Source organism: Gorilla gorilla, chromosome 6 (genome assembly GCF_029281585.2).
Source record: "Gorilla gorilla gorilla isolate KB3781 chromosome 6, NHGRI_mGorGor1-v2.1_pri, whole genome shotgun sequence".
NCBI classification, from domain to species: domain Eukaryota; kingdom Metazoa; phylum Chordata; class Mammalia; order Primates; family Hominidae; genus Gorilla; species Gorilla gorilla.
Window position 1 is genome coordinate 32,740,895 of NC_073230.2, and position 271,815 is coordinate 33,012,709.

General features: G+C 41.0%; 2 long non-coding RNA genes across 2 annotated transcripts; both read left to right on the forward strand.

Moving 5' to 3' along the window:
- Window positions 1–7,317: 7,317 nt before the first annotated feature.
- On the forward strand, window positions 7,318–196,360 carry LOC129523631 (uncharacterized). Its single transcript, XR_010134618.1, has 3 exons — window positions 7,318–7,387; window positions 177,590–177,722; window positions 195,086–196,360. It is a non-coding gene; the product is annotated as an uncharacterized lncRNA (long non-coding RNA).
- Window positions 21,084–50,469, forward strand: LOC129523632 (uncharacterized). Its single transcript, XR_008667175.1, has 3 exons — window positions 21,084–21,575; window positions 23,440–23,503; window positions 50,273–50,469. It is a non-coding gene; the product is annotated as an uncharacterized lncRNA (long non-coding RNA).
- Window positions 196,361–271,815: the final 75,455 nt, after the last annotated feature.

Consider the following 271,815-nt stretch of genomic DNA (forward strand, 5'->3'; position numbering starts at 1 on the left):
TATTACATCAACCGGTGCTGGCTTTTATGATGATGATTCACAGAGATCCTTGTCACCCATCTAAGTAAGAGTTAAGTGGTATTTTTAGCACCTCTTCTCTTATGTCCTTTGTCTTACTATTCAGACAGTCAGTGGACATTGTTGGCATATAATCTTGCATCTGTTCCATTAGGGGTTAATGCTGGCTTCTCTTTACAGGTGAGTTACTTATAAACATCTTTGCTCTATTTTCCTCTTTAAGGACAATCTCTTACAGTAGTGGTTCTCAAACCTGAGCATGCATTGGACTTACATGGAGGCTTGTTAAAACGCAGATCAGCCCGTGCCATGAAAATAATCAACTTGCTTAAATTGCGTTGGACTTAAGATTGCTTTTGGACTGCTCAAAGATTTCATCCTGTATCCATTCAGACAGAAGAGCTGGGGCTCTTCAGGAGGTTCCAGATCAGTGCTCTGTCCTATCTTAACTGCCCGCCAGAATGAACACAGCCCTGCTGGCAATGATGAGTGATCATGTTCATCTCAGCTGTGCAGGGATGGCTCAGTATTCCCCTAAGAATTCACAATGGTCTCTTCTGTTATCCCATCCATGAGGATGCTTCAGATCTCCAAGGTTTCATGTGGCTGGGGCTAGAGGCTGGGTGGAGAAGGCGTGCATGAAAGAAGATAGAACCTGCAAAGTAGAGATAGGTAACTCTACTTTGTAAGGACATTGAGTAAAAGGGTCAATGCCCTCACCAAGCTGGCCTCTCAATCTTTTTGACCCCTAACTAAGAAGAGAAGACAGGGAACAGTTTTACATTTTGGCTGAGACAAGGGTCCTGGAGCTTTCCCTGGACAGAAGGTGTTTGTACCCCTAAGCCACTCACAGCTCAGGTCTCCTCTGCTGAACCCAAATAATACTGAGTGAGTGACTATAAAATATCCCTTTGCCCCAAAGTGCCAGCTTTGCATTGTACCCTCATTAAAGTGTGCTCTTGTGGCCAGACTGTCAGTTTCAGAAGAAAACTCCTTTTAATTTTAACTAGAGTCCTGGGCATCAGAAACAGTAGAGAAAGAGGATTCATTTATGAGTTTCTATGGCAGATTATGGGATTTATTTGCTCCTTTACACCACTTTTCAGTCTGTCATTTTGGTAAGGTTAAGCCCAGTGTAAAATGTTCCCGTAATTATGCTCGGAAACCCTCCCAGCCTGCTGCATGCCAATAAATGCCTGGAATAACTGTCAGGCTACATGAATCCCATTTGCACAAAATGATTATTGAAAGTTATTTTAGTTCCCTATTAAGCAGTTGCAGAACAGAGCTGTAATCAAAATGTTTATTTCAATTAGAATTATTATGGTCAATAAAAACCTCAAGTAGAAAGTAAACTACAATTTATCAAATACAGTAAAGGCCACAGCTAGTTAAACTTCTTTTTTCGCACGGCCTCTATCCTAGAGTCTGACAAGAGGCATAATGATTAGCCTTTTCCACACTATATTAATGGATTTTATAGCCCAACTTCTGTCTAGCTAATCCAGAGTCTCTTGCCCTGGGTGAACAGAAACCTCAATTCTTTCCTGCTGGTTACCATGGCAAGCCAGCAGGCATAAGTCTCTCTGTTTCTGAGGTTACAAAGTAGGGGAGTGTCCCCTCACATTGAATGGCTGAGAAAAGGCTGTGGGGTTATAGTGCAAACAGAAGTATTTATTCATCCTGCTGCCCCCCATGACAGACTGTGTACAAGCATTCCTGTTACTATAGCAGCGATTTCTTTTCCTGTGGATCTCAAAGGTAGCCAAGAAAAAATGCTTTGGCTTATTAGGCCAATGTAGTCATCCTCACCAGAAAACCGCTTCTAGGGTTTTTCTTTGGATGGGGGTAGGGGGATGGCTAATGAAAACGGCCTGTTTCTTTCCTTCCCTCTATGATCTACCCTTGAGAAGAAATCTTGGGTATACAGTGAATGACTTTCTCGCCCTAAATCACAACAGTTTCAGTCATAACCCTCTATGCCTAAAAGTACTGTGTTGTTGTTGTTGTTTTCTTTTTTTTTTTTTTAATAAATTCCAATACCCAGTTAGAATCTCTGGGGGTTGAACCCAGGCATCAGGGGATTAAGTTCCCCAGATGATTCCAATGCGCAATTAATGATGCATACTCCACTATAGGGCAGTGGTCCCCAAGGTGTGGTCCCTGAACCAGCAGCATCAGCACCATCTGGGAATTTGTTAAAAACACAAATTCTTGGGCACCAAATTCACCAAAGTGGAGAATGCATGACAGTCTGCATTAGGATACCATGCAAACCAGGTGCTTTTGAGCAAAGGGGTATTTTATAGTCACTCAGTATTATTTGGGTTCAGAGAAGGGGGCCCGAGCTGTGGGTGGCTTGGCGGGGAACAAATATCTTTTGTCCATAAAAAGCTCCAGCCCCATGTCTCAGCCAAAGTATGAAACTGTTCCCTGTCTTCTCTTCTTCTTATTTAGGGGTCAAGGAGATTGAGAGGCCAGCTTGGTGGGGGCATTGACCCTTTTACTCATTGTCCTTACAAAGTAGAGTTATCTGTCTCTACTTTGTAGGTTCTATCTTCTTTCCTGGAAGCCTTCTCCACTCAGCCTCTAGCTTCAACCATATGAGACCTTTGACATCTGAAATTGGAAACTAGCATCCTCATGGATGTGATAACAGAAGAGGCCATTGTGTGTTCTTGGAGGGACATTGAGCCATCTCTGCATAGCTGAGATGAATATGATTATTCACTGTTGCCAGCAGGGCCGTGTTCATTCTGGTGGGCCGTTAAGGCGGGGCACAGCAGTGACCTGGAACCTTCTTCAGGGTCCCAGGCTCTTCCTGAATGGAGATTGGATGGATTTCTTGAGTGGATCAAGGGCAACCTCAAGTCCAACCCAATTTTTGTAAATTTATTATTATCATGTTGGGTGTTACTTAGCTGTGTCGAATGCTATCTTTGAAAGTTTTGAAAACTAGAAAACTAGACTGCTGAAAATAAATGTTCTTGAGTAAAAAAATGATTCACCAGGGTTTTGGTAAGGCCACAGAAATTTGCTGCAATTGCTCTGTGTTGGTTCATTAGACCCAGCTGCTGCTTTAGTGAACACCTCTGCTATTCCAGCTAAAAAGGAGAGGAGGACCTTTGGCAAGTATCTTGGCAACAGCTGCCACTCCCAAACTGCCTGGATGATCACATGCTCCAGGGTGATGCTTCTGTCCTAAGGCTGCTTCAGGCTCACCAGGAGAGCTTTGATTTAGTAGGATTCCACAGCTGTAGCCACTCTACCTCTCTGGACTTTTCAGTTACCCAGGCTAACATGCATTCTTTGCTCTTTGAGCAGGTTTGGTTGGGTTTTCAGTGACTTATAAGTAAAGGCAACTCAATTAATAAATGGACATTTGGTTTTATTACACTAAAGCCCAGGTAAGGTAATCCACTTAAGTACCTGGATTGTAAGACCGGAAAGGACACTGTCGCCTATAATTAGCAGGTGATTCCTCTCTTCAATGGGCTCATCCAGAGCATAGGTCACTACAATCCATTTGGAACACATTGGATCCCAGCCCTGGAACACATTGGATCCCAGCCCTGTTAATGCTCTTCTGTATGCAGTTGGTGTTATTTCACATGCCCGTTCAATGAGCAATGAGTAGCTTCCTCTTGATTTACATACCTGTAGCTCCTTCTAAGGCCAGGAGTTACCATGTGTCTCATCTGTTGACAAATACAGACTGATTCAGTTAGCATCATCAGGAAAAGAAACATTTACACTAATTTGCATTATAACCTTGATTTTGCAAAGCATTGGATCTTCTCAGAAGCAAAGCCTGGTACGTTAGAATCCTAGATGAAATAAATGTTCTTATTTGCCTTAACCTCCATGTAAACTAAAATAGGATCTAGTAAGTGTTGACAAAAGTGGTTGATATGGTTTGGCTCTGTGTCCCCACCCAATCTCATCTCAAATTGTATTCCTCACATGTGGAGGGAGGGAGGCGGTTGGCTCATGGGGATGGTTCCCCCATGCTGTTCTCGTGATAGTGAGTGAGTTCTCATGAGATCTGATGGTTTTACAAGGCGCTCTTCCCCCTTTACACACCCTCTCTCTCACCTGCTGCGATGTGAGACATGCCTGCTTACCCTTCTGCCATGACTGTAAGTTTCCTGGGGCCTCCCCATCTGTGTGGAACTGTAGGTCAATTAATAAATTGACCTTTTGTTTATAAATGACCCAGTCTCAGGTGGCATTCTTCATAGCAATGTGAAAAAGGACTAATACAGTGGTTAAGCTACACTTCACATAAATAATTATTTCCACAGAGCAGACACTAAATCCTTCATCAGAGACACCTGGAAGAGTTTGCGTGTGATGTGGCCATAGGAGGTCACCACACTGTTTACTCTTAAAACTGTTGATAAGCATTTTTGCTTTTATAAGCCTGAATGCAAAATCACCTTTTGTTTGCAGAATAGCCTTTCCTTGCTGTATTGGAAGCTGGAGCACACACTTAAAGAAACAAAAACCCCAAACCAAACTTTATTTTTTGTTTTTTTACAAAAGTCTTTAGAGGCTACCCTTTCCCGTAACTCCTCTGCAAGATTCCCCCCACTGCTACCCCCAAAGCAAAACATCAGTCATTCATATTTCAGGTAAGCACATCAAAACAGCATGTTCTTCAGGGGACTGTTTGGATAGAACATGAATTGAAGACATTGCTTTTCACCTGTAAAACAGGGCCGTGTTTTGTTTTATTCTGTTCTAATTAAAAATTGTGTCTTTCTTGAATAATTTTCTTGTCTACCTCTCTTTGCGAACACAAATTTGACAGAACTGGGGCAGACAGAAAACAGGCGTTTATTACAATCAATATTTGTAGGAACTTGTACATCTCTTTCACAGGAAGGATGATGTCTGTAAGTTTATAGAGGAGCAGAGGTGTAGGAAAATCTACTGGGGAGTGGGGGACAGAGGAGCCTATTCTAAGCTGTGTAGAAAATCAAGTGGATAAAAATTATAGAAAGAAATTTCTAGTCTAGAACTTTTGGGCTGAGATGAATTTTGTGATTTAAAAAATTATCACGTAGCAACTCCATGCCATTCGTGGAAATCTGAACTGCTTCCAAGAGTGTAACAACTGAGCTTCCATAACTGCAAGTGTTTGTTTGCCTTCTTCTCTGTGGTTGTTTGGAGGTCCGTGGCTTCCCACTGACCTGGCTCCCATCCTGGGCATGTCCTCACCTCGGGTCAAGACAGTGTGTTTGCTGGAAGAGGTGCTCCTGAGTGGCGGTGCCGCAGCCACAGTGATGTATCCTGTGTGGTTCTCGGTTTCACATATACTTTTTGTTTGTGTTTTCTTCTACCTCTGGAGGGGAACATAAATTGACCCCTGATCTCTTTCCCAAATATTTCAGTGTCGTTTTTTTTTTCTTTCTCATGGTCCTTTGATTTTTTTCAGAAGAGAAAGCTGAACACCAATCCAATTTCAGTAGAAAATACAATTATAACATAAATGGCTACATTGTTTGAGGAGTGTTCACTGGTATCTCAGGGCCTGCCACAAGAGGATGGGCAGGTGGAATTCTGTTCCAAGCAGCATTCCTTCCTGAGTTAGGTCTTGCCTTTGAGTCTTCTGCTTATTGGACAACAAACACTTCCTTCTTGCTCGGGGCTCATCTCTGCAGGTTTTCTTATCTGGACCCCTCCTGATTCCTACCCCCGCTTGTCACTGTTTTAAGTTCAGTTACAGTGCCTCCAAATTCAGTGTTGACATCCTAGCCCACACTTCCTCAAAATGTAAACTCGTTTGGAAATAAGGCTATTGCAAACACAATTAGTTAATTTAAGATGAGGTCCTGCTGGAGTAGGATGGGCTGCTATTTCAATGTGGCTGGCATCCTTACACAAGGGGGACATTTGGACATGGAGACAGACACACTGAGGACACCATGCAGAGGCTGGGGTTAGGCTCCCACCTTTCAAAGCTAGGAGAGAGGGCCTGGAACAGAAGCTTCCCTAGAGCCTTGAGGGGAAACGTGGCCCTGCCAACACCTTGATTTCAGGCTTCTAGCACCAGAACTGTAAGACACTACGTTCTGTTTAGGCCACTGAGTCTGTGGCACTTTGCTACGGCAGCCCTAGCAGACAAACACAGTCTCTCATCATCACCACTCCTCCAAACACACACTCACCAAACTTCACCTTTCCCATGGTCCTTTGTATCCCGGCCTTCATCGACAACCACCTAAACTACAAAGCTCCCAGCTGTGACCGGACCACCACAAGCAAAGGACCCCATGCTGTATCTGCTCAACCCACACCTGGGGAATGTAAACTAAGTGCACCCTTTCTTACTGAAGGCAGTGTCCCCATGGCAGGCAGTGCCACCTTGGGGAAGCCAGCGGCTTCTACAGGGCACACTGGCAAAGCTTATTTTGGTTTGAGACGCTGAGGGACCTCAGAAGTCAGTAACATAGACATTTCTGCTTTTGAGACAAGGCCAGCAGGGGAGCGTGTTGGGAGAGAGAGGACAGGTTCAGGTGGGAGAATGGAGAATGGAGGGGCCGAGGCTGGGAATAAAGGAAGTCTTTGTCCATAGGTCCAGCAAGTCACATGGTACAGGAAGCCTCTCAAAGTTGTTTCCTCTGCTGCAACCCCACTCTGGCCATATCGTTGGCAGCAAATTCCAGCCTGTGCATGCAATGTTTTACAGCAGGTACAGCTTTCTATGGCTTTTTTTTTTTCTTTTACCCCAGAAGCATTTCCTCAAAAATGTTCTCACTGACTGGAAAATAACCTTGACCCATTTATTACTGTCCTCCTATACTTTGTTCAAACCCAGGAGAATCTGCAGGCCCCTGTGAAACCATGCTGTTAAAGGTAGGAGGAAATCAAGAGGGAGAAGGCCTTTTGCTCACAACAGCACTTTGGGAGGTTCATGCCCAGAGAGCGACATTTGTCCCTGGGAGCAAACTGTAAATTACATCACAAATTAACATTTTAAAATTAAAGCTGGCACTTCTGACCTGCTGCTGGCAGCCATGATCATGCTGCAGAGTGACATCATTTATGACACTGGCAGTTAAGAAGCCCAGTGTTTGAGGTCGTAAAACAGTTTCCAGGCCTGATTTAATATCGATTTTGCTGTCAGGCTAACTTTACTTTAATATTTAAACAAATGTTTAATGTTTAAACAGCTTGATTTTTCCTTTTTCATTTTTCTGTAGCTTTAACCCAGTGTTATCTATGTCGTAACAATTTCTCCTGGGGCCAGCTTCCATATTATACTGCCCTATCTTTAGCAACATTCTCCGATGAATCATCCCAAGCTACATCATGCATCGAAACCTTTTCTTTTTCCTTGCGATGGAATGACCAGCCTATTTATGTATGTATTAATAATTTCTGTTGCATGGATGGCATGATATTGTATTGCTACAGGATAGGTATATCGTTAGACCCATGGGGGCAATGACCTTCCAATAAGCAGAGGATAATTTCTCACCTGAAGAAGTAGAAGCACCACCAGTAGCTTTGGGAATAGGCAGACTGGACCTAGCAGAAGGAACAGAGACCGCTTGCTCAAAGGAATCTGTGGGTTTGAACTAAGGCAGCACCTTATTATACAATTTTTTTTTTTTTTTTTTAGTGCGGGCAGAGTTTGATTTCAGTTGTGCTAAAATGATAAGGTGCTTTTTGTCAATTGGTTTACATAACTCCAGTGGAAGCTGCTTGTATCTTGGGACACAATATTGACAATATTCTCAAGAGGAAAGTAAAATTCATGAAGTGCACTGCTGGGAGCCACTTCCTAGTCGCCCCTCCTTCTAGGGCCACATGCAGACTAACTACTAAACCACCTAGCAAAGCCCAGCTAGAGTGGAATAAAACAGGTAAGTTATGATATGTGCAGGGCACAGGGGTAGTGTTTTGCTTTAATAGGGAGTCCCTTTCCCCTTGCATTCTTAACTTAGATGTTCTGCCTATTTCTTCTGGGATTTGCAGAATTTCCCCATTTCTTTTTCTGCAGAGATAAAAGGGCAGCCAATTTATGAACTGTGTACCACAGGGATTATAAATCTCTCATTTGTCTACTCTCATTTCCATCTGATTTATTTTTCAAAACAATAGCCTGAATTCTGCTTTTAAAAATTTTATCTGACTAGAGACTTTGCTTGAAATTGCAAGGACCAAATGAGATTTCTGTTGTCTAAGATACTCCCAATTATTCTGTCTCACCACTCATATGCATTATAAATATATAAGGAAATTCCATGGCTTTTGAAAAAAACCCCAAATTACAAGTATTCATCTTACTGAGAGCTCTATATAGAACTACCAAGTCCCAAACCACCAAATCCAAGGATGCTTCATTTGTTAGAAAAACAAGGGAATTGTTTTTATGAAGCTGGTCTTGATCTACAATTCGGTTTTTTATAGGCTACTGTCTAGGGATCCCCCGTGCCTCATCTTTGATGTTTGGGAGTAATTTCTGCCTCTTTGTGGAAGTAAAGGTAATGTTTTTAGCTGATTATGACACTCTGCCAAAAAGATTTGATTTCTTAAGGCAGCAACCAAGAGATAACCTTGACCTTTTAGTCACATTGACCAAAGCAAGTGAGTATGTGCGTGTGTGTGTGTGTGCGTGCATGCGTGTGTTTGTGTGTGTGTGTGTGCGAGTGAGAGAGAGAAGAAGGAGAAGAAAAAGGATGCAAGGGGAAAGACTGTTTAGACTAGGCTACACAACAGTACCCCCCTTGTTCTGCGGCTTTCAAAAAGCCATTTTGGCCTGGGGTGGTGGCTCATGCCTCTAATCTCAGCACTTTGGGAAGCTGAGGTGGGTGGATCACCTGAGGTTGGGATTTCGAGACCAGCCTGGTCAACATGGTGAAACCCCGTCTCTACTAAAAATACAAAAATTAGCTGGGCATGGTGGTGCATGCCTGTAATCCTAGCTACTCGGGAGGCTGAGGTAGGAGAATTGCTTGAACCGAGGAGGCTGAGGATGCAGTGAGCCAAGATTGCACCACTGCACTCCAGCCTGGGCAACAGGGTGAGGCTCTGTCTTAAAAAAAAAAAAAAGCCATTTTTACAAAGAGTAATGCTGAACTACACATAGAACCCCTCGGTGGGCATGGGTAGGAGTTCTTATTAAAAATGCAGATCCTCAGGCTCCTCCCCAGACCTAATGAGTCAGAATTTCTGAGTGTGAGTGAGGCCTACACAGTTCTTACAATGCTGGGGTTTAAGATCCACTGCAATAGATCATATCACCTCCATTCGGGATAAGTGAAAAAGAAAACTGATCCCCGATAAAGTGATCAATACAAGGAAATGTGAAGAAAGGGAAACAAAGCAACTTATGATCAACACAGCCATCACACATAATCACAGAGATCAGGGAGAAATGGACCAACTGCATGGAGTCTTCTCTGAAACAGAGTTTCTGGCCAACCTGGCCCTCTAGCTGTGTGGCCTCTCCTTTACCCTGTAACCAGGGACCCCACATTATTTGTGCCTTCCTCTGATTCCCTCTTTACCAGACTCCAGTCCTTCACATTGTCTTTCCTTTTGGGTTTCCATCATAAGAAACTTTAATAGCTGCCTCTTCTGCCTGCTCTTTAAGGGTCTCTTTGCCAAGGAGTGGTGGCAGGTAACGTCAGTGTCATGGCCCAATGGGCAGTGTAGGTAATGCCTGTTTGTTTACCAGGGATGGACTAAGGTGAGTGTGCAGGGAAGACAAAAATGAGCAGTTGGAGGAAGGACAAGTTGGAAAAGAGGAAGAACAAGGTGGGAGAAGATACACAGTTGAGAGTGGGTTTCTGCTTTGCCATGTATTAGTTGCTACTTCGCATACATGAAAATTTACCTGCTGGGGAAAGGTGGCCTAGAGATGGCAAAAGGTGGGGAGGTCCGTGGTAAAGGAATGCATTATCTGCCCCCTTTGATAGCACAAATGTGGCTCTGCCCTCCCCTCAGACCCGTTCACCAAAATAAAAATAATAATACTGATGGTTGGTGCGATCTGTCGGGAACAGTCGGGCAGCTGAGCGCTGATTGATGACAGACTAGGATTTACTGGTGGTAATAAGGCTCTGCGAGATTGCCAAGCAAGTGAAAATAAAGGTGTGATGATTGAATTATATATTCTCTTTCTGTGACTGAAAATAATATCAAACAACTGACTCCGGTGCCAGACAGATTACATAAGCACAAGTTAAGTGGTAGAATAAAAATGAGTAATTTTTCTCCTTGACTTAAATACAGCACTAAGTAGTGTGCCCTTGAATTCAGCAGAAAGCAATTTCCTCCTCCCCAGTAACAGCTAGGGGACATTGCAAATGCAAATTGAGTTAGCTTTGCATTTTTAATATTCCACATATCCATAATTCACTGCTGAGATTTTAGAGATGTTATTGCTACCACTTGGGCACATTTAAATTATTTTGCACCTCTGAACTTTTGCATTAACTTTAACATTGGCTCTTAAGATATATGTTTTAATCTACAGAGAGGCCTGTGCTGGAAGAAACTCTAGTCATTGTGACAGGAGCGCCCAACAGCCCAGGACAGACTGTCGTTTAACTTGTCATGTTCTCTTTCCAAGGGGAGCTTGTTGAAATGAAATAACTCCTGCTTAATAGAAAAAGATAAAAACTTCAGCCACTATATTACAATGTGTGGCCTTTCTCGAAAGAACATAGTGTCCACCATGTCACCCAGAGCAGTGACATAAGAAGCATCTTAGAGGTTTGTAGTGAGCAATGAGAATTTCATTGGCTGGCAATCAATAGTAACACAATTCCTTTTTGAAAACCTACTTCCATAACGTGTAACAGGATTAAGCTTACCTTATTGGGAGTGGATGAGACCGGAGAATATCAAGAAATAAGGAAACAGCATGTCTCTTGCTGTGTTTGATCAAAAAAAATATCAGCCTCATGCCCCAACTATTTGGGATCATTTTTTGACCTGAGGGCAGTTGCTAAGTAACTAGCAGAGTCTGAGTCTGTGAATCTTGCTAAATTCTCTTTTGAGAAATATAACTGATATAGAGTCTTCCTAACAGTTTCAATTCCTTTTTGAAGCTCTGCTCTAGGCTGTAGCAGAAGCCAGGTTGCTGCAGAGGTGGCTTCATACCCCTGCAGGAAGCTGGCCAAGGGAAGATGGTATTTCAGGGGAAGAAAATAGGTGATATTTTCCCTTTCTTTCCTTCCTTCTTTCCTTGCTTCTTTATCCTTCTTTCCCTTTTCCCTGTCCTTCTTCCTGCCCTCTTTTCTTCCCTCCCCAAGGAAATGAATTAGGATGCTTTGGGAAATATATTAGGTTTATAGAGAAAAATAAGAAGTTAACGTATATCTTAATGATTAAGAAGGAACTTTATACAATTTGAAGTGAGGGAACCTAATTCCTTCATTTTTCTCCAAGGTCATGCTTACATTTTAGATCAAGGTATACTCAAGTTTTATCAACTAGATTCACCTGTGCATTGGCATGCTGAATTATAGATTGTTTAAAAAGCACTACTTCTGCGTCCACTCATGAAGACCACAGGGGTCCAGATAAAGACTTTGAATATCCAATTCTGCTAGGAATGAGTTAAAAAAGGAATGTCAGTTACAGTCCCCCTTTCTGTACCTTTCCTTCTTCTACCAGACCTTTCTTTGCAACCCCCGTGGGATCGGATTCATATTAATGAGCTGAATTAACCCAAAGGTGTTTACTATGAACATTGTGACTGTTTCAAAGAGCCAGCCAGTCCCTTCTCTCTCCCATACTTTTCTGTTTTGGGGTGAAGGTGCCCTCCTCTTGATGATGATGAGGGAATTTTCTCCAGTCTGGCTTTCACTAATGGGTCCCTTTTGAGCTCTTGGCCAATTTACTCCACTCCCTGACCTCCAGAAATCAACAGGCAACCCAGAAGTCTTTAGATCTTTTTAGCTCTACTCTCACTTCCTTGCCAGTCAGCCTTGAAGAAAGCAAAACTGAAAAAGACCAACCTTGAACTTGGTCTTGATAGAGCATGTGGAGAAAGCCTTCTTGGGTTCCATGAGGGAAAGGGGACTCAGTTTTATCTTCCTCCTCAGTTCTGCTTCCATTTCTTTGTCTCCATAATAGTTTTTCATTTTCTCTGTTCTATTTTTTCTGTCCCATTATTTTTCTGTTCTGTTGTTTTTCATTTTGTTACTAGAAGATCTTTGTAATGTCCCTGGAAACCTCTCTTTTCAGATAGTTCTCTGAAGTCCCATGTCATAAACACCAAAGATTTTTAGCATCTTTTTATTCAAAACAATTTATTGAGTGTCTACGTACTATGTACTGTTCTAGGTGCTGGGGTACAGTAGCAAACTGTACGGACAAAAGTCTCTGCCCTGTGGAGCTTATGTTCTACCAAGGAGAGAGACATTTAATTAGGAAATATCATCTAGTATGTTAGAAGGTGATAAGTACTATGGAAAATTGAGCAGACAAATGGAATATAGGATGGAGAGCTGCAAATTCAACAAGTGTGTTCAGAGTAGGCCTGGTTGAGAAGGGGTATGGGCAAGGACTTGAAGGAAAGGAAGCATTCAGCCATGTGGGTGTCCATGGATAGAGCACCCCAAGCAGAGGAAACAGCCAGTGCCAAGGCTCCAGGTGAATCTGATCAAGGAGCACCAGGGAGGCTGATGTGGCTGGAACTGGCTCAATGAGGAAGAACATTGCAGGGCATGTAGGGGCAGAATTTGTAAGCTCTTGAGACCACTGCGAAGACTTTGGCTTTTATAGTACTTCACTGACTTTGTGTTTTTCAAGGGCAAATTTTACCAAACACTAGGTCCTGAGGGAAACTGCTTTATCTAATATATTCAAATGATTTATAATTAGCATACAAATTGTATATAAAAAGGCACTTCCAGAAGGCTCAAGAAGTTTGTTCTCTTTAGCGGTATAAACATCTTTTTTTTTTGCAATCTTTTCAGTCTTAGTTGTTTTGCAGCCTTTAGCCTGCTTTAACCCTCTAAGAGATACACTTATTCCAGTTTCTGTCTAACCATACGAATTCCATGTTGGGTGTGGTTTTTTTCACAGAGCATCATAGATAAGCCAGAATTTGGTTCTTAGCATAAGGTTAATAAGACACAGACATCTGAAAAGAATTGCCTACGTTTAATTATTTGGCATACTGAAGTTAGCATTTAAAATTTTATTTACAGCAAAGGGATAAGGTAAATAGTTTGGCTTACGAACTAGTTTAGAAGGAGATGCCATTGTTTATTTTTTTAAATTAATTAATTAATTAATATTGGTTAGGAAATCACAACTTCATTGGAAGGCACAGGACCTGGACTCTTGATAACTAGACACCATATATTCATGTATGTTTTACGATATATTTTCAAATGTGTGATCCCATCAGATGCTTATAATGCCGTAAATGGAGGGGGCAAGTGTTGCTGTCTGTATTTTTAAAAGAGAGATTACAAGATTCACTCAAGGTCACATGGTAACGGGCAGAGTTGGACTTGAATCAAGATCTTCTGACTTTAAAAACAGTTTCCCATGATGAATCCTTGTTTACAGACTGTAAATGCGCTACAGAAATAAAGAAAGTGTGTATGAGAGCTGGCAGAGCAAAGGGGGCAAGCAGAGCCAAGCACCGTGAACAAGGCTCAGGGTCATAGGGCACACATGATAGTGTAATGCAGGAGGAGTGCGAGCTTTGTCACTGGGCATTCAGGTCTTCCCTGGCAGGAGACTGCTTACATGCCACACAGGACCCTGCCACCGTCAAGTCCACTCTCCTGCCTGTGCAGAGGTAAGCACTGAGTCCTAAGTAACCACATAGAAAAGCTGCCTTTTCTTTTCTTCCTCCCAACTTTCTGCACCCCATCTGGAACTGATGCTCCTCTCTTCTCTCACTCCTAAGTGGAAGCTGTTCCTAGGCTGATTTGCAGCATTAGAGGGCAGGCAGCCACAGCTGAAGGGACCAAAGACATGCGAGACCCGGGGATTTGTGTGTGGTGGGCAGAAGATAATGAAGAGATGGAAGGTGGAATGAGAGGGTTGTATTCTCTTAGAGAAGCTGAAAATCTGTGTCCTAAGAATGTAGCTTAGTTTGAACTGAGAGTAGAAGCTGGGGAAAAAGTAAGGGAACCAGAGTTTTTGGGAATCAAGTAAGCATTGGGAGAGCTTTTTACTTGGGTCAAGAATAAGATGTCTGTTTATGTTTCAACTTTACACAAACTTATATACAGCAACTCTTGGAGTGCCCTGAATAGCGGTCCCAGTGGAGATGACCATCACAAAAGCCATCCATGAACGTGGGGGAGCTGGGGAGGTGGGGGGAGGGGGCAGAGAGAGAGAGAGAGAGAGAGAATTTTTTCACTTTTAAAATTCCAGTAGCTTTGCAAATTGTGAAGAGTCAAAAGCCCTGGCTGCAGCTCCTTCTCATCTTGTTGTATTTAGGGGGCTGCCTACCGAGTGTCTGGTGCCCTTGCTTGCTCTCACCACAAGCACACAGCCTGTGCCCCTCCTGCAGCCAGGAGGGCAGTGGATTCTGAGTTTTAAGACAGCCAAACAGTATCGGAAGCAAAATGATGTTTTGAAACAACATTTTTTAAATCATGTGTGTTCCTTAAAAGTTCTCACTTTCATGAATAATTTTCCATAACCTGGAGGGCATCCGTTTTCCCTCGCAAGCCTTTCTATGTGTGTTCACATTCACTTAATCATTTTTCCATTTCTTCACCTCCATGACTTGCCAAACTAGATCCATGGGAATCTTATCATTCTTTTCCATAACCTAAGGATATGGATACTTTCTACTTCCCTCACATCCTTAAATTAACCTGCATGTTGCTAGGAGACCGAGGTATTGAAAATGTAGGTTTACAAGTAAAGCTACCAGAAGTGCCTCTCTTGTGACACATTACTCCTCATATTCTTTCTGCCCAGCTCTGTCTCTTAGTCCCTCTGATTCAGTTCAGGATGGCTACAAGCACCCTAAGGCCTCTTCCATATTTCATCACGGTGCTGGGTACAAAAGAGCCCATGGGTAAGGATAGGACCTCTGCAAATCCGTAGGGATAGGAAGCAGATTAATGATTACCAGGGGCTGGGGAAAGGGATAATGGAGAGGAGCTGCTTAAAGGGTATGGGTTTCCTTTGGGATGACGAAAAGGTTCTGGATCTAGATAGTGGTAATGGGGACAAAACAGTGTGAATGTACTAAATGTCAATGAATTGTACACTCAAAAATGGTTAAAATGGTGACGTTTATGTTATGTAGATTTTACTACAATTTAAAAAAATGGGGTTTCTAGATTCAGAAAGTGCTGTATACCAATTCCAGCTCTACTTCTTATAAGCTGTGTCACTCTGGGCAAATTACATTTGGCAAATTATAGCTGGTGTCTTCGGCACATAAGCCTGAGTTTCCTCAGCTGCAAAATGGGATGAATAATTCCATCTGCCTGGTGATATTGCTCGGAAGAGTAAGTGAGATGGTGCATGTATAGTTCTTAGGGTTTATTTTTATATTGCAATTGTCTTTAGTACAAGAGAGTGTAATGCAAATGTTGGGGTAGGGTCTGTCCTGTTCTAAGACTGCTTTCAGACTGCAGATTTCATGACTGGAAAAATCAAAGGCACATCCCTGGAGTTTTTCTGGCCCCTGCAGACTCATTTGCTGGGTCTAGCTTGACCTGGAAGCAGAATTCAATCACTTTATTGTATTTGTTTCTTTGCAAGAACCCTATTATACCAAGTATCGTGATTTTTCTAGTCTTTACTGATGTTTGGGAGATATTATAGGAGTGGGTGGCATTGCACTATATAAAGCATTTGCCATGTTGCTCCCCCTTCTCTTTTCTAACTGTTTTCCTTTTAGAACTTCTCCTTCCTCCTCTTCCAGCCACACTCCCATTTTTCCCTTCAAATGTCTGGAGTAACATTTCCCTTTTTCTGAAGATTCAAGTTCTTGGACTCTACTTTTACCCCAACCACTTCTCAAACACTTTCCTAACCAGAATACATGGATCTCCCAGGGGAGTGCTAAGAGTGACCTTCTCCACCAGCCGATGGAACTTAAAGGATGCTAGGTACTTCCCCAGGCCCTTTGGCATGTTTGATTCACAATCAACCATCACTGAGCCCTAGGTGAGGAATCAGAACTGCCTTGTATTCCCCAGAACAAATAGCCATTCTTCTGTGACAGTCAGTAGCTATAAAGGCAAAATTAAGACAGCTTTCCCTAAGATTACTCAATATCTAGAACCCCATAAGTACAAAGTCTACCACTGGTCTGTGTGATATCGTGTGCCCCATTCTCCTGGCAAATGGAACACATGTCAGTGCCTGAAGATTGTTGACTGGATTAATGGCTGTATTTCAACTCACAGTGGCCCTTCAGCTTGGCCTTTTCTTGAAAAGAGAACAACCTTCCCAACTGTTCATGACAGCCCTATAAGTATATGCTATCCTTAAGGTAAAAGTTTTCCAGGAGCCCCTTACCCCATATTTTGTCTTTTTAGTGATGAATTGAATTATTGGTTAAAGAAACAATAAATTAAAGCAGTGATTGAGATAAAAATAACACCTCCAGAAGCAAAGCAGTTTATAAACTACTCAAAAATATCATTTTATTTGTTTATTCTTAAATGTCAATAGTTTTTGGGGTACAAGTAGTTTTTGGTTACGTGGATAAACTGTAGAGTGGTGAAGTCTGAGATTTTAGTTCGCCTGTTATGCAAGAAGGTTTTACCCAATATGTGGTTTTAAAAAAATCTCTCACCCACCTCCCACTTCCCCCTTCTGAGTCTCCAGTGTCCATTATACCACTCTGTATGATTTTGTGTACCCACAGTTTAGCTACCACTTATAAATATGAACAGACAGTATTTGGTTTTCCATTCCTGGATTACTTCACTTAGAATAATGGCCTCCTGCTCCATTAAAGTTGCTGCAAAAGTCATTGTATTATTCTTTTTTCTGGCTGAATAGTATTGGTCAATGGACACTCAGGTTGGTTCCATATCTTTGCAATTGTGAATTGTGTTGCAATAAACATATGTGTGCAGGTGTCTTTTTGATATAATGACTTCGTTTCCTTTGTGTAGATACACCGTAGTGAGATTGCTAGATCAAAAGGTAGGTCTACTTTTAGTTTTTAAAGAAATCTCTATACTGTTTTCCATGGAGGTTGTACTAATTTACATTCCCACCAGCAGTGTATAAGCGTGCCCTTCAAAAAGATCATTTTAAAGCTACAACACAGTTATTGTTTTATGTTCCCACTATTAGTCACTACATTAAAGGTTATTGTTTTAACGAATTGCTCAAGATAAGAAAAAAAAGTTTTACCTTCTATTCTAATTGGTGAGTGATGTGTGAACTAATCAGAAGCCTGTGCTGTCGCCTCCATTAAGGTACCAGATGTATTTGGCTGAGGAGAGATTTGTTGAAGAGCTTCAACCTTTAAGTGCAGAGGATAAATGGATGCTGACATCATTATACCTTGACAAATAGAAATTATATTATGCCTTTTTTTTCACTTTTCATTACCAAGGATGATTTATATTAGTGGCTTTCAATTCATAAACCTATGGATTCTCTGTAAAGTTAAAAACCTTTTAAATTTGTAACATGCAATAGGGATGGTTAATAGCATTCATGAACCATGCTATATAATGTTATTGGAGCTATTTTTTCAGTAAAGGTGCATTATAAACAGGTGCTGGGAATTTATAGCAAGCAAATTTGTGAGCCTCATATGCCTGGCGTTATTTCCCAACCAACCATAATGCTAAGTTATCATAAGTGACATGACATGTGACCCTGTTACATTTTATCTTCATCAAATACTGAATGATATTGAAAGGTCTTGGAATGAAAACTTAAAGAGTCAATAGAATTGTTTGTATCATGAAAAATAAGTGCAGCCTTTCTCATAACCTTTGTTCTCCCAGTAAATCCTGTTTGTTGCTTGAGTTGATTATATTTAGTATTTGCTCCCTGCAACGTCTGGGGAATTCCATGAAATTTTCTGTTATTACCCAAGATTCCGCCTCCCTCATCCACCTCATTCACTGAGGCTTATGAATTAGAATGCTTGAAAAGAAGAGTTTGCATGTGTCTGGATAATCTACTCCCCAGTCTAGGTTACAATAACAAAATAAACCCTGGATGCTTAGGGATAAGATTTGAATGGATTGCTGCAGGAGATTAAAACAAGGTAGATTTTGTTTATCTGGGACCCAAATCAGGGAGGAAATGGTTGCATGAAGAAGGGAGGGTGTGTGTGTGTGTGTGTGTGTGTGTGTGTGTGTGTGTGTTGAGGGGGAGGGGAGTGTGGGTGTAGGAGTGTAGGGATAAGATGGAGATAGGAGAGAGGAAGAAAGATAGAAAATAAATTAGGGGTAGTTTAAATAAAAAGAGTAGACTTTGAAGATGGCATTTTAATCATTTTTGTCCATTTGTATTGAGGATAGGATGAAATTAGAATAAGACTAGCAAGATGAAGAGACACCCTGGGAAATAAATGAGGAGGTGAAGATAAGAAGTGGTATCTTCAGCAGGTTCTTCATCCCCAGCCCTGCACTGCCAGCTCCCCGGTGGAGGGCTGGGGACGGGAGGGGTGGACTTAGGCTCACTGGCGCAGGGAGAAGGAAAATAAGTCCCCACAAGGCTCAGAGTGCACAAGGAAAGTGGGCCTGGAAAGCAGTGAGGCTCTAGTAAGTAGCACACAAAAGGCTTTGCAGAATGCAATTTAAGCCTGCGATAGCGTCTCTGAGCCAAAAGAGTTTGCAGCAGGATGGCACCAGCGCAGACACATTCTCACCGTCGCTCATTTCCAAGTTGCTTGTTGGAAAGCCCTCGACAAGACTGAAAAACCTCCCTGTGAACCATGTAGCCGAATCGCTGTCACATAGCAAACGTGATTGTGTTGTAAGTAGAGGACCATGAGCTCACCTGTCATGCTGCCGACATCCTTCTGGTAAGCTGCCCAAACCCTGCTGACACAAGGCTGTTCCTAACAGAGAAGACATCAGTGCTAACATTTCCTGCACCTTCTATAGCATGCCGCTGTTTCTGGAAGACACCTGTCCAATTAGCGCCAGTGCTATGTGGTACTTATGGCGGATGTTTCATTTCTCAGGCATTTCACATTCTTGCACTGTGTGTATTCCACATCCACCCCCCCCATCTCACAGCATCTATTAGTGCTCTTTACAGCATTCTTCGCATGTGTTCAGCGCTTCGTCAATTAAGCATCCAGGTTTTGACTCTAAAATTTAAAAGAATTAAAATAGAGTCCAGGAGAGCAACACAGAGAATCAGAAGGTTATGAAATAAGATGAGGAAAAAAGTTTGAAGAAATTGAGATTATTTAGCTTTGAAAGGAGAATAATGATAGGTGACAATCACCAGCTCCTAAAACACTCATTTGACCATGGTCTTTTGGCTTCTTTACAGAGAAGAATTTTGAATATTTTTCTGTCATTTATTTCAGGGGTGGGGAGGGTAGGAAATGAAGAGAGTATGGTAAAGGGAAGGCAGTTCCAATCTATGTTCTAGAACGCTTGGGAACAGACTTTAAGTAGCAGGAAAGGAAAAGCATATTAACGTGTGGTTGGGGTTGAGAATATGGAATTTCTGGGCCTGTAAAATAAAATCACCCAACTTTCCTAAATCTGTTGCTTCCCTAAAATGCAGCAACTTGTTTAAAAGCAGAGCTCCCTACCTTTCTCTGTGCTCATCCCCTCGTGAAGGCAGAGAACAATTGGGTCAACAATGACAGCCATACTGGACCATCTTTTTAGCAGTATGAAAATGGCAAACTCATGGAGCTTGCATTTAAATCCCCAGAATAATATCTGGCATGGTGAGGCTTCTTGATAAAAGTTTGTTGCCTTGAATTGAGTTTCGAGACTCCCCAGTTTTTGAGTGGGATTAAGGAAGCTACTACACTTTTGAACCAGTGTGCTTTCAGGAGCAGATGGTAAATCCAAGATCTTGATATCTGGAATGGGTAGAAAGTGGTGGAGGTAGAAAAAGCCATTGGAAATTTCTAACACAGAATCCAAGGTTGGAACAATACGTTTTCAATTTTATAAAGAAAATGATTGAAGCTTGAAAACACCCAGAAAATTAGAGGGCTTGGTTTTCTATGTTAGTAATTTCCAAGGAACAAAATGGCACCATCAAGTTTCCTTTAACATAGCCCCATCCAGAGTGACAAAGTGAAGTGAAGTACTCTTTGGCTAGGGTAACCTGTTGTTATGATTTCAATTGTGTCTCCCAAGAAGAGGCTGGAATCTTAATACCCAGTACCTGTGAATGTGACCTTACTTGGAAATAAGGTCTTTGCAGATGATCAAGTGAAGATGAGGTCATTAAGGTAGGCCCTAATCCAATATGATTGTTGTCCTTATAAAAGGGGGAAATTTGGGCCAGGTCCAGTGCCTCACGCCTGTAATCCCAGCACTTCTGGAGGCCGAAGTGAGCGGATCACTCAAGATCAGGAGTTTGAGACAAGCGTGGCCAACATGGTGAAACCCCATCTCTACTAAAAATAAAAATATTAGCCGGGCATGATGGCGCGTGCCTATAATCCCAGCTACTTGAGAGGCTGAGGTAGGAGAATCACTTGAACCCAGGAGGCGGAGGATGCAGTGAGCCACAGTGAGCCAAGATCATGCCACTTCACTCCAGCCTGGGCAACAGAGTGAGATGCCATCTCAAAAAAAAATAAAATAAAATAAAAGAGGGAAATTTGGACACAGACACAGGGAGAATGCCAGGTAAAGATTGGAGGTATGTTGCCACAAGCCAAGCAATGCCAGATTGCCAGCAAACCACCAGAAGCTAGGAGGGAAGCATGTAACAGATTCTATAGTGCCTCTTAGAGGGAACCAGCCCTGCCAACACCTTGCTTGAGATTTTTGGCTTCTGGCCTGCAGAACTATGAGACAATAAAATTCTCTTGCTCAAGTCACACAGTATGTGATATTTGTTATGGCAGCCCCAGAAAACTAATACATCTGAATAAATGAATCAATCTCTACCTTATTCAGCAACTATGACCTTGGCCATGGGTCTAAGCTTTAGTACTGGGGCTTCTCTCTCTTTAAGGGCAGCTGAATATTTTATGTTTTCCAAGTTTCAGAGGTTGGCAGAAACCCTTCCTTTCTTCTCCCCAACCCTCATCTCACACTGAGTCACTCTTTCAGGGCTGGGTATTTATTTACTAAAAGTTCTAGATAGCAATAGATTTTATTGTCCAAATGCAAACTTCTCTTTGCCATCACCTCATTTGGAAATAGCCACCATATGACCACCAATGCAGTGTTATCAGTTTGGTGTTCCAGCCTCCAGATGTCTTTTGGGGGATAGGTTTGCATCTGTTAGAGATGAAGGAACTAAGTGGCATCATGACTTTTCCTCATGGAAATTACTTGGGGGCAAACACATTGTTCTGCCTTTCTTCTGATGCATTTTAAACTAAGTCATCCTTTTGTTTTACCAACAGCAAAAACAAGCATTTTTCAAAAACTGAAGTCAATCAAAGGAGTACTAGCAATAAAGAGGAAGATGTAAGTTTGTTGTCTTTTTTCTTTATATGTTTATGTATAATTATTTTCTATCTTTCTGTAAGACTGGCCAGAGACAAATTGTTGAAACAAAGTTTGTGTTTTCCCAACAATTGACTCCACCTTTTGTTTGCTGTAATCTCAAGACACTTTCCTTTTGTGCCTGCACAGGCTGCTACATGTTTGTTACCTCCCATCATTACACCACTCAAACTTGAATTTGTTACTATAAGGGTTTAGGGCTTTGCCTGCTGGGGCCCTGAAAGCTATCTGCAGCCTTCTCCCTGCCATTGGATGCATTAGGCAAATTTTCCTATGCCACACACAGCCAGAGCCCAGTTAAAAGGCTCATCTCCTTATGAAATCTTTCATCATGGCAATAGCAGGCCACATGGTGACCTCAGAGAAGGTGGCCATTGCCCATGTAGCTTGAGCTAAGTTTACTGCTGGGTGGCCCTACCCACATTGTTCAGTAGGGCAAACCACAGGCAGCCTTTTCCCCACACAAGGACCACTGCTTTTGCCCACTGCAGTCTGTTTTCCTGGAACTCCCACCTGGTGAAGGCCCCACAGGCTAGACACAGAGCCTAGACACGGATACCTTCTTTCTTGATTTTGCTTTTCCTGCTTCATTGTCCACTCACCCATGAAAAGAGCTGCCAGGTGGCAGCAATCATGTACTCAATGCCTTTGCATGCCCTGAGCCCCATAGCTGTCCAAAGACAGATGTTTATGACCTGGCTTGTCCATTCTGTTTTGGTAAACCCAACTATCATTTAAAGCTGGACTTACACGTGATGTTGAGGCTGGCAAAGACAGCTACTTATGTGGCTAATTATATATTCCCCTCTCTGCCTTACCCACAGAGCCCATTTTAGTTCAGGGCAGCAATAGGCCCAGAAAACAAAGCTCTCTTATATTTAGGAGTGGTCAGTGATGTAATTCTGACCAATGAGATGAAAGCAAAATTCTACTGGTTGAGGATGCCAGGAAAGTTATTGTTTTCTTGTTAAAAAGGAACAGCCCCAGCACTCAGTTGCTTTCACTCCTTCCTCATGTTCCTGCTACCTTTGCAGATGTGCTGTCTGGAGTAGCACTGTTTGATAGAACTCTCTGAGATGATGGAAATGTGCTCCATTGGCACTGTCCATAGAGTAGCCACTAGCCCCTGTGTCTATGGAGCACTTTAAATGTGGCTAGTGTGACTGAGGAGCAGAATTTTTAATTTAATTTTATTAAAATAATTTAAGCTTAAATAGCTACACGTGGCAATCACTCCATATTGAATGGTCTAAGGAACTATAGCATCCATCTTTCAAGTAAGAGGATGAAAGCAATGCACTTAAGAGTGGCAGCCTGGAAAACCAAGAGAAACCCATCCTATAGGTCCTCAAGTCAGTGTGGCAGCCGTGCAGCCCTGGAGTGCTTGGTATGCAAGAAAAACAGACCCTGATTTAGTTATACCACTGATGTTGGGTTTCTGTTCAATGCAGCTGTATGTGGTCACAGCAAGTACTTTGTCCAAAATGTTCAGATACTCAAGTGCAACCTCTGGGAGAGCCAGTTTTTGAAGAAAGTTGGATAATACAGTAATGGCTTCATGTAGAACTTTCCCTTGGTTGAGGGCATTTGGTGTTTGATAAGGGGAGTCTTTCTTCCCTAATCTGCTTTTTGGATTTGCTCATTTGTCTAGCCATATATATAGTACGTGTACGTGGTGGCAAAGTGCTTGGGCACTGCAATCAGTCTCCTGGGTTTGCACCCCAGCTCCGCCACTTGACATGTAGGCTGGGGGAAGCCACATCACTTTTATGTGCTTTGGTTTTCTCACCTGGAAAATGAGGATAATCATATGCTCTCTTGTTAGTGTTATCATGGGGTGAAGATGAGGCAATGCCAAGTATAGTGCAGCGTACAGAGCCTGGAGCAAGGTAAGCACCCAAGAATGCGAACTGCTACTATTGTGGTCATGATTTTCTAGCTTGTAGCAGAACTACTACTTATTTAGATCATGGCATCTAAAAATAAATTTCCTCAAATATCAAAAGAACCAGGACCAGAATCTTGGCCTCTGGCCTCAAAGATAATGTCTTTTCCCGGCATTTCCCCTGGACAGGCTGGGAAACATCGCACCACAAAATCTACACTCTTTCAATCCTGTGAGTACTCATATTTTAATAATTTCACCTTTCCATGCTACAGTTTGTTTTATTTAGGGGAAAGTGTTTCATTTTGTTTGTATTTCTGATCTTTAGCTTGTCTGTTGCCAAATAGCTCTAGGGAAAGAGAACACGGGCTTTGAAGGCAAACAGGTTGAATCCTAGCTCTACTGATAATGGCTTTCTGACCTCTGCAAAGTAGTTAGTTTCTCTGCACCTCCTTTTCTTCATCTCTAATGTGAGACTAATAGGACGGTTGTGAGGGTCACATTGAGTGGGCTATAAGCCAACTCGCGAGGTGGGCAGTTAGAAATGTGGGCTCCCTTCCCTTTCCTCTTGAGAAGCCCAATTCTAGAGAGCTTTTCCCAAGAGGGAAAGCATCTTGATAGCAGTTATTTCTGGCTGGAGTAGAGGTGGCAGGTTCTAGCTATCATAACTCAAAGAAACTTTAGGGATTATAGCTATCATCATAGAATATTAGGCTCAGAATGGGCCTGAGAGATCTTTTAGTTGAAACCTTCTGTATTGATGAGAAAACTTTGACCCAGTGAGGTCAAAGACTCTGAATCTTAGAGCTATAAGAGACTTGAGTAGTCAGTCCCTCTAACTCAACTTGCCTCAACGTTCCTGTAGAACATACAGCATTATAAAGTTATTGTTTAAAGTATTTCATCTCTCTGAGAATACTTATCCCTACTCCATGGATATGGGAAGCTGAATAAATATGGGAGTCAAGAGTTTTCAGAAATGAGGATGGTCTTTTTTTCTTTTCTTTCTTTCTTCTTCTTCTTTTTTTTTTTTTTCGAGACAGAGTCTAACTCTTTCACCCAGGCTGGAGTGCAGTGATGAGATCTTGGCTCACTGCAACCTCCTTCTCCTGGGTTCAAGGGATTCCTGTCCCTCAGCCTCCTGAGTAGCTGGGATTACAGGCATGGGCCACCACACACAGCTAATTTTTGTATTTTTAGTAGAGACGGGATTTCACCATGTTGGCCAGGCTGCTCTCAAACTCCCAACTTCAAGCCATCTACCTGTCTTGGGCTCCCAAAGTCCTGGGATTACATGCATGAGCCACCATGCCTGACAAGGGATGATCTTTTGAGAACACTTTTAAGAACCACACGGAGCTAGAGGTGGTAGGAAAAGGCTCTGTGTTCGGCAGAAAGACCACCATCTACCATGGTGACTGGGAATCAAGTTGTAGCACTGCCATTCACTAGAGTGTGACCTTGGACAAGTCACTTAAAATTCTTTTATCCTGTGTTCTTTACCTCAAAATGGGGACATTCTAATGCCCATTTTCAAGCATGGGCCTGTGTATCAGATGAGGTCACATACATGGAAGCTCTGTAAGGCGTACATTGCTCTAATAGAGCAAGGGTTATCCCGCTTCCTAATAGACATAAATTACAATGTTCTCTCCAGTGGATTTAGACTTTTCCACAATGCTGTGCCTAGGTATGTGTGAGAACACCAGGAAACCCTTAAGACTCACCTCACCCTGTGTGTACTTTTTGCCCCTCTTAATTGAACTGTAGAAAACTGGCATTGTAAACTTAGACACATCTCCATATCCAGATGTACAGAGTCCAAGGCTTTACACAAATTGCACATTTCCTTTGTATTTCAAGAGTCTTAAATCACAACAGATTGCAGTTTCTGAAGGGAACTCTGTTGGTGAAGAATAATCTTCTATGAACTTGCTGGTGACCGGCTCTCACATTATAAGAGTTAGTGGTTAAAACTGACGTGGAGAGTTTCTTGTACTGATCTGGGAACGCTTTCTGCAAAATACCATCACATCTCCCTTCAGCCCCAGAACTTCTGGCTGCTACATTTTGTCTTATCCCTCTGATGTATTTAATCCCAAGTGTGACATAATTACATCATCAATGAACTCTTTGTAATTAACTGGCTGAGGGTAAACATAATTGAACTCAACTGTTTCATATTTTGAAGGGTGTGTACTTTTATTTCTGCATGATTGTACTGGGGCAAGTGAGTTATAAACACAAACAGATCATTCTGTGTCCTGGTTTACATCTTTGATTCACATTACCTCATGTGACTTCAGTTATACTTCAGAACAGAATAAATGCAAGTCCATACTCATAAATATACAATGTAGGTAGATGTACATATGTATTAGTTCATATGCTAAAATGATGCTTCTAGCAATGATAAAAATATACCTGTGTGAGAAAAACCAAACATATGGTTAAGTTATCTGCTACCCTATGGTTAACTTTGGTTTTAGGTAAGAAATTGGGCCCAAAACTGCTTTTAGAATTAAAAGTTGGGATTTTTTTTCCCCAGTCAGTGATTACTTAAAACTGCAAAAACAAAGTAGTAGAAAAATAAATGATTCATCAGGATCTTATGGGAAAAGAAGTAGTATTAGAACTCATGGGACCAAAATTTCTAGGTGGTTCTATTGTTTTCCAAGTATCCAAGAAAGGATACTTGGGTAATTTTTTAAGGCCTTTATTTATCATCTCAGAAAATAAGGATTTTCCTATTTTAGAAACTGGTATCTTAACAACCTGTTATTTATCTGGTTTTATTGTTTGTTTGTTTCACTTCTTGGCATCTACCATTTCCTCCTTACATGTTGGTCCTCCAATCATACTGTGTTGAGTGACAAATTTGCTAAATGTGCAGATTTTTATCTACCTTATCTTATTAATGGTAAATACTACAACTGACCTAGTCTGCTTTGAAATCTGGAAATTTATTATTTTCGAGAAAACTTTCCATTAACTTACTTAACATTCTGCGGCTTATCTAAATCAGGTGAATCAAATGAGGTGAAAACCAATTTAGTTTGTGAATCGATTGATACTGCCTTTTGTCTCCTAAAATGACAACTGTCTCTGAGGCTGGATGGCCACTTTCTCACTATTTGTAATGTAATATGCACTAGCTTTAAGCTCCTGTCCTGTAGGGAGCATATTCTTTGTAAAAGGAAATACAGGAAAATGAAGAAGCAGAAACCCTAAGCCAAGAACTGCTATTCTCACCCCACTTTTATGTCCCACTTGTCTACTGTAGTAGGACATTCCACTGGTGGCCCCAGGTGAACCATAATTCCTGGTGTTCACCCCTTACCTTTCCCATATTGATTTTGGGCTTGACCCATGTGACTTGCTTTGGCCAGTTTGCAAGTTTGATGCAAGCAGAAGCTTGCTACACATTTGCAATTGGCACACTGCCCCTTGGAACTGTAGACCACTATGCTGTGGGGAAACCCAGGCTAGCCTCATGGAGAAGCCACATAAAGGAGAACAAAGGCTTCAAACATATAGCCCCTCTCAAGTCATTTGAGTTATCCCAGATGAACTACAGATGTGGAACAGAGATGAGCTATCTCTGCTATTTCCTGCTCCAATTTCTCACATGCAGAATTGTGAACAAATGCAATTTGTATTGTCTGCAGTGTTTTTTCTGCAACAGTAGATAATAGGCAGGAGTTGGTATAGATTATCATTCAGGGCATGGAAGGCTGACTCTGGGGCCTCATACTTGATCCTGAACCCTAGCTCTGTCACGAACTTGCTCTGCAGCTGTGGACAAGTTCCTCAGTTTCCCTAGTTGCAAAATGAAAATAACAATAGTGCCTAACTACTTCCTGGGTTGCTGTGAACATTGTGGGGGTTAATATATGTCAAGGCACTTGGGATGCCCTCAAATCCTACTTCAGCAGGATTGTCACCTCCTTGCCTGAGGCAGCAATTTGGCCTTGATGACCATTGCATTTACAAGGCTCATCACTTAGTAGGCGTTCCGTAAATATTTGGATCCATAAATATTTGGCAAAAGAGCAGAGTAAATCACCCAAAATTTTCCAGAAGAGAAAGAAGTTCTTTGACTCTCACTTTATCCTCTTGTCATCTTACAAGAAGGCGCTGGGAGGAGAGTGAGCAGCCCTTGAGGACCTGGTAATAGGACAATAAGAAATTGGAAAATAGGCCTCCAGAACTTTGAATTAAGTGTAAATTGTCTCAGAATTCTTCAGAATGTCCCAGCTCTCTGCAGGTTCAAGGAAAAGTCCTGATGCTCTTCAAATACAGTGGCAAAGTTTGGTAAAAGCTCCTTATGAAGTAACCTGCAGACATGCTTACCTCGATTTAAAGGTTAACTCAAACTATAAAAATCCCAGAAGAAAACCTAGGAAATAGCTTTCTTGATATTGGCCTTGCCAAAGAATTTATGTCTAAGTTCTCAAAAGCAGTTGCAACAAAACCAAAAATTGATAACTGGGATCTAATTAAACTAAAGAGCTTCTGCACAGCAAAATAAATTATCAAGGAAGTAAACAGACAACTTACAGAATGGGAGAAAACATTCACAAACTACGAATCCAGTAAAGGTCTAATATCCAGAATGTATAAGGAACTTAAATCAGCAAGCAAAAAACAAATAACCCCATAAAAAGTGTGCAAAGGACATGAACAGATACTTCTCAAAAGAAGATATACAAGCAGCCAATAAACATACAAAAAAATACTCAACATCACTAATCATCAGAGAAATGCAAATCAAAACCACAATAAGATACCATCTCACACCAGTCAGAATGGCTTTTGTTAATAAAGTAAAAAAATAACAGATGTTGGCAAGGCCATGGAAAAAGGGGACACTTGCACACTCTTGGTGGGAATGTAAATTAGTCCAGCCACTGTGGAGAGCAATTTGGAGATTTCTCAACAAACTAAGAGATCTGCTACCTTTTAACCCAGCAATCCCATTACTGGGTATATACTCAAAGGAAAATAAGTTGGTCTACCCAAAGACATGCACACTCGTATGTTCATTGCAGCACTATTCACAATAGCAAAGAAGTGGAACAAACATGGTGGATTATGTAAATACAATCTGGTACATATATACCATGGAATACTATGCAGTCATAAAAAAGAATAAAATTATGTCCATTGCAGCAACATGTATGCAGCTGGAGGCCATTATCCTAAGCAAACTAAAGCAGAAACAAAAAAACCCAAATACTGCATGTTCTTGCTTAACAGTGGGAGCAAAACACTGAACACACATGAACATAAAGAGAAGAACAATAGACACTGGAACACTGGAACTACTAGAGGGAGAAGACAGGGATGGGGGCAAGGGCTGAAAAACTACATTTTGGGTACTGTGCTCACTACCTAGGTGATGAGTTCAATCATACCCCAAACCTCAGCATCATGCAATATACCTTTGTAACAAATCTGCACCTGTAACCTCTGATTCTAAAATAAAAGTTGAAAAAAAAACCATAAAAAATTTTTTAAAAAGTTGTCCTATGGGAGAAGAAAGGGAAGAGGGAAGAAAGGACAGGTTAGAAGTAAGACTTTATAAATATAACTTGTTACATGATTGTTTACTTGAAATTATATAATGTTTTTATATAATTGAAAATAAAATTAAAAGTACCAAATCTTAAACCAAAAAAAGTCAAATCCTTTTACCTTACAATAAGACAATAATACAGGCATCAGCCCAACATGGCCTGATTTAAAATGTACTTCTAAAGCTTCCATTTATAAAGTTCTTAACATATACCAAGCATTGTACTATGGGGTTCATTCATTCATTTGTCCATTTTTTTTCATCTATTCATCAAGTTTCCACTTTCTTAGTACTTTTGCTTGGTGCTATTTGAAATTACAGCAAAATGCTATTATGAAACTCGGTTATTTTGCTTATTTGTTTCTCTTGTCAAACCTAGTGTTTGCATGTGGGAATTCCTTCCCAACACTTCTCAGAAATTTGTATATTTTTCTGAATCCCCAGAAATTTCTTGAGTACCCGCTGTGTCAGGCACTTTGCTAGGCACTGGGGCAATGATTGTAAACAAGACGTGATCTCTGTTTTCACACAGCTTACGAGATATCTCGTCTAATCTTTATGACAGCCCTACCAGGTACTTACTCCTATTTTCCAGAGGAGGAAATTGAGTCAGCCAGTAGTGGCACAGCTAGCTTACCAAGATTTCACAGTAGGTTTATCTGACTCCAAAGCCCTTAATCTTAAACATTGGTCCATTCTATCCCTCTTTATCATCAAAGTTGCAGCTTATTCAACAAGACTGTTTTTGTTTTGAATTATTCAGTGCTTATGATTCTGCAGTCTAATGTATTCACTAGAGTCAATTTTTCATGTCACTTGGCATTTTGGAGATCTAGCATTCCAAGTCACTGGGTCAGGATGGTAAGATATGTAATAAGGGAACACAGTCCTGATGACACACTCAATGTTCCACGCCTTGTGCTCCTGTTAGTAACACCATCTATGAATTTGCTACGCTGGGGGCCTATAGGGTTTTTGCTGAGATTTATTCTGACAATGTGAAGCTTAAGAGTTGAAAAATTTATAAAATGGGTATATGTGAAGCTATGAATAAAACCTGGAAATCTTTTCCACTTGAAGAAAATCCAGCGTCTTTTTGTTTCTGTTTATTCTGTATGAGAACATTCATGCCTCGAAGTTAAGATCTAAGGCAACATAAATATCCTGAGATGCTTCCTTGGTCTTCTCCTATTTGGTTAGCTAGTCGATAACCTATTTTCCAAGCCTGCTATATAAAGAGCATTATGTGTGCTTTGGGAGTAGGGGATTCGGTGTAATTCCTTTCTTCTGTGTATTGAGAATATATTACATGTAAGGCAGGGTATTTTGTGTTGTGATGGATCATTCTACATTCAAAGAAATTGACAGTGACTTTGAACACTGGCAGCTCAAGCATGTGTGGGCAGAGCCTTGATCTTAACAGAGAGAGGTGTGGTGTGGCTCAGCCTGAGCAGGGAAATGGGGGAGGGAAAATGCAATGTGTTCGGTGACTGGTGTGGTGGGCCTGGAGTTTTGAGGTCATGGGGTCCAAGGAGGAAGGGAGAGAGGATAAGCTGATCAGCTGACAAAGTAGACTGCATCCTGGATGATGATTTGGGAAGTGTGATCCGTAACTGGGGGATCAAACTTGGGGGGATCAAAAATGGGGAGAAACCAAAAGTTGATGTGATAGAGAGTGAAATGATTCTTTTTTTTGTGGGGGGGCGGGGAAGAAGCAACAGAAGAAAGAAAGTAGAGGGAGGAGGAAGGAGATGAGAAAGGAGATGAGAAAAGGGGTGACAGGGAAAGGGATGGGGAAGGAGGGAAAAGAAGAAAAAGAAAGGTTTGCCCCAGTTTGCAATCTCCGTGGAGGTGTTTGCAGTGTCACTGGAAACTCACTTTGGGGGGAAAAAAAAACTTTAGAAATATGTGTAGAGTGAGGGTTTGCAGGCCTTTCCAGTCTGACTGTGTCCCTGGTCTGCTGGTGTGGGTCAGATAGGTTATGCCTGGCTACAAAGATGGGCATGTCTGGTTCAGACCAATGTGGGGCTTCTGAAGGCTCAGTCATTCTGTATTTGTCCTCAGGTTTGAGTGGAGGGGAGGTAACGCTGGCCTGGCCTTTAAAGTCCAGGAACTGCTTTCCTGTGGTTCCATCTACACTAGATTTTTAGGTCCTGGCCTGAAACTGATCTGGTTCCCCAGAGTTCGCTCCCGCTGTTGGGACAGACAATAGCACTTTTGGGACAGACAACAGCAGACACTGAAAAAGTTTGAAAATTGCTTGTCAGGCCTCACAAGGCTAAGTCAGCAATTTTCAATTTTTTTCAGTTTCTATTTTTAGCACCAGAACGGATCCTTTTTTTTTTTTTAATTATACTTTAAGTTCTAGGGTACATGTGCACAAAGTGCAGGTTTGTTACGTATGTATACATGTGCCATGTTGGTGTGCTGCACCCATTAACTCGTCACAGAACAGATCCTTTAAGCAAACAAATACTTTTTGGAAAAAGCCAGATATGTTAAACTGGCAGACACGGAGCTACCATGGTTGAAAGCAGAGGGGAGCCTGATTAGCCCTGCCTCCAGGGACCCCTCAGGTGTTCTGAGCCCAGAGGGTTCCATGGAGCATGGTTTGAATATCCTGTTCTAGGGCTGGCCTTGCCAGAATCAGTTTTGTGGCCAGGGCTGAGCTGGAGCCAAGCTAAGCTCCTAGGGGATTTGGTATCAGAGAAAGGAGATGATGTCTATGTGAGCTTAACTGAGCTGAGGGTAGAAAGCTGGTGGTGAGGTTTTAGGAGAAAAGACGGCTGCAGGGCCATTTTCCATGTTCCTAGTATTTTTGCTGGGTATCATTCGAAAATACAGCAAAATGCTATTGTGAAACTCTGTGCTTTTTACTGACCTATTTCTTCTGCCAAATCTAGTGTTTCCATATGGAAATTCCTTCCCTATACTTCTTAGGAAACATGTCTTTTGAATCCCCAGAAAAACCTGTCGAGAAATTAGGAAAAAAAGAAAAAAGGGTATTCTCTGACAAATTAAAGCTTAACAATCAACGTAGAGATATGACTGAATAGAAGCAATTCACTGATATCATATTGAACACAGGAGCAGAAAACATGAGCACGTGGATTGTGAGGTTTGGGTTGGCATTTCTAGAAACCTGGTTAGAAGCACAGAGGAGAGAAATATCACCATTCAATGAATGAGCCAGCCTTGCTTGTAGCCACGGCCACTATGAATATGTGTTTATGAACCTCCCTGCTGCTAATGGTAACTCATTCTTGCAAGTAAAACAAATATTAATAAATTTGTATGTATAGTGTACTTTATAGAAATCCTATGAGTGATATTCCAAGAGATAATGGGTTTTGGAAGCAGAATAAGACTTTAAGTGAGCAGCTTAGACTGTGATTCTGTGTAGTGCTATCTCCCAACTTTGTGGGGAGATCCGAATGTTATTTGAATACTATCCAATAATATTTGCGGCTGTTTTCCATGTTTGAATATCTTCTATAGGCTACAGTTTTTTGTAAATCCTGCTAAGGTTAATATTTCTTATTAACTAAACAAATTTTTAGGTATGCACGATGATGAGTAAAATGTTTGATAAATGTTACAAGTTTTTTTGTTTTGTTTTCTTTGAGACAGAGTCTTGATCTGTCGCCCAGGCTGGAGCACAGTGGCATGATCTCGACTTACTACAACATCCATCTCCCAGGTTCAAGCAATTCTCCTGCCTCAACCTCCCAAGTAGCTGGGACTACAGGTGTCCGCTACTATGCCTGGCTAATTTCTGTATTTTTAGTAGAGAGAGGGTTTCACTATGTTGGCCAGGCTGGTCTCGAACTCCTGACCTCAAGTGATCCACCCGCATTGGCCTCCCAAAGTGTTGGGATTACAGGAGTGAGCCACCTTGCCAGACACAAGTATTTTAAGAATAGTTTCTCATTTGAAAACTTTTTGAGAATTTTCAGGAATTTTGATTTTGTAGCCTGAATCCTAATAAATAGCTGTTAGGAATTTGGAAACACTGCCTGATCCAACCTCTAGTCTTGAGGCAACCCTCATTTAAGTGATCTCATATTGTCGAGCTGTATCTCAACCTGATTTATGCTGTGACCATGATTTAGCAAATGTTTCCCTTTAAGACTAACCTGAAGCTAGCACAAGTGTTCACAGCTGACTTCAGAAATAGGGATCTTTTAACCATTAAAAATGGAGAGTCGGAAGTTTTCTGCTGAAGAGTGAATGAATTATTTAATACATCTTTCTAAAGCTTTCATTTAAAATAAGCTCCCAGAGTCACTTGGGAAGTGTTTATATTTAGCTGTGTGTGTGGGAGGGGCACACACATACAGGTGTGCCATGTGAGTAGAGTCAGACAACCTTCTCTCCATATGAAGTAAGGAAAGCAACGTTGCTTCTTTTGTTTTTATTTATCAATTCCTATCTACTCTGAGTTACAGCATGGAGTTTCAACATGTAAATGGTGAATCTAAGAACAATGTGAGCATTGAGCTGACTTCTCCTTTTTATTTGATTATAATGTTTATGTTTGCAGCACAGCATTTATCATGTCATTGCTTTAGACTTATTTTAAACCATAGGTTTGTTAAAGGTTTTTTACTAAATAGATTTTAGTTTGATCACAAAGTAATTTTGTTTCCTGGAGTCTCATTTGTCTAGAAGGAACATCACATATTTATACTTAACATTTTGTGGTCAAACAATGGAAGGGAGGTGAATGCTTGAATTATTGCACTATTTATAATCAATGTTTGACTATCACTAACTATGGCCTTCAAAAATATATTGGCTTCTCTGTTTTATAGCTGGGAGAGAAGCCGTGTTGACTTTTGCCTCTGACAGAAAAAAGGAGGAAATTTCTATGATCGAAGTTGGTGTTTAGATTTCATGGAAAGGGTGATCTTAAAAATAAATTAGGTTGGGCAAGGTGGCTCATGCCTGTAATCCCAGCACTCTGGGAGGCAAAGGCGGGCAGATCATGAGGTCAGGAGTTCGAGACCAGCCTAGCCAATATGGTGAAACCTTTTCTGTACTAAAAATACAAACATTAGCTGGGTGTGGTGGCTCGCACCTGTAGTCCCAGCTACTTGGGAGGCTGAGGCAGAAGAATTGCTTTAACTTGGGAGGCGGAGGTTGCAGTGAGCTGAGATAGTGCCCCTGCACTCCAGCCTGGGTGACAGAGTGAGACTCTGTCTCAAAAAAAAAAAAAAAAAAAAAAAAAATTGACCAGAACTCTTCATTTACGTGATTTTTTTTTTTTTTTTTTTTTTTTTGAGACGGAGTCTCGCTCTGTCGCCCAGGCTGGAGTGCAGTGGCGCGATCTCGGCTCACTGCAAGCTCCGCCTCCTGGGTTCACGCCATTCTCCTGCCTCAGCCTCCCGAGTAGCTGGGACTACAGGCGCCCGCCACCACGCCCGGCTAATTTTTAGTATTTTTAGTAGAGACGGGGTTTCACTGTGTTAGCCAGGATGGTCTCGATCTCCTGACCTCGTGATCCACCCGCCTCGGCCTCCCAAAGTGCTGGGATTACAGGCGTGAGCCACCGCGCCCGGCCCATTTACGTGATTTTTAACACAATCCAAAATGCTGTCAAAAATTATACTACTACTTGTCTAGTTAAGACTTACCATGTCAGTGTATAATATGATATGAGATTTAGGTTGTGTTAGCTCGTTATATAAGAGCCAATAATTAATTTTTAGAGGATAATTGTCATGATAAAAGTCAACCAAAGATTTTGTCTTCATATGAGGAATTGTTATAAGACAGAGTTGATAAAGAAAAAAAATTTTCACATCCTTGTTCACTATTACAAAGCAATAAAATAATGGTATTCTTAATTGCTGTTTCTTTGAAAATATTCCTATCTTTAAGAATTATATTTCAAATAATTAAATATATATTACCTATTATGATACAGCCTTTTGGAACCAAATTCAATATTGTCTCATCTTCAAAAGACTAAAATGAGTATTACAGGTGGATTCTGAACCAGGAATAGTGGTGGGAGGTTATTTTCTGTGACAGACTTTAAGTTCCTTAGGCAGTGATGGAAAAGTCTCGGACCATCCTTGGAGCAAAGTTGAGAAACTGACAAAGAGTGAGAAGTCTTTTCCACATGGTTTGGGAGGGCACCCTGTTATGTATTTCTGGACTTGAATAGATGTAATGGACCAAACTGGACCAAACAGTCTTTTTTCCTCATGTTGGAGGTGTGGTGGGATTAAATTTATAATAACAAATTTTCTGAAAGTAACAAAGATTATGGGCTTCAGATCAACACGTCACTAATTTTAAAAAAGGACATTACCTGACTTGTGTGGTTAGACAAGAACAAAAACATGCACTGTATGTTAAAGACAGTAGTCGGCCACCTTCAATCCTGTTGGGAACAATTGGAGTTGTAAATCATCAGAGAAAGAGAGAGATTCAGGTAGACAGAGCCAATGGGGAATAAAAGTACTTTTATTTTCCCGTTGTAGTGAGGAAACAATCCAATTAGAAATAATGAAAGTGTGAGATTTTAAATCAGAAGGAACTAGGAGAACTCATTTAATCCGTGATTCTATGAAGATGCCTTGGAGGAAGAGGGGAGGGGTGGTGCTTTCTAGGACAGGGGTAGGGGTTAGGAAGACCAAGAGAGAGGTGACTATGCCTTCTCAATCTGGGTGTGGGCTCCATAGAGCTACCCATGCCCACGATTGAAAGGCAGCTGCTTCCTTTTGGAGGCTGACAGGAGCATTGATAGCGCTGGCCTCAGGCGCTTGTGTATCTAAAAAGAGGAGCCCTAAGGCATGCCCTAGGAAGAACCAGGCACCCACAGCCCACACTTCCAGGCCCTATTCTCTCAAGTCAGCTGCAGCCAGGTGTGAGTCCACATGTAATGTCAGATTGGGAACTCGACAAAAATATGGCAAAAAGGGTTAAGGAAGTTTGAATGCCCCTTATATGCCAGAAGGTCCATTGTAAAGTTTCTTCAAAGGAGAAAATGGCAGGAGTAGTCAAGAAGATCAACATGAAAACATTTTAACAATGCCATACATGATTTAAATTAATATCCACTGTCAAGGTTTCAGGGGTAGGAATTTTTTTTGAATGCAATGCAGAGCAAAGTTCTTATGTTTTTTTTTTCTGCCAACTCATATAATTCTTTCACTAGGAATTATAAAAACAGGAAAGGATTTAAAAAAATATTTGTTAGGTAATAGAGACCCCTAAAATATGCATCAGACATCTATGGCTGACTTTTGTAACGTGAACCAGACCCACCATATTGATTGCAAAAATAGAGTTGCCATTTTCCCCCCTCAGTCAGGCACTTCACAGATTAATCTCGAATTAAATATAACTTGGTCACAGTGGCAAACTGATGACTTTAGTTTTCTCTCTCAATGCCCCCAAGGGGCAAGAAAACGTTTGCTCACAGTAAAGTTAGAGTGACTGTGACAAAGGGTCCCCAAAGTATAGTGTCTTAAGAGTGAGTGATGTGAGCCAAAGCTTTCGCGATCTGCACTGGTGTGTAGCTAAGTTCCATGCAGTCACTCAGAGACTTCAGTGCCTGCCTCCCCATCCCTTTTAATTTTGCTCCTTCATCACATGGGAGCATTAAGTTTGTCTACTAAATCAAAGCTGGGACACAGGTATGTTCACATTCCAGCTAACAGGAAGGCAAGAGACAGAAAACAAAAATCCAAGGCAAGAATTTTTCTTCTAAGCAAGTGAGGCATACTAGGACACATCACTTTTCTTCATGTCCTATTGGTGAGTACTTAGTCACTTCATTAGTCCCATAGACACACCTGGCTGCAAAGGAGGTCAGGAAATGTAGTCTCTACCAGGGGGTCCCTGTGCCCAGGAAGAAAAGAATAGGTCACAATCATTGAGACTTTGTTGTCATTGTCCTCAATGTGAGGTGACTTAGGAGGAAAGAAAAATGTTTTTCCCATATGAACAATAAATTACAATGAATTCAGGTGTGATTGTCTTATAATTATTCTCTGAAGATCAGCGTGGTTGTCTACTTTTTCAGCTTCTCTAGGATAGTTGGACCTAGCTACCACTGATTGTAAAAACAACAACGACAAAAAACTCAAAAGAAGCAAATTTGAAGTCATGTTTGAGTTTGCCCTTCCTTAGAGAGGAAAGTAACCTAGTAGAAGCAACCCTTGGTGTGCAATCAGAGGTATGAATATTTAGATCCAGCCTGGTTACTAATTCAATAAGTGACTCTGGGTGAGTCTCACTTCACTTACCTTTTCCTCATCTGCAATGAAGGGATTGAATTGGATCCATTTTGGTTTTAAAGACCTTGTTTAATCTTAAAAAGATGTCATATATTCCTCAATAAAAAAACTTGGGCTTGTAGAATCTGTTAATTGAAAAGACACAAAATGAGAAAACACTACAATTAATCTAGTAGCACTTTTTAATAAATAGTAGAACATCTATTATTTATTCACCCTGCAGATAATGTTAGATGGGCATTTAGTTTTGAGGATGCCGTGGCCCCAGCTTGAAAACACTGCAGCAAGTGTTTTCAAGATGCTGTGATGCTTTAAAAGTCTTCAGGCCGGGTGCGGTGGCTCACGCCTGCAATCCCAGCACTTTGGGAGGCCAAGGTGAGCGGATCACGAGGTCAGGGGTTTGAGACCAGCCTGGTCAACACAGTGAAACCCCCTTTCTACTAAAAATAAAAAAAAAAGTTAGCCAGAAGTGGTGGTGGGCACCTGTAATCCCAACTACTTGGGAGGCTGAGGCAGAAGAATCACCTGAACCTGGGAGGCGGAGGTTGCAATAAGTCGAGATCATGCCACTGCATTCCAGCCCAGGTGACAGTGCAAGTCTTCAACTTTGACTTCTTCATAGAAGGCTTAGGTGTGATATTAGGGAAAGAGTGTGGGAGAGCCATGCAAAGGGCATGAATAATGTTCAGGTAGGCTCGGCTCCAGGTCCCCAGGGCTCCAAATAGAATCTTGTACATACAGGGAAACAGCCTTGCTGCCCAGCCTGCTGCAAGCCTGAGGATGCAGAGTGCAGTTTGTTTGCTGATTCTGGATGGATTGTGGGGAGGAAGAGGAAAAGAAGCCATCACACTCAATATGAAACCTCCTCAGAGGAAATCATTTATCTTTTGCTCTGTGAAGAGTCCATGGATAAGATCTAATTTCTTAATCAATTATTTATAGCACAGTTAAACTGGTTCCCTTTTTCCCATTTTAATTTTTCTGAAATTATTTTCTTTGACTTCACAGAAGTTTGATTCATTGTTTAGTTGTTTTTGTTTCTCTTCCACTCTCTTTGGCCCATAGCAAATCTTACAGATAATAATTTCTGCCTTTGTGAGTTATCTGTTATGGCCACTATTTTTTCCAAGTCTATAGGTCAAATTTTGCAGATCCCAATTTTGAAGAGAAGATTTAATTCTTTCATTAATTTAAATCCTCACTATGCTTACCCTGTGCACTTTAACCACTTGTTGATTTTTGTTTGGTTTTGTTGGATTTTTATTTTTAACAGCTTTGTTGAGGCATAATTATATACAAAGAACTTTACAAATTTAATGTGTATTATTGAATTTAGACATTTCTAAATATATGGTACTATCACCACAATCAAGATGATGGACATATTCAACACTTGCCAAAGTTTCCTCATATTTTTTTGTTTTCGTCTTAATTGTGTGTGTGTATGTGTGTGTGTGTGTATTTGGCAATAACACTTAACGTGAGATCTTAAACTAACAAATCTTAAGTGCACAATTCCATATTTTTAACTATAAGCACTACATTTTACAGGCGATGTCTAGAATTTATTCATCTAGCATAACTGAAACTTTATACCTATTGAACAAACTCCCCAATTACTCCACCCCCCAGCACCTGGGAACCACTATTGTATTATTCTTTGCTTTTATGAATTTGACTATCAGACATATCTCATATAAGTGGAACCAAGAAGCATTTGTTCTGTGACTGGCCTATTTCACTTAGAACAGTGTCCTTCAGATTCATCTAGTTATTGCAAATGGCAAGATTGCCTTCTTTTTTAAGGCTAGATAACGTTTTGTTATATGTGTATACAATTTTTTAAATCCATTCATCTGTTGGATACTAGGGTGGTATTCACATCTTGGCTATTGTGAATAATTCTGCAATAAACATGGGAATGTAGATATCTCTTCAAGTTCTTAATTTCACTTCTTTTGGGTATATGCCCAGATGTGAGATTGCTGGATCATTTGGTATGATTCTTGCTTTGAAAATTGATCTTGTTTTTGATATTTCTATGAACTCTTTATTTTCAATTTATTAGTTTTTTGTGTCTTCAACAAACTGTGGTTCTTTATTGAATATTTTAATCTATTTTACTGTGTGGTTTTGGGCTTTGTCAACTTTATAGCATTCATTATGAATCAAGTAAGTTTTGCACCCAAAGCAAAGATCATTGGTAGGACAGAGGCACAAAGTCAGGCTATGTGGTAGGATTAACACACTATCGACAAATAGCGATGTCTAAATAGGAGGAAAAGGTCTTCCTTGGTACAGTCTTACATAATCACAATCTGTCTTGGACCAATATCCTGCTAAATATAAACAGGAAGCATTTCCATTAAAATCAGGAACAAGAAAATGATGCGCACTATTGTCACTATTATTTGTCCTGAAACAGAGAGTAGGAAGTGTAGGCTCAGCGTCGTAAGATCCTGGGTTTGAAATACCTGTGAGACACTGATGTGGGAAAAGAGAAGGTGTCTGGGATGTGTATCCTAGAGCTTGAGAAAGGGGCCTGGAACAGAGATAAACAACAGGGAAGTTTAGATATGGAACTGGTAAGTGAAACCCTGAGTGTAGATGAGATCACTTAGAAGGAATGTAGATCTGAAAGGGGAAAGGGCATAGGATGGAAACCTAAGGAACTTCAACATGGATGGTGAGACAGAGGAGGGGACCCCGAGAGGGACTGTGAGGTAGGAGGGAATTGGGATAAGTTGGTGTCACAGAGCAAAAGAAAAAAGATTTCTAAAAAGGAGTAGCTGTCAGCAATATTAGAAGTTATTGAGAGGTCAAGAAATAAGGATTGAAAAGCATCCAGTGGGTTTAACATAAAGACTCTAAAATCATCCATACCTCTCAGTCCAGGAACCTGCTTCTAGGGATATGTCCTCCTAAAAGGAACTGAAACTGAGGCGAAAAGCTTAACTATGGTTTTGCATTGTAAAAAAGAAAAAACAAACTAATTGAAAACCTAAACATTCAACCTCAGAAATATTTTAAAATCATTTTATGTAGCAACAAAAATCCTGTTTTTGAAAAGTATTTAATGGTTTGTGAAATGGAAATAAACACACTAAAATATTAATAGTGTCTCAGAGTTGGGATTATGTAAGACTGCATTTTCTCCTTTATGCTTTTCTGTGTTTTCTAAAATTTTCTATAATGAGCATATGTAATTTTACAGTCAGGGAAAACATTATTTAGATAGGTTTTTTTTTTCTTCAAGTGGCTAGGGGATATATTCTTGCTGACCAGGCATAATAAGCTTTAATTAGGTTCTTTCTGGCAGGATAAAAACAAGACTCAAGCCACTGAGAGAAGGATTGAGGCCAAGAAACTGGACTGTCAATTCACATAGCACATAATTTCTAATGCTTGACTTGGAGGGAGGGACAGCTGGAATCTCTTATGGTGTTTTTGTTCTACCTGCTGTACTCCGTCTCCTGGCTTTGCCTTCTCTCTATTTGAGGAGTGTTTTGCTAGTTGTTCTACAGGGAGAGAAGGGCAGCTTCATGTCTCACCAACTCTCACTCATAACTGAAATCTCCACTTATTTACCAAGGCTTCAAAATACAAACAAAAGAGTTCTCTGGGTAATGAAAATGCAGCAGTCTGAGTTAGCAAAGTTGTGTTGTTCAGTGTTGGTGTTCAAAAAGTACGACCAAAGGTTTTCAGAGTTGGGGGCAGGAGACTGGGAAATGAGAAATGTTCTCCTATATTGTTACAGCATAATGATGAATTGCTTTTGCTTTTCCAAAACCAGACTCGAGCTCCTCTGTTCACCTCTATTATCTGCTGCTGGTCTCCAAAGGCATATTACCATATTAATTCATTGTGTTATACAATTTGGTCAACTAAATGAGCTTACCTTATGCCCTCTTAATGGCATTGCTTTTAATGTTGGCTTCATGGGCTACATTTAACAAAACAGATGCGTCAAGGAAATGTATTTAAACTCAATTTGGTTTTAAAATGTCTAGTGGTCTCTCTAATGAGCCAGGTACCAAAAAAAAAATGTTGCAGGCAACACACTGTGATAAATGTAGGGCCTAAATGCTAAAGCATCCCCAGTGCCCACGGTGATCAGTTGTGTTCTGGAAAGGAAGTAATGTACTACAAATGTGCCATTACTAGATCTGAAGCCTAATTCATTCTATGTGGAAAGGGTATAGCACATTATTTAGAGGAGTTGTCCTGCATGTGAGACTGACATTTAATTGCAGTCATAAACATTGCCATCCCACTGACTTACTGAGACAGCTTGAAGAAAAAATATGTAATAAAGGGATGAATGGTGAATGACCCATGGCATTAGTTCATATTTGCAATTTAAGCCTCACAGAATAGTAGAAATATAGGTTTAGCATCTTATATACCTGGGTTGGTATATTCTTATCTTATCACTTTTTTAGCTGAGTAATCATGAGAGATACAATTCACTTACCCAGACTTCAGTTTCCTGGTCTGTAAATGGAGACAATAATGTCAACACCTAGAATTGTGACGTCTGGAAATAAACTAGGGACAGTGCCTGGCAGGTCGTAGCATTCAATGAAGTACAAGTATATGGTGTGTTTGTGTGTCTGTGTGTGATCTTTATACTATCTTTAGATAATTGATTTACCCACCTTCTAAAAATGACTTTATTTTCTTGGATTATTAAACCAATAACTAAGCTTACGTATTCCATTCCCTTCATAGCCCACTGTTGACCTCATACATACAGAATGGATTGGCCCCAGAAAGGCTTATCTGATTATTTCTCCCAATGTGATGATCAGGATGGATTGCTGGCCAGTGTGGCAGCTCCAGCAATTAGCCTGATCTTAAGGGCAGCCAAGACCATTCATCTGGACTTACAACATCCTGATCGAGTGGCTACATATTGACAAAACTAATGACCAGTGGTTGGAAAAAAAGCAGAAGCTAATGTTCTTTCTTGGATGACATGGTCTTATTTTCCCATGAAAGGCAATGATATCCAAGGTACATTTCACCACATTTTCTCTATTAATTGTGACTTTTAACAGTGGCTAGAGCACAAATTATTTTTTAGGTGATGACAGAGAAAAAGCAACTTACATTTTCAATCTTTTTTTTTTCGCCACTTCTCGCCCATTAAACATAATATCCCAGGTAATTGGTTCTACTCTCTGTCCCCCAGTCAGCTTAGGCTTAGTTCCTAGCTCTGCACTGTTATCACGCTACTCACTTACCAGCAGTGTCTGCATATTTACACATTCCAGGTTTTGTGCTACGGGCTGCATTATCTGATGATGTACGACACAGTTACTGTCCTGAAGGTGCTTGCAGACTAGGAGCAAGCTGCTTCTTTTTACTAGAATTCTTCTCGCCTCTTTATATGCCATTGTGACTCATGTCCATCTCCTAAAGTGCAGACAAATTCTTGTCTCTTCAACATATTGTTGGGAAGGTAAATTAGTGAATCTCTATGGGAGGCAATTGGGTAATCTCTAATAAAATGCACACACCAGTGGGGCGCAGTGGCTCACGCCTGTAATCCCAGCACTTTGGGAGACCAAGATGAGAGAATCACCTGAGGTCGGGAGTTCAAGACCAGCCTGACCAGCATGGAGAAACCCCATCTCTGGTAAAAATACAAAATTAGTCAGGCATGGTGGCGCATGCCTGTAATCCCAGCTACTTGGGAGGCTGAGGCAGGAGAATTGCCTGAACCTGGGAGGTGGAGGTTGTGGTGAGCCGAGATTGCACCATTGCACTCCAGCCTGGGCAACAAGAGTGAAACACAGTCTCAAAAAATAAATAAATAAAATGTGCATACCATTTAACCTAAGAATTTATTTTCAAAGTATTAATCCTATACATATGTTGCACATATATAAAATACCATATCCATAAGGGTACTCATTTTCAGGACTGTAACAGGAAGATATTGAAAACCATCTAAATGTGCATCAGTGGTTCAATAAATTATGGCCTATACATACAATATAAATTTATAGCACCAATATAAATAATGAGTCTCTGTATTTACTGATGAGGAGTGATGTCCAAGATACATCATTAAATGAAAAAATATTGAAAAGTACATTAGACTATATACAGTGGGCACAAGCTGTCTAAGGAAAAGCATAAATATTTATGTTTGTAAATGCACAGAAAATCTCTGGGAGGATCCAGTAGAAGCTGTTGCCTGTGGTTGCCCCTAGGAAGGAAGGCTGGACACTTACTGGACAAAAGAGAGAAGAAGAATGACTTTTCACTGTTGGTCTTTTGACCTTTAAAATTTTATAACTTGTTCACATATTACCTATTCAAAATAATAAATCAAACTTAATTATAAAAAGTTCTGACTCAAAAAAACCCCAAAGAAGCAAACAGATGATCCTTTTGACATATTTTCTGTAGGGACTGTGTCCTTCTTTCCATAGTAGGAATAGTGGCAATTTGTGTTGGAATCTGTCATGTCCTGCCAAGGTATCTCTTATACTGTGGAATGATCTACAATTGTATGTTTGTTAATGTTAACGAGGGGTCTACACAGTATAGTGTGGATGGAGTTCAGCATGGATGGCATCTCTGCTCCTGGACCATCCATGAATGGCTCAGTGGAAGGGGAAGGTCCTCACTAGCGTTAAATAAAATGATGGGAGATCATTGTTATGGACTGAGCTGCTACACTAGTCCCTGACGGACCAACCCCAAATGGAGGCACTCATACTAAGGCTCCACGTTATCAGACCAAAACCTAAGTTGTTTAGTTGTAAGATCTCAACTTGTGAGAAATCAGGAGAGAGATGATAGCCGAATCCCCACACAGGCCAATTTTCTAAAACACAGGAGATTCACAACAACCAATAAAAAAAAAGGGACCCAATCAACCTTAGCCACCATGATAAGGATGTCTCTTATGCTTTAACCCACACAGGGAAGGTAACCAGATGTAACCTGCTGTAAACCAATTTACTTTTTGCACTATGCTATTTCCTTGTTCCTGCTCAAGCTACTTGATAAAAACAGACTCCTCTGCCATGCCCAGTGAAGCGCCTCTGTCTATTTTGTAGACTGGATGATGCCTGGTTCATGAATTGCTAATAAAAGCCAATTAACGGCCAGGCACGGTGGATCACGCCTTTAGGAGGCCAAGGCAGGTGGATCACAAGGTCAGGAGCTCAAGACCAGCCTGGCCAAGATGGTGAAACCTCATCTCTACTAAAGATACAAAAATTAGCCAGGTGTGGTGGTGGGCACCTGTAATCCCAGCTACTCAGGAGGCTGAGGCAGAGAATTGCTTGAACCCAGGAGGCAGAGGTTGCAGTGAGTGGAGATTGCACCACTGCACTCCAGCCTGGGCGACAGAGAGACTCTGTCCCCCCCACAAAAAAAAAGCCAATTAACTGTTTAAAACTCAATTTGTTAAAATTTTGTTGGTTGACACTAGGAAGTAGCAAGGAGGGCAACGATGTGATTTCTCAGCATAACTGGTGCCTGGGGCTCCCTCCAAAGGCCCTAACCCTAAGTAGTTGCAAGATGGTCAAGGCTTCCCCTGGAAAGCAACAGAATTCCTATTTGGGAAAAGAATTACGGTTTTCTGTTCCTGAGAAAATGTTTTTAGTCAAAAAAAACCTTAATAAACTGCATCAAGGATGGAAGATGATGCTCTGAGAGCATGGATTGGGAAGCGATCTCAAAGAAATAGCAAAACAGCTCTGCATAGAAAATAACTAGGAATTTGGAAGTAACAAACAGAAGAGAGGAGAGGCAAAGAAGGGAGTGAAGGAATCCTGGAGCTGAGTGGCGTTAGAGGAGGCTGAAGTGTAAAGAGAAAAGCAGCCAATGAGAAATTATTGGGGTTGGGGTTACTGGGCAGGGGTGGTTCTTGAGAACAGAAATATCTATTACTATACTTTCAATTCCTTTTTCTCCTATGAGATAAATGCCATTTGCTACCCCAACTGTTCAGTAAAATGTGCTGCTATACATCAAATGCTTTATGTCAGCGGGCTGTGGGGCAATCCAAGAAAGGACTGGGCTTTGTGGCTAGATTGGTGAGGCTGGGGGTGCCTAGCAGCAGCAGGGAACTATGAACGAGGATCTGGCTGCAATAGGACTCATGGACCATGAAGATCCAGCCTCTGGGAAGTCACAGGGGGATGTGGAGGCTGTGTGATTCTGCAAGAAAGGTGATAAGAGCCTTGCCTATCACAATTTTACAAAAATCTCAAAGGATAGGATGATCTCAGTTGTGCATATTGTAATGTGCAAAGCTCCAGGTGGAAAAGAAAATCAGTCATCTGGAAGCCTTCTTGAGACCTGCAGGCATTTAGAAACATTCAGGCAATTGACTGCATTTTCCACCATCTATGACAACATCAAGCATTGTAGGGAAATGGCCTGGAATCATGTCATTGCCTCAGGCTAGATCTGTACTTCACCCAACAGAGAATTCTCTGACATTCTCATTTCTGACATCTGCTTATTACACAAACCATTGTGGGGAATAAGAATAAATTTATTCTGAATTGGTTCTTGCTTTTGCCCAGTGCTTCTTTCATAGGCCACAATGCCATGTTGAAATTCTCGATGAGCTTACGCTACATTTTATAGAACTTTGCAAAGTACACACTGGCATCTGTCTACATATTTTGCTGAATTAAGTATTTAACTGCTAAATGTGGTATAAGATACAACAATCAACAAAAATATGTTTTAAGTTCTTCCATTGCTTTCTCTATATTTCCCTAGAGTCTGTTGCAAGGCCTGGATATAACTGCAATCTGTAAATACCAGCCCTACCCCCACTTTCAACAGTGCCATTCATCCAAGAATCCCAAAGCGTGTTTTAATAACGGACTCATTAATCCTCATAACACTCCTTCATTTGACACATGTAACTCTCACTACATGATATGTTGCTACTAACTCTGGATTTAATTTAACAGGTTTTTCCCCGTTGTGGGTAGTCATTTACATTGACCTCATTTTAGTTGAGTTATTGCTCAGATTTGAGCAAGTTTGAATGGCCTCATCCCAAAATGACATCTTCTGGCAGATAGAAGCAAACCATCTGAAGAAGCAATTATTATTATTATTATTTTTTAGGGAGAAGCTTCAGCAACAAATGGCCCTATAAATAAACAATTGGATTTTAATTGTGGGCGAAGAGAGTGAGACATCTTGTCATTTTACAAGAATGTGAAATTGGATGAATTTTAGAATTCATAGGAGGGAGGAAACGAAGACTTTTGCTGAGACTGGGAGACCCAGGGTGGCAAGAGCCTAACCTCTTCTCAAAGAAGTTTGTTTTTCACATTTCCTCTTCTTAAACTTGTCCTCTTTGATCTCTTTCCTTTCTGTGGTCAGACAGTTTTCTGGAGTTTTCAAAGTCCCAGGCAGCAGTAGCAGAGCCCAAACCGGGAATGGAATAAGGTCATGTGTCCAAGAAAGTGTGGCTAGTAAAATAGACTTTGGAGATGGGCTGAAGTATCCACTGATTGAAGAAAACAGACAAGTCCAAGGAGGAAATGCATATAAGGCAGAGGTAGTAGGCAAAGAGGAGTATAAGATTGACAAGGAGGTAGCACTTTGCAACTAGAGAGTATTGGGGGAACTTTGGACAAATTTTCATGAGCAGCATTCTTTTAGGACTGTGTGTCTACCCAATTGATATGGTTTGGATTTGTGTCCCTGCTCCAATCTCATGTTGAATTTGAGGAGAGGCCTGATGGGAGGTGATTGGATCAGATTTACGCTTTGCTGTTCTCATGATAGTGAGTGAGTTATTACAAGATCTGAAATTTTAAAAATGTGTAGCACTTCTCCCTTCACTCTCTTTCCCCGAGCCATAGTACAATGTGCTTGCTACCCCTTCCACCATACTTGTAAGTTTCTGAGGCCTCCCAGTCATGCTTCCTGTTAAGCTTGTGGAACTGTGAGTCAATGAAATCTCTTTTCTGCATAAACTACCCAGTCTCACGTAGTTCTTTATAGCAGTGTGAAAATGGACTAATACACCAATGGATAGTCCTGTATCATTTTTAAAAGCATGGCACTCCAAACTAGACATCTCATAAGCTGAGTCTTCCCTGTGGCTTCAGCTATACTTCTTTTTTTTTTTTTTTTTTTTTTTTTTTGAGACGGAGTCTTGCTCTGTCACCCAGGCTGCAGTGAGCTGAGGTCATGTCACTGCACTCTCCACCTCCCAGGTTCAAGTGATTCTCCTGCCTCAGCCTCTCAAGTAGCTAGGGCTACAAGTGCACACCACTACGCCCAGCTAACTTTTTTGTACTTTTAGTAGAGATGGGCTTTCACCATGTTGTCCAGGCTGGTCTTGGACTCCTGACCTCAAGTGATCCACCCACCTGAGCCTCCCTAAGTGCTGGGATTACAGGCTTGAGCCACCGTGCCCGGCAGCTATACTTCTATGTAGTCAACTCTCAAATATCTTGCACCAGCCTCTGTTTCATTGTCCTAGAGCAGTGATTCTCAGACCTAATGCTCCTTTTAAAAGACATATTTTGTAATGTCTTTTTTATTATCATGAAATTCATAAATAATACAAATTACCTATATACATAATTAAAATAAAATGCCTTGACTATATTATAAAAAAGAAAGAAAATAATACAGTGTGTATTTCAGTGTGCAAATACCTTGGGCACAACTTCACTAGAACACAAAATGAAATGTCAGATGTTGGCATCTTATCAAAAAATCACAGGGCTGAGACAACTACAGTAGTAGGCAATACAGGTATACTATATCAACAACTCTAATGTCATGATTAGTGTTGCCATTGGTGCTGTAATTTTATGAAATGGTCAACAATTCTTGGTCAAGTTTTGAACCAAACAACACATGATCTACCATTGACTTGCATGGTAGTTGCAATCCTGGATGTTGGTGTACATTAGAACATATGAAAGTATGTTGTGTTTCTATAGAAAATAATTTCTTGGAAATGAAAAAATTATTTTTTTTTTCTGAGAAAATGGTTGTTGGCTTAGATAATTGAATTTTTCCTACATCGGGAAAACAAAGTTCTTGAACTTTTTGGTCTTAGCGCCTCTTTACGCACAAAGATCGTTGAGCGCCTTCTAAAAGGTTCGTTTATGCAGGTTGTACTGATATTTACTGTATTAGAAATTAAAAGTGAAATGGTAACAGTATTTATTATCTTTAAAAATAACCCCATTACATGTTAAAATAGTATTTTTTAAAAAAGTATCTGTATCTTCCTAAACAAAACATAACTTAATCAGAAGAGTGGCATTGTTTTACATTTTTGGAAATCGCTCTAATGTCTGGCTCAATTAAAGACACCTAAATTCTGTTATCCACTTCTGTATTTATTCTGTTGCCATATGGCATTTTGCTTGAAGTGTTCGAAGAAAATCCAGGCTCACACAGGGAAATAGTTGGAAAAGACAGGAGCGTGTAATAGATCTTTCAGGTAATGTAGATATTATTTGATAACACACAAAACTTAACAAGTGATACTTTCTTAAATGTTAGTTGCAATGTTGAATTGGAAGCCATATCAGTGAACATTTTGTACTCTGTTATATTAAAATCCATAGGCTTAGTTTGCACTTTGAGTGGCTCTTTTACCGTGCATGATTTTATAAGAGCACACGTTGGTTATTTGTAAAGTATTGGCTCACTGAGTTATACAGATCTTCCAAATGTTGACACAGTTCATTATACAGTATCAGTAAATCACATTAGTTAATACTGACACTCATCTCATCAGAAAGGTCTTTTAGTGTTGAGAAGCAGCCAAGCTCATGGTGGTAGGTACAAATTTTCCATAGTTGTAATTTTTTCTTTAATGCTTGAATTTTATCATTGGCAACAAGTACTTTTGTTGTTTTCTTGGAAGTAATTTCTTGGAAATGAAAAAAATTATTTGTTGTTTCTGAGAAAGTAGTCTGCTGGATATGCATCTGAATAATCATAGTACATATGTCACTTGTTTTTTCAAATAAAAAATGATGTTGCATGACAAAAGAGGCTAGTTCAGTTTGCAATTTAAACAAAATTATATTTTGATATGCAGCATTTTGCCAGACACAGTATTAAGAAGGTATGTACTCAAGGGCTGAGATTCAATGAAGTTAATTTTATTGCTTCATCAAGGACATTCTTAAATGAAACTGGAAGGTTTTGTTGGTGACTTCGTTTAACACCAAGTGCATAGTAGGGAATAATACAGTAACCACTAGTATAGTTCAGTTGAGTGCTGCTGCCTTGATTAATGCTAAAGCATCAACATTTTCACTTACCATTTCTTTTTGTGTCATCACTGGAGACATCAACTCAATGAAAAAGGCACATAATGTGATGGTCTTCCTGTGAAAATGGTTTTGATCTTGAATTATCCTTGAAAAGGACTCAGGGACCTCCAGGGATCCCTAGACCCCACTTTGAGAATCAATGTCCTACTCGAGTATCTCGAGGGACATGCACAGTACAATTCATTGTTGTGTTTATACTGCACCTAGTGCAACAAATTAATATCTCTGGTTCCCATCCTCTAACCTCAGGAGTGCCCTCCAAATCATTTTGACAATCAAAAATGCTCCCTAGGCAATTCCCCAATACTGCCTAGGGGCCCGTGTGGTCATTTGAAAAATATCTCTCTAGAAGTCCTGATCTGTGTTACCAACTTGATCAGGAAACTTTTCACATGAATGCTGGCCCACACTCACTATGTACAAACCAAACTGATCACCTCCAGATAGATAGAAAACATGTTAGAGCCAGAAGGGCCTGTAGGGTTCCCTTTGGTCTACCTTTTACAAATGAAGAAACTGAGGCACAAGAAAGAGAAATGACTTCAAAGTCATAAGTATTAATATGACTATTATTAAATAATGATCCATTTCATCATCTTTCAGACATTTAATACATTTTCTCATTTATTTTGTAGGTATTTCCAGCCTTGTTTTGCAACCGATAAAAATGAGACTCAGAGGTGAATGGCTTCCCAGAGTTTACAAAACTAGTAAATGGCAGAATAAAGACCTTCAATCCAGGTTTCTTGGTTACAAATGCTGTGCTCTTTCCTCCCGGACATGAGTGACTCTCCCTTCTCTGGTTCTCCTCATGCGAATCCAATTAGGTGCCAAGATCTTCAGATTTTACCTTCATCAAGTTTTCCACATTCACTCTGCATTTTCGCTGCCACTCGGTAGTTTGGGTTCTCATTTCATCTTATTTTGACTTATTGTCTCTTAACCAGGCATCCTGATTCTGCTCTGTTCTTTCTTTCATTCATCCTGAATGCTTTCCTCATGCTAAAGTCATGGATTGGAGCAGGACACCTCTTCCATCCACATCTCTCTCCAGGAAGGCAAACGGTCCTTAAGCTCATTTGAAGAAACCCTGAATAGATCACATTCATTTATAGACCATTTAGTTTCCCTCCTTTAATTGTTTTCTGACCTCTGACTATCCAAACCATCTTGAGTATGTAGACATGGATTAATAAGATCTAGAAAAATCCCAACAAGGCTACATCCAAAGACGAGAAAGGCCTGGTAGGTTGTTGGGATAAATGTAACACTCTCTTGGCCTCACTTCAGAAGACTTTAAAAAAAATCTTTAAATGTCCTTCAGAAAAAATTGCCTTAAGGCCTAGAGAGAAGCAGGAGCTCCTAATTCCAGTTTGACCCTTTGAGCTGTTCCAGGGACCTACTCTAGCCCTCAGCTCCAGTTATGGGACAATGTGGTTTTAGGAATGTGTAGGATTTATAGCTTAAAAAATGCCAGAAAATCAGGAATTTAAATCCCTCCTGATTTATGCCTGGCTTGTCAAAGTGTCTAGCGATTTTAGAGATGCCGAATCTCTTAGTACGGCTCCAAAGCGTGAGCTGTGTCTTGCTTTTCAGCCGATTGTTATTAACAATGGTTGCCTTTAACGCTTTACTGGCACTCAGCTGTAATCTTTAAACTTGGTCCGTTCCTGCTTTGGGAGGTGTTATAAATTTCATGATTCAAAAAAATTATAAATAGGAACATTCTCTGACTTTTTTAGCCAACATTTCTGAGACTCATTACCTGGGCGACGGAGGCTTAAGTATCCTTTATTGGTGCTCGCACATCTGAGCTGCTCTCTTGTTGATGCTAAAAGTGTGCAGTCCATAGGTACTAAAGAATAATTCTTTACCAGAGAAGAGACAAATGCAAGCACACTCATTTGTTGTCTGTATTTGTGGTTGCTTATTATGCATCCTGGAGCATTTGGTGCAGAAAACTAGACCCTCCTCCACCACATGGTTACTGTAAGCGATTTAAATCAATCCCTTTTATGCAGCAGTGGGTACAGGAAGCACAATATGCAGCCACTAAATATGCCATTTAAATTCTTCTCAGGCAAAGGTTAAAAGAAAGGTGGGGGGAGGAGCCCGTAGAGCAGAGATTGCCGAGGTAGCTGTATTCAAATATTTTTGATAGGTTTCTAAGATACATGTCTCTTTTGCTGAAGCAAATGCATTCGTGTCTGAAAAGAAAACAAACAGGGAAAATGTTAGCTCTTGTGCTGATGAGCTCATGAGAAATGCCAAAAGACTTGTTTGTGCACAGCGTCAAATATCAGGGGTTCTTTATTGTGGAGCTTTGATGCTCAAAATCAGGCGGAACGTTTCCATGACAACTAATAGATGTTATGTTTATTTACTGAGTGGCAGGGAATGACAATGTGAGCAACTGACATTTTAGTTTCTTTCTCCTCTTTTTTTTCCCCAGTAAGGATTTGTTTTAGTCAATGAAAATGGCAACAACATCTTCCATTTTTATTTGTCAGAGCTCCTATGGCAAAAATAAACAGCAGTTTAATTTGATTCAGTTATTCCCTGAAACATACTTTCAAGACCCATCGCTTTATGGCCTTGGAGAGTGTTTTCAGTGGGCATTTGCTGGCGAGAAGATGGTTGGCAAAGTAAAAAGCAAATTTCAGGTTTTATTCACTTGAAAATGATCTAATAACTGCATTCCGGGCCATCTAAATTTATGTAGATCTCATTAATGTCCTCTAAATTTCAGGTGACCTTGTTTATGCTCCTACTGATACATTCGTAAAAAGGGTGTCTTAAGACCTGTAACAAGACCACAACCTCAGCAGAGCCAGGAGATGAGGTTGCAGGGTGGGTTGGACAGATCCTCACTGGTTATAATGATATATTCCACACCGTTATCTGCCTGTGGCTTGTCTGCCCTCTAAATTATCTGCAGTTAATTTTTAATGCTGAACTGGCTTCCTCCTACCATCCAGCTGGTGTGTGCTCAAGGGATATAAACCAATGTTAGCATTTGCTACACACTTAGGAAGGCAAGCTGCTGGTGGGGGTGTGGGTGGGTGTTCATATGATGCGTGCTAAAGCAAAGAGTTGGCATTTCTCTTAGTCCCTGTTTTGTATTATCTCTGCTGCTGCTCTGATTAATTTGAACAATTGAAACTTGAGATACTTTGGGCTTTTGAGGAAAGAACTCCAAGTGCTGTAGGAAACAAAGTCAGTGTGTGACTATTAGGAGGTGCTCAAAGTGTTATTTCCAGAAAACACACTTCTCCCATCTCCTGTTGTCTCAGGTAGAAATTGGCTTATCTCAGAACAGTTCCATCACTTCCTTAAACTTATCTATTGAAGGCCTGTTTTTCTTTTTTCTTTTTTCTTTTTTTTTTGGGACGGAGTCTCTCTCTGTCATCCAAGCTGGAATGCAGTGGCTCGATCTCAGCTCACTGCAAGTTCTGCCTCCCGGGTTCACACCATTCTCCTGCCTCAGCTTCCCGAGTAGCTGGGACTACAGGTGCCCACCACCATGTCCGGCTAATTTTTTGTATTTTTTTAGTAGAGACAGGGTTTCACTGTGTTAGCCACGATCGTCTCGATCTCCTGATCTTGTGATCTGCCCGTCTCAGCCTCCCTAAGTGCTGGGATTACAGGCGTGAGCCACCGTGCCTGGCTAGGCCTGTTTTTCATGCTAGAATGTAAGCTTCTTGAAGGCAGGGAGTGTGTCTTCCTTATCTTTGTATCCAAAGCACCGTGCACAGTTTGACACAGCAAGCATTCAAGAAAGCTTTGTGGAATCAACAGATAATGAATGAGTGAATGATCACAACCCAGCCTGTGTCATCTCAGCTCCTGGGTGGAATCAGGCATTCCCTCTTCTGATCATGCAGTCATGACAGTGCTCCTCACGTGGTCCTGTTGGCTTCTAGTTCTGTGGAATGAATGTATGAATGAGTGTCCACTTCAGGATGGGAGCCAACATTTCACAAGGGCGTGCTCTCCTGTTTTGCAGTGTACACACCCACGTGCACATGCACACAGCAAATAATTCAACAGAAGAGTAACAAAGGAAAGAAGTATATTCTCATGAGACCATATCTAGCCCTGAGGAAAATGTGGGAGATTAGGAAAAACACTGAATATCTGAAAAACTGGGATTTTGTGTCACTAGTCACAGTATCTTTGGGTCTCGGCAACTTCACTTCTAAAATGAGGGGTGTGGGCCAGAGGTACTTTTCCCAAATTGTGTTCCAGTGGACACCAGTGTCTACTAGGTGTTAATAGCTCTTCTGACACAAACAACCAAGAGAAACCAAGCACCATGTAAAACGAAATTCACCAGGAATACCTGGCATCCCATAAGTCTGAGAGGTCTTAGGAAATACGTGGCTTCTGCTGTCCAATGTCTTCTGTGATTATGCAACCAGGCATCTTTCCAGAGGGAGTCTGTTGTAGTGTGTTTGTGCTGCTACAGCAAATTACTGTACAGCAAATTACAAATTAATTAGTATCTGAAAACAGTATCTGATTACAAATTACTCAGTATCTGAAAAACAGAAATGTTTTTCTCACAGTTCTGGAGGCTGGAAAGTCCAAGATCAAGGTGCTGGCATTTTTTCTGGTGAGGGCCTTCCTGCTGCAACCTCACAAAGCAGAAGGAGGAAGAGCAAACTGGAGCAATGCTACATGAATTCTCTTTTACAAGGGCCTTCATGTCATTAATGAGGGGGAAGCCTTCATGGCCTAACCACCTACGAAAGACCCCTCGTCTTAATGCTATCACATTGGCAACACCTGAATTTTGGAGGAGAGCTGTTCAAACCATAGCAAAGCCCAGGGACAAAAGCACTACTTTTTCCAAACATATTTGATAATTAAACACTTTGCTGAAGGAGAGCTGTTCAAACCATAGCAAAGCCCAGGGACAAAAGCACTACTTTTTCCAAACATATTTGATAATTAACCACTTTGCTGAAGGAGACATCTAGATTTCCATGAAACACTGGGATCCTGGGCTGGTGGTTCTTTCCTCAGGGGAAAACAAGCTTGAGGTGATGGAAATTCTGAGTTAAACTCTTATTTTGTTGTGTTACTTAGTCACACTTTAAAAACTCATTATATTTTGCCCACATAATAGAAAAAGAGTAGAGACTTAGAAAATTGAGGTAATATTATAGATAATCAATAAGAAAAAATCTGTACCACTCACTTGTGGTTTGTCTACACTTATGATAGTCCCCACTGATAATGATCAGATTACTAATCCCCCATAAGTGTAGATTGAATCAGGTTTGGAAAATTTGTGACTTCTGCCACATCTTCTAGGTTTGCCCAGTCAGGAGGTTTGCACAGTGGCTTCCTACAAGTAGAAGCCCATGGGGTATTCCGGTGTGAAGATCACAGAGCAGGAGGAGAAAGAAAATTAGTCTGTTGATCTTCTATTGCCACAAGACTTCCTCATCTCTGCTTCTGATACACTGTTTTCAGATTTATTATCGAACACAGTAAGAATTCGTCATTGTCCATATGGTAAAATATGCCCAGGATACAAATATATGGAATTTGGGGGAAAAGGGGAAGGAGAGGAAGGTAACTGTATTTATTGAGCAGCCACTATATGCTAAGCTTAATGCTAAGCATTTTGCAAGTGCACTGGGAAGTGCCAGAATCATTATCCCCTTTACGTACAAGTAACCTGAAGTTCATGGTGACATGAGGGTCATTGGCTAAAAAGGGGCAGAGCCTAGATTCAAATCCTGATGCTTATGACATCAAAGTTTATAAGCTTTCTATTTTATTCTGGTGAGGGGAGAGGATACAACCTAGATAGAGTTAACACTAGCAACCATTAACAATGCTTAACTAAGTCAGAGGCAATAAGGCAAGAGGAGAAGGCATCATGGATTTGGTTGTTAGGGATGGAATCAAACAAGACACAGGATTTGAGCTGATCTTTTCAGAATCAAAAGGATTTAGAGGCACAGTTGGAATCATGATTAAACAAAAAGCCACACATGACTTCTGGTGCTTTGCAGATTTATGGCTGCATGGCAATCTTAGAAAGAAGTGAGAGGGCTTTAGGGCCAAGTGCAGGGTTATCCCAGGTACATCACAGCTTGCAGAAACTTATGGTCCTCAGGACATGGCAAAATTATAGACCTTCATGGGTTCCCTGAAGTTGCTGCAATGGGCTATTCCTACTTGAGCTCTCAGTGGCAGATTTCATGATCTGGCCTTTGTAGTGGCTCAAATAAGGTCATTACACAGTGAAAAAGAAAAACATGGAAGCTTAGTTGGGAATGGGCAAGAAGACTGTATTGTCAAGAAAGTTGTAGTAATCATGCATTTTGGTCCCCTCTGCTTTCTTGCATGAACTGTCTTTTAAATTACTCCAAATGGACCCTAACCATGGTTGGTTCTCCACTTAATACAGCTGCAAAGGGCTGGTGAATGCTGTGGAATTCTGTCTCCCTTTGAAATTATTATTGGTTTTATGTTTCCACATGACAACATCAGCAGGTTTTGGTTAAGTCTAATTGCTGTCCCCTAAGCAGCATCTGTTCATTTTTCTTTTTCAGTGCTTAGGGGCATTCTTCTGTGGCATAATTTCGGTGATCAGAGTATCGCCTAAATAATGACACATCAAATTTTTAAGTTAGTCGTACAGCATTTGGAACCTGAGTTTTGGGTCACAAACATAATGCTTTCAAAATGTTGAGCGTGTCCCACTTTAATAGAGCCCTTCTCCCCTGCATTTTTTTTTTGACTGGATGTGCCTACAAATACAAATTAGTTATCGAGCTTGCTGAAAATGTGTTTTAGGATGAGTGTTTGGCATTACCTCCAACAGAGTCAAAGCTTGGAAAATGATTACAGTCATATGACTTTAGAAGTAGAGGGGGATGTGTTACAGATAGGCCCATCCTGGAGTTTTTAAACTATGCCTGATGGAGCCGAAGGGACTCTCCAGAGCTGTCCCAGGAAGGCTGGGCTCCAGGTCTCCATCCCACTACAAATGGGCAGCTCCTCTCCCCCACTTCTTTTTTTTTTTCTAAGACGGACTCTCACTCTGTTGCCCAGGCTGGAGAGCAGTGGTGAGATCTTGGGTCACTGCAACCTCTGCCTCCCGGGTTCAAGTGATTCTTGTGCCTCAGCCTCCCCATTAGCTGGGATTACAGGTGCACGCCACCATGTCCAGCTAATTTTTGTATTTTTAGTAGAGATGGGGTTTTACCACATTGGCCAGGCTGGTCTTGAACTCCTGACCTCAGGTGATCCAGCCGCCTCAGCCTCTCAAAGTGCTGGGATTACAGGTGTGAGCCACTGTGCCCGGCCCAGCTCCTCCCTTTACTGGAACTCCTTGTGGGATTTCATTTCAAGAATGGCTCCATAGCTATCAGAAAGTCTGGAAACCACATGTCTAGTCTAAAACCTTTATTCCAGATGAGAAATAATGAGGCCTAGAGAAGGAATATCACTTTCTTTAAGGTGGAATCTAGTAGCAAACTATGGAGTGGGCCTCGTCCTCTCTCCTCATCACATAATTTTTCTACTCAATAATAATGTTTACCGAAGTCCAGATTTATTTGAGGCTCATAGGCTAAAACTTTAGACCTTGAAGGAAACTTACTTTTCTTATGCTATTGTCCTTAAATAATTTATTATACGCTATCGACATGCTAAACAAGATACATAGAGCAGGATAAGATGGTGCAGGAAAATTAAAATGGTCAAAAATATAATAGTCGTGACCTTTAATAATTTCTGTGAGCTTCAGTGTGCAGGATATTATTTTTGGTTTTCAATATTATCATCACCCATCTAAGCAGTCTTATCTGAACTGCAGGGGGAGAAAACAGAAACTGCATTCTCAGTCTCCCTTGCCAGGAAGGTCTTGGTTGGATTCCTCCAAAGGGGGATTTCCAAAGATTTGGGAAGACAGAAAGAAGAGAGATGCTGTTTTCCTCATAGAAGCATGAGCAGACAGCTAATATAGGATTTTACTGGTGGCTTGCTTTAGAGCATCTTCCTAAGAATAATCTGCTTCTGTGCTGTAGGCAGCTGGCATCATTGGCAGTGACTTCCAACCACAATGCAGATCTTTCTGAAAATGAACTATGTTCATGCTGCAGAAGCTGAGGCCATTGGTGGTGGCTTTCCAATGATCCTGTACTTCTGGATTTCCTGAAAGCGACCTTCCTGATCTATGCTCTCTTGACTTTCTAATAGCTGTGTCTCCTCTAATTCCCTGTATGAAGCTCTTTCCTACTCAGAATACCAAGAACAGCTTCTGTTTTCTGGATTGTAGCCTGGTAGTTCCAGAAATGTGTTCCTTCAAAGGAAGTGGCATATAGGGAAGCAGGTGGGTGGCAGAATAATTGATATCTGGAGCTGGAAGAAGAAAACTAGTGTTAAGTAGTGACAAAACACTTGGAAGGTATACCTCAACATATCTATTCAGCCTGCAGCATGGGGGAGATGGTGTGTATTGATTATTATTGGCTGTACTTAGTAACTCTCACAAAAAAAAGAAGAGCTCAGGAAGACACTGGCTAGGTGGCAAGCAAAAATGAAAAGAAATGAAGAAATCTCAGAAATTCAGAGCTTTGCAAATTAGGAAAAGTTAACCATTCCTATACTCCAGATAGCAACAGATAGGGTTCACAAAAGCCTTTGAGCCACAATGGCACAGTAAAAATCATCAGTTGACTAGGATTCAAGACGAAGATCAGTTTAATGGTATAGGCTTCCTCTTCAAGCCTGACATGCTCAAAGGCCACCACCACTAAGCTGAAGAAATAGAAATAAGGCAGATTTGAGAAGTATGTATTAGAGAGAATTTAGGTATGATTTCTACATCTGAAACTGACTAGAGACAAATAGGTCAGAAGACTACTGATTTCTTCAGGGGGTTCTATTGCCAATAAAACCACTAACCTGGAAACAAACAAACAAACAAACAAAAGCCTTTTGATTTGTCCAAAGCCTTTGACTACTCTGGCCCCTTTATCTTCCAAAAATAGAAGACAGCTTCAAATGTTATTTACTTCCCATGAGGCCTTCCTCAAATGTGGCCAAGGAGAGTAAAAAACCAAGAGGAGTCCCCAGGGGCAGAGCCAGAGGCCATGGGGAACACGGGCAGAGGAGATCTTCCCAAAAAAATAGAAACAGGGTCTAGGCAAGGGACTTTTGCCCACCCCAGTGATGGGAGTCTAGTTTCAAATGCAGTTAGGTCATGACCTAATTTTTGGTCTTTTGAAGTAGGGGTCCCCAGATGTTTTAGTGCTGGGATACAATGTCAATATCCTGATATGTCTTCAGGAAAGAGGCATTTCCTCTATTCCCATATTCATGGATACAGATTTTTGCATTTGATAGTGAAGGAACACACCTTGGAAAAGAATCCCTTGAGTCTGATGATTTCAAATGAGACACAAGAGAAGAGTGTGTGCACAGAGCTCCTAAGAAGGATAGAGGTTCTTCTGTGTTGAGTGCTAGTTGCTGTAGGCCACCCACACTGGAGATAACTTCAGGACACTGGAGTCTAGCACTGCCCTGGAGGAACCCGTGGGAGACTGTGGATTGACAGGAAGTAGAAGGAAGCGGGGTAAGATGCCAGCCATGGCTCATGAAGGAAACCTGCTGCAGGTCTTGAAATATAATACTTTTAAAAGTGTTATACTTGTCACCCAAATTCATGTAATTAATGATGACTGGTGAGACTCAATAGAACTTCCACACTAGGCAAGGATTGAAACTTTGTCTTTTAAAGAATATTACAGTTATGTTTTCCTTAATAATAATACAATATTTTTTCACTGTAGAAATTTTAGGAATATTAGAAAAGCATAAAGTAGAAAAAAATCATACTTCCTAACTCAGGAAATTATCACAATTAAGATTTTGCTGTAGTTCTTATTAATCCTTTAAACTCAAATATGCATATTTTGAAAATAAGGTCGATGTATATGGCCTCTAAAGGTACTTTGTATTAACTAGTGTAGGCTAAGTTATTCCACTGTGATGAACAGTCCTCAAATCTCAGTGGTTTGTAATAAAGATTATTTCTCATTCATGGTTCACCTCCAGCCCTGCTTCACATTGAGTTCATTATAGGCACCCAAAGTAAAGGAGCAGCATCTATTTGAAACAACCTCTTGGCAGAGAGAAAGGAGAACGTGGCAGATCGTGTACTGGCCCTAAAGCCTCTGCCTGGAGTGACACATACATGTCATTTCTGCTTACATTTCATTTTGGAAAGTAACTAACTCATATGGCCAAGCCTGATGTCAATGGGTGAGAAAATATATGATCCTCCTTCAGGGAGGGGTGGCAAATATCTCTGAACAATAATATTTATACCACTTAACTAGTTTATTCCACGCTCCTTTGTAAGCACTGGAATTGTTATAAAACTCGTGTGATGTTGCTTTCTCTGTATGAGGATTTTTGCACATCTGCTGCCTTTGGTTCTTCTCATCTTTGTTCTCATTGCCGTAGGAAGGGAACGGTGGGAGATGGGTTGGTGACCCTATCACTAGTGGAAATGAGCTTATTATCTGTAAAAAGCAATAGGATCTAAGGAAAATCCTAGAATTTTATCAAAGCCTAAATTTAGATGTATTTGCAGCAGAAATTTTAAATTACATTCTAAATTCAAGAACTAGCATATTCAACAGAAATCTTCAGCAAATGGTGATCCCCACCTGGCTTTTCCACACTGAGAAAGGGACTGTTTCCTGGCACCATGGCAACTCTTTCTAGCAGCTGGTTCAAGGGTCCATATGTAATCAGAGCTAGTGTTTTAGGTTCAGATGCCCACACCTACCTATCTCTGTCAGCCTCCTACCTTCTGTTCTCGAAGGCTCTGCCTAGGGGGTCAGAATGCAGCTTCGTAAATCTGAAATCACCTGCTCATTTTCTTGGTGCCCAGCTGTTCACTGAATGGTTGAAGAACAGAAGGAAAATGTCTGTTCTCCAGTCCCCTGTGTGCTTAGGGCCCTTGGCTTTGTGAGCGTCACCTCCTGTGCTGGGGAGGCCATGAAGCTCAGTCACTATCCATTATGTCCTCACCAGGCCCCACAGGTGTCTTCCCAGAGACAGGGGATCATTCATAAAACTCCGTGCCCTGTCTTGATGCTGCCCCAGCCCCCAGTTTTCTAAGTGGCACACTGAATGCACAGTCAGCAGGGACTATCCCTACTTTACATCCATTACATCCTCTGTGTAGCAGAGATCAAACTATTCTCAGGTCATAAAGAATCATGTTTTTCCTTCTCTTGTAGGTGTGGTTTGACTTCCTCTGGTTTGGACAGCCACTGGTCACCTCTGGTTTTACACCATGTTTTGTCTTTAATGTCTGTCCTGTGTTCACTGTCATTCTGCCTCATTTTCTAGTGGGTTTCAGGGGTTGTTTGCATCTATTTATGATTCAGTAAAGAGTGTGCATGTTTTGCATTTCAAAAGTCAATGAACAGGCAATGCTTCTTACGGAGACGAAGTGGACTATGGTGTCTGCTAGATCAACTGACCTGCCCAGAAGGCAATGGTTAACCCTTCTGTCCCCCATTTTCTCTTCTGGACTCCCCCAAAATGAACACAACTCTAAGCCACCACAGTATCCTGTAGCATTTCATTTTCAGTCCTAATCCTCTAAAGAGGCAAATTTCAATGTTGTTTTAGATTTTTGTTTTTAACGTACTAGAAGCTGAAGAAAGGCTGCCCAAGCCATTGGATAGGGAAGAATAGGAAAGGATTTCTTGATTTAAATGCAAGCCCCAGAATGCAGTCACAATCCCTATCCACAGTACACACACCAACAAATTTGACTTTTTTCTTTTCAAACAGACATCATCTTGCCTTCAATGAATGTCATGGAAGAAGACAATTCTAATAACACTGGCTGCAAATATGGGTGTTTCCTGGGTAGACAGTAAATTTCATGCAATTGTGAGTGAAGGTAGATTTGGAATGGGGTGAATGGGGTTCAAGGATTACATGAGGTTAGTCTTAATGCATTTTATGATATTTTCACCCTGAGATTTCATTGAATCCACACACACAGTGTTGCCTAATCAAAATGAACTAGGAAGGAGAAAGCAAACGGGAAAGCAATTTCTAAGACATATTTTTCCTTTCCCTTAGTCAATGCTCTATTTGGGTGTCTAAAATGTGGCCTCCTAAATGCCTGGAGCTTATCTTTCGCTGCAAGACAAGCAAACACTGGGTCTGGAATCAGAAGGGAAGAAGGGGGAATAACAACAAAAAGATCCCTTGCCAGGAGTGTGGAGAGACATGGCAGAGCCAGCCTCATGACTGGCACTGCAGGGCTCTGAAGCCTGGAACAGCTGTGGAGCCCGTTGCCTCTGGAGGGAGGGTTGTTTCTGCCCCTGGCTCCAGCCCTCCCTGCATATCCTCTCCCACTGAGTTCATTCTTGGCCAGTCCTCACGCAAAGGCAAGAGAGCCAGGTGCTGGGATGGAGCCAGATTAGAGGCTGGAAGTACATCTCCCTTTGCGATATTAAAGCTAAGGGGGAAGCGGGTGAGATAGAAAGGCTAAAGGAACCTTGATTCCATTCTGAGGGTGAACTGTGGAAGGACTGGCTTTTAAGGGAATTAGATGGCAGCTTAAAGAATGCTGGGGGTTTTCCACCTGTGCTAATGCAACATACTCTGTGTATTTACGGATGTTTGTTGGTAGCCCCTCTTCAGCTGAATGTAGGAGAAACAAACAGATTTTGTTGCCTGTGAAGGATTGACCAAACTGCCTGGGCACTCTGTTGCATAAGGACAGTACTCCAGGATTTGTGTGGCATGAAAGAAAAGGTGAAAGTTTTCAGAACATCGGAGTGAAAGAACAGGTAAAAGTGAACGAACAGGTTTGATCTCTTTTAACCCTGTTAGTGTTGAGTAGATAGGGAACAAAGCCACATATTAAGCTGTTATAAAATATTAAAAGCTAAAGAGCTTCCTATTGTCACTGAAGAATTGACAGTTAGGGTTCTGACAAGTCTGGATAGGAAATAGCTCTCTCAAAGCTCCCAAATTTCAGCTGGTCCCGAATAGCTCTGATGCCAGCCTAAACAGTTCTAGTTGTCAACTGCCACCCCTTCCCAGTAGTTATCGACTCTTCCCAATGTGAATTAATCTATACTCTCTGAGTACTCCAGTTGGCATCTCTCGTCTGAAGCAGAACACAAGTCTAAGCACCCAGCAATCCAGCTATGTCCTTAGAAGCCCGGGTGGGAGACAGTTTATTTTCTGATTTTTCTCAGGGTTATTTGCAGAGAAATCAGAGGCATTGTTTTTATAGGAATATCCCAGAAAGGCTGAAATTATTGATGTGGGATTAACAACAGTTATGTTAAAAAGCTCCAAGGACAAATTAAAAAAAAATCATTTGAATGTTAATATATATGCAGTAAGTACATATAAGACAAAATGGTAGAAATTATGGAGAGACATATTTTAGATCAAAGTAAGAGTATCTTCTAATAATAGAGCTTTTCCAGGGTCAAATGAACTGACCTGACTGATAGTGGGCTCCTTTTCATTCTAAGTATGCAAGCAAAGGCTAGAAAGGTGTTTGTTCGTTATTAACTAGTTTCAAGGTATAAAAACAACAATGAATATTTTACTTCATTAACTAGGAGTTCTTAATCTGTGAGCTCCTACATGTGAATGTAAAATTATTATGTATCTGCACATTTTCTGTGGAGACATTTTTCTTTTTTTCCTTTGTTTTCAGTCATAACCTCTTGTACATGACAAACCAATTAACTAACTCCAACTCTCCATGTAAAGCCTCCAGTTAGGTCTTTTGGGTCCCACCCTTAAACATGACTGTTCTGCTAAAGATCAACAGACACTTGAGAATAACTTCTAACACGAAAGACAGAAATCAAAACAAAGAGGATAGAGACAATGATACAGAAGGAAGAAGAAATAAAGAAAAAAAAGCAGTAACAGCCAAGAAATAACTCATCAATATTCCCAGAAAATTAAGACCATATTTCATGAAACAGTGAACTAGAAGCTACAAAAAAGGAGCATTCAGAGGACAAAAAGGAGCTTTTAGAAATTAAAATTATGATGGCAGACATGAAAAATAAGAAGGATTCATAGATAAAATTAGTACATCTCACAGAAAGTTGAAAGAGGGGACAAAGAAATGAGAAATAGGGAAGGAAAAAAACATAAGAATTAGCCCAGGAGGTCCAAAATTTGAATATAAGAGAGACGAGGATAAAATAAAGAGGACATCATCATCAAAGAAATAATCCAGTGAAAAATTTCCAGAACAAAAGCACATAAATTTCCAGGTAGAAAAGGTCTAACAGCTGTGTTCTTGAATCTATTTTTAATAGATGTAAAAAATACTTATACCAAGATACATGTGTATAGAATTTCAGAATACTGGACCAGTGGGAAGACTCTTAAGTTTCCAAAAAGAAATGCAAAACAAAAGCTAGACACATACAAAAGACTGGAAGTCAGAGTGAATTAAACTGTTGAGCAGTAACACTGAAGTTGAGTACACGATTGATGAATGAGTTTATTTATTATAAAGGGAAAATTATTTTCAACCCAGAATTTTATACCCAGCCAAACTATCAATTAGATAGTGGTGAGGATGATGCAGTAATGGGGGTAGGGCAGGAGAATAAAGACTTTTCTATATATTCAAGATGTTCTGCAAACAATGGCAAATATCTAGAGAGCATGCATATTAGGGCTGCTGGCTACTGGAGCAACGTTCACTGGGGAAACTCATGGTAGCAACATCAGCAACAGAACAGTGAAATTCTCCCATTGTCTATCATATTCCAGGGGAGAGCACAGTCTGACAGAGCGAGATGTCAGACTTGGGGAGATGTACTCAGACACTTGGGCTTTGGAAATTTTACACTACATAAAGAGGGAAGAATTAACAAGTCATCTGTGTAATCAGAGGCCAGAATATAGTGGCAGTAGTACTTGGCAGAAAATTATCTCCAGCCCTTTTCTGGCAAGACACTATTTTTGGTTGGAGTTAGCATCAGCTTCTTCTCTGGGGTGATCAAGGAGCTAGGATTCAAGCTTTAGGTTGCAGCTACATGAAGTGGCAAATAGTGTCAGACCTTATATTATCAGCATTCATGGTTAGTAACGCTCCTCCCCTATAATGGTTGGAAGACTGGGGTCCAAAAGTTGATGATCAGAAGTATCAGACATCCCCTGTTTAAATTGAGGCTTAAAGAGAGTCAACTCTTTTTCTGGGAGGTCAGTTTATAGGATATAAGTCTTGGACAAGTTCTCTTTTTTCTCTCAGGAGAGCTCAAGGATTTTACATTATATGTACCTTTTCTGAGGAAGCAACTGGATGATTTCATCCACCTTACTGAGGGAGTAAACCATTAAAGAGGAAGATACAGAATCCAAGACAAAGCGGATACATACAGGAGAGGCAAAGATAAATTATTAGGATGACAGCGAAGGGAGATGTCTAGGAGGACAGCTAGCAACAGGAGCAACCTGAGCAGGTACATTGGTGCAGTAGGAGAGAGGGCTCCAAGTGAAAGTTTCTTAAGAAGATAAAATGGACACACCACTCACTTTTAAGACAGCTTTATGGAGGTATAATTGTCATATAATAAGCAACATATTTCAAATACATAATTTGCTAGGCTTTGACATATTTTGACATCCATGAAATCTTTATCCCAAGCAAGATAATGATCATATTCATCGCCATCAAAAATTTATTTGATAACCCCTACCTCTTTTCTCTCCCTGTCTTCCTGATTGTTAGGCAACTACTGATCTACTCTCTGCCATTATAAATTAGTTTGCATTTTCTAGAATGTTACACAAATGAAATCTTAACATACATATTCTTTTTTGTCTGGGTTCTTTCACTCAGCACAAATGTTTTGAGACTCATTAATGTTGCTACACTTTTGTGGTATAGATCATAGTTTATTCCTTTTATTGTTGAGTGATAGTCCATGATATGAATATACCAAAATTGTTGTTAATGAACATTTAGGTTGTTTCCAGTTTTTCCTATTAAAAATAAAGCACTATGAACATTCATGTGCAAGTCTTTATGTGGGTATATGCTTTCTTTTTTCTATGGTAAATATCTAAGAGTGGAATGGCTGGATAATATGGAACTGTTTTCCAAAGAGGTTGTACCATACCATTTTACATTCCCATCATCACCATATGAGAGCTCACCTTCTTCTACATCCTTACCAGCACTTCATATTGTTAGCCTTTGAATTTTAGGCATTCTAACAACTTGTCTAAAATCAATTTCCCACAAAAGCATAGAGTTATTTTGGACTCTCTCTCCAGTTTCATTGATTTATTTGTCTATCTTGATGTCAACTCCAGAGTATTTTGATTATTGTTGCTGTATAATGAGTCTTGAATTTAGATGTGTAAGAACAGTTCATATTGTGCTGAAACAATTGAATAGCCATATTTTTGTTAAACCAACTTTGCAAAACCCTTGGAATAAAACCCACTTGGACATAATGCATTATCCTTTTTAATATATTGTTGGATTCATTTTGCTAAAGTATTATTAAGAATTTTGACATCTACGTTCATAAGAGATTTCAGTCTATACATTTCTTTTATTGCCTTTGCCCAGTTTTGGTTTCAGGAGCATACTGGTCTCATAAGTGGCTTGGGAATTATTTCTTTTACTTTAGTTTTCTGGAAAAGCTTATGTAGAATTGGTATGATTTTTTAAAATGTTTGGTAGGAGTCACAAGTGAAACCATCTAGGCCTGGTGTTTAATTTATAGAGAGGTAATTTACTGTCAATTCAATTTCTTTAACACATGTAGGATTATGAGGCGATCTAATTTTTCTTGATTGTGCTTTGGCAGTTTTCATCTGTCAAGAAATTTGTCTATTTCATCTAGGTTTTCTAAGTGTCTTGTATTTTTTTATTATCTTTTTAATATTTAAAGAATCTGCAGTGACATCACCTCTTTCAAACCTTAAATTAATCATTGTGCCTTCTTTTTTTTTCCTGATCAGTCTGGCTAACAATAATTTTATTGATCTCAAAAAACTAGATTTTGGTTTCTGTTCTCTATTTTATTGATTTCTGCTATATGATCTGATCTTAATTTTTTTTGTTTTCTGCTTACATTGTATTTTTTGAAATTTTTTTAATAGTTTTTTTTTTTTTTTTTTTTTTTTTTTTGAGACAAGGTCTCACTTTGCCACCCAGGTTGGAGTGCAGTGGGACAATCACAACTCACTGCAGCCTCAACCTCTTGGGCTCAAGTGATCCTTCCAACTCAGCCCCCCAAGGACCTGGGACTACAGGCATGAGCCACCACACATGGCTAAGTTTTAAATTTTTTATAGAGATGTCTCACTATGTTGCCCAGTCTGGTCCTGAATTCCTGGCCTTAAGTGATCTTCCTGCCTCAGCCTCCTAAAGTGTTGGAATTGTAGGTATCAGCTACCATGCTTGGCTGCGTCATCTTAGTCTAACTTCAAGGATTGAGATGATTCAAAGATAGGCTTCCATCCATGAGAGGAACTTTCTTTAGTATGGCCTTTTTGGGTTCCAGTTCAAAACATGGTGATCGCTAACCCTCTCACTTGGTGAATCCTAGGCTCTGGTTTTTCTCCCTTAAGTCCCCAGAAACTGTTACAAACATGGGTTACCTTCTCAGTCTTTCATGCACGTCTTTCCAGAATTAACAAATATCACCATGGACAAGAGGCTCTAATTGCTGACTTATCGCTTTTGCTTTTAATCTTTTCCCAGGTTTTAAAAAGAACTACTGAGTTAGTTAATAGAATAAAAGGTATTCTAGATTTTATTTGACTCTTTCAATTCTGTTAATAAAGTTAAATATTTTTTCATATAGAAAGATAACAGGTTAGTGCAGGAGTAATTACAAGTCCAGCCTCTCTGGGTTTCTCTATCAATGAGACATTAAAAGGTCGTGACTTTGAGAAAGTCTTCCAGGCCTTGCAAGCCCTGTTCATGGGAATAGTGGTAGCTCCTTGCACAGGGAGGGAGCCAGGGATTTAGATTTTGCTTATTTGACTGATCATAAGGGCAGACGGTGAACGGAGCCATCTTTACAAACATTCCTAAGCTGTTTTCAAATGTGCTTCTGTACTTGTTTCCAAAAGATGTCTAAGTAAGCTGTGATTCTCTTAAGCATATATGAAGAAATGGACAACATGCCACCTTTCTAAACCAAAATTTTAGTAGAGAAAGTCAAAGCATATTTTCAAGCCCAAAGAACACTGGACTAATTAAAATACCCTAAAAGCTATATGATCTACTCTGACAATGAACTGATGTACTGGGGATCTGAAAGGGCATGAGGGGTTTTGGAGAGGATGGTGAGGTTAAGCTGTGCAGACTAGATTTCTGAACAGCTGTGTCTTCTCATACATGTGACATTCTCGTTTTCTTATCTTTCCCATCAATTTCTCTACAGTGCAGGAGGCTGAAGACAGATTTTTCTCCTCATGAAGGAAAAGTTCCCAGGGGTTGGGGCATGGGGCGGCTTTGGTTAGGCTTCTTTTTTATTTTTAAGCACATGGATTCCTGGTACAGAATCCTAACCAGTTGAACTGCTAGAAATTATTATATCCTACACACGAGTTCACAGGGGTGAAAAGGAAAACAAGACCATAGATTTGGAGTTGTTTGTTTTACTATAATTTGAAAAATAAACACGTTTCCCTGTCTGGAGTCATGAGTCATATTTTTTCTCTTCCAACTCTTGAATTACTGACACAGAACAAAGAGGGAAAATCCAAAGTTGAATACAAATTCAGCCATGCATCAAGAGATTCTTTCCTTGGTCCCCAAAGTTCTTAGAGCCTGTCCAGACTCCTGGCTCCCTTGGCAAACCCACTCCTTGATAGGAGCCAAGTATCCTTTGCAATTACCTTTCCAAGGAAATTTGGGGATAATGACATCAGCAGAAGAGTAGGATTAGATAATGCAAAGCAGCTGCCTCTCTACCTTTCAGATCAACTCCTCTCTAGAGGAAAGGTTTGCAACCTTTCTGCATGCACAAAAATAATCTGGAGTAATTTAAAAAATATACACAGATTCTTGGACTTACTTGCAGAAAGTCTGATTCAGTGGGTCTGAGTTGAATCCCAGTTGTCTTCATTTTTAACATACAGGTGGTTGAACTAAGAACTGTATCTTGGATAAAACCTGCTCTAGGGACCGAGTTCCCAGGATCCAGAAAATCCATTTATGATGGGGCTGCATGAGTATGCTACCTTCTCATTACCCCTAGCAGCACAGAACCTGCTGTCTGTGAACAAGCTGGCATTTTTTTTAAAGGCTAATGTGGAACTCTCCTCATTTGGAAATAAGGTTTCAAAGAAGAAAATCATCTCACGTGGCTGTTGAAGACTATTTTGAAGTCCTAGGAGAAGCCTTCAACAATATTACACCATTAGTATAAAGATAATTTATTGGCATCAAAATGATCAAGCCAGAATTACAGTTTCATTTTTTTTTTGCTTTCAATGAATGCATGCATCTGAGTATTATTTAGTTGGTTTCAAAAGGGGTTTCAATTCACCAAGACCAAATTTCTTTATGAAGCTGTTACCACCATCACCACTGTTACTATTCCCAAAACCACATTCTCCGTTGGATCTTGGTACTTCAGTTAAAGCACTTATGTTTATATCATAAGCACTTTGTACGGGCATTTGTCTCTATAACCAGATTATCAACCCCTTAGAGGTGGGAAAATATCTTTTTTAATCTTTGTATGAAGTATACAAAGTGTTTGATGGATGATGACCTAGAAGGCGATCTATAACTGTTGACTCAGTTAAATTATATACTTTTTTCCCCAATCATGCAACTGCATTAAATACACTGAATATAATTAGCATTTTTCATAAGTTTTTATAACATTAAAGATTAACATCTTTTTCTAGATATGAGTCATAAGCTGCGAAAAATGGAAAGAAAAATTTTTTTTTTTTTTTTTTTTTTTTTTTTTTTTTTTTTATTGATCATTCTTGGGTGTTTCTCGCAGAGGGGGATTTGGTAGGGTTACAGGACAATAGTGGAGGGAAGGTCAGCAGATAAGCAAGTGAACAAAGTTCTCTGGTTTCCCTAGGCAGAGGACCCTGCGGCCTTCCGCAGTGTTTGTGTCCCTGGGTACTTGAGATTAGGGAGTGGTGATGGCTCTTAACGAGCATGCTGCCTTCAAGCATCTGTTTAACAAAGCACATCTTGCACCGCCCTTAATCCATTCAACCCTGAGTGGATACAGCACATGTTTCAGAGAGCACAGGGTTGGGGGTAGGGTCACAGATCAACAGGATCCCAAGGCAGAAGAATTTTTTCTTAGTACAGAACAAAATGAAAAGTCTCCCATGTCTACCTCTTTCTACACAGACACGGCAACCATCCAATTTCTCAATCTTTTCCCCACCTTTCCCCCCTTTCCATTCCACAAAACTGCCATTGTCATCATGACCCGTTCTCAATGAGCTGTTGGGTACACCTCCAAGCCGGGGTGGTGGCCGGGCAGAGGGGCTCCTCACTTCCCAGTAGGGGCGGCCGGGCAGAGGTGCCCCTCACCTCCCGGACGGGGTGGCTGGCCGGGCAGGGGGCTGACCCCCCCCCACCTCCCTCCTGGTCGGGGCGGCTGGCCGGGCAGAGGGGCTCCTCACTTCCCAGTAGGGGCGGCCGGGCAGAGGCGCCCCTCACCTCCCGGATGGGGCGGCTGGTCAGGCGGGGGGCCGAACCCCCACCTCCCTCCCGGACAGGGCGGCAGGCTGGGCAGTGGGCTGACCCCCCCACCTCCCTCCCGGACGGGGCGGCTGGCCAGGCGGGGGGCTGACCCCCCACCTCCCTCCCGGACAGGGTGGCAGGCTGGGCGGTGGGCTGACCCCCCCACCTCCCTCCCGGACGGGGCGGCTGGCCGGGCTGAGGGGCTCCTCACTTCCCAGTAGGGGCGGCCGGGCAGAGGTGCCCCTCACCTCCCAGACGGGGCGGCTGGCCAGGCGGGGGGTTGACCCCCCCACCTCCCTTCCGGACGGGGTGGCTGGCCAGGCGGGGGGCTGACCCCCCCACCTCCCTCCCGGACAGAGCGGCTGGCCGGGCAGAGGGGCTCCTCACTTCCCAGTAGGGGCGGCCGGGCAGAGGCGCCCCTCACCTCTCGGACCGGGTGGCCGGCCAGGCGGGGGGCCGAACCCCCACCTCCCTCCCGGACAGGGCGGCAGGCTGGGCGGTGGGCTAACCCCCCCACCTCCCTTCCGGACGGGGCGGCTCGCCGGGCGGGGGGCTGGCCCCCCCACCTCCCCCGCGGACGGGGCGGCTGGCCGGGCGGGGGACTGACCCCCCCCCACCTCCCTCCTGGACGGGTTGGCTGGCCGGGCGGGGGGCTGACCCCCCCACCTCCCTCCCGGACAGGGTGGCAGGCTGGGCGGTGGGCTGACCCCCCCACCTCCCTCCCGGACGGGGCGGCTGGCCGGGCTGAGGGGCTCCTCACTTCCCAGTAGGGGCGGCCGGGCAGAGGCGCCCCTCACCTCCCGGACGGGGCGGCTTGCTTGGCGGGGGGCTGACCCCCCCCACCTCCCTCCCGGACGGGGCGGCTGGCCGGGCGGGGGGGGGCTCCTCACTTCCCAGTAGGGGCGGCCGGGCAGAGGTGCCCCTCACCTCCCGGACGGGGCGGCTGGCCAGGCGGGGGGTTGACCCCCCCACCTCCCTTCCGGACGGGGTGGCTGGCCGGGCGGGGGGCTGACCCCCCCACCTCCCTCCCGGACAGAGCGGCTGGCCGGGCAGAGGGGCTCCTCACTTCCCAGTAGGGGCGGCCGGGCAGAGGCGCCCCTCACCTCTCGGACCGGGTGGCCGGCCAGGCGGGGGGCCGAACCCCCACCTCCCTCCCGGACAGGGCGGCAGGCTGGGCGGTGGGCTAACCCCCCCACCTCCCTTCCGGACGGGGCGGCTCGCCGGGCGGGGGGCTGGCCCCCCCACCTCCCTCCTGGACGGGTTGGCTGGCCGGGCGGGGGGCTGACCCCCCCACCTCCCTCCCGGACGGAGCGGCTGGCCGGGCAGAGGGGCTCCTCACTTCCCATTAGGGGTGGCCGGGCAGAGGCGCCCCTCACCTCCCGGACGGGGTGGCTGGCCGGGTGGGGGGCTGACCCCCCCACCTCCCTCCCGGACGAGGTGGCTGCCGGGCGGAGACGCTCCTCACTTCCCAGACGGGGTGGCTGCTGGGCGGAGGGGCTCCTCACTTCTCAGACGCGGCGGTTGCCAGGCAGAGGGTCTCCTCACTTCTCAGACGGGGCGGCCGGGCAGAGACGCTCCTCACATCCCGGACTGGGCAGCAGGGCAGAGGTGCTCCTCACATCTCAGACCATGGGCGGCCGGGCAGAGAGGCTCCTCACTTCCCAGATGTGATGGCGGCTGGGAAGAGGCGCTCCTTGTTTCCTAGATGGGATGGCGGCCGGGCAGAGACGCTCCTCACTTTCCAGACTGGGCAGCCAGGCAGAGGGGCTCCTCACATCCCGGACGATGGGCGGCCAGGCGGAGACGCTCCTCACTTCCCAGACGGGGCGGCAGCCGGGCAGAGGCTGCAATCTCGGCACTTTGGGAGGCCAAGGCAGGCGGCTGGGAGGTGGTTGTAGCGGGCCAAGATCACGCCACTGCACTCCAGCCTGGGCACCATTGAGCACTGAGTTAACCAGACTCTGTCTGCAATCCCGGCACCTCGGGAGGCCGAGGCTGGCTGATCACTCGCGGTTAGGAGCTGGAGACCAGCCCAGCCAACACAGCGAAACCCCGTCTCCACCAAAAAAATACGAAAACCAGTCAGGCAGGGCGGTGCGCGCCTGCAATCGCAGGCACTCGGCAGGCTGAGGCAGGAGAATCAGGCAGGGAGGTTGCAGTGAGCTGAGATGGCAGCAGTACCGTCCAGCTTTGGCTCGGCATCAGAGGGAGACCGTGGAAAGAGGGGAGAGGGGAGAGGGGAGAGGGGAGAGGGGAGAGGGGAGAGGGAGAGGGAGAGGGAGAGGGAGAGGGAGAGGGAGAGGGAGAGGGAGAGAAGAAAGAAAAAATTAAAGAAAAATGGAAAGAAAAAATATTACCAAAAATATAGTTTCAAAACAAAAGCAAATTTTGGAATAATTATTTCCAGAAATTTAACTGGATTACATCTACCCTTTCATTCCAGAAAAAAATGATAATAATGAATTGCTTCCTTATTTTTATTATTCTCCTAGCATCTACTGCAGGTGTGACTCAACACTCTCCACCTCCCCTGACCCCTTCCCTGGAGCAGCAGCTAGTTTCTCTATTTTTACTAATACTATAATAATATTATGTACTAATAAAACTATATAACCAACATGAAATTGAGAAGTGAGGAAACTGGGTAATTTATGCTTCCAACAGTTTTTTTAGCTCCAAATTTAGGGAACCTGCTCTGCACCTATACCTGTGCAACCTGGAAGTGCAGGCAAAATAATGCCCCATAGGGCAAACCTCTACCCAATGGAGAGTGAAGAAAAAATTCTCCCTGTGTTTTTCTCTTAAATGGATGGTTGTGAAATACCATTCATATGGCTCTTCTGATGGTCCTGGAGGATCAAGTCACCAGCTGTTTTCATTGGTGGCCAATGCAATAATGTATCCTTATATTGGCCCTTCCTTCCTTCCTTCCTTCCTTCCTTCCTTCCTTCCTTCCTTCCTTCCTTCCTTCCTTCCCTCCTTCCTTCCTTCCTCCCTTCCTTCCTTCCTTCCCCCCTCATTTCCCCTTGTTCCTCACTTGTGCTTTTCAGGATTTCACCAATTAAGTACTCACATATAAGTCTTTGTCTCAGACTCTCCTTTCTAAGGAAGGAAACTAAGTGAAGATATTATGAAAGTTGAGAGGAGCAGTGGTGAGAAAATACAAAATGGTAGAAATTCTAAAGTTAGTTTGAAAATCTTTGAAATGCAGTAGGTGATGTTTTGCTTAGACTGATATAAAAATATACCTGTATTAATAACACTATAATGCCTGATTGTCTTTAAAGGGTCTTATTTACAGTTTGGATCTAGAGAAAGACCACACATTGCACTTCATAAGTTTCTTAAGGTTCCTCTTAATGTAAGCCAATCTCTTTCCTCTTTGAAATGCTACTTATTTGTTCAAGAAACAGGGTCATTTGTCTTGCAGAATGGCCACATTCTGAATGTGCATGTCATTATCTTATTTCCTCCAAAATAACATGGAAGTACAAAAGAAAACTCCTCTAAACTATTGCCAAAGGGCATTTTTTTTCTTTGATAAAGATTCTGTATCTCCTGTTCTTTGGGGGATTGGTAGTACTACTTGGTAAATGAATGGGTAAGAAATGAAATGTGTATTTTCTTATTATTGGGAAGCAATGGAATTTTAGCTCAACCTTGACAGATACATGTTTATAAATTATCATTTTTCTGCCCCTATATATATACATACATATATATATATATATACATGTTTAAACAAGAGAAAAGGCATACAATTTATTTAGTGAGTACACAACGTGTGCATGGGGAGAATCACAGAGTGATTGCCCACCTCACAGTGGGGCTCAGAAGCTTATATACTATCCTGGAAAAACAGGAGAACTATTTTTTTTACACCAATAATGTGATGATTTTTGTGGCTGTCACCAAACTGCTAGAATTCTAGACTTGCAATGGATCCCAAAAGTCACCTGCTCTAATGCTTTTGCTTTCCAGGTGAACAAATGCAGGCTCCGGGATGCCAAGTGACTTCATATCAACATCACCCAGCAGATTAAGGGAACTGGGACCAGAATCCTAGGCTTCTGACTACCCAGTCCTGTGCCCATTCTAGTGGCCACTACACTCACCCACTGGTTGTAGCCATATCTGGCTTAGGCTGGCAACCCTTCTGAAGCAAGGATGACTCTTTCTTTCTTTTGCCCAAGACCATTCTTCATATAATAAGACATTTAACAGATTGTGGGTTTGATTTATAGGTATGGTGAACTAACACTGGAATGTATCTGAAAGATCGAGGCAGGAGAGGTAGTCAAGGAAGTAACCACGTCTTTCGGACGTGGCAACCGTGATGACCACCAACACAATAAGCCCTGGTGTTGACACTGTAGTCAAGCTCATTCAAGCAAAGCTATTTTCAGTAGGGAATTTCCTCTGTAGAGAGCATGCACATTTTGATTTTACCTGTCCTCAAACTGACCCTTTGCTCATTATAATACAAATATAAAAAATACTAATATAAAAAAACCCCCAGATGGAGATTTAAGACGTTAATGAGACATGCGACCTATGAATAAGCATGCACAGCTACTGATGTGCATCCAGAGGACCACCCACAATATGCTTACTAGTAACATCTCCTTCCACACCCTTATGAATAATCATGTAAGACTCCCATAAGGGTAGTCTCCCTAGCGCCAGTCCATGCTTTCTCATCTTTATGAGCAGCCCTCCCTGAATCCTCTCTCAGGGTGCACTGTCTATTTTGCACCTAGCTTTTAGAATATTCTTTCTCTTTTGCAATAAATTGCTCTATGCGGCAGCTCCTTTGTGTGTGTCTTCTTTAAGTTCTTTTAAACTAATAAGACAAGAACTGAGGTCTCACAACAGCCATCAACAAGATTGTTGAAATTCTGGAAGAGTGATTTTCCCCATGGGTAATACATTATTCTTTTTATTATTTCAAAATACAGAGTGTGAAGTCAGTTATTCTACCATGCTGACTTCCATCATTTCCAGTTAATATTTCTAAAGATGCATGAAATTAAAAGAGAAGAATAGGAGTGTGAACTACCAGGAAGCATATATAAGAATGATACTGATGGTTTGGTGAATAAAATAACCCAGATTTGGGGTAAGAGTATTTCCCACTTTTAGAGGAGTTGATAAGTTAAAGCCTTTGTCAGTAAACATTAAAGTTCTTGCTAATTTATTTGAAGTAAATTACGAAATAAATTCTTTAGAAGGCAGCTTCTGCTGACTTATAGTCTGAAGTTTGCATTAGGGCCATCATTATTACTTGTAGGGTTTCCCCAGAGTCTGTGGCATTCTGTCTGTCCTGGAAGGGCTGTTTGGTTCAGCCTTCAGTGAGGAGTAAATATAAGGAGAGTCTGGTGTTGCTGTGCTATAGACTGAATATTTGTATCCCTCACACTTGTATGTTGAGCCTCTTAACCATCAGTGTGATGGTATTAGGTATAAGTCTTTGGGAGGTGATTAGGTTATGGGGGTGGAACCATCATGAATGGGATTAGTGCCCTTACAAAAGAGACATCATAGAACTTCCTTCCCCTTCTATCATGTGAATACTGGTGTCTGTGAATCAGAAACCGGACACTGAATCTGCCGGTGCTTCAATCTAAGGCTTCCCAGCCTCCAGAACTATGAGAAATAAATTTGTTGTTTATAAGCCACTTCATCTATGTTTTTTTGTTATAGCAACCCAAATGGACAAAGAAAGCTACATAACATTCCTGTTCAAACTCCAGCTCTCTCACTTACCATTGCACGACTTAGGATAAAAGTTTTGAAACTTTTTCAAATTCCAGTTTCTTTATCTAGAAATGGTCTTATTGAGGATTAAATGAAATAATGGTTGTAAAGCACTTAGCATTGTAAAGCAGCCGGCATACAGGCAGTACTACATTATAATGAACTCTTACAATCTTCTACAACAAATGAGACCTTTCTGTTTATTCAATTAAAATATCACAATGGGGGAAAATGACTGGAACTATCGTAAGGTTCTTATACAAGAGGGGGTTTATCATTATTCAAAAGTAGACTATGTGTGTATCTATATATGTATGTGTATATATATGTTAAAGATGAATAAACATAAAATATTACAGTAGTTCATTCAGGAGGGGGCTGAATAGCACTTCATTTTGACAAGCTAAAATGATAGAAGAGATTCATCAAAAGTCAGTACCAAGTTATGTAGATTCATTTTTTCCAAAGGATCATAAAATTGAAAAAAGGTTTTGCCAGTTGAAAGGAAATATTTCAAATGATCATGGACATGCTTTTGTATTTTATAGAGCAAGAACTTAATATCTACTCTTTTAAATTTTTTTTTTAAACTCATAATCTCTACAATTATGAAAATTAGCTGGGCTATTGATTTATTTAGCTTGCTTCATTGGTTTGGATTAATTGGTTGGTGAGAGTTTATTGAAAGGAACTTAATCTCTTAGTGGGAACAACACTAATGTTAAAAGATAAACTAGTAGATGTACACTCTTGTCCACTTAGCAAAGTTGGAGAAATCTGGGTAGAAGTTTATCATAATATTTGAGGGCTGAGAAGAGCAGCAACACTTATTTGAAGAAAGCCAGAGAGAGTCTAATTACAGAAGAAAGAAGAGGTAAGGAAAAAGAAAAGGGAATGCACAATGGTGATAAGTGGGGTGTGTGTGGGGAGCGTGGTCATGAAGCCTGATCATTTATCACATGAAATACTGGGTTGAGCTGAGGTTGAGTAATGTTGGACACTGCAAAGGCCCTATCCTTACTCCCTGAACCTTGGGGTAATCTTTAGACATTACCATTAATTATTTAGACTCAGAAGGCTGCAAAAACATCTTGACTCATTGGCAAAGTGACAAGCATATGGTGTGTTTTGCAAACCCCTAGCTTTCTGTTGAGGGGAGGCTAACATTAATTTCTTACAAATCCTGCAGGGACTTTCCAAGCCAGCCATTGTTAACATAGTTCAACTTCGAAGTTACAGAGCTTGGAGTAGTTTTGAAAAATAAGTTAGATACAAATGAGTGGCTTTATTCTGACTGGTGTTGAGGAAGCTTCTGTGGCACCCTAGCTTTCCTGCAAAGAGCAACAGAGCATCGGACAGCTTTGCAGCTTGATTGATAGTGAAGGTGGCAATCTATTTAGTGGGTCCTACAGGATGGTGCTCGGAATCTGGTGTTTCCCGCAGAGCTTGGCACTCTACCAGCCCTGGCTCAGGCAAGAGTCCTGATTCTGATTCACTGAGCATGTGGCATGATCATGATCAGGCTGCCCTCTGGTTGAGGGAGATGAAAAGCCCACCCTCTCCCAGTACACAGCTGTTGGAGGGCAACCCCCTATGGAAACATGAGAGGTGGGAGAGAGTGAATGGGGAGAGGTATGGTTGTATGAAATGAAAGACATACAAAGAACCCCTCATTGTCTTCAGCTCAGATACATATTATTGTTTGGACTGCTTCTGACAGGTCCTCAAATTTAAGCTCCAAAATTCCCTATGTTCTAGGGATAGATTAGTTCTACTTTCAATGCTGCGATAGACTTTTAGCGACTCCCTGGGCAAATAATTCACTTCTTGGCCTCTGTCATCTTTGTCAGCTCTTGGACCTACTCAAACCCCCATCAGAAAGGCAAGGTAATGTTTGAATTTTATTTATTGAACAAGTTGAATTGAAGGGAATTTGGACAAAAATTCTCTCTCATGGCAATAAGGGCTAGCGATTAAGGTACAAAGAAATGAAACTTATCTTAAGAACTAAGAAAAAAAAGCTGTTGATAATACCAGCAGACAGTAAATAATATCAGCTATTCAGTCGACTCAGTCTGAAATTGAATGGGAAAGTAAAGGCAGCCAGCCCCATTTGGCAGTTCCATCTGCTCTGACCGGTTGAGCATTAAGGAAGAGAATGTGAGCAGGTATAAACAAGGTTTAGATAAAAAGTATTTCTGGCTTAAGAAGCTGTGTGTTCACTCTGGGCCAAAATGATCAATTCTGGATTGTTCATAGGCAATTCGACCTCTTCTGCCAAGGAATCAAACTCTCTATTTTGAGAGGGGTCATCTGGTCTGTTTCAATGTGCTTCAGGCAAATCCACCTATAAATTAGGCCAGAGATAGAAGCATTGACCGTATTTTTTAAAAGGCTTCCTTGTCTGGAAACCTTTTTCTTATGTACAGTCAAAACCTTTTTGGTTGCAAGTAAACCATTTTCCTTCCATTATTTCCCCAGTGAAAATAAAATATAAAGAAGAGTAACCACCTGTTTTCATAAGAAAGCCTTTAATGTATTGTGGCCATGTAACCACTCTCCCATCTTACCCAAGTTATGCAGTCCTAGTTTTGTTAGTATTTCTCCATACATGCTTTCTCCAAGTCCATTAGCACCTGTTGCGTGCTCTCATGAGTGGACTCTCCCTATATTTCATTCCCCTTCCTATTGAGGGTCTCACTCCTGCACCAGAACATTCTAGGAAAGTGCAAATATTAGCTACAGCAGGATGTTCATCTAATTTGTGACTGTGATTTCTCACCTTTGTCCACGTGTGCTTTATCCTAACAAGCTAACGTGGGATCATTGCTACAGTCTTTTTGGTGCTTCTCAGGTTCAAGCCCACATTCTTCGCATTTCTGGATGCCACTTTCCAGCTATCACACTGTCTTCTTCACAGAGAAGGTGCACTGTAGAGCAGAGATGTTGGGCTCAGCAAGAAGCATGCAGAGAGCTACTCCTGGTCCCTTAATGGCCATTTCCTCTTCTATGCCCTTGTGCATGCTGTTGGGTTGTCTTGGCATTTCACCCAATAGTCTCTTCTTCTCCATGGAAATCTTCTATCCTTCTTTGGGACCCAGCCCAAATGTCATCTCATTAAACCTCTGTGATGGGTGATGTACTTCTTTCTACTCCTGCAGACACCTTTATTATCTAGTCTCCAAATGGAGGTCTAAGGCATCAAGGTAGGGACTTTAATTTTTTAAATATTCCCAGCACCTAAAAGGTACTTGGCACATAGTAGATGTTCCATAAATGTTTGCTGAATTAATTAATTAAATACTGGCATATAGAAGAAAAAGGCTTGAAAGTCACTAGCATGGAAGTTTTTTATTGAATTCCCACGAGAGAGGAGAGGGAAAGAGAGAGCAAACAGCTCTCTGGAATCCAGCCACAGAAAAACTTCAATAGTGTGTGTGTGTGTGTGTGTGTGTGTGGTGGAAGGTGAGCTAGCAAAGGAAGTCATGGTCTGCTCAGATTGCTAGAAGAAATAGGATATTGTCATGTTATAGATGTGGAGAAAGAGAGTTTCAAGAAGGAACATTTTAAAAATAAAATCTAAGCCCTGAATCTGGGCTCTGCATGTTTGAGCCCCTGCCTACCTCTCTTCCAAGCTGTCTCCTGCTTCATACACCTGATGCCAACTGTTGTCCCCCTGCTTGGAGCACCCCTCTGCTCCTGCTTCTCAGACCTCATTTCCATTTTCTGAGGCCTCCCTGAAATGCTCCCTCCCCACCACTCTTCCCGCATGACTCTCCTTTTCAGCCTCCTGCTTATTTCCTTCACAGAACTGATCAGATTTTAACTATATTAGTCAGGCATGCAAGTATTTTATTTTTTCATCTGTCTGCCCCTAGCATGTGAACTCTATGAAGGATGGGGCCTAGTGAGAGGAACAGATAAAAAATAATAACGTAAGGCAGATGTGGATCTGGATCCTGACTAGAAGCCACACACTTATTGGCAACAGGCTATTTTTCTGCTCACTTCACTAGTCATGCTCACCTGCTCCCCTGCTCCCCTGCAGGGCTGGGACTGGGCACTCTCTCTTTTTCCTTGTCACTGAATTTTATAGGCCACTCTTTCCACTTCTCCGCCAAGACAGGCCTATCCCCCATCCATTTTAAATGCTTCAAAATGAAGACTTCTTCCTCAACTAGAACTTTTGAACTGTGCCTTTGATTTCCTGTTCTTCTCTTTTTTAATGAAGTCAAGTGGTAGGGCAATAATCTCAAGGAATTTTCCAGCCCCTGGAGATCCCTGCAAGAAGGGTCCATCAGGGAGGGGGTGAATTCATTGCTATTTTGGGCTTCGGAAGTGGGAGTAGTGAGTTGAGTTGCCTCCCGTCGCCTGCACCATGGGACGCGTGTAAAATCTCTGCAAACTGTCCCAGTGTGCTTATAAAACCTCAGGTCACTGACAATTGCAGTGCTCATTTGCTGTGGCCAATTTAGCACTAATAAGCTGAAACTGGGCTTCAGGGATTTGTTGCCATGGCATGTAAACTCCCTTTAGAAACACATTTCCCAACAAAAGATTGCAGCCTAATAGATTTTTCCCCCTTCTCCATTTTTGTAAACTGACTTGTAGCTCATTTTGGAAGCATTTCCCCATTAGCTGACTCTCTGCTGCCATCTTTGTCAGTGCTGGAGTTCCACCGGGGGACAGTCGCCTGCTGTGGTCACCTGCAGGGAGAAGGGATGAAGAACTATCAGAGTCCCGGCTTTCCCCATGTCTGGAAAGAGTGGAGAGGAACTGGGTCTTGCTGGGCAAGTCCAGCCCTGCCAAACCCAGTTGCTTTCACATGTGTGCAGCAGACCTCGGCTGAGCACACAGCCTGGATGCCAAGGACAGGCCCTGGGCCAAAGTATCCAGGTGGGCCTGGTGCTCTTGTCCCTGCGGCCCTCTGCAGGGCTGGCCCTTGGACACGTCCAGCTGACACACACCCAGTACTTCACAGATGGCAGATGCCTACCCCTGCCAGGAAGGAGCCCACTTGGAAGCTGTGGATGATCCTGGTCACCTCGAGCCAGGAGTAGTCACCCTATTCTCAGTGACTTGGAGCCTCATGCTCACTTCTCCTGGTGAGACAGCTGATCAAACACCAGGTCTCACAACTTCCACACATTTGGAACAACACGGAAAGTGGGCCATTTCCTACAAGCATGAATGTAGCTCTCTCCCTACAGGTAATTCCAGTGGATTTAGGAGACCTCCTAGACTTGCTGTGGTTGCCAGCTTGAAGCTCCTCTGTAAACACTGACATGTCGGATTTGTCCCAAATAAGAAGGCCTGTCGTTTCCTCCAGCCCCACTCGAGGCCTGGGGACACAGAAGGAAAGAACCCTAGTTCCAATCAAAGCAACATTTTACCAGAAATCTGGCAGGCGCATGGCCTCCCCGTCCCCCTAGGCTGATTATGGAGTGCAGTCGCCTAATTGTTTGTGATGTGCCAAAACCCCGTTAGGAGTTTGCTCGTTACCTTGGAAGTTCTGCCAAAAAATTCTCTGTAGTTCTGGGCAGAGACACATGGAGACACCGTTGGGGCCAACTTTCTTTCATTACATTCAGTTAAAATGCAGACTGTCCTGAGAGAGGGGAGAGTGACTGGGGCAGGAGGAGTGAATAGGGGGTGGGAGAGGTTGGCCATGGGATTAGTTACAGCTGAGGGCCTGGCTTCACTTTCTCAGTTCCTCTGTTAGAAAATCACCACTTTGCAGTCATACGTGCTCCATTACCCAGGAGAGGCAGCTAACAGACACAAGGTTCAGGCTAGTCACCTGGTCAGGAGCTGCAAGGACGGTGGCCCATCGCCCAAGCACCATGGTGGTGGCAGAAATCTGCCCTCCCCTGGTGGTGCCAGTCCTCTGTGGTGGGAGGCTGGCATAAGATTGAAAACTACAATTTTTCTCCTATAAGGAAGGGTTTGTGTGCTTCATGCATGCATGTGTGTGACAGAGACAGAGGGACAAAATGATACTGTTATGTGTGTTTTTGGGATTCTTAACCCAACTATCTCCTAACATCCTAAATTTAATGTAAAATATACAGATTATACAGGAATCAAATGATTTACAGTAGACTAACCCTGGCAGATGCTTGGCCTCTCTCTGGCCTGAGCTTCAGCCCTCCTGTCATTGCCCCACACTCATTGGTCAAAGCCCCATACCTTCCAGGGCACAAGCTGGCCCCTTCTTTCCTAATGAATGTTAGCATGCACCCTATCCATCTATGCCTGTCAAGGACGTCACTCACACTTTGACTACAACTAGCAAATAAAACAAACACCTGGTGGCCAGATCTCCCTTGCCAGGGTGTTCTCTCTGTAACACAGATGGGAGGCAGGCACTAGATTGTTGCTGGGTGGGTGGTGAAATCCCGGTACAAAGAGGAAGGCCAAGTCCTCTCTCAGGTCTTAGGAAACCTGCGGCCTCTCTCCCTCTGATCTCCGACTGCCGGACTCAATCACTACAGGCAGTGTGGTCTCATTTAAAGAAAAATAAGTCCTGCTGGGCAAGAAGTTGGGAGGACTGTATGTTATTAGTTCCTTGGCGTTTGGATAGGAGTGTCAGCCAGGTAAATTATTTTCTACCTTTATGTTTCAATTTTTCTCCAATTTTTACTGCATCCCATCCCCACTCAACCCTGAATAATGGTGGCATCAATCACTTCCTTGTGAGACTGTGGTGAAAATGGATTATGTGGTTGGTGCATTTGGAATTCCATAAAGGAAATGGGCTACAAATTCAGATATCATCACAGGTTGACCAGAGAGACAGGTAAATGACACTGCAGAGAAGGGACAAACTTGGTGGTGGTGATGAACAGCTCATGAGATAAGGCTTGGCTTCATTAACGCCACACAGTTTTGGATGTTCTTATTGGGTGTCTATTTAAAGAGGATTGTGGGCCAAATGACAACTGCCAGATGGCAGCGTGACAGGTAGAAACACCAAAGAACCAGAGGGTGTTTATTCTGGAGGACACAGGAGTAAGGGGACAGCTAAAGTTTTTAAGCATTTGAAGGACTGCTGCTTTGAGTGAAGATTAGAGTTGTTCTGAGTAATCCTTGATAGGTGAAGGACTTTTGAGATTTGAAAAATCTAAAGGAAGACATTTCAAACAGTTAGAATTGTCTGGGTGTCCAATTCAATTCAAAAGAATATGGATTGAACACTAACATATATAAAGATGAAGAAAATCTTGATAATCTATGATTCGTAATCTTATGGTTTTCACATGTTAAATCTAAACCTCCCAATAATTATATTTAAATTACCACATGTCTAACAAGCAATCTTCATTTTTACTCCTCAAGCAAATTTGCTGGGGCACCCTGCAGATAATTAATCATTCTGCCTTCACCCACTCCTGTACCCTTCACCAAGAATATGTGATTTTTAGGTTCTCCTTTTTAAAACCTTGTTTTAACCCCAGTGATGTTTGCTTGCTCCATTTTTCTGAGTCACCTCCAATATGCAGGTTGGCATTGAGTGTACTTAGTTGCCCCATCGTTGATTTTCCTGGTTGGGTCTCTTTATTATGTTGAGCACTGCGGTGGATAGGACATCTCCTGGCCACCCCTACCCCTAAACAGAGAGGGTTCCTCGTGAGATGTGGCCTGGGGTAAATTATCCAGGAACCCTGACATCTGCTGTTATGGAATCTTCAGTCACCTGGCCATCAAGGCCATTGCAAAGCTTCTAGTTTCCTTCACAGAGAGAGGTAGCAACACCAAGACCTCTCACTGGGTTCTACCAACCTAAAACTAAAGCTCCTTCAGATGTTGTTGCAACTTAGAACATTGGCAAATGTGTGGATAAATTTGTGTAATAAGCTCATTACACACATAATAAAATTACATATAAACAGACATTGTTGTGGTTTTATCTGTTTTAATCATTCACTCAACAAATATTTGCTGAGTGCCTATTATATAAGTCCAATGACCCAGGGCAGATTCAAAATACCGTGGGATGAAGAAGCCCACAGGTTTGTGATCTTGTGCACTCCTGGCATAATTTTAAAGGTGAGAAAACATAATGCATATGAAAGTATTTTTTAAACTGAAGCATTGTATAAATGTAAGATACATCTCTTAATCATCAGTGGGAAATCTAAATCACAAAGTGTGGCATCTGTAACATTTTTATGATTCGTTTTAAGTGGCCTTTGCAGATGGATGCCTATTTACTTTGTATACTGCAAACATGTCAGGTTTTTTAGGGGTTGGGGTTCCCATTTTTCCTCTCCAAATATCACCAGACTGCCTAAAACATTCTGAACTGCTCTTTCTTTCCTCGGAGTTTCTCTGGAACAGTCACTTCCCTGCCATTAGACACTTCTTCACTGCTGATGAGGATGCAGGCCCAGGTCCCCTGCAGCCTCCAAGGATCATCATTTTAGACCCTTTTTAAATGTCAGTAAAAGTCTTATGCCATTATCTCATCCCTCTTCTATATTCTCCATCCTTCCCACTTCTCTAGCCTGAGGGTGTTTAGCTGGGTCTCTCTCCGTACAGAATTTTAGTAAGGAAAGCTCCATAAGCAGAACATTGATCAAATTACTGCACTGTGGCTCTTAATGGACAATATAGGATAGTAATATTAAAAGTGAAGAGTTGCCACAAAATATGTTATTCCGACTACAATGATATGATCTTCAATTTAGAAGTCAGGCCTGGGGTTAGTAAGAATTCAGTCTGTCCTTGAGTGACCTCTGCTGGTTGATCTAGGATGAAGTCTCAATTAAACCTTTGGATTAAAAAAAAAAAAAAAGAATGGTAGGGAATCCTGAGATGACCGACAAAATCGCGCTGCGCTGGTAGGAACTCTCAAATACTCATGTTCTCTTCTGGCACTCTTGTTTGCCCCTTAGTGTGTGTACTAAGGCACCATGTAAATCATGTACTCCTCATGGGGAGGGGGCAGGTATTTGTATCATCATTTTACAGAGGAAAGTGACTGAGAAGTTAAAACCACTGATGTGGGGTCACACAGCTAGTATGTAGTAGAGCCGGATTCTAATTTGGAGTCATCTCATACACAGCCCAGTCTGGGGCTTCCCCACCTGCCTCCAGGTGCCTCCTCTGTCATCCCAGAGATGCTGGGATGGTAAATAAATATGCATGAATAAGTCCTTACATTAGGGCTACTTGGGGGGAAAAGATTCTATGTAAGGATGTTACTACCATCTTACTGTATCTGTAATAAAACAATAAACTTGCTCTGATCTTCCTTCCAGTGTGGCCCAGGGGCTAAGACCTTATGTTTGCTAATTTGGGGAATGGTTGTTCTCTACTAATTTAGGTCAGGGATTTAGCTTTTATTTCCCTGATTAATTTAAGTCGACTGTTTGGCTGGTCATCTTGGTTATAAAGTTGTGGATATTGACATGTATCTTCCTTGTGGAGATTAATAACAAGTATCTATCTAGTCACTGCTCTGGGTACAACCAGGTTTAGCATCTTGTACCTGCCCTTCAGGAGTTTGCAGCCAAGGAATAATCACCCTAACTAACACTTGTCAGATGTGAATGGGTGCTAGGGAAGAAAGAAGGAGAAAAGGTAGAACTTAAGCCTCCAAGAAAGGTGGGGCTTAAATAAACAAAGAGAAGTGGAATGTGCAAAGGAGAGGATATGAGGAAAAATATACAGAGACAGGAGGCAAGTATCGTGCTTAGGGTGCTGGAAACAGACCCAGTTAGTGTGGACAGAAGGTTTAGGTGAAGGCATGAGCTTAGAGGGGAGACGAGGCCAGACTGTAGGGGGCGGAGAGCCAGGTGAGGAGGTTGCTTCACTAAGGGGTTGGGAAGCCTCCTCTTCTCGTGACTTTAAAGAGAAGTGTGGAAGCTTTCTTTCCAGGACAGGAGCCAGACCTGAAAGCCTCCTGAGTCCTTGCCAACCCTATGAATATTAATCCAGATGTTTGGAAAAGAGATTAAATACATATCAGTTTTAATAATCTCTCCCATTATTGATCACTGCTATGTGCCAGGCACTGTGCGAAGCACCTTACAGGCACTATTTCATTTTACCCTCCAGTTACCCTGTAAAGTAGATACTATTATTATCCTCATTTTACAGATGAGAAATTTTAATGTCATTGGACACAAACACCCATGCACTAAGCACATATGTGTCTAAGTTGCAAGTTTAAAGTGTTAGAATTCAGCTTCCCTTCACGTTACATCCTTCTGTATAAATGGTGATTCATTCATTCTTCAGATACCTGGAAAAACATCATCTCCAATGTAGACCAATGTGGAATGAATCTTTCCTTTCACTGATGAGACAATACTACAGCGAATGGGTTAAGTGTTACATTGAATATCCTTAGGACAGTTAGGTAAATGGAACAAGTTTTTTGTTTGCTTTTTTTTCCCCCAAAATAAATGTGCGGTTGAGAAAGAGTTCACCTTTGTAAGAAAAAGAAACTTATGTCTACCATTCTGAAATTTTCCAGATGGTGGCACTACTTCATCAGTGATTCCACACCGTTTTCTAGTATTTTTCTATGAGTTTCGAAGAAAGTTCAAGAAATCTTAAGAGGCATATATTTTCTAACCTACGATTTTTATCAGGATCCATGGTTTCTCAATACTAGATTTCATTAAACAACACAAATCAGAACAAATCAAGAAGTTACAAAAATTAAACTCCTGTTTTTCAACAATATTTAGCTCATTGTTCACAACTGCTGTGAACAAATTATTACAAATTAAAAACCTATCACAGCTGGGGGTGAATTTTCTTTTATATTGAATAGAATTCCATGTAGAATGAGATTATAATGCTGGAACATAAGAAACAATACCAACATCCTATAAACGAAAGCGGGAAGGATGCTAACCCTCTAAGCCTAAGCTTAAAATAAGTTCTGATTTCTAACAATTAGATGAAAACTTTTCTTGTCACTTCTTGACAAAGTGAAAGCTTTCTCTTTAGGTATACAGCCACGAACTTCAAGAGATTTTTCTCTTTGATATTAGTCTTATCTTTTCCCCAGAAAACACTTTGAAGTGGTTATTTGAGTATTTGGTGTATGAGTGAAAGGACCTGATTTTGGTCCCTGCACGTACTTCCTGGCTAAATGGTTAATATTTTATGTTTTTGTATCCCTCCCTCTGAGGACCATCTCTCTTTTGTTTTCTTAGCAATGCTAAAGCCTGCATCCCGTGACCCTGGAGAAGGGGAATTACATTATTTATTCTCTTGGAAGTAGCATTAAAATATTATTTCCCTCCCCAAACGATGTTTTCTAAACATTCTCTCTGATTACACAAAATTTTCAGTCTGTCCAGCTAAACCATATATTTTATGAGACATTTTCAAACAAGTGTGCTCAGGAACTCAAGTGTTCAGGGAGAAAATACAGCCCTCTGTGTAGCATCTAGAAGTGAAGCTGCCTCCTAATAAGTATACAGAGTGTGTAACTACAGGCTTGGGAGGTCTGTTCGTATTCACGGGAGTTAACAGCATAAATTCCAAGGGAATTCAGAGAACAGACAGTTAAAATAACACCAGTAAAGTCGCACTCACCGCAGCATACTCAACACAGCCTGTTTAATGTGGTGTGATTTTTATTAGGTAATGTGATGTACGTTAAGCCACAAAACAAAAACAAGTAAATAGGCAAAACTTGGACTAATCCCTTTCAAAATGTTTAATGAGAAACACAGCTGAGAAAAGCAATCTTCTGAATCGGGTAACAAAGAGATTTTGGGTAGGGTTTTCCCAGCCAGGCCCTAGCGGTCAGATAACGGCTATCCGTATTCCTGTTCCCAGAACTCCTCACCAGTGGCTCTGGCTGACTCTCTCTTCCTGTTCATTGTGATGGCAGCTCATGCGAGCGGGCCACTTGCTGCCTTTGCCAGAATTCCCCAGTGTCGCCCTGGGACAGAAGCAGTGTGCATTTCTTGGTGAAGGTTATCTTTATTTACCCATGTTGTGGGTCGGTGGGAGAAAACCCAATGCATTAACATGTCACGGGGCCATCAGCCCCTGTGTCTCGCTAGTCTGGGGTTCTGCAGTGGATCTTGTTCAAATCAGAAGCCCTCCAATCTTAAATCAGGCAAATTTTAAGTTCCACAGCAGCCAGGCTTTCAGTGGAAATGAGGGTGGCCTTGGGGCGCTATTTTGAAATCACTGCCTAGAGCAGGAACAGAGAAATGCCTGCCCCACTTGTTTTATCAATTAAGCTGAGAAGTCCAAAGTCAGTCCAGGAGGACTGTGTGCATACTCTCCCTCTCTCTCACCTTCTCTGACTCCCCTTCATTAAATGTGACTGGGTAGCCTCAAATATTCCCTTTATTTTTCCAGTGAGTATGTGAAACTTTTCCACTGCTAATATTCTACATCAAAACCATTTATTTCAATGTCCTTTCTGGAATAATCTCTCAGAGGCCTACCTCTCAGGGAGAAGAGAAACTTAGAACATTGAGACTTGAGCAAAAAACACACATGAGTAACTTTATTTATTTAATGAGATCTCATTTATTAATGAAAAAGCTTATAATAGATATATATTTGTAGATACTTGGTTAGAAGTAAAATACCACCTTATACTCTAGATTGTTTTCCTTTTAGAAAAGTACTTTCTAGTGGACAGAAAACTATTTACTTTTCTAATATCCAGTTGATGGATGTTAGCAGTAAGTAGGAAAAAGTAATCATTAATAACTCCACTGTGAATGGTTAAGTGTGGTAGACGCTTTTATCTTAACTGTATTGAATGGAATTTACAGTTAGGTTAATATTTTGCTCTTTTAACAGGAATTATAATAACCTAGTATAATTGTTTAATATGACTTATCTAAAAATGCAACAGTGAAACAACTACTTGTTATTGAAGGTATCTCTGGTCCCAAAGCATAAAGTTAGCAAAATCTCAGTCCCTCTCTCTGTTGCCCTCCCTTCAAGTTTACATCAGATGTCTTAACTGCTGCTACGTTTTTCTCTCCCAGCTTTCACTAAATAACCAAGGGTGGTCATCAAACAATAAATTCTCTTTGATATTCTTTCCAATTTCCTTCAAGATGCAGTGCAGCTTGCCCCTGAGAAATTTAAAACGTTTTTGTTTGTTGTGGCTTAAATTACCTCCTGACTTTTCTTTCCTTGGGTCGTTGTTGTTGATAATAGTAAGAAAAAAATGAGACTCCCCTAAGAATATGCCACTTTAAAATATATTTTCACCACCTTAATTCCCTTTTGAAATAATGTTTCTGTTAGCGATTAAATAAGGAGTTTAAGAGTTGGTGTCATGGTGTCTATAAATAAACTTGAGAACATGCATTTATAAAGAGTCATATTTTTATAATCTCATCTCCACTAAACAAAACAGTATTTTCTGGCACCTGTACACTCAATGTTTCATGTAGTTCTTATTATGGAATTTCCTTTCTCATTTGAGATTGAAGATAATTACTGAATATGATAGAAACTTTATAGCCATTAAAAATAGAACAGAAAAATGTTACCAGACGGCAAGTTGTTCACAATAAATATGAAACAGAACTCTAGTCCAAGCTTGCATTCTCTTGATTCTAAAAGGACATAGGTTTCTTTCCTCTGATTCTTTAAAACATTTTTTTAGGAGCTTAGGAAAATATCATCAAATCATTGCCTAAATGTTAATTTAGTAGAAAATCTGTCTATATATAATTCCTGTTTATATTTAAAATGGCTGAATATTAAAATTTTCTTATGGCTTAACAATTAAATGTAATTGTCATTTTGTAATCAGCTTTGGCAGTGCTATATAGAAAGATGCTACATTTCCACTCTGCACTAAGGCATTATTTTTCAACGTGTATTCTGCAATAAAATAACTTTACACTTAAATATATTTAAGAATGCTGCTTATCCCAATCTTTTACTTTAGCTCATTTTTGAATAGTCACCAGTTTGCTAGTTGTTCTGAAAAGTCCTGTTATAACAATTCTGTTTAGCCCAGTGTTTCTCAAATTTGCGTATCGCAGAAACCCTTTTATGTATAACTGCTCTTGCTATTCTGCAGAAAACACTTTGAGAAATATTCACAGGCTAGAAAATTTCAAGATGGTGGGGAACTGACAAGGACATATTAGGTAGCTGGTATACCATATTAGGTTGGTATTTAGCACAATGTGTTGACGGCCAAGTCTAATTGGTCAAATTTATATGACCTGCTGAAGGCAGATATGAAGAGCAATGCCCTTTCCAAAGAGGGAGTCTTTGCCGTTGGATGTGGCTAGTGGCCTAAAACAGGGTCCAAGAGACAGCGACTGAACTCCCTGCTGTTGGGCAAGGGGCATACCCAACAAGCAGGGAGGCAGGGGGCGTGCTGGCCTCTGTGCTCAGCAGGCATGCTCAGGGAGGAAGCAAGTCTCCTTCCGAAGTTATGCTGTCTGTTGCCACAGCCTCTTCCGGAATCATGACCCTTGTCATGTAATAAGGTGATGTAGGAACACCAGAACCATTCAGGACAACTCTGTGGCCTCCACATTCAGGTCTCTCATTCCTAAATATGGTTGTCAAGAGACAGCAGCTCAGCTTGGAAATAGTTTGTGAAAGTCAGAACCAATCAGAGTGTGTTCTTGAGGATGCTGGGCTTGATGATGCCTGCTGATAAAGCTCGCAGATCACCTGCTGACGGTGGTGGTGCTGCCCACGAGGTGGGGAAACTGAAAGTGGTCCTGGGAGTTTTGCCAAATAAAAATAGTAAGAGCAGATCCTTAGCAAAAAAAAGAACGATTTGGGGGTGAGGGGTGGAGTGGGGGGTGGTTATTCTTTGAATAATTACACTGGCTTTTAAGAAAATGTTAACATTTATCTTACTGCGACATTTGCCTCATTGAAGCTGAGCTGTTTTTCTCTCTTTTCAATGAGATATTGAAGGAGCCCTGAACTCTATGATGAATGTTAACTTTTTAATGAAAACTCTTGTACACTGTGTCCCAGAGGCAGGGCCTGCGTGGGCTATTGAGAGAAGCAAGCTCAACGAACCGCTGCTCAAAATTCCAGGAGGTTAATAGGCAAATCAGCCTGGAAATGAAGAAACCAGCTGTAGTTCTTCTCTTTCTGGGCTTTTCTTATGATTCAAGGCATCTGGGCACCATCTTTGTGCATAAATATTCCATTTTTCAACTTCTGGGGTTTTTTTTTTTTTGGCAAAAGGAGCCATTTGTTTTTTATTATTATTAATGGCATCCTCTTTTTTGACAAGTTCCAGACATCCTTGCCAGTTCAGGCCACTTAGGTGAGCTAGGAGGGGGCATCTTGGCCTGGACCCTCACCTGACACCTCTGCTCTGGCTGAAGCTGAAAGGTCACATCACCCCTTTGTCCCTGCTTCCTAGCGCCAGTCCCTGTATGGAAATCTACATGGTGGGGATGAAAAAGTCAGAGAGACTTAAGAGCTGAAAAAAACCTTCAGACGATTGAACCCACGGGCTCTCAAACTTAGCTGTACACCAGAATCACCAGGAAGTTTAAAAATTATGGATGCTGGGCCTTCCCCAGAGGTCCTGATGTAATTGGCTGGGGGTGCAGCTCCTGCACCTGGAGTCTAAAGAGCTCCCAAGGGATTCTAACGTGCAACAGTGTTTGAGAACCATTGGCCTCACCCAGAATGCATTCTGCAGTTTCGTGGGATGGTGACAGGAGAGTCTCTCCTGAGTACTCACTGATGGCTCCCTCCACCCTCCTTCACCAAACTGCTTCTGAAATAAAACCAAGAAGGTCCAGTGGTCACTGGGACGAACTAGGCTAACAAACATTTTGTTTTGTTTTATGGGAGATTTCTCACAGCCTTGAATATAACGATGCACATTTTTCATCCCAATGTACAGGGAGGAAAGTGCTTCCCACATTTATCGGACCCCTAATTTCACAGATGGGCTAAGAGAACTAGGGATCCGGGGACCTACAGATTCCTCTCCTTGGGAAATGCTGCTTCTCATCTAAGAAATGAACCTCAAGGCTTAAAACCTAGATGACAGGTTGATAGGTGCCGCAAACCACCATAGCACATGAATACTTATGTAACATGTGCATGTTCTGCACATGTATCCTAGAACTTAAAATAAAATTTAAAAAAAAGTTGACACTGAAAAAAAAAAAAGAAATGAACCCCAAATTGGTGGGTTCACATGCCTAGTGTGTTCCTAGCGTATCTCACACCCACAGCAGATCATTCATAACACCTCCCTCCTCTGTGGAACAGCATTGTTTTCAGTAATAAACATGTAATAAAGGACATCATTATCCATTTGATGATTTTTCTTTAGTTTGAAAAAACCAACATTTTAAAAGAAGGATAAATTTCAATTTTAAAATATAATTCAAATTTAATTATTTCATGAATTAACTAGAATTTGTACTTACCAAACAAAAAATGTACACCTCACAATTCATACTATTTCACTTTTATAAATTTTAAATAAAAACTTCAAGTAGTCACAGAGAATGACAAAATCGAAGTAACTCAGGTTCTGTGTTTTGTCTTTATAATCCCTTGCTATCATCGTTTATTCCAAATCTACTGTTTAGGATTCTATAGTACCATGGAACGGAAGATGTAAATTGAGCTGATAGTGAGCTCAAACGGTGCTAACCCATTGCAAACTTCTCCTAGAAACAATTGTATGTGGTATGTATTGAGTTCACATGGGTCTCAGCCCCACGGTGTAACTGGGAATTTTAAAAATTAACTTCCACGTTAATTTAATAAATACATTTAATAAATAAATTTAATATTTATTTAAAGATACATAATAAAAGATGCCAACTTGAAGCACATATATATGTTTATTAATTCATCTATTTATTAAAATCAATTGCTTAGAACTTAGATCAATTGACTCGAGAGGGAGAAGCATTTTATCACTGCTTTTGATTAGCATGGATGGTGGGTGCTGATAATAAAAAGCAGACTGACTTTAGTTAGTTTTATTATTGTATAAAATTCTCTACAGACAATGCGCCCCCTCACTGCCTACCCCAAGGGCAGACTACTCCCACCATTTCATCTTCGTACACCACTGGTTCAAGGTTAACCAAGGTCACAAAATCTAGCAGTGGAAGTTAAAACTAACACCCAGGTCTCTTGATTTCCAAATCAGTGCCTTTCTGTGTACAACATGCTGTGAATAATATATTTGTTTCTGAAAAGGGCTCAGAAACATTAGGTGAAACTTCCAAACCACTCTATAATGAACAATCACAGCAGCACAATTGGAAATCTAAGAGTCAGCCAAAATGTCTATTAGTCCATTTGGTCCGGTGTGTATTGAGTTTCAGATCATTTCAGCCCAGAGGTCTGGGTGACATGTGTCCCTTCAGAAAATAGAGATTGCTGTCGCTTTAATAAGGAGAAAATTGTTATTTCATTTTATTAACAGGATGCTTGTATCATACTGAAAAATTCATTCTCTGTGTTCAGCTTGAATATTATATTCACTATGTTTCCTATTCTGTGTGATTACTACCTGTGTAATTTGATGTCTGGCATCTGCTATCGGAATTCTTTCAACCCATTATATTTCCCATCTTTTTTTTTTTTTTTTTTTTTTGTAATGGAGGATAAGTTTGGGACATGGAAAATTGCTGCAGACCGCCTAAGGCAAACTGCAACCAGCCGGCAGCTGGAGCAGCAAAGGATGCGATGTCACAGGGGCAGCTGAGAGAGGTGGCCTCCAGGTCTATGGTCTGCTGTGACAGCCCAGGGTAGGAAATGGAGTTGGCCAGTTTTCTAACCTGGGGGATTGGCCATTTCCAGATTATCTTCAATAACTCAGTCTGGCATTATCCATTCAAATAAATTATTAGGATAAAATAAGTGGGTGCTAAGTGGGCAGTGAGATGCTAGCAGATTGTTACTTGGGGTACAAAGTGTGAAACGTGGGTATTGGAAAAACAACAACAAACTTGCAGCAAATTATTTTTAGATAAATATTAAGTGCACACATACAAATAACAGAACAAAAAAATGCAAACTGTCCTTTCCTTTTCTCTCCATTCTAACTACACGCAGCTGTTTAATTTAACAGGTAATACGAGTCAGGTGCTACAGCATATAGCGGAAAGAGAATGAGTATTGAAATCAGGCATACCTAGGTATAAATCCTAAGTCCGACCCACACTCAGAGCAGATTAGAACTCTTGTTTCATTGGTTTAAAAGGGAGACTAGAATATCTACAGTAGTTCCCACTTATCTGCAGTTTTGCTTACTGAGGTTTCAGCTACTCACAGTCAATTGTGGTCCAAAAATATTAAGACGTTTTGAGAGAGAAGCAGAGAGAGAGAGACACCACATCTACATAACTTTCATTTTAGTATATTGTTATAATTGTTCTATTTTATTATAAGTTATTGTTGCTAATTTCTTACTGTGCCTGGTTTATAGATTAATCTTTATCATAGATATGTCTGTATAGGAAAAAACAGCAGATATAGGGTTCAGTACTATCCACAGTTTCTGGCATCTACTGGAAGTGTTGTGGATAAGCAGGAACACTGTACCTCATAGAGCTGTTATTAAATTAACTTATATTAAATCTTACATGATTATGTATGTAACACATCTATTCAGACCATGGATCATAGTTCTCAGTAAGTGACTAGAATTATTTATCTTATTTTTGCATCCTAGAGGCAAATGGGGCATCAATTCCAGAGTACCTGCTTGGCATTTCATTGCCTTATGTAGATTAGATTTAAAAATTCCCAGGCTAGGCGCGGTGGCTCACGCCTGTAATCCCAGCACTTTGGGAGGCCAGGGCAGGTGGATCACGAGATCAGGAGTTTGAGACCAGCCTGGCCAATATGGTGAAACCCCATCTCTACTAAAAATACAAAAAAAGTAGCCGGGCATGGTGGCAGGCACCTGTAGTCCCACCTACTCGGGAGGCTGAGGCAGGAGAATTGCTTAAATCTGGGAGGCGGAGGTTGCAGTGAGCTGAGATCGCACCACTGACTCCAGCCTGGGTGACAGAGCAAGACTCCGTCTCAAAAAAAAAAAAAAAAAAATTCCCTCAAATCAATCCCTTCTGCCTACCCCTAAGATGCTGTTAATGTTGTGTCAGAGGCTACTGTGGCAATGGCACTGGAATGCAGGCACTTGAACCGTCCAGACCTTGATTTCAACCATGCTTTGCCTTGTGATATCCATGCAACCTTGAGAAAGTTTCTTAATCTCTTTCAGCCTGAGGTTTTCTTCCCCTCTGTACAATGGAGAGAATGCAGGCATCTACCTTATTAGGTTCTTACAGGGTTAAGTGAATTAATCCATGGGAATTGCTTGGTGAAATACCTGGCGTGTATATGTTGGCTGTCATTTAATGTATGATGTGACTTTAATGGCTGGGTTTTTTCTTTTAAATAACTGGTTCATCCCCTAGGGGTGGCCAAATAGGTTCTCTTCTATCCTCTGTTTATTTTTGTTGTCACAATCCCCATAGTCCCTGAAATTCCTGGTATAAGTAAGAATGCCTGCGCTTCCTCTTCCTCATGTCCAGGCGTCTACTCTCCCTGCATGCCCTTCGCCATCCTCCTTTATTGTCCTGTGTACCTGCTTTCCATGCAAAACCAGGATTTGCCTTTCATGAGCTCCCAGATTCATAACAAATGCTGGGATAAACAGGGAACATTACTTTTCCTCCATATCAAAATCACAATCTCCTATTCCCCAACCCCTCTGCAAATGTGAACCTCTGTGGAGCCAAGGCTGGTTACACCACGAGGACCAGATGTAGCCTTGTCCCTCCTTGAGACCATCAGGCACAGGTGAAGCCTGCAGAGAAGAGCCTCTGCTGGGGCTGAAGATCTTGCTCCAGCCTGACCCTTACTGGGAGACCTGCCCCTTCACAGGGCAGCCAGCCCACTGCATGGGTCCATGCTCTAATCTCCCACTTCCTTCTGTCCTCAGGAAGAGGTTGGAAAGGGACATGTTCATGATCTTTGCTAAGAGCAGACCTTTCAGAGAGTTTGTGAAGGGTCAGTCATATGGCCCTTTCATTCCTCTGAAGCCCCTTCCCCCACCATGCACACAGCAGCCTGAGGAGGAGGCCAAACTGTACCCTCGGGAGAAGACAGAGAAAATTTCAGGTGGGGCTCTAGTGCTTAACTAGCTGCATGATTCGGAACAAGCTCTTTAAACTCTCTGAGTCTCAGTTTCCTTAGCTGTAAAGCAGGGATGATAATGTCACATACTTTGTAGATCTGTTTTGATAATTAAATTAATAATGTATATCATGTTTCTTGGTACAATGCCCAGAAACATAGAAGGAACGTAGTAACTGTGAGCTTCCTTTCATTATACTCCTATTCTATCTTCCATGGTAGAGACATATTTTTTTTCACAGGTTAGTATTTCTGAGATTGGTTTGTGTCTTACAATCAATGATGCCTTATGATAAAATACCTTAAAAACTACCATTTATTGTTGTCTACTGTCTATAAATAACTTTCCATGAATTATTTTATTTGACCCTCCCAATAACTCCAGGATGTAAGTACTATTCACTCTTCTTTACAGACGAGGAAGCTGAGGTTCACAGTGGTCGCATAGCTAGTTAGAGGTGGAGATAGGACAGACTCCAAAGCCAATAATCTTGACAGCACCCAATCACCCATAACAGAGTCACCAAAAATTGTAAAGTAGGGGAGATTTTTCTTTGCCAAGCTCTCACCTCTTTCACTAAAGCTCACCTATCTCCTCCTAGCATTTCCACCAATCTGATCACCTGAAGCTAAGAAGCCCATTGCAGACACTCCACATACTCCCAAAATAGTCTGGGTTTCCTGTTACTCACCCAACTCCATTGGCCTTATGTCCTAGAATTAACTGACTGTCACATATGGTCATTACTCATTTAGGTGTTATGAGTAAAAATAGATAAGAATAACAGAGTATTCATATAGCACTCATCGTGTATCAGACGCTGTTCTGAGCCCTTAGAATAAAACTCATTCTACCTCACAACAACCCTATGAACTGAGTACGACTAACAGTCCAGTTTCACAGAAGAGGAAGCCGAGGCACGGAAAGATTAAGTGACTTGCCCAAATCACACAATTGACAATTGGTGGAGCCAGGATTATACCCACATCATCTGACTTCAGGGTCTGTATAGGCTGCCTTTCTATCCCTTCTGAAAAGAGGGATCCTGGGGATAGAACACATTAACCAAATACATTAATCTTCTAAAAAAGTAGTTTTCAGGCATGAGACAGGTGTAGAGACTGAGATAATTTTCTCCAGAGCCTCCATCTTGTACTTTAAATGGTTTTTTGAGGCAAGGATCTGTATCTTTTAGACAGTGACATGTCTGTCAATTTCTCTGTGGCATCCCACGAAACTGGGACCAACTTCAGGGCAGGGACCACATCTAGGATATCTTTTGCATCTCTAGCACCTCACCCAGGGCCCCTCTCTAGTTCAGGCTCCTGGACAATTGTGACAATAGTTCAGGCTCCTGGACAATTGAGATAATTGTTGTCTCCCGGACAATTGTGACCATAGCCTATTTGCTTTCCCTCCCCTACCTCTCACCAGCCCCTGCCTGAAAACATCATGCTTAATGTTTCTTACAAAAGGAATTAAGATGTGAAGCTGGTCGTACCACTCTCCTCTTTAAATTCCTCATAGCCTATAAAAGTTTCTCCAATTGTGTTCCATAGAACACTACTGCTCTGTGAAATACAGGATTTCAGTGGAGAAAAAAAATACGACAGATGGATTTTTTATGACATTTACCAATATACACAGAACTACAACATTAAGCACATTTATATAGTTATCATCATGCCGCTGGTTACCTTTAAGACACGTCCATGCCTAAAAGTGCATGGAAGTTATATGAAAAATCACATTGCAATGACATGCCAGAGGATTAACCTAAGCATGGATGTCCAGGCAGCATTTGCCTACTTACGGTCACATTGGAGATTATCAACCTGATACTTGCAGATCTGTTACACACCTCATTTCAAAATTTCAATATATACTTGTGATATTATCTAGTAACTACTATATGTGAAATCTCTCCAACAGAACTTTCTGTGATAACGGGAATTTTCTATACCTGTAACATCCAATATGGTAGCCATCAGCCACATGTGGCTATTGAGCATTTGAATGTAGCCAATGCACCTGAAGAGCTAAATTTTTACTACTGGATTTTGATCAATTTAAATTTAAATAGCTATAGGTGGCAGGTGACTATCATATCAGACAGGACAGCTCTATATTGACTGTGTCGATCAATCTTTGATTTTTCTTGCAGTGACTGATTTAGCTGAGTGACTACTGTCTCCTGCGTCCTTTAGTCCAAGCTGGTTTTCCCTTGACACACCAGCTTCATCTCAAGTTTTTTCTGCTTTGCTTTAGTCATGTTGAAGCCCTTCTTGTTCTTCTTGTATACTCTGCTATTTCTTTCCTTGTTGCCTTTGCTCACTTCCATACCTGCTTTCTCTTCCCTGCCTTCTCTTCCCCGACTCATCCTTGAGGTTCATCTCAGGCCTCTAGGTTGGCTCCCATCATCATGGCACTTCCACTTTTGGCTGTGTGTATCCCCAGCTGTTAGCAGAATTCCTGTTTGTCCCATTGATAATATCATCATCTATATATGAAAAGCATTTCTTTTGTGGCACTCTTTACAACGTTGGGTTTTTTGTCAGGCATCTTTCTTAGATGAAGAGTGACAAAGTATTAAAAATGATAACAATCTTCGTCCCCTGTAATTTTTCCTTAATGCCTCAGAGCAGAAGAGCAGTGGCATACACCAGGTATTAGTTATCTATTGGTGTGTAACAAATTACTCCAAAACTTAGCAGGTTAAAACAACAAACCTTTATGATTACACAGTGTCTGTGGGTGAGAAATCTGGGAGCAGCTTGGCCAGGTACTTCTGGCTTACAATCTCCCATGAAGTTCTCATTATCCTGTCAGCTGGGGCTGCAGTCATCTGGCTGGGGAAGCATCTACTCCAGAGCCCATTCATGTGGCTGTTGGAAGGTATTCACTCTTCACTATCTGTTGACTGCACAATTCAGTTCCTCACCATGGCAGCCTCTTGATAGACTGCCCAACTGGCCTCACAACATGCAAGCTCGCTGTCTTTAGAGGGAGTGATGAGAGAGAGAGCCCTGGATGTAGATGTCCCAGAAGTGACATGCCTCCCTTTTCGCCGCCTTGTATTGATCAAACAGAGCATTCCTGGTACAGTGTGAGAGAGCCTGCAATGGGTATGGATGTGAAAGAGTAGAGACCTTGGAGGCTGGTTACTGTCCACCTTAATGGCACTATTGCAGCAGGATTCTCACTGAAGTGCCCCTGAACCCAGTAAAGGTGGTGGAATCCGTGAGTGAGAATGCTCCTCAGTGTTTCCCCAGGTGTCAGGCCCTCAGCAACCAACTCTCACAGAACCTTCTTGTGTGTGGACACTGATGAGGAAACTCTCAGGCAGAGGTAGAACTGGGCGTGGAATCTCCAGCCTGTCCTTCCTCTCATCCTTGTCACCAGTGGACTGTGCCTGGGCAAGGCAACCCTGCTCTGGATTTCCCTTAGCTGTTTCACAAAGGCAACACTCTAGCTTCCTCATCCATTAAATGGGTATGCTCATACTTCCTGAGTTACCCAACAGGACTGGTGTGGACCCACAAAGAGAATTTAGTAGACGTATCTCATAACCTGCCCAGCATTTGATATGCACAAGGTGAATTTAGTAGATGTATCTCATAACCTGCCCAGCATTTGATATGTATACGGTGAAGCCTTGGGGGCCTAAGACACTCACGGTGAAGGCCACCCTTCTGTCCTCTTCTTCCTCACACCTGCTTTCCTCCATCATGTGCTCTCCACAGGGCCACACATTGCTTCTACTTTAACAAATCTGACCAGCTGTTTTCTTTCGGTATCTTTTTATTGCAGCTAAAATTCCAAGGGCTGCGGGGGGAAGCTGCTGAAAACACCACAGGCCCTGGGCCTCACTTCAAAGTGGCTTTCATCATTCTTCACACGCTGTTTTCAGAACCCTCCTCTGCTCTCTCCCGGGAACCAAATTCTCGTGGAGATTTTCCTCAGTGATATCACTATTTACAGAACTCTGGCCCTGGACATCATGTTTCTATCTGATTTGTACTTGTCCACATGGCTCATAAAGTTTATAAGGGGGTTAGAGAGGTTTTCCTTGCTCATAAATCTTTCCCTGCAGTCTCCTTCTAGGAGTGGGAAAAAGAAAGGCAGGAATGAGAGCGGAGGGTGCGTGAGATTGGAGGGAGGGCATGAGGCTCTCTTCTTTGAGTGTCTCCCCTTCATTTCCCTCCTGTGGCATCAGCTGGACAGTAGAACGAAGAGGGAGCACATGAGGGCCCAGAAGATGACCATGCTGGGCAGGGAAATTAAATGTTTGGAATCTTCCTGTCATCATCTGTTAAGTGGGGATAATCATAGTGCCTACTCATCAGGTTGTCCTGAGGATTAAACAAGAAGCACAAAGCATTTAGCTTGGGGCATAGAAATTAGCAAAAAATACAATACATTTTAACTAAAAACAAAGTGACCAGGGTCTTCTACGTTATCCATCCACTGGGCTGACTCTCTCGCAGGCATCCCAAAATGATCGTCGTAGCTGACTCGAGTTGTTCTCACTCTGAAAACATGGCTGCTCAGAACTTCTTCCTGCAATGGGCAATCTGCTAGCCTCAAGCCCTTAATAATCACTGGTGTAAAAGTAGCTCTTTACAAGCATTTTTTTTTTTGCATTTTTAATGCTTAGATTAATTCAATTTTAAAGTAGATCTGCTATTGCATACCACTCCACGGATAGCTATGTGAATATTTATGAATTTTAGGAGGAAAAATTTTGGAACTTAAAGTGAGTATTTCATATCGACTTTCCCCCTGCCCCCGCCCCACTTGAAATAGGAAATGTTGACAGGCCAGCAGAGATACACTGGAAGAATAATAGATCAATAACAATTCACCACTGGTCATACAAATTCCCCTGGCAGTTTCAGCCAACTGGGGTTCAAGAAAGTCATTACAGGATGTGTCTACCCAGGCAAGGCAAGGGAGAAAAGATTGTGAAATTATGTTTTGAATTGCCTTGAACTATCAAAATAGGTAATCTGGAATAAAAAAGAAATTTGATTCCTGAATTATTTACAATCATCTTGAGGATGTTCTCATCTCTGAAATCCAACCCCACACCTCCTCCCCAAAATTGCCATTGTTTTCCATGATGTAGCCATAGTGATCTTTTAAAAATGCAAATCTGAGTAGCCAATCCTGTTCATAAACCCTCAATGACCTTTTATTGTCCTTAGGTAAAACCAAACAGCTGAACATGGCCTTTGTGCCCCAGCAGGATGGGGCCTCATCTACCTCCCAAGCCACACTGCAAAGCCCATCTGAGCTCCCTCTCACTTCCAAGCCTCACATGCCTTCCCCTCTGCCTGCAAATTCTTCTTCTTCCACCCTGTGTCTAATTAACTCCTACTCATCCTTCAGATCTTAACCTGTATACTACTCATTCCAGAAGCCCTCCTGACACTCCCCCACCTACCTAGACCACTTAGACTGGCTGGGATCCCCTAGTTACATGCTGTATTCAGCTTAGCGTGCTTCTCCAGTCATTATTATATGATCCATTGTGTATTTATTTGTATAATGTTTGTATCTCCTGCTAGAATGCGCTTTATTTGAGAACAAGGACTTGGTCTTTTTTATCCTTTCAGCACTTTGAACAGTGCCCAGAGCCAACTAGGTGCTCAATAAACATACTGTTCCATGAATGTCTAAGTCCCAATATCAGCAGCTATCCAACCATTTCTCCATCATGAAAGGCCTTGATGAACAGAATGTGATCTGCATCAGAATACATCTGATGGATCCAGAAAGTTCCCAGATTTCCTAGAGTAATTGAATCATAATCTTTTAGCAATTGAAAAGGTGTTCAATTTTATTAAACCCCCTCATTTTAAAGATGAGGAAACCAATGCAAAACAAGGTTGAAGTCACTCAACTGCTTAACTACAGAGGCTAGGATGCAGTCTTCAAATTCCCCATCATGCACACTTCCTAATAAGCTAGTAGATCCTCAAAATGCCAAACAAATACATAGTTCAGACATAACTGTAATTGTGCATTTTGCGTATTGCCACCCCTGCCCCCACTCCCCATCACTTGGCCAGCACCTGTCCCTTTCTGAGAAGAGAAGATGCAAGCCTTCATTACAATGTCACTCTCCCCTATTCTGACACCATGCAGGCCCTTGCTTTGAACTCTGCGTTACCATGGCAACTGCTCTTCACGAACATCAACATCACTGGCCACAATGGCCTATGCTGAAGTGGATGGCTGCCAAGCAAATCATAGGCAATTTCTTTCTTTTTTTTTAAGTCAAGAAGGCCGAAATCCTCAGATCAAGTTCAAATTATTTGGAGGATGTGTATGTCAGGGACACTTAGCATCAGTTTCGATGGGAAGGCAGATAAAAGCTTGATTTATGATGAGGATAGGGGAGGCACAGGTCAGTTCAGCTTCAGAGCTTGCAGAGCTCTTTCAGAAGCTCTTTGATGTGAACAAGAAGTTGGAAGTTGCATAATTCTTGCTAATTCTTGTTGGCGGTCCAGACACAAAGGCTGCTCAAATGATCTGGAGTGGCCACGTAGGCCGAGGGTGCTTGTTTTGTCCTTCCTTCTCCCCTATTCCCCCTCCTCTTCATCTTTCCCAGCAGGCCAGGACCCAACACGTAGGTTTTGTCCCAAGGAGACAGGACCTTAGCTTCACGGGAGTAAATTTACAAGGCTGTCAGGCTTGGGATGTAATAGGCGCTGCGAGAGGTTCTATGTATCAAGCGAGGTGGTCTACCTTGTTATAGAGACTGGCCACGGGGCAGCCTAAGGTGAGTTCTGACTGCCTGGGATGGAGATCTCCCATCTCACAGGGAGAAACAAATGCCTTACAAATTGGTCACATCCCATTTAGATCATATTAATTTCCATCACCGACCCCCAGGGCTAACAGGCAGTATTTTTCTTCCTTTTGTTTCTTCTCCCCATCCCCCAAGTGACCTCCTCTTTTCTTTTCTCTTTCATCCAATAGTGTCAGCCTGACTGTTTCTAGTTTGCTCAAATTTCATTTTCCTATTTAACCGTTGCGCTTGCCAGCCCCCAGATAGTTCGCATTGTAAAACCCATGCTACATATCCCCCTTACAGCCTGCTTTCCATCAGCTTTGCTGAAATCAAGTTGCTGGATCAGTCCCGTGTGTTAGCAGGGTAATAACTTTCCTCAGCTGGACAAAATGGTGCAGAGAGAGTGTTGCTTTTTCTGCTTCAAAGGCTTCAGAGATTCCTTTAACCACAAACATGAGAATAGAACGTAATGGATATACAAGAGTCCCACGATGGCAATCTCCCTGCTGGAAATGTTCATGAATTACCTGTAATTTACCTCAAAATGTACCATATGTTGGACTGCAAGATGCACTTTTCCTATTTACTTAAATGGGCTGCTATTCAGAATCTTTTTTTTTTCCTTCGATGTGGGACTAGATGTTGAGAATAGTTTGGGGGAAAATGCCCCGTAGAAGCTTCACAAATTAAAGTTTGCACAGGTTATCACGTGAGTGCTTTGTTGAAAGGAAAGAAAGTGAAATTAGGTGCAATTTTCTCCTTAATACACCATCAGCCCCATAGGGCCAGGATGGGAAGATTACCAACACTTTGGGAGGGGAGAAAGCATGAGTCACTAATTTGCCATTTCCCTTCATGCATTTTCTGCAACGGGACAGAAATGACATGCCCCTCCATGGCTTGATTGGTGCAAGGTTGGTGCACCAATCACAAGTCATGGCAAAACCGCAGTTACTTTTGCACCAACCTAATATGTAGTCAGGAGACTTGAAGAGTAGCTCTGCCAACACAGAGGAGGGGTCCCACATTCTAAGGATACAGGGATCTAGGACATCTCTTTGCCTTTTGTGGTGTCCTAGACAGATTTGCCATGTGCTTCCTCCTCCATGGTTACAGTGATGGCTAATGAATGTGTATTTTTAAAGAGTATCCAAACTTTTACTTCTTCAAATGAAATCTTTTAAATGGTATCAGAACGTGGGTTTTTAATCTCTTGGAATCTGAACAGATGCAGAAGGAGAAGCACAAACAATGGCAAACCCGATTTTCCACCTGGAGCCGTGGCCTTGTCACTAGCCATGTCACATCTGTGCTTTTGAAGGGAAATGTCATAATATTGCTAATCAATAGGAGGAGTGACAGGCCCATTTGTCAAGAATGAGCCAGCACTGCAACTGTTGTCCTCTGCATCTTTCTCTTGGGCTTTGCAAAGGTAAGCCCAGGGAATGGCCTGCTCTGTGTCTGGGGCAGCCCCCTCCTGTGCCAGGGTCAATAGAGAGCCCCCCTGGGTGAGAATTGTGAGCCGTCTTGCCAATGTTCTGCACAAGTGGGGCAGAATATGATGGCAAGGGCTACAGAAGAAACATCGAGTTTCCAAGAGTGGTGTGCAAAAGCAACCAGACACCATGCAAGAGGAAAGGGTCTCCTGTATCAGGAAGTCTATTGACCTTTCATCTGGGGAGTGCGGTTGTTCATGTGTTTCTTTTGAACTGCAGATGTTTCTTGCTGCTCTGTTGGTCAGAGGACAAGTAGGTCATTTCAAGAGAGGAGTGAAGCGAAGGGGTAGATAGGATTGGTACTCACTGACAATTTTCATCTTTGCTGTGGAGGAAAATGTAACCAGAGGGTGGAAAAGGGTGGAAGGGCAGTTTGTACCCCATGCCCTGCTCCACACTAGCTCCCTGGAGCTGATATAAACCCAGATGGCAGGGACTCACCACTGCAATCAGATTGGTCATGCATGGGGCCTGGGTGTGGGCAGAGGTGACAGGACTGAAATGCCCTTTCCCATCCTACCAAAATAATTTTTAAATTAGAAAATTAATCTTAATCGACTATTGTATCTCCAGTTTTAGTTGATCCAGAATATTGTTACAGCTTTCCATGCTTGGGGAGGTCCCCCAAGATCAGCAATTTTGTTTGACTGGTGCAAGGGGACAAAAGGTGATATTAATAAGGGAGACTTTTAAAAACATTGGTGACTTTCCTTGTCAAATTGTACTTTTCCCATTTACTCTTCTTGCCTTTAAGGGGAGGTGATGCTTTTGAAAATGACTCTTTTGCTTAAGGTACCCCCAGTTTTTGGCATTAGAAAGCAAATAATATCCAATTTAAGGACAGAGGTAATATTGATATTCTAGCATCAGTTACACATCTTTCAGAAAAATGTGAAAGCAAAAAATTCATGCCAATTAATGTTCCAACCCTGAGGTCAGTGAATGACTATCCAAATCAAAAAACCACTGGAAAAAAAATGCTTGATTAAAGGAAAATAATGAGCTTAAAATACTATGACACATTATCTTCAAAATAAAGCACCCTGATAATAACATTCCAGTCATGGAAATTTTGCAACTCCCCTGAAGGTACAGGTATTAAGTAATAAGACTGATACTTAAAACATACTGAAATACTCATGCAAATGGATACAGTTCTCTTCAAGGTAGTTTACGTGGCAGACAAATGCAACCCCAGGGATGCTGCCTCTGTTCTGCTGGAAATACTTTTGGAGAGTCTCTCCCTAGAATTCAGAGTCAGCAGCACAATCTTGAATAGCTTCAGTAGTGAGAAGTTCTTGTTTTTAAGGGTGATTGGATTCATTTTTCACATCTATAAGTCATTCCAAAAGTTTGGGAGTTACACTGGGAATAAGAAATAAGTTACCATGGTTGGGGTCAACAATAGGATGTGGGTGCAGTAATAAGGCTTAGGGGACTGCCTCAGAAGATGCTCAAAGTGTAGCCTGAGCCATGATAGATAACGGAGGTTTTGCAGAGCAGGAGGCTAGCCTTCCATGGGGGAAGCCAGTGCGTGTGCAGTACCCGGTTTGGGTACCTCAGGTGCTTTTGAGTTTACTTTGTTTTATTGGGCCCTCATCACATCTTTTGAGGCAGGTGTTTTCATCCATGGAATGGCAACTTTGATTTTGTGGAACAAATTCTAAGTTTGTTCAAACAAAATCCTTATTGATTCTGATGTAATGAAAGACCACAGGCTCTGAAGCAGATACAAGTGAATGTGACTCCCAGATCTGCCACTTACAGGCTGTGTGATCCTGGATCAGTCATATAAGCTTTCTGTGTGGCTGTTTTCTCATCTGTAAAATAGGTTATGGTGGAGTACTAAGTTAAATTAGACGAAATAATACATACAAAACACCCCGAACAATGTTGCCGTATAGCATGCATTCTGCTTACATTATTTCCCATCTCTGTTGCTTTCATATTTGAGGAGAAAAGCTGATATCCACAGGCAGGGATAAAATGGTGAATAATCCCAGTGTCAGCCTCACAATGACCTAGAAATGTAATAGAAGGTACTGGACATTTACTTAACAGTGAAGTATCAGAGGGAAGGACACTGTAGCTTGTAGAAATGGCTCTGAATGACTTTCCTTTCCCCACGTGGCTTTTCTGGCTTCATTTATTTAAAGCTGTCACTTGGCAACATTTCCTTTTACCCCCTGATCACTGCCTCACTCCTTCCCTGGCTTCTCGTTACAGAAGCTTCAGGTTGCCTCGCTTTGCCTCCTGAGCAGAGAAGAATTTCCAGGCCAAAGATTTCTTTCCTGCTATATCAGACCTGACCATGTTAAACTACAAAAGAAAATTTCCAAGATTTGGGCTACAGGGTGGTAGGAAATGAAGACTGTTGGTCAAGGCAGAATGGATGCCAAGGGACATTCCAGTTCTTCTTCTGGCATTTTCTCCTTTGAGTTTTTGTCTTCACATTTGAAAAGCTTTCTAAATCTAATTTTCTTCTGAACTATAGAAAATGGTCAGTTAGTCTAACACAATTGAAGGTGCCTTCGGGGTGGCCCTTCTGTCTGTCTAGGCTCTCCTGGCACACAGGGCTTCCAGTGGGTGACTATTGGACAAGATGGCACTTATGCCTCTGATAACCACAGTGTCAAATGGCTTCCTGTGATGGGGAGCAACAGTGCACATGCTGACTATAGATCTTTTCTAGAACCTGGAGGAATATTCTCAAGTGGTCGTCTGTGTGTGACTCATCCTCTCACCTAATGGAATTCTTACCCACAGGAAAACTCTTCTAATGTGTCGATACACTGCTGAGAAAACACCTCGGAATTTTCTGTGACATGTAATCTTTCCAATAGGGAAATAAACTAAAGTTGCCAACCTTTTCCATTCACAGAACCCTCACCAAACAAGTGGTAAATATTGTATTGTCAAGCAATAGGTCATTGGATGTAGAAAAGATATGGCTTTGGGAAAGAAATGTAGGTGATGTAATGTTCTGTGTACTTTCTAAGTTAATGAGGAAAAAAAATCTCTTGGGGTTAAAGTTATATAAAAGTTGGTGGCATGATATGCTTGACAAACACATGCACATATCAGCTTTGGAGTCAGATGAACCTAGATTTAAATCTCAGCACTATGTACTGTAAGACAAGTCTCAGTTTCCCTTTTTGTAATATTAGGAAACTAATGGCTACCTACAAATGGGGACCCAAGTTATCTCCATTGGGGTGTTAGGCTGTATGAACCACCACGTTGTAATAATCATCTACTTCCCCTTAGGGTGTCCTATAAAATGTGGGAAATTGAAGAGATTGTATTAAAACCATGGGTGCCAATTTGCAAAGTCTGAAAGAGAAACTGTCACAGTTATAGAGTTTACTGTTACAAAATTCTTTAGAAAACTAAGTTAAAAGAAAGTGGGTTTAAACCTGCAGAACTAACAAGAGATTTTACAAGAAGCTGCTATTATTTAGAAACATGTAGCTTGTGTAAAAAACCTCAAAAAAATGGGATCCGTATTTGTTTTACTCTTAAATGGAAAGAAAATCCCTAAACTGTTTTTTTACTAGAGGACTTCTAAAGAATGAAGTTGAACTGGAAAAAAAATGGGCTGGGAAGTCAGAGAAATGTGGATTTAGCCCCAGGCTATGCTCTGGCCCTTTCCATCAGGGAGACTAGGGCTTGCTGGTATTAAATTGATTCCTGGGGCTCCCTTATTATATCCACAAAGGCTGCACCTCAAGGAGAACAAAACAGTGGCCCTAATGTCAGCTAGAGGGCTAGAGGGCTTGTTAAATGCACATCTACTTTCCTTCGGCCCATGTTTGTTCTTATTCCAAGTCATCTCCCAATGTTGGATCCCATAGCTGTTCAGATGAACCTGCCTACTGCCACCAAGCAGACACCCTTCCCCAACTAGTGAGGAGGAGAGGAGTAAGTGCTCGGATTTGATTTCACCCAACCACATCTCTATCCTTTCTGACTTATCAACGAGGCTGTGCCCACAGTGTTCAAACTTTGCTGCACATTCTAATCACCTGGGGGGTCTTTTGAAAGTCCCAAGGCCAGGTCACTCCCCATATCAATTAAGTCAGACTTTTGGGCAATGGCAGAGACAGGATCAGTATTTTTTAAAGAACTAAATGTGATTCCAATGTGCAGCAAAATTTGGGAACCATTGGGCTGGGCTTTACAAACCTCAAGAGGCTTGTGAACGTATTTAAAACGTCTGATACATGATTGGTATTTAATAAATGATAGCTCCCCTTGCTATTAGTAAGAATGTTTGGTTATAGTGATAACGACGATGATAATAATAACGGGAGGCCATTACGCATTTGGGGCCCTTCAGTTTACTCTTGCAGCCGTTGTTTGTTCTAACCCTCCCCATTCTCCCATGAGATGAACAGAAGCATACGAGTACTATCTCTTCCATCTTACAGGTGAGGAAACTGAGGCTTAGAAAGGGTAAGTGACTTTCTCAAACAGAGTGTTACCTAGAGCTGGGCCTTCTGATGCCATCTCCAGTGCTGTCCCCGCTATTCAACACTGCTTCTGTGTTCAAAGAGCTTCCATCAGGTGGGGGAAAACCTATTCATTTATGTAAATGATAAGAATGCATAGTAGGGAAAACACCCCAAGTTACTAACTAGTTGAGATTATATGCAGAAAGCCAAATAGGGATCCAAACCCACTGTCAGCTTCCTAATGATGAAGCAGATTAGAGAAGGTGGCAGGGCCTGCTCCTCCCTGAACCTGGCCCATAGACCAGACACCCCTGACTTCCCTAGGCAGACAAGCAGGAAAAGCAGAGCAGATAGAGAATAGACCTGGCCTTCCAGGGCCTGACTCTGCTCCATCTATGTGCTGCATGGTCCATGTGCCGCAACTATGAGGAAGTACAAGGTGAGTCCGCCATGCCCAAATGCCAGGAATAGGTAGGTTCAAAGAATGACAACCCTGCATCCTCCCTAGATCCATGCAGGGTAGCTAACAGTTTACCCTCTTCATTTCCACCAGTCAGATAAGTCTTTCTCCCACCTTTGGGAGAGGGAAACTGTGAAGGTTTAGGGAGGGACTAGAAAGATTGGTTTTCATACCATTCGCTCTCTTGTGGGATGAAATAGAATTAAGTGCACATGGCAATGGGGAGATGGGATTCTTCCTGCAGGAGACAGAATGTGAATACAGGCTATATAAATGATATCAGAAGGAGGGGCTGCAAGTGTGGAGCCATGAAAAGAGCTGTGGTCAGGGGGAGGTTCCATGAGGGTTAAGAGTTGACTGGGGTCTTGAAGAAGAAGCTGGAACTCAACAAAGCCTTTCATGAAATATCTTTTGATTCCCTGATCCAGGTTGTCAGGAGTGGTTTTGAGAGTCATGGGGATTGGTTATAATTAATCTGCTGTAGCTAGTAGATTACTGAATAAGCAGGCCCAGCTGCAAATGCCTTGTTGGGGATGGCAGTGGCAGCCCAAGATCCCAGTTATGCAGCAGATGCACGGTCTCGTTGAGCCAAGCTGGCTGAACACACCCTTTGGAGAGATGCTACTTTTCATTTGCTTTTGAAATGGTGACTATAATGAATTTTGCAACTTTGAGAAAAAGAACTTATTATATCACCATATACTGGGACATCACCATGTTGCTTTAAATACAGCAACCATGGGGTTCAATCCTAGCCCTGATACTTTTTAGCTATGTGATCTCAGATATGTTATATGTCTGCTCTACAACACAATTTTCTTCCAGTAACGCGAAGGTAAGAGTAGCACCTGCTTCAAAGGGTTGTTTTGAGATTTAAATGAGATAATGCATGAATATAGAATCTGGCTCCTAATGTACAGTATGTGCTTAATTAATGTAGTCATAGTGGTTATTTTATTACTATTACCAGGCCTCTGAAATTCATCCTACTATGGAGATGCCTCTCAATGGGCTAGACTTGCCTCATGATCAAAAAACTTATCTTGCTTTGATTTAGTCATCTTTAGACCTCTTGACCTCCAGGAGATTTGTCAACTTGGATGAGAAGCTGAAGCAGGTCTTTCCCCCTTTATTAACATTCCATCCATCTTTCAAGTTCCATTTCAAATTCCATTTGGAGAAATTAGGAAACACCTTCTGGAGGAGCTGGCATTCATCTCTTCCCCTCAGCTCCCACAAGTCTTTATAATTTTATTATGGCATTTATCACATTCCATCCTGTCCTGTAGTTATAGGCCATCTATCTCTTTCACTGCACCGTAACTTTCCTGAGGGGAGGAAGAACAATCCATTCATTTTGGAATCCCCCATAGCACAAAGCATAGTACCTGGCACAGAGTAGATGCTCAGTAAATATTTGTTAAGTTGGAATAATCACTTTTTTTTAAAAAAAGACTGCTGCTATATAATTATTCACCATCCTATTTGCCCACTGATTTTTCCAGCTGAGAAGGATAATTTTGGGGATAACCATGAAGCAAGCCCAAGCTCCATGAATCAAAGGTAGAATGTTCATTATTCTTGGATGGAGATGGAATACAGAGCAATAGAATACTACAGCAACCACAGTTAGCTGGTATTTATAAACACCAATCCTGCCATTGTACTACCATGTGACCCCAAACAAGCTCTGAGCCTCCCTGGGCCTCAGTTTCTCTATTTGTAAAATGAAAGTGAAGATCTTTCTCTTTTACTTATAAATTTTTGTGATTTCTGGCTTCTCTATTTAGATATAAAGAAGAATTTTGCTATTGTTCTTTATACTTCCTTTCCTTCAAAACTGTAAGTTGAATAGGCCAGAGTTTTGGTGTCTTCCCATCACTACTATATCTCTAAAGCCTGGGATAGTATCCGGTTCATAGTAGCTGCCCTCCAAGAAATACTTGTTGAATAAATAAATGAACAAATAAATACATTTAGACATGATTTAGAAATGTTGTGATATAGTGCTTAGGAGTAATTATAGTCCTGGCCTCCCAAGAGTCCCCACTCCTAGAAGACACAGAAAGGCAAAATGCAGAGGAAGCAGACATGAGAAACAAGATCTGGGCTCAGCTTGATCCTTCTCTACGTTATGGCATGAGCTGCACACAAAGAGTTTCTTCTAGGTTAAGTCCACCTGTACTAGCAAAATTCATATATTGGGTGGGACAATTCTATATTGTATGAGAGTATCTCACACGATGCAAGACATTTAGCAACTCTGCCCGGTAAATGTCAGTACTACCCCAAGTAATTTGTGCCAATCCCAAATCTCCTCTAAACAAAAACATTTCTGAATGTCCTCTAGGAGCAGTATACACCTCCTCATTGAGAAGCACTCATTTATTATGATGACTGGTTTAGCTGTGGATGGAAATCATTACATGTCCTTTCATCTTCACTGCAAGAATTTATAATTTAGTTGTGAAGTAGCCTTAGTAACAACTCTGGTCCTTTGTTGAAGAACGACAAGTCAGGCAAAAATCGTGGTATTGTGGAAAGGCCTGCCCTTTCTCCAATGTGAGTATAGAAACCCTAGCAAGAACTTGGATCCCCTTCCTCCTCCCTTTTCCTGGAGAGATAATGACCACATCCAAAATGGGGAACTCAGCTCATGGAGAGGCTGCAGGGGAATTGACATAGAAATGCCATGAAATTGGTTTGATATTGACTTTGAAATCTGCTTAACCTGTGTCCTAAAAACCTTGGTTGATATAGCATTACTGGCCAATTGTAAGCTCACCTCTTCCTGATGTTGAAGATCCTTTGTTCACCTTACCTCAGGTTTTAGTTCCAAGCTACATAGTCCCCACATCTGAGTGGGACCTGAGATGTTAGAAATGAATGTTCCTTCCCGAGACCTAATGTTTCTTCCACGTGGAGGGAGCTTTGCTTGTGAAACACCCCTGGATAGTTCCATGGGTGAGGTTTGCAGCAGACAAATTGTCCCCATGAAAGCTGGATAATTACATTTAATTTTGAGTAATAGTGTTTAACTCAGTGTTAGAAAGCCCACTTACCACCAGTACAGGCTCTCTCCAACATCTGCTTTAGCAATAGTTACAGTAGTATTTTAGTCTTTTTGTATGTTAGCCTTTTGTTTTATTTTGTACTTGGCTCAGAATTTGCAGGATGAGAGGGGTCCTCAAACCCCAACACCAGATATATGGCTTGGTTCTGCAGAGATGGCATCCATAAACACTCTGAGGTTTACAAAGCTTTAGGATAGGTAATGTTACAGAATTCTACATCATCATGGCAATGTGTTGGCTGAGGATACAAGTTCAGCTGCATAGTGGAGGTTTAACGAGGTTGAAGTGCAAGCTGGCTGCAAGGCTCAATGATGTATGCTGGGATCCTGGCTCCTCTGTCCTTTTGCTCCATCATCTTCAGGGAATTACTCTCATACACATGGTTCCAAGTGGCTTGCTATTTTCATTGTTTCAGCAGGCATGAAGAAGGAAGGAGAAGGGAAAATGGTGGGCTTGACCCTTTTCTTTAAGGGAACAGCATGGAAGTTGTCCATATCACCTCCATTTACATCCCATTAGGCACAAATTAGTCATACGGCCACCTTAACTGCAAAGGACTATGGAAAATGTAGTTTTTATTCTGGGAAACCATACACTCAGGATAAAATTAAATGGCTATGGAAGAAGGAGAATGGATATTGAGAGATGTGTGGTTGTTTCTGCCACAACATCCCTGTCTTGAACTTTTGGATCAAGCCTTGAATGTACCAATAAGCCCACCAACATAGAGGGTCCCCTTCCCTTCCCAGAATCAAGGAGATGCCCTTGCTAACATTCCAGAAGTACTCAAGAGACTTCTGCTGGTACCTACTTTGCTCATCTTTAAGCAGTTGGGTTCGCCAGAGCTTTTAAATTACTTTCTCTTCTTTATACCATCACCCTGAGTGGTCATGATTTTAACTTCCATCTGTAAGCTGATAGCTCACATGTGACCCTTCCTTCTTGCTGAATTTCTCTCACTGAGGCTTCCTTGTGGCTTAGATCAAGGTTTTTCAACAGGGTAGAGACTAGGGTGAAGCAAGTGAGGAGCCTTGGGAGCAAAATTAAGGAGACATTTATACTCAGGGCCATGCAAGAGGCTTTCTCCAAGACTGTGGTCCTAATCCCCATCCTCATTAGCGCTCACCTCGGGCTACTGAAAAAGACTCCTACGTCATTCTTGTCTCCAGACTTTTCCTTGTACAACTTATCTGCATGCTGCCAGAGTGCTCTTGCTAAAACTCAGATTTGATCTTTCCTTTCCTAAGCTTTGAAAGAAAAAAAGTCTCCTATCCAACACATTTATGGCTGTTGATGGTTTATAGAGTCAAGTTCACAGTCTGCGACTTGGCAGACAGGGCCCCTGTTTATACTTTCCCCACCATAAACAGTCTTACAGTCCCACCCCCGCCTGCCAATGTTCATGCACTTTCAGGCCATTTACCTTGGTTCTTCTTGTTCCTGTTTTCCAGGAAGACACTCCCCCTTTCTCTATCTGGACAACTCCTACACATTCTTTAAGAATTCTTTGGCTGGGCACGGTGGCTCAATGACTGTAATCCCAGCACTTTGGGAGGCCGAGGCAAGTACATCACAAGGTCAGGAGATTGAGACCATCCTGGCTAACACAGTGAAATCCCGTCTGTACTAAAAAATACAAAAAATAAGCCAGGCATGGTGGCGGGCGCCTGTAGTCCCAGCCACTCGGGAGGCTGAGGCAGGAGAATGGCGTGAACTCGGGAGGAGGAATTTGCAGTGAGCCGAGATTGTGCCAATGCACTTCAGCCTGGGTGACAGAGCGAGACTCCGTCTCAAAAAAAAAAAAAAAAAAAAAAAAAGGCTTTGAGTGTCACTTCTTCTATGAAGCCTTCCCTGATTTTTCCAGCCAGAATTACTGCTCCCACACGCCTTTGTGCATATCACTGTTATAGTTCTTATGACATTGTATTGTACTTATTTGTTAATATATGTTTCCTCTGGGAGACTCTGAGCTCCTAGAGGCAAGGGAGAATGTCTTATTTAACTCTATGCCCCTTGTTCCTAGCATGGTACCATAAAAGAGTGATCAGTAGGTGCTTACTGATTAAATGGATAGATAAATGACTCATCCACAGCTTATGAAATCTATGAAATTCACTCCAAGAAGAGTGAGTAGACGATTTTTTTTTTTTGTCTAAAAGTTTACTCACGTCCACATTGTGGCTGTCCTGACATAAATATATCTAGTAAATTTGCTTAGTAGAGAACCTTGATTTGAATTCAGGTCCAAAGGCTTCCTCTCTCATTGGCATCAGTGCCTTGCTTTTTTAAATGCTAGAATGTCTTGTTAGTGCTACACAGATGCCAAAATCTTTTCTAAACCTCAGTGATTCTTAGCAAGTAATGCAAAGCATGCTGCAGGGCTCACACAAAAGAAGAAAAATAAATAAATTTTAAAACCATCTTCCAGTACAAAAAATACAGACAGTCCTGACAAACATTTAAAAACATGAATTGTTGCCCAGCCTGCTCTGCACTGAGGAATCACGTATTTGTAGGTAACAGAAGAGATGATTCATGGCATGACTTCAGGGAGACCATGGTGCCTGGAACTTCCACTTGACCACAAGCATATGCAGTAAGACACGGGAACCATTAATCTGTCTTCACACCTCTTTCTCACCCAGAACGAAATTGCTTTGCCTAGCAAAAGAGTGGGCTCGGCCCAGGAGAGACACATGGGATTGTGTTTCCTGAGGAATCTGTGCTATTATAGTGAAAAGACAGCAATAACTTGCCAAGGATTCCAAGGGAGATCAACAGACCCCTCCAGCCCCACTGTTCTGGGGCCCTTAGTCATGGATGCAGTGTGATGAAATGTAATGTGTGGTGGAGAGGCTAAGATTACTTCTACATGGTAGGAGTAGGGTTTTTTTTTCCTCTAACCTGGGAAATCTATAATTTTTACACTGTCACAGAACAAATGGAACTGTGACTAATGTTATACAGTTTATGGAGCTAAAGTCATATAATTTTCACAGTTGGTTCACATTTATGACAGTTAAAAGGTTTTTGTTTTACTCTGAGATTAATAGAGGGGCGTGAATATTGCTTACCCACAGCCCTCAATGCTGTGTTTGCATTCCCAGAGAACACCTCCTCCACCCACCCATTTTACAGAGGAGGAAGCTGAGACTGCCAGCAGTCGGTGACTTGTCCAAGGTCACATAGCTGACATACAGCAGAGCAAGAATCAAAGCCAGGTCTCACAAGTCCTGGTCACATGCACTTTTATTGGATGTTTAGGATTCCACATGAAAAGTGATGTGCTGCCTGATTTTCCTCTTTTTTTTCAAAGGAATGGAAATATCGCTCTTCCTTCTATGTCACCATTGAACACTTTTTGAATGGTGTTTTGAATGGTGAACACTTTTGAATGGTGTACAATTCAAAACACCATTTTGAATTGTAGCCATCCAAGCAGTAGGAGGGGAGAGTGGAGAGAATCTCTGTTCACTGCACGTAGAGCTATGGTAATCCTCTGTACCTATTTCTCCAAGCCTCTGGATTTTATTTGGTGGGCTGAATTCCATCCTAGGAAAGGGCAGAAAGCTTTCAGCTTATCCTTTGAAAAATGAAACACATTTTAAAAACCTGCAAAATGTCTCAAGTTCTGACCAGGAATAATAGGAACGCGCGCCCCCCCCCCCCCTCCGCCCCAACCAAGCCCACCTCTCACCAATCACAAAGAACTCCTTCTCTTTTTACAAAATTTTACTTTTTCTTCAAAGTGTAAAAACTCCAAGGTGTCTGAACTCAGGTTCCCTAGAAGCAGAACCTGAGATGCTGATTCTCAAGCAATAGCTTTATCAAGAGACTTGCTCTCAGAGGAAACAGGTAAGGAAGGGCGGGATATAGCACAGAGCAGGACAGAAGAGAGGCAAAGGTGTGGGCTCAGTTGTAGTCTTGCCTCAGGCTGATCCCAGGGAAACTCGGAGTGTGGATGGTTGTGCCAGTTTGAAGAAAGTGAGTTGGGTTTTATACGATGTCCTGTCCACCAAGTTTTAGCCGTGGGGTCTGCAGGATGGTGTGGTACAGAACCTCCCTAGCATCTCTGAGCTATGCCAACCAGGTGGCCCTGGGCAATCCCCTGGAGCAGGGAAGGGTATAGCTGTCAGCTCTTATCAACCAATTTGTACAGCAGCTGGGGGATGCGCCCACCAGTATAGGGATCTGAGTAGGCCACCAAGAACATACGCTAAGCATTGCTGAATTTCAATGTCCCAGAAAAGAAAAACAAAACAAAACAAAACTGTAACTGCTCATAATACCACACAATGAGAAATCAGCATTGTTCACAATAAAACGTCATTCACAGTTCTGTTTATCCTATGATGGCATAAAAGACATAAACAAGGCACTGAAAACAAAGAAAAACCATAAACATCTCTGATGGAGAGATTTGTTAGAACCATGCCTGATTGGGAAAATACTTAAGTGCCTCATAGAACTAAGACATCTGGGTGAAAACTGAGGCTTCACTGTGGAGCACCCTCAGTTCTGTGATTCCCCTGGCTTCTTGCTTTCTGAGATTCCTTTCCACAATGCTCCCAATGCCCCTGCCTTTACTTGTAACCTGGAAAAGGGCAATATGGCTTTCAGGGCCTGAGAAGAGGAAGCAATTATTTTAGAGGAACTGATTGGGAAAACCTGTAAGAAGCCATCTTCCTTCAACAAAATCATATCCCAAGGTGGCTTTGGCTCCTTGTCAAGATAGGAAATAGAGGACACGCTTCTGCCACACTGCACCCCAAAAGATGAAGTGAACGAAGGGTTGAACATCTATGATATGTCAATAACTAAACCAGCCATCACATATATATATATACATATATATGTATATATATATATATAGAGAGAGAGAGAGACTTAATTTTCAAATATTGATTCAATGATGAAAATTGTAGGGATAAGCAGTATTTATTTAATACAATGCATCCAAACAATGTCAATGCATACCAGTGCTCAAATTAAGCAACAGTTTTATAGTTTTTCAACTCCACCTTCTTTTTTGGATATCTAGTAAAAGTTTAAAAAAATCTGTAAAGCAGGGAATAATATTTACTCCACAGCTTTGTCATAAATATTATAATGGGTAGTACTATTGATATGGTAAACTTTGGACTCTGTTACACTTATCTACTATAATTTACGTGTGCCAAAAATGTAGCTTATTTTTTTCTCTTTTATTAAAAATATCTTGCTCATGAGCCCCCATTCCTTCTGATGATGGGGAGGAGATAGGGATGAAATGGACATAATCATGCCAATCAAAACTGACTTGGGCCCTTCTGGTTTAGGGCCATCATTTTCAGGTGAGTCTTCAGCCAATATGAGTAGAAACTGCCCTTGCTGCTGCTCTTCTTGCTCAAGGGGCCTCTATCTTACAGCCTTGCACAGGCTACATGTGACACTAGGGCTCGGATGTCAATGACAGAAAAGGGTGAAGGTTTCTTCAAAAATGAGACATACTCAAAATTCCAACTAAAATTCAATTTTAGAGGGAGTCTATTTGGTTGATTGACAAAATGTTCCCTAAGAGAGTGGGAAAGCAAAGAGGTGGGCCTCATAATTTAGTTAGTGTGGCTTTCCTTTGACCCAATTCTCTTACATGTTGGATAAATTTCTCTGGCAAATTGAATAATTTTCACAAGTCAATTACATACATTCCCTCAGCCTGTTTGAGCGTAATGAAATAGCTTAATAGAATAAAACAATAACCCCCAAGATGATGATGTTGGCTATTATTAAGTATAACAATAGGAATTAATTATGACAGGAGAAAGGATAATTGATGACTTGGAAAATAGATTCTAATACTCTCTTATGACTTCAGAGACACTTCTAGAGCTATGTGGTTTTCTGAATGCTTTTGAATAGGATTATTAATAACATTTTTTTAAATTCCTTACTTTTGGTTAGTTCTTTACAAAACACTGTCATGCACAGAATCTTGTTTTTAATTTAACCAACCCTTACAGCATGCCGTGTGGCAGGCCCCGTTCAGAGCACTTCACACATTAACTCGCTCAATGCCCCCACACCGACTGTCTGCTCTGTGATTGAGATTGATCTTTTACAAATGAGGAAACTGAATCTTAGAGAGAATCAGGAACTCATGCTAGGTCTCCCCACTGGGAAGTGGCAGAACAGAGATTTGGATCCAATCTGCTTCGTGAGTCGCTTTTAGCCACAACACTATTCTACCTACCTCTCATTTCAGCCTTGCAAATACCCTGCAAAGTAGGAATGTTTAGCTCCATTTTCCCAAAGATAAAACATTACCTGAAACAGAGGTTAAGTTATTTGCCAGAATTGTAGAGCTACATAGTAGGCATCAGAGCCAGAATTCAGACCCTTGTTTTCCACCCTTAAATAAGCACAATTTCTGATGTGCCCTTATGAAGCAATAAGTTATTTTACTCAAAGCTGTATATATTTTTAGAACTTTGAAGCACTGAGGAAAAAATAATACTGTATTTCCTTTTGGAAAAAATATTGGGCACAAATTTGGAGGGTTGGTAGAAACATATGCAGTTCTTTTTAACTAGAGACACTGTCAATTTAGCAACATAGACACATCAAATGCTTGAACAACAAGGATCATATTGTCTCCTACTAATTCTTAAATTTTCTGTGGAAAAGCTTTTGGAGAAGTTTTCATTTGTGCATGTTCTCAGGCTCCAACCCAGGAATTCTCATTCAGTAGATCTGAGGTCAGGCTCAGGAATCGGAATCTTTAACAGACACTCCCAGGGTAATGAATGCTCATTTTTTAAATGAGGGAAGAGGAGTGACTTGCCCTGCCCAGATTGACTGAGATGCTAGAAAATCATGACTCTAAGGTTGACGTGGCATTAAGGGTACTTGCTTTGTTCATAAGATGACATGTTTTATTTATGAAATTCAAAGATCCACTTATTCACATCGAATCACGAACTCACTAATGTAATTTACTGAGTGAGATAGAACTTTCTTATGAATGAAGCTAAGAGCTACTGAATTTTAAGGAACTAAATATTACTGAGGTTTTGCAACTTAATGAATGTAAGTAAGTAGCACCACTTATAATCCCCAAGAACTTAGTTTGATTAATTATATCAACACTAATGTCTGAAATCAAATATATGCAAAATTACTTTAAAGAGACAGAAGGCTACCTAGGGACCTAGAGAGAGATGGACCATAGCCAAATTAATGGCATTAGCTAAAAATATATCAGCAAAAGGAAGGAGTCTGCATAGAATACAAAAATGGGTATTGGAGAGCCAGAGAGGCTCAAAGTATCCAGAACTGTCTGGGAAACAAGAAAACCTGACTCTGTTCCATTCAAGGGTGTGCCGTTGACCCCTTCTGGTGTGCCTGCCCAGCCCATAGCCCCCGTCTCTGAGCCTTCCCCAACTCAGCCCACCGTGGTTGGTCCTGCATGCCGTATTTATAGTATACCAGCTTGCCCTTCGGGCCACAGTTGTTTGCAGGGGTGGTAACAGACCCAGAACTGTTCAGTCAGATTCTCCATCATGGAAAGGTCTAATTGGGATTCAAAGTCTCTCATTAGTCTCTTCTAGTTGCTTCGTATATAAACTCGGGAGCTTCTAGAGCCCAGGTGGAGAAAGAGGTGCCTTAAAGAGAAGGCCCAGAGAATGTGAGATATGTCCTCTGCCATTTGGGGGACTGGTTTCTGAATCGTATCTAAGAAATCTAAAGCATATGAGCTTGACTGAAGAGGTGTGTGGCGCAGAATTAAGGATTGTGGCTTGGAAAGTGACAGCCTTCCCAGGGTTCTTGGGGCAGAAGGATGCAGGAATGTTTCCCAGGCCAGATGTGGACCTTTGTGCTAGTGAGGGCCAGCAGAAGTGGGGTTGTCTCATATCCAGTCCAAAAGGGCTGCCTCCACGTGTAAGGGGAAAGAAACTAGAAGTAGATTCTTGAACACTGTATTCATTTGCTAGGGCTGCTGTAACAAAATACCATAAGCTGGATGGCTTAAATCAATAGGAATATATTGTCTCACAGTCCTGAAAGCTAGAAGTTTATAATCAAGGTGTCGGCACAGTCATGCTCCCTCCAAAGCCTCTAGGGGAGGATCCTTCTTTGTCTCCTGCAGCTTTTGGTAGCAGCATGCAGCAGACCTCTAATCTCTGCCTCCATTTTCACTAGGTCTTCTTCTCTGTGGGTCTCTGTGTCCAAATTTCCCTCTTTTTACAAAGATACCAGTTATATTGGGTTAAGGGTCTACCTCATTTAAATTTGGTTAATTATATGTGCAACTTAAAATAAGGTCACATTTTGAGGTACTGGGGTTTACGACTCCAATTTGCTATTTTTATTTTTATTTTTTTGGTTGGTGGTGGGGAGGATGCAACTCAACACGTAACAGGAGCCTAGGAATTCTAAAAGGAATCTCTGGCAGCAGGCAGAATATACATATGTGTATTTATCTTTTGTTAAGGGAACTGAAAGAAGATGTAATATGCCTTCTCTCCCTTTCTCCACTGCCCATAATGGTGGAGTGCTGTTACTCCTGCCCCTGTTGAAAAGCAGTCAACATGCTATAGAATAACGCTGCAGCACCAGTCCAGGAAGATTATGCACCTTACCTCTCCTCTCTCTTCTGCTCCTGCCTGGAAAGGTCAAACCTACTACTCACAGGAGTAGCAACTCAGAAGAGAAAACAGAGAAATTGACCAAATCTGCCTTTGGCTGCAGGTTTCATGTCTATAATCAGACTGGGGCTGGGGCAGTGACTAAGCTTCAGAGCATCAGTTTTCTATGCTGCTGGACAACCTAATGAAGGAACTGAGGCTGTGTTTTCCACTTGAACTGACTGTTGGGCTTCTATTTATTAGTTAGGAATGACCAGAGAAGTCGTTTGGTCTTTCTGAATTTTCATCCAGGAGCAAAGGATGAAACAGTCCCATGGAATACACATTTAAAGTGATGGAGGAAAGCAAAAATAAAGGGACTTGATGCCTACAACTCATGAGCCACGCTTGCTTAGTGTAATAATTCCATCGAGTTCACATTTAAATGATTAACTTTACATTCCACCTTATCTTTCAGTCTCCTATAAACTTAGTTGATGTTGATCTGTACCCAATTATGTGATCTACATGTGATGTATTGGTAAATATCTGTTTTCATGTTATTTTTGTTTATTTTTGGTCTGCAGGACTAAAGATCAGTCCTGCTAAACTGACTCATCTAAGGTAACAGGGTCTGTATTTTGGTGACTTGTCAATAGGTCTTTCCTTTTGATCTTGCTGTTTATTTACTTCTTCAATTCCCAACACTAAGCAGGTATATTTATTCACTCAATCATTCCTCAGATGTTTGTTTACTGAGCACCTTCTTTGTGCTGTGTACCATTTCAGGCTTCTGAGATACAGAGCAAAGCAAAATTGGCACTGTCCCTGACCTCCTGGGTGGAACATTCCAGTGGAGGAAGAAATTGACAAGTAAATAAGTATAGGTAGATAGATAACATGTCAGGTAGTAATATATGAGCAATATCATGAAACAAAAGAATGTCAGACTCAACATCCTCCATTAAGTGAAGCAGATTAGAAGAATACTCCTTACAAAAAGAGGTGAAAAATACCTAGAGACAGAAAAACCGAAAACATTGAACTTATCAAATGCAATATTTTTCATATAGAATTATATGTTATGTTCTGAGCTGTCACTTTGAGAAATAAATTTTTGATTTTTAAATCTTCCTGGGTTTCTGAAATCCAACCACGAGCTCAGAGTAAGATGAATTTTAACTTTCGTATATTGGTTAATTTCTTATCTTTCTCTGGTTTTCCATTCTTATTCTGACTTCAAAAGTAATACATATTAATTATATAGAACTTGAAAAACACAGAAAATCATAAAATAAAAATCATCTCCAATCCCACCCTAGTTTATTTTTTGATTTTTCATATTTGCAAATTCTTACTTTCAGGGCAACAAAAGAAGAAAACTAAAATGGATTAGAAACATAATTAGCAGGGGCTGCGATTGTGCAGAATTTTCACCATTATGTGTTATGAGACATAGGCACTGCAGCATACTAGATTAAGTTTCTGAACTTTGGATGTTTCATATTGTGCTTTGTGTGAAAATGTCTGATCTGTTCCATGACCTGGTCACATGGAGTTACAGTGCTCCTATTCTATTCGTTTGTGCTTTGAATTGTCGCACTCAGAGTGGGAAGAAAAAAAATTGAATCTAGTGTTTTCCATTCCCAAATGACGGTTCAAATTATTAAAGATTGGAAGTCATAGGGGCATGGGCTTCAAGAATAAAAAGTGGTAGGAAGAGAGCTTCAAACCATATCTTCAACTGTTCAGGACAGAGACAGCCTGAGAAAGTTAAAATTCAGACCAGTATTTCGGAAAAGCAATTTACACATTAGCAAACCGAGGCTATGGCCCAAAGGGCTGTCTCAAAGTTATGGGCTAGCTGTAACCTGAACATGGAATGATGGATATTTAAGGTTCTTGTGACTAATGAAGTGCTTCATGCTGTTGCTAACACCTAACTTGAGCATTTCTTTACTTAAACTTTTTTTTTCTAAAAGAAACAATAAGCTTTTCTAGTTTACCTTGTAAGACTTTGAATGATCAAACCCAAGTCTGACAAGCAATGGCTCACAGAATGTTTTATGTAGACCTTCTATTGTGTAGTTTCTAGAAATAATTTGGGAGAAGTAGAACCAGGTACCAATATATGTTGAACATTTACCTGCAACCTGAAAAAATGATTTACTGTTCACATGTCCTTACTCAACACACACACACACACACACACACACACACATTCATTTTAGTTCTTTTTGTTTCCTTTTTTCTAGAAAAGAGTTTAAAAAGGTAAAGAAGTACATGGGTGATTTTGGATCAATTTTCCATTTGAAATAGCTCAGCAAACAGCCAACTACGCCTAATGGGCCCTTGAAATGCTCTTTTATGAAATTCCAGGTGTGAAAAAGGACACACTACAAAGTAAGTGGCAAACGCTTAAGTGGCTTTTAGGAGCCTAAAGACAGAATTGAGAATCTGATATTAAAATAACATAGCCAAGAAAGAAAGCAGTCAAAAGGTGTTAATAAGACGGAAGGTACTGCAATGTATAGGAAGTAAAGAAAAAAATGGTTTTAAAAGGAAGTGGCTCTCTCTCTCTCTCTCTCTCTCATATTAAAAAAAAAAGGAAGTGCCATTCTCATTGTGCTGAACTGGCCTTCTATAATCACAGCTGCTCCTATTAGGTGTGAAATACAATATATATTTTTAAAGAGCTCTTGATATTCCTTATCTTCCTCAGCAGTTTAATGAAAATTGAAAAGACTACACAAACCCATATGTGAGGTCAGCTGTATCTTTCTCTTCCCTTTTCCCTGTTTCATTCTTGGGCAGTTCAGGACATTAATAGGATATTTCATTTGATTTTCTCTCTTTCCAGGCAATGCGTTATGTACCTATCAAATGTTTGGTAATCAATTCTTGATCTCTCCTGGAGGTCAGTCAATGACACCATCTAAATTGTCATCTCATTTCTTTCTTGAAAGAGAATCCATCTATTTCCTTTGAGCACACAGAGATTTCAGATGCAGGTAAGGTACTAAACCATTCATGAACAAGCTGACATTTTTTCTCATCAAGACTGTCAGATTTGGCTTCTATGGGAGAGATGGACTTAGTTATTAAAAGGGTCTCTTTCATTTAAAGTTCCAGTTAATATGCTATTAACTCAACTCTCCTCCACTCATCATTGTGAGGTCTCGGCATCTCTTTGAATTATTTTTATTTTGGGGTGGAGGGCATGAATGGAGGAGGAAGGATGTTGCAGATTCAGATATGAAGAAACAGAGACTTAAAGCCAATATTCTGAGGTTCAAGTCCGGGAAAATTGTAAATTGTCTATATTTACTGACATATATGATAAAATGTAAATAGGCTTGGAGTAGCCCTAGGCAGGTTAATAGGAGAAAAGAAATATCTCTGGAAGGGTAAGAAGAGCTGGGCAGAAGTAGAAAAACATTTAAATTGTGGCTCAGTGATTGAGGGGATAATTTAAAAGTTAATGCCTTGAATAGTTATTAACAAATGAAATCCTAAAGTACCTATTGTTTGTTTTCACAATTGAAGTGTCTTTTTCATGCACACAGTCCATTTACTGAGAGCACAGTCGGTTATGTAAACTTTTGTTTCTCCTGCAGATCCTGAATCTTTCAGAGATAGGCTTAAGTGTCATTTTCAGAAGGTTCGGCAAAAACCGAAACAGACGTTGCATCTTTTTGGATGTTCGTGCTTCAAATTGGCTGGGGGCCGTTTTTAGCTTTTCAAATTAATAATTTGAAAAAGATGCTATGCCTATACATAATGACTTCATCTTGCCTGCAGAAATGATTCAAAACAGCAGTTGTTACATGCAAGAGTCTCATTAAGTGAGATTTTGATGCAGGAGCACAGGTACCGGTGTCAGCCACTGCTGTTGGGGAACTACTTAACTGTGGAAATAATGGCAGAGCAGAAGGTGTGAGTGAGCATTAACACTGATCTTCATTCTGCTGGGTGTTCAGCATCTCAACTCCATTCTCATTTTGTTTTCCATTTGGTGCAATGTACTGCACTTAAGCAAAATTCCTTAGGGATTGCAAAAAATGGAATTGCATATTTTTTTTTCAAGTAAGGTAAGGAATTTGTTTTGAAGAACATTCTAAGATATTTATGACGATCTTTGTAAAGACCCTATTTTACTCTACTGTCAGTTCCATCTCTTTGTTAAAACATCCTGATGAATGTTGTTGACATGCAAATAACTAAAATGAAACAAACCAGTAAAACAACCACAATCTTACAAAATAAGCAAAATCCTATAAATTATCTGGAAAGAAATACTTTTCTTTGATGAACTTTTTTCCCCCACTTTGTTTAAATGCAAAACAAGGCCTATTAACCAAGTCACTGTATTAAAGACCTAACCAATAATTAGATGGTCTGAGAAAATGCCCAAGGCAAGGCATATCCACAAGGGTCAGGGGAAGGTGATCTAAGGATCTGGCTGAAACTCCATCAAACCCTGGAGGAATTCCCAGTTCTCCACGCACATTTCAAAACAGCTAGATGCTCTAGATTTCCAGTGCCCTGAGTCATGACTAAATCCACAGGCATAACCCTTGTCCTATTTTTGCAGACAGTCAATCTGGAGAGCCACTCTCATTTTCAGTTTTATTCCACATAGCCTAGGTCCCGCCACTCTGCATCTGCGGCCTGACCTTTGCACAGTGAAAATACAAAGCAGCAACAGACCAAGGCAACAGCAACAGACCTTGAGTGGGACAGAAAAGTCAATATGGAGGGGAGTGGGGGAAGCTCAAGGAACATTTCCATGACAGTAGAAACTCTTCCATAAAATACTCACCAATTCTGGAAGGGAGCTTGATTCTTCTCATTTTTTTCTTAATGTTTTTATTGTAATAAAATATACATGACATAAAAATGATCATTTTCACCGTTGGTAAGTGTACAGTTCAGTGGCATTCAGTACATTCACATTGTTGGGCAATAATCACCACCATCCATCCCCAGAATTTTTCATCTTCCCAAACAGAAACTTTGTACCCATTAAACAATACCTTCCCTTGCCCACCCCCAGTGCTTGGCAACCAACATTCTGCTTTCTGTCTCCATGATTCTTGAATATTCTTGACAGTGCTGCCAACTGTAAGTATTACTTAACTTTAGGAAACTTTTTGTTGTTTATTTTTAAAACCCATCAGAGAAAATGCACAGCAGCGAGGGAAGGCAAAAGCCTCCAGGGACCCATCTGAAAGAATGATTATGCCAATAATAAGGCCTGTGAAAGGAGCTATCATCCCTGAATGAGGCAGGCTCTCACCCATGCCGTGCCAAACTTAAAGCAATGTTTCTGCTTTGAAATGATTGGTGATAGAGAGCACATTTATGCTGCAAATGGGAGACAAATTCAATCACCTGGGCCGGTCGGTGCCCAGAAAGCCAGCATGTTGAGATGAATGTCTTCTGGATCTGGCATGTGGGTATTATTGGGAGAGGAAGCATTTGTTCTGGAGCCATTGTGATTAAAGAACCACGGGACCAGTCGGCTCATTTGTCTCGGTTTATCTAATTACCAGACCAAGGTGAAGATTTTGGAATGGTTTAAAACACAGAAATGAAACCCATATGGGACTTAAACTGGATGTGGTCCCAGTTGTATGAATGAAATTCAGTTGTTTTCCCCATTTCTCTCTCTCCGTTCCTTCCCAATGCCCCTACCTTCCCGAGAAAAACAAAATCAATTCAAATTGAAAAATAATTTTCACAGACAAAGTAGAGAGTGGGAAAACAGGATTAACAGTCAACCTGGAAAATTCTGACCCTAACAAAATGCTATTCCCTTTGTAGCAGAAACAGGGCCATTTTACCCAAATTATCTGAATAATTACTTTAACTCACCGTTTCTCTTTGCCATTGTGGATATAACCTAATGTTAAATTATGCCTCTAGTCCCAGTCACGTCTTTCTGGAAAGTTTTCCTTATACTACATTAAAAAATTGTTTAAACAAATGTTCAGAGTTCACTCATGGTGAAAAAATGAGCACATAGTGATGTAAATTTCTTGCAAAGAAAAAAACCCTATATTTTGTCTATCAGTTCCAGTTAAACATGCAGTAAACAATTTGGAGACACTCTTCAGCGGCCCTTTTTACTGACGCAGAGGACACGAGTTCCCAAGTACACACAGGCTAGCCAAAAACAGGACATTAATTTCTGCTCCCACAAGCAGTACTGAGAGCCTTCTATCAAGGTTCTAGGGAAATCTGTTCTAGGACATGTAAAAAAACTGAAGAAATGATTTCTTTTACATATGGATATCGCTATGCATTCTGGGGGTATCAAAGGGAAAAAAGTTCATCATAAAAATGAACGACTTTAGTAGTGTGTTCAGTCATGATCAGAGCAGAATAAATTCCTCTATCAGATTGTCTGGGAATGAGACCTGAGATTGATACATGTTGGTGTGGGGAAGGAGTCACTAAGAAGGTTACAGACACGTGGGCAAGGAGGGCAGTTGACTATGGGGGTTTGTCGTAGCGAGCAGTGCTGAACCTGGGGAAGGGGATATAAAGGCATGATGGGAGGTGGTGAGGGCTCAGAGAGAGGCATTGTCCTTACCTTTCCAGCTGCATAGCTTTGGGCAGTTCTCTACAATGTGATGATACTTGCACTGGTACAGCAGGACTGATTCCACAAGGCCATGATGCAAAAGGGATGTGCCCAGAGAAATTCCCATGGAGGAAGGCAATTAATTGTAAGCAAACCTGGGAACATGTTGGGTGGGGGTTGTCCCTCTGAGGCCTGGTTGTCTAACCCTGAGGTAGGGTTCCTAAGGAGTAGGAGGGTTGCTAAGCCTCCTTAGGAGGAATGTGGGAGAGAAGTGCCTGTCTTTGCTCTGCTGGGATGCTCCCTGAGAGAAGGATCATGCATACAAGCTGTGGATCATCAGACTGGTCTGATGCCAACCAGTTGAAACAGCAGCTTCTTTTGAGAAAGAACATGCCCAGGCCGTGGATCGCTGCCTTTTGGCTTGCTCCATAGTATCCATTCTCATAGGCAGGGGCTAATCTACCTGAAGTTCTTCCTCCTAAAAGCCTGTGCTGCATGAATGATAGCAACTGAAATGGGAAAAGGCTTGTTCTCCAAAAGTATGTGTTTGCAGCCTTGGGGCTTATTGGGCCCTTGATTCCGGCCACCTACATATGATATGAAAGCTGTATTTCTATTTGGCATGTGTGTAAGGAGGAGAAAGTACTGTGTGTAAGTTAGGAGCACAGAGTTGAGTATCATCAGATAGACTCAGGCTTAATCATTGCCTCTGTCACTTACTTGTATATAACCTTGGGTAGCTTACTAAACGTCTGTGTGTTTTCTCATCTGTAAAATCGGGATGACAATTATGATTGTCTCATGAGATTGTTGTGAGGATTAAATGAGATAATATATGGAAAGCCCTTGGTGTAATATCTGGCTTAAGACTCAGCAGGGTGAGTATTCTTATCACATTCATTGTATGAAAAAGGAAACTGAGCTCTGAGAAAATAACCAACTTTGCTCAGGGAGTTACCAGGCAGGTATTATTGTAGCCCTTTTTTACAGAAAGGCCTAGTTACTTACTCAAGATCACAACCTCTGGCCTTCAAAATGAGGTGTGCTGGGATTGGAACCAGTGAGAGCAATATCATAAAACTTCTCTGACCTTCACATTCATTCACACCAACACCCATAAACAACAGGAAGTGATCTTGGTTGAGGCTGTCAGAGCCTCCTCTTGCTTTACTTTTCCACAAGGAGCCATTGTGGAAAATGAGTGCAGGCCTCCTTGTGCACAGGAGAGGGACAGAAGGAAAGAAGGCCCAGGAATGAAGAGAAGACAACATGGAGAATTCTAGAAAATAGACCTATACTCGAGAATAATACAGAACCCATTAGAGCCTGAGTGTCATATGTGGGCTTATTTATTCAAAAAGAAATGTTTATTTGGTAAATGGATGATTAGAATGGCAAATTTACCAAATGTTTATTTGGTAAATGGATGGTTAGAAAGGCATCAGATATATTAAAAAATAGGATAATTCCTCAACCTTGTTTGAAACTTCAAACAATTCATTGTTTTTGTTTTCCTATTTAAAGGAGACAAGTGATTTCATAATCTTTCCCTTATTGAACTGACCATTTTGTTGTTGTTGTTTAACTGAACCAACCCACTGCTTCGCTATCTTGAATAAAATGCCAAATTGAAATCTCCACATGGCTTTGATATTGACTGTCACAAAGTAAGTCAAACCAGTGAAATAGCTACTGAGATTGAATGCTTTACTGAATTAGCAACTTCCACTGCAATGGTTTGGCCACTTCTTTCACTAAACCAACTAAATCAGCCAGTTGCTTTGAACACAGTTATATTTTTTCCATGCCTTCCATAGCCACAGATAATCAGCATTTAACATCTCATGTATTCTATCAGTAAAACAGGAAAATGAATTTCTTTTTTTTTTTTTTTTTGAGACAGAGTCTCACTCTGTCACCCAGGCTGGAGCGCAGTGGCACCATCTTGGCTCACTGTAGCCTCCACTTCCCGGGTTCAAGTGATTCTCCCACCTCAGCCTCCCGAGTAGCTGGGATTACAGGCACCCACCACCATGCTCGGCTACTTTTTGTATTTTTAGCAGAGACGGGATTTCATCATGTTGGCCAGGCTGGTCTCAGACTCCTGACCTCAGGTGATCCACCCCCCTCGGTCTCCCAAAGTGCTGGGATTATAGGCGTGAGCCATCGCATCCAGCCTAGGAAAATGAATGTCTATTTCCACTTTCTGTTCCAAGATAATGTTGGGAAAATCAATGGGGTAGGTATTGCAATTTTAAAATGATAAATTCACTTTTCTAAATGTTTTCCCAATGTTACTTTATAATGGACAGGTATTTGTGTGCAGTTTAATGGTGGTACCCTATACTTATTTGTTCTATTGATTTTCTTCTGCCACTGATGCACTGAAGTGCAAAGTGTTACATACACTTGCAGCTTGTTTTTGAACTCCGTTGGGGACAGAATCATAGATATAGCTGTTTAATCTTGGGATTGGAAAAGATCTGAAAGGCGATATTGATGGGATAGGAATGTTTAAACCCTTTTGGCTTTCTCAATAAGAGATCAAATAAATGCAAAGCACGTGATATCTAAATAAAATCTGATATAACAAATATTTCCCAATACTTAGCACAGTACTTAGCAAAATGTATATTTATTGATTATAAATGCTGCACAAAAGAGTCTACACTAGCCAATTATAAAATATTAAAGTAAGGCAACTTTTCAAAATGGTTTGGTGCATTGACTACTATCATTTATTTCATCACTATAATATGTGTATATTTGATACTTCAGAAACAAGATTCAGAGAAACTATTCTTTCCCTAAATTGGATACAACTGGTAATACTCTCCCCGTTGAAACCACAACTTGCCAAGAAGTTGTCGGAAAACATTGTGACTCATGCTTCACCTTGAAAATCCTTCTTCAGTTCAGTGCATGAGCCCCTCAGAGAGCTCTCCCATGCACAAGGTTGTGCTATTATTCCCATCCAGAAATTTCAGCTCTACTGTGCTAATTGCTTAATGTTTGTGGGGTTGCATTTCCCCAACCAGGTTATAATCTCCTTGATGTAAAACAAGCATAAGAAAGAGATCTGACTCAACTTTCCTTTTATCTCTTGCAGCCCAGAGCACGGAGCTAGGCACATGGTAGGTAGCTAGTGAGTATTTATTCATCATTGCTCTGCAAAAGTCAGAGAAAGTTCCCTTCTTCCTCTGTGAGACATGAAAAATATTTTCTCAGTAAATACATCTTGACAAGGAGTAGCTTTCAGTGGAAATAAAACAACATTGAGAATGGAATCTATAGTTTGTGGTTTAACCTTTTTCCTATGAGATGTTTCTTCCAAACATAAAAGACTTTAAAAATGTGGCTTTGCGTACTTATCTAACATGTAATTCATGGGGCTGAAGTCTCCTTCTTGCCTGCCCCCAAAGCCCCCTCTCCCACCCCTCCTGACTCAAGAGGATCATTTTTCTTGTTCCTGCTCCGTCCTCCTCAGGTTCCCTTCTTCCTGACTCTGTTTATTCTTGTTTTACAAGAAGCTGCTGTCAGTAAGACCTTCCTCAGAATCCATACAAATCTCAATATTTTAAGGAAAACTAAGCTTTTTTTCCAAATATAATATCAACCTATTTCCATTGTAGAAAAATTGGAAAGTGAAAACACGGAAAAAAATAAGTAAATTATTATTCTACACCCCAGAAATAACTGCTGCTAAAATTTGATGGATATCACTCTATTTTCTAACCTATATTCTAAGCATTTTAATGTATTTTTCTGTTTTACAGAATTGGAATTATACTACACTTATATAAAAACACTTCCTCATAACATTAAATATTTTTCTACTAAATGTCCCTAAACCTTTACTATGCCCAAGAATCACCTGAGAAGGATGCTCAGCTGCATCTTCTTAATTCTTCTGAACAGAGATCTTAAACAAATAATTCTGGGGTAGTATCCAGGAGTCTGTGTTATTCATATGCATCCCTAGCCAATTATGATGCAGTTATTTCTCAAACCATTCTTTAAGAAACATATTTCTACAGCATAATTTTTCATGGCTACATACTATTCTGTAATTACATATTCTGTTTAATTATATGCTCCATATGTAATTACATATTATAGTTACATATATAATTACATATCCATATAGTTACATATTCTATAATTACATATTCCATAATTTATACTATTTTTAAAATTCTCATTTTAGAAGTTACAAGAACAAATAAAATGAAGTGGAGTGATATGAAGAAAAGAAGGATTTGAGGTCCTAAAAAACTGAAATTGATTTAATATGGTTTAATTTACTCATAGGGTCTTTTTATTTGAACTATCTCCTGGCCAAATCCCAGAAATGAATAGGTTCTCCCAGAGTATACAGTGAGGTAATGTCTTGGTAAATTGAGTTAGAAAGAATTACATTTGCAAAATTTTACAGAAATTAAAACTACTGTTATAAAATCCATGTGTTGTCCAAAAATATTTATACCAAAAATCTTAAGAAAATCTTCTTGTCCTAAGCCTCCTTACCTCTTTCTTTATCCTAGAACCTCATTTGTGACTGATTCTTCATATCTTTATCTGCATGCCTCTCTGAGTTTCTCCTTATGTCTATGCCATTCCCAATGTCTTTCCAGAACTTTCTGTTTTTTGAAAACATTATTCCTTTATTAATGCTACTTTAAGTTCATACTGATGTACTGGATAGCCTCATTTTGCTGACCTTGCAGCCAGCATTAGCCTGTGTGGAAAAGACTCCTGGGTCCGTGTTCATTCACATCTCACTGCAACCTCAGAATATGCACTTTATTTTATTTATTAGCGTTTTAGAGGGAAAGCATATCATTTTTTCATTTAGCCTTGTTTTATTTTTTATTTATTTTGTTTATTTTATGGGGTACATGTGCAGATTTGTTACATGCACAGAGTGTACAATTGCCAAGGCAGGGCTTTTAGGGCATCCATCACCTGATTAATGTACATCGTACCATCTTTCCAGAACATTCCTACCCTTGATGTCTCACTGTTTTAGAAAGTCTTCCTACCATTCTCCTCCACCATCATCTGAGCACCTCTGTGGGTGGATGTCATCTATAAAACCTGACAACATAATAAATTGGTGTTTTAGCTAATGCCCAAGTGAGATAACGGAGGCTGAGATAACACCCGTGGATCAGGGATCTGGTTGTCATGGTGGATTAACTAACTGACCTTTTGTTAACGTTGGAGGCCACCTGTATTTAAAGTCAGCAACGGCAGAACTCTAGAGAATATTGCTTACCAAAGGACCCAGCTGACTGACTTCACCCCTGCTGCAAGTGAGGTTCATCGTTTGTATCTGTCTGTTGTTGGAAGACTCAGGGAGACAGACACCTCAGGACTGAGGAGGAGAGAGAGGATGTGCCAAGGCTAACAGGGTAGCAGGTATCTAAGAGTTTTGTTTACAAATTTTCACATTGCTAAGTTTAATTTTAAACTTTTAAGTTAAATCTTAAAGTGTATCTATTTTTGATGTGTAAAAAGTATTCATCAAGTATAAATATGCTTGCCAAAGAGAAGACTGGAGAACACAAATAAGTGCAGAGATGATGATGATGATGATGTTAGAAAGTTCCAAAGGGTTGAGATATTTTACACAATTAATCAGAGAGGCTCCAGCTACCTCAATACAGAGGCTTAGGGAATCAGAATGTTGGCCCTATAAGTGGCTTGTAAAGTGATAGCCATTTTCCAACATCTTTACAATTCCCAGTGGTGAATGCTCATGCACATGAGTGTTTCCTACGTGACTCCATGGTCTCCAGCTCATTTGTATGAGCACATTGGACCATCGGCCATGATGCTGAGTAAGGTGACAAGAAAAAGACTAGCTATGCCTGGCATTTTGCACAAGACAGCATAATCCTGAGAAGGGGTTATATATCAGAGTGGTTAAGGAACCTGTTGACAATAATACAGATACAATGAGGCATGACTTCAATTTGAGCCCAGATTTTGCCTTATTTCAAAATCTCCCTTGTCTTTCCACTTCTTCCTTGTGATTCTTTCCTCTCTGTCTAGACATCATGGAAAACTGGTGCTTTGTGCTGCCCATCACATATTCTGTCTTCTTTTTTTTCTTCAACTTTTAAGTTCAGGGGTACATGTGCAGGATGTGCAGGTTTGTTACATAGGTAAACATGTGCCATGGTGGTTTGCTGCACAGATCATCCCATAACCTAGTCATTAAGCCTAGCATCTATTAGTCATTCTTCCTGATGCTCTTCCTCCCCCCAGCCCCCAAGAGGCCCCAGTGTGTGTTGTTCCCCAACATGTGTCCACATGTTCTCATCATTCAGCTCCCACTTGTAAGTGAGAACACTTGGTGTTTGGTTTTCTGTTCCTGTGTTAGTGTGATGACGATAATGGCTTCCAACTTCATCTATGTCTCTCCAAAGGACATGATCTCATTCCTTCTTATGGCTGTGTAGTATTCCATGGTATATATGTACCACATTGTCTTTATCTAGTCTATCATTGATGGGCATTTAGGTTAATTCCATGCCTTTGCTATTGTGAATAGTGCTGCAACAAACATACACATGTATGTATCTTTATAATAGAATGGTTTATATTGCTTAGGGTATATACTCAGTAATGGGATTGCTGGGTTAAATGGTATTTCTGCCTCTAGGTCTTTGAGGAATTGCTAAACTGTCTTCCACAATGGTTGAACTAATTTACACTCCCACCAACAGTGCGAAAACACTCCTTTTTCTCTGCAACTTTGCCAGCATCTGTTTTTTATTGACTTTTAAAAAATCGCATTCTGACTGGAGTGAGATGGTATCTCATCGTGGTTTTGGTTTGCATTTCTCTAATGATCAGTGATGTTGAGCTTTCTTTCATATGTTTGCTGGCCACATGTATGTCTTCCTTTGAGAAGTGTCTGCTCATGTTCTTTGCCCACTTTTTAATGGGGTTGTTTGTGTTTTTCTTGCAAATTAGTATTTAAGTTCCTTGTAGACTCTGGATATTAGACCTTTGTCAGATGGATAGATTGCAAAATTTTTCTCCCATTCTGTATGTTTTCTCCCATTCTGTATGTTGTCTGTTCACTCTGATTATAGTTTCTTTTGCTGTGCAGAAGCTCTTCAGTTTAATTAGATATCGTGTGTCAATTTTTGTTTTTGTTACAATTCCTTTTGGCATTTTCATCATGAAATCTTTGCTCGTGCCTATGTCCTGTATGGTATTGCCTAGATTTTCTTCTAGGGTTTTTTTTTTGTTTGTTTTTATAGTTTTGGGTTTTACATTTAAATCATCTTGAGTTAATTTTTGTATATGGTGTAAGAAAGGGGTCCAGTTTCAATTTTCTGCATATGGCTCAGCACCGTTTATTGAATAGGGAATCTTTTCCCCATTGCTTGTTTTTGTCAGGTTTGTCAAAGGTCAGATGGTTGTAGGTGTGCAGTTTTATTTCTGTGTTCTCTATTCTGTTCCATTGGTCTACATAGACCAATGTTTATGTATCAGTTTATGTATCAATGTTATTGTATCAGTACCATGCTATTTTGGTTATTGTAGCTTTGTAGTATAGTTTGAACACAGGTAGCATCATTCCTCCAGCTTTGTTCTTTTTGCTTAAGATTGTCTCGGCTATTAGGGCTCTTTTTTGTTTCCATATGAAGTTTAAAATTGTTTTTTCTAATTCTGTGAAGAATGTCAGGATAGTTGAATGGGAATAGCATTGAATCTATAAATTACTTTGGGCAGTATGGCCATTTCCATGATGTTGATTCTTCCTATCCATAAACATGGAATGCTTTTCCAGTTGCTTGTGTCCTCTCTGTTTTCCTTGAGCAGTGGTCTTTAGTTGTCCTTGAAGAGGTCCTTCACTTCCCTTGTTAGCTGTATTTCTAAGTATTTTATTCTCCTTGTAGCAATTGTGAGTGGGAGTTCATTCATAATTTGGCTCTCTGCTTGCCTGTTGTTGGTGTATAGGAATGCTAGCAGTTTTGCACATTGATTTTGTATCCTGAGACTTTGCTGAAGTTGCTTATCAGCTTAAGAGGCTTTGGGGCTGAGATGATGGAGTTTTCTAAATATAGGATCATGTCATCCAGAAACAAAGATAATTTGACTTCCTGTCTTCCTATTTAAATACCCTTTATTTCTTTCTTTTTCCTGATTGCCCTGGTCAGAACTTCCAATACTATGTTTAGCAGGAGTGGTGAGAGAAGGCATCCTTGTCTTGTACCAGCTTTCAAGGGGAATGCTTCCAGGTTTTGCCCATTCAGTATGCTATTGACCGTGGGTTTGTCATATAAGGCTCTTATTATTTTGAAGTATGTTCCTTCAATACCTAGTTTCTTCAATACCAAGTTTTTAACATGAAGGGATGTTGAAATGTATTGAAGGCCTTTTCTGCCTCTATTAGGATAATCACGTGTTTTTTGTCTTTAGTTCTGTTTATGTGATGAATCACACTTATTGACTTGCATATGTTGAACCAACCTTGCATCCCGGGGATGAAGTCAACTTGATCGGGGTGGATAAGCTTTTTGATGTGCTGTTGCATTTGGTTAGCCAGTATTTTATTGAGGATTTTTGAATCAATGTTTGTCAAGGATATTGGCCTGATGTTTTCTTTTTGTTGTATCCTGCCAGGTTTTGATATCAGGATGATGCTGGCCTCGTAGAATGAGTTAGGGAGGAGTCCATCCTTTTCAATTTTTTGCAATAGTTTCAGTAGAAATGGTACCAGCTCTTCTTTGTCTCTCTGGTAGAATTCAGTTGTGAATCCATTTGGTCCTGGGTTTTTTGTTTTTGTTTTTGTTTGGTAGGCTATCTATCACTGCCTCAATTTAAGAACTCATTATTGGTCTATTCAGGTATTCAGTTTCTTCCTGGTTCAGTCTTGGGAGGGTGCATGTGTCTAGGAATTTGTCCATTTCTTCTAGATTTTCTAGTTTATGTGCATAGAGGTGTTTATAGTATTCTGTGGAGGTTGTTTGTATTTCTGTGGGGTCAGTGGTGATACTCCCTTTATCATTTCATTTCTGATTGTGTTTATTTTATTCTTCTCTCTTTTCTTCTTTATCAGTCTAGCTAGTGGGCTATCTTATTAATTTTTTAAAAAAAACAGTTCCTGGATTCTTTGATTTTTTGAAGAGTTCTGCATGCCTGTATATTCTTCAGTTCAGCACTGATCTTGGTAATTTCTTGTCTTGTTAGCTTTTAGATTTGCTTGCTGTTGGTTCTTTAGTTCCTTTAGCAGAGATGTTTTAGTTGAGATATTTGTAGCTTTTTGATGTGGGCATTTAGTGCTATAAATTTTCCTCTTAACCCTGATTTAGCCGCATCCCAGAGATTCTGGTTTGTTGTCTCTTTGCTCTCATTAGTTGCAAAGAACTTCTTGATTTCTGCTTTAATTATATGCCCAAGAGTGCTTCAGGAGGAGATTGTTCGATTTCCATGTAGTTGCGTGGTTTTGAGTGAATTTCTTAATTTTGAGTTCTAATTTGATTGCACTGTGGTCTGAGAGACTGTTATGATTTTAGTTCTTTTACTTTTGCTGAGGAGTGTTTTACTTCCAATTATGTGACCAATTTTAGAGTAAGTGCCATGTGGTGATGAGAGGAATGTGTATTCTGTTGTTTTGGGTGGAGAGTTCTGTAGATATCTATCAGGTCCACTTGATCTGCAGCTGAGTTCAGGCCCTGAATATCTTGGTTGATTTTCTGTCTCAATGATCTGTCGACTGTTGTCAGTGGGGTGTTAAAGTCTCCTGCTATTATTGTGTGGGAGTCCAAGTCTCCTTGTATGTCTCTAAGTACTTTATGAATCTGGATGCTCCTGTATTGATACATATATATTTAGGATAGTTAACTCTTCTTGTTTAATTGAACCCTTTACCATTATGCAGTGCACTTCATTGTCTTTTTTGATCTTTGTTGAGTTAAAGTCTGTATTGTCAGAAACTAGGATTACAATCCCTGCTTGTTTCCATTTGCTTGGTAAATTTTCCTCCATCCCTTTATATTGAGCCTATGTGTGTCTTTACACTTGAGATGGGTCTCTTGAAGACAGCATACAGATGGGTCTTGGCTGTTTATCCAATTTGCCAGTCTGTCTTTTAATTGGGGCATTTAGCCCATTTATGTTCAAGATTAGTATTGTTATATATTTTATCCTGTCATCATGATGCTACTTGGTTATTTTGCACACTTGTTTATGTGATTGCTCCATAGTATCACTGGTCTATGTACTTCAGTGTGTTTTTGTAGTGGCAGGTAATGGTTTTTCCTTTCCATATTTAATGCATCCTTCAGGAGTGCTTGCAAGGCAGGCCCAGTGGTGACGAATTCTCTAAGCATTTGCTTGTCTGAAAAGAATCTTATTTCTTTTTCACTTATGAAGCTTAGTTTGGCTGGATATGAAACTCTGGGTTGAAAATGTTTTTCTTTAAGAATGCGGAGGGAGGCCGAGGTGGGTGGATCATGAGGTCAAGAGATTGAGACCATCCTGGCCAACATGGTGAAACCCTGTCTCTACTAAAAATACAAAAATTATCTGGGTGTGGTGGCATGCACTTGTAGTCCCAGCTATTTGGGAGACTGGGGCATGAGAATTGCTTGAACCTGGGAGGTGGATGTTGCAGTGAGCTGAGATCGTGCCACTGCACTCCAGCCTGGCAACAGAGTGAGACTCCATCTCAAAAAAAAAAAAAAAAGAATGTTGAATATTGGCCCCTAATCTCTTCTGACTTGTAGGGTTTCTGCTGAGTGGTCCACTCTTAGCCTGATGGATTTCCCTTTGTAGATGACTTGGCTTTTCTCTCTGACTGCTGTTAACATTTTTCCTTCATTTCAACCTTGGAGAATCTGATGATTATGTTTCTTGGGGTTGATTTTCTTGTGGAGTGTCTTACTGGGGTTCTCCACCTTTCCTGAATTTGAATGTTGGCCTGTCTTGCTAGGTTGGGGAAGTTCTCCTGGATGATATCCTGAAGTATGTTTTCCAACTTGGTTCCATTTTCCCCATCTCTTTCAGGTACCCCAGTCCATCATAGTTTAGTCTCATCACATAATCCCATATTTCTCAAAGGTTTTTATTCCCTTTTCTCTATTTTTGTTTGCCTGTCTTATTTCAGAAAGTTAGTCTTCAAGCTCTGAGATTCTTTCCTCTGCTTTGTCTATTCTTCTATTGATACTTGTGATTGCATTGTGAAGTTCTCATGTTTTTCAGCTCCATCAGGTTGTTTATGTTCCTCTCTAAGCTGGCTATTCTGGATATCCACTCCTGTATTGTGTTATCATGATTCTTAGCTTCTTTGCATTGGGTTACAACATGTTCCTTTAGCTCAGCAAAGTTCATTATTACCCACCTTCTGAGGTCTACTTCTGTCAATTCGGCCATCTCAGCCTCAGCCCAGTTCTGTGCCCTTGCTAGAGAGGTATTGTGGTCATTTGGAGGAGAAGAAGCACTCTGGCTTTTTGAGTTTACGGTGTTTTGGCATTGATTCTTTCTTATCTTGGTGGGCTTATCTACCTTCGATCTTTGAGGTTGCTGACCTTTGAATGGGGTTTTTGTGGGGTCTTTTTTGTTGATGTTGTTGTGGTGGTGGTTTTCTGTTTGCTTGTTTTTCTTTTAACAGTCAGGCCACTCTACTGTTGGTCTGCTGTGGTTTGCTGGGGGTCTGCTCCATACCCTAGTTGCTTCAGCATTTCCTGTACCTGGAGGTACTGCCAGTGAAGGCTACAAAAAAGCAAAGATGGCAGCCAGTTCCTTCCTCTGGAAGCTCTGTCCCAGGATAGTACTGACTTGTTGCCAACCTGAATGCACCTACAGGAGGTGGCTAGAGACTCCTGTTGGGAGGTCTTACCCAGTCAGGAGGAACAGGATCAGAGACCTGCTTAAAGAAGCAGTATGGCTGCTTTTTGGTAGAGCATGTGTGCTCTGTTGGGGGGGAACCCTTCCTCCTCTGGACTGTTTATATTCTCCAAAGCTGACAGGCTGGAATAGCTAAGTCAACCAAACCACAGAGATGGTGGCTGCTCCTTCCCCCAGGAGTTCTGTCTCAGGGAAAGATCAGAGCTCTATCCGTAGAACCCTGGCTGGAGTGGCTGAAGCCCTGATTGGGAGTTCCTACCCAATGAGGAGAAATGGATTGGGGTCCTGCTTAAAGAAGCAGTCTGGCCACAATCTGGCAAGGCAGTTGTGCTGCACTATGGGGGACCCTTCCTTGTATGGACCATTTGTATTCTCCAAAGCTGGCAGGCTGGAAGAGCTGAGTCTACTGAACCAAAGAGATGGCAGCTTCCCCTCATTCCGGGAACTCAGACCCATCTCAGGCAGATTTCTGCCTGTTGCCATTGGCTGGCTGGAATCTCAAGCCAGTGGGTCTTAACTTGTGATGTGCCATAGAAATGGGGCCTGCAGAATGACACTGCTTGGCTCTCTGGATTCAGACCCTTCTAGGGATATGTACGAATGGATTTCCCACCTTACCAGGGATCCCGGGGGCAGAGTATGTAAAATTCCTGGGTCTCTGTGTGTGCCTGAGCAGCTGCTCTGCCAAGACTCTACACAACTCTGTGTACTGGACCCAAACCCCTGGTGGCATGGGCTCACAAGGGGATCTCCTGATCTGAGGGATGCAAAGATTCATGGGAGAAGTGTCTGTGGTTTCTCAGGCATGGTCACACAATCACTGGCCAATTCCCTTGGCTGGGAGTGGGGTGCCTTTGGCTCTATGCCACTACCAGTGGGCCATTGCCCCTGTCCTCAGCCCTGCTTTTCTTCATTCTTTGTGGGTGGAGTTGTTTGCCTAGTCAGTCCCAATGTGAGAACCTGGATATTTCAGTTGAAGGTCAGAATTCACTCATCCCTTTTCATTCCTCTTTGTGAGTGCTGCAGAACACAGCTGCTTCTAATAAGCCATCTTGGATATCCTAGTCCCCATCTTCTTTTAATAACTATACCTGGGGTTACTTTTAGAAACTGCCTTTCCCCACTAAATACAAGCTGTTAGGACTATTGATTAAGATGGCGACCTGCCTTCTTTTAGGCCAATTAGATATTTCCTACCTGAAATTTAAATTTCTGTGTGAGAAAACAATAAAAGAAATGAGAAACAACTGGACTCCATTTATTCATTCTGGCTATTGCCTCCCAGGCCCTCTGGAGTTTCTGGGTTCTGGCTCTTTCCAAGGCAGTTCCTATATGTCTTCTGACAATTCTCTGCACTCCCTGACATCCTTCCAAATAATATATTTGCTTTTGTCAGCCTGAGTCAATTTCTGTTGCTTGCAAGCCAAGAATCTCAGCTGAACAGTTACTTACAACTATGAACCTGTGAAAGTAGCAAGTGCTTTCAAACTTCACATAATCTGAAGACTCATCAAGGACAGTTATAAAAAATACAGATTCTTGATTTCTGCCTCAGGCTCACTAAATAAGAATTTCCAGGACTGGGGCCTAAGAAAACTGTTTTTAACTAAGCTTCCCAACTAACTTCTTTTCTAGGAAAATTTTTAATTTTTTACCCTTGTCTTCCTTATTCCCAATTCTAATCCATCCCCTACATGGGTGCCTTTCCCTAAGCTCTCAATTTACAAATGATATAATGCTGTACCCAGTCTGTCTATTTCTTTCTTTCTCACTCGCTATCTTTTCAATATCTATTTATATTCATGTGCTGCACAGAATTTTATTATTTGCATATATTGCATTGTGTTTATTCATTTCCCCGTTGATGGGAATTTAACTGTTCCCGTTTTTTTCTTTCTAATACAAATGACATTGCAATAGACATCCTCCTTGGGTATCCCGTGAAAGTATTTCTATTCTGTATACCAATGGTGGAAGTGCTGGAGTATAAATATACACAAATACAGTTTCAGTAAATTATTCTAAATTGCTTTTCAGTAAATTGCACAATTTACAATAAGGACATGAGGTTTACTCTTTCCTCCACAACCCTGATAATGGTTAACATTATCCAACATTATGTTTTATTTTGCTAATCTGGTAGATGTCACATAGATCTCATCATTCTAATTGGCCTTTCTCTGGTTATTATTTATTTCTGTGCTTATTAGTCACCTAGGCCTACCTGAGATGTCTACTCACATATTTTGCACATTCTTTTTAGGGTTCCTTTTGTAGTAGAATATATTTTCCAAAAATGGTCATAGCCATATTTTCCATTCCACGTTGACTTTCAGAACCTTGTCATTTTCCCATCAAGATGTGGAGTCTACTTTCCCTCCTTTGAGTCTGGGCAGGACTTTGTAACTGCCTCAATGAGTAGAATATGATGGAAATGACTGCATTGCTTTTCAGTCTAGGTCATAAAAATCAATACAGCTTCTCCCTGTTCTCTCTCATTGTGTTTCTCTCTCTCATGGATCTTACCCTTGAAACCCAACCACTGTGTTATAAGGAAACTCAGAGCACATGACCAAGCAGTATTAGGTGCTCCTGCCAACATCTCCAGCTAAGAATTCAACTCCTCACCAATATTGATTGTGATACCTGAGAAAGAGTAAACCTCTAGGACAGAGTCAGCAAACATTTTCTTTAAGAGCCAAGTAGCAGGTATTTAGACTATTCTTAGTTCATGGGCTGTATAAAAATAGGCAGAATTTGGCCTGTGAGACTGTAGTTTACCCTGCTTTAAATGATTCCTATACCCAACCTTCAAGGAATCCCAGCGAAAGGTGAGTAGAGCAGAAATGAGCTGACCCCACTGAGCTTTGTCCAAATGGTAAGTACATGAACAAAACAAATGGCCTTATTTGAAGCCACTGAATGTAGGAGTAATTTGTATTATAGCAGTAATAGCTAGAACACCTGGGTTTTTTTCTTGTTGATTTTTGGAAATTCTTTATTTGTTCTACATATTCATCTTTAGTGAATTTCAGATATTGCTGACATCTTTAATCTTTTCATTTTATCTATATGCTCTTCTTTAAGTAGAAATCTTCATTTTTTAAGTTATCAAAATATCAATTACTAGCTGGATAATATTGGGCATATTATTTGTTTCCTTATCTATTAAATAATAATAATAATAATACCTAGTCGATAGGGTTGCCATGCCAATTAAATGAATACCTGTCAAGCATATAGACCACTATCTGACATATACTAACTGCTACAAAAAGATTCGTAAAAAATAAATAAATAATTTATCTTTATATCATGGACTTTTTGTGTCTCACTTAGGAAGTGCTTTTCTACCTGTTCTTGTGTGGTGCATATCTATTTTGGTATCGAGGTTATGCTAACATCAAAAAAATTAATTGGACATATTTTTCTCTTTTTCTGTTTTCTGTAATATCTACAACATAGTCTTATCTGTTCCTGGAAAGTTTGGTAAACCTTTAAACTAATACAGATGCTTTGGAGGGGGATTTATAGGGACGAAGAGAAAATTACTATTTCAATTTTTCTAATTAGTAACAGTTTGTTCAAGCTTTCTGGCTTTTTGGGCCAATTTAAGCATTTTATATTTTCATTGGAAATTTTCATTTGTATCTAGTTTGTAGAATTTATTGGAGCATATCTGTATATAATAATATGCTTGTGAGATTTTACAAATCTCTGCTTTATTTGAAGTTGTCTCTTTTTCACTACATATTTTGCTTATTTGGGGTTTTTCCCTGTCTCATAATCAATTTTACCATACATTTTTGTAAGCATATTAGTGTTTTCAAATAATCAAGATTTTGTTTTACAATAATTTTTATGTTTTTAGTTCTCTAATTGATTTCCACCATTATCTTTATTTTCTTATTTCTTGATTCTTTATGTTTACTCAATTGGTTGATCTCCAGCTTTCTTTAATTGCAAATTTAATTGCTTTATTCTCATTTCTTTTTGATTTATAATAAATGCATTCAAATCTGTGATTTTCTCTTTAAGTATGATTTTACCTGATTGCCATAAAAATTGATATATATTGCTTTCCTTTACTTTAGTGCTACCCCATTATATATTCTTTTTTGGATGTCAAAATAATTTTTTATTATTGGCAGTTAACAACTACTTTGACCAAGAATAGCATTCTGCAAATCAGGCTGTTATATTATCACATTATCTAGTCTGTTGTTTCTCTATGTCTAATAATTCCTTGAATAAAAGTGTCAGGATTTTTTTGTAAAAATCAGATTTAACATCATAATCTACATTATATTTTCATAATAATTTGGATTCTAATATCTTAGTTATAACAAAACGGGCAATTGTTTCCAAAGTATTTTGTGCCTAAAATTTCTTATTGATGTGCTCAACTCGTATGTGTATGTGTGTGTAAATATATATATTTATATACATATATTTATTAATAACTACAATTGTTTTGTAGACTTATTCCAAACATTTATCTATTTGTCCAGTATTTGTCTAATATATTTCATTATTGTTATACCTTCTTGATATAGTATTTTCCCCTATATTTTCAACATTTTAGTATACTTTTATTTTTTCAATGTCTCCTGTAAGTAGTATACGGCTGGGTTATTTTTAAAATCAGAGCTTAAATTCTCTTTCAATTAGAGTTTAACTCATTTACAATTATTGTAATTTCTTCTATATTAGGACTTATTTCTGACATTTTATTTTATATTTAACCATGTTTTAAAAATTACTCTTTATACTTTCTTGTATTTATTTAAAAAGATAAATGTTTAAATTTGTTTAAAATTTTTTCACTGATATTTTGAAGTTATACAGATCCATACGTAGTCTTAATTTTCCCTTTTAAAGTTTAAAGCTTATCAACAGTTTTGTCTTCCACTTGAAAATGACAAAAACTCTAACACATTTTCACTATCCCCCATGTTCTTCTCTATTTCTTAAATCCTTAAACTTTTGATTCCAGATTTTGTAATATGTATATAAAATATATTAAAATATTTGCTGTATGTACACCCTCCCAAGACTAAACAAGGAAGAAGTTGAATCTCTGAATAGACCAATAACAGGCTCTGAAATTGTGGCAATAATCAATAGCTTACCAACCAAAAAGAGTCCAGGACCAGATGGATTCACAGCCGAATTCTACCAGAGGTACAAGGGGGAGCTGGTACCATTCCTTCTGAAAGTATTCCAATCAATAGAAAAAGAGGGAATCCTCCCTAACTCATTTTATGAGGCCAGCATCATCCTGATACCAAAACCTGGCAGAGACACACACAAAAAAGAGAATTTTAGACCAATATCCTTGATGAATATTGATGCAAAAATCCTCAGTAAAATACTGGCAAACCGAATCCAGCAGCACATCAAAAAGCTTATCCACCATGATCAAGTGGGCTTCATCCCTGGGAGGCAAGGCTGGTTCAACATATGCAAATCAATAAACGTAATCCAGCATATAAACAGAACCAAAGACAAAAAACACATGATTATCTCAAAAGATGCAGAAAAGGCCTTTGACAAAATTCAGTAACCTTTCATGCTAAAAACTCTCAATAAATTAGGTATCGATGGGACGTATCTCAAAATAATAAGAGCTATCTATGACAAACCCACAGCTAACCTCATACTGAATGGGCAAAAACTGGAAGCATTCCCTTTGAAAACTGGCACAAGATAGGGATGCCCTCTCTCACCACTCCTATTCAACATAGTGTTGGAAGTTCTGGCCAGGGCAATCAGGCAGGAGAAGGAAATAAAGGGTATTCAATTAGGAAAGGAGGAAGTCAAATTGTCCCTGTTTGCAGATGACATGATTGTATATCTAGAAAACCCCATTGTCTCAGCCCAAAATCTCCTTAAGCTGATAAGCAACTTCAGCAAAGTCTCAGGATACAAAATCAATGTGCAAAAATCACAAGCATTCTTATACACCAATAACAGACAAACAGAGAGCCAAATCATGAGTGAACTCCCATTCACAATTGCTTCAAAGAGAATAAAATACCTAGGAATCCACCTTACAAGAGACGTGAAGGACCTCTTCAAGGAGAACTACAAACCACTGCTCAATGAAATAAAAGAGGATACAAACAAATGGAAGAACATTCCATGCTCATGGGTTGGAAGAATCAGTATTGTGAAAATGGCCATACTGCCCAAGGTAATTTATAGATTCAATGCCATCCCCATCAAGCTACCAAAGACTTTCTTCACAGAATTGGAAAAAACTACTTTAAAGTTCATATGGAACCAAAAAAGAGCCCACATCGCCAAGTCAATCCTAAGCCAAAAGAACAAAGCTGGAGGCATCATGCTACCTGACTTCAAACTATACTACAAGGCTACAGTAACCAAAACAGAGATATAGACCAATGGAACAGAACAGAGCCCTCAGAAATAATGCCGTGTATCTACAACCATCTGATCTTTGACAAACCTGACAAAAACAAGAAATGGGGAAAGGATTCCCTATTTAATAAACGGTGCTGGGAAAACTGGCTAGCCATATGTAGAAAGCTGAAGCTGGATCCCTTCCTTACACCTTATACAAAAATTAATTCAAGATGGATTAAAGACTTACATGTTAGACCTAAAACCATAAAAACCCTAGAAGAGAACCTAGGCAATACCATTCAGGACATAAGCATGGGCAAGGACTTCATGTCTAAAACACCAAAAGCAATGGCAACAAAAGCCAAAATTGACAAATGGGATCTAATTAAACTAAAGAGCTTCTGCACAGCAAAAGAAACTACCATCAGAGTGAACAGGCAACCTAAAAAATGGGAGAAAATTTTCGCAACCACTCATCTGACAAAGGGCTAATATCCAGAATCTACAATGAACTCAAACAAATTTACAAGAAAAAAACAAACAACCCCATCAAAAAGTGGGCGAAGGACATGAACAGACACTTCTCAAAAGAAGACATTTATGTAGCAAAAAAACACATGAAAAAATGCTCATCATCACTGGCCATCAGAGAAATGCAAATCAAAACCACAATGAGATACCATCTCACACCAGTTAGAATGGTGATCATTAAAAAGTCAGGAAACAACAGGTGCTGAAGAGGATGTGGAGAAATAGGAACACTTTTACACTGTTGGTGGGACTGTAAACTTGTTCAACCATTATGGAAGTCAGTGTGGCGATTCCTCAGGGATCTAGAACTAGAAATACCATTTGACCCAGCCATCCCATTACTGGGTATATACCCAAAGGACTATAAATCATGCTGCTATAAAGACACATGCACATGTATGTTTATTGCGGCACTATTCACAATAGCAAAGACTTGGAACCAACCTAAATGTCCAACAACGATAGACTGGATTAAGAAAATGTGGCACATATACACCATGGAATACTATGCAGCCATAAAAAATGATGAGTTCATGTCCTTTGTAGGGACATGGATGAAACTGGAAATCATCATTCTCAGCAAACTATCGCAAAGACAAAAAACCAAACACTGCATGTTCTCACTCAGAGGTGGGAATTGAACAACGAGAACACATGGACACAGGAAGGGGAACATCACACTCCAGGGAATGTTGTGGGGTGGGGGGAGGGGGGAGGGATAGCAGTAGGAGATATACCTAATGCTAAATGATGAGTTAATGGGTGCAGTACACCAACATGGCACATGTATACATATGTAACAAACCTGCACATTGTGCACATGTACCCTAAAACTTAAAGTATAATAATAATAAAATAAAAAAATAAAATAAAATAAAATATTTACTGTATGTAAATATAAATTTATAGTCATTTCTAATTTACATATTATTAAACAGGTTATTTCTTTGTGCACTCTTGCTTCCATATCCCATTGCTTCTGCTTGGATTAATTAATCTTCTTCATGAAGGAGTCATTTGAGTACTTCAGAGAACTCGCATTTAATGTGACAAATTATTGGCAACTTTGTATGCCTGAAAATATATTTTTTTCACCTATTCAGTGAAAGTTTAAGTGGCTATAATTCGAAGTTCATTATTTTTTCTTTCAATACTTTGAATATGCTAGAACACGTATTGTCAAAAAGTCTAGTGTTAACCTGAATTTTGTTCTTTTTAGGTAAACCACTTTTACTCTTTTGAAGCTTGAATTTTTTTTCTCTTTGCATTTATTGCTCCAAAATTTTGCTATAATATACCTATGTATAGTTTTTCTTATTTGTATCCAGCTCAGTACTCTCTAGTTCTTTCTATGTAAGGTGTTATATCTTCACTTCTGGTCATTCTTAGTTGCTGTGTCTTCAAATATTGCCTCCCATAGCTCTGAAACTCCTATGGGGCAGAAGTAGGCACAGCTATATCTATCTGCTATATCTCATAATTTTGGTATTTTTTATTTCTATATTTCTTTTGCATATTTTTTATTTGAGCATCCTTTTCCATCCTGCCTACTAATTTGATCTTTGGTTTCATTGATTTTGCTACTTAACTCATAGGTTGAATTTTCATAGCACCAGCACCCCCAACCCCCCCCCCCCCACTCCCCCCCACCACACACAAAAAGAGAGAGAGAGATTGAGCATCCTTATCCAAAATGCTTGGGACCAGAGGTGTTTTGAATAACGTTTCTTAAAAAAAATTCTGAATACTTGCATATGCATAATGAGATATCTTGGGGATGGAACTCAATTCTAAACATGAAGTTTGTTTATGTTTCATATATAGCTTATATGCATAGCCCGAAGGTAATTTTATATAATCTTTTGAACAATTTTATACCTAAAGTTTGTGTTAAGTACTTATGCATAGAATTTTCCACTTGTGGCATCATGTCAGTGCTCAAAAACTTCAGATTTTGGAGCGTTTCAGATTTTAGATTTTCAGATTAGGAATGCTCAACATATATGCATGTGTGTGTGTGTTTGTGTGTATGGATATACATCTATATATATCTCCAGGTGGCTTTTCTTGGTCATCTGTTCTTTGCTTACAAATACAAAAGAAATAAAATTTGAAAGTGAAGATCAGGCCATGATGAAGATTTTCAAAAGTAATATTAAAAAGTTGGTTGCATTACTCCAAACTCCCTCATCAAAGAGAATATAAAAGAGACAAGAAGCCCAGCGCGGTGGCTCACGCCTGTAATCCCAGCACTTTCGGAGACCGAGGCAGGCGGATCACGAGGTCAGGAGATCTAGACCATCCTGGCTAACACAGTGAAACACCATCTCTACTAAAAATACAAAAACTTAACCGGGTGTGGTGGCATGTGCCTGTAGTCCCAGCTACTCGGGAGGCTGAGGCAGGATAATCCCTTGAACCCAGGAGGTGGAGGTTGCAGTGACCCAAGATTGTGCCACTGTACCCTAGCCTGGGCGACAGAGCGAGACCCTGTCTAAAAAAAAAAAAAAAAAAAAAAGTCAAGAAAGTAGAGACCGGGATACTGGGATAGAGTGATGAGAGATGTCGTTGCTTTACCTCAAACTTGTGAGAGATCTTTAATACAAATTTTTGTGGAATTTAATGTGCAATTTCTGGATTCAATGGGAAACAGAGAACAGATATATGACTCTCATGTTAGAAAGCAAGAGAAGTGAGTAGGAACTTGCTTTAATAGAGGAGTAAAGAAAAACTACCATTATTTTGGAATTGACTTACACTCCCAGAGTTTGTCCAAGCAAGTGATGCTTTAGTATTTCTTATGGAACCTTAGAGTCATAAGTGCTGCTCCAGATGCCCCTCTGGAAGGGCAGAGAGCCTAAGTGAAATGGTTTACCCCAAATCCCGGGCTGAGTGGAGTCAATGGCTAAAAGAACAGGATGCATTTTCTGTAACACAGAAGTTGCAGTTGAAAAGGTTCAGTCAGGGAGCTTTTGATGAGGCCATGAGTTTCTCCATGAGAGAAAGTGTTAGTGTGAAACATCAGCTAGACCCAGGGACAGCAAAGCTATCTAACAATAGTAGCATCAAATGAGAACTTTCCATCTTCTTTCCCTCAGCTTTGATACTGGCAAGACCAGAAATTCTGGCTGTCAAGCTTGGGGAGAAAAAGAAATGCTGGGGGAAAGAGAAGGACTCGCTTCACCTCCCTAAAGGCAGCCACCCTCCTGCAACCAGTACTAGCTGGGGAATGGTGGAAGATTTGTATCAAGATTGAGGTATTAATTAAAATGTTGTGCTGGGTATTCAAAGTGACCATGAAACTTGCTACTCTTGTGAAAGACCAACTTTTTTAGAGGAGGAAAGCAAGGGCTTCTCCTTCTGAGTAGGCTTAAAGGCACAGTAGGAGAAACAAAAATAAAGTTTATTTATAATGACACCCTATAAATTCCCTTATTCAATCTACTAACTCCATTAGCTTAAACTTCCTGTTCCATTTTACTGCAGAGTTGCTTCCATGTGTATAGGATCTTTTTCTTTGACTCTTTTATTGTGCTTTATGTGGCACATTTGCTCTCGTGATTTCTGGCTGAGTTCTTCAATCGCTACACTTGCACAGCTATCTGGGGGAAGACACGCCCTCCTCCATCCAGCACTGTGTTCTGCAAACCTGTGTTCTTCAGAGTCGGTTTAAACAACAGCAGGTTATACCTCCCAGCTGTGTAGCCTGAAGTTTCTTCTGGTTTTCTCTAGTGTTCTGTTTTCTTTGGTGTTCCAGCACCATAGAGCATCATTTGCCCAGGATTGCCCTCATTCAGCACAGACATCCTTTTATTAAATTGTACAGCCCTTGGTGCCTGTGGCCCAGCTAGTCTACATCCATTCCCCTTCTGAGCCTGCCTCTGGGAAAGCCCTAACGTCATCATGCTCCTCAGTTCTCTCCTGATCCAGGCAGCTGTTTTCCCTGAATGCCAGGACGCAACAGCCTCAAGTCTCTCCTGGGTTTCTCTCGGTTTTGCTCTATGTCACAGTTTCCCAACCTCAGCACTATTAACAGTTTGTGCTGCGTAACTCTTTGCTGTGGGGGCTGTCCTGTGTGTTGTAAGACATTTAGCAGCATCCCTTACCTCCACCCACTAGATGCCATAACACTCACCGCAGCTATGACAGCCAAAAATGTCCAGACATCCAAATGTACCCCAGGAGTCAGAATTGGCCCTAGTTGTGAACCACAGCTTTAGGTGCTGAGTTCAGCTTCTCTCGGTCTTTCTAGGCATCTCCAGGCTTTGCTATGGCAGGCGGAGCTGACAATTCATTTCCTGTTTTACCGTCTTTCTATTTATACTGTAACGTCTCCAAGTCAGATAATTAGAAACCCCATTATCTCCCTAATTACCAGAGGTAAGATCCCTCATAAACTCCCCAAAAGGGTCCTGGGGCCACCTAAGAACCTAGCAGGTCAGGGAAGGAATAAATAGGCTTCCTATGAGCTGGACCTGTTCCAAGAGCTCTGCGTGTACCATCTCGGTTAACCCTCACGGCTCTGCTGGGCTGGGGACTGTGTTCGTCCTCATTTTCCAGTTGAGGAAAGCTAGCACAAAGGTGTACAGTAACTTAGTTTAGGCCACATTACTGCAAGTGATAGGACTAGGATTAAACACATCTATTTTGCACCAGCAAACCAGGATCAGGCACAGTCTGCTTCCAAAGACTGTGCTTTAAAAACTAAGCCAATCAGGAACGACCCGCACAGAAAGAGAGTCTTTTGGTAGGAAAAGAAAGACCGATGGCATGGCTGATGGCAGCCCAAGGGGACAGTAGACAAGTAATTCCCTGGGGTTTGAAGAAAAAGCCGAGGAGGAGGACTAAAGGGGCTGCCTGAGATCCGTGACCGAGGAAGGGGGATCCTACACCAGCGTGTCCTGCGTGGGTCATTTCCTACAGCGTCGGTGCCCGCTCACACTCCTCCTCTTGTCTGCAGCCTCCTGCCCACCTCTGCCCCCTTCTGCATCTGCCTGACTCCTACTTGCTCTGTAAGATTCAGCCATGGTGTCACCTTCTCTGAGAAGCCTAGGACCCCAGTCTGTATTGGGGACTCCCTCTTACCTCCCACAGCTGTTTCACTCAGTTCTGCAAAAGAGGTTTAACTTTCTGTTTGCCGAACTAATCAGTCCCGTGGTGACGTCAGGATTATCCTTCTCTCACTTCAGTGCCTCTGGGACTTAATAGGTGCACGAAGAATATTTATAGGTGCCTGAGAAATGCTTGCCGAGAAATGACTGGCTGTTCCAAGGCATTTCCAGGGCAAGGCGGTCCAGTCTGTGCCGGGCCGGGCGGTTGTAGAGGAGGGGATTGGGTTGGGGGAGTGAGCAACCTGTCTCAGTTTGCCTGAGATTGTCCTGATTTTAGAGTTGAAAGCCTGGCATCTTGGGAAAGCCGTCAGTCTCAGGCAAATGAGACATTTGTCATCCTGCAGGAGGGGGACAGTGGTACAGTGGGAGTCAGGAGCACTGTTTTTTTTTTTTTTTTTTGGCTGTTCCTGTAAATGAGGATGGTTTTCAAAGATGGTTTCCAAAAGTTTTCAAAGATGATTTTCAAACCCAAAGGATCAAATGGTATTCAATTGTTCAGGGTAAAAATTCACATCAAAATTTAATGAAAATGACAGCTTTTCCTCATGTCTAAGTTTTGACACAAAACAAAACTCCTACAATAATAGCAACAACAACAAAATTTTCCTAGAATGGTCATAGACTTGCTCTTCTCCTACGGTTTCCTTTGATTGCTCCCAGAAAGGCACACATACTTGGGAACCTTCTTGCTTTTCCCTGTTGCCACAGCTCTTTTGGCCTTGGCCAAATCATACTGCTGAGAGAGACTAACTGTTGCGGTATCTTTTATCAGCCAGGTCTAGAGGAGTCTCATCCCTACTCCCTGGTCCCTGATGTCACTGGGGTAGCTCTTCTCTTCTAGAAACAAGATGGGGACTGCTCACAAAACAGTTTTGCCACAGGCAGAGCCTACACTTTCAGCCTGGCCCTATCTGAGTTCTTTCTCTGGCCCTCCCAGACACGGAGAGGTCTTTAAGATAAAAAAATTTGGCATTGGATTTTAAGTCTGGCACCCCAGGCTGGAATCTGGCACCCAGGCAATAGACTCACTTTGTGTGGGTTCACTATATCTAAATGTAAGAGAACAGATAACAACAACAACATTTAATTTTGGCTTTCATTTTCCTGTTTATATCTTTCTTGTTTACTTAAGCATGTGACCTGCTGACAGCTGGCAAGCTCACAAAAAAAAGGAAGATAGACTAGTTCTGATTGCCCTAGGGTAACCTCCTTAGTGAAGTCCTGTAAGGAGTTCTGGGCTGTCCTTCACTGGCCTTTGCTGGAAAGCAGTCCTAGAGCCTTCGCATTAGCAATGCCCGGCACCTGCTTCGCTCCCCCCGCTTTGCTTTTCCACCCACAAAGTGCTTGAAGAACAGAGTAGTGAGGAAAGCCTGACTTTCAGTACTTACCAGCTGTGTGACCTTCAGCAGTCCTTAAACTTTTTCTCCATTATAGAATGGGTATACTAATTATTCCTATCTCAGAGTAATTTTCTTGAAAGATTAAATGAGGTTGCTTCTGGGAACACTTGGTAGGGAGGTGGAAGGTTTTAAGCAGTTTGTAAAAGTTAGCTCTGTGATTCTCATTTGAATTCAATTTTGCTCCCAGAGGACGTGTATAAAGACACGTTTAGTTGTCACACCTTGGGGTGGGGGATGTTACTGGCCTCTAGTGGGCAGAATGCAGGTATTTTATAATACACAGAAAAGCCCCCTACCTCCTTACTCCACCAAAAAAAGAAAAAAAGAAAGGAAGAAAGAAAGAAAGAGAGAGAGAGAAAGAGAGAGAGAGAGGAAGGAAGGAAGGAAGGAAGGAAGGAAGGAAGGAAGGAAGGAAGGAAGGGAGGGAGGGAGGGAGGGAGAGAGAAAGAAAGAGAAAGGAGAGAGAAAGAAAAGAAAAGAAAGAGTTATCCTATTTAAAATATCAATGGTGTTGAGTTTGGGAAATCCTGCATTAGCTGTTACTATGTTATTATTCCTGTGGAAGTAATGCCTCTTTATTCTGGATTAGCTTCATGGAGACATAGTCATAGATACATGAGAAATTCACAAATCCGGTGATCTTATTTAATAGGTGAGTGTGTTACCAAAACAAGTGGATGCTGATCAATGTAGAATTGACCTGTACATATTGTTGATCATAATGTCCATATTATCTTATAATATATTCTCAGCTGTCTCTCCAAAAACGAACAGTCTAAGACTCCGTATACATATTAGCTCCCTTTATTCCTTTGGTCTTAGAAGATAAACTACACTTTAAAAAAATTAATAGTGGGCCAGGTGCAGTGGCTCACACCTGTAATCCCAGCACTTTGGGAGACCAACAGGGGCAGATCACTTGAGACCAGGAGTTCGAGACCAGCCTGGCCAAGATGGTGAAATCTCATCCATACTAAAAATAGAAAAATTAGCTGGGTGTAGTGGCAAATGCCTGTAATCCCAGCTACTTTGGAGGCTGAGGCATGAGAATCGCTTGAACCCAGGAGGTAGAGGTTGCAGTGAGCCAAGATCATGCCACTGCACTCCAGCTTGGGCAATAAAGGAACACTCTGTCTTGAAAAAAAATTAATAGTGTTATAATTTTTCCCTTACAAAACCAATGCTACACAAATTCATTATTTAAAGAATTAAAAGGTACCATTCTTCTTGACTCTCCTATGGGTTTGATTGGATGCAGAGTTAGAAGAGAATTCATAATTGGCTTAGACTGGTGAGGCCGCCAAGCTCTTGAAATCTTTGTTATCAATTCAATTCATATTTATTGAGCACCATCTATTTGCCTAAACCATGCTAGTTGCTGGAGAGATGGTAGCAGATAAAACGAATACACGGTCTGGTTCAGAAGATGGAAACTATACAATTAATTACAAGTATGTTAAATATTATGAAAGGGGACAGAGAGCAAGGAGATTATTTATTAGAGTCCTAGAGGTGCTAAAATACTCACCGAGGAAGTAACATTTAAGCTCGTCACATGAAGAAGTTTCAGGTAAACACGTGTGAAGACATGAGCTGAGGGAAGGCAATGAAAAGACATATAATTATGGGATGTACTTGTTACAACTGCTCTCGATTTAGAGTTTTCCATGTGGTTACATCGTTTTGAGCCCATGTGAAGGAACCCACTCACTTGTATGTATGTCCGGCTCTGCCCATGTTTAGATAACACGTTAGGTTCAAGCAAAAATCACTGTACGACTAGCTCTTCCTTGAAAAGCAGAATTTTACAACGTGGCAAAATAAGGACTAATCACGTGCCCTTCTTCTGCCTTTCAAAACCTTCAAATGCTAAATGTCTCACATCTTTTTTCTAATCAGCTCCTTGTTTTGCTTATTTTACTTAGCACAAATCAGAGCTAACACAATCCCATTTTTAATAGCTTTCTTTCAAAGTCTGTTGATATGCCAGTTGGTATGAATCATCCTAAATGTCCTTATGGGCTAGACCCGTCTGTCAAGATCTACAAAATAATATTTCCTGCTTATGGGAGATATCTATGCAGAGCAAGTGCCCTGCCAAGCAGAATGCCACAAAAGCTGCATGCTAATACTCCAGTTGCCTGCAATCTTATCTTCTAGATTTTTCAGAGAAACACAGATCCTATAGACCCACAATTAGCAATGAAATCAGTTTTCCTAGTCTGACCTAGAAGAGAGCTTTGCCATGAGTGTACGGTTGTCAGAATTTCAGAAAAAAAAAATAAAAATAAAAAGACAAATTGTTTTTTAGGCTAAGTTTATCCTTTATACAGGACATACTTATGCTGCAAAACTATGTATTATTTATCTCAAACTCTTTGCTTCCAAGGCATTGTTCAATGTTTAAAAAGCACCTGTTTCTTTATTCATCTTCTTCAGGTCTTTGCTCAAATGCCATTTTCTCAGTCATACCTTCCTTGATCACCTTATTTAAAACTGGCAACCCCCATCTCTCTTCCTTGCCTTTGTTCCCTTTTATCATGTATCATCAAATTATCTACGTATTTTATTTATTGATTGTCTTCCCCTGTAGAATGTAAGCTCCTTAATAGCATGAATTTTGGTCTATTTTATTCACTATTGGATCCCCAGTACCTAGAACAGACTGTAACATACAGCAGGTACTCAGTAAGTAGCTGTTGAAATCATTCATTCATTTGTAAATTATTGTGGATAGAAGCATGGACTCTAAGGACTCACTAACTTGAGTTTGAATTCTGTCCCTGAAAAATGTCTGTTGTGATGTCAGGTGTGTTGTTTCATTTTCTCTTCCTCAGTTTCCTCTTCCATAAAATGAAGATAACAGTAGTACCTCTTGGATGGATGTGTTAAGAAAAAGATAATGCCTGTGAAGTACCTAGCACAGTACATAGCACAGTACCTGGAGGACTGTAAGCATTTAATAAATGGAATTTATCTATTTAACAAATACTTGATGAACATGTTTTCTGTCTCACAGAATGTTGTGGGTATTGGGAGGACCACAGAGATGCATAGTCCTTGCCCTCAAAGAGGTGATAACCTAGTGAAGAAATAAACAGATAATAGTCATGGATTATGATAAATAATCTATAGGAGCATTAGGAGGGCACTGGACCCAGAGTTGGCTTGGGGGGTAAGGAGTGGTCAGGAAAGGTTTCATGGAAGAATTGCTATCTGTTTTAAAGTAATAGGCTGTGACTAACCAGAAGAAGATGAAATGGGGGTTGGTAGGGTAGAGAAAGTATTCCAAGAAAAGGGAACAGCAGATACCAGAACCCAGAGGACAGAGTGAACACATAACCACCATTTTGGGGAAGAGCAAGCAGGTCAGTGTGTCTGGCTCAGGGACAGAACTACAAGGAAGGGAGGAGATGCGAGCTGAGCCTGAGAGATCAGCAGGACACGTCACAGAGGAACTTATAAGCCTCATCAAAGACTTTGGACTCACCCCGGGGAAAGAAGAGCCAAATTCCTCCATCTGCAGTATGAAACTGGATTTGGAGAACTGAAAGTAACACTAGATAAAGGGAAGGCAGTAAGGAGGTTTAGGTAATCATCCAGATAAAACAGGATGGGGTAATGGGAATGGGAAGAAGTGACTTAGAAAATAATTAGAAGATAGAACAGAGGGGATTTCAGGATTTGTTGTTCATTGAAACAACAACTTTGTAAGGAGCTCTATTTTCTGTGGATTTTTCTTTCTTAAAATGTTGTTGAGCTCGTAGAATAAATTGAACAATAGTCTATCATCTTGAATGTACTGGAGAAGTTTGTATAGAGTTAGTATTTTTTAATCCCTCAAATGTTTGACAGAATTCATCAGTGAAGCCATCTGGGCCTGTAGTTTTCTTTGTGGAAAGGTTTTTAAATACATATTTAACTTATTTAATAGATACAGGTTTAGTTATGTTATCTATTTCTTTTTGAGCACGCTTTGATAGTTTGTGTCTTTGAAAGAATTTTTCCATTTTAGTTAAATTGTCAAGTTTATGTGTGTAATGTTGTTCATTATTTCCTTGTTTTCATTTAATGTCTGTAGAATGGTAATGTTGTCACCTTTCTCATTCCTGATATTGACACTTTGTATCTTTCCTATTTGTGTCACCATCAGTTTGGCTACAGGGTCGTCAGCTTTATTGGATCTTTTCAAAAAATAAGCTTTTCATTTCATTGATTTTTCTCTGTTTTCTTTTCCTGTTTTCTATTTAATTGATTTCCACCTTGATCCTAATCTTTGCTATGTGTTATGTGCACTTATTATTTAATTATTTTATCTTCAGAGTGAATTGACCCTTCTATCATTATAAAACATTCCTCTGTTTCTAGTAATTTTTTTGTCTTATAATCTATTTTTTTCTGATATTAGTATAGCTACTCCAGCCATTGTACTAGAACACCTGCAATAGAGTTCTTATAACTTTCATTGTCCTTGTCTGCCATTCCTAAAATCGGTGCTAGTTCTTAGTTTCTATTGGTTGATTATCCTCTTCATTATGGGTAGTGTTTTCCTGCTTCTTTGCATACCTGGTAGCTTTTCATTTTGATGCCAGACATTATGAATTTTACCTTGTTGGGTGGAGGACAGTTTTGTATTCTCATGAATATTCTTGAGCATAGTTCTGAGATGCAGTTAAGTTATGTGGAAATTGTTTGATCCTTCTGGCTTTGACTTTTATGATTTATTAGGCAGGTCCAGAGCAATGCTCAGTCTAGGTCTAATTATCCCCCATTACACAACCCATTGTCCTTTGCATTATAGTTTCTCTAGTCTGGTTGGTAAGAGCAGGCACTATTTCCACCTTGTATGAGTCCCAGGCACTGTGCCCTCTTACCCTCTTGGCTGGTTCTTTCCCCAGCCTCAGGTATTTCCTTGACAGCCATACAGTGGTCAGTACTCTGTTGAATACTCAAGGGTAACCGTCCACAGAGGCATCTCTCTCATCGCCAGTGCTCTGTCCCACACGCAGTTTTCTCTGTGGAGTCTCAGCTCGATTTCCTCTCCACAAGGAATCCCATGGACTCTCTCTTGGTCACATATTTTCTGTGCCATCACCTAGAGACCCTCTCAATGCAGGAAGCTGTGGCACTCATAAGACTCACCTCTTTTTTACCTACCTCGCAGGGAAGGCTGTCCTTTATTGTCCAGCACCTGCTGCCTTAAAAACCACTGTTTCATCTATTTTGCCTTTGTTGAGGGAGGGCATTGCTCCAGGCAGCAGGTAAATCTGGTTCCTGTTTTGTCACCTTGGCCGGAAGTAGAAGTCCCTCTTATATTATTTTGAACCTGAGAAATACAATTATTTTACTGACGAATACTTTAGTATATACCGCCAAAAGATAAGAATACTTTAAAAATGCATAACCGCAGTACCGTTATCTCACCTTTAGAAACTGACAATGATATCTTAATATTTGTTATTAAATATCTCATAAATGTCTTTTTATTTTAATCATTTGTTTGCTTGAGTCAAGATCCAAATGCGGTCCACACCTTTGGTTGATATGCCTCTTCAGTCACTTCTAACCTGTAGTTTATCCCTCCATCTCCCCTATCTTCCTCCTTTCTCTATCACTTTCTGTCTCTCTTAGTTTGTTTTTTGAGGAAACTAGTCTTTGTTTCGTAGTGTTTTCCATACTCCTGACTGTGCTGACCCCACCAGCATATTTCTCTATCCTCTATATTTCCTGCAAATTGTTAATGGGTCTAGAAACTTGATCAGGTCCAGGATCCATGCACTTTTTAACGTGCTTTATGAACTCTTTATATTTGAGATAATTATGGTTAAAACTCCTAAGGAAGCCACAGAAAAGGATTATTGTAAGTTCTACTACCAGAGGCTCCTGAAGACATTCCTTTGTGAATCTACTTTTTACTCATCATATGTAACCTTAGGTCATTCATTCATGTCTAAAAGGAGCAGTTGGATTCAGTGAAAAGGCTAATACAGGGAGAGACAAAACCCAGGAAAATGTAAAATATCATGGACTAAACTACTGAGCCGAGTGCCCTAGAAAGGACATAGCAAGGAAGACTGGAGATGGCTGAATTGAGGTTGGCCTGTGAATTTAATTTCAGATTTTATTATCCTAATTTACATGTTCATAAAAATGAAATCGTCATTATCAAGTGCTTAATTTTCAATGTAAGTCATAAAAATGTGTACACATATAATACAGCCTGGAGCTAGAGTTAGGATTTTTATTCCAGTCTCAAGTGATCTGGCATGCACAAGATAAGACTATGATGAAAAATGTTTATTAGTCTTATTCATTTCTTCATTCATGTATTCACTCAATCACTTCATATAGTTGGTCAGTGATTTAGATATACACCCATTCTTGAATGAAGGTGGCAATCACAGGGTATATGACAATGCATAGAATTCTAGAGTTCCTTCTCCTCGAGTACTTCAGTTTCAGGCAGAATACAGGTGAAAAAAATGCAACAGAAACCATCAAATGTTATTAAAGAGAGCTATAAAAATTGCAGTGGAAGTCCAAAAAAATGGAGTGACTTATCTATCAATGCAAACTTGGGGAGGAGGAGCTTGTCTCTATTTTTGAATTTTACTACAAAGAGTATGTATAACTTTTGAATATCTTCATAAAACAGAACATTTAAAAAAATGTATTTGCAGTAGACGTTTGGGTTGTTTTTACTTCTGACATCCAATGTGTAAGTTTTCTCCTCATATCAACCAATTCTCCCATTCTCTGGACACCAACCGGGTGTTCTACAATTCAATTCAATTCAATTCTGATATGGTCTACCTGGAGTTAGTATCAGATTCTGTGAGTTAAGAGGTCAGGCACACAAGACTGGTCCCACTTCAGAAGCCAGTCACAAGTTTCACTTATCACCCATACTTCTGACTGATCAGCTGTAAATTTGAGAGTTCCCACATGCTCCTCATTAGGTTAGATAATTTGCTGAAATGACTCACAGAACTCAGGAAAGCACATTACTGCTGTGATCAGCTTATTATAAAGGGTGCAACTAAGGAACAGCCAGATGGAAAAGCTGAATAGGACAAGGTATGAGAGGGGGATGCAGAGCTTCCATGCCCTTCTAGGTGCACTACCTTCCCAGCACCTTGATGTGTTCATCAATCTGGAAGCTCTCTGAATTCTATTGTTTAGGGTTTCTATGGAGGTTCCATCACCTAGCAAGGTATTATTGATTAAATCATTGGCCATTGGTAATTGACTCAATCTGCAGCCCCTCTACCTTCCCCAGAGGTCTGGGGATGAGGAGGAAGCTGAAAGTTCCAACCTTCTATCACATGGTTGGTTCCTTTGGCAACTAGCCCCCATCCTGAAGCTATCTAGGGGTCACCAAGAGTAGCCTTATTAGCATAAACTCAGGAGCAGTCGAAGGGCTAGTTAAGAATGTCAAAATATTCTCCTATTATTCTTACCACTCAGGAAATTCCAAGGGTTTTAGAAGCTCTGTGTTAAAAATCAGAGATAAAGACCAAATATGCGTTTCTCACTATATGACAAATATTTTCTAGGATTCTGAGTCCTAAGATTCTCTGAGATGGATTCTGTTGGTCAGGGTGACAGTATAAGTATTGAGGACCAGGGATGTAAATATTTGCAGAAACAATTGTGATCTGGAGTAAATTAAGCAGTGGAAAAAAAAAGAGAAGTGTTGGAGTGGGCAAGGAACATGAGCCAGATCTCAAAATCCCATCAGTGAAGCAGGCTGGGCACCAGGACACACTGAATCCAAGGGTATAAATACAGGATTCATTGTCTGTATGTATTACTGAGATCGTAGTCTGTAGCTGACATTTACAGAGCACTGACTATATGCCATGTACTCTTTTCAATGCTTTCATTTATTAAATCCTTACAAGAGTGCTATGAGTAGGTTTTATTGTTAGTCCCATTTTACAGGTGAGGAAACTGAGGTACCAGAAGGTTAAGTGAGTCATAGCTAGTCTGTGGCAGGGTTGAAATTTGAATCAGGAACATCTGCTGAACAGGTTACTCCCTGTTGTTGCCTCCTTGAAGTGTTAAATATATAGGAAGAAAGAATTCCAGAGTGACCATGAGGTAGCACCAGTCTCTAGTTGTCATGAGCTGGGTTTGGTTACCAGTTGTGGGGACTCTTCCTGGCTTGGGACCCTTCCCAGAGATGGGAGAACCCATCAATATTGAAAGCATGCCCCTCTGAGGTGGACAGCTGACAGGTTCTAGGCTCTTCATTGCTGAGACATCGAAGGGTCTATGATCAGTTTCGCCAAAGAGAGCTTTTCTTTACTGCATTGCTTTCAACCCTAATGGCATCTTAGAGTTACCCCCAAAGGAGGGCAGTCCAGAAGGACTCAGCAATCAAGTTTTTTTGGGGTTGTGTTCAAAATTGCAAAATTAATATCTCCTAGAAAAAATAAGCATGAGGAACCTTTGAAATCACCTCATCCCCAAGTGGCAAATCCTCAGCATTCAGGCCACCATTTCTCCTGTTCCAGCCATGCTCTTACTGAATAAATTGGTGGCCACATCACTCCTCTCACCTACAATCTTCTTAACATGGTGTTACAAGCAGCCCTTCCAAATCTACTAGCACTGGGATGAGAGATGATCTAACCTGATTCTTTTATTTCAGAAATGAGGAGACTAAGTGCACATGAGTGTAATTTCCTAGGCTGCTTTGTGAAAAATTTGGCTTCAAGTACATTTTGGTTTCTACATCTAAGGCAGGACTTCTGGATCGTGGCATTATAGACATTTGGGGCTGGTTAATAATTTGCTGGGGTCGTGGGCAGAGGGAAAGTCTCCTGTGCATTTTGGGATGTTAGCAGTCTCCCTGGCCTCTACCTACTAGATGCCAGTAGCAGCTCCCTCCCACACTGCCCTGCTTTAATCAAAATTGTCTTCACATATTGCCAGGTGTCTCCTGGGGTACAAGATTGCCCCTGGTTGAGAACCACTTATCTACATAGTAGGACATCGACATCAGTGACATGTACATCTGGCATTGGCAGTAGAATTAGCCTTGAGAGCTGCAATCACAACATGCAGGAACTTGGTGGCAGATTGAAATCCCAAGGACTCTGCAGTGCATCACTGGACACTGGCAGGGAACTTTATCTCCTCCAGAAGATATAGAACAATGTGACTAAAACACACGATTGCCCTGAAAAAGACCCTCATCAAGGAAAAACAAACAAATGAATGGAAAAAAAAACCCAGATAAAATGCCATGCTTTTTAGGAGGTGTAACCAATTTCTTCCAACATGTGCTTAAAAGATAGTCTTGGTCAATTTGTTATCATCATTATTAGTATAATTACTAGATTTTCCATAGTATGTTGTTATGGACTGAATGCTTGTGTTATCCCCAGTTTCACATGTAGAAGCCAAATCCCCAGTGTAATGGTGTTTGGAGGTGGGAACTTTGGGAGGTAATTAGGTCATGAGGGCAGAACCCTCATGAATGGGATGGTGCTCTTGTAAGAGGAGATGTAAGAGAGCTTGCTTACTCTTCCTCTCTGCTATCAGCCAGAGGAGGGCACAAGTAGAAGATGGCCATCTGCAAACCCAGAAATGAGGCCTCACCAGACACTGAATCCATGACCACCTTGATCTTGGACTCTCCAGCCTCCAGAACTGTGAGAAATAAATGTTTGTTGTTTAATCCACCTAGTCTATGGTATATTTATTACAGCAGCCTGAACTGACTAAGACAGATGGCATTATACAGCTTCTTCCTTATGATGGGCCATACTCAGAAGCATAAAACATGGCAAGTACTGTTTTTTGTTTGTTTTTAATGAAAATTTTATAGTGGGTAAAACTGCTATCTGCATTTGAATCCAAACCACGTTGAGGGTGTTAGTTGTTCCATGAGACATCATGGCGAAATTTGAACTCTGTTTATTATATGAGTTGGGAGGAGTATTTGAGAAAGCCATCTCTAAACTAGAGACAAATGTTGGAGCTAAGCATGGAGGGCCTTAAGTCCAACTGAACTGGATTTAAACAGTAGCTTCCTGACTTATTCAATCTGAGAAAACGATTCAATTTCTCTGTGTCTTAGTTTCTACCACTAAAAAATTGGAATAAGCACAGTGTCAAGTTTATACAGCTGCTCAAGTATTGCCAAAATCAGATGTAGTTCTCGGTATATAGTACATACTTAATAAATGTTGGATTGAAAGGCAGCAATTTAAGGGGTCTGCTATTTTTTCCCTCCTATTTTTCAGTATTACATTTTTATGAGTGCTTGGCTTGTTTAACCCCAACTCTCTGCAAGTCTGTGTATTACTCAGGTTCTCCAGAAAACAGAAGCAATGTACATAACCTGCAAAAGATATATGTGTGTATATATATGTGTGTACACACACATACATATATATGCACACACACAAACATATATAATGTAAACCAATCATATAAGCCAAATCCTTCTAAAAATTTATGTACACATAGCCTTATAATAAATTTACTGTAAGGAATTGATTAATTCCTTACAGTAAATTTATGTACCCATATCCTTATAATAATTTTATTGTGATCTGTGATCTGCTTTACTCAGCCTACCGACTCAAATGCCAATCTCACCCAGAAGCACCCTCACAGACACACCTAGAGTAATATTTCACCAACTATCTGGGCACATAAAATTGACACACAAATTTGACATAAAATTGACCATGACAGTTGGACACAGATTCTTCTAACATCACTGACCTCCACCCACCTCCCTCTGTAGTCATGGACCTGAAGTCACTCTCCTAAACAATGTATATCTCTGGATCTACTGGAGTGGCAAAGCGGGTATAATTTTATGGAGCGCATGAATCCTACCAGCCACTTCTAAGCCCTTGATGGGCCTGCATTCTCCAGACAAGCTGGTTGTTGTCCTTACCAATGGGGTCACAATGTAAGTTATGGCATCCTATTATAGATGCTATTATTAATCTTGAAATTGTTCTTTCCAAAGTCACAGGAGTCATGATTCCATAATTGGCACGGTGCTAGTGTCAACTCATTTCGTCCCAAATTCGCTCACATGAAAGAGATAAAAATCTTTACCTCCAGAGAGTATATAGGTATGGGAATATTTTTGTGAACATGATTAGGCTTTCAACTAGCATTTTAGTTTCAGATCATAAACTTGCCTATACTCTTCCAAAATCCAAATGGGTAAGGATGAGGGAGAAGGAATTTCTGTACACTTGAAATCAATTCACTAAGTGACAGTGGTCTGGGGACTGGCCCCTGAACTATCTAATCCAAACAAGCAACTACAATGGAAATAAATTACAAAACTAAACTGTAATTCAAGTAAAGATAGAAAATGTTATAAAGTGGTGCTAGAGAATTGCAACTTTGGAAGCCCTTGACAACAAAGTGTCTTAAGAGTTTTCCTAAGTTAACAATTGTGGAAGAGAGAAGGATAGTAACACCAATAGAGAACTGTCTGGATATCAAAGGATTAAAAGAGGTCTTTGGGAGACAGACACCCCAAATGTTTATGCAAAAAATGACCCTCTTAGTGATCATGCTGAGAAAGCAGCAGTTAACTAAAGGAGCTATATGGAAAAATTATCCCCTCTGTCTCAGAAAAAATGAAAATAAATAAATAAAAGGTCACCATTCATTCTTTGTTCTACACATTAGTAGTTACAAAATTGTAAGTAAATTTTGATAAATACAATAGACTTAGTTTTCATAATGTTTAGTTTTATTTTCAAGACAGGGCCATAATCATACCTTGAAGTTTTTTTCCTATTTTAGTTAGATCCAATTTAGTTGGCTTTTCTTTTCCCTCACCATTTAATAGTTGGATAACAAAAGTCTTTCTCTCAGCTGTGCCAAAATGCTTACTACATTTGCATGTGTGTTATTATGTTACAGTGTCTACAGCCACAAGTTACTAGAAGTTAAGTGTTTGCTTATATCTTCCAGGCCTAAGAAACAGTGGTGTCTCTTCTCTATATTCTCTAGGGTCATATTTTCCTCTGGGTTTATCTTGGATATTCTCTGATGAACTGTAGACTTTTGTCAATAGTTTATATTCCTTGTATTTCCATGTCTACTTAAGAATAAGACAAAAAGAAGGCCACAGAGAGCTCTGTGTGTGGGGAGGCAGACCACATTAGGGCCAGATGGTTAGGAGAAGGTCTTTGTGCCTTTGTTCTGGTCTGAAGCCCCCGTCTCACTACACTTAACTCTAAATCCTTCCAAGCAGACACATCCTAGTTATAGGTCTACTCTCCTATCTGAGAAAACAAGCCTGAATCTGTGGGAAAATGCTGTGTGGCTTTATTTCTGCCTTTTAATTTTGTCTTCTCAGGCTATTATCTTCTTCTTACTGAATCTAAGGTCTACTTAGATGAGGTCTACTGCATCTAAGCTGACATATGAGAGTTCTGGTTCAAGCTCTGTCTCTAATTGGCTTTGTGATCTCAGACATGTATCTTAACCTGTCTGGACCTTGGGTTCCTTCTGTAAAGTGTGTGGCCTGGCCAAGGTTTCTCACACCCCTTTTAGCTCATAAAGTCTACGATTCTAAAAGAAATTTATAAGAGTGTCTCCATTATAAGTCTCCACTCCAGACACTCCAGAATGTCACTCACTGCATGGCCGAATCCCAATCTCCTTCTTTAAACCTGCGCATGAGTGCTAAGCTTCATGCCAAACTGGAAGTTCCAGTTCCCTCCATGATCTTGCCCTCTTCTTCCTACTTTCCTACTTAGTGATCCCCTTAGCCCACCCCTGCTTTTTGAAAATGATTCTATGTTGCCAAACAAACTCCAAGGCTAAGTCCTCTCAAAGATTTCTTTAAACTTCTCACAAAGAGAGAGTTTTACCTTCTTGGGATTTCCATAGAATTTTGTTCATAAACTTTCATTATGCCGAATATACTCTATGCTTTATATGTGGTCTTTTTGAACTAAGCCCATTTATACTTCTAAATTCTAACGTCTTAGAAGGCAAAAAGATGGCCAATTCACTTGTTGTGCTTTTCTTTTCCCCCAAGCCCCTAGCGTGGTGTTTTGTGTATAGTGGTACATAAAACAACTACGATCCATTGGAAGAATGAATGAATAAATGAATGTGCAAACCAATGAAGGGGAAAATGAGCAAATGCCTTTGAATCTCATATGTAAGGACTTGGTAAAGAAAAAATAATTGCATACAAAGGAAAAGCAGGAATGAGAAAAGCCAGGCAGGAAAAAATAAGTTGGGATTCCCAGGGGTTCTCTTTCCCTACTTCTCAGAATTATAGAAAGAAAAGATTGAGACCCACATTCATGGCCATATTGAGGCCTGGTGTCAGTTTAGGGCAGCCTGCAGTGGATAAAAGTAACATTCAGTTTTTTGGGGAAGTCCACAAAACTGTGGAAGCAGGTGAGGCTGAACTCTTGTGAAGTCATTAATTCTATATTTGCTCTCTCCCTTTCATCTTCATGGGTTTAATAGTAAATCATTCCTCATTCCTCTGGACTCTGGTTTCTTTTCTGGAGCTTGTTCCAATGATGTAGAGCCCTAAACACAAAGTACAAATGCTAAATTTCCCCCTGCAAAGTTAAAAAAAAAGGGCAAGACATGACATTCAAAATAAGCAAGCACCCCTGAAAGCCAACTGGTTATTGCTAAGGTTGCTGCTGGTGAAAAATTTATAAATTGCTTTTTTAGGCAAGCAGTGGAATGGTCAAAAATGCCAATAATTTAACTTCCAAGAGTTTTAATAAGAAGAAAAAAATTGAGAGGTAAATACTTGGATCACATATATTATCTAGTGACCCAAAATAGATATATGACTTCTCTCTGGGATAGTTTGATTTCCCTTGGAGGTTTCAGAACACGTAATTGGGGGCAGGGCTACCTGAGGCTAGAGTCAAAATGATTTTCTTAGTGCCTAGTTGCATATGAGGCAGAGAAAGCAATTTCCAGAAGAGAAATCACACTGCATTTGGCTTGCCCATCAATGGCTCCATATAATAGCAACATCACTCACACATAACTTTGTTTTAGTGGCTGATATTAAGAAAAATTGTTGCTTGCAATATGATGCACAGGGCTGTCAAATTCACACATACATGCCCTTTGGTCTGAAAATGATTCTGTTTTTATAGCATCAATTCAGCAGTGCAAAGTTCATAAATTTGTATTAGGAATATGAGGGCCACATTGCATCACAAGAAGAAAGCAAAACTCGGTTACTGAGAAAATGTAGGCCCATCTTCAGAAATTGATGTCTGGGTCTAACTCATGAGTCAGTGGGAATTTTCTAGAAATCAATGTGGGATATAGCTCATATTTTGAAAAGGTAGATCTTCAAAGGGGACTTTATTCAATATTTATGATGAAGATGATTGCCCAAACCTCTAAAATGGCAGTAAGCCTTAATTGCATCGTGTAGAAGTTGAATGCTCTTGTAAGAAAATCATCTTGGGCTGAACTGGATAAACTCTGAGGTCTGAGTGAGAGAGGTTTATCTCAGCAAGGAAACTGTATTACTGCTTAGAAAAAGAGAATAATGAGTAGCATTATCAACCTAACACAATAAGTACTGCTTTTAGGAGAAGTTTGAAAATAAATGAATAAAGACAAGACTGGAATCAGCCACTTCCTTGTAGGAGAAAAAACAAGTAGAACTAAAGTCTCAACACCCATATCAGGAAAGTCACTGGGGAGCAGGCTTCTCTGCAGACGTAGTATAGGGGCTCAGCCAGAAAATCAAGAGCAGTGAGCAGAGCAGGTGGGAGGAAGCAATTGCATGATACTTTGCCTCTCACATGCAGTGTTTTGGAAAATAGCTATTTCTTTAAAAGGATACAGCAAGAGAATATTTACCTCTAACTCTCCATGGTCCTGCCTTTAAAAGGGTTCTGAAGGCAGAGAATGGATAACATTTTTCCCAGATTTTTGTTCATTTTCTTAGCCGAGTCAAAACAACCAAGGGAAAAGAGTGGTTGCAGCTGTACTTGAAATGTAACATGGAAAATGGGTAGAATCTATAACATGACTGCTCTGGAACAAAAAGCATTCTCCAGGATTCTTATCTTCAAAGAAGATGAATCCAAACTTGGCATGACATGGCCTTTCTACTCACTTTAGAGCCAAGGGGCCAAGAGGGAGCCTGATACTCTAAACCCTTCCACCTTAACCAGCTCAATGGCTTTCTCTTAAAGGACATGATCCACAGCACAGCCAGATATGGCTGGGTGTGTATTTTTATGACTGTCACTGTTGAGTCCCCTTGGGGCATATTCTTCAACTTCTCCTCCCTCCTCCCCCACGTAGGAAAGATGAAAGGGGATCTCCAAGAGCCTTTGTCAACTCGCGGTCTTGTCTCCTGTTTTGTGGGGAGCCAGCTCACGTACTACTTGGAATCTGTCTTTGACCTGATAATTGACAAAATGTCTCATAAGGACAATGCTCAGTTCTGGAGGCAAAAGCTGGAGTTGAGCATCTACCCTCTAAATACATGCACAGAGTACATGTGTGACAAGTGGGGCAATGTTTTTATTAGGGGATCCTGAAAGCAATACAGGAATCAAAAATCCTTTCTTCCAACACTTGCAAGATGATTTCTACATGTTGTACGTAACATGTCCCCAAATTCTTTTTTTTTTTTTTTTAGAAATCAAGTGTATCAAAGTTTCACGTTGACAAGCTCCTTTTATTTCAATTTGAAGGTGATTAAATAACTGAACCAGAAAACCTAAAGAAGGTCCTGCTTTTCTTGTAGAACCTATGAAATCTATCCCATAAGGACTTTGGGCACATACAAAATGAATTTGAGACCTTCCATGAACCTACTTTCCTTTTTCTCAACAAAAGACCCCTATACATGAACAAAATAGCACGGATGTGGCAGAAAATGCAATTGAAAGAGCAAAAGACTTCACTGTGAGAAAACAGACCTCTGTGGTTTAATGACCAGGCAAGAGTTTACAAGGCAGCCTCTTTGGGAGAAAGACTGGACACTTGTTTCTTACTTTCAACATGTAGCATCTCATTTTTGAAAACCACATGAACTTTGCTTTCTTGGCAGATAGGAAAATACACTGTGCAGCTGAACTTGTTTTTATTTATTCTACATTCCATTAATGCAACTGGCCTTTTTTCTTGGAGTATTAGCAGCCCAGAAGTTAAAGGGCTATAAAGAATCTGTAACTGGAGAAAACGGGAGCATTCAGATCTAGGTTTGCAATAGTTTTATGCAGAGTAAGGACTTGGGGGAGGCGCAAGGGGGAAAAGATTCTTTGGTTCCTTGAGGTACCTGCAGATGACAATCCCACTCTCTCTCTAACAGTTACTCAGGAAACAGACCAGAGCTGGTTGTCCTTATTGACCTTTGTGACGGTGTGAAGAAAAGCTTGTGTATTTCCATATCCACTTCTCCCACATTTGCTCCTTTACCTATACCATCACCTACATTTAGAGCTACAGCTATTGACTTCTCATACTTACAAGAGTGATGGAGCTACTAAACTAAGAGGTACATCAGAAACAAATTCAACTATGAAGGAGTATGTCTGAGTGTGTGTGTGTGTGTGTGTGTGTGTGTGTGTGTGAGAGAGAGAGAGAGAGAGAGAGAATGAGCAATGGACCAGGGAACATGCAGCCCAGAACCTCCGTTTGTCATCACTGCTCTCTTCTCTGGTGTCACATGCATTTGGTCCCCTAAGGTTTAAAGGATGATAAGTAACTTTGGTTTTGGTGTTTCTCCAGACTGGCCCCAAATTCACAGGGCCACACCAACAGATTTGTGTTTTAAGTGTGTGTTGGGGGATAATGTTCACCTTCCTGGAAGTATCAGGGGAAAAATGAAAAAAAGGAGGTTGGTGATGTGTGTGAGGAAGGGAACAGAAGAATGGGGCTGGCCCAGTCCTTTGGGTTCTCTGCCTGTTTTCTTATGTCACATCCCATTGTTCAAACTGTTCTTTTAATCCAATTAAAGTCTTTGAGTTGACGAAGCCACTCACTCAGAAATCAGTGAAACCCCCATGCGCTGTTTGTGATCTGCAGATGTCAATGGGTGAGTGTGGTCCTCAGAAAGCTTCAGGCTGTAGCAGTCCTTAGCTTGCCTAGTTGGTTCTTTGGAGAGACATTCTCTGTTGCACTTTCACTCCAGCTAGAGCATGGCTAATATTAAATACTGAGAGTAATAAGAAAGATAAAAGTGATTGCCCAGTGGCTTGCAGAAACAGTGGGGTCCCATGAAACAGGCATTCAGATAGCACACCATGCCAGTCACGGCAATTCTGGAGCATGCCTGGTGACCAAGGGAGCTATGTTTTCTCAAAACATGAAGATTTCGAAGATGCCTGGAGTACAGGAGCAGGAGTCCCTGGATAAAATGTAATGTCTGGGTTTCTGGTAGTATAGCCCATGCTAGGAATATGAGACCAGATGCAACATTTGTTCACAATCTGTAGCCCATTTTCAGCCCACACTCCAGAATTGAGACACCTCCCTTTCTCCTTGATGTGCTACTTCCTAAGTCAAGATGAAGTATCTTGTCGTGATTCCCAAAGTGCACATTCACTCAATAGCAGCAAGAGAAGGCCAGTACGGAGCCCACCTCTCACCATGTCACTGTGCTAACCTTCATATCACAGGGCACACCTCCATCTGCTGGTACTGATTCACTGACACAGGTTTGGCATCCAAGCCAGTTAGTCCACAAGGGTGAAATACTGAGGCAGTTATAATAGAGGAAACAAATCAGCTCTTGTCCATAAGGTCTTTTAGCCTCATACAAATCACGAGTTCAATAATAAATAATAAAAATGGCACGAAGATGCCAGATGTGCAAATTCATATCCAGAGACACCTGTCAAGATCTAAAGACTGGTGTCAGGGAATCGCTTGAGGGATTTCAAGTCCTGGAGCCAGACAGGACCACTGTTGATAAAGGAGAAAGAAAAGCCTTCCTTTCAAGATGAGTAATAGGACTTTCTGGTGAGGTTGATGAGTGCAGTAGATGGGAATCAAGATTCACTTGAAAGCTGCTATGATGCAGTAAACCAAGGGTTTAAGCACAGATGCTACAGAATCAAAATATGCCCTACACTGCCACTTTAGAGAGCACAGCTTTGATCTCAAGCAAGTTAGTTAACCTCTACAAGACTTCTTTTCTTCATCTGTAAAGCACGGATAATAGACATAACTACGTCATAGGGTCAGAGAGTACATGTAGATGTACATGAAATTTTAGGAGACTGCCTGGCATGTTTAAATTCTCAGTAAATATTGGCTGTCAGTGTCTAGTTAAGGGTTTTGTCAGTGCTTGCCTGGCCCCAGAGTCTTTTCCAGCAGAGAGAAGCCTAGCCACAAGGCCTGTGACTTCTGAGATTAGGAGTTCCTGGAGGGCCTGGCTAGAAAAAAGAAATGAGAATGTCTGAGTGAAGCTGAAGGGATGCTTCCCCATGGCACTCCCAAACCACATGTAAAAAGAAAGTCATTTTCTAAGCAAAGGCTCCATGATCAATTTAAAAGGAGCTTGTATGTTTTCAGAAATTAAGTTATTTGTACAGTTTTAGAAGTTAGTTGACACCAAATAAGAGCCCCTTTGGGGATGGATGGGGGAAGAATTTCATTTATAAGAAAAAATTGTTCAGCTGGGTGTGGTGGCTCACGCCTGTAATCCCAGCACTTTGGGAAGCTGAGGCAGGTGGATCATTGGGTCAGGAGTTCGAGGCCAGCCTGGCCAACATAGTGAAACCCCGTCTCCACTAAAAATACAAAAAATAGCCTGGCCTGGGCAGGCGCTTGTAGTCCCAGCTACTTGGGAGGCTGAGGCAGGAGAATCGCTTGAACCTGGGAGGCAGAGGTTGCAGTGAGCCGAGATGGCACCACTGCACTCCAGTCTGGGCAACAGAGCGAGACTCCATCTCAAAAAAAAAAAAAAAAAAAAAGAACTGCATGAGGGACCAGATCACAGGGAAGCAGGGAGAACTGTAGGAATCATTAGGCCCAAATCCTGCTACTCTTTGCTGCTAATGAGTTACAGACGTTGAAACCTATGAATAGAAACAGAGAGACTTCAGCCTCCTTTGCTTCCAGGCTCAGGTAGCCTTGGGTGAGCAGATGTCACCTGATTTTAGAAATTTGAGCAAGCAGGTTTGCAAATCCAGAAGCCATGCATAGAGGCCCTGCCTCAACACACCTGGTTTGTCCCTTTGGCCCTTAGGATTCTTCTTGCTCCTATTACTTGCCAGTCAAGCTGTCAGAGAAACCTGGGTGAGGAAGAAGTCATTGCCCTAGTGGCTACCAAGGAAATTCCAAGTTTACACGAGGTTGGAATCGTGGACTTGGTCAACCTCAGGCAAGATGTCTGGGCAGGGCATCCAGCTGACTATGCACCCAAAGAACACAAGGCTTCTTTTCTTGAGCAAACTGCAGAAGTGGGGCCGAGGATGTGGAAGCAGTTTCTAAACCAAGAACACCATATAAACAGAAGGGCTTGCTCTTATTATTATAAGGGCTTTGGGGGAATGCAATGGGAGAAGGCCTGGCCCCTGTAAAGGATTTCCTCTGTGAACATCAAAGCATTGACAAGGGGTGGGTGGGAGGAGGACAAAGGTAGAGGTTGGAATGTTGGCTTTTCCTCAAAGGCACTTCCTGCAGAGAATCAAATCCAGAGACTCCAACGATAATGATTCTCATTTTTATTACCATTTTATTATTCAGGATTGGCTCAGTATTTTTCCCCCCAAAGGCATTTGAGTGAAGATGAAAAGTACCAAGTTAATATCTTGAGTGAGCCAAGCCCCCTTTCTATGACCAAGGTCTTCGTGGACAGATGTGGCACCTGCTTGCTATTGTAGCTCTGCCTCCATGACGTCATTGCAGCAAGGATCAAGGCTGTCCCTAAGTCGTGGGTTCTGCTGTTTTGAGTGAAAGAGACAGAGGAAAGGGGGCTTTTCCAAGTGATTCCATTGGCCTAATTCTGGACGTGTTCAGAACACTTAAGTAGCAATTCCCATGGCAGACGTGTCATAGAGATTTTGAGTAAGCACATTGAAATGAACAATGCAGTGCTTAACAAGCTTCAACTTCCTGGGCATCAGTGAACTATGGCTGTGATACAATATGTAAACCAAGACCTCATTCAGCTTGTGTGGACAGAGGGACATGAAAGATGGGAAAAGGAAATTAAACAGAGGGCATTAAAAAAATACACGTTCCAAGAAAATAGATGCTTAATGATCAAGGGCTCCCTGTCTGGTGCTTAATGATAATGATGCCAATTTACCAACAATAATAGAGGCCACAACATTGTTTAGAACAAAGGGAAGAAGCCAACATTTACTGAATGTACTTACTGCCAGAACAGAGGCATCAACCTGCGGTGTGTGATTCAAATGCTGCTCAGTTGACTGAAAATTTTAACAAGACTCTTGTATGTGCTTATAAAGCCTGTAAGACATCTGAGAAGCTCGTCTAATGTGGAAAAAAGTAAATTCACTTGCAACAGGTTGGGTAATTTATAGTACAAAGGGAAGAAAATAAAGTTTATATACAATCTTCCATTTTTCCATTCATTAATAGAATCTGTGCTGTGAAATTTGCAAGCCAGGATTATTCTACGTCGAAAGAGAATGTGATTGAGATTGTTGATCTTATTCCATTTGGCTGTTAATCATGGTCAGTTATTGAGATATTTGTCAGCAGTGAAAACAAAGAGGGTATCACAATTAAAAAAGAAAACCTCATATAGCTAGGTGGTAGAAATTTGTCAAAAAGTTTTCTTTAATTGATACTTCAGATAATGAAATGGGAACTAAAGTGTTCGAGATATTTTATTTTTCACCTCCAGAGTCATAGGATTACTTGTTCTTACTAATGTGGCACAGCATCCAAATCATTTGTACTTGAAAATGAAGGAAAATTAAAAGAACACTGACCATCATTCCTCCTTTTCACATACCAGCTGAGTCAAATAAAGATGTGGATCAAACACTTAACAACAGCAACTTGAATTTATTTCCCAATATCCTCAACTATAAATGTCATATAACTAGCTATTTAGTTGTTGCTAGGTTGTTGTTGTTGTTGTTTGCTTTTGTTAAACAAGTCACAATTTCAGAAGTGAGTTACAGATTTTTGTGTGTTTGAGATTGCATTTACATTTCTATTCCTCTTGGAATACCATCTCAGATTTGCCTGCATTATAGAATAGGAGGGTGGAAAACTTCAAGAAGTACTGACTATGCTAAAAATTCCCACACAGAAGACACACTATCCCTAGAATTCTGGGTATCAATCTATGAATTTCAGAACTAACACCAAATGTTTGGCCACATGGCCCATGTCTGGGCAGTGTTTGAGCACTTTTAGCTCTGAGAAAAGATATTATCTCACAGACCCATTGACAGTGGTGTAATACTAGAGTCAGAATTGAGATATTTTCTGTCTAGAGACCAGCTCCATCTGTTCAATATCATTTATGGCACAAGTCGTGAGTTGCCTACCATTAGGAAAGAAAGTGAGAGAGAGAAAGAAAGGAGGGAGGACAGACGTAGGAAGGAAGGAAGGAAGGGACAGAGGAAGGGAGGGAGGGAGGGAGATATTGAGACCCAAGGGCATATGCCAATTCATAAATATAAACTGGATGATTTTATTTTTAAGCAAAACAGATATGTATCTGAGTGTATGCCGATAGCCAGCAGATGACTACAAAGCTGTAGATTTTTCTATTTATATGAAATTAAATATGTAATACAATTGTTACATATCCCCCTACTTTCAGTAAACAGAAGATATTCCCTTTGCATCAGTAGTACATTGCACTTACTCTGACATCCTGTTTTTTTTATAATTCCCCATCAGGCTTGCTCTGACATCTTGTTTTTCATAACTCTCCCTCAGTGTCTCCTGTGGCTATCCCTGACAGTGCACCTAGCACATATCACATATGATGAGTCACATTCTTCAACTTTCCTCTGTGAGGTTAGATTAAGCCTAGTTTCCCCACACTACACAGCAACTGTTTTCCTTCTCTTGTGGGTTAATAGAGCACTGCTTTTGAATAGGAGCAGCATGTGTCCAACTAAAGATTATGATTCCCAGCTTCCTTGCAGTTCAATATGGCTATGTGAGTGGCCAACGAGAAGGAGATTGTTGTGGGGACCTTCAGGGAAAATTCTTTGAAGGTGATTGACTCACCTAGGGAATGTGCTCCACTGGTTTCTTTCCCTTTGCTCTCTCTTGGTGGGGAGGGTCATTGGACTTTGAAGAGCAAAGTCACATATTAAAACAAAAATGCAAAAGCTTAGAGGGTCTCTGATGACATCAGACCTGGACTTTCTACTTTTGAACTTATTTTATGTTAGAGAATAAACTCTTCTTGGTTTAAGCCATGACTGTATGTGTGTGTGTATGCATGTGTGCGTGTTAAGCCCACGTATTTCTAACAAATATACCAGATAAATTTTTAATCTTGATGAAAACTGACCAATGACTAAGCCATATGCTGAAGTTACGCACTTTTTCGTGAATAAGATGTATCTCCCTATTTTCAAACTGTCTTTTGACTGTGGCTAATATCCATAGTTTTAATAGCTAACAGGTTCATCATTGTTATAACAAATTCTATGTGGTCTATAAAGATTATTGGTAATATAGCCAACTATGGGATAAAAGTACAAGTTAGACTCCAGTGGAGGACAACAGCTTAGAAATGACACCAGACAAGGCCTTGCAGGAGATGACTGTAGCTTTCCTGTGATGGAGAAGAGGAGTGGGAAGAACGTGCAGGCAGAGGAAATAGAGCAGGCAAGGGAGTGCGGGCTTGAAAGAATATGGCATTATGGGGAATGGCAAATGGCTTGGTGTGACTACAGAGAGAGTGATGGGCACTTTGGGAATTACATACATAACCTTCAGGCCACACTCTTCTCATTGGAAGACCACGAGTAAAACACAGCTTTGCTGTCTCACCAGGTACGTTGTCAGTCAGAAGGCAAACAGGTGGTTTGGAGATATGGAGTATTCAGTCAACAGAATCATGAACAGAGGCCCCATTTGGGTTCTGGGGGAGTCTCACTTTTTTCCAGTTTATGTCCCAACTTTGTCATAAGAAAAGTGGCAAAGTTGTTCATTCGACCTACATTGTAATTCAGCAGTTTGTAGCACCAGACTCTGCTTCTGACTGATGACCACATCAGCCGTGAGGCTACGTGCAAAAGAGACTTAGCTTAAGGGAGTTAAAGAAACGTTCTGATTCTCTGTGCCATAAAATGAGAATTTTAAAACTTCAGCCTATCTTTTTCTTTCTTTAACTGCTCTAGTACAGTTAGAATTGGCCAGCTCACCCCATAATCCTTATATTTCTTATGCCCTTAAAAATGGTCTAATGCAGGGGTCTATGCAAGCCAAGGACCAAATACAGCCCACTGCCTCTTTTTGTAGAGGAAGTTTTATTGGAACACAGCCGTGCTCACTGGCGTATGTGTTGCTTCTTTCGTGCTGTAATGGCAACATTGAGCACTTTCAGAAGAGATCATCTGGCCTGCAACACCTGAAATATTTACTATCTAGCCCTTTACAGACAAAGTTTACTGACCTCTGGTCTAATGCAAGAGATGGGAAACGAATTAAATCTCAAAGTAAATGCCAGCCTCTCACTTCTGCTGAGTTCTTAGAGGCCTGTCCCTTGACTCCGGCAATAGGACAGCTCCCTGTCTAAGTGGTGCTCCCGCCTTCTCCTCCCCAACCCTTACACCCCCCTGCCACATACACACACAGACCAAGACTGGAGGTCCAATGACAGAGATCTTTTCCTCACTGGCTCTGTGGCCAGGAACGAGCCCTTTGGCCTCTTTGAACCTCCATTTCCTCACCTGCAAAAGAGTCATGTTGAGAGGATCCACCTCCTAGTGCTGTTACCAGGATCGAATGAGAAAGGCATGTGAAAAGCTTCTGTGAACTGTAAGCCACCCTTCGAATAGGCATTGGGCTTTTTATTCTTGTTACCACATTATTTTATTTCATGCAGTTACATTTATTTATTCAGCAAATATTTATTGAAACCTTTGAAGCAAAAGTTCACATTGGGTATGGATGGGTAGATGGGGAGTGGAAAGGGAGGGTACAAGAGAGGAATCAGAAATTTTGCCCTCAAAATGCTTATTGTCTAAAGCAGGAGTTTATAAGCCAGCTTCCGTTTGTTTGTTTGTTTGTTTTTGAAACAGGGGCTTACTCTATTGCCCAGTCTGGGGTGCCGTGGTGTGATCATAGCTCACTGCAGCCTTAATCTCCTGTGTTCAAGTGATGTTCCTGCCTCAGCCTCCCAAGTAGCTGGGTCTATGGGGGTGCACCACCATGCCTGGACTTTTTTTTAAACTAGAGACAAGGTCTTACTATGTTGCCCCAGCTGGTTTCAAACTCCCAGGCTCAAGTGATTCCCCGCCTCAGCCTCCCCGTGTTAGGATAACAGGCGTGAGCCACCATGCTCAGCTAAGCTTTCCATATGATATGCTGTAGTAGCAAACAATCCTCAAATCTCAGTGGCTTACAGTAAAGGGTTATTCTCAGTCATGTTCATATTGCCTGCAGATCGGCTGGTGTGTTCATCTCATTCTGAGAATCAGGCTGAAGGAACAACCTCTATCTGGAACATGCTTTACATATCAGAAGGAGAAGAAGGAAAGCAGGGAAAGAAAACAGGCATCGTGATGGCAAATAAAGGGTATGTTCCCATCTCATTGGCCAAAGCAATTCATGTGGCAAAGCCTGATGGGAAAGGGGCATGAATGTTCTTTCCCACAGGGAAGCACAGCATGGCATTGAGCCACAGGTTGGGATGTATGAGCTTCTTGCAGGGAAGGCAGCAAATAGTTGGGAATGATGATGCAATCTAACACAGTGTACTAGTCAGGGTTCCCCAGAGAAACAGAACCAGCAGGGGATATGTATACACACACATATATCTGAGGAAATTTATTATGGGAATTGACTCAAGTGGTTATAGAGATTGGGAAATTCCATCATATGTATTACACAAGCTGGAGAACCAGAAATGCCAGTGGTCTAATTCAGTTTGAGTTGCAGGGCCTGAGAACCAGGGGAGCTGATGGTATAAGTCCCAGAGTCCCAAGGCCAGAGAACTGGGAGTTCTGATGTACAACAGTAAGAGAAGGATGTCCCACTTCAAGAAGATAAGTAAAGAGCTCAACATTTCTGTGCCTTTTTCTTCTATTTGAACCCTCAATGGATTGGATGAGGCCCACCCACACTGGCGAGGGCAGATCTTCTTTACCAAGTCTGCTGATTTAAATGCTGATCTCTTCTGGAAATGCTGTCACAGGCACATCCAGAAATAATGTTTACCAGCCATCTGGGCACCCCTTAGCCCAGTCAAGCTGACACATAAAATTAACCATCACACACAGGGAAATTCATGCATACACAGCAAACACACCGACACACCCACACACCCCATGTATAATACAGTACTACACTATATATAAAATATATACACTGTATATATATATATATATATATATATATATATATATATATATATATATATATATACACACTACATCATATAGTGGACAGCAAGGGGCATCCAAAGTGCAGGGACATTTCCTTTTTCTGCCACTTAGAAACTAGCTATTTGACTTTGAACAAGGCACTTAAAGAGGCAGAGCCTGTTTCCCCACCAGAAAAAAATGAGATCGTAGTACTTGACTTATAGCTTTGTGGTCAGGATGAAAATATTTGATTCAAACTAATTGCAAAGCACCATGTCCAGCATACAGTTATCACTAAAAAAAGAATTTCTCCTCCTCCTCCTTTACCTCATTTTTCTTGCCATTTCACTGCAGAATAATAAGGAATGCTTTATGGACAATGGCATTTAACCTGAAGCCTAACATTTGAATAGTATTTGAATAGGCAGCAGAGAAATTTGAGTAACTCTACAACTCAGTTTCCTTATCTTTAAAATGGAGATAATAGCAGTAATTACTACTTAGAGGTGGGATGGGAATAAAATGAGTTAATACACAGGTTGTACTGAGAACAGTACTTGGCATATTGCAAGCATTCTGTGAGTGTTTATTAGATACAAGTACACACTAAGGGCTGAAAGTGGGACTAGGGGAGGAAGGGTGTTCAGATGGAGAAGTTGGGAAACGCAAATGCGAGGAACAGGGAAGGTGTGAGGGCTGCACAGGGACCAGAGAGCAGATGGTTGTGGCAAAGTGTGCATGAAGAGAGGCGTAGGAGATTCGGCTGAAGAGGCACACAGGGGCCTGAGCTTGCAGACTTGCTTCTGCAGGCAGCAGGACATGGCTTGAGCTGTGCTTCAGGAAGATCACTGTTGTGAGCATGTAGAATGGATGGGAGAGGGCAGAGATGGGAACCAGGAAGGCCAGAGAGAAGGACTTCGCAAAACATGGTGGAGTTTAGTGACCGTCTCCTTAGGACAGCGAGAGAAAGCATGGAGAGAAAGGGCTGCTGCATGAGGGAACTGGAAGTAAAATCCTACAGGCCTGCGGCCTGATTGAGTTGGGATGGGGTCAGGGGAGAAGAAAGGTTGGAGGGGAGACAAGAATAAGGTTGAGGATTCAAGTCTTGTTGAAGATAAGAAGTTAGCTTTTAGACACATAGAGGATGAAAGTTATGAGGACAGTTTGTAATATTACCTTGCTTGAAAGTACATCAATTAAGGATTCCTTGTTCCTTAGAAAAGCAACTTGGGGGACAGGTGTTAAGATGCTACCTGTCATTTCCCCACGATGTGAATATTGTCACTGAGATTTCTTTCCAAACTCCAAAAAAGATCAGCTGCACTGAAGATTGTTATTATTATTATACTGTAAGTTCTGGGAGTTGAACAATGAGAACACATGGACACCAAGAGGGGAACATCACACAATGGGGCCTGTCAGGGGGTGGGGGACTAGGGGAGGGATAGCATTAGGAGAAATACTTAATGTAGACGATGGGTTGATGGGTGCAGTGAACCATCATGGCACATGTATACCTATGTAACAAACCTGCACGTTCTGCACATGTATCCCAGAACTGAAGATGTTTTAATCAGGGGAATGAGAAGGGAGCCAGGTGGCCTGAGAGCATGCTGGTATGGTGTGAAGGGGAAAGCAGGTGCTAGTGGGAGATTAAGAGCTGAAATCTGAGAGAAGAGAGCAAAGGCATGGAATACAGGTGCAGAATGGGAAGTGGGACTGTGTCATCTTCCTAAAATATCAACCTTTTATGTGTCCAGTATATTACCAAGTGAAATCAAGAATATTACAAAACAATGTACAATAGAATATTTTTATTTAAAACAATCTATTCCCTACTATGGAGACATAAAAAAAGAATGAGATCATGTCCTTTGCATGGGCATGGTTGGAACTGGAGGTCTTATTTTTAGCTAACTAACACAGAAGCAGAAAACCAAATACCACATGTTCTCACTTATACGTGGGAGCTAAATGATGAGAATACATGGACGCATAGAGGAGAACAACACACTGGGGCTTACTGCAGGGTGGAGGGTGGGTGAAAGGAGAGGATCAGAAAAAACAACTAATGGGTTGTAGGCTTAGTACTGGGGTGACAAAATAATCTTTACTACAAACCCTTGTGACATGAGTTTACCTATATAACAAACCTGCACATGTACCTCTGATCCTAAAATAAAAGTTTAAAAAATGTAAAAAGTATGTATTCTCAAGCTTAGAAAAAATACTAGGTTATATACCTAATGTTAGCAGTGATGAGATTATGGGTGATTAAAATTTATTTCCTTTGTTTCCTGAGTTTTTCTGCATTGAGCACATATTAGTTTCCTTATGTAAATATTAAATACTATGATAAGGGAGAAAGAGTGGGAGAAAGGAAACATCCCTGGCATATAGAGCTCAGAGTCTTTACACACACAGAAAGACATCACACACACAATTTATGCTATTGTTTTGTGACATTTAGAACATATCGTCTAATAAAAACAGATGTGCAAACAATTTTTTGGCAAGCAACACATTCAAAGATTGGGGCTGCCTGTAGCTGATTACATCGCTGGTGTGTCAGAAATAGTGTTTTAAGTTCAAAATGCTTGCTAACAGAAATCATTACAATACACAGGCTAGTTTGGAGAGAAATAGCCTAAAATTTGGATACATTTAAAAGAAAATGTTTCAATGTGTTTATATTCCAACTTAGCCTCAAAGAGGCAACCTTTCAACTTAAGAGTCATTTTGGACAACTGTGCTTGAAATTGTCTTGTATATAAGACCCAATTAACGGAGACTATTGAAAAATGTTACTTTTTTCTTGTAACCAGACTATGTAGCAAGTAAGAACCCTTGAAGCGATTTAGCAAAAAATTAATCTTCAGGCCCTTTTAATATAGAACTTCCCTGTTTTGTTTTTCTTTCTTTATTGGATTCCTGAGAAAGGAAGGCTGCAAGTATTTCCTTCAAGGAAGGTTTGAGGACCCAGTCCTGTCTGCCTCTAGCCAAGAAGAATTTTATTTTGGTTGCTGAAAATTCAAGGAGATTGGCGTTTGCAGGAAAAAGAAGTGGCTTATAAATGTTGTAGGTGACAAACGTCCAGAAAAAAATGACTAAGGAAGTAGCACCATAGGTATAGGTGTTTCCCAAGCATGGCCTTGAAGGGACAAAGCAAAAGGGGTCAGTGGTCTTCTCAGGGGCAACCAGAATGGCCATGCTGTAAGTAACCATTTCCTACTTCTTTACCCTGCCCCCAAGACTTGGTCCTGCTTAAGACCCTGGAACCTAGAAACAGCCCAAGTTAGAAAAGAAGTCCTGAGCATGACTGAAGTTACATTTCCAATGTATCCCGGCAGGATGGGGACTTGAAGTTGAACTTAAGTAATATCGTACATAATATGGTATTTCTTGTGCACCTGAGTTTAAGGACTGTCAAAACCCAGTACAAGTCTAACTAAAAGGATGGTCCGATGATTCCCTCTTTGAAACATGCACACATTTTGTGAAGATACAAAACAGCGAGAATGTGGTGTAACCAATTCATGACTGAGGCACTCATTCTCCCAGAAGCAGGGAGGATTGGTTGCTACAAGTTCACAATTGTGATCCTTTCTGAGAACTGCCCTCTGCCAAAGGAAGCAGCCTTGCCCCTCCCCAGAGGTGGCCTGAGTCTCATAATTTATTGATGCAGGGATACAAAGGCGCAGGCCCTTGCCTCAATTTGTGACAATTCTGAAGGCCCATTGCAGCTCCAGAGCTCTCAGTAAGATTGGCTGAGTCCTCCATTGCAACTGCATTGCGGTACAACTTCTCCCTCTGCTTCTTCCTGCATCCTTCTCTTCCTTACAAATATTCTCAAGTTCATTCCCAAACAAACTGCCAGCATGCAAATCTCTGCCTCAAAGGCCGTGAGTCTGTTTTCAGGAAACCCAACTTAGGACAATAAACTCCCCTAAGCTTTTCCCATGAAACAAGCACAATAATTTCAATTTTGCCCAAACATCGATACCTTGTACATTCAGACACCTAATTTTTGTGATTGCTTAAAAGAAGTGGATTTTGTTATAATTTTTTTTCCAATGAGAGCATTCATAGAATGTCTTAAGAATCAAGAATTGCTAGGAAAGTACAAATTGTAGGGCATTCCAGAATTTCCTTCTCTGATGGACACAAGACAGAATTGCATTCCAGAAGCTCATTTTTAACATATGTTAGTTGCCATCGACAAAACAACTGTCAAACATCACAGAAATGGAAGATATAAATGAACAAATAAGATGCTGATTTATAATGTTTTTATCTATCCCTATAGAACAAAAGGGATCATGTTTTCATCAGATGGTCTTTGAGGTCAGTGTGGAAATCTGCTCCATGACTCTGGGATGATACAAAGCCAGTCTTTTCCCGTGCTGAACCCACTAGGGAAAGAAATAGGAAGGCGTAAAAAGAGAGAAAGTAGTAAGCAATCACTTAGTTGTGATTTGGTATAGGTAAATGCTAATTATGTTTCTTATTTCCCCAAATGCCTTCTAACTGGGAGGATTATGGCCATAGGACTGAAGGCGTTGAATGGGGAGGGAGGTGTCTATTTTCTCTCCAGAACTTTTGTCGTTGAATCATCCCTTCATCACTGCTACCAATATTCACCAACAGAAGAGATCTAGGAATACAAATTAAGACAAAAAAATAGAAAATAGAAAAAAATTAAAGAATTTTTTAAAATTAAAAAAACTTAAGTAGTGCACATATTTCACCCTCACTCATTAAGACTGATAAAAATATTATAATCAATTAAGTTGTAAAGCTACAGATTGAACCTCTAAAATATTAAATGTAAAGATCAAATCTAGAATTATTAGAGACAGATCTTGAGAGAGGCAGAAAGAGTTTGAAACATTGTTTTTTTAACTGAAAGACCATTATAAGGATTTTTTCCCCCCTGCAAAAAGCAAGTTCTCAGTGCTGTGTATTTTGTTTGTTCACATTTGGACTAAGGTAAGTGAATATAGTTAAGATGGTACATTGGCCTCTTCAGAACAATATGTTACTTTAAGGAGAGAAGCCCAGATTTTAATTGGGGTAACCAAACCCTCGTCTAGTTTGAACTAGACCAAGATACCTGACATTAAATGATTTGCTTTGTAAAATCAAAAAATTAACTAATTGTAATTTACATTGTTGGTGTCATCAGCTGGATATAATTTCCTACGTGTGCCCAAAGTAACTCTACAACTGCCAAAGGCTTCAGAAGGCAGTCTGGGTTGCCCAAATACCACTGTTCAGCTTCCCAGGGTTATTGGAACAAAGGTATAATACTAATTTGACAACAGTTTTCTCTGTATGGGCATTTGTTTGTTTTTAAGAAAAGATTTAACAGGAAGAAACAAAGTTTGAGAAAATCTAGAGAAAGAATGAGCCCAGACTGTGGACTATAAACATTTGATTTCTTTGATGTAACTTACAACGCTTGGCAAAGAGATAAGGAAAAAACTCCAAGTGCTTCATGAATATAGAAATAGAAAAAAGAATGCAGATACCCATTCAGTTTGGGGACTATTATAAATGGAATTGGTCTCCCCCAAATTCATATATTTAAGCCCTAATCCCAATGTGACTATATTTGGAGACAGTGCCTTTAAGAATGTGATTAAGATTAAATGGGGTCATTAAGGGTTCAGACCTAATCTGCTAGGACTGATGTTCTTGTAAGAAGAGGAAAAGATACCAGAGACCTCTCTCTCTCTCTCTCTCTCTCTCTCAATCTCTCTCTCTCTCTCCCTCCCTCCATCTCTATCTGTCTCTCTCCATGCTGCTCAGAGGAAAGGCCATGTGAAGATATTGAGAAGGCAGACATCTGTAAACCAGGAAGACAGGTGTCAACAGAAACCAACCCTGCTGGCACCTTCATCTTGAACTTCTAGCCTCCCCATAGTGAAAAAATAAATTTCTATTGTTTAAGCCCCTCAGTCTGTGGGATTTTGTTATGGCATCTCAAGCAGACAAATACAGGGACATTGGTGATAAGTTTCAGGAGTTTTTCAGTGCACTAGAAAGACCTTGATGAGTAGGTATAGGGATAACTTCACCCCTTCCCATACTTTTCATCTGCTGCCACTTTTTAAAGTTTTGGCATCTTTCAAGTGCTTTCATTTTCCTCATTAGGTTTTGGCACCTCATTTCTTCCTCTCTCTCTCTCTCTCTCCTTCTTTCTTTCCTTCCCTTCTACTTTTTCCATATTTCTTGGTGGCAGTTAGGAATAAATTGTGGGAGGCAACTTCACATGCTGCCTTAAGCCAGAATTCACCCAGTTATCAATTAAAAGAAAATATACTTAGTACTTAACTACGTGCAAGTTCTGTACCAGGTTCCTGTTAGAAACAAAAGGGCATGGGGTCCTCTAGACATGTGTTATGTTCCTCTTCAGGCTCCCAATAAAAGAATGAATGGCTCTTAATTACATGATCAATGATTTTACCCCTTGAATGAACAGAATTATGGTAAGTGCATTGCAGATGCAAAAAAACAATATTCTGCCATTTGGTTTTAAGTGATGAGTATGATTTGGCAGGTTTTTAAATTTATTAAAAAATATTTGGTGAATAAGACACAGACATTTGATTGAAAGCTCCCGGTTTTTAAAGAATCTCCTTCCCTGTAACTCTCCTCTTCTCTTGCTTAGAAAGCAAGTCAGGAAGCTGTGGCCTACCTGACACTCATTTAGTGAGATACCAATTCAATTCATCTTGGAATCAGCATCTAAATATTCTCTCTTATTTTGGTCAACCTGGGTTGGGACATATGTATTTCCAAGGGGCAATGCTAACAAAATGCATGTTTAATGGCTTGGAATAACTACTAGTCAAAAGAATGAAGAGCAAGGGCCGGGCACCGTGGCTCTCGCCCGTAATCTCAGCACTTTGGGAGGGTGAGACGGGCAGATCAAAAGGTCAGGAGATCGAGACCATCCTGGCTAACACGGTGAAACCCCTTCTCTACTAAAAATGCAAAAAAAAATTAGCTGGGCGTGGTGGCGGGTGCCTGTAGTCCCAGCTACTCGGGAGGCTGAGGCAGGAGAATGGCGTGAACCCGGGAGGTGGAGCTTGCAGTGAGCCGAGATTGCGCCACTGCACTCTAGCCTGGGCGACAGAGAGAGACGCCGTCTCAAAAAAAAAAAAAAAAAAAGGAAGAATGAAGAGCAAGTTAGCCCAGTTTACATTACAGGTTCACCTTTTTCAAGTATTTCCTTACTTACAGTAGCTGAACCTGTAGCCTGAGACCATGCTGTTTGAGCTTCCTGTTCTGGAACAGCCATTTATGCAGCTCTTATGAATAATTAAGGAAAGCCCATTTTCCCATCACTAGCTGTTTTGCATCCAATATCCCTAGTCACCCTTCACTTAGTCCGCATTCTGTTGTTACTGCTGTTTCTCTTTTCCCTATATTTTTCATGGTCTCGCATTCACAGAAAGACAATCGTCTGTGAAGGGGTGGGGTACTCCAGCAAAGGAACTGAGAATCAGGAGTCCCGGGTTGTGATGCTGCTTTGGCCACATCACTTTATTTGCTCTTAGCTTTGTCTCCTCATCTGCAAAGCAAAAGCATGGGATAATTCCCTTTCCTAGCACCAAAATTAATATTATATTTTAGAAAAGCATTATCCTATGGCTTATATATAGTTAAATACTTAAGGATGAAGATGGGGAAAAAGTGATTTTTTAGAGCTCCATAATTACTTTGTTGGTCGGTCTGAAGACCACTCCCAGGTTCAGTGATTCTCTAGGAGGACTCACAGAGCTCAGCATATAGTCAGATTATGGCAATGATTACTCCACTGAAAGGAAACCAATAACTGGATGAGGTGGTGCATGCCTGTGGTCCCAGCTACTTGGGAGGCTGAGGCAGGAGGATTACTTGAGGCCAGGAGTTTGAAGCTGTAGTACTCTATGATTGCACATGTGAATAGCTACTGCCCTCCAGCCTGGGCAACATGACAGGACCCAGTCTCTAAAAAGGAAAAAAAGAAAGAAAGAAAGAAAAGAAACCAAGCATATTCAGCAAAAGAAAAAGGCACATGGGCAAGGTCCTGGGGGAACCAGGCACAAGCTTCCAGAGGTCCTTTCTTACTCAAAGGAGTCACACCGAATACACTTCATTCTCTCAGCCTACCTTCGGAGGACATAGCCTAACATCTGGCTACATTTAACAGAAGCTGTCAAAGAAAAAGGTTGTGACAACATGTGTGAAATGTTGTCACTCAGGGAAGCTTGCGCCCAGAGTTTTTACTGGTGGATGGCCACATAAGCAGGCTCTGCCTAGCACAGACTCAAATGCCAGCTTCTCAGGAAGAAAGCAGGTGTTCCACATAAACCATAGTGTTTGTACAAATAGTTTAAACATAGTGGGCCACTCTTATCAGTTAATCCTGGTGGGAACCCTCCTGAAACCTAAATTCCAGACACCAGCCTAAGGCCAACCTTGTAAGCAGGACTGTCAAAGGATAACAGTCAGACCTGCTGTTAACTCTTCTGCACGGTTATATAGCATGTTTATTTCTTAAATCACTCTAGGAATTGGCCACTTGCGTGCTCCTCTGAGGTGTGTACAAATTTGTATTAATGGCGGGGCGCAGTGACTCACACCTGTAATCCCAGCACTTTGGGAGGCCAAGGCGGATGGATCACAGGGTCAGGAGATAGAGACCATCCTGGCCAACATGGTGAAACCCTTCTTTACTAAAAATACAAAAATTAACCGGGTGTTGTGGCGCGCGCCTATAGTCCCAGCTACTCGGGAGGCTGAGGCAGGAGAATCCCTTGAACACTGGAGGCGGAGCTTGCAGTGATCCAAGATCCAGCCACTGCACTTCAGCCTGGCGACTATAAAAGACCTTCAAAAGACCCTAACTTTGTACATTAGAGGACTATTCTCTTTTCTAATAAAAGTATAAAATAAGTAAAAAATTGTATTAAAATAATATTTTCTAAACAAGTTTAATTTTTTTCCCATTAGTAAAGTGGCATTTCCCCTTAAGAAAACTTAGAAAGTAAAAAAGTAGAAAGAATAAAAACATTATAAATAGAAGCAGTTTCTAAAAATAATTACCTCTAGACCATCTTTCAGATATTTGAGCATGAGTATCACAATCCCTATTTAAATGATATTCTGTTGTTCTCATTTTTATCTTACAGAAAATTTTTCATATTATCTGAAAACATTTTGCAGACATCATTTGTAATGACTATAATTAATTGTATCATAATTTATACTATGATGAATTTCCGTTTGTCATTTAAAAATATTATAAGTAATCTTGTAATGAACATCTTCATGCACAAAACTCTTTATGTATTTAGAATTATTTCTTATGATAGATTCTCAGAAATTGATTTACTTACCCAAAGGCTATGAACTTTTTAAAGGTTTTTGTCATCGCTTGCTAATGGATCTCCCAGAGTTATAAAATTTGGGTATTCACTAAGAAAAGTATTTCTCTAAAGTGAAATGATGTTCTCATGTGTTTTTCTTCCAGTGCATTTCAATAATATTTTTCCCGTTTGTTTTTTTTCCCTCCCATAACATTGGCCTCCGTGTTATCTAATCATCCCACTGCTAGGATGTGCTTTGGGCAAAAGCAAAACATTCATAAGTCTCTTAAAAAGCAAGACTGTCACCTGGGAATCCGCATCATGTCTTATCACAGATTAATTCACCTGTTTCCTGAGCAAATGGGGTACAAGTTCTCCAGGTTTGGTCTGGGAGACAAAGGAGGGGGTGGAGAGGGGGACCAGAAGGAGCTGGGGTGCTGAAATATCCTTGGTAGGGTGGCTGTATGGTGCGGCATGCAGCTAGGCCATGGGTAGATGTGAGAGAATGACAAATGGGTTCCAAAATACGAGGTGTGAAAGGATACTAAAAGATCCAATCTAATCTTTGTTATAGTCTTGCTCAAGAACAGCTTCCACCCACAGAAGCGCCAGAGGTCATGCAGCTCAAAGAAACCAGGGTTAGAGCAGGACAGCTTAGACTGGAGTGCTCATGCCACTGTCTGCTAACTGAGAGGCTGGAGCACATCACCTCGTTTCTGCTCCTCAGGCCTCTCTTTGGTAAAAGGGGGATATAGGACATACTCAACCTACCTTACAAGGCTGCTGGGAATCAAGTCCAATTTTGGTAATTAATGATCAGGAAATCATTCACTCTTCACACACAGTGCCTGGTACATGGGATGTATGAATCAGCCATTATTGAAATTAATAGAAATGGTAGGAGAGAAAATCGCTTATGAACTTGCAGAGTGGTAGAATAAAGAAGAGTCTTCGCTCCATCCTCAGCTCAATCTGAAACATCAGGCAAACATAAGATTCTAAAAATTGTGGTTTTTAAACAATAACAATTACTGTTCTGTTTTCTATTGCTAAGAATCAAATCAAAACTTATTCCACTGGCAATAATCTAGTTTCATTGTGGTGAGAATATTTTAATTATGAGACAGTCCTACTGTGCCCTAATATTTGCTCTGTTGGTTTTTTTAAATCAAAAACTCATATATTAAAATGAACTGCTAAAACAAAAATCTCTTGATGAATTAACAATAATTAAGTTTAGCCAGATAGTGTGCTCCCTGATAGTGAGTGTGTGTGTGTGTGTGTGTGTGAGTGTAAGGTTTCCTGCAATTATAAAAGTTTTACATATACAATTTAGGAAATATAAAACAATATAAAGAACCAAAATCTTATTTCTCAAAAGCAACCATCATTAATAATTACCACTACTTTCTCCAGTATTTTCTTTTATTCCATTTTTAAAATCACCATTTGTTCTTTAGGCAACATAGTGAAATAGAAATGTTATTTTAGAGTATACAGAACTTACTAAAATTTTGCCTCTGCCACTTGCTAGCTATGCCATCATGGGAAGATTACTTAGTTTCTCTGAGCCTCACTTTCCTCATCCATAAAATGTAAGTAATGATATCTACTTTCCAAATCAGGATTCATCAAAAATAACATGCACAGATAATTAAAGTGCACACAGATCAGTTCTGAGAAACTGCAGTACATACAAAACTACAGACCATACCCAGAACACAAGCTAGAGTTCAAATTATTTAGAAACAGCATAGCAAATAATTTGTATTTGTAATAGGTAATGATGCTTATGCACACTAACAGATGTGCATACAGGGATGTTTTCTGAGCAATGATAATTCTATCGTTAATATTCAATACAACAATAAGGTCTGACAGAATCACCTTCATGCTGACCTGCTGGAGGTCACAGAGGCTCAGCTGTCTTCACATAAGGAAGAGGCTGCGTGACTACGAATGACGTCGTTTCACCAGTGCTCGGGGCACGTTAGAAACATAAATTTTATTTATTTATTCTCTGCTTCCTTTCAAGAGGATTAGAGAGTATAGAGGTGCCAATACAGTTTAAAATAAGACACACAGAGAGGATCCCATCAAACCGAACCACCCCTCATACTGACTGAGCACCTACTGTGTGCTAGAACACTCTGCAGGGGACTGGAGGTACCGGGATAGAGGAGGCCACTCTCCCCAGGAGCTCCCAGGTTGGGAAATCGTTTCTCAAAGTATGATCCAAAGACCCCTCCTGATCCCTCACATAGAATCACCTACAGTGCTTCTGAAAAATGAAGAAAAAAAAAAGAAGATTGCTGATCCCTGACTGGGAGTCTCTCCTAATGCAGAATGTTTGGGCCTCTCAACCATTCACCACCTCTCCATTTCATGGTCATGAGTGCTGGGGTGTGAGAATTTTCAGAGGGGAAACAGAATTAGCAACAGTGAATTCTGAAGTGCTGTACCAGTGTAGTGGTCTATTCAGCAGAAGCTTGGAGGTTAAGAATGGTGACTTTGGAAAGCAACAGACCTGGATTCAATTGCTGACTAGCTGAGACTGTGGTGGAGGCTTGCAGTCTCTCTGAGCCTGTTTTATCGTTTGTCCAATGGGTTTAATGTTACCTGCCTCCAAGTGGTGTTGCATTAAATGAGACACTGCTCTATAAGAAAGTGCTTAACACATTGCCTCATTCATGGGAGGTACTTGAAATGCAGTGGCCATTGTTGTCATCAGTCACATCACAATCTAGGTCCTACTTTGGCATCAATCAGATCCCAGGGACATAACACAGGTGTTCCCAAGGCCAAGGTCACCCCAGGCTTCAACAAAACCCTGACTCTGGAGCATGGCCATTCACCTACAACAGCTAAGGGCTGAATTAACCAAGACTCATTTTTCCCAGCATGAAAAAAGAGGACATGCCCTCCTTCTTTGCCTCTTTTCCCTTGTCTCCCTTTTCTCTCTCAGAAAGAAAAGATGCACCACCCCAGGAGAACACAGTGGCAGAAACCTGTTACCAGTTTTGTCAGATCCCAAAATGGCAGATGGCCGCAGCCTGCAGCCTCTCACTGCATCCAAGATGTCTTCATCTATCCTCCTAGGACCCCAGCAAAATGTTTTTGGCAAAAGCAGGAGGAAGGGATAAAAATTAAGTATAAGGTACTGCATTCATAGGGGCTTTTATGGGTCTGGATGTGTAATGATGGTTTAATGGCAGTCAAGAGGCAGGTAATTAGGAACAAGCGGCTCTGATCACCCTTGTACACAGCCACAGATAGCTCCTCCACACTCCTGAAACCTTGTTTGCTTTCTCCGAGGCAGAAATCCCACAAGGTCTGCACGTTGCCAGCTGTCGAGCTAATGAACTGCCAGTGTGTTCTTGAATGGGAGCACTCAGCCTGGCGAGGCTCCCCTGAGCAGCTTGCGCTGTCTTCACCATGTGATTGCTTTTATCTGGCCAGTGCAGGAGCTGCTCCTAATCACCCTGCTGTTTGCCTCCAAGGGTCAAACTGGGGACCATCGCTACCTAAACAAACGAGGAGGATGTCACCTTTGGGGGAGACTGATAAGCAGTTGGCAGGCAGGCCACGGGCAAGAGAAGGCGCCAGCAGCCAGCAGTCTGCAAAGGCCGTAAATATGTTACACTCTCAGCAGGGAGATGGGCAATATAGGCACCAAGAGGCCTTTGTTTAATGAGCTGTCAGAAAGCAGGCATGAAATTATGTTTGAAAACATGTGCAAGCTGCAGAGACAGAGCGAGGGCCTATAAATGGCCCTCTTCCTTCATGCTGGATGTTTGGAGCATCTTATCAGTCTGAGAACTGTCATAGGATGAAAGCTATCATTAGCAAACTAATGGTGTTTGAAAGCTACAAATTTTTCTATCTCTTCTCCATTTTTGACTTAAATGGATCATAGAAAAAAAACTTAATGGTTTTTTTCTTTCCTTGGGATTTTGGTAAACATGCAAATTGGAAGAGAACCAAAAACAAACAGCAAAAAAAGTATCTCTGGAAGAACAAACCAAATGGTTATACTCAGAATCTCTGCTCAGAACAGTCAGCTGACATTCTTTTCAATTCTGTTGAGACTCTGTTCAGAGAACTCTAATGCAACTCCAGCCAGCATTTTATTTCAATCAGGCCCATAAAAGAAAGCATAAATATAAAATAGATTGTTCTCCTATAATCTGAGTATTAAAATTTGTGGGTAGGTATAATATCACTTCTACCACATCAGCTATCAAATAATAGAGAATAATTTTTCAAAGACTAGAAATTATTCTTGTGGGTCCCATGGTTGTGAAGTTTATTTCTATTCAGGGTGAAACCTAAAGATGTTTAAAAATCTGCCAGGACTGAGAGGCATCGCTGATTCAGGGCGTATTTGGGCCCCAATTCCCAAATTCTGAAAGGATGCATGAGGGCTTGGTTGCCATACATGGGTCTTTTTCCTTCAGTGCGCCACAACCCTGCATTTCCTCCCTCTGATCAAACCAGGCAGCCAGGAATGACTTGCACAAACCACTTCCCCATTAAGAGGCCCAAGACTAACCATCTGAAGCTGATTCAGGAGAGGTCGCCAAATTAGCAGGGAATAGTCTCTTGAGACCCATCTTCTCCCCAGATTGAACAGTAGCAAGCTGCTCCCTTCCAGATTTGAGAAAAGACGAAGGTCTGAATAGGAAATAGGAAATAGCAAAGTTCCATTGAAAAGGTAAAGGGGTGAAGGTTAGAGAAACAGAAACTAAAAGACAAAGAAAAACAGGGAGAAAAAAAAATGGTGTTTGCCGTACACCATGCATCAATAACTGACATTCACAGGACACTTTGTTTTCCTGCCTTTTATGCTGGTCCCCTGTGTGTAGATGAGAAATACAAGGTACCTAAAGTCATCCAGCCGACACGTGAGCCAGCCACGGAGCCAGGGCTGGGAACCCAGGGCCCACGTCCCTCCCACGCGGGGTTCTCATCTTTGAACGCATTCTGCAGGCCCTCTCTCTGAAGGGTGCGCGTGGATTCTACGTGCAGATCCTGACACAATGTGGGTGCTCAGTCTGCATTTAATGGGGAAAGGAGAGCTTTAGTCCACAGAAGAGACAAGAGAAAATCAAGACAGAAACAAAATTGGAAGGAGTACAAGCATGGCTATTCTGTGTCCAGAATAGGGCCTGTGAGGCTATGTATTCCTTTTCAGTTTCCCAAGTGCAGAGAGGAAATCATCCTTTATTAGGGCTGAAACTACACAGTGGCTTGGGATTGTGGAGATTTCCTGAGGCTGTTCTGTGGAAGTTGGGATTCTTGATATCACTTTTAGTCTGGAAAAAAAATTTTTAAACATTTATTCCAGTTCAATAAATATGGAATGCACTCTTATTAGATGCTGATGCTGTGCTAAGTACTGTGGGGAATGCCAAAAGGTACCTAACAGGATCTCACAGTCCTACCCTCCCATTCTCTCCATCCCCCAACCCTCCGTTCATCCACCTGCCACTCCCAGCTTCTTCCAGGAGTTCAGGCAAGGGAGAATGATGGTTTGCCAGAATTAAGATTTTTGTTCTTCAGCATCCCCAAGGACTTATATTTATTGAACGCCTACTCTGTGCAATAATCTCAGCAATACAAAAATATTCATATTGGTAATCTGTGCTTATTTATTTGAATTATTTTTTAATTTTTCACCATTCACATGGTTCAAAACTCTCTCCTGTACTTGTCCAGTCACCTAGTGCCCCTATCCAGAGACAAATAGTGTTATCAGTTTCTTAAGTATCATTCCAGACATTTTTCAATGTATATACAAGCAAATTTTTAGGATTTTTATGGCTTTAACTTTTTTGACATTTAAGCCTCTGATTTCCATTTGGTACATATTCTGGTGTGATAAGTGAGGTATAGATGCACTTTAATTTTTTTCCATAATACTACCCAGTTATTCAAACATTATTTATTGTGTAATCTATTTGCTCCCCAATGATGGGAAATGCCACTTTAATCATATCCTAAAATCCTTAGGTATACATGCATTCTTTATGTCTATATTCTAAATTTCTGTATGTATTTTGGCCTATGTTAGGCTTCCTGTTTTGTTACATTGATTTGCTATTTATTTATATGTTAACATTATGCTGTTTTAATTATTGTAGCTTTATAATATGCTTTAATATCTGATAGGACTGATATTAGAACATTGCTATTCTTTTTCAAAATTTTTTTTAGAATTTTTAAGATATTGTTTGTTTTTTACTTGAGGTTTGGAATTAGCCTGTCTTATCAAAAATTACTATTACTATTATACTGTAATTTATTAAAGGTATAAATCAACTTAAGAAAAATTAACATATTGTTGAAGACATCAAGTCTTCCTTTGCCTTTCCATTTGTTGAAATCTTTTGTCTCAGGAACATTTTAAAGTCTCTTTTTAAGTAGCATTTAAAGTTTATTTCTAAATATGTTATATTTGTTGGAACTCCTGTAAATGTGACTTTTTAAAATTACATCTTCTAACACTTTTTGATTGTTCTAATAACTTTTTATAAGCTTCTGTACGTTAGCTATGTGCCCAGTCATCTGTTACTGTTTGTAACAGGTTTAAATAAATACGTGGAGGTTTTCCAGGCAGGAAATTCTATCATCCACAAATAATGATAGTTTTATTTTCTTCTTTTCAGTATTTATATGTCCAATTTCTTTATCTTGCATAATTATATCGTCATCTTCAGAAAAGTCTTACATAATAGTAGTGAAATTGAAGTCCTAATATTCAATGTATTAAGAATAAAACTTGAATGGATATTAAATTTTATCAAATGCCTTTTTAACATTTATGAGACTGATCATATGAATTTCTTCCTGGAATCTGTTAATATGGTGAATAAATTAATAGATATTCTAAAATTGAACTCTTTGCATTTTTGCAATAAAGCCCACTTGCTCATTGTGGCAGAGACTTTTAGGAACTTTTTTCGTGACTTCTATATTCAAGATATTTAACAGTTTTAGTTTTTTACCCAAAAGTTACCCAAAACTTATTTAATGACAAGCTTTTAATATCTAGGCAGTAAGAACTTTTTGTTTTTATTATTAAGTCCCAGTTGTATTGCACTGTAACTTTTTCTAATTTTTGGAATGTATTGAGAGTTTCTTCTCTCATAGATAACGATTTCACTAATGTGTGGCTCCTGAAATCTCTAACACCTCTCCTCTATCTTCCTTTTTAGGTGATGAGCTTGTTTCCCACTTCACTGGAAAACAAAATGGGAATATTCAGAGGATAAGTTCCACAGCTCCCACAGCATCTTCCTATCTACCAGGATCTGGACCTTCTACACCCTGCTCCCATTAAGGAATTAGCCTTGCTCTTGTCCAAAACTAGCCTTTGCGTATGCCTTAGATCCTATCCCCCTTGCTTGCTCACAGGCTTTGCTCCAGCAATTCTCCCTATTTTTCCCCTATACCATCAGCTTCCTCTCTCTACTAGGTCATTTCCACCAGCACACAACAATACTGTCTCTCTCATCTTAGAAATGGAAACTAACAAAATTGAGTTCACTTTTCCTTCTGACACTATCCCTTTTCTACCTCCCCCACTTTACAGCAAAACTCTTTGAAAGCTGCCTGAATTTCACTGCTTCCATTTCCTCTCCTCTTCTCACTTAAACCTACTGCTGCCAGAACTGGGACTCCACCACCTCACCAGACCCCTGCTTGTCAATATCATCAATGACTTCCATCTTGCTAAATCCATTTCTTGTCCCCATTGAACTTGACCCTCAGTAACGCCTTGTCAAATTAACCACTCCCTTCTCATGGAAATGATTTCTTGTTTTCTAAGACACTACACATTTCGTTTTCCTTCAACACCCCTGGATGCTGCTTCCCAGTCTTGTCCCTTAACCTCCTAGCACTGAAGTGATGCAGGGCTCAGTCCACAGATCTCTTCATCTTTCCTGTTCACTCCATACTCACCCTCTTGGTAATTCCCTTCCAGTTTCATCGTTTAAATGGCATCTGTCTGCAAATGATTATCAAATGTATGCCTCCAGCCATGGCCACTGCTCTCAACGTTAGCTTATCCATCTAACTGTCAACTCTGTATCTCTACCTGGACGCCTGATGGAGGTCTCCAATGTATCATACCCTAAACTGAAATTTTGATCTTCTTTATCCACAGAATCTGCTCGACCCTATCTCAGTTAAAGGTATCTATGCCCTGGTCTAGAAGGCCTTCAGTAATTAGAAAGCATGTATTTTGTGTGTATGCCTTGATAAGTGTTGACTGTAGCAATAGCAAGGGATAATTCATCGTCAGGAAATGGTCAGGAGAGTGTCTCCAAATCTTTTAAGCATGTGCTAACCTTCGTATATAGGGTCCTTGTATTACCTTTTTTCAAGTTGTACTATAATGTCCCGACCTTCAAAAGACCTTATCCTTGTACATTTGAGGACTCTTCTCTTTCCTAATTAAAGTCAGATGGTTGTCTTGTGGGTTTTCTTCTTCCTTTCTCTTTTGTGAGCTGCCTCTTAACAGCTGTGGTGTGTTGCTAGTGAATTATCAGTGGACAGACGTGAGATTCCTTTATGATGTTAAATGACATATTACAGTGTTTTTTCTCCACAAACTACAAAAGCTAAACATCATAGATAATATTAAATCTTATGCAAGAGTTATCTATTTTACAAAACATTAGTTGATTTCTAAAATAGAGTTGCACATTTTTTTGGCTGTTTTCCTAACATGTGCTCTATTTCATGAGAAATATTTTCAGAGCGTTAAATGATGGTTTCTGGTTTAAACGTTTTAGACAACAAACAACAGCAAAAACTTTTCTCTGACCTTAAATGCTGGAATGAGGTAATCATTATTAAGGAACAGCTAAATTAAAATTAAGGCATGCCAGTGTAATCATTGACTCAGGCAAGGGTCATCAACAGATGCTTATACCATTGAAGAATACATTACATGGTTTCAAGTTATCATTATACAGATTACTTATTAATTACAATGGAGAGAATTGCAAGACACCACCTAACTAAGTGATGTAAACAGGCATCATTAATAATAAGACAAACTGTCATTTTGTGCCTCCTGATACGATGGGGAAGTTTATAACATCACTTGCTTAGAATTCTTACCAAAAATATTTAACCTGAATATGACCGGGGGAAACAAACAAAAAAAATGAAAAATCCAGCAATAATAATACTATAATTACATAGGAACAAGTCCTTTGTCTAAGAATATGCATTTGAGGCTGAAGTATCATAATAAGCACAACTCACTGTCAAATAGTTCACTGATGGGGGGTGCAAATTGTTGACAGTTGTTGAATCTAGACAAAGAGTATATAGGTATTCATTGTACTCTTCTTTCCAATTTTCTGTAAGTTTGACATTTTTCAAAATAAAAAGAGGAAAAGTCATAAATTAGTGGTTCTGGGAAGAGAAAATATCAGTTGTTACAGTCATATATCTCTGTAACCTGCACTCACTGCAATGTTTCATTGAGATTTATTAAAAATGACAAGAAGATATGTCTACCTCAAAACTCCAGCAGAACATTTTTCTCAAGATGGGTAGACTAAGCCACCATTAAAACTAAAGATGTTATTTGAGCTAAAGGAATAATAAACACAGTCACCGTCTACCTACTCTTTCAAACTAGCAGGTTCATTCACTCTTAATTCCTCCCCTCTTCCACCTTCCAGCCCCCATGTTTAATCAACCAGTTACCAAATACTGAAGATTCTACCTCACAATCTCCCCCAAATTTAGCATCTCTTCTCCATGCATCAGGTACTACATGATCACCAGGAAGACTCCACGACTGTGTGCATGCCAGTCTTCTGTAGGGAACACCTTCCCTTCCTTCTCTCTCAAGTGACTTTCGTCTCTATTCAGGTTCAAAGCCATCTGCTCTGTGGAGATGGGGGCTTGTTGCTCCTTCTGCTGGTTCCCACTGCGTTTTGCGTTTCCTATAGCACATCTCCCATAGGGCTGTGCTGTGCTCTGACTGGATGTTTCCGTGTCTTACCACTGGACTGTACCTCATGGATCTTTGGTCCCAGTTCCTACCACTGCTAACAGGCACACAATGATGTTCAAATTATATTTGTAGGAATTAATGAGGAAACCAGGGAAGACAAGATAAGCTAAACGTGAACTAAAATGAAAAAACTTGTTTTAAACAAGACTGTTTCTAAAGTTATACTGGCCCAAATTGTACATCTAGTCTGTTATAATCTTTATTTTAAAGCTTTCTAAGGGAATCAAGATAAGGTTAATTTGATGCACTGTGAGAATGTAGAAGGCAGACGTTTTGAATACTGGGCTCTGTGAAAATAACTCTGTTACAACGGAAAATCTCGTAAGGCATGGATTGTAAGGGAACAGGTCTTAGGGAAATAGGGTTGTCCAGTATGTCAGAATTTTGGAAGAGTAAAGGCTGGAGAAATAAGGCTAACTGGAGTGGGAGTGACCCTAGAAATTTCCAGTCCTTGCCTCTGAGATCCTCACCCCATTGCTGACCAGGAGAGTCATATGTTGTGACGCATCATGGAGGAGTCACTAGCAATGTTTCTCTCACTCTTATGTCTTTTAGAAACTGTTTAGGAGGAATGGGAAACAAGATTTTCATGCTGTCACCCATTCAAGTTCACTTTTTGTGTTTGTTTTTAAGAGATAGGATATGGCTCTGTCATGCAGGCTGGAGTGCAGTGGCATGATCACAGCTCACTGCAACTCAAATTCCTGGGCTCAAGAAACCCTCCCATCTCAGTCTGCTGAGTATCTAGAACTACAGGTGCACCACCATGCCCAGCTAGATGTGGTTGTTGTTGTTGTTGCTTTTGTTGTAGATACAGGGTCCTGCCAGTTGCCCAGGCTGGTCTCAAACTGCTGACCTCAAGTGATCCTCCTGCCTTGGCCTCCCAGAGCACTGGGATTACAGATGTAAACTATCGTGCCTGGTCACTTAAGTTCAGTTTTAATGCAGCTGTTCTGTGATAAAAGCCTGTTCAGTTCTGTGACAAAAGACTTCCAGAAAACTTCTTCAGCATCCTGTGTAGCAGTGTGCAAGGGCATACAAATATTTTTTTTGAAAATAATATATTTACAAGGGAGCAACTGGGAATCAAAACCATATCTAACATTAAATTTCATTTCCAATATGAATGGATTTAAAAGCACAGGGGCATTATTGTGTTTAATGGGTACAGAGTTTCAGTTTGGGATGACGAAAATGTTCTAGAGATTGATGGTAATGACGGTTGCACAACCACGTGAATGCACTTAATGCCATTGAATTGTATAGTTTAAACGGTTAGAATGGTAATTTTTATGTTATATATATTTTACCACAATTAAAAAAACATGAACGGAGAAACATCTTGAGTTAAAGAGAGATATTTTTAGATTTGCCAAACCACAGATTTTTGAAAAGCTGTTTGGAAAATTCTGAGGGAATCTCTCTTTCCATCCTGGCTCTGATGAATTCACTTATATTGTTGCATGACGTTGCTCAGAGTTGCGGGGATGGGGAGAGTCTCATAGTTTAAACTTTCCTCTATGTGGAGATCTGATTCTAAAACATAAGATCCACAAGATAGTCTCAAATCTCTTTTCAAGGGCCCTACTTCTGCCAAGCTCAAGCTTCCTGGTCTGTGCCAGACAGGGTGCCCATTCACCAGGATTTCCTCTCATCTCTCCTCACTTGTGGATATTACTACCCAGGACATGGCCCTGGTAGATTTTGGGTCCAGGGAAGAGGAGGTGCATGTTACCTGGCACATCATAACTATATTTTTGTCAAATATTGAATAAATGTGTGTGTGCACAGGAAGCATTCAAAAGCAGAGGATGCTTTTTGAAAAAAACTTTGCCTGTGAGCTAAAAATGTAAACCTTATTTAGGGTTGTCCTCCTGTGTCTAAGGATTTGTTGATATAACACCTTTGCTTATAGCATTAGTATTGTGATGAGAGAAGTCTAACAGAATGTATTTTTTAAAAACAGTGAGCTCTTATAGATCATCCTGAAAAGTTTCTCCTCCCCTCCTCTGGAGTTGCCAAGCTTTCTTCTCCTTTTTACAATTGTTCACATGGACTCTGCATTTCTTTACTGAAAGAAGGGAACCCTGTCTCTTTTAGATATGCTTTCTAGGGTTACATTGAGATAATCTACTTTAAATCCGAGACCCTAAAGACCTCAAGGCATAGGTAGACACTGAGGCACAATGGCCATATATTACATAACAATTGCCATATTACTGAATGAATGCAAAGGGAACCCAATGATACATGTGAATGTCCATTTTTGTTGGAAGAATATCTGGCATGTTTCCCTGTTATACTCTAGTATTGTAGAGACAATGCAGATGTTTCTCTCAACAAGAGCTTTCCAAAGTTTTCCTGACAATGATGTGTTTGGGCTGACAAAGATGGTGCCAACAACACTCTGGCCTCTCATCCTATTTCCCCTTTCACTCTTCACAGTGTCTTGAGCACAGACAACCCTTTATCTTGGATGGTCTCTGAGAACCCTGTTTCTTCCCCTGCATTGGCAGCTTTCCCTTATATACTGATTTTTTAATATATTACTATCATTATTAATAGTACCAATGATAATAATATTTTCCTTCTGTGCACCAGCTACTTTGCATATAATATCATGTTTCAATCCCAAGAGGTAGAATAGATATTGTCAGTTACACTTTCTAGATGCAGAAATTAAAGAGAAGCGAAGGGACATAGTTTGTCCAAATCTCTGCGATGCATTTAATGTGCTGTGTATGCTGCTTGAGACTTCATCATACTGTGTAGGCCCAACTTTGGATCTGCAAATAGGTAGCACCCACATTCAAGGTTGGGAGGTCTTTCTTCCTCAGAATCCTTTCTTATTCCTCAGCCTTTTCTTAGAAAACCCTGTTGTTCTATCCAATAGGAAAGCAAGTTTAATGTAAATAACATCTAAAGAACACTTTCCAGACTTTTACCAGTGGCGGGAAACAAAGAAGGCATATAATGCTGAAAAGCACTAAGGTATCAAGAACACATCTTAACTCTATATGAACTGATCACACATAATTTGGTACTCTAAGCACACTTCGCAAAATTTTTCATTTTTGTTCTCCCAAGTAGCCTGGCTACATGTATGGCAATAAACTACCTTGAAAAAGAAATTCAGTGTCAGCTAGAGGGGTTAAAAAACTATTTGAAAATAAAAGGACAAAATATTTAATTTATTAGGAATCATCAACTACTTTTATCTGAATTCCACTGGATAAAATGAAGAACCAGAATGTATCCCCCTGTTTTATTTCTTGTGTGTGTGTATATGTGTTCCTTTGTTGGCAATAACAAAGAGTAGGAGGGGCTTAGCACTTAACATTATCAGAAAATATAATATTTTGAGAGGAGGCAGAGCAAGATGGCTGAATAGAAGCCTCCAGCAATCATTCTTCCTGCAGGAACACTAAATTGCACAACTATCCACACAAAAAAGTACTTTCATAAGATCCAAAAATCAGGTGAGTAATCACAGTACCAGGTTTTAACTTCATATCACTGAAAGAAGCACTGGAGAGGGTAGGAAAGACAGTCTTGAACTGCCAACACCACTCCTCTCTCATTCTCCAGCAGCAGGCTTATGCCTCAGAGAAAGAATCTGTGCACTTGGGTGAGGGACAGCACAATGACTGTAGGACTTTGCATTGGAACTCAGTACACCAGGCAGAACTCAGCCAGCACCTATGGAGGAAGAATTTAGTCTAAACCCAGTCAGAGGAGAATCATCTCTTCTAGCAGTCACAACCTGAGTTCCCACAGCCCTGCTACCAAGGGCTAAAGTGCTCTGGGGTTCTAAGGAAACTCAAAAGGCAGTCTAGGCCACAAGGACTGCAATTTCTTCGCAAGTCATGGTGCTGTGCTGGACATGGAGCCAGGGGACTTGAGGGGGCATGCAACCTAGTGAGACACCAGCTGGAGTGGCTAAGGGAGTGCTTGCCCTACTCCTCCTCTAGAGCTCACAGCTCTAGGAGAGATTCCTTACCTCCGCTTGAGGAGAGGAGAGGAGAGGAGAGGAAGAGTAAAGACGACTTTGTCTTGCAACTTAGGTACCAGCTCAACCACACTTGGTTACAGCACCAAGCAGGCTTGTAGGATTCCAGATTCCTTGGCTATTGGAAGGCATTTCTGGATCTGCCCTGGGCCAACTGGGGAGCCCATTGCATTGAAGGGAGAGTCCCAGGCCTTGCAACATTCAACACAAGCTGACAGAAGAGCCTATGGGCCTTGAATAATCATCAGGGATAGCCAGGCAGTACTCACTGCAGGCCTGGGATGGTGGTTGCTATGGGAAGAGACTCCTCTGTTTGTGAAAAGAAGAGAGAAAAGTGGAAAGGACTGTTTTGTGGCTTGAGTGCCAGATCAGCCACAGTAGAATAGAGCACCAGGTAGACTTCTAAGGTTTCCAATTCCAGGCCCTGGCTCCTGGATGGTATCTTTGACCTGACCAGGACGTTGGGAACTTGCTGCCCTGAAGAGAAGGAAACTAGGCTGGGTGACTTTGCCACATAGATGGAAAATAAAGGGATGGAAAAAGATGTCCCATACAAATGGAAACAAAAAAAAATCAGTAGTGACCATACATATATCAGATAAAATAGATTCCAACACAAAAACTATAAAAAGAGACAAATAAGGTCATTATATAATGATAAAGGGGTCAATTTAGCAAGAGGATATAACAATTGTAAATATATATGCACTCAATACTGGAGCACTTCGATATATAAAGCAAATATTAGCACTAAAGAGACAGACAGACCCCAATACAATAATAGCTGGAGACCTGAACACCTACTTTTAGCACTGGACAGATAATCCAGAACGAAAGTCAATAAAGAAACATCAGACTTAATCTGCACTATAGACCTAATAGCTATTTATAGAGCATTTCATCCAATGGCTGCAGAATATACGTCCTTCTCCTTAGCATATGAATCATTTTCAAGTATAGATCATATGTTAGGCCACAAAAGAAGTTTTAAAACATTCAAGAAAACTGAAATCCCATCAAGTATTTTCTCTGACCACAATAGATTAAAACTAGAAATCAATAAAAAGAATAATTTTGGAAACTATACAAACACATAAAAATCAAACAATATGCTCCTGAATGACCAGTGGGTCAATGAAAAAATTAAGAAGGAAATTGAAAACTTTCCTGAAACGAAAGACAATGAAAACATAACATACCAAAACCTATGGGATATAGCAAAAGTAATAGTAAGAGGAAAGTTTATAGCTATAAGTGCCTACATCAAAAAAAGTAGAAAAACTTCAAATAAACAGCCTAATAATGCATCTTAAAGAACTAGAAAAGCAAGAGCAAACCAAACACCAAATTAGTAGAAGAAAAGAAATGATAAAGATCAGAACAGAAATAAATGACGTTGAAGCAAATAAAACCATACAAAAGATCAATGAGACAGAAGATTGTTTTTTTTAAAAGATTAACACAATTGACAAACCTTTAGCCAGAACTAACTGAGAAAAAAAGATAACAGGTCCAAATAAATAAAGTCAGAGGTGAAAAAGAAGACATTACAACTGATACTGCAGGAATTCAAAAGATCATTAGTGGCTACTATGAGCAACTATATGCCAATAAATTGGAATATCTAAAAGAAATGGATAAATTCCTAGACAAATACAAGCTACCAAGATTGAACCAAGAAGAAATCTGAAACCTGAACAGATCAATAACAAATAACAAGATTGAAGCTGTAATAAAAAGTCTCCCAATAAAGAAAAACCAGGGACACAATGGCTTCACTGCTGAATTTTACACAACATTTAAAGAAGAACTAATACCAATCTTACTCAAACTACTCCTAAAAATAGATGAGAGAATACTTCCAAACTCATTCTATAAGGCCAGTACTACCCTGATACCAAAACTAGACAGAGACATATCAAGAATAAAAAAACTACAGGCCAATATCCCTGATGATCATTAATGCAAAAATCCTCAACAAAATATTAGCGAGATGAATTCAACAACACATTAAAAAGATCATTCATCGTCCGGGCGTGGTGGCTCAAGCCTGTAATCCCAGCACTTTGGGAGGCCAAGGGGGGCGGATCACAAGGTCAGGAGATCGAGACCATCCTGGCTAACACGGTGAAACCCTGTCTCTACTAAAAAAATGCAAAAAACTAGCTGGGCGTGGTGGCAGGCGTCTGTAGTCCCAGCTACTCGGGAGGCTGAGGTGGGAGAATGGTGTGAACCCGGGAGGCAGAGCTTGCATGAGCAGATATCGTGCCACTGCACTCCAGTCTGGGTGACAGAGCAAGACTCCATCTCAAAAAAAAAAAAAAAAAAATCATTTATCATGGCCAAATGGGATGTATCCCACGAAGACAAGGATGGTTCAACACAGGCATATCAACAACATGAAGGACAAAAACCATATGATCATTTCGATTGATGCTGAAAAGGCATGTGATAAAATTCAATGCCCCATTCATGATAAAAACCCTCAAAAAACTGGGAATAGAGGAAACATACCTCAACACAATAAAAGCATAAATGACAGACTCACAGCTAGTATCATACTGGATGGGGAAAAACTGAAAGTCTTTCCTCTAAGATACGGAACACTACAAAGATGCTCACCTTCACCACTGTTATTCAACATAGTACTGAAAGTCCTAGCTAGAGCAATCAGACAAGAGGAAGAAATAAAGGGCATCAAAATTGGAAAGGATAAGTCAATTATCATTGTTTGGAGATGATATGGTCTTATATTTGGAAAAATCTAAAGACTCCACCAAAAACTATTAGGACTGATAAACAAATTCAATAAGGTTACAGGATATAAAATTAACATACAAAAGTCAGTAACATTTCTGTATGCCAACCGCAAACGATCTGAAAAAGAAATAAAAAATTAATCCCATTTACAATGGCTACAAATAAAATGAAACACCTAGGAATTAACCAAATAAGTGAAAGATTTCTATGATGTATAAATATTGGTAAAAGCAATTGAAGAGGACACCACAAAGGGGAAAGAGATTCCATGTTCATGGATTGGAAGAATCAATATTGTTAAAATGTCCATACTACCCAAAGCAATCTACAGATTCATTTCAATCTCTATCAAAATACCAGTGGTGGCATGCTTCACAGAAATAGAAAAAGTAATTCTAAATTTTATATGCAATCACAAAAGACTCAAAATAGCCAAAGTCATCCTGAGTAAAAAGAACAAAACTGGAGGAACCACATCACCTGACTTCAAATTATAATACAAAGCTATAGTAACCGGAACAGCATGGTTCTGGCATAAATACAGACACATAGACAATGGAACAGAAGAGAGAACCCAGAAATAAATCCATACATCTACAGTAAGCTCAGTTTTGACAAAGATGCCAAAAACATATGTCGGAAAAAAAGAGTCTCTTCAACAAATGGCACTGGGAAAACTGGATATCCATATGCAAAAGAATGAAACTAGACCCCTATCTCTTGCCATATGCAAAAATCAAATCAAAATGGATTAAAGGCTTAAATCTAAACCTCAAACTATGAAACTACTAAAACAGAACATTCAGAAAACTCTCCAGGACATTAGTCTGGACAAGTATTTCTTGAGTAATACCCCACGAGCATAGGCAACAGAAACAAAAATGGACAAATGGGATCACATCAAGTTAAAAAAGCTTCTGCATTACAAAGGAAATAATCAACAAAGTGAAGAGACAACCCACAGAATGGGAAAAAAATACTAGCAAACTGTATATCTGACAAGGGATTAAGAACTAGAATATATAAGGAACTCGAACAACTCAGTAGGAAAAAAAATCTAATAGTCTGATTTTTAAAATGGCAAAAAGATCTGAATAGACATTTCCCAAAAAAGGACATATAAATGGCAAACAGGCCTAGAAAACGTGCTCAACATCATTGATCATTGGAGAAATGCAAATCAAAAGTACAATGAGATATCATCTCACCCCAGTTAAAATGGCGTATATCCAAAAAACAGGCAATAACTAATGCAGGTGAGGATATGGAGAAAAGGGAACCCTCATACACTGTTGGTGGGATTGTAAATTAGTACAATCATAATGAACAACAGTTTGGAGGTTCCTCAAAAAGCTAACAATAAAAGTACCGTATGATCCAGCAATCCTACTGCTAGGTATATACCCAAAAGAAAGGAAACCAGTATATCAAAGCGATGTCTGCACTCCCATATTATTCACAGTAGCCAAGATTTGGAAGCAACCTAAGTGTCCACCAACAGACGAATGAATAAAGAAAATGTGGTATATATACACAATTGAGTACTACTCAGCCACAAAAAAAGGATGAGATTCTGTCATTTGCAACAACATGAATGGAACTACAGGTCATTATGTTAAATGAAATAAGCCAGACGCAGAAAGGAAAACCTCATATGTTCTCAGTTATTTGTCAGAGCTAAAAATTAAAACAGTTGAACTTATGGAGATAGAGAGTAGTATGATGGTTACCAGAGACTGGGAAGAGTAGTGGGTGGGCTGAGTGGGGATGGTAAATGAGTACAAAAATAGATAGAATGAAAAAGATCTAGTATTTACTAACATAACAGAATGACTACAGTCAATAATAATTTATTATACATTAAAAATATATAAAAGAGTATAGCTGTTGGATTGTTTGTAACACAAAGAAAGGATGACTGCTTGAAGTGATGGAGACCCCATTTACCCTGATGTGATTATTACACATTGCATGCCTGTATCAAAATATCTCATGTACCCAAGAAATATATACCCCTACTATGTACCCACAAAAATTAAAAATTAAAGAAAAAAATAGAATTTTTAACTTTTACTGGAAGTTCAAAAAGATATATAATGCAGTGCAGTATTCAAATGCAGCTGTTGGGTGTTGATGATAGATAGCACGTATTAACATACACAACATAGCAAGACTAAATCTGCAATTTCAAGGAAAGTTTTTCTATTCATGAACACAAATCTTAATATTTTATGTAAACCCCAAAGTAAGAAAAACAGCAGGGTTCCCATTCATTGAGCACTAAGGGCTTAATCCTACAATCTTTGGGAAATTGATACTGAAAGATATTGACCTGGGAATCTGGGGACCTCATCTCCAGTTTCAACTCTGCCTTTTAGTCTGTAATCTTGGACAAGAAGTCTAAGGGGTTTTTGCCTTCATTTTCTCATATGTAAAATATGGTGACCTAAAATGCTATTACAGGCCTTCCCACCTCTAACTTCCTTAATGTTTTCATTTGCACATAGACTGGAGTTATCACATGGAAACAACTTCCAGGAACTTCAAACTCTTTATTCTAGTTGATCTGAATGTTAGAAAAAGATCAAAACTAACTGTTCAGTCTACTCTAAATTTCTTTTATAAAATGGGTTTATGGGGGAAATGTGAACAGTTTGACTTAGTATCTTTTTGCCCAACTTTAAAAATAATTATACTACTAACTGGCATTTATTAAATACTTAACTATTTGGCAGGTACTCTAAATGCTAATGCTTTACATACACGATTTTATATTTTATATTTTACATCTCCCTTATTAGATGAAGCAACTGAGGCTTAGAAGATTATATGGCTGTCAGCAGATCATTCAGCTCTTTCAAATCCAAGTCTATTTCTTTTTGAAGCATTCACTAGGAATAATTATATAATATAATAATATAATTATATTATATAATTATATAATTATATAATATAATAATATAATTATATTACAGGATGCAGGGCTTTACTCTTCAAAAAGTGTAGAGAACTATTAAAATATAAACAGTACTTCAACAAATGTAAGAAGTTAACTCTCAAACTAACAATTCATTATGCACATACTTTCATCAGTAACTCCCTACCATTTAATATTACAGTTATTTTTACAGTAATAAGAAAGGAAACTGAAGTAATATTTTGTGTGCTTCAAGTAAGAAAGGAAGTAGGGGGAGAGCAATGGTTGAATCCATTTGAATTCAATTCTAGTGCAGCCAATCTTTTACGGAAATGAGGTTATAATATAAATGAATCTACACTTGTGCTAGAGAGAAACATACATTGTCTTCAAAGTTATTCAATTTATATTGCTACTCGGTTGTTAAAGTGTTGGTGAAGTAGCATGTATATAAATATGACACCAGTGACAGCTATAAAGATAAACCTTTTACATTGTAACTTCTCAATTTAAGCACACAAGACAGTTTGGGGAATAAATCATGATAACGGTAGCCACTACATTTACATGAAAATGAATAAATGTTCTATAGTATCAGTTTATTAACCTGTAATGAGTAGATACTTTATCATCGCTTTGTAGATTTTTTGAAATGCCTTGGCACAGTTGTGTTACAGATAATGCAGCCTCATCTGGTTGCTAAGAAATTAATTTTATTACCTAAGAAATTGATTTTCTCAGCACCCAATAGTAAGTAAGACTTCAAGAATGCATGACTGACCCAACACATTAACGAGCTATGTGACAAACCCAGTGGGAGTATGTTCACTCATATTATTCCTTTATCTGGGGAAGATAAGAAGGGATAAAGATTATATACAGACAGGGAGAGGGAATAAAGGTGATAAAAGCCCTCAGGCCACAGTGATGAGGCACTTCTGGGAGGATGTTCCCAGGAATCTTCCATGTCGTCAATATTATGGGAATGCTTCTTATCCAGGAGAGGAAGGCCCACAGGCAGCCCTCAACATGGCATATTGTAATAGCCATTTCTGCAGCATGATATGAGGGTCAGTGCAAGATCTTTTGGTCCCATATTTTTTACTATGACATACCCTGTTGCTCAATGGTTCCATTACGCTGGATTTGCCCAAGAATGAAGGCTTTAATTTCAGGAAGCTCTAAAGTGCAAAAAAAGAAACAAGAGGATTGTCCAAAGAATAACCCTAGGAATTTCTCTTGGTTGCACAGCAACCGGGCAGCTGGAAGTCCCTTCCCCTCCTGTTGGAGAGGCTGGACATCCCATTTTGTGTCCAGGGAAAAAGAGGAACCAAGACCTCCAAGTATTGCCCAGCACTCCTCTAAACAGCTGGTACCCAAGCACAGACTAGCACCTGAGCCTAAAATTGGCTGTGCAAAGACATTCTCATATTTGGTCTGTTAAATAAAAAAACAACAGAGGGAGAGGTCCCTCTCCTGGAGCAGAGCCCTAGAGTACATCCAGCCTACCTCTCTACAGGATGCTGAGAGAACAAGGAACCCAGGCATCTACTTACCGACTCTTCTGCCCACAAATTCCAGCCATTATCCGGTTACATCGGTGGTGTTTGCTTGAGCTCTTTGCATAACATTTCATGAATAACGGAGCTCAAGGAGCCTTAGGGGTTGGCTAGACCAAGCCCCAGAGGGATGTAGTGACAAGTTTAAGATCACGCAGCCTGTTAATGGCAGAAACAGGGCTAGAATCAGTTTTATATGCTTTCCATAAGGGGAGCACATCTCTGTGCCCTCTAGACTTCTATTTTAGGTTAACAGTAGCTTCTGAGGTCTCCAGTTAACACTGAAGTTGTCAACTATTCAGTTGACCATTTAGATGAGATGAGTAAAATGGAAGTCACTTAATTCTCTCCTCTTACTGTACTTCAAACCAGTGAAGGCCAGTCACGCTTGGAGACCTACTGACTATAACTTATAAAAGTACATACAATTCCATTTCTAGGCAAAACCCCAAAGAATTGAAGGCAAGTACTCAAACAGATATTTGTTCATCCATGTTCATAGCAGCATTATTCACAGTACCCAAAAGGTAGAAATGACCTAAATGTCCATCAGTCAATGAATGAATAAACACAATTTTATATACAACAGTGGATATTATTCACCCTTAAAAAGGAAGGACCGTGATACATGCCACAACATGGATGAATCTTGACGGCATTAAGTTTAGTGAAAGAAGCCAGACACAAAGGACAAATATTGTATGATTCCATTTATGTGAGGCACATAGAGTAGTCAAATCCATAAAGACATGAAGTGACTAGAGATTACCAGGAGATGGTGGTAGGGAATAATGGGGAATTATTGCTTAATTGGTACAGAGTTTATGTTTGGGATGATAATAATTTCTGGAGATGGATGATGGTGATAATTGTACAACACTGAATGTACTCAATGCCAATGAACTACACTCTTAAAAGAGTTAAAATGGCAAATTTTATATTATGCATTTTTTTACCACGTAAGTTCTCACCATAAAATTATAAATGTTTGAGGTGATGGATATGCTAAATACCTTGATTTGATCGTTACACAATGTATACATATATCAAAACATCACATCGTATCCCACAAATATGTACAGGTAGTGTATCTTAATTCAAAATTAAGCAATAACAAACCCCACAAAAGTACAAAAAAGAGACTTATAGAAACCAAAAACACTTTTGGATTTAGTCATGTAACTCTATAACCTCTCTTTTTTTCTGGTAAGTCTCTTTGTTACACCACTTTCTGTTCCCAGAAATCCACTCACATCACTACCCGATTGCCTGGCAGAATCCAGCCATGGCATTCATTGTCTTACATGGTTTTGCTTTAGTGATAGAAAACCCCATCAGTACTATTCCTGCTTAGATATCTTACTACTCTCTCACATTCAACCTATCCAAACCAAACTCATTCTCCTTACTCACAAACCATCACCCCTTCCTGTTTTCCCTGCATCTGATAATGGCCCCAGTATTCTCCTAGACAATTAACTTCAAAAATTTCAGTCATCTTTGATTCCTCATTCTCTCTTCACCTGTCCCCATCCTATACTCCAGTTGGTTGGTACTTTTGGATGTAGAGGTGAAAGCACGAGCTTTGGCCAAATCTCTGGGTATGCTGGACTTTTATTTCCAAGGAGGAATGTCCTGGCTAAAAGATGTTAATGTGGTTTTGTCAATAGGCATATGTTACTAAAGCCAAAGTCAGCAAAGAAGGAGCCTCCATGCTTGGAAACAGCCCAGCTAACTGCAATCTGTGTGGTAGCTTGAGTGTGGATTGAAGAACAGAGAGTCAGGTAAGAAGGAAATTTACAGACAAATAGAGATTACAAAATAATGTGACTGAATCCAAAAATGAGGTTGGTTCAGAGCAAATGTACCAAACAGGTTCAAATCTGAGGCTTACCCCTTATCGTTGTATAATCTTGGACAAGTTGCTTAACCTCTAGGGCCTAAATTTCCTTTTTATAAAATGGAAATATCCACTTATTTCTTTCAATGTTGTGATAATTAAATAAAATAATCTATGTAAAGCCCTGGCACAGAGTAAACATTTGTAATGGTTACCGCTCAGTTATTACTGCTTCCAAGTGTCTGTTACATTTGTTCCCTGCTTGGCAGGCTCTGGTGGCCCCTAGCCTTGTATTTTCTTGTCCCTACCCTTATCCTCCTAATGTCAACCCCTTTTCTCCTCCATTGTAAACCATCTATCTTTTTCCTCATAACCCCAACTCAGCCTCTTAATAAAAGTTTTTCCTCGTGCTTCTTGACCCCATCTCCAAACGTTGTCTTGTCCTCAGTTCATTGTCTAAGCTCTCCTAGGGTTCCCATCTGACGCTTTACATTCCAGCTGCCCATTTCATTGGATATACAGCTATTTCCCCTGTTAGATTGCAAACTCCTGGGGAAAGACATTATGTTGTTCAATATTTTATGCTTTCTACAGCAAGTAGAACTCTCAGACAGGGTCTTTATTTTGTTCACTGCTACATTCCAGCACCTAGAACAGTCCTTGGGACATAGGCTGAATGAATAAATAATAATGAATAAATGAATTTTAATCTGGGTGTGTCTCAAGACTGGTGCATTTCTTGTGCAAATCAAATATACTCCTTTGGATTTGGTTCTTATTCTTCAAAGTAGAATTTGTAGTGAGAGTAAAAATTCATCAGACACTATCTCCTGAGAAATAAGTTGTTGAGTGAAATGCTCAATTCACCAACAACTGCCTGTCCAGCCAATCCAGGAGCAGCCCCAACAGGGTGAGGTCATCTCACTCTGAGTCACTTACTCTCAGTAAGCATGCCTTCAAGCTCTTGAGTAAAAGTGTTTATATAGAATAAAATAGTTACAGAAGAAAGATAATTTTTCTTAAGATAATAATAAGTACATTAACCCAGGAAGCACCATTCAAGTAACATTAAAAACACTTCCTGCTTACCTTAAGATAGAGAAAGATCTCAATTCAATAACTAAAGTTTCTATTTGAATATTATACTTGAGGTAGAAACTTTAATTATTGAATTGAGACCTTTCTCCATTCTAAGGTAAGCATTTAGTGTTATAAATTTTCCTCTCAGCAATGTTTTAGCTGCATTCCACAAATTCTGGATGTTGTATTAATATTTTCATCTTAATTTGGTTCTATGCATTTAAAATATTTTCTTAGCAACATCTTCTTTGTCTCATGGATTGTTTGTGTGTTTAATTTATAAGTATTTGACACTTTCCTATTGTCTTTCTGTTATTGATTTCTAGTTTGATTCCATTATAGTTAAAGAAGATATTTTGTATGATTTCAATTCTTTTGAATTTATTGAGGTGAGGTTTGTTTTATGTCCCAGAATATAGTCTATTTTGGTGAACGTTTTATGGTTGCTTGAAAGAATGTGTATTTTGCTGTTGTTGGGTCAAGTATTCCGTAAGTATCAATTGGGATAGGTTGGTTGTTGGCATTATTCAGTCCCTCTGTATCTTTACTAATTTTTTCCCCAGCATGACTATCAATTGCTTTCAGCTCTATCAGGGTTTTTTTGCTGTTTGTTTCGTGTATTTTGAAGCTCCATTGTTTATTGTATACATATTTAGAATTACTGTGCCTTCTTTTGAAGATCTGATCCTTTTAACATTATATAATGTCCCTAGTAATTGCCTTTGCTCTGAAGTCTGCTTTATCTGATATTAATATAAGCACTCCTGCTTTTCTTGAATTAATGTTAGCATTATATGATTCTTCCATTCTCTCACTTTCAGCCTAAATATGTTGTGTTTGTTTTTAAAGTGAGTTTCTTGTAGACAGTATAAAGTTGGAGCATAATGATCTGTTTTTGAGTTCATTGTTTCTATCTTCTCACATCTCTGCACTCTACCATTGAGCCCATCCAGGTGACTTTTTATTTCATTATTGAACTTTTAAATTTCCATTTGGCTCTTTTTATAACTTCCATTCTTTTGCTGAGGTTTTCTGTTTTTTCATTTGTTTCAAAGTAATTTGTACTTATTGAGAAGATTTTATGATGACTCTTTTAAAGTCTTTGTTAGTTCCAATATGTGATTAACTTCAGCTTGGCTAATATCTGTCTTTTAATTGACCAATTACATTTAAAGTAATTATTAATATGTTAGGAGATTATGGATCCTTTCTATTTTAGCAGGTAGTCAAGTCACCCTGTTTAGGGTTAGCATGTATGTTCTGGCTTAGTTTTGCGGGCTTGTAGTTTCAATGACACTTCAGTTTTCTGAGCCCTTGCAGTGCTATTCTGGTCTGCTTTGTCCTTCTGGCTCCACTGAAGGTCCTACTGGATACCTGCTATTGCTGCCTGTGGTGTGCAAGGCACTTGTGTGAGCTACCTAGTATGATTATGCAGACAGTTGTTAAACCCACAGGATGGGGAGCGTGTCCCTCAGCCTGTTCTCCAGTCACCTGATGCTAGTGAGCTTCCCATTTGATCTCTGTCAGTTCTGCAGAAGGACAGAAATTCCTGCCTGGGCCACCTTTTGCTCCTGGGTAGAAAGCCAGAAGCCATGAGGTCTGTGTAGCTCTCTGCCACTGGGTGGAAGGTAGAAGACCCAGGGCCTACTTCACCTTCTGCTACTGGGTGGAGGGCTAGGCAATTCTAGGCCTGGTTTGCTTTTTGCCATCGGGCAAAGGGACCAGAAACTCCTGGCCTGAATTGTCTTCTGCTGCTGGGTAAGGCCTTGGAGACATTGGGCTTTCTGGAGCTGCCAGTGCTGGCAGAGTGGCCCACCTGCTGACAAGTTGTGGGGAGGGAGAGGGCTTGGCCTTGTCAGAGGCTGATGTTGCTGCTGCTGCAGGCAGATGAGGCTCACTATTGCCACTGGGTATGATACACCCCACTAAGTTCCCACTTAGTACCTGCTGGGTTTAGAAAGGGGACTTACACAATTCTCTTTCTCAGGGCATTGGCTAGAGAGAGAAGGCTTTTCTTGTTTCTTTCTTTTTGTTTATGCCTGTTGGTGGTTCCGGCTTATAGCCCTCTCTGGCACCCAGTCTGGGATATATGGAAGACAAAAAGAAAGCCCAGGGAACTCATCTTGATTTTGTTTTTCAAGTCCTGATATTCACATTCTTTCTTCCTATATTTCCGTCCTCTTATAATTGTTGAATTCTTTCCAGGGTATTTAGTTGTATTCAAAGGGGAAGAGCAGGAAGGTATAAGTCTAAACCATCTTGCCCCAGAACTGGAAGCCCTGTACTCCACGCTTAAAATGACATTAATTGATAAAGACATCATCTGAGAGTGTTACCAACCTGTCCACTTAAACCCAGCTCCTAAGTTAAACCCTACTTCTCCTTCCCGATGTGGATTTCAAGTTCTCCCTTAGTCTGGTATTTATTGTAATGTGAAACACAGAATGTTGGAAGTATAGCAATCCCAAGATTAGCATTCCCTCTTAGAAAATCATCTTTAAAGAACAAATGCATTAGGCAACAGGCTTGAAAATCTTTATTTATCCTTTAAACTAAAAAAGAATCCAATAAGTTATATTACATACCACTCCCTTTTTAAGGGACTATGAGAAATTTCTCCCTTCTCAAGAATAACTATTTCTTCAAAATAATCTACTTTTTAAATTCTAGGAATAATATGAATCCACTGTCTGTTCAGGCTTTCATCTTTATGCTTGTAATGAAAGATGCTCTGAGCTAAATTTGTGCTCCCCCTCCCTACACCAAGGTCATTTATAGGACTCTATGGCATATATTCTGTGTACTTCTTTCTGCATGTATTTCCCCTTTTATCCTTCCCATTTTGATATTATGACCTGTAATTTTTATATCAATTTTGGAATGTGATGGGATAAAAATTAACAAAATGTGAAAGTTTCACTTTCATAGACATATTTTTAAAAATCCTCCCCCCATTACATTTCTGGGGGAAGGAAAAGCCCCCACCCCAACCCTCCAGGTACTTCCAGCAGCATTAAGGCCAAGTGGGTACAGGGAGAGAAGAGCTGCTGAGCTTGTTACAGGGAAAAGAGGGAGAGCAGGGCATCCCAAAGAAGAGCCTAGTGCCTCCTGAGCAACACGAGAGTAGGAGCCATGTGGTATTCAGTCTTGTGTTCCCATCCCTAACAGTTTCTGGCACATAGTAAGTGCCCAAGAAAAGCTTGATGCATTAAACTGCATGCTTTATTTAGAAGGGATCTGCTCTGCAAAATCCAAACAAAGTGCAGTGTGGGAGGAAACCTAGCTTCCTCTCAAGTGAACTCCCCATCTCCACTCACACTCATAAGGTCTCCCATAGAGACTTAGCAGCTTAGTAACTTGCAAATACCAACAGGCTTGGCCTTCCCAGTCGATGACTAAAAAAGCAAGATTTGGGCTGGGTGCGGTGGCTCACGCCTGTAGTCCCAGCACTTTGGGAGGCCGAGGCCAGCGGATCATGAGGTCAGGTGATCAAGACCATCCTGGCTAACATGGAAACCTGTCTCTACTAAAAATATAAAAAATTAGCTGGGCGTAGTGGTGTGAGCCTGTAGTCCCAGCTACTCAGGAGGCTGAGGCAGGAGAATGGCATGAACCTGGGAGGCAGAGGTTGCAGCGAGCCAAGATTGCGCCACTGCACTCCAGCCTGGGAAACAGAGCAAGACGTCGCAAAAGCAAACAAACAAACAAACAAACAAACAAATTTAAAAAACCAAACAAACAAAGAAAGCAAGCTTTGAGAGTGCAGACTTCAGTTACCAAACTATTAACCGAAAGGATGGTTCACAACCTTTTCAGTCATCTGTAGACCCATGAGGGTGATTAATTGGAACCATCCAGCCATGTCGGAATTGTTTTTCATGTCAAATTTGAAGGTAGCCCCCACTTCCTGCCATTGAAAACTGCAGCCAGAAGGTCTCTTTCAGGAGACTTCCTGTCTGTATTTCCCCAAGATGATGAAGGAAGGATCAGAAAACAAGCTCAACTCTTCACCAGCTGACTTCAAACACACTCAATCTCTGCTCACTGGAGTCTGAAGAATTCAGCTGCTTAAGTGCAGTCAGAGGTCACTGCAAATCAGCAATCTTTGCACGGGCACCTTCCAGGCCGGCTGCTCCTGGCAGATGTCCACATCCATCCAAACAGATCTGCAGACAATGTGAATGACATCTCCCATTGCCCTTTAAAATGCTTTGGTACTAGAGCTCTCAGCATCCCCGTTGTAAGCCACTCAGGTACATAAGAGTCAGTCAGCAGTTCCAATTAGAGGATCAGAAAAGAAATGGGTAAGTCTTCTCCCAGATGGCTCTGGTATAAGGAGTGAGCGGCATGGATTGCACTAATAGATTTTGCCCAATCTCTAGACAAGGAGCCAAACAAGCACAAAGCACCCATTAAAGGGCGAGCCTGCTTTACAACTCCCAGCTTCCTCATCAAGGCCGTTCGGCCACACATCAACTCTGGAGCCAATTTGGTTGCTGAGCTCCTATCCTTTATTTTATCACCAGCAAACAAGGCCCATGGTGAGCCAGTGAAATTATCTTCAGCCCATTATCAGAATCCTGCTGTTCTCCCACTGGGTCCTCCACTTTGCAAGATTTCCATGAGGCAATTCCCAGAGATGATTTGAGCAGCCATGCCAATTAGCCATGACCTTCAGCCCTAGCAATGCAGAGGGTAATGCTGTGGGTAAGGGGGAAAATGGTTTATTAGAATGGAAAACACATCTCGCTGCACAAATGGTGTCTCTTTGGGGCAGTTAGTACTCATATAAATGGAAAGCTTACATCCTAGGATGAAAGAGTAAATAGGTCCCGAAATGGCGACTCATGCCCTCTCCCTAATTCAGTCACTGGGATCTTGCCTCCTTAACTCTTTTTGGGGAAGGAAGGACAAAAAGGAAAATAAAAAATCACTGAGAAGTATATTTGTTAGCTATTCTTTGTAACAAACCTCTTAAAATGTTGTCACTTTACTCAATGGCCATTTGTTCTCTCTCCCAAGCCTAAGGGTGGAGCAAGTGGTTTTGTGGGTGGTCCTGGCTTGGTAGGTCTCAGCTGGGCCTGCTCACGCTTCTGCAGTCACCTGCTGGGCTGGTTGGGGCCTCACTGATCTAGAATAGTCTCACCTGGGATGACTCAGCAACTTCCCCTTGGCAGGATTCTAGGGGAGAGTGGAACCAATGGCTGGGCTGGAACCCGCATGCCAGCACCTCCCCCACATGCTATTGGTCAAGCCAGAATCAAGAGATGGGGAAACAGACTCTGCCTCTGGATGCCGCAAAGTCCCATGGCAAAGAGCAGGAATATAGAGGTGAGTGGAGAATTGGAAGCATCATGATGCATCGGTAATGAGAGGAGAAGGCAGTGGGAGAAGTAATTTGGGGGGAAAAGAGGAACAGGCTCAATCTAAAAGAATGGGATTGCTCCTCACTTCGGTTGCCCCTGCCCTCTCTTCAGCCCTCTCCTCAAGTATAGGAAGGTTTAATACCATTTGTCTAGAAAAAAATTGATCTGATCTGATCTGATGACTCTGGTGAGCCTCCTACTTCTCTCTGAGGAGTGCCATTGGCTTCTCTGAGGTATTGGGCACACATCTGAGTAGGCAGCTTTGAGACCAGCAAGTCAGGAGGGCTCCTAAGGCCAGGAGCGATGTCTCAGCCTCCAGCAGCACCCAGGCCACTTTGTCAGAGGAATCGGAGGGCAAGGAGGAGAATCTTAGCATCACCCTATAAGATCAGGGCCCTGCTTACCTGTCCTATGCCATCATTTGCCATTTCTCCTCATACACACCCACTCCCTGGCATACTGAGCTACCTTCATTTCCTGAAATTGTGGTGAAAAGAGCCTCATGTCTTTGCACACTCACTCCTTGTGCTGAGAATGCCTCTCCCCACCCAGACAACTCCCTTCCCAGTTCAGGGTGAGGGTCACACCTATAGGTGGCTCCCCACTGTGCTTCCAAACTCACCTCCACCAAAGCAGTCATCACTCCACTGCAATTGTTTACTTTCTGTCTTCCTTGTGATTTTTGTCAGTTCCTCTAGGGCAAGAGCCAAGTCTTTAGTCTCCATATTCCCAGGACTTAAGGCAGAGCCAGGCACATAGAAGAGCTTAATCAACATGGCTCCATGTTCTCCTTGGGGAACACTATAACTTTTCTTTATGGAGTAAGTGGAGGTTTGTAAAATTCTCACTTTACTTTCCTTTCACCTCTGGACCAAAGAAGACTTGTTTCATTCTAATTTTGCCTTGGGCAGATTTTACCTAATTTACCTAAAATCAACTGGCTCTTAGGTGGCAGAGCAAGAATTGAAACTTCAGTCTTCCAAGACTTGGCCCAGTGTCTTTTCTCTTTAACTTCAGGTTTTAAAAATACTTATTTATGTTTCAGTGCTCTTACTTATACCAAAAGTATTCAACAGATACTTAAGGGCCTACCTAATATGTCAGGGGCTGTTTACGGAGCGAATGAGACAGTGATATGTAAGAGAGACCAAGTAAGGAGTCAGAAAATAAACATCAATTCTTTATTCCTTCAAAAATGAAATACTCAGATAGTGTTCACTATGTGCCAGGCACTCTTTTCTATGCCTTTCACTTGCAGATGAAGAAACTGAAACACAGAGAGGTAAAATAATTTGCCCAAGTTCACACACCCACTTCCTGGTAAAGCAGGAAGATGAACACAGTCTGATTCTGAGTCTGTGCTTATAACCACTCCCCAGGCTGCCCAAGATAAACTGTTTTTAAATGAGGTATGATATTCGAAAATATATATTCATCTTTGTCCAGTTTGCTGGCATACAACTTCTAAAATGCTTAAATCTTCAAACTGTGTCTCTTTCATGTGTGTGCTGATGAGTTGACTGAATGAGTTGACTGGTGGCTGGCAGACCCTAAGTAGTTTCAGGATGGGGACTGGTCACCAGGAAGACAAGGCATGATTATAGGGTTGGGACTTTCAGCCCCCATGATCAATGGCCAATGATTTAATAGGGAAATCTTCCATAAAAGCAGAAGAGGACAAGAGTTCAGATGAGCTTCCAGGTAGCCGAACATCTAGAGGTTCCTAGAGAGTGGGAAGCCCAGAAAGCTCTTGGAAACTCTGTGACCTCTCCTCCATACCTCATCCTATGCATCTCTTCATCTGTATCCTTTGTAATATCCTTTATAATAAACCAGTAAACATGTTTCCCTGAGTTCTGTGAGCTGCTAGAGCAAGTTAATCAAACCTGAGGACGGGGTCATCTAATTCCTGACTTATACCAGTCGGGCAGAAGCACAGGCAAAACAACCTGGGGCTTGTGACTGTCATCTGAAGTGGGGGGCAGTCTTATGAGACTGAGCCCCAAATTGTGTGATCTGACATTATCTCCAGGTAGATGGTGTCTGAATTGAATTGGATTGAAGGATACCCACCTAGTGTTCACTGTAGACTCTACATCATTACTTGCTTGCTTGCTGGTGGGGAGAAATCCCTACACATCTGGTGTCAGAAGCGTGTTGTGAGAGTATAGAGGAAACATAGTTTGTTTTTCTAATCATTAGGTCGTAAGAAATATTCCAAGATAAGTGAAGCAGTGGCGTGGGGGTAATGGGGGAGGTAGTAGAGACAGAGAATCCTGCTTTAGACAGGGTGGACAGAAAAGGCCTCTCTGAAGAGCTGGCTTTGAATCAGAGGCCTGAGCAAAGGGAACGGGGGAGCCTTGTTGGAGAAGAGCATTGCAGCAAGAAGGAACAGCATGTGCAAAGGCCCTGGGATGGAAAAGTCCTTGGTGAGTACAAGGAACAGCCAGGAGGCTGGTGTGAACAAGGAGAAGAATTATGAAAGATGCATTGAGAGAGGCGACCAAGGGCAAATGAGAGAGGAGTGGCTTCTTTGGACATACTGAAGAGTTTGGATTTTATTCTCAGTACAATTTGTGGTAGTTTGCATAATGACAAATGACATAAAGGGTAAAAACAAAATTAAATAAGTGAAAAAAGAGTGGGTATGGAGGATTGGGATAAAGGTAGAAAAACAGAGCAATACCAAGGGTAAGGTTAGATATAAAATGCAGGTCTTACATTACGTCGTATATTTTGCCACCAGCATCAGGCTGCAAATTTGAACATGAGCTTCCACATGGTCATCACAAAGAGGGAAATATAGACAGCTTCATGGCTCATAGTTTCAAAAGATAAAAAGAAAGATGTCATTTAGAAGCACACCTGTTCCTAGTACTGAGTCCTTGGAGGATTCTCTTGCTGACTGAAAAGTAAGTTGGAATCTGGAATTGATCAAAAGGAAAATTAAGGCATTTTATAACTAGACAGAGATATTTTGTAACTACACTGAGCCATACAAAGTTTGAATGGTTTGTGCATGCTGAGAACATTGAAACTGAATATTAAAATCTTTCTATGTTTCTTCATATACAGAAATTTCAGTCCACACAATTTGCAAAGCCCACATTTTGAGGCTCAGATCATATCCGTAATGATAGAATGGCCCAAGAAATGGTTGATTCAGTGGTTTAGGCTGATCTGAGGGTGGATGTGGGGGCTGCATAGTCAGTCTTCTTCTTACATTGTCTTTATGATGGTCCAGAAAAAGAAACAGATCACATGATGTCCACTTAGAGGAGATGCACAGCAAGGGGTTTATTATTGCTGGGCTATGAGTTGAAAGAGGAATCTGCTCTATTCCTGTATTCTCTCGACGATAGTTATTAACAACTACTTTTTTCTCTGCTTACTAGAAAATGGAGTAAACCCGCAGATTGGTTAAGGAAGTCATGAGGGGGAAGTCTCTCCACTAATCTGAGCATTCATTTATACTAATAACAGCTCCTTATAGTAAGACTTACTCCATGCAGTCAGGTTCGATTCCTTTCCACACATTGCCTAAATAAAGCATATTACCTTTGGGAGGCAGGCGGCAATTGGTCTAGCCGGTGGCAAGCAGTGATGGGATTTAATGGGATGTGGAGCCTCACAAGCCTCAGGTGGTGTGTTTTAATCAAGTCCCAAAGTGTAGATGAAATAATAGAACATTCGGAAAACATTCAAGTTGTTCAGGCTATTTGAAAACTACATTATAATCTCTAACACCAGAGCTCTAACCGTCCCTAGGGGTTAAGGAAAGGCCAAGGCTGAAGAGGAAGAACATAGATCATGCACAGAAGTAATCAATGATGAAGATTCCAAGAAACAGAGAAAGATAACATGGGGACATGAACAAACTCATACTCTTGATCCAATCCTCTTCAGCCCTCTTGATCCTTTGCATTGTTTGAGTCCTTGGTTCCTCCTTCATGTAACTTTGCTTTTGTCATGGAAGAGGGGGACTGAGAAAACACCTCTGGGTTTGCTGTTAGAAGGACATGGTGCCTTTCTGAAGGGCGATGACAGGAGCAGGAGAAGCAGGAACCAGACTTCGAGTGAGCAGATGGTGAGATGGGAAGCATGGAGAACTCACCAAGAAAGTGGCAACAACAGGAGAGAAATAACATAGCAGTCTGAGGATACAGTGGGGCCAAGAACTGTCCTTTTTCCAAGATAGAGGAGACCTGCTGTGCATATTCGGAAGGAAGGGTTTGAGGCTACAAAGGCTGGGGTCAAGAAGGAATGGGCAGTTATCTTTGGGGTTAGTTCTGGAAGGGAAACAAGACACTTCTGAGACAGGTTGATAGAAGGGGGCACAAGAGTCTCTATTTTGAGATGGAAGGAACATCTGCAGTCCACGTGGCCTCATACCTCTCAAGAGGAATGTGGTAGGGCAATCACACATTTCTAGGAAAGAAAGAACTGGGGCTGGAGGGAAAGGGGAAAGGACCAGGGTGGCTTCTGTCACATCCTACAGGCTCTTAGAACTAGCTATGCAGGGAACAGGTTCTCAGTATGGATGTCTGGAATTATCCTGGGTAGTGTCGGGAAAATAAGAATAAAACCCAAGGCTGGCTGGGTGTAGAAGCAGGTTTTCTCTGCTCAGGACTCAGGTGCAAAGACAGTGAGGGGGAGAAACAGTTCTTAGCAGATTTAGGAAAGACCTAACAAATATAAGATCCAGTCAAAAGCAAATATAGGAAAAGTATGTTTCTAAATCTTCTAGCTATTCAAGCATATGATGTATTTCCTCCGATAATTGATTTAATCTTCCATAAAAATACTATTTCTCACTCAATCACTTCTTTCCATGCTTCCACATTTATTAAGTGCCATTGGACCATAGCATGTGCCAGAGACTATTTCTAATAATATTTCTACATGTGGAGGGCACTTTCCTTCTAATTCAATTTCGTGTTTCACATGAAAGCCCTTAAGAGACAATAGGAAGGGAAGTGTGTCCAGCTCCACTTGATGAATGAGGAAACAAACTAAAGATGGCCTCAGGAAAGTCACTTTTTTTTTAGGGGGACAAGGTCTCGTACTCTGTCACCCAGGCTGGAGTCCGGTGGTGCAATCTTAGCTTACTGCAACCTCTGCCTCTCAGGTTCAAGTGATCCTCCCACCTCGGCCTCCTGAGTAGCTGGGACCACAGACACATGTCACCACACTCAGCTAATTTTTGTATTTTTTTGTAAAGACAGGGTTAGGAAAGTGACTTCTAACCCCTAGAATTGTAAACGCTCCCCAGTCCAGACCTTTCTTTTCATGGCTGTATCATAGTCATCATTATTTACTTGTGTAATGATTTACTTCAAGTCTGCCTTTCCTGCTGGACTGTAGCTTCATGCAGGCAGACTGAGGGTCTTGTTCCCTGTTATCTTTCCACCGGGTCACATTTACCACTGAATCCTCACTGTCTACACGCGTAGTTGATAGGCAATAGATTTGCTGGTGGGGTTCTTCCTGGTCTTTCTTGCACAAAGCCATTTTTTGAAAGAAATTACAACTTAAAACTATATGAATTAAGATTCTTGAATTTTTAACATTTCCCCTCAATATGTTACCATGATCTGGTCCAAATTTATTTGTGCAGCACTTTTTTTCAGCAACTCACTTTATCAGATCTTCCCAAATCATGCAACTCTATGTTTATGGAAACAACTCTCTGCCTCTTCACTCTCATAGCTCATCAGTCTTACATTAATTAAATAAAATTATTATAAACATTAATATTAATATAAATTAACCAAGTACAACTGCTATAAATAAATTTAGGAATAACTACCACTGACTCTTGGTAAGTGCACTACACAGCTAGTAGGAAAAAAGGCACCCAGGCATATTAGAGCAATATCTTTCGAACTATTTGACTGCAGATCCACAGAAAGGCATTTCTTATTGCAGCCTAATATATCCACATAAATACTCACATACAAACATGCATACTCATACAAATGCAAACACACCTGTGCCCCTCAAACATAATTTTTAGAAAACACAGCTTATCCTTACAACATGTGATGCATGCTTTTCTTCTATTTTACATTTTTAAAAATTCTGGTGCAACCTTCTAACTTGTTTTCATGATCCACTCATGGATCTCAATGTGCAGTTTGCAAAGTGTTACTAGAGAGTAACTTTGGAGTCAAGAGTATTCTATTTGATGTGGTCCCCAGCCATCACATTTTACAGAACGGATGGAGAGGATTAGTTGGCCTGGCAAGCTAATGAAGTGGAGGTTGGTTAAGAGCGTTTCAAGTGTATATGAAAATGCTTTTTAAACGTGTCAAGAGCTCTGCAAATGTGAGGGGTGAAGGCGGGCTTGGGTTTCTTCCTGATCAAGACTCCCTGGCAGTTGTTCTTAATCTGCATGCCAGATCCCCCAGTGGTTCCAATAACTGGGTAAGAGATGGATTTCCTACACCCTTCTGAGGGTAGTGAAAGCCAATCCAAATAGGAGCAGTGTGTCCTCTGTCAGCCAGTGGAGATTCTGCGGATGGCGCTGGAGACAGAGCGTCAGCTTTGGTTTGCCTTGACACATTATACTCCTCATCTTGCCCTTGGTAGTTCAGCAGTCAGATGGGCTGAGACAATTGTATCGTACATGCTGAGAGGACTGTCAGCTCAGGCCATGTAACTAGAGGACCATTCATCTTTAAACCCGAGATCTCATCAACTCTTATGGAAACGATCTTTCGATTGTTTTTGCAGGAAAGCATGAAAGACACGTCTAGGGTCTGAAATGAAACCTGAAGACAAATATAAATACTAGAAAGGAGAAAAGACAAGAAGATGATCCCAGGCTACAATTGCTCACCCAGCCAGACAGGGGTAGAGCAACCTCCAGGAAATCAGAAGAGTGCTGAGGGAGATTTGTCAGTTTTGGGGGTGCTATGCAAACATAAGAGCAATTTATTCCTGATTTCATGGTTTTGCATGCTGAAAAAGGAATATGTCCTGGAAATGTTCATTCCCATCTCAAGGCTTTCAACACCTGACAAAATGTTAAACCTATTGTCATCTGAAGCCTCCCTGGCCCTGAATATTTAGATAAGATGGGCTGAAAACTCCACGCTTTGTTCCGAGGCCATCCCAGAACTTCCTCTTAGTCTTTATGAATTCTAAAGGGTTGGGGGGATCATTATTTTGGCTTTGAGGGCTTCTCTACCTAATTAGTTCAGTTTAGGGATCACTGCACCACTCCACATGTGCAACCATGGTGTTGCAGATGTAGAACTGACTCCTTCCTTAGTCGACACAAAAATCTGCTCAAATGGGGGTTTCACATGCAGCAGACACACTGAAGGTCTTGAGGAAGCAGAAGGGGTTTTATTGCAATAAGAGCAGAGAGCAGAACTGGGGACAGCTGAGTTGGCTGACCATGTAGTTCACTTCACTGCCATGGTGGTGCCAAAATGGTGAACCATTTTCAATTAATTGTTAGGCAATCTACTGTATCATTCTTTCACTCTTTCTCTTGACCCTTGTCTTCCACCCACCCCCAGATATATTTTTAAGGACTTCTTTATTCTATATACCACCTTCAGCCTCATATTATCTCACAAGCCTCTAGTGCTTTTCCAACCCCAAATGTTTTCTTTCTGTTAATTAAAGCAACTTCATTCTCTCTGACTCTGTTTGTTTGTTTGTTTATTTGTTTTATTTTTAAAAATTTTTTGTAGAGACAGAGTCTCACTATGTTGCCCAAGCTGGTCTCAAACTCCTGGGTTCAAGTGATTCTCCCATGGCCTCCCAAAGTGCTTCCACCGGTGCCTCGGCCTCCCCTTGCAGGCCTCCCTGCTGCATTGGGACCCTACCTGCGGGGCAAAGCCACACCAGGGCCATGAACCCCAGACCCCAGGGACCCCGGGACCCCAAGCATGCGTGGCACAGGACGGCCAGGGGCACCGGCCCCTGCTCTGCCTCGCCGGGTGGTTTCTGTTTGCACCGGTGCCTCGGCCTCCCCTTGCAGGCCTCCCTGCCGCTTTGGGACCCTCCCCGCGGGGCCCAGCATGAACCACCAAACTCGGCCTCTGTCTATTCTTATCACCAAACTCAACTCTGGCAAACCCAAATCCACAAAAAGGCTTATGCCTTAACAGGATCCAGCCTCAATAAAACAGTGTTGTGCTTATAAAGAAAATTTGTTTTCCTCCCTTCTTAGAAGAGGAAAATATTTGGTCCCATAACCCAGTCAGAATATGGAACCATGACTATATCCTGGGTCTTCTCGACCTCATGCTTTGGTGACATAATAGGTAAATGCTAATATTGGGCTTTTTGCATTCTTTTTCTCTCTCCATGGTAAAATAACTTCATATCTCTGAAAGCCCTGATTTTTCATCTGTGAAATGATAAGGCTGGATGTGGTGATCTCTTAGTCCCTTTGGCTCTAATGCTCAGACAGTGCATGGATTCTCTGTACTTTCTGGGCCTACAGGGGCTAAGCTATTGCCTCCATGCAAAGAGCAGGGCTATATTAGTCAGTTCTTGCATTGCTGTAAAGAAATACCTGAGACTGGGTAATTTATAAAGAAAAGAGGTTTAATTGGCTCATGGTTCTGCAGGTTGTACAGGAAGCATGGCGGTGTCTGCTTCTGGGGAGACTTCGGGGAACTTTTACTCATAGTAGAAGGCAAAGCAGGAGCAGGTGTCTTACATGGAAGGAGCAGGACTGAGAAAGAGCAGGCGGGGAGGACCCACACACTTTGAAACAACCAGATCTCCTGAGAACTCACTCACTATCACAAGAACAACACTGAGGGGGTGGTGCTAAACTATTCACGAAGGAGCTGCCCCCATGATCCAATCACTAGGCCCCACTTCCAAAACTGGGGATTATATTTCAACGTAAGATTTGGGTGGGGACAGAGCTCCAAACCATATCAATGGACTTTGGTATCATATAGGCTCTCTGTAACTTGTAGCTGTGTCACCTTGGACAAGTGCCATCTACGTGCTCAGCCTTATTTTCCTAACCTCTTATTCCACTTAGGTCTTATAATATTCTTCAAAATGACGACAGTGGCTAGTATATACTAAACAATTACTATATGCTGGACATTGTATTTAGTAAATTTTTCACATTGTCTCTTATTTTATGTTTTCAGTCAGAACTCTTTGTTGCAAGTGGCAGAATCAGAACTCAAGGCTACTTCTGCAAAATGGAAATGTCCTGGTTCATTTCATTTCACCCTGCTATCCTGCATGTAGGCACGCGCTTCTTCACTTATATACACAACTTCAAATATGCCCTTGCCTGACAATGCAGCTGTCCCATACACAACAAAAATACACTCAGCCCATCCCCAAAAGGAGGCAACATGAAATCTTGTCTAGTTAATGCACCCAGTTCTAAGTCCAGAGACTCTGATGGATAGGAATTCCCCTTGGTCAATCCAGATGTAGCTTCACATAGCTTTACAGAATTCCATGGCTAGAAAGTAACTCTAACTCCCTGTTACATCCAACATTCAATGGTGGGAGCAAAATAGGGTAATTGGGGAAAAAATGTGTTATTTAGGAAAAGAAAATAATAAAACAACATACAGGGGCTACTGTCTTATAACTGGTGAGATCTTATGCTGGAGAAGGTAGCCTGTATTGGCTGCCCTGGCAGTGGAGTGAGTTATGTGATCAGCCAATCAGGAAGTCCTCATTTCTGCTTTCTGGAAGGCTCTTTCTTGCACACATCCACCATGGCCCCATGTGAGCTGCCTTAGGAAAAAGGTTCCCTTACAGGGCTCCCTTCATTCCTCTAGCAGCCCACTTGCTGTTAGTGCAGGTTTGGGGCCTGCTCATTTCAGGGGTCAGGCAATTACAAGCATTTGCATGCCAAGCTTTGGGTTTCTCTGGCAGTTCAAGTTGTTTCAAACTATCCATCCATTATCTTGGCTAATAATAATAGTAGGTGTTGAGTAACTAACACATATATTAAATGCTTTCTATGTGCAGGCACTCTTCTAAGCTCTTTACATACATTATCTTAATTAAATCTTGAAGACAGCAACATCGCTTAGATACTACTATTCTCCCTCTTTTCTTGGAAAGAGATAGAGGAATAGGGAGGTTAAGTAGCTTGCCCAAAGCCACACAGCTAGTGAAGTTTGGATTGAACTCAGCCGAACCATCTCCAGGCTTTTTAGAGCTGTGTTGTTTAACCAAAGCTCAGTTGAGTCATGGTCTTTGAATGTAGTCTTAGGCCTCAAAGCATCTGTCCCTTGGCAACATGTCTTTGTGTTCCCATTTTGGCCTCTGCCCCTGGGCAATATTAAACAATAGCTGGGTGGGGAGGAGCAGCCAGTCTGCCCCTTGTTCCCAGAAGGTTGTCCAGTGGGTGGCTCTGTGCAGTGTGATTTGATGATCACCCACTTTGTTGGCTAGGAGCCCACCACCAACTGGAGATCAGGCTTTCCCCAGATCCCAATACATATCTTATTGGGATACATATACATATACAATACATATACAATACTTATCTCCCCGAGTTTCCAGCTTTTCTGCCTTTGCTTGCATTAACCATGACTTGGAGAAGACGGTTTGGCTTGGCCAAGCCTTCAAAGCTCTTGAATCCCTCACTTGCAACCACTTAACCCTGCTGGTCATAGGCCCTCTCCTAAGAAAGTCACCCCTCACCCACTCCCCACTCCACCATGCTTTCAGATAAGTCAACTTGTAGCTTGTTTTCTTTCTTACAGGGCCAAACTGAAGGCTGCAGGATGTAATCCAGACATTTCCTACCAAGTCTTTTAAGGCGTGAGCTTTGATAGGAATATGGTCTAAATCTCAAGATACACGAGGTACACGAGCCATGAAAGACTAGGTTATACTACTCTAACCAACACCTCCAAAATCTCAGTGACTGACAACTACAAAGGTTTATTTCTTCTTCATGCATCATGCCCATTGCTGGTGAGCAGGGCAGCTCTGCTCCTGACCTATACTCAGGACTCCACGCTGATACAGCAGCTGGCATCTTCAATGGAATGAAGGCAATAAGTGCCCTGGAGAATCTTGCACTAGCAATTATGTGTTTAATTTTGTTCAAAATTTATCGGCCAGAACAAGTAGGTGAGTGACATGGCCCCACCTCATCACAGGGGCCATAAAATTCAATTCTAACATGTGCCTAGAAGGCAGAGAGTGGCAAATACTGGGTGAGCTACTAATGCTTACAACAGTAAGCTTTGAAAGGGTAACCCACATTATAGGGTAACCAACTTTCTAGCCAGGAGAGTGAAAAGCCTCTCCATTCCATCTCCTACCCTGACAACTAATTCCATAGTTTAGGTTTGTTCCCTGCAATTCCCAATCTCTGGATGCCAATGTCTACGGTATTCAGAATTATTCTGGCTTTTGAATATACAGAATTATTTTGTATATATGATTAAGAAATCCAGGTTTGCACTGTGCTTTGGGCATAGCTGGAGACAACAGCTCAAATATTCCCAGGATATTGTCTTTCTCCATATTTTCTGGCTTTGCTGCTTTCTATGATGGCATCATTCTCGAAAAGGGTCCCATATGGGATAACAAAATAGCCATTCACAGTTTCAGGCTTACATTCTATTGGTTTAGCAACCCTTATGGAGAGGATATACTGATTTTCTAATACCACTAGCAGAAGTCAGTGGTTCCACTTAGGTTACATACACATCACCTACCACTGTGGCCAAGTGTCTTAGTCCATTCAGGCTGCTACAACAAAATTCCTTAGGTGAGTAATTTATAAGCAACAGAAATTTATTGTTCACAGTACTGAAGTCCAGGCAGTTCAAGGTCAAAGCAACGGCAGATCTGGTGTCTGGTTAGGGCTTGCTCTTTGCCTCAAAGCTGTGTCCTTGTATGGTGGAAGGGGCAAACAAGCTCCCTTGAGCCTTTTTACAAAGGACACTCATCCCATTCATGATGGTTCTGCCCTCGTAACCTGTTCTACCTCTCAAAGACCCCATAATACCATTGCATTGAGGATTAGGTATCAGTATATGAATTTTGGGGTGACACAAACATTCAGCCCTTAGCACCAAAGACATAATGTTCTCTGATGGGCAGTTCTGAGTCATGTGCACAGCCCCAAACCAGGAGGCAGATTAGCTCCATCAGAACACTATGGGCTGAGAATAGGGGAGGGGTGGTTCCTGAGAGAAAAGGAAATGTCCTGGGCCAGAAGAGGAAATGCATGATGGACAGGCAAAGACAATAGATATTTGCTACAATCAAATGCTGTTTATATCCCCACTTTCTGATTGCAGAAATTAAAACTTAGCCAAATTAAGTAGCAAGCCCCAGATCGTGCAGCGGTAAGCCTGAAATTCAAATGCAAGTCTGATTGCAAATGACGTTTGATATTTACTGTGCTCATTTGCTGGCTAGACATTTGTATTACTGATCTAACAATCTGGAATGTATGACAAAATTGTTGCATGAGCTTTTGGGTGCTTAAAGCAAGTAATGAGATCTACAGTATTTCTTAATATATTTTTTAATGTTGATGAATAAAATGACTCCGAATATAATATGAACCCCCCCAACCATCTAAATCTTTCTACAAATTAAAAGACCCCACAATGAATATTTTTTAAGTTCAAAATCTCCTTTAGAAAAATTAAATGGTGGAAATGAGTTAATTGATAAATACAAATTCCCTTTTAGAAAGGACACAGATTTAATGTAAAATAATTGCCTCTTTATGACTGATTTATCTTAAGCCTGACTGCATTTAAATTATATCTTGCCCTTATTCAGACCTTATCTAGGAAAATAAATGAACCTTTAGCTCTGGAAGGAGATAGAATGGAGAATGCCCTATAAGGAGACAAAGAAGTAATAGCCTGAGTTTTTAAAAGATGGATTGAGATTCCTTTCTCTCCTCCTGGTTGCTGAGGAAGACATACATATCCCACTGCAATAAATCGTGAGTCACTTATAAAGCAGTTCCTTCTAATGTAGATCTATTAGGAATGGCTTCCCTCCCAACTCCTCCCCCCAGAGCCCACCACTGCTGCCTTGCCCATTCAGAACCTCCTCTGAGGAGTCTGATGCACAGTCATCTCCCCCAGGGTCCATGGAGAGACCATTTGGTTGCAGACTGTTAGGACAGGGTGCAGCTTGCTTCATTTCTAAGACCTCATTCTCATGCTGCACATTTTCCTTTAAAGTAAAATATGTGGCATTCTAGACCTTCAATAGTAATACCATGGACTTTTCTCCCCCTGTCCCCAAAAGGGAAAACAAGGAAATACACAATTTCTCACATCCTTTAAGACCAAATAGTGCCAACTCTGACCCCCAAAAAGATGGTGGCTGGAGAGAGGAGCAGGCATCTCCGTTATTCTACCTCTTTGTCTAAACAGCCCAAATTTATTGAATAATTGCTGATGCCCCATTTTGTATGTATAGACCTAGAAGAGTTTATAGTTTTAATTGTATGGGCTCAATTTTCTCATAAAATTATATTGTACAAAATAGGGCTGGACATGCAGGGTTATCAAATTTGGGAAGCAGTTGAGTAAACATTCTTTCTTTCTCCTTATGATAGACTGAGTGTCTTTCAAATGTGCAGTTCAGGAACAGATATGAGTGGGATGGTAGATGGCACATTTGAGGCAAGGCAAGTAGTTATAACCAATATGGTATTTACTGGTGACCTTGACCAGAGCAGTTTCCACAGAGCAGTAGAGAGGAAACTCTTGTTGGAGTGGATTCAAAGAGAACACGAAGAGCTGAAATGGAGACTGAGAGTAGAGACAGCTCTTTTGAGGAGTTTTGCTGTAATTGGGGCAGATAAATCTGGCCATAACTAGAGAGTGATGTGAGATCAAGGGAGAGTTCTGTTCTGTTTTACAGTGGGAGGGATTGTAGGTTTGTATGCTGAAGGGAATGATCCAGGAGAGAGAAAATAGTGATTCTTGAGTAAAAAAAGGAGGCAATTGTTGAAGCATTGTCTTTGAGTAGGAGAGAAAGGGTAAAGTCTAGTGCACAAGCAAAGGGATTGGCCTTGGAGTTCACCCATCCCAACCAGGGGGCATGAAGTACCCACAACATAGGTGCAGGTAGCTGGGAGGATATAGTGAAAGGAGCCTATGAAAATTATCTTCGAGTTGCTTTAGTTTTATTAGTGAAATAGAAAATAAAGTATTCAGCTGTGATGAAGGCAGGAAAAGAGGTATTGGAATTCGAGAAGGGAGAAAAGGATATGAAATAATCATCTAGTTGAATGGCAGAAAGAACACCCTAGAAGAACAATCCAAAGATGCTTATTTCTTGTAAAGTGATAAACTTAAGCTTGACCCCACAGACTCTGGCTGTCAGTGTAAGTTTTGAATTCTGATTGGAACTGTCACGTGGTGATTAAATAATGCCTGCTTCACAGTGGCGGAAAGTCTATAGATGATGAATTTAACCTCATGGTCTTTCAAATATTAAATAGCCTATAAAACAAAAATATTCTCAATTAAATAAAACAAAGATTGTCTCCCTGATAAGGATAGGCCTGAAACTAAAACTGTTCTAAGATGCATTAAAAAATATTCCAAGGACTTGAGGAAAAAACATTGCAAGTTGAGATATCAAAAGATAATGCAGCTTCCAAAGTCAGAAACATAATCTAAACCAGAATAATATTCAAATGCTGTGTAAAAAGGCTCATTAAGAATATTTTTACAGTATAATTTTGGAAGTGCAGAAGACATTAGTATTTAGAGAAACATTTATAAATAAACTTTTAGACAGTTTTTTGACCTGACTTTCACACTCCAGTAGGATGGCATTCAGGTGGTCCACAATTCCCTGAATCTGCACAGCAAATATCATCTGTAGATGAGTATGCGCATATTTCTGCAGGTGAGCACATAACTTTTATTGAATTTTCAAAATAGATCATGAGTCCAAAAGCATTAGGAACTTCCTAAGAAAAGAAAATGATCTACATCAGAAAACTTGTCACACAAGTAGAATATTTTACATCAGGAAACTTCTGAAATAAAGATTCAGAAACACCTTGGAATAATAGAAACACAATGGACCAGGAACCAAGAGTTTGCATTCTACTAGTCTTGCTTCTATTAATAATAAGTTTTTTGATAATGGACAAGCCTCCTCATTTATTGGGCATCAGCTTCCTCCCCAGTAGAGAATGGTGTTGGAACATGTGATTGCTAAGGTCTCTTCCAGTCCAAACATGGTAAGATGCCATGAAAATGTACCACTCTGTATGGTTTTCGTTCATAAAAAAATGAGAGAGACTGGCTTTATCTACAATAAAGACTTTGGATGGGGCATTCTGGCTCTTCCTGGATCCTTCTTTTCTCCTCCCTTTAAGTCACAATGAAAAATCATCTACCAAATACAGAGAAATAACAAGTTGTCATCTAGAGGCTGCTTTGGCCCAGCTGGTAATGCTAAGTGACGATGAAGACACATTTCCCTCTCAGGTGCTTGCCAAGAATGGATTTCTAAATATTTACATGTGACATGATGTCTTAGTCCATTCTCTGTTGCTATAACAGAATATTTGACAAAGGGTAATTTATAAAGAAAAGAGATTTATTTAGTATGGATTTAGAGGCTGAGAAGTCAAAAATTGGGCAGCTGCATCTGGTCAGCATCTGGCGAAAGCCTCGTGTTGTGTCACAACGTGATGGAGGGTATCTCAGGGTGAGAGGGGCACACAAGATACAGCCAACTCTGTAACAACCCACTCTTGTGACAACTAACCCAGTCCTGTAACAACCTACTGATCCACAAGCCCATCAACCTATTAATTCATTAATTCATGAATGAATTCATCTATTCATGAGAGCAGAGCCCTTGTGACCCAATCACATCTTAAAGGCCCCACAACTTAATACTGTTACGTTGGGGATTAAGTTTCAAAATGTGTTTCAGGGGGGATGAACATTCATACCATGACAAAATGGCAGAAAATGTGCAATTCCAAGACCAAGAAAAAGTGAAGAGGCTGTGACTACCTCCATGTGAGAAACATCTGAGTTCCTCCTGATCCTAAGACCTCCCCACAATGTATGTATGATAGCAATTTCCTCTGACAGAGCAGTGAATTTGAATCAATTGCTGTAAATTGTCTGCTGGGTTACCTGTTCCTACCACCTTAGAGCACTCACAGCTCAGTGACTGTGGAAGTCAGCTTCCAAGATGTTCCCCTGTGATCCTCCCCTCCTTGTATTCACATCTGTAAAGATTCCTCCCACAATGAATCACAGTTTCGTTTTGTGACCAACAGAATACAGCAGAAGTAAGGAAATGTGACTTCCAAGGCTAATGAATAAAAGGCTTTGCAGTTTTCTCCTTGGTCAGTTGGAAGCCACCTGCCATGGACACTCAAGCAGTTCTGTGGAGAGGCTCATGAGGGAAGGAACTGAGGCCCCTCTACCAACATCCAGCACCAACTTGTCAGCTGTGTCTGTGAGCCATCTAGGAAGGAGATCCTCCTGAAGCCCTGGTGAAGCCTTCAGATGACCGTAGCCCCAGCCAACATTTGGCTGCAGTCTCATGGCAGGCTCCAAGCCAAACCCTACCAGTGAATTTGCTACCAAATTCCTGACCCATGGAAACTGTGTGTGTAATAAATGTTTATTGTATGATAAAGCCACTAAATTTAGGAGTAATTTCTTACACAGCAATAGATAACTAGTAGAGTCACTTTGCATCGCTTAGGTTCTATGGCAAATGACACATAATGGATAGAGAAATTGGAACAGACAACAGGTTTCAGTACAGAAACTGGTTGGTATTAAGAGTGACAATTTTTATTATAGTTCAAGCTATAGTACTGTATGTTCTTGAATAAACTATGCTAATCTAGGCCATCCAAAGACTTCCCAAAATGTATGGTGAGAATAACATTTCCAAGATACTAAACCAATGTTTGTAGCTCCTGATAATTCCTTATTCCTGGTTGCCCCAAGCCACCACCTGCCCCAACTAAAACAAAAGAATTGATCACATCATAATAAAATTAGAACCTTCAAAGAACAGGCACTGATCTCTTGGAATTTATATTTTTTAAACTTAAGTTTACATGACAATATGCTTCCACTTACATGATAATCTGAAAGCATATGTTGAAATGGCATGGTTCTTGGTTGCAGAAAACAGAAATGAAATCTACCTAAGCAGAAATTAAAATTATAGGAGGGATATTGGGAGCTCATAACATCCAGAGGCTGACCAAACAAACAGACTTCAACGTCAAAAGCAGCCCCCACCCTGGAGGCTAGGGATCTATGAGAGCAAATTGAACATCTGATCTCTCAGCTCTCACCAAACTCACACCATGGCAGAACCTTCACGAAGGGAGGAAGAGACTCAGATGCTGAACACAAGGAGAGGAAAAAACGTCGTAAGATGCTTCTTCTGTTTTTCAAAGACCCAGAGTTTGTTGTGAGAAAGAGCAAAGACCTTTTTCCTAACTCCCAAAGCTGGAATTTTACACATCAGGGACCAAGCCTGGTGGGATATGAACATTAAGTTCATTTGTTTAAGTCAATGCAAGGAGGATTACATGAGGCATGGGCAGAACCTGTGAGATAAAGAGAAAGGAAGAAACTCATAGGGTGTGGGTGGGGAAGAGGAAGCCACTAAGGAAGAAGGGTAGGAAGTCAGATTAGCATCCTTTTGGCTCCCACATCTGGAGTGCCAGGCTGAACTTCAGCAGAAGACATTGGGGTAGGTGTAAGGTGCTTCCAGAATAGGAAACTCTTTTCTTACTTTCCTTGGGCTCATCCTGTAAATACTCCATGCCTCTTAGAGAAGCCCTGTGGCCAACAGGGCGCTGCTTGCTGCATGGTGCCTGAACGAAAACAGACAATTCTGAGGGAAGTTCCTGAGACCGGGCCAAAAGTTACCACATCCCTGGCCTAGTATTTATGGGACATGGAAATTCTCACGTGCTCCAGAGGAAACACAGATGATGACTGATGACGCTGGCTTCCAAGCTGTCCTGGGGAAGACGGTTACCCTTTAGACTCAGCTCCACAGCAGACTCTGCCAGCCAAATTCTCAGGAGCAGCCACAGGCAGGCCTCAGGGGATCAGAAGGATGAGGAGGAACCAACAGGCCATGGGTGCCTGATCACAGGTGGACACACCTGCCTCAGCTACTCAGCGACAGATGCAGCCCAGGGACCAGGAGAACATCACGATGCCTGGAGGATACACGGGCTTCCCTTGCAACTGACCATGATGCTTCTTTGTGAAGGTGGAGGTGGGGAATGCCCTTGAGAGGAGGGAAAGTAATTACTCCACAGAAGTTATTTTACTCAGAGGAGACTGTTGTACTTGAATTGGGAAGACTGAGCACTCTCCACCATCTGCAGAAATGGGGCCTTGTCAGCAACTAAGGCTTTCGACGGAAGGCGCCCCCACCCAACAATTTCGGTCATTGCCCTGCTGTCATCTCCATGATGCTCTGAGTTCTGCTCCTTTGCCTTAATCTCCCATGGCTCTTGAACTCCCAGATTTTTCCTGTAAGACCTGGAGGAGGAAAAGGACTATCTAAAGAGATCTTGCCTATAGTTCCAGTGTTTTGGGAGAGTCAGGTAGGAGGATCACTTGAGGCCAGGAGTTTGAGACCAGCCTGGGCAATATAGCAAGACCCCATCTCTACAAAAAATTTAGTAGGTGTAGTGGTGTGCACCCATAGTCCCAGCTGCTCAGGAGGCTGAGGCAGAAGGGTCACTTAAGCCTGGGAGATCCAGGCTGCAGTGAGCCATGATTGAGCCACTGCACTCCAGCCTGGGCAACAGAGCAAGACCCTGACTCAGAAATAAATAAACAAAAATAAAGAGATCTTACTTTGGAGACTACTATAGAGGTCCAGGTGAGATATGTCACTGCCCTAAATCATGACCTTATCCAAGGACATGGCCAAAGAGCAACTCAACAGCAAATGTTTTTGATTCTTCACAGCAGCTCTCAGGTTCTTTGCAGCAACCTCATAAGCCAAGCCCCATCCTCAGCATCTCACTTGCTGGGTATCCCTGGACAGGCCCCTTCATGCGCTTGGCCTCTGCTTCCTCATTTTTAAAACAGGGTGGAGGTGGTAGTGGTGAGGAATGAGTAGATGATTTTGTTTCTTTTTATTTTTGTGTGTGTGTGTGTGTGTGTGTTTGCTTTGGTTTTTGGTCTAGACATGGGGAGATGGGGAGGGGATGGGACCACATTCAAGTCTCTTAAATGATGATGGAGCTGTAACATTCTAAGGATTTACATTACAGCATTTTCTCATGGAAATGCTGTTGCTCCCACAGATCACTACACTTCTAATCTACAAGTCAACTATTTTATAAACATAACCTGCAAAGTGCTCAGAAAATAGGCCAAAGCTAAGAAAGAAGCCCCTTAAACTACACAGCTCATGGTCTTCACCAGGAGGTCAACAAGGGCATGCCTTGGTTCTAAGTTTAACAAAAACTATTACCTACAGAAATGGGTGAAGATTACCTCCTAATAGCTTGTCCCCAGGTAGCTGGTCTAACAATCTCACAGACCAGAAAGCCCAATAAATTGGATCCGAACTGAGTCAACCAGCAGGCAACTCCCCCTGCCAGCTCTTTCCTCACCCTGAAATTTAGCGGCTGTAACCATGGCCAACCAAGCCCCGGCGCTCAGAACACAGCCCAGTACAAACAAGCTCACAGACTGTCTTAACCTTCTAAGGAAATAAAGACAAATAAAAATCGGCTGACTTGTTCAAACATTTAAAAAAAATGGAGGCAGAGAGAAGGAGGAGCAAGACAAAATATTTTATCATTTTGCAACCAAACACAACCTTGTAGGAAAATATTTTTGCTATCTCAGTGGTGAAATTTAGTAGTGTGGTGTCTGTTTTAACTTTTTTTTGTCAGTTCTCCCAAAGGTGGTTTTATTTTGCTGAAAAGGCAAAGAAAGGGGTTAGAAAAATTAGCATTAATTAAGCTTTATTTCCCTTGGCTACTGGCCACAAAGTTCAAATAAAGTGCAGCCTCTAGCTGAGTCCCCTCACAAGCAAAATTCAGAATGCATGGCTTAATTCATGGACATTCTGTTTTCCTGACAAGAAAAAGGAGGAATATAGGGATAAGGCTAGAAAAAGTAAAAAGGTGAACACGAAGTATGTCTTCTATTTGGCTTCCTTTAATTTCCTGCTTTGAGGGGAAAGAATTGGTGGAGAAAATAAAGGATACAGACAGGGTACAGTTAAGTTTCAATCTTGTCAAGTATGTGCAGGTATATTAATAAACAAATGGTCATTTCCGTGAACAAAAGCTCCATTCTTTCAGGTCAAAACCTTGGTCAAAAACCTTGACATTGTCTTTGACCCCTGCCTCACACATCACATCCCTCTAATCTGATTTCAAAATAAATCCAGATCCAATTGCTTCTTAACTCCCCCCCACCACACTACGAGCACAAGCCACTATTGACCCTTGTGTGGAATATTTACATATCCTCCGAACTGGTCTCTGTGCTTTTTTCCAAGAATGTGTTCTTTACTCAGTCTGCTCTCCCTCCCTCCTACCTCTATGACTTCATCCCCTGTTTCCCCACCTCATTCATTCAGTTCTACCCATGAACCGTTCCTCACACATGCTAAGCATCCTCTCACCCCAGGGCCTTGGCATTAGATGCTCCCTCTGCCCAGAACACTCTTTCCCCAGATAGGCTCCACAGTTTATTCCCTTGTTCTTTCATGTCTCTAATGAATGCCTCAAGAGACCAGAGATCTTTCCAGACCACTCTACATAAAATGGCCAATCTCCACGCAGTATTCCAGAGCTCCCTTGCTCATTTTAATTTCTTCTTCTCCATAGCATGTACCATCACTCTACATACAATTATTTGCTTATTTATATTTGATATCCCCCAATAGAATTTTTACCACCCAACATACATTTATTTGTTCACTTATTGTCAAAATCCCTTCCATCAGAATTTATACTCCTCGAAGTACTGTTTTGTTTATTGCTGTATCCCCAGTGCCTAGTATACTAGATGATGCACAAATAATATCAGTAGAATAAATAGATAAATGGGTGATAAATAACTAAATCCAATCAATACATATGAAAGAAAGAGAAGATGGAGGCGAATAAAGAAAGAAAGAGAAAAAGAAAGAAACGCAACTCCTAAATACATCTCCCGAAGGTAATAATAGTGTGGGTGAATATTTTGTACTTTTCTCAATTTTCCTAAATATATAAAATAAAGATATGTTACTTCCATAATTAAAAAAACAAATTTTTATTTGTTTTTTAAGATAAATTAAAAATTTATCTTAAAATACTTTGTGTCAAATTTTAAGATTTTGTTAAGATTTGAGAATAGAAAATGAAAATATATTTTTTGTTTTTTGTTTTTTGTTTTTTTAAGTCAGTGCTTCACAGTTTTAGGAGGACAAGTCAAATGGCGGGGAGGGTTCTTGAGGTGAAGGTTCAAATTGTCTCATCGGCACCATCACCCACTGAGTTACCCAAGTCAGACACACGGGCTCCTTGCCCCTCCTCTGTGTCTCCCCTTCTATCCCCTCCTCGCCAGCGCTGTCTAGTCCCACTGGCATCATCACTACAATCAGACATCCAGCTGTCATTTTTACTCCCTGCTCACTTCCACATCTAAAAGTCTATCAGATATTCCCAATTTTTCTTCCCACAGTATCCGCCTCTTCTGGCCCACCCACACCATCATTGCCTCAGGGCAGGCTTTTCTCATTTTTCTTCTAGATTCCTCCATTCTAATTCCACTCTCTAGTACTAATCCCTCCACTTCAGATGGCCTCCCAGTGTTGAGGGAGTGGTTTTTCTAAAACACAAACCGAATCATCTCATTCTGCATACATCTAGCATTCCTCAGCTGAGCACACAGCCACGCCCCACGTAACCCACCAAGAGCCGACCCTGTCTGTCCTTCCATCTTCCTCCTGCAAAGACCCACTGCCCAACCCAACTCCAGCACGCATGGGTCCCCAAACTCCTTGGTCATCTCCCGACTCCATGCCCACCTGTCTTCTTGGAAAGTCAGTCCCTCCCCTTCTTGGTCTATTATCAGGCACCTACCCTTTAAAAGCCAGCTCTGTGGCCACCTCCTCTAGTTGGTTCTCCCTGGCTCCCATTGCTTTAGATCCTGCTCCTCTGGGTTCCCAAAGGAATGTGGACTGTGTTTTAGCCATTGATTTACTCCTTGGAATCTTACATTGACTGTTAGCTGCCTAAGGGAAGGGCCCCTGTCTTAATACTGCATTTTCATCATCACACTTAACTCAGGGTTTAACGTCTAGTAGAAATTTAATAAATCCTTGCAAGAGGAAAGAGACAGAGGAAAGAGAAAACCCAGCTAGGTAATTAGATAGGTTAGGGCTATAAATATGTTGAGGGAAAAGTACACAAGGTCTTCAGATGTGCCCAGTAAATCTCTGTGAATGTTTGCAAACCTTACAGCAGAGATATTTGAAGTGAATAATTTATATTGGTTGAGGGTAGACAGACCTCATGGATTTGAATCCCAGCTGACCCACTTGAAAGCCAACTGGCCCTCAGCATGTTACTTAACCAATTCGAGCCTCAGTTTCCTCCTCATTTAAGTGAGAAGAATAATACTGTCTCCCTGCTGAAGCTGGTATGAGGTTAAATAGGATAATGCATGTAAAGGGCTCAGCACAGTGCCCGAAAGCAGTAAACGGTCAATAAATGTCACTAATGATCATGATGATGATAATCACTATGAAACAAGACACTGAAGTGTTTTTAACAGAACAGTTAGGGGAGGTTCAATAATCAAAGTATCCAATATATCAAACCGGAATCTCAATCAATGGTATTTCAAAGGCCAGCCCCTAAATTAGGATCATCATTTAAGGGCTTGGGTATACCAACCAGCTGCTGTTGATACCATACAAGCCGGTATCACAAGAAAAGGCAGGGGCTGTTCAAATTTCTCATGATTGAACAGCAGTTTTGAAGCTGTGTATTCAAAATCAATCCACAGAATGGCAATGTGTGTTGTGTGAAATAAAGTGTTCCCTGATCAAACAGAAGCATGAGATGTTATAAACTGGGTCCAACAGTGATATTTACTGCAGGACTTCTCTCAATGTCTCTGAGAAGGGGGAGGCAGGATTTGCCCAGCACTTTTTAACCACAATGTCCTGTGCTTTTTAGATCCTCTGGGACTTTTCAAAATGCCCCAATTCAAGGGAAGCTCTGAGGATGTAGTAATTATAATCCCAGGTCAGCTGGGAAGGAAGAAAAAGAAGGAAAGAAGAAAAATAGGAGGAACACACAACCTCCAAATACATATTTCTATTGTAATAGTATAGTGTGAGTAAATATTGTGTGCTTTATTCAATTTTCCTAAGTGCATAAAATAAAAATATATTACTTCTATAATAAAAAAGATTACATTTACCTTAAAATGGTTTTTTCAAATTTAAGATTTAGCTAAGATTTGAGAAGCGGAAAGTATATATATTTTTAAAACATTGACATCTCATAGTTTTAGGAAAGGGAGTATCATGTTCATTGTGAACTAACAGACAGGCAGAGGTCCTGGTTAATTAGTGCATAATCCTAGACACCCCCAAACAGGAAGGCACATTACAAAACACAAAACAAAGCAGGGAGGCCCTACCCAGGCCTTACTGCTCCTGGAAGGTCCTTGTATTGGTTGCTGGCACCTGCTTTGACCTGGAGGGGGAAGGGTACAGCATAGTTGACGCCTCACTGGACAGATCTTCCAGAGCTATGTCGGTGCTGGGCTCCCAGCACACCTCAGCCTTCTCTTTCCTTCACCCTGCACAGCCCCAGCAGGACAAGTGGAGCCAGGCACAGGGAGAGCTTTTGCGCAAGCCCCTGAGCTCTGGCCAGGCAGCAAAGGCTAATCAAGCCTCTGACCTCCCTCATCGCCTCCAGTTGCAGTATCTTTCCTTTTGTATTCATTTGGCTTCAAGGATCTTTGATGATTCTCTCTGTAAGTTTCTCTTCTTTGTTCCAAATTGGTTTCCTGTCATTTTTACAAGAAGGAATTTATTGGTGCTTTAAAAAAATGTAAAAATGTCTTTGTGCCTAAATCTTTCCATAACAGCCTTTTCTACAACGTTGGCTCTCTATCCTGTGTTTTTTCCTTTCTTTGCTGCATTCTATGCCTCTGGGCCCAACTAACTGGAAGCAGATGTGATCAAGGCTGGAGTGGGGATGGGGTGGGGACAGCCCAGCCTTGGGCAGCTGAGGGCAGTGCCCCTTGCTAAGGTCCATCACTCACCTAGCCATGACCAAGACTCTTTCCCTTGGCAGCTCATTCTCCTGCCCTCTCTGAATAACACACACCACACACAGAGCCACCACTTACACAAATAGCCTCACGCACCCTTTTCACAGTGTTCAGTTACTGAGGATGCAGATGGCTTCCAGAGGCTGGAGGGAAGTGCATACTCAAGATCCAAGTCTAAGTCTGCAGACATCACCCCTAAACCAGCCTCACAGGTGCATTCTCTGCAGGGCAAAGTGCCAGTCACATTTCGGAGCCAAGGCTGCCCTTCTTCATCCTAGGGAAGGTCATCTGCTCCTTGCCAGTGCTAAACAAGAGGCCTCCTTCTGGGTTTCGGCAAGTGATGGTTCCATCACTATGCCAGGGCAAGGAGGAGGGGTTGGGAGAGAAGTGTAGGGGAAAAGGGTTTGGGGGGTTGGGGGATAAGGTAATGCCAGCGGGCAATGCTTGGTCTCACCTTCTGCTACTTCAGGCAGACCCATCAACGTAAAAGAGGGAGCTATGGGGACGCAGAACTGGGACTTCCCAGTTCTGGAGTCAGAGCCACACAGCCATCACACACTCATACTTAAACTGAGACCTCTGTAAAGGAATGCATAAGGTAGGCTCAACATTTGTTTCACAATCATAGGGGAAATAAGGGTGAGTGGAAAATGGCAGTGTGCTGCACTGTACATACCATGATCTGTGTCGTGGAAAAGGCGTACCCACAAAATATTCATGAAAGGGAAAAGAATGAATAAAGCAGAGTTTTCTCTGTTTAGTGAAATTAGAGGTGATATTTATATTTCTTTTCACAAATTTCTGCTTCTGATTTTTCTACCATGAGTATTCTTACTTTATCAACAGAAAAAGTCAGTAAGCTATTTGTTCAAAAATGTGCTCAAGGCCAGGCACAGTGGCTCACGCCTGTAATCCCAGCACTTTGGGAGGCCGAGGCGGGTGGATCACGAGGTCAAGAGATCGAGACTATCCTGCTAACACAGTAAAACCCCATCTCTACTAAAAATACAAAACATTAGCCGGGCGTGGTGGCGGGTGCCTGTAGTCCCAGCTACTCGGGAGGCTGAGGGAGGAGAATGGCGTGAACCTGGGAGGTGGAGCTTGCAGTGAGCCGAGATGGCGCCACTGTACTCCAGCCTGGGCGACAGAGCAAGACTCCGTCTCAAAAAAAGAAAAAAAAATGTGCTCAACACCTCTTTCCAGAGTCACAATTATGGATAAGACAGGTGTGTTTGTATGCATGCGTAAACATACATATGTATACCACACATATAGATTTATGAATGAATGAAAATATATATGCTCATGTGTGTCTATAACTGTATATATTCACTTCAAAGACCCATCAATACAGAGAATTGACCTACTGGTAAACCCACAGAAATATATCACACCCAGCAGGTCAACAACAAATAAGACAAAGAGATACCCATTTTCTGCGACATGGTTTGTCTTCATTTTCTGAGTTTAAGTAACTGTTACAAAATAATGTTTGCTCTTTGTGAAGATGGCCATCTTGACAGAATAAAATGGGAAAGGTCCTGCCTGGAGCAGAAGCTGTGTGCCACCTTGGTGACAGTGATCTTAATTGATATTTGTGCCCAAGGGCGGCTCCTCTCTCCTCTTCCTCCTCCCAGCTAAGAAACTGCACTTCACACAATAGAACAGCGCAGGGTAGGATGCTTTGTCTTGGAGCAGTGTGGGCCCAGTGCCGGGCACTGAATTCTGGGGCCACGTGATTTCCTGTGTGCCCTGCTGACATGACTGCCCCACCAGCCTGTCCTGCTGTCCCTTCTAACAGGTGACCCTCCGAGGACCCTCCTAGGAGGAAGAGCTTTTGGACTGCCTCCAAGGTCTCAGGCACTCACCCTCCACATCTGAAAGTTATCAGAACTGGCATCTCACGAATCCTCCCTGCACTCTTCCTGCTCTGCGCAGGGCAGGGCAGGGCAGAGCCTATAAGAAATAAAGTACTTTGTTACGTAAAACTTAATCCTCAAAGGTATAGAAGGTTGGGCCCCAGATGAAGAAAAGTTAGATGGAAAGCAATAGCTGAGTTAGACGGCTGAATTTCTGCTCTGGAATTTCTACATCCATTTGGAGTTCTCATAATTTGATCCCCCCATTAGCACTACCTGTGGGGGAATGGCACTCTTTTTTATACTGCATGTTGGACAATTCCTGTAAGTATTTCCTCTAGAGGACTTTGCTTTTTTCTGGTTAATCCTTGTAGGATGATGTGGGTTGGTGTATGGGCATGCGTGGTTAAGAAAAAAGAATCATTCCTTCGAATAACCAATTGACAGAATAGAGGATTACAGTTGGTGCTTGGTGAGATCTGGGGGACTTTATCACGTCTGTCTGTCCAATCATTCATTTATTCTTTCAAAACATAGGATCCAAAGACTGGTTAGAATGAGATGCGTACTGGGCCTGAAAGTTATAGTCAAAAGTTCTATTTACCTTCCGCTCTACAAACTACTGTAGCCCTTTGTTACTGACATAATAATTCAATATAAATGTTTCCATGTAAAAAACAAGTATTACATTCACTAGTCAAAATTTAAAAGAAATCTGAGCAAACCCTATGAAAAGTCTTCTTCTTAGCCAAGACTCCTTGAGTTGTATCTAATTCTAACTTACAGCAAAGGAGGGAATCCACTGGTTCCCATAACATAAAATAAACAAGAGTCAAGTTTTCCTGGCATCAGAAGTGACATCATAATCTCTCTCTCTCTGTCTCTGTCTGTCTGTCTCTCACACCTTCTCTCTCTCTCTGTTTATTCCTTACACTGAAAAGATAGTGCAGGCAGCTAAAAATTCATATCCTTCCAGCTATTGTTCCAAATTGAAGAGTACACACAGTCTCTCTCAGTATCCATACAGCAAATCTTGAGAAAGACAGTGATTGGCCCCACAAAAGTGGTGGCTCTTTCAAAGCTAATCACCCTGGCTTGGGGATAGAGGACTTGGACTGGCCTGCTAGGATTGCATACCCTCTTATGCATCTCAGGCCACATAGGGTACTTGGGGTAGGATGGCTTCTCTGGGACTTGTAGTTACAGGAGGATCCCACGGCATAGGGAAAGCATGGTTCCTCAAAGGAAAAGTAAGGTGTACTTACCTGAAGAAGGGGAAAAAAACACCAGACAGAAAAATAACTTCTCAATGCATCATTGTAAAATGTACCTGAAAAGGAATTGATCCTGTTGAAAATAATTTCCGAAAACTAAAGATGAAAGTGGAAAAAAAGCTGAGATTTTTAATACTGTTGGATCAAATATTATGAAGAACGTAAGGTGGCTCAAGAGATTTTGCTCCAGAAAACCCGCCTTCATGGTGAAAATCTAGGAACATTGGTATCATCTCGATTAAAATGTTTGTTTTCATAAAAAGAGCCCAAACAGCCTTGGGATCAAAACAACTTTTCCTGGAACTGAGACATGTTTTATTCTCCTAAAGAAGTCCAAATTTAATTACGATTGGATAAACAGCATCTGGACATTCCTGATCTTATATCTTGACATGATTTAGCCTCAAAGGCACGGTATTTTCTTAGAAGATGGTCCTGCCTTTCTTTCTGATGGGTTTTATCCTCAGGTGGGGGAGGGGAGACACGGCTGGAATCTGTCACGGCCCAGCACCACTGTGCAGACTCTTTCTGTGGGGCCTCTGCACAGGAGGCCAGAGGGGAACCCAGCACTTTGCAAAAGTATCCAAAAGGCTCTTCAAGAACCCTGAAGGGGATGCCAACCAAATCTTAGCTGTCCTGTTTTACACAGTTTTATGACTTCTAATCTACTTCTATCAGTTATTCTGTTTTATGGCTGCAAATGATAAGATAAATTGGGTTCTCTCTCTCTCTCTCTCTCTCTCTCTCTGTGTGTGTGTGTGTGTGTGTGTGTGTGTGTATGTGTGTCAGTGTCACAGTTTAGAGGACTCATGACTTGTCTGTAAACCAAAACTGATCATTCCACAAACCCATGCCCTTTCTGACCTTGTGTAACCTCATCCAGTAACAACTAATGCAGAGAGAATATTGAACTCCAGAGCATATCTCTGAGGGCAAGAGACCAACCTGATGCCAATTTCGAATTGGCTTTAGTAAAGCTGTCTCCCTCAGAGATCTGATCATGCCTCTTTTATAAGGCCAGTCTCCTGGGTCCTGTGGGAGCAATTTCCCCTTATGTCTAAGCCCCTCGCCTATGTGACATAGACGCGTCACTTCACCTCTCTGGACTCATCTATAAAATGAGCAGATTGGATCAGGTGATTACTGTGGCCCTTCTAGTCCTAACATCCTACGATGCTATGACACCCTAATGCTGTATCCCGCCACCGTGATCTACAGTAGTTTTCTACAACCATAACTCTTTCTAGTGTCTCTCAGATAAAGGCCAGGTCCTACCCTCAAACCTGCATGGTATGTCTGCAATAGCAGGAACAGATGGGAGACAGGCACCAGCAATGTCCAGAGGAAACTGGGTAAGGTTAAATCAGTAGCATCCTTAATAACGTGGCCGTTCCTTTCTCCTTCTCCCCTCTGGGATTAAAGCTTGTGTGCTGACTGTTGAAAAATCAGTCATTAACAGCTAGGAAATGACTTCCCCATCCATCAGAACACTGCTCAGCCATGTTTCAGCTTTTCCCCCTTTCTCTGTGTAATTATTCTCATCCACTACTGATTACAGTTTATAATAGCCATAATTCTCTCCAAATCAATCATTACTTTACTTTACCACGGGGTTACCAGCAGAAACATGAGGGAATGCAGATACCCCCGGCTGGGCTTTATTTTTTGGAATTTGCAGGCTTTCGTCTGGATCTCATTTAATCATCTGGATGTTCAAAGAAAAGCAACGATTTTAATTCAAAGGCATTTTTTCTACTCACTCTTAATTCTTCCCCTCATATTTTTTAAATGGAAATGATGGCTGGTTAAATGAGGCTAATACTGTGTGAAACCTGCTAGTGTTGTCACTTGGAAAGATTGGTAGGAGACATCACAGGATTCTCGTCATAAATCGATAAACTTCTTTGACACTTTACCTACCTGAATATTGTGTAGACTTCTCAGCCTGGGAGATATCCTGGGAAGTTCAATAATAGCTTTTTCTTTCCATGGACTGATTAGAACAAAAATTCCTACCATGGAGACAGTTTTTCTTGTACATTCTGTAGAGGTATGACAATCAGTCATTTACACTCTAGTTAGAATTTAAGGCAACTCAGTTTTATCCTGTATTTAACAGACTTACTATGTACCATATACCGTGCCAGTGTTTGGGCAGGTTTCAAAAAACTAATTTGATCTATTCCTTGTATCCACATGGTTGCTGGAGGTAGTACGAAGAAAAACGTGTAAATAACCATTTTGGCATTCATCACAGGCATCTTGGCTTATGGGGGTACACAGTACAGTAGGAGAATAAGAAGGGGAGGTATTTACATTCTAGGGATCTTAGAGTTCCTAGACAAAATGTAATTAGAACTGAACCCTGGAGGAGGGGGCGGAACTTGAGCAAGTTGTCATTCCAGGAGGGGGCAGCAGAAATTAATCACAAAGTCTTGTGGAGGAAGAGAGGATGAGGGAGATCAAGGCCAGTGGGAAGTGTCTGGAATAGTGAAATGGCCCGAGATGATGGGATGATATGAAGACCAGCAATCTGAAGGCTAGTGGCTGACTGCAGCATCAGGAAAACCTTTGGAGAACTACAGGGGCCCTTCCCAGGGAGCTCCAGAAACGTTTACTGAGGCAACCCTGGCAAATACAAGAGGATGAGACAAAACAGCAGGTCATTCAGGATGCATTATTAGAAATGTCAGCTCATTCCTAGTGAAGTTTGGGACTTATAATGATGAAATTAGTAATTTTACAGTATTAGACTCCCCACCTACCCCCCAAAATGTGGTCTTTTCAAAGCCCCCAAAAAACTGGTTAAAGTTAACACTCTAACATAAGAATTTGAATAAGAAAATAAACATAACATTTTGGAAGTACTGAATCAGCAGTGGTGGTGAGTGCTCTCAGATCTATTACACAAAGGCAGGGTTTGTATCCGCGGTGGGAATGACGGCAGCTTATTCGATTTTGCATCCATCCTTATTAGGATATGCTTGGTTTACTAGGGAACCTTTAACTTTCATAAAGCTCCTCACATCTTCATTAGCCACATTAGCCCCATATGAGACATGAAATAATTTATGCAGCAAAAGCCCAGGGGTCTCCAGTCCAGGGGGAAATGTTCCAGGTAACTGCTAATCTGGAAGTGATTTTCTTTCTCAGACAGACTGGGTGGTCTATATCAGTGGTTTCCAGTTTTTTGCTTTTTGTTTTTTTTAATTTCATGAGCCAGTGAAAAAAAAAAAAAAAAAAAATTTCGAGACAACATCTCACTCTGTCGCCCAGGCTGGAGTGCAGTGGTGTGATCTCAGCTCACTTCAACCTCCACCTCCCAGGTTCAAACGATTCTCCCACCTTAGCCTCCTGAGTATCTGGGACTACAGGGATGCACCACCATGCCCGGCTAATTATTATATTTTTAGGTAGAGATGGGGTTTCACCATGTTGGCCAGGCTGGTCTTAAACTCCCAACCTCAAGTTATCCACCCGCCTCGGCCTCCCGAAGTGCTGGGATTACAGGCATGAGCAACTGCATCTGGCCAGATTTTTTTTTAAAAATTGTAATTGGATGGTGGTTGGTGATGGCGAGGGGAGTAACATGAGTTTGCCTAACTTTTATTTTGCCAAGCCAGGGCATTAAATATAACCACTACTATCTACTCTCTCCATTGTTTTACACCAAAAAAGCATAACTTTATACCAAAAATATAAGCAAGCCACAATCTCAGCATAAAGGATAAAGGATAGTCCTTTCCATTAAAAGCTTTATTGAACAAAATCTCGCTTCATTGTCCTTACTTTTCTTATTTTGCAACAGAATGCTCAAAGACATGTTCTTGAAGGGCTTGGGTCCCCTGAGAAGCTCTGGTCTGGGTGAGCCCTCCCTCCGGCTGCTAGAAGGTAGCCCAGAGAGACACAATCCTGGGGCCACTTCTCTGGACACACATTGCAAGAAATGGAAAGAACAGTCTCATCTTCCAGCACTGCCCAAATTGATCGGGAAGCAAATTATGACTATTCATCTTGACTCATGTTCAAAGTGTGACATTCAAAAACAGCAGGAGACAGAGGCTAAGAAGTTTGTCTTTCAATTAATATATAGGCCCTGTTATGGAGAGATGCCCAGCCTGTTAGGCTTTTTGTGAAAGAGCAGCCATGTGGCAGAGAGACCAGCCAACTCCACAGAATTAGGACAAAAAGTGCTAAATGTTTGGAACAGGACCTGGCCAGAAACGTCCTCTTGGCTAAGGTTTTCATTCATCCCCAGAGTGGGGGCAGAAAGAAGGAAAGGATTTGTGGCTAATAGTGATTATTGCTGAATACCTACAACATTCATGCTAAGACCTTCACCTACACCATTTCATTTAACCCACAAGGCAAGTTTATGACCTAGGTATTCAAGGCAACTTTGTAGTGAAAAAAAAAAAAAAAAGGCTAAGAAAGGGTAAGTTTTTTGCCCAAGATCACACAGAGGTGGGAACAGAACTCTTGTCTGTCTGACCTCAAAGTCTGCCTTGACCACTGCACCAAGAAGCTCCTGTGGGATCTGTGGTTTGTTTTGCATCATCGCCTACCTATCCACGTGCATGGTCTATAGTTATTTATTTAGGAAACTGTTTATACTGTTTTCCAGCATGGGCCTTTTCTGAATCTCAATGAATCCTTTGTTATTTTTATGAAGTTCTGTGTTGAGAGGCAGACTTAAATATTGTTAGGGGCCAGCCAAAGGAACACTACTACAGACAAGGGTCCGGCATCAAGAAGGCTGGCCAGGTAAGCATCGGTCCTCATAGAACGGACCGCACTGGATCTCTCCACATCTGAGCAGACTGGCCTCGCCTTCAGGACCGGATACCTCATAATTTCCAGGGTTTTGAGAAAGCGTCTGCAGTCCTGCAGGCGATGGCCACTGGCTGCTGTGACTACAGGGCTGGATGCAAATTCCCAGAAACAGGAATCACCTTCTTTCCTCTAGGGCTTCCCTGCATCTCTGGCCCCAAATATTTCATAGCAGCCAGCACCAAGAAGAAATCCTGGGAGAGAGGAAGGCTTGCATGTTAATCCAGTGGTGATGTAATGAGAATTTCATTATCTACTCTGAATTCCCTGGTGTCCCCCACCCTCCTCTTGACTCATTAGCTCTCAGTATCTTGCTCCCTGCTGAATCTCAAGAGAATGCAATGAATGTCTCCCCCTTCCTCCAATAGACTGGCCATGGCCGTCTGCCTCCCCGCACTGACCCCAGGCCCACCCTGTGCCTTCCCTCCTGGCCCTCACAGAGGTCTTTATCCAGGCCCACAAATGCACATCCTCCTTCTCCAGAAAGAATGGCATCCTTAGGGTGAGGTTTACTCTCAGGTCTGGAGTCCTTATCGGCTCTGCTGCTTCCATTCTGTGGGGTATGTGTGTGTGCGTGTGTGCGTGTGTGCGTGCGTGTGTGTGTGTGTGAGTGTGTGTGTGTGTGTGCTCCTGTAGTTCTGGCCACCCCCCAACACCACAGATATGTATTTCAGAGAGGGCTGTTTGGGTCAAAATATGACAAAATGCTTTTCAGTCTTCTGAGTCTAAAATTCCAGATAAAGATTTAGAAGTATAGGAGATGATGCAGGGATGGAGAGTGGGGTTGTGGTTTGGGGAGAAAGTATAAACTAGAATTTTGAAAGTATAAACTAGAATTTTAAATCCATTGCACAGAGGTTACACTCAAAAGATGACAGTTTCATTCTTGACTTAGATAAACAAGGAAATATGTTTTCATATTTTAAAAAATCTGATTTCATTCTGCTGAACACTTCTGTCAGAGGGTTCTTGGAACTACCTGTCCAGGTGTTTGTGTGTGTGTTTGTGCATGTGTGTTTGTGTGCATGTGAGCATGTTAACTGGTCCCATAAACTAAGACGTGGAGAGGAAGGCAGGCTCCTCTCTGCGCTGTGGACCTGCTCCAGCTGTGCTCTCAAGGTGGCTGCTACCCTGAACATGCTGTTCAGTCTTTCAGAGGGGCAGGATCGACTTCACGCTGGGCTCCATACATACAAAGGCTCTGCACTTAATGTTTTGCTATTGCCGTCTTGAGATTCATAGTAATCTGCATACAGGGGTTCTGCATTTTCATTTTGCACTGGGCCCCACAAATTATACAGCCAATCCTGTTGAGAAGAATATCATAGATAGAGCAATAGATAAAAAAAAACAAATACAAATTTTTGTTGTATGTTTTGGGGTCACTTTACCTCTCTGAGCCTCAGCTGGGCTAGAATTTGGTGGCTCGCAGCCCTGACTGGACCTTCAAATCACCTGCAAGTCTTTGGAGAAATATCAACGTACCAGAACGAAGCCCAGTTTCATTTGGAAAGAAGCCCAGTTTCAACATTGTTTTGGAGTTTTGTTTGAAATTCTGCAGGTGATTCTGATGCATGATCAGGTCTCAGTGTGCAGGCCTAGATGATTTCTAAGACCCCTTTAAGCTCTGTCTTCTGTAATCATGCATTCATTTCCCTCGGCGCTTGTTCAAGTTCTCGTGACTGCTGCATTCAATTCCATAATATAGTCATGCTTGTTTTAATTTAGGACTCACATTTTAAGTTTGTTATTGCCTAGTAAAATTGACACTTCAGGAAGATGTTCGTGTTTATTTGTATGTAACTCATGACTTTGTACTCTTAAATGTGTGTGCAGCCCACATTAAGACTGGACTAATGATGATCTTTAAGGACCCTGATTTCTTCAATATTCCTTGCATTTGTGATCTATGACCCAAAGGTCTTTCCACAGACATCCATGTTCATGTGAGAAATTAATTCCTTGGATGTGTATATGCTGTTGTGCTAACATCAATCCTGGGCCTTTGAGAAAATTTAATGTTTATACCAGACAGGACAAAATAGGGAGTGATTGACTTCGTTCCAAAGCAGAAATTCAAATTCTCAGTTGCCCCAATAAGTTAAAAAAAGTCCCACCCTTAGTTGGTTTGGAAAACACCAATACTGTTGAACAGCTGATACCAAGCCCTACACTAGGATTACTGTAGACAAAAACTTGGCATGGGAAAATTTGCCTTCCATGTTGTTGGTTCTTTCAGAGATCCCCCAAATGCCCAATGTGCTCAAACTGTATTATGCCCGCCTAGCCAGGCCTACCCTCCAAAGAGTGAGTACCCTATATGCCCCAAACCCTTCCTTCTTTCTCGTAGCTGTCCCTGGAATAGGATTTTATAAGCTAGTTCTCACTAAAGTGTTAATGACTGATACAGTGAACTTTGTTATTTCTAAGTGTGTGTTATATTACATTTACTTAATCAAAAAGAATATGACTTTAAGATGGAATTTCAGGCATGTGTGGAAAGCAAGGGAGGAGTATATTTAGAACCAGAGCAGGCTTCCAGGGTCCCCTCAAACATGGCCCCCTCTGGCAACTAGCCATGTTTGTCATTTAAGCAACACAGAATGCTATGAGCAAACAAGTCTTTTTGAAACATGTGAAAGCATGTATTAAAACGCTCAACCAACAAAATAAACAAAAGAATCCAAGGATGCCATTGGAATTCCTATTCACATTGCTCAATGCTGTAAAGATGAAGGTGCTTCAGTAAAACCTGGCAGATAAACAAGAGGTTAAACATGAATGCTGTGAAAAAGAGGAAAGGAAAAAAAAAAGCGAATTGCAATTGGAAGAGAACTAAGCATAAAGGGTAGGCCTCTGGTGTCCCAGAAATATCTTGGGTCCGAGAAATAAGCTGAGAGACGTGTGAAAGATTTAATGAGAGAAATGAACCAGGGTGCCCCGTGGAGAGGGAGTGGGTGTTAAAATGCAGCCCGGCCCCCCCACAGAATCTGGACCCCGGTACACAGCTATGTCCACGCAGAGAGGGGCTCCTTTTCCTAATGTGTCCCTTTACAGGAAATGTCATAACATCATTTTCTAATTAGTTTGTCAGCAGACCACTCTTCTAATTTTCACAAAGATTCCCTATAAGCCAGAAGCAGCCCTGGAACCAATCCTATTTAATCTACTGTCCCCTGGAAAAAATATTTAAAGGCAGGAATAGCCAAAAGAAGCAGAATCTCATAGGAATTCAGACATAGACCCAACCAGGAAGGCACCAAAAAGAAAAAAAAGAAAAAGAAAAAAAGGCAAGCAAAGAAGTCCCAATTAGTGGTAAGAGAAAAACACAGAAACACATTTTGTAGGTCTCTGAAAATTTTCCATGGTATCAGGTCACCAATTACCAGTCAACTCTTGCCTGGAACAAACAAAAAGAAGTGACCTATCTCTCTTTCCTGCAAAGATCAGCCTGTAATTTAAGAACAATGTAAAAAAAAATCAGAGTGTAGGGCTAAAGGGGTATCTCTTGAAACCTACAAGCCAAAGAAGTCGCCCTTTTTCATTTTGCTAATTTAATGTGAAAGTGAAATAGGTTCCTTTGCAACCTTGACAGCTAGCTTTCTGGGAAGGTGTCTAATATAGGACATAAAATGGAGACATGAATCGATGAGACTCATTAATATTCATAGACAGCAGATTAAGGTTGGTGGAAAAAATTATTTATGAAACAGGAGTATTGTCTTCCTTTCACCAAAAGGATTTTGTTTAGAGAGGATTGAATTGAGTGACAGGGCTATGACAGATTAGGTATGAATTTGCAGATTTCTTGGTTTATCTCCCAAAGAAACTAAAGCATTTGCAAGCGAAGAATGTCCTGGGCTGATCACAGTAAACGCTTCAGCACCACGTGCCAGTGGGTGTAATGAGGTGTCTCAAATGTGAGGTTCAGAGGCCACGGTGTGATGGAAAGCACTTGGGAGGAAATGAAAGAGTGGATTGAGAGTGTGGTTATGTAACAAAGGAACAGGCTGAAAGCAAAACAGGGCTTACTTGATGTCAGAGAAAGGTGAGGGGATGAAATGGGCGATTCCTTTTTAAATGTATACATTGGGGGGATGAGAGAAAGCATAAAATCCAATAACATTGTACGTAATTTACAATTTCTCTTCTCATATTAAATATGTATTTGTTGTACTGCCTAAGAAGCCTTGTGTTATTTCTGACTGTTGTTCCTATGTGCTATTCTATAATCTAATAAAGACAAGAGTGAAGGCAATGAGTTAAGAAGCAGGCACAGATCCTCAAGTGAACTCTGTGAACAATGCTTTGTACTCACACCGTTGGAGGATTTACTGCTAGTTCCTTATCTCCATGAGCCCTTTCCTCCTTTATCTTTCTGATCCTTTACAGGCTTAGTGGAAATAAGCTGTTGGGGTTTGCTGAAATTTTAAAGTGACAGATGAAAATTCTTTTTTGGAATTCAGCATTGAGAATGGCAGTGTGGGAACGTTGGAAGAGACCTTGAATTGTTCCCAAGGGTGTCCAAAATGCCACAGATATTTAAAATAAGTTTTCTGTTGGTTGTAATTGAAAAAATTTCAGCCTCCTATGCACGGGCCCAGCTCATTATAGTTTGAATGGCTGCTGTAATGTTGTAAGGATAATTGAAGAAGGGGAATATTTCATTAAAGACATCTACCCAAAAGGCCTGAATTAGGTAAGATCTCCAAACTGGTTTCTAAATTTGGGGGATACATATAAATGGATAGAATTGAAAAACATGTGCTGAGGAATTGAATAGGCTAATCTTTGAAAACAGGTCAGTTAGAACTGAGTCAAAGCAGAGATTGATGCAAAACAATGCAGCAGTGGCTAAAAGGAGGGTGCACAAACATAGTTTGAAAGCTGCAAGAATCCTTAGCCATTGTCTTCCCTAATCTCTTCATTTTGCAAGTGTAGAACCTAAGGCTGAAAAAGAACTTGGCCTGAATGGATCAACAATAAACCACATGTGGTACATCCATAAAATGGAATATTATTCTGCCATAAAAAGGAATGAAGTCCTGACATATGCTCCAACAGAAGTGAATCTTGAAGATATCATTCTAGGTGAAAGTAGCAAAACAGAAAAGGCTACATACTATATGGTTCCATTGATGAGAACTGTCTAGAATAGGCAAATCCATACAGACAGGAAACAAATTAGTCATTGCCAGGGGCTAGGGCAGGGGGAGTGGAGAGTGATGCTAACAGGGATGGGGTTTCTCTTTGGGGTAATGAAGTGTTCAGGAATTAGATAGTAGTGATGGTTATAAAATCTCATTAATATACTAAAATCCAGTGACTACACTTTAAGATGGTAAATTTTATATTATATGAATTTCATCTCAATTTTCTAAATTGTCCAAAAGAAATACATTAAAAGGAGGATTGATCAAAGTTGTTTAGCAAGTACCATACCCCAGGCCTCCTCGTATGAAAAGGGGCTCTTTCTATTCAGAGACTTTCTTCTCAAACCTAGGTTTTTAATGTATAAAATAACATACATGAGATTAAAAAGAAAATCAGTTATATTAAAATGGAGTTATTAAAATATTTTTATAAAACCAAACTGTGACACAATATATGTATGTGCTTCTCTAATATGTGAGTAAATTCAGCATCAGTTGTGTGATGTCCATCTAAGGGAAATTATCCAATGCAGGCATTTGGTGTGACTTTTCCTTTTAAAAACAAAACCCCATTGATAATTAGCATCCCACACCCTACCAGTAAAATGCAGTTTATTAGGAAGCTAGTATGGAGAAAGATATTAACATGTAGAATTACCTCTGAATGGTGATACTGTCTTGTTTAAAATACTATTAAGCTCTGCTTTTTAATTTTCTCAAGCCCCGCAGGTCCTCCCAGAACTAATCTGAACTCACAGTGAAGGTTTCCAGACACCACCAACATCATAGGTTTTGATCTGCTCAGAGCCAAAGGACAAATTGCTTCTCTAACTCTGCGGTTCACACTCCACAGTCCCAGGGAGTCACAGCTGATCATGAGATCAGTTTTCAGGTATCTAACCCACAGGTGGCTGCCCTCTAATCTTGAGTTTTAATTGGCTGCCTTTAGTCATTTGCTTCTAATTAGTTAGAAAAGACGACTATCTGATGCAGACCAGCAAGGGAATAGGGCTTCTGGCTCTTTCCTTAAGTTGTTCTCCTCCATATGTAATGCAGATGAAGCAAGTGTAATGTATATGATCTGCGTGTGTGTACCCATACGCAAGTGAGATGTATATGATCCACACGTGCGTGTCTGTACTCAAGTGAGATGCATATGATCTGCACATGTATCTATACTCAAGTGTGATGTATATGATCTGCACATGTGTGTGTCTATGCTTGAGATGCATATGATCCACACGTGCGTGTGTCTATACTCAAGTGAGATGCATATGATCTGCACGTGCGTGTGTCTATACTCAAGTGAGATGTATATGATCCACGCGTGCGTGTCTATACTCAAGTGAGATGCATATGATCTGCATGTGAGTGTGTCTATGCTGAAGTGAGATGTATATGATCGACACGTGCGTGTGTCTATGCTCAAGTGAGATGTATATGATCTGCACGTGCGTGTATCTATACCCAAGTGAGATGCATATGATCTGCACATGTGTATGTCTATACTCAAGTGAGATGCATATGATCCTCACGTACGTGTAGCTATACTGAAGTGAGACGCATATGATCTCCATGTGTGTATCTACTCACACACACATAAGTATGAGTCACATATATGTGAGTATACATACATATCCCCATCCACCTTGTCTCTTTGGACTTGCTCTTGCTTCACTATTCAAAATGGGAAGGAGCAGAGGACCCAGCTTGCTCCTCCTATCTGATGGGTAGTAGCCCAATTTCCTGACCCTTAACTCTAGGTCAGGTTACCGGACAATTTAGCTTGGCCCTCTGGCTTCTACTTAACCATTCTCTGGAGTCTTGATTCTTCCAAACAGCCTCATTAGCAGTGAATTTGATTTCTGATATTTCCAAAGCCTGACATAATCATGTGCTTTGTGCTTTGGAGCAGGAAGTGCTCCTCCTTCTATCTCCTCTCCCACTTGAGAGTGTGACGTTCCCTTGGTTTTTGAGGCTTCAGCCAGCTCCACTTAAAGTGCAAACACCTCACTGGGTGCAGTAGGGGGGTGGCTATGACTTCTCATCTTCTCTACCTCTCATCCAGGGCGGACCTCACTAATTGAATGAACCTGGACCTAGCCTCAGACTCCTTCTGAACACAGTGAATCAATAAAGTCAACACGTGAGACAAAACTTATTTGCCAACCCTGAATTAAGCCGTTGTCCATGAACAGTGAAGAAGTAAGGTTTTTCCTCACTGACAGACAAGTAGCTCCTCGTACAGTGAAAGGCTGTCCCCACCCACAGCTAACTCATTAAGACCAGCATGTGGACTTCCGCATATAAGTTAAATGCTGCTGGACAACAGCTTCTCTAAAAGCAAAACAACATGTTTGAATCGTTGGTTAATATATGTAGGAAGAGCTGGTGCGAGGGAACCACTGGGGAGAGAAGAGCCAGAAGAAAACTGTCTGTTCCCTGCACATTGTGAGATATCCCGCTCCCCTGGCATGACAAGCAGGTCCTGACACAGCTGCAAGGGTCCCTCTCATTCCCTGCACTGCCTCCTGGCCCCTGCAGTCAGCCCACTGAGTCCTCCTGGGCCTGGCAACCTGCTCTCCCTCTTCTCCCTGGACTGCTCCTGCCTTCTCTTTCTGAGCATGATTTGTTCACCTTCACGTGGACCTTAATCCCTCCAATTTCCCTCACGTCTTCAGATGCCAGCCTTAGTTTTTGAGCACGTCAGGCATTGTTTTACCCATTAGCATTTGATTATATTGTTCCATTATAACAGACCTCCCAGTTCCCTCTGCTGTTTCCACCTCTCTTAACAGCATTCCTGCCATCAAATCAGGAAGGCCTCTGGGAGGCTTCCTTGTTGAAGGAAGTATCCATTTATATTGTTTTACTCAACAATTCAGGTCCCATCTGTCATAGGATGACTTTCCTGGAACCAGACTCTTCTCCAATCCAAACACATGCCACAGCCTTACCCTCTGCACCATCAAATTCTTGATTGTCGCATATTTCAGGCAGCAGAAGATCAGCTCCACGGCCAAAAGCAAGCCTGGCGGTGGAATAAGCCCATAAACTATGCTGGTCATCTTGGCTGCAGCTCCATCTTCAGCACAGAGATCTCTCTTAACACTACTGCTTCCCAGCACAGGGAAGAGCATAAGGAATTCATCTTCCTCTCTCAGCTCTCACGCAGGCAGGGAGGGGGCGCCTGAAGGTGAATTTCTACCCTCAGGTGAAGCCTTCTGGAACACCATTTAGCCTGGAGCCTCCTGAGCCCCTGAGCCTGTAAGCTTGACTTGGGATCTGAGAATTGTCTGTGGGATGCAGAAAATACAGCCGTGTGCAGAGCATGGGGTGCCACCTCCCACCCCCGTCCCTGCCAGCCCAGAGAGGGAAAGCAAGCTCAAAACAATCAACCAAAGAGATCAATGCCTGTTTCCCAGGCACAGCTTGTAGTAAAAGCTGCAGCCAAGGGCAAAGGTGCCAGGCAGCTAAGAAGAACATGGCTGATCCTGAGTGTTCACTTTCCTCAGTATCAAATTCTTCATGGTGCCTTTCCCATGGCTACTATTCAAACAACCAGAAGACCAGCAGGGCCATGGAAATGGTCCTGGCTTTGGAATAAGAGTTGTGTGGGGTCCTGGCTCCTGCACTTGCTGGCAGTGTGACCTTAACCAAGTCCTGGGCAGAGCAATCTCAAGGCCCCTCAGTGCCCTGCTGATAAACTGAGGGATCATTACAGCATCCTGTTCTCTGCAGTGGTTATGAGGTTCTATAGTGCAATGGAGACACGCAAGCCAATTATGTACTGTAATTGGCATTACAAAGGCGAGAACTTTTCCTTTCTGTCCTTAATTCAACAGCCTGTGGTTCTCCAGGGAGAGCTCCTCTGCCGCAGCTTCCCTGCCTTGCTATCTTCAGCATTTGCAGGGGCCACCCAAGGCTGGGAGTGGGGTGCTTGGTGGGTGGGTGAGGGGTAAGTTCTCCATGCCTCTGTCTCACCCATGCAGATGGATAAGGCGGCTGAAATTAATGACATTCTGAGCCACTGCCGTGCTCATCTGCTTAACAATCCAATTTCTAGGACGTTTTAGAAGTTGTTAGCTGACTGCCAAAAATGAGGATCATTAAAAATAGATTCACAGCTGTTCAGGAAGCCAGAGATATAATTTTACCTTCATTATGCCTTATTGCAGATGTTATTGATTTAATCTCATTGCATTTTACTGTGTAATATCAATTTGCACTGTCTTTGACTTGGAAATCGGGAACTGTATTTATTCTTCTTATTCTCATCATAGCGGAAGATCTGCTTCGACTGACAGCCAAACTGACACCAGGCTCCAAGGCAGCGGCAGCATTTAGGCCAGGCCCAACAGTGTGGAGTGCAGAGGCAACTTAGCGGAGCTGAGTGAGAGAAAAATAATCTAAATATGGGGCCAGTGCCTCTTTTAGGAGTGTGTCTATGCTCACAACTGATTCAAACAAACGAATCAAAATAATCCTTCTGGCTTTGCTTGCATGTCACCAAATAAGTTGGTTTAATAAATCCTTCACTTTTCTGTCAATTATTTTATCCTGAAATTTTTACAGTGAAAATGCTAAAATAGAATTTAATCTGAAATAAATTAGGATGCATTAGGATATTATTTTCCAAGAGGTATTTCTCAGAACACTTGTCACGAGATACTCAATGATTTTTTTTTTAAGTTTCCAAACTCAAAAAGTTTAGGAAACCCTACCCAATAAATATTCCTTTAAAAATGTTGTCATATGTGGTAGCATATTAAAGTTTCCAAGAAGCAAATAAATGTGGTTGACTTTTTTTAATCCAGCATTTCCCAAATGAATTTGAAAAAACATTTATTCTCCTCATCCATTAACATCCCTCAGTGCTAGATTGCCCAGGAACACCCTTTGGGAATCACTGGTTTAAGATCAATCTGGAAGAAGGAAGGCCAGCTCTCTGCTAAGGAGTCTTGCATCTTTGTTCACTGCCACTGCTGCCACCATCTTGAATCGACATGAACTGTTCTTGATTTACAAAGATTTGGGCCAGGCGCGGTGGCTCACACCTGTAATCCCATCACTTTGGGAGGCCAAGGCAGGCAGATCACCTGAGGTCGGGAGTTCAAGACCAGCCAGACCAACAAGGAGAAACCCCATCTCTCCTAAAAACACAAAATCAGCCGGGTGTGGTGGTGCATGCCTGTAATCCCAGCTACTCCGGAGGCTGAGGCAGGAGAATCGCTTGAACACCAGGCGGTGAGCGAAACTCCATCTCAAAAAAAAAAAAAAAAAAAACCAAAGATTTGGTTCATGGACTTTTGCACCTCAGTGGCTGCTGGTGCATCCCCCACTCTTTCCCTCGTTTCAGTGCCTCAGCTTCCAAACTCAGATTCTATACCACTCACTTCCAATCTCCTGCTTCCCCAAAGCCCATGCACAACCCTAGCCCAGAAGAGCGGGGGCTGTGCTGGCCACATCACCAGGAAGTGCACTGGGGCTCAGAAAGGCCCACCACATTTTTACCAGGTTCAGCCCATATGACAGTAGGGACAAAATTATTCCAAGTGTGTACTGTTTTTGTAACATTAACAGGCTTCACAGTTTTCAGCAACTCATTTAGTCTTGGTGATCAGTCGACATACCATTCGCTAAAATGTGCAACTGTTTCTGTCTATTTTATGAGGTTAGAAAGAGCCCTGTGACACAAACATGGGCATTTAAAAGCGTTCCATATGCACCGTTTGGTTTGATGAGCTCACACTCAACGTTTTACCAGCTCCAGTGGACTTCAACCAGGAGGTCATGTCTTGAGGACTTTTACTGCCTTGCAGACTTCATATTACTAGCTTCCAGGCTAGTGAACGTCTATGTGAACCTGACGTATTTACAGCTTTGCCACTTTCTTTTGTTCGATAGAAAACATAACACCTTTGATCATGATGTCTAACAGTCGCTATCAGTTGGCAAAGAATGTTAAGCAATTGTATGAGCATCTCTCTCCAGCCTTCATCTGCTCTTCTCTGCCCTAATTCGATGATTCCACCCAGACCCAGCCAGTGCCCAGTGGTGGCTTAGCATCACTTCTCAGGATCACAGCTGTGGGCAATGGTTTGGGCAGGGGTTAGGTCAGGGACACAGATCCAATATCATTTGGCACTTATTCCCCAGTATTACTAACCTCCCGAGACAGGACAACTCGTGGCCCTCATAGATTCTCAGGTACAGGGCCTGGCCCTTTTCTTCTCCACATCTTCCTCATGGGGTCTGCTGTGGAGCTCGCTGCCTGTTGCTAATTGACAAGTCAGTGTCTCCCAGCTACTCAGGGACGGAGCCAGAGTTGGATTCGTAGTCTCTCCCCGGGCAGAGCCAGCAAGTTCTGCTCCAGGGGTGTGATTCTGCCAGGGCAGGCAACTTATTCCTCGGTGTTCAGACTTCATTCTCACAAGAACGCCAGTGGAGTAACACGGATTGAAAAGTTGGCTGGGGCTCATAACTGCATATTTTGTGCCACTGAGAATTACCTAGAATTTTTTGAAAAGTCATAGTCTATGCATGTATGTTCAAGAATTGTGTTTGGAACAGGCAGGGGGCATAAGTTTGTTAATATACTCATAATTTCACTGCTTTTCAGATTGCCAAGAGATCTTTGAGAACGTTTAGAGGAGCTGCCTCATTTTTATAATTAGGAATCCAAACTCCAGAGAGGGGCATAATTCACAGACACACAACTAATTCACTAAATAATTAATAAGACTGAGAGAAACTCCTCCTTATGCAAATTTAAATAGGAGAATCCATTCCCAGCTCCTTTATTGTTACCTGTTTTTCTTTTCCACTTTCAAGCTATGTTAGATTTTTGCTGTTCTGATACGATTCAGAATTATGTCTCCTCTTTTAAAATCAAACTAATATGTAATTTCCAATAAAACTGTAAAGAATAAGAGACAATGACAGACCAAAAAGGAAAACTCAGTCTGGACTCATATTTGAATTCCTGAAAAATACTGTGACAGAAAATACAACTAATTTATGTAATGTAAAGAAAACATATTAACATAAATAACTAGTTCTACCTCTCTTAGCATACTTTTATAAAGGCAAAATGACAGACCCAGACATATTAAGAAAAGCATAGGAAAATAGAAATATATTTTACATCGCTAAAGCTAACCATTACAATTACTATTAAACAAAGGAATAAAAAAACGAAATTAAAAGCAGACATGAAGAAAACTAGCAGAGCGGCGCCACCTAGTGTCCATTTTGTGAAAAGCGCCTAACATTTCCTGCGCCCTCCTGTGGTAGGATTTAGCAATCGGCCACAGACAAGAAAACAAATTCTATAAACATATGATTTGATTTCTTTCCTCTGGAAGGAAGACAGAAAGAGATAGCATCTCAGCATATTTTCTAAGCAAGATATACTTTCATTCACCATAATTAAAACAGAACAACTACAAACATACAATTTCCCATTGATCACAGCATCCTTTCTTTGGACATAATTTCAAGTAAACCCCAACCGTTAACCTTTCTAAATGAAGGTACATTTTTTTAAGTCTCTCTGCCCCTGTGAAATTTTGTTCAGGACAAAATTTTGTGAATGCCGTTCCTGTATCAACGTTGTGGTAACATTTAAAAAGCAAAATGTAAAGAATTAATGTAGAAGTAAAGATGAGAGAATTTGAGGCAGAAATTAGAATCATCTTCCATGCCTCAGTTTACCTATCTGTAGTGTGGGGATAATTCTAACTCCAGTGTGCTACCTTTCTTTGGTGGTCGAGGGGAGTTGTCATTGGCAAAATCAAATGGGATTAATGTCCATGGAAGCTATTGAAGAGTAGAAAGTATATGACTTACATAAAAAAGATATACTTCTTTATTTTTATTAAGAGTTGAAAACTCTAGTGAGACATCAGCACTGGCTGAGTTGAGGACAAATCAGTGAATCAGGAAATTAGAAGCCCTAAACTAGCCCCACAGCTTCTCCTTGGACTAGTCATTTAAGTCTGGGTAGGGGCCCCTTTGTTCTATAAAATGAGGATATTTTGTACTATATGGCCCATAGTGTCTGTTTAGCTCTAAAATCTTAGATGCAATAATACAATTGCTTTCTCCCTGCCTCCGTGCCTGCATAGACCCTCACTGCCTCTTCTCTGGATTCTTGCAATATCTTTCTAACACATCTCTCCCAGCTCCAATCAATCTCTGGCAGATTAATCAGGGAAGATGAGTATTTCCAATATACATATGAAAGTGTAAGTTCAGTCATCTCATTGCCCCACTTAAAGGCCCAAAATGACTTCCCATGGCATTTTGGGGGGCAACCAGCTTTTATGGGCATCATCTGCTCTGTGCCAGGCAGTGTAACTCATGCTTTCTGTGCCCAGTGTCATTCCATCCACAGAGTGACACCTTAAGATAGACAAGGTATGAACCATTTTCATGGAGGAGGAAGCTGAGGGTACCAGAGACTCAGAGAAGGACTTCAAGTCTCCCAGTGAGCGAATGCAGAGCCTAGGATGAGAATCCAGGTCTCTGGTGCCAAATGGTGTAGTCTTTGTGAGTGATTAAGAGGTAGATTTTGGAGCCAGAAATACTGGAGTCGAAATCTGGGCTTTGTCACACACTGTATAACATTGGGAAGTTTCCTGAACTCTCTATGCCTCAGTTTCCTCATCTGTAAAATGGGGATAATAGAGATAATAATGATGTTTTGGTCAATGACGGACTGCATATATGATGGTGGTCTTACAAGATTATAATGGAGCTGAAAAATTCCTATCACCTAGCGACATCATAGCTGTCGTACCGCTGTAGGCATTACTCACACGTTTGTGGTGATGCTCCTGTAAACAAACCTACTGAGCTGCTGGTCATGTAAAAGTATAGTGCATACAATTATGTACAGTACATAATACGTGACAATGTCAATCAAAACTATGTTATTAGTTTATGCATTTACTATACTATCCTTTTAATTGTTATTTTAGAGTGTACTCTATCTACTTATGGTTTTAAAAGTTACCTGTAAACAGCCTCAGGCAGGTCATCTAGGAGGCATTCTAGAAGAAGGCACTGTTACCACAGGAGACGACAGCTCCATGGGTGTTCTAGCCCCTGAAGACCTTTCAGTGGGATAGGATGTGGGAGTGGAAGGTAGTGATATAAAAAGGAAATAAATAAATAAATAAACACATTTAAAAATAGGAAAAAAGCTTATAGGATGAGAATATAAGGAAAAAATATTTTTGTACAGTTATACGATGTGTTTTAAGCTAAGTGTTGTTACAAAGGAGTCCAAACTAAAAAGTTTATAAAGCAAAAAAGTTACAGTAAGCTAAGGTGAATTTATTATTGAACAAAGAAAAAGATATTTTATAACCTCAGTGTAGCCTGAATGTGCAGTGTTTCTAAAGCCTACAATAGTGCAGTCATGCCCAGGCCTTCACATTCACCCACCACTCACTCACTCATGGACCCAGAGCAACCTCCAGTCCTGCAGGCTCCAGTCATGGTAAGTGTCCCATACACTTCCCATTGTACCATTTGTTTGAAATCTACTACTGTATTTTACTGTGCGTTTTCTATATTTAGATACACAAATACCATGTGTTACAACTGCCTACAGTATTGAGCACAGTATCACGCTGTTTCAGTTTGTAGCCAAGGAGCAGTAGGCTATGCCACACAGCCCAGGGGTGTGGTGGACTCTGAGTCTAGGTTTGTGTAAATACACTCTATGACGTTCACACGGCGTTGAAATCGCTAAACATGCACGTGTCAGAACATTTCCCCGTGGCGACACCTCACATGACTGCATTGGTACCTCTCTCATAGTGAGTCAGTGCGTGTTGGACACTGGAACAGCAGGTATCACAAAGCGCTTCCAAAGTGTTTTGTTATCACCACATTTTCTCACGGAACTAGGTAGAAAGATTTTCCCTTCCCATTTAAGATGCTTCTAAACTTGACTCCAACTTGCCTTCCTGCCTTTTCTTCTACTTCGTAAGAGTTTAACACCTAATCGTTCCTGTCCCCTACCTCCCACCCCACCTCAGATACTTCCAAGTGTATACAGTCCTTTGTTCAGGTCTCTGCTTTTGCCGCTACTGCTGGTGTTTCCGCATTCAGAAAGTCCATCTCCGCCTCGCTACCGACCCCTGGCGGTTAGCAGGGTGACCGACGAGTGCCAAGCTTGTAATAAACAGTGGGTGTTGTCGATATTGCGGTCATCAATTATCAATAGCATTACAGTAGTCCCTCTTTATCCGAGGGGGATACGTTTCATGAACCCCAGTGGATGCCTGATACCACGGATAGTACCAAACCCTATGTCTGTGATATTTATTCCCTATACATACATACCGATGGTAAAGTTTAATTTATAAATTAGGCACAATAAGAGATTAACAAGGATAACTAATAATAAAAGAGAATAATTATAAAAATATACTACAGTAAAAGTTACCTACTTGTGGTCTCTTTCTCTCAAAATATCTTTTTTTTTTTTTTTTTTGATGGAGTCTTGCTCTGTCGCCCAGGCTGGAGTGCAGTGGTGTGATCTCAGCTCACTGCAACCTCCGCCTCCAGGGTTCAAGCGATTCTCCTGCCTCAGCCCCCCGAGTAGCTGAGATTGCAGGCACACGCCACCACGCCCGGCTAATTTTTTGTATTTTTTTTTAGTAGAGATGGGATTTCACCATGTTGGCCAGGCTGGTCTTGAGCTCCTGACCTCAAGTGATCCGCCCGCCTCGGCCTCCCAAAGTGCTGGGATTACAAGCGTGAGCCACTGCACCCGGCCCAAAATAGCTTATTGTACTGTACTCACCCTTTTTCTTTTTGTGATGAAGAAGGGATGGAGCAGGACGGCAAGGGAGTTCATCAGGCAACTCAGAATGGCACACAATTTAAACTAATGAGTTGTTTATTTCTTGAATTTCCGTTTAATATTTTCAGACCATGGTTGACCACAGGTAACTGAAACAGCAGAGAGCAAAACCGCCGATAAGGAGGAACTCCTGTATTGATAACATCTTTCAAGGCCCAATCCCAAAGCCACCTCCTTCATAGAGTTTTTCCTGCCTCCCACACATCTGAGACATCCTCCTCTGAGTTCCTTCTGACTGTTACCTGGTCTACCTCAGGCTGCTTCTCATACTCTGAGGCTACACTTTTAAAAATATAAGAACCTAGTGATATTATTTTTAATAACACATTTTATTTAACATAATATATCCCAAATATTATCATTTCAACCAGTAATCAATAAAAATTAATATATCAAAAACTAAAATTAAAATGAAAAATAACAAAACTAAAATTGCCTGTGTTATTTGCATTATATTTCTATTAGAGAGGCCTATTCTAAAGTAAAGTTACTTTTTCTCCAGCTTAATTAAAATATAATTGACAAATGCAAATTGTATGTATTTATGGTATACAACGTGATGTTTTGATATACATCATACATTGTGAAATGATTAAATCAAGCTAATTAACATATCCATCACTTCATATGCTTATTTTTTTGATGTGAGAATATTTAAGATCTCTTAGCAATTTTCAAGTATACAGTGCATCATTATCTATAGTCATCATGCTATACAATAGGTCTCTAGAATGTATTCATCCAAAGTAAAACTTTACACCTTTTGACCAACATCTCCCAATCCACACCCTATCCCCCACCCCGGGAATATTAAAAAGCGCGGTATAGAAAAGGAAGCTCCTTAGCATCCCACCTTTCAGGAAGAAACACTGATGTATGGCTTCTATTAGGTTAATGCAAAAGTAATCGCGATTTTGGCCATTGCTTTCCATGGCAAAAAACCGCAATTACTTTTGCACCAACATAATAGAATTTTTTATTTGCAAATACATTATTTTTGACAAAGTCAGGATCCTTGACAAAGTCAGGATAATCACCAATCCTGTCTCCTCTTCTTGGGCATAGTGAAGGGTTATACTTCCTGGTTATAAGGATTATAACTACCCTTACAGGTAGTTGTGGTCATATAACCAGGTTCTGGCCGAAGTATGTGGTCAGAATGATTCAAGCCATATCCAGTCCGTTACCTATCCGGGCATTCCTGTTAGCTCTTTCTCTTTATTCATCACTTGGATGAACTCAGGGGATCCAGAGGAAGAATTTGGGGTTCTAAAAGAGTAGGACTACATGACAGAATGAGCTAGGATCCCTAAACCACTGAGTGGAAGGCTGCCAAACAACTCACCTCGAACTGTATCCTGAGCAAAAAATAAGCAGTTATTGTGTCAAGCCACTGAGATCTTGTATTCTTTGTTAGAGCAAGCTACCGTTAATTACCTGGAGAGCTCATATTGGGCATTTGGATCCAATTTCCCATTATTATTATTATTATTAATAAGCTCATTATTTCCAGTTTTTGTTATTAGAATCCATATTTTTAGGATGAATTGCTAGAAGAATAAAGAGTATGTTTGTTTATTTATTTATTTATTTTTATTTTGGATACAGGGTCTCGCTCTGTCACTCAGCCTGTAGTGCAGTGGTGCAATCTCAGCTCACTGCAACTTTGACTTCCTGGGCTCAAGTGAGCCTCCTGCCTCAGCCTACCGAGTAGCTGGGACTACAGATGTGTACCACCATGCCGGGCTAATTTTTTTTTTTTTTTTTTTGGTAGGGACAGGGTCTCACTATATTGCCCAAGCTGGTCTCAAACTCCTGGGCTCAAGTAATCCACCAGCCTCACCCTCCCACAGTGCTAGGATTACAGGCATGAGCAACCACACCTGGCCAGGTATTAACACTTTTATAACTTTTTGAAACAATTGACAAAATTCCCTTCAGAGAGAGTTTAATGTAGTATCTTTCTTCTTATATCTCTTATAGATGGGAAGCCAACTAAGGCGTTTGACTTCATTTGTTTTCAAGTATCTTGCAGATAATAGGCATGTGTTAAACAGTAAACAAATTAATTATTCAGCTCTCAGTGCATATGCAAAAGGAAATACTGTTATTTTTAAAATAATGACTACGAAGTGTAGATTTCAGAAACGGCATGAATTGTATAGGCGCTTTCAAGAAACAAGGGTGATAGAAAAAATGGCAGCAAGCAACGTCTACATGCTTAACTAGTAACTTCAGATAAAAAGAAGGTGATTTTATTCTTCTAATTCTCTCTAATTGCCACGGTGAAGCCATGGATATAGCCAGCCAGTTTTGGTAAATACCTCCCACACCTTGAGCTGGCCCCTGGCACTTGGGCTACTAGGTGCATCTTTTCATTCCTCCATGAATTCTCTGCACAAATCTCATTGCATACATCTCCACCAGGCATTTTTAATGTATCAGAAACTAGTGAGTTATTTGTCACCATATTTGGTCTTTTAAGAGACACAAGTGTTGAATTTGGGAGGGGTAAAGATAAGAACAAATGACCTGTAAGATTCTTTCCAACTCTGAAATTTCAAACGAGAGGTTCTGCAAGAAAATAAATAAGATTGTCCGCTGCATGGGCCTACTCTGAAAGAAATCACAGAGCAAGCTGGGGGCCAAATTTCAATCTATCATGAATGTAGTTTTCTAGAGCCCAAGCAGTGACAATAGCATATCTCTGTTTCAACCACAAACAAGGGCTGATTCTTGTTATCCAAGTTTACCCTAGTTTATGTCCAAAATTCTTTCAGAAGATTATGATTTCACTTTGAGTGGAGGTGAAGCTTTCAAGTCCTCAGGATGCTGAGAACAGCACAAACCCAGATTCCAGCCCTCTACTAACAAGGATATTCTCATGCTATTGTAGTATGAACCTCCTCTGAGTGCAATGAAAAAACATCATGCATTTGGAACGAATGAGGTCGCCATGGCCTTTGATGCTATTTCTCAAAGTTTTATTATCGATTAGGGGATGATGACCACAGAGGGATGAGAAAGAATTCTATCATATTTATTCTTGAAGGAAATTTCAGTTGTAGATAAGTGGATTCCAGAACGTCCCAAGACAACAAACTGGCAAAAAGATTTTAAAGAAAAGAAGATCATCTTTCTATTGGACACCAAACAACTTGCTAGCTAGATTTGTTTTCTCTGGCTGAATTGAACTGATTGCCCAGCTGTCAAGTGTCACCAAGACATCCTTCATTACGGAAAGTAGAGATGGAAATTGTACCTGGTAACTAAACCTCATGCCTCTTGAAGGAAAGTCAGAAAGAGATGGGCTTTAGGGAAGCAAAGCTGCTGGCATAGCATTTTTTTGTTTTCTTTGGACATTTTCTACTCTTTGATAGTAATATGGTGACTTGTAAACTGTAAACTCATCACCTTTTCAGACTTCTAGGTGGAAGGTGACTTCTACAAATGTCCTTTGCAACCTATCATGCATATACATATACATACACATATATACATACATATATACATATGTACATGCATACATATTTTATATATACATATGTGTATATATACACACACTCAGGTAAGATCAAGGCTTAGAAAATGCTGTTTGATGGAAGAGAGCTTCAACAAGCCAAAGAGGATCAGAGCCTAACCATGGTACATGTGAACACAAGGACCTCATTCTCCAGTGCCTAGAGAATTCCTGGTGTGTAGAGGGTGCTCGAAAAATATTTTTTGACCGGCAAAGAGGGAGAAGGAAGGGGAGAACCATGAAACTCTTACTGGAGAAACTTTTTTTTTTAAAAAAAGAACATAATTGCCAGATCTCCTAACACCTAAGTGGAGATGTCTTGACCACCTCTAATATGTTTAATATGGCACCCAAGATGTATTGACCTCCTATGTTTAATATGACACCCAAAATATAAGCAATAACAGAATGAGATTCCAATCACTTTTTAGTCAGAAAGCAGGTTCATTTCTATCAACTAACTCTTGAGAATTGATCTCAAAAAAGGACAGGAAACTACATATTGGCAATGCAGTGAATCATATGCCTTTCATTATCAGCATGTTCTCTGCTGTTCTGCACCAGCCACTTCTGCTATCTCTGTATCAATTTGTGTTATGAGAATGGCTACCCAAAGTCATATCAAATAGCACACTCCCAATTTTCTTGCCATCTAGTATACATTTTAAATGACACAGTAGCACTGAGACTTTTCTAAATTCTGAAAGCACTGAATGAAACAATTGTGCATTGTGTTAATTATGGGGAGGATGGAGAAGCTGACAATTGTGGGGACAAAGAATCAAGGCAAAGTAGAATGTTTCTTCTTTTGTATTGGGGGGAAGGTTTTAGCCCCAAAAATGATACAGCCTTTCTTATTGTTCATGGCATTGGTGATCGATCCTTCTTCCTTCATGGAAAAGCACCCGGTGCTGACCCTTGGGGGGTCTTCAGAAAACACAGCGTTCATTAAGTTTCATAAAATCCTCCACATCTGGGTTGAGCAGCTATCTCAAAAATGCTTTCCTGGCCCTCTAAACTGAAGCCTATTGTGCTGCTCGTCTCCTTTTTTGTTTGGACACCTTCATTTTGGTTTTAGCTGTATAAGGTACTTGGGAAAACGACTGCCCTAATCATAATCGTTAAGATCTCTACAGAAGGTGTCCATAACTGGAATTTCCTCATTACTTTAATATCCTTCTAGTCATAGCTTCATGGGCCTATTATGTGTAAATTAGAAACACATTATTCCACCAGCAAAGCTTTTCTTTCAAATGCGTAGAATTTTATAACCTGTCACAATGTATTAAATTCTGGATTGTTTTTACTGAAACTGACTTTTTTCTGTAAGAAGATGTCAAAGGATCTTAATTTCAGCTAATTCTGGCAACCAAAACAACTCTCCTCTACTTAATAGCCGGCAATGGTCTCCGCAGCAAAATGCTTCCAGCAACAATTGGAAATTACAAAGATAATAGTGTGTTTCTTTAGATTAGTATCACCTCTGAAATGTGAAGCTTTTGCCAATTCAAAGCTGTTTTGCTGTCATTTTAAAACTGAATTTCCTGAAAACTGCTTAAGTATTAAGAAAGGTTGACATAGGTAGACAAGAAGACAGAAGACAGGAAAGTTAATGGGCAGATTGAGAATGACCTGTACAGAGTTCCAGAATTTCATACGAGCTACTTCCAAATAAGGGAAAACTTGGCAGGCATGGATTTGGAATCTTCTTTAGTTTATCCTTCTTTGCAGAGTCTGATAATCTCATTACTATTGCTTTTTGGCTTCATGACCATCAACTGGAATATTTCCAGGGATGATATATTTTGGGTGGGAAAATCATTATTTCCTTCACGACCAGCTCATAAAGTGTGATGAAAACTCAGCACTGGAGTAAAGAGTTTGCCATTAGGCATCCACTCTCTATCTTTGGATATTAACTCAAATATCTAACACCCAAGAGACATTATTGGGCAAATCAAGAAAAGTTCTATGCTTGACGAAAAGTAACTAACAAAAACAGCTAATTTTAACTAAACACTAGGCATGATAGTAAGTGCTCAATGTGCACGATCTTATTTAGTCCTTAAAAAAAATACCTATGGGGTAGATTTATTATTATCCCTGTTTTACAGAAAATGATCCTATGACCAAAGACGTAGAGTCAGGATTTGAACTCAGATCTTCCTGAGTTCATACCTTAAAATTTTTGTTTTAATAACATCATCAGTTTCTCCTCTCTCTTTCTCTCTCTCTTTCTCTCTCTCTCCCTCTCTCATAAGATTCACTTCCCCCTTTTCTAAGAACCCAGGAATGTCAAACTCTCTATAAGAATGAGCTTGCCTGAATCGTAAAGCAGATTCTGAGCCAGATATTGGAACTTCTTGTTGGTACCCCTAGGTCTCTTTGCATTTACGTAACCATAGTACTTTTGTTCCCCATTAAGTAGGGATGCTGTGTGGCTGAGAATATTCCTAAAAGATGCAGGCCTTTGTATTCAAGACAAACAGGTTACAGACAGATTTCCAAGGTACTCCAACTGACTAACCAATTCAATCAATTTGGGATTGAATAGAGCAAATCAATGGGTTGT